Genomic DNA, 288,358 nt, shown 5'->3' on the forward strand with positions numbered 1-288,358 from the left:
TCCTTAGCAAATGAACACAGGAACAGAAAACCAAATACCACATGTTCTCACTCATAAGTGGGAGTTGAACAAAGAGAACACGTGGACACAGGGTGGGGAACATCACACACCAGGGCCTGTTGGCAGGTGAGGGGCGAGGGGAGGGAACTTAGAGAACAGGTCAATAGGTGTAGCAAACCGCCATGGCACACACATAACTATGTAACAAACCTGCACGTTCTGCACATGTATCCTAGAACTTAAAGTAAAATTAAAAAAAAGAAAAAAATATTTATAGGTCTATTATACAGTTATAGCTATTATTAATATTTGGCATACCTTACCTACATTATTTGTATGTAAGTACATGTCATAATAATACTATTATGTGTATTATTATAATTATATAATATAAATAGTATTATAATATTATTATAATACTGTTGTATATATTATAATTATATAATATAAATAGTATAATAATACTATTATTATGTGTATCTTGCTTTTTTCACTTGATATTAAAGAAGAGATTTTTGTACTAAATATTCATTTTAATAGCCATTATAAATTCAATCATTTAGACATACCATAATTTATTATCAATCTCCTGTTGCTGTATGTTCACATAGTTTTAAATGGTCCACTATTATAAATAATATTGCAGTATTCATCTTTTGAGTACAGCTGCTTTCTTGGGAAGGTTTCTCTGACTTAGAATTATTTTCTTAAGAATATCTGTAACCTAAAAATGTCTCTTTCTAACATAAAAATTCATTATTATCTACTGAGCACTTACCATGCAAGATACCAAGATACCATTATGGCATAAATTATGCTTTGGGTGGTTGCGTATTTACATGTGTTAAGTTGGTGCACAAGTAATTGGTTTTACTTTTTGCAATTACTTTTGCACCAACCTCCTATGTCTCTCCCATCAGACTATGGCAGTCTCCCATTAGACCATGTCCTAAGGGCAGGACATTTGTCGTTTATCCTTATATTTCTGACACTCAATGTAATATCAGGAAAATGGATTATAACCAATACTTGAACTGAAATTAGAATAAAAATCTGGACTATTATTAAACTCACACTTCACTTTTATCATAATCTCAGGTGAGGCCAGTAGTTCTGATAGGAATAGGAGGCAGGGAAATTCTTGGCAGAAGAGAGTGACAGCCCCACCCTCAAGCCTGGAACTGCGACCCAAAATGAGAACATACTTTCCCGCTCTCCCGCTTCAATAATGCCTTTTCCAAAACCACCCGTGGCCCGCCCTGCCCCCCATCCTGTGCCCATTAAAAACCGCAGGCTCTCTGGCAGAAAGAGGAGGGGAGGGGAAGTAACTGAATGTCAGAGACTATGGTTGGATGTCAGAGAGAAGAGGCTTGATTTCAGAGGGACAGCTTGATGGTAGTGTAGCTTTGGAAAGTAGTCCCTCTGAGTACGGCTGGACTCCAGGAGAAGATTACCTCCCCACTCCATCCCCTTTTCATCTCCTCTTCCTGCTGAGAGCCACTTTCGTTGGCAATAACCCCACCCCACCCCTACCTCACATTTACCGTCTCCAATTTGTTCCTGCAACATCATTCCTCTTGGACAGTGGACAAGAACTCGAGTGCAGGTGCAAAAGGCTGTGACACTGACCCTCCACTGAGCTGTTAACACTTAAGCCATCTGCAGATGGCAAGCTAAACGAGCACTGATTGTAACACTCCTTCTGTGAAACTCCTTCTGGGGCTTCAAGGGTCGCAGGCATCCCCCTAGACGCTGCTGTGGGGGCAATACAAAATTCATTCCTGCTGGCATCCAAAAGTGCTTGCCCTGGATCCTGCACCTGCACCTGTGGGCCCCCTGTCGTGAGGGGTAGAATGCAGTGTGTTCAAGTGAGTGGAGTTCGTCCCTGCTGCCACTGAAGCACCTAGCTAGGTCCAGCGCCCAGGTACTCCAACTCCCCCCTACAAAGGGAGCAGGGAGATTTCCTGCTTCAGTTTAGAGTTTCACCTTCACCCATATGTGGCATTTTCCAGTCGCTATGAATTTGGCTCTTACATAGTCTGTGTGTTTTCATCCAACTCTATAGTGCTGTTTATTTTAAAACACACACACACACACACAAGATATTCTCTAAATTGTGTAATAATGTGCCTGCATTTTACTGGAGATGGCTCCCCACTGACAACTATTAATCCCACCACAAATATGTTTACTTTTTGAGATTCAAAAACCAAAAATGTGATAGGATCTTTGACTTTATCTCTGTGTTTGGTCTTGCTACCAACTGCCAACTGACTTTGAGATTCCAAAGGAAAATCTTTTCATATGTGCCTTCTGAGCATTGTATACTTTATGTTCTAAGAATTTAGGATTCAACTAGCTCTGCTCTGAGGGTGAGGTGTTTTGGTTTATAGAAATATTGAGGCAGCAATGCATCAGCAAGTTTGTATTGGGAAGAGAGATGAATATTTCAAGCTCATATTCATATTGCCTTGGGAGGAATTTGTAATCTGGATCCCACAGCTGTTGCTGAGTGAACCAGTGGGGTCGTTTTCTTCTGGCTAAGCCAGTAGGGGGTTCCCAAAGCCTGTCTCTACTGCAAGATGTTCTCTGCATTTTTATTACTTGCTATAACCTTAACAACTGTGTTTGGAAATGCATAATTTAAAAAAAAAATCCTCTTATAAATTATGTATGTTTCTATTGACTTAAAATCACACTCATTCACAGGTTCTGTGTTGGGGAGAAAACAAAGAGCATTTGGATGGGGTTAGATTCTTAAAACATTTCTCAAGAGAGGAAGCTAAATGGAAAGACTAATTTATCTGAATATTATGGATGAGGGTTTTTGAGGTGATTTCATAAAATCTGGGGAGGGGGAGTTGTGTGCCTAGCATGCTGAGATGGGATCCATCCATGTTATCTGCCTCTCCTTCGTAGCACTGTGCCGCTTCAAAAATGGACTCTAGATCTTAGGGCTGGAAGGCTTTGTGATGGCATGAGGCTGTCAGCTAAGGGACAGCAGAAGGGATCACGTTTTAGAGGAAAGAATTTTTTTTTGAAGTAGACATTGGGGACAAACAGTTTGTGCCAAATTTTCTATGTCACTATGCAGCTCACAGCAAAACAGTGCTTTGCATGTAGTAGGTTCTCTGCAAATCTTTGTTAGTCTGCTATTGTATTCTTTGGTTTTAGCTTTGAGGAATTCTTTGGGTCTGTTTAATTCTTTTACTTTTGAAGGATAAACACCTAAAGCTATATTAGCAAGATATGGTTACATAATATAAACATAGCAGCCTCTGAAAACACTTGCTGTTTTTTTGTTTCCATCAAACTTGCTTTAGAAAGAAAAAATAAATCAAGATTTTCCCCGATATTGTTCTTGTTTTTAGAGTTTCTCACTTTAATCTGAAAGGAGGCATTGAATTCTTTGAGTCACACTGTTCTTATCCTTGACCCACTTGATTCCTAAAGTTAATTTCTCATTTTTAAAATGCACATTACATCATCTGTTTGTATGAATATTTACAAAAAAAAGAACTTGTGGTTAAAAATCCCCTGTGATTCCAAAAGCTGTTTTTATGACTTTTAAGTGTGCAATATTGAGTTGATGAACATAATAAGTTTTTTTTTAATTTAACAGCAATATGTTTCCCTCACTGAGCTTCGACTGGGTCTTATGAAGAGGATTCTCAGAGTGGAGCCTCAGAGAGCAAGGCAGTCATTACTGACTTTACTAAAGTTTTGTGAATATATGTTGCCATATCACCAACATTTCCGTGATTTAAATTCAACACTAAATTGGCTCTGGTAATGTTAACCAACAGACTGGATGCAATTCCAGTAGCACATATTCCGACATCTCATCTAAGGGATCTTAGCTGTTCTCCTGCAGAAATAAGTTTGGAGCAGGGCTGCAATGCAACCTCAATTATGGGGTAGATGGACCAGCTACAATAGGATGTTCTGCTGCTAGATGTTCTGTTCCAGAGAAGGATGCAATCAGTTGAAGCTATTTTTGACTGATGTTTCAGATTGTGGTCTAGTAAACAGGTCTGAAAATAGCTACTTTTTTAAAGACTGTAAATTCCTGTAATTAGGGTATGATTTAAAAATTAACCCTAAAAAGAATAAGTGTTGGAGGATGGAGCAGCTTTCAGTTTTGAATTACTAGCTGGATGCAGTAGCACTCCATTCTTAAAAGACAAGGAAGCAGGTCATTAGAGGGGAGGCATCTAAATGCTATGTGTCAGAAATGAAAGGAGAATGGTTTCTTTACTGCTGAAGAACTGTGTAATTAGCTGAGATAACAAGCATTGATATTTATTGTTGTGGAATGCAAGGAAGAAACTGAAAAACAGAACTGCTGGTGTCTCCACTCCACATCTGCTTAACTTAATTTGGGGGTAATTTTATCATTTTAATCTGCATGCTGCTCTTCCCCAGTTGCTAAAGTACCCTGGTGCATACCAGATGTCAGACACTTAATGAGGCCTCTGAGGTTTAGGATACATTTGATTGCAGGTGTTTAATGCCTGACAGGCCTTTGGACAAACCCATAAGCTGGTGGTTCCTGGTTTGCAATGATTCACAATACTCAACTCTTTAGTAAATGTTAGTGGCCATTCTAGCCACTAGGAGGAGCTGGAGGCTACTCCATCCACTACTCAACATGTAAGACTCTGGTCCAGATGTAAGAGCAAAATATTTTACTGTAGTAGGGTACTACGAAGTCAGTACTACAAAAGATGGAATTAGATCTCAGCCCATAAAGATATGACTTGAAGGAGCATATAGTGGTTAATAGTGATAGTTCCTAGGGTCTAGGTTTTAAGTCCTGCAAAATAGCAAATTTTCCTAAGTCTCAAGTTTCCTCAACTTTGAAATAAAGTTAGTATTAGTACCTATCCCATAGGTTGTTGTGAGCAAGAAATAAGACAATCCAGGTAAAGGACTTAGCTACAGTGTTAGCACTGCCTCATTAAGTTTATATATATTATGATCTAATGCTTAGGTGTTCACTTTATCTTGGGGAATCCTCTTCTGTAGAGCTTGGATTCCAGCTAAGGTAGATGATGACTTGATCACCTATACTAGGATCATCGGTTCCCTTCCAGAAGCAGTTTAGTCTAGTAGTTTGAAGCACAGATTCTAGAGGCATACAGTTCTGAGTGGGAGTCCTGGTTTGGACACTTAGTAACCCTGTGACCCTGGGAAGGTTATTTAAGCTTGTTAGATGTCAGTTTTCATAATCTTTATATGAATAAAACAGTAATACCTTAATTACATAGCTGTTGTTAGGATTACAATGAAAAGACTCTTGGAACTATGTTTTCAATAGTGTCTGGTGCATGGTAGTACTCAATAAATGTTTGCTAGTACTATTATTCCTTACTCCCAATACTTTATTTACTTAAGAAAATCTTCTGTGCTTTCTATTATACTTTACTCCAAAATTTCAGACATGATTGGTTATAGAAAATTTTTTTATAAGACAAGTAGGTCTTCCCATTTCCCCTGAACTAGTTGCAACTTTGATTCTGATCATCTCTACCTCGGTCACTTTAGGATTGTAGACTGTTGTATCAGGATATACAGTGTTCATTTTCTTATTCTTAGATGTCTTACTTTTTAGCTAATATACCTGGATTTGAAGACCTGTTAGATGTGATATTGTGAGAAAGAACCTCTCAACATTAGTTTCCTCATTCTTAAAAAGGGACTAATAGTATCTAGTTTATAGCACTGTATTTTAAAATACTATTATTTGGATAAAGCACAGTGCTTGGCACATGGTGGGCACTCAGAAAATGAGCCAGATTGCAGGAGGAAGGTGGGGGTTGAGACGTAGAGGGGTTCACATAAATTTTCACTTGGCTTCTTAATTTAATCCTTTTCCTTCCTCCCTTTGGGATAGATGTTTTCTCCTTTGTCCATTTTTATTTCCATTACTTTCCAAGCCACTAGATCCAACCTCAAAATCTACCAGCCATTAAGTAAGGAAATACAAGCTGGTGCCAGTTGCACTGATCACTGATGCTTTGGTATTTTCATTGCTGATGGGAAACAGTAAATAATCACTGAATACATTGTTTAGATTCTCAAGAAAGTCAAACATTAGGGGATTGTAAGGCTAGGATGGAAATCCACGGAACATTGTGGTTGGAAAAGGGCAAAGAGCCGATGGTCAGCGCCAAGTAGGAAGACATTTGGTGCATCGATGTATAAGGGACTCTAAAACAAATACAACCATTTAATTCAGGTTTCTACGTACAACTCCTTTGGTAGCTGGCTTCTTTCATAGTTTGGTTTCTGCCAAATTGAAGTGCACTTTGGAGTAAAAATTAAAACAAAACCAAGCATTCCTTGCCACCTATGATGGATCTCTGTTGGGAATTTTTCCAACAGGTGACAATCACTCTGAGAACAGCCAGTTGACAGCTGCATGAAGTCAGCAGTTTGAGCTGAAATTGAAAAATGCATGTGATAGTGCTGTTTAGTGAGAACTGGAAATTTTCCCCCTAAACTTTAAATGCTCTAATATACCTGCCAAGATGTTTTCTGATTTAGAAAATTGCAAAAGAAGCTAAAAACAGAGAAAGAACTACCGAGAAGGTAAAAATATTTTGCTGACATAAAAGACAATAGAAAAGAGCTTTCAGTGTTGCTTTGAACAGAATTTTGTAATGTATCCTTATAAGGTACTTCTGTATCCATACATATAAACTATGAATAAAGAAAATTACAATAAATAAATAAAAAGAAAATTACAAAAGAAAAGAATATTCAAAATTAAGTTAGAATATTACATTAAATGCAGTGCATGTGATTATCTTAGTTATCTTACATACAATGAAAGAAATATAAAAAGACACTTTCTCTCTTTTTTAATAAATAATTGTTGGATGGATATTTTGGAGATAGTGGTTTAGGTGTGCATGGAATTACTTCCTTGTCCAATTTATCCATATATCTAGATGTGACTCTGGTATGGAGCACAAGATATTCTGTTACGGAGTTAGATGAGCTGTTTCTGCTTTGGTAAGAAATAGGCTACTAATATGTCTAGTGATAGAGATGCTGAGAGTTAATCCTGGATAACAAATGAAGAGGAAATTAAGTGAAAATATTAGCAACACTGGACTCAACAAAGTTCATTTTGCTATGTCACATTCCGTAAATGTTGACTCATCATCTCTAACATATTCTCTAAATTTGGTGAAAATCCTTTTATCTGTTTTTAAGGGATGTGATCACAGACAGAAATTTTACTTTATGTATTTGCTACTTCTAGCATCTACAGCTAGTTACTGGAATCTCTGTGTTCCAATTAAAAGTTTCTGGGAATAAATTGGATGGGAGTGGAGAGCAGAGAAAGTAAAATGCCCTGTATGGATCAGATTGAACAAAGCATGGGGCCATGAGTTAAAGTTCTTTAAGGGTAACTCATGGGTAGGGGAGGGAGGGGGGTTGAGAAGATGCGGTAGGCTGCACACCCAACCCCAAGTGTGTCAAAAATACATTCCCTTTACAAATGAGGAAATGAGGCTCTGTTTTCTTCACTGTTTAGGATCTGAGTGAGATCTGAAGTCTCTGAGCCTTCAGGTAATTCAAAGGTAATTTAAGGTAATTCAAAATGAGAATGGTAGTCATCGTTAAAATACATGTGGCAAAGTCCATCAGTGTGTTGATAACTACCGTGATACTTTTTGAAATATTACATTCTTGCACATGTATTTTTCTTATTCGTGTGTCTGTCTGTTTTATTGTTCTCTAAGTGTATCAACTAGGGAATAGGAAAGTCCTTCACCACTCAGAAGAAAATCCTATGCTATTCTGAAGGGTGAAAAATGAAGGCCTTGACTTTTACGTGATTTGTGGTTTCCTGGATATAGACTTGGTCTTAGAAGAGGTTTTGTAAATTGGGGAACTTTTTTCCTAGTGGCATATGATAGTATGGGGCTTTTTGCTTTCTGGTATGTAATGCCCAAAAACCATATTTAATGAGAAAATATAGCACGATTTGTAATCCATTCGAAGGTATTCAAACACAGATTTATTTTTTATATTAATTGAAGGTTGAAGGGTAACTTTTGTTGCTTAGATTAACAGTAAGCAGATCTTTCAAATAAACTACTTTTGATGTACTAAGTTACAAATACATGAGTCTTGCCCTTGTTTGAATGACCTGAGCTCCCTTTCTTTTTCTTTGGAGAGAGGGATAACTAGATAATATTGAACATAAATGAAACATATTCAAAGTTAATTGTCTTTCCTTTTCTGTGATGACCAATGTTTCCTCTTTTTTTGTATTTTTATTGTTTTACCATAATTGTACATATTTTGGTGGTACATGTGATATTTGGATACATGTACAAAACATGTAGCCATCAAACCAGAATAATTGGGATATCCATTATCTCAAACATCTATCTTTTCTTAATGTTGGAAGCATTACAGTTCTTCTCTTCTGGCTATTTTGAAATACACAGTAAATTATTGTTAACTACAATTTCCCTATTGTACTGTCAAATGCTAGAATGTATTCCTTTGTTCTAAGTGAATTTTTGTACCCTTAACCAACTTCTTTTTATCCCTTCCTCCTTACCTTCCCAGACTCCAGTGACCATCATTTTACTCTTTCCTTCCATGAGATCCATTTTTTTAGTCTCCACATATAAGCAAGAACATGCAAGGTTCTCTTGTGTTTCTGTGCCTGGCTTATTTCACTTAATGTAAGGACCTCTAGTGACATCCTTATTGTTACAATTGACAAAATTTCATTATTTGTGTGACTGAATAATATTCCATTGTAGAATAGTTTTCTGTATTCATTCATCTGTTGGTGTACACATAGGTTTATTCCATATTTTAGCTATTGTGAATTGTTGTGTAACAGCCATGTGACTGCAGATGTCTTGTTGATATACTAACTTTCTTTCTTTTCTTTTTCTTTTCTTTTTTTTTTTTTATGAGACAGAGTCTAGCTCTGTCACCAGGCTGAGTACAGTGGCATGATCTCAGCTCACTGCAACCTCTACCTCCCAGGTTTAAGCAATTCTCCCGCCTCAGCCTCCCGAGCAGCTGGGATTACAGGTTCACGCCACCACACCAGGCCAATTTTTTTTTTTTTTTTAAATTTTAGTACAGATGGGGTTTCACCATATTGGCCAGGATGGTCTCCATCTCCTGACCTTGTGATCTGCCTGCCTCAACCTCCCCAAACTAACTTCCTTTCTTTTGGCTACATATCCAGTAGTGGGATTGCTGGATCATATGGCAGTTCTATTTTTAGATTTTTGAGGAACCTCCATACTGTTTTCCATAATGGATGTACTAATTTACAGTCTCACCAGCAGTGTACAAACATTCCTCTTTCTCCCCATCCTCACCAGCATTTATTTTTTTGTCTTTTTGATAGTAGCCATTCTAACTGGGATGAGATAATATTTTATCATAGTTTTGATTGCATTTCCCTGATGATTAGTGATGTAGAGCTTTTTTCTTTTTTTCAGATACTGGTTGGCCAGCTTCTTTTTTTTTCAACTTTTATTTTATGTTCAGGTGATACATGTGCAGGTTTGTTACCTGGCTTACTGATAGACGCTGAGGTTTGTGTTACGAATGTTCGCATCACCCAGGTACTGAGCATAGTACCTAATAGTTACTTTTTCAACCCTTACTCCCCCTCCTCCTCCCTCTGGTAGTCCCCAGTTTCTATTGTTGCCATCTCTATGGCCGTGAGTACCCAGTGTTGAGTTCCCTCTTATAAGTGAGAACATGTGGTATTTGATCTTCTGTTCCTGCATTAATTCGCTTAGAATAATGGCCTCCAGCTCCATCCATTTTGCTGCAAAAGACATGATTTCATCCCACTTGTGGCTGCATAGTATTCCATGGTATACGTGTACTACATTTTCTTTATCCAGTCCACCATTGATGGGCACCTAGGTTGACTCCCTGTCTTTGCTATTGTGAATAGTACTGTGGTGAACATGTGAGTGCATGTGTCTTTTTGGTAGAATAATTTCTTTTTTCTTTTCGACATACCCCTAATGATGGGATTGCTGGGTCAAATGGTAGTTCTGTTTTAAGTTCATTGAGAAATCCCCAAGCTGCTTTCCACAGTGGTTGAACTAATTTATATTATCGCCAGCAGTGTGTATAAGTGTTCCCTGTTCTCTGCAATCTTACCAACATCTGTAATTTTTTGACTTTTTAATAATAGCTGTTCTGATTGGTGTGAGATGGTTTCTCATTATGGTTTTGATTTGTATTACTCTGATGATTAGTGATGTTGAGCATATTTTTATAAGTTTGCTGGCTACTTGTATGTCTTGTTTTGACAAGTGTCTGTTCATGTATTTTGCTCATTTTTAATGGGGTTATTTGTTTTCTGCTTATTCAATTAAATTCCTCATAGATTCTGGATACTAGACCTTTGCCAGATGCACAGTTTGTGAATATCTTCTACCATTCTATAGATTGTCTTTTACTCTGTTGATAGTTTCTTTTGCTGTGGAGAAGCTTTTTAGTTTAATTAAGTCTGACTTGTCAATTTTCGTTTTTGTTGTAATTGTTTTTGAGGACTTGGTCTTAATTTCTTTCTCAAAGTTGATGTCTAGAATGGTGTTTCCTAGGTTTCTTTCTAGGATTCTTATAGTTTGATGTCTTAAATTTAAATCTTTAATCCATCTTGAGATACTTTTTGTATATGGTTAAAGGCAAGGGTTCAGTTTCATTCTTCTGCATATAGACAGTCAGCTATGCCATTTGTTGAATAGAGTCCTTTCCCCATTACTTGTTTTGTCAACTTTGTCAAGATCAGATGACTTTAGGTGTGCAGCTTTATCTCTGGGTTCTCTATTCCATTCTGCTGGTCCATGTGTCTGCTTTTATACCAGTACCATGCTATTTTGGTTACTGTAGCCTTGTAGTATAGTTTGAAGTTGGATAATGTGATGCCTCTTTCTTTCTTTTCTTTTTCCTTAGCATTGCTTCAGCTATTCAGGCTCTTCTTTTCTGGTTCCACATGAATTTTTGAATTTTTTGCAGTTCTGTGAAAAATGACATTGGTAGTTTGATAGGAAGTATGTTGAATCTGTAGATTGCTTTGGGCAGTATGGCCATTTTAATAATATTGATTCTTTCAATCCATAAGCATGGAATATTTTTCCATTTGTTTGTGTCATCTGTGATATCTTTTAGCAGTGTTTTGTAGTTCTTCTTGTAGAGTTCTTCCACTTCCTTAGCTAGATGTATTCCTAGATGTATTTATCGTTATCATAAATGGGATTGCATTCTTGATTTGTCTCTCAGCTTGAACATTGTAGGTGGACTGAAATCCTACCACAAAAACACACTTAAGTATATAGCCTACAGGCCCTATCAAGCAACTGCACAATAGAAACTACAAAGCAACCAGTTAATAACTTCAATATAGGATCAAAATTTTATATATCAGTATTATTCTTGAACATAAATTGTCTAAATTCTCCACTTGCAAGACACAGAGTGGCCAGTTGAATAAAGAAAAACAATGTCCATCTGTCCATTGTCTTCAACGGACCCATATTACACATAAAAACACCCATAGGCCCAAAGTAAAGGGTTGGAGAAAGATCTACCATGCAATTGGAAAACAAAAAACAGCAGGAGTTGCTGTTCTTATATCAGATAAAACAGGATTTAAATAAAAAATAGTAAAAAACAAAAACAAAAACAAAAAACAAATAGGGCATTACATTACAAATGATAAATAGGGCATTACATAATTGTCTTCTTGTTCAATTCAACAAGAAGACATAACCTAAATACATATGCACCCAACATTGAAGCACCCAGATTCATGAAACCAGTACTTATAGATATACAAAAAGACTTAGACAGCCACACAGTAATAGTGGGGGACTGAAATACCCCACTGACAGCATTAGATAGACCATCAAGGGAGAAAAGTAACAGAAAAATTTTGGACTCACACTCAACACTTGACCAATTGAACCTAATAAACATTTAGATTACTAAATAAGTAATAGACAATATATTACTCCACTCATCAACCACAGAATATACATTATCATCTGCACACAGCAAATACTCCAAGACCACCCTCATGCTCAAAAATTTGGCCATAAAGCCAGTCTCAATAAATTCAGAAAATTGAAATTATACCAAACATACTGTTGGACCACAGTGGAATAAAACTAGAAATCAATACCAAGAAGGTCTCTCAAAACCACACAATTATATGTGAAATTACATGGAAATTAAACAACTTGCTACTGAGTGACTTTTGAGTAAACAATGAAATTAAGACAGAAATTTTTTAAAAAATTAAATAAATGAAAAGAGAGATACATAATACCAAAATCCCTGGAATGCAGCAAATGCAGTGTCAAGAGAAAGGATTATAATGCTAAATGCTTACCTCAAAAAGTTAGAAAGATCTCAAGTTAATTATTTAGCATAACACCTAGAAGAACTAGAAAAACAAGAACAAACCAATGCCAAAGCTAGCAGAAGAAAGAAAATAACGAAAATCAGAGCAGAACTGAACAAAATTGAGATCCAATATTTCATCTAAAGAATCAATGGAACCAAAAGTTGGTCTTTGGAAAAGATAAACGAGATCAATAGACTGCTAGCTAGATTGACAAAGAAAAAAAAAGAAAGAAAGAAAAGAAAGAGGTTCCAAATAAGCACAATCAGAAATGATAAAGATGACTGCATTAGTCTGTTCTCATGCTGCTAATAAAGACATACTTGAGATTGGGTAATTTATAAAGGAAAGAAGTTTATTGACTCACAGTTCCTCAGGGCTGGGGAGGACTCAGAAAAGTTACAATCATAGCGGAAGGGGAGCAAACATTTTCTTTCTTTACATGGAGGCAGCAAGGAGAAGTGCAGAGCAAAGGAGGGAAAAATTCCCTTATAAAACTATCAGATCTTGTGAGAACTCACTCATTATTACAAGAACAGTGTGGAGGTAACTCCTCCATGATTTAATCACCTACCACCAGGTTCATCCCATGACACATGGGGATTGTGGAAACTACAGTTCAAGATGAGATTTGGGTGGGGACACAGCCAAATCATATAAGTCCACCCCTGGCCCCTTCCAAATCTCATGTCCTCACAATTAAACCACAGTCACGCCCTTCCAACCATCCTCCAAAGTCTCAACTCATTTCAGCATTAACCCAAAAGTTCAAGTCCAAAGTTTCATCTGAGACAAGGCAAGTCCCTTCCGCGTATGTGCCTGTAAAATAAAAAGCGAGTTACTTACTTCCTAGATACAATGGGGGTACAGGCATTGGGTAAATAAACCCATTCCAAATGGGAGAAATTTGCCAAAACAAAGGGGCTATGGGCTCTGTGCAAGTCCAAAATCCAATATGGCAGCCATTAAACCTTAAAATTCCAAAATGATCTCCTTTGACTCCATGTCTCACATCCAGGTCACACTGATGCAAGAGGTAGTTTCCCATGGCCTTGGGCAGCTCTTCTCTTGTGGCTTTGCAGGGTACAGCCCCCAACTCTTAGCTGGTTTTATGAGCTGGCATTGAGTGTCTGTGGCTTTTCCAGGCTCACAGTACAAGCTGTCAGTGGATCTACCATTCTGGAGTCTGGAGGACAGTGGCCCTCTTCTCAAAGCTCCACTAGGCAGTACCCCAGTAGGGACATTGTGTGGGGGCTCCACCCCACATTTTCCTCCCACGCTGCCCTAGCAGAGGTTTTCCATTTGGGCTCTTCCACTGCAGCAAACTTCTGCCTGGACATCCAGGCATTTCCACACATCCTCTGAAATCTAGGTGGAAGTTCCCAAACCTCAATTATTGACTTCTGTCTACCTGCAGACTCAACACCACATGAAAGTTGCCAAGGTTTGGGGCTTGTGCCCTCTGAAGCCATGGCGTGAGCTTTACCTTGGCTCCTTTTAGCCATGGCTGGAGCAGCTGGGATGCAGGGCACCAAGTTCCTAGGCTTCAGAGAGAAGTGGGGCCCTGGGCCCAGCCCAGGAAACCATTTTTTTCCTCATAGACATCCAGGCTTGTGATGAGAGGGGCTGCTGCAAAGTTCTCTGACATGCCCTGGAGACATTTTCCCCATTGTCTTGGTGATTAACATTCAGCTCCTTGTTGCTTATGCAAATTTCTGCAGCAGGCTTCAATTTCTCACCAGAAAATGGGTTTTTCTTTTCTGTTGCATCATCAGTTGGCAAATTTTCCAAACGTTTATTCTCTGCTTCCTCTTGAAGCTTTGCTGCTTAGAAATTTCTTCTTCCAGATACCCTAAATTTTCTCTCTCAAGTTCAAAGTTCCACAGGTCTCCAGGGCAGGCGCAAAATGCTGCCAATCTCTTTGCTCAAGAGTAATAAGAATCACTTCTGCTGCAGTTCCCAAAAAGTTCTGCATCTCCATTTGAGACCACCTCAGCCTGAACTTTATTGTTCATATTACTATCAGCATTTTGGTCAAAGCCATTCAACAAGTCTCTAGGAAGTTCCAAACTTTCTCACATTTTCCTCTCTTTTTCTGAGCCTCTGCCAACCTCTGCCTGTTACCAGTTCCAAAGTCTCTTCCACATTTTTGGGTAAACTTGTAGCAATACCCCACTCTACTGGTACCAGTTTACTGTATTATTCCATTTTCACACTGCTAATAAGGACATACCCAAGACTCTTTCCTTTATAAAGGAAAGGGGTTTAATTGACTCACAATTCTGCAAGGCTGGGGAGGCCTCAGGAGACTTATAATCATGGTGGAAGGGGAAGAAAACATGCCCCTTCCCATGATGACAGCAAAGAGGAAGGGGAAAGCCTTTTATAAAACCATCAGATCTTGTTAGAACTCACTCACTATCACAAGAACAGCATGGAGGTAACCACCCTCATGATTCAATTACCTCTCACTGGGTTCCTCCCATGACACATGGGAATTATGGAAATTACAATTCAAGATGAGATTTTGGTGAGAGCACAGCCAAACCATATTGGTGACACTACAATCATTCTCACAGAAATATGAAAGATCCTCAGAGACTATTATGAACACCTCTATACACACAAGCTGGAAAATCTAGAGGAAATGGAAAATTCCTGGAAACACACAGTGTCCCAAGATTAAATCAGGAAGGAATTGAGACCCTGAACAGACCAATATTGAGTTCTGAAATTGAGTCAGAAATTAAAAATCTGCTAACCAAAGAAAGCCCTGGACCGGATGGATTCATAAATTCTACCCGACATTCAAAGAAGAGCTGGTATTAAACTCTACTAAAATTATTCCAAACTCTACTGAAACTATTCCAAAAAATCGAGGAAGAGGGACTCCTCCCAAACTCATTCTATGAAGCCAGCATCACCCTGATACCAAAACCTGTCAAAGACACAAAGAAAAAAGAAAACTACAGGCCAATATCATTGATGAACATATACACAAAAAACCTTCAGTAAAATACTAGCAAACCAAATCTAAAATCTCATTCACCATGATCAAGTAGGCTTCACTCCTGGGATACAAAGTTGGTTTAACATACACAAATCATTACATGTGATTCACCACATAAACAGAATTAAAAGCAAAAACCATGTGATCATCTCAATATTCATGTAAAAAGCTTTTGATAAATCCAACATCCCTTCATGATAAAACCCTGAAGAATCTAGGCATCAAAGGAACATACTTCAAGATAACAAGAACCGTCTATGACAAATCCACAGCCAATATTATACTGAATTGGAGAAAATGGGGAGCCTTCCCTTTGAGAATTGGAACAAGACAAGGATGCCCACTCCTATTCAACACAGTACTAGAATTCCTAGTCAGAACAATCGGACAAGAGAAAGAAATAAAAGGCATCCAAATAGAAAAATAAGTCAAACCATCTCTCTTTGCAGACAATATGATTCCATACCTAGAAACTCTAAAGACTCCTCGAAAAGGCTCTTGGAACTGATAAATAACTTATGGAAAGCTTCAAGATACAAAATATTGTGTCTTTTTTTTCTTTCTTTTTTTTTTTTTTTTTTGAGAAATCACTGATGCTGAACACCATTTATAAATACCCCATGCTTTCTAGTAGGTCAACTGTCTGGCTAAGTGCATCAGTTTTCTACAGAGGGGCTTTTGAGGCTTAGTTCAGAGGGAGTATGAAATGATGGCTCTTTCCTTACTTTTTCAATATGCTCATCAAACAAACAATTTTAGACCACACCTAACCGAACTTGGACTCATTTACTTTTTTTATGTCTAGCCTCTAGTGCAATGTCTCACACATAATAGGTACTTAATTATTATTTATTAAATGAACAAAATAACCTTTTTCCTTAAGAGTTTACTTGAAATAAGACATTTATTTGGAAATTTCTGTCATTGGAAAGTGTTCAGGCAAGGCACAGTAGTTCAAATTGAAAATTAACCATAAACTAACCCAGAATGAGCGCAAAAGAAACCATTCAGTATTCACTATGCCATTTTTTTTTCTGGGATATTCTGACAGATGCAGTCTTCCATATTCACCCAAGGCTGATGTGATTCTAGGCCAACTCTGCTCATATGTGGCCAGAATATAGGATACAGAATAAAATAATTCATTTTTCACTATCTCTCTATATTCATATTCTCTCTCCTCTTCATTCCCATTCTTTCAGAAAATATTAAAGATGTCAATAATGTTCGGGGCCATGGGAACAGAGGTAGGTACTTACCTTCAAGGATCTTTCAGTATTCAAATTATAGTGGGAATTAATAGCTTAATGAAATATTATAAATCCTTTGACTAAGAAGTTATGGTCGTTACAGTGCTTGTACAGAAAAAATGAGATTGTTTTCATCTTGAAATTTGGAACGTGGCACCACGATATCTTTGTAAAGTTTGTAACACTTTAAAAGAATCTTAAAATATGAATAGTTATTCTTTAGATATTTCTTGAAGTTTATGATTGTGTCACTTTAGAGGATAAAGAAAATCAGGTGTTAACCTGTAAATGAGAACTTAAAAAAAGAAAACAAAATGTGAAAACAAAAAATTGAAAAATATGAAATTGAAAACAAAATATGAAAACAGAAATTGAAAACAAAATATGTTTAAGGTTATCTCCCTTTAGAAGAATAATACATGTCATATTAAGCCATCTGCTGCAGGTGTTTATCAGGTAGACTGTGAAGTAGGAGGATATTCCAAAGCACAGAGGAAGCAATCAGCATGGTGTGCTTGGTAAGCACAAGTTGTCCACTATGAAGCAGGGGTTGGAGGTATAGATGATGCTAGAGATGTATCTCTCATTTGCTGATATGGAAAATGCATGACTTTCTTGTCTCAAATGTCTTTACTGCCTATCTGTATCTGAGGTTTGAATTCTGGAAGTTCCTGAAGATATTTAATGGTCATTTTCTAAGATATGACTATATAAAAATATAAGGAAGGCAGAAAGGAGAGAATACAATCACAAAATAATAAAATAAAAATTATAAGAATATATTTATTAGCTCTAAGTGCTATTCTCTAAATCTTAAAATTTCTAATGGGGTTTCAGATCATATGGATTTTTTTTTCCCTAGCAGATGTTCATAGACAATTTCTGCTTGCAAAAAGCTGTGGGAAATGTCCAACCAAAAGGAGGCTGGAGTGATAAATCTGTGCAGGTTTTTGTTGATGAATTTATTCAGATGATGAATACAATTTACATACTTAGATGCTTATTTTTATTGCAAAAGCTTTTGGAAAAAATATTTGATCCACTATTTAAGGTCTCTAATATCACAAATGCCTTTTAAATTGACCTATATCTAACCCTGCCTGTCATCTCAACTCAGCCTATTCTATTAACATCACCTTTTCTAAACCCATTGCATGGAATTTAGAAATGGAATAGTGTTCAAATAATATGATGAAAAGGGAAAACAAAGAGCCTTCTAAACTGAGCTTCCCAAGTGGTTTTTTTTTTTTTTCCTCATTGTGCTGTCTTTCTCACATTTGTAGACCCAGTAACACAATGACATGATCATAGTTCATCGATCATAAAGACTAACTCATACTAACCAAATTTAAGTAAACTGGTTTTTATTTCATCAATTCACAATAAGGGATTTTCATTTCCAGCCATTAAGATATCCTTCTTCTGCCCAGGTAAATTCCTACCCAGTTACAGAGTCTGGGGTTGTTGCATTGGCTATTAGGATGTTCATTGATAGGCACAGAATCAGAGAAAGAGAAACAGAAAGTTTGAGGTAGGTTTTACTCATCCTTGGTGAGGCTCTTTAAATCTTCCCTGCTTCACAACTGGTTACACCTCTCTAGTGAGTAAGAAATGTGTTTCTAAGATTTCATGTCTGTTTTCTTTAGCAAGTGTTGAAGAACTACTGCCAAACTCATTCTCTGCTTTTCATTTTTCTATGACTCATAAAGATTGTTTCCACTTTTCTTAACACATTTCTTCTTTATGAAGATTTTTGTCACCCAGACTTGGAAGTCACATGGTGTAACTTCCACAGTACTCAGTGAGTGCAGGCAGTCACAAAGCCCTACCCATGTTCACTATAAGGGGACATAGATACCACCACTCAATCACAGGAGACTCAAGATCACGTTGTAAGATCACAGAATGAGAGGAGCTGATGATGGGCATCTTTGCAAATACAGTTTGCCACAATCCAGGCTCTGGTCACAACAATTCACATTGCTTTTATAGGTAAAATGTATCCACCCCTGCCCCAAAACTTACAAAGTGTAATTCATTACAGCATCTGCTCAAAGCCCAGTATTTCATTATTTAGCTCAGGTCTATGTTCCTTAGATGCAGTTCCTCAAGTACAGCTTCTTCAGTACTTGTGAAGGAATTCAGTTCCTCTCAGTCTAAACAGCTTCAAATTAAAAGAGATAAATTATCTGTTCTCTACCTTTCTCCTCACTGCCACAACATATAATCCTGGGAAGGAATAAGATAACTACTCAAAACCGGGGGATGTGATAGACGGTATTCACTGGTTCATAGCAGCTGTAATATGCAGTGGGACATATTTTGCCAATTCTTTGATCAGTCCTATTTGTTGGGAGTTGTTCTCAGTATTTCTTCTTTGTGTCTTCTGAGTTTCTCCTTTTCCACAAGAATAGGTCTTTGGTTTCATTTGAGAAGCCTTCTCAGCCTGATTTCTGCCTCTGGAATATTGTGAGTACAAAGGTTTCTTCTCATCTTATACTGTTTCTGCTCTTTTCCATGTGTGATCCCAATGCTTGTGCTAAAACAATTTTTTTAAATGTTGAGACTGTTTTATGAATCTTACTAGGGTTCATCCCAATTTTAAAAAGCCACAAGTAGAAGTATCTTTAAGACTGGCCCTTGTCTATCTTGGAATCACTGAGGGCAGCTACCCGCCAAAACACAAGCTTCACATTTTGGTGCAGAGAATCTGCAAGACATTCTCTAAAGCACTTGAAAGTGCTTTTTGTTTGTCTGAAAGCTTTTAGTGAGGCACTATATTAGAACTTTCTAAAGTTTTAACAAAAGGGCTTATAGTCCCATCCAGAGTTTGACCTTTGGTGTGGTCCTTTCTTAATTTGAAAATTATTTCCAACCTGGAAACACTGGAAATGAAAAATAGTCTTATTTTCAAGTCCAGTAAGTCCTAAGTCCTTACTCCTTGATATTTATTAACAGGTTTTTTTTTCTTATTCGTCAACTTATTCTTTTCATATTTTATCAAAGGCTTGGAAAGGAAGCCAGGTGACAATTATAATATTATGCTGGAAATCTCCTTAGCTCTATTATATTCAAGGAGCACATGAGGTACATATTCTATTTTTTATCACATTACAGAGGGCAATGGTGTTGATAAATTATCCATCATTACATAACAAGGAATACATTCTTGTATTTGCAATAGTTTTTTTTTTTTTTTTTTTTTTTTTTCCGTTTAAGCCTTCACTTAACAAGCTTTTGGGCTTGAGACCTTTTAAGTATCTGTTAAAACTCTCCTCAAATCCATTTCAGACATCACTAACAGTCTCCTCAAATTCCTTCCAGTTTCCATTCACCACTGCACCCTCAAACCAATACCAGGTGCTTTAGGTCTTTGTCAAGACAGTATCCATTTACAGGTATCACGTTACATATTAGCTGCTCATTAATACATAACAAATCACTCCAAATCATAGAAGCTTAAAACAACAAAAATCATTTATTTGTTAACAATTCTATAATTTGGGCAGATGTAACTCCTTTTTGCTCCACGCAGTGTCAAACGGGACAGCCATTTTCATGAGGGTTTACTCACTGGAGGCTACTGCCTGCAAGCTCAGTCAGGATTGTGGGCCAGGGACCGTGGTTTCTCTTCACATAGGTCTCTCCGTGTGGTTCTGGGTCTTCCTCCCAGCTGGGTTCCAAGGCTGAGAATTCCAAGAAAACAAAGTGGAAGTATGTGGCATTTTTGTAATGCTGACTCAGAAGACGCATAACATCATTTCAGCTGAAATCTATTGGTTAAGAAGTTTCAGGGTCATATTGTTAGAAGAATATGTGGAATGGGAGATAATTGTAACTGCCATGTTTGGAAAAAAACCACCTGCTACAACGATTACTATTGAGAAAGGTCCTGTTTATGGGCCATTCCTGAACTACCTATTCATACTCATTGCCCATTGTAAAATCTTCAATTTTGACTTTTTATTGATTTGTATATGTGCTTTGTATATTGAGAATATTAACCTGTTGTCTATCGTATCTGTTGCCAGTATATTTTTTTTTCCTGAGGACATTTCTTTTAATGTGAATTCCAGTGGCTTCTTAACGGTACTATACTGGGATAGGCATCCCCAATACACATGCTTGAACTGTGCTGTGGCTAAGATTTATAGGAATATTCAATTCTGTCGGGCTCTTATTACATATTTGAAAATAAATAATTTATAAATTAAAATAAGAACATTATACTTGCTTTGGGGTGGGGAAACAATATCATTCTGGGAGGACATTAAAGGGAAGTATTTCCAAGAGTAAGTAATAAAATATATTTTTTATGTGCAAAAATTAGACAGTGCCTAGCACCTAGTAAGTGCTTGTTTAATGGTCAGCTTCCTTCCAATTTCTCTTTCATCAGCGTTGATCTTCGTTTGGGTTCTCCCCAAACGAATCTCCCAAAAGCATTCACTGGGAGAACGAGGTGGGTATGAGTAGTTTATTTGGGAAGGTGTTCCAACAAGCAGAGTGAGGTAGTGGGAACAGGAGACAGGGAAGAGAGGAGGCAGGGAAGACAGGATGGTGTTACACTGGGCTACCCATGTGGACAAGAGGAACTGAGTCCACTGGGGCTCTTTATAAAGGTTAAAAAAAAAAAAAAAAAAAAAAAAGGAACTCAGAATAATTGCATCAAGTAATGAGAAAGCTGGAGTACCAGACCATCAGATGTAGCCCCTCATTGGTTGTGTTACTCCTGGGATCATTAAACTATTGCACTTCTACCCTTCCATAAATGCAAGTGCTTGAGATAAGAAGCCATGGGCATGGACAGCAACTGCTTATGAAGCCACAGGTGACCTCTGTGGCAGACACAGGTATATGGGCAGCGCTCTGGCAGCATTTATTGCAGTGATATATTGGATAAAGTGAAAACGGAAATAACATCTATAAAGGTGAAATAACAGAAATGGAGCAAGGAAAAAAAGAAATTCATTTGTGGAGGAAAGATTAATTCCCCTCTAACTTCTAAGAATTATGTAAAATCAAATACTTTTACTATAACTTTAGGGGTCAGATAAAATAAAGGTCTTCAAAAAAGTTTTATATTTAATTATCTGAGATGAACATGTGAATGGGTACATTTCTAAGTCAAAAGTATGACTTTACCTGAGTTATCTGCATAAAAACTGTCTTTTTGAAAGAAATAGAAAAGGTATTAGAAAAGAGAATGCTGATTTACTACAGAGAGATATGACTTTGACAAAATGAAAGGCAAAATGAAAAAAGTTCATCCTTCCCTTTCCCTCCCTCCCTTTCTTCTTTCTTTCTTTCTGAGAATGTGCAAATCAAAGAGAAAGTTGTTGAAAAATGTATACGAAGATAGATTTAACCTTCTATAACTTTACCTTTAATTTATAAAGGACCTCTTAAGATAATAACATTCTTATGATTAATTGTTGCCAATCTTTTAGTATTTATTTGACCCTTAGAAACTGTATACTGTTTACATTAGCTGGAAGCTGCCACAGTCTGATCATCATTCAGTGAAGATCTCCCTGTAAATGATATGAGAATTAACTTAACGAACATACAGAGTAAAATTAAATGTCAACTTTTATTCCATACTTTTCTTCCATCTGCCAGAGTGATTTTAAATGCCAGCTTTAAAAAGTGCAGAGCAACCAGCCGGCCTTTCAGCGGGGCTTGCACATGGCTGCCTATGGCGTGTGGTGTTCGGGTGTTCTTCTGCACACTGGCTCCCAGCACTGCTGAGCCCTAGCCTGGTGGTGGCACTGGGCTGCACATGGCAGTAATCCCTTGTCCATCTGTGCCCTTTCTCTGCCTGGAATAAGACGTTATGGTTGAACAGCTCTGTTTTGTCCTTCTTTTTCTGCTGATTTCTTGAATTTCGTATCTTGGCTATTACACTGGCAAAAGTTCTGCTTTCCTCTTTCAAGAGAATGCTTTATCTTCTCTTTCCTTCTAGACCACTGTATGTGTTGGTTGTGAGCCAGCATTACACAATGTTATGTTTTGGGATTTGGTGGTAATTACCTAATGAAATATGAAAGCTTGTGAGTTAGATTGTGGGAGGAAACAAGAGTTTAATTTTTAAATTTCTCTGTATAAATCAAATAGCCTAACCTAGGATATTAGTAATCTACCTGGAATAAATTACGCACTTCCATCAGATTCTACAATAGCACTGTGCACACCGCCTTCACATTACTAATTGATACTTGCTTAATATATATTTTACCCACTTGTTTATTTTTCATAGTCACATTAGAAAGAAAGTTCTAAGAAGACAGGGACTCTGAATTTCTTCTGTGCAGATATACATCCAGCATACCTGGTACATAGCAGGTGTTCAATAAACAAATCTTGAATAATTGAGTGCATGTCATCTTGCTGCCTGTTGATCTCATCCACCTTAAATTGTGTTGTGTTAGGAATCAATAAAATTGGCAAGAACTATGCCTACCTTTGTAAAAATATATCACTTGGAAGGGTCACTGCAAATTTACCTCAGAACAGTTTTTTTAATCAAAGTAGTATATAAGGAATTTAAAAAATGAACAAATTAGAAATAATACACTATCTATTTCTAGCTAAAATACATGTATTCTTCTATCAGCTTGCACGAACGTTAATCTGAATTTGAGGCTGGAAGGTACATAATCACATTACTTAAGGTCAAGGTTCACAAATGTGAAGTCCAAAATAATAGGTAAAGAACCCCAGAAGGTAGTGATGTAGATATGAAAACAGAACTGTTGAAAGAGAAAAAATACAGCCAGAAAAGCCAGGGTCAAAAGCTGTGGGCACTGGTGAAGGGATCATTGGAAGGATATTTGGGAAGTTAAGGAATGGTGGTGGTCAGGCAAGGTGAGGGTTAAACTGCTTGGTCACAAGAGGTGGCTAATATGTATATTCTTGCTGCCATTTGAGTCAATAACACACTCCTTCCCAGCAGCCTTGCTGGGGGTCATGCCTCTTCTTAAAAACGACCACTTCCTCCAGATTCTCTGTTGATGTGCTGGCCTAATCACCTATGAAGCACTCCAGTGCTTTCTACAATGTTCTTATAGTGACCAAATACCAGTAGAGCTCATTTTTTTAACACCTCAAACCATCTTGGTATAGTTCTGATTGTTAAGATGTTTATCTTTTGGTTTTAATTCTATTCTTAGGAACTGATAGATCATATCTTGTTACTCTTATATATGACTGGCTTCTTAAAATACTTGAAGAGAGTCATTATTCCTTGTACTGGTCTGGGTAATTATTGACCATATCAGACAAACCCTGAAATATTAAGGTCTTAGAAAAATAAAGGCTTATTTCTTTCTCATGTGGGTCAGGATGCCTTTCTGAATCCTGTACTATGCTTTCTGGAACATGTGGCCTTCAGGATTACTTTTCCAGAGGAAAAGAGAGATGGAAGCAGCAGAGTAACTGTTAATTGCCATGCCCTTGAAGTGATGTATCTCTCTGCCCACTGGCCAGAACTAGTCATGTGGCCACAACCTAACTGCAACGGACTGGGAAAAGTAGGAGAGCCCTTGGATATTTAGACAACACTAAATGTGTTGTCTGCTATGTAATGCTCCCAGAGGTTTTTTTTTCCTTTATTTTTTCAACTGGCTAGATTTCTCAGAACCTTGAAATATTTTCTTTTAATTTCTCTTTCAATTATTTCTTATAGGACAGAATCTCAAGTACCCTAATTCCCCAAAACCTCTAACATCTTCTATATAGTTTATTAACTGTACTTTAGTACAGTTTTTACTGTCCAACATTGTATCCAAGCACTTTTGCTCACATAGCTTAAAGACTTTTGGGACAAGCAAATAGGAAATTCAAGTAGGATGTAAGAAGTATATTGATGATGCAAGTACAGAGGTGTATGTAGCCACACACAAAAAATATCCCTAACCTCAACCTTGCCTGAATGAAGAGATCTAATCTGAAATTGAAGAAATTAATTGGAGTCAGCCAGGAGGGAGGAAAACTGAGACTGCCAGTGTCAGGGCAAAGGGAAGGGCATGCGTGAAATCCAAGGCCCAAGTGCACAGTGAACATGATGCATTCAAAGAACTACTGGAACCTCATTCCTACTGGAGGATGTAAGGTGAACGGGAATTGGGCAGGGATGAACTCAGATTTAAGCACCGGCCCAATTATTCAGAAGCCTGGACAATATACTTACGGTTTTTACTTTATAATAAAAGCAATGGGATTCATTGAAGCTTTTAAGCAGGGAGATGGAAAGGTCAGACATATTTTAGAGAGATTTTTTTAGCTTCAATGGTCAGATCAGATTCAGACTAGAATGGCCTAAATTTAAAGGTAGAAAGATCAGTTAGGTGACACTCATAACAATCTCAATGGGAATGTATAGTATTCTGTAAGAGGATTTTTTTAAAAAAAAGATACTGAGGAGTTTAGACAGCAGGTTCCCAAGATACCTTCAACCTGCTCCATCCAGAACCGAAATCCACTCGGGTTTCTGACTCCAAGGAACCACGTCCAGTTAGGTGTTTCTAACCCGCTGATGTTGTAAATACCACACTTTTAGTTCGAGTTTAAATATGACACCGGGAGAGATGTATATTTATCCCTCTTTCAGCTAAAATTTGAGCTTATTCGGGGATCACATTTTATACCTCACTTTATTTCTATTTGCAGTTGTAGGTTTATTATAAATAGTTTAATTAATGCTAATTTACAACACAAATATAGCATAACATATAAAACAAAACCAATGTGAAATCATTATTATCATAATGCACTTGTACAAGTATTATAATGTACAGTATTATAATATATTATTATAAAGCACATGTACAATGATGTATATGTACATTATTATGATAATGGAGATGTACATGTGGCTGCAATAATAAATAATAATGTCTTTCTCTGTCAAGTAATCAGAGATTATCTAATAATTATTTATTTAGCCAATAATTCCCTGATCTTGCAATGCTGCTCTGGAATGTATTTACAGTTGAATGTCTTTATTCACCAACAGGAACAAAGTAACCAAAATATGGGTTAAGTAGATGAAGGAGCCCCCCGCTCAGGAGTGATATAGCTTAGAGGAAGGTTTGCATATGATTATCTCTTTAAACTACTAATCTGGCAAGGAAAAAATACTCAAAATAATTAAGCTAGTTCATTCTTTGAAAATGGATTAGAAGTACACATCTTTGAAAGTAAATGAAACATATTTGTCATAGGAAACACTGCAAATAGTAGTGTCTTTTTGACGTGAACTGGAAAAGAGGACAAATATTTACTGGATCCCCAGACCTCAAGGAATAAAGTGCCAACGTCTAAGAGAGGTATTGTTAACCGCACCTTTACCACAAATATGGAGCTTCCTTGGTCATAAAGTATCAATGGTGAAACACATGTAAGAAAATATTTGTTAAATTTGCAAAGCACGTGTATGGCATATATGAGGAAGCCTTTTTGCACACATATCTGCAAGTGAGTTACATTCACCATTTGCCTAAAAAGGAGCCAACATGTGATTGCATAGTTGAAGCTGATCACTCTGTTTTGGCAAAGAAGTGAACATCGCAGTGGGAGCTGAGCACCACCACAGACCTGAGATTCTTGTTAAATTAAGATTATCCAATCTCACTGAGGAGAAAAATAATTTACATATTTATACCTCAAGCTCTTAATTTTCCAGACAGGTCTTAATAAGAACTGTGCTTTATATAAGAAAACAAGAAAACTAAATATTTATTGTATTCTTCTAAATATTAGTGTGGCCACTAATATTCCTAACAGACTTCAATTCCCAAAGTATTTAATGTCAAATATTTAAGCTTCTTGAAGAGAAGGATCTATTAGCATTTGTTATATTCTTACCACACACAAAGAAAGTGTTCAGTAAATATTCATAAAGTGAATATATGAATGAATGAGTTACATTGATCCTATTTTATATTTTGTTTCCTAAACTCTAACACTAAATAGTTAATTTTATAATGCTCTTATTCTAATTAGGACTGGGTTTATAAAGCCAACACTATATCTTATAATTAAGTACAAGAAATAATTGTTTTAATTTTGAAATATTAACAAAGTCGGTTATAAAAAAAATCTATACTTTTTGCATCGATAAATGTTTAACGGTGCTAAATCATTCAAAATGTCTCTTCACTTGATATTTTAAGGAAACATGTTCAAGGAAATGTTACTTCTTTTTTCTTTTACATCTGTAAAAGATTTGTACATTGGCTATTGACAAAATAATAATCCCATTCATCATTATAAGAATTCATTTTCATAGATAGAACAATTCCATCGGTTTCTTAAGATTAAAAAGAGACTTTAGGTAATAGATGCTTATTTGCTTTTCACAAGGTCTGGGTGTGCATTGCAATATTTACTTTTAGGAACCCAAGAGGACAGGAATGTGGCATGTTTAGTTACAGGTTCTGATTGAAGAAAGTTCCCAATTCAGCACTGCCAGCAGAACGTTTAAAATTCTGTCTGCCTAAATCTTCATCGTGCTAGCAGCTCTGCACCAGTGATTTAGTAGCAAATTGGCAGTAACTTTGTATCTTTCTTTGCTTTAAATATAAGAATAGGAGATTCAAGTCTATTAGCTATCAAAGTCAGTCAGTCTCTTGAAAGCTACACTTACTGTGAAAACAATAATTATAGAGATTACTAAAAACGTGAAGTCTGTAGGATGTAAATATTAAGTGGAATAAATTTTATTAAAAATACAGATGTAAATACACAAGGATTAGAAGCTAGCATGCAAAAATTAAAAGAGCTAGTTAAGATTTAGGGTTATAGGTAACTATTTTTCCTTTTACAAAATTATATTCAAGACTGTTGGAGCACTATCTTTTTTATTTTTAAAATGATACAGCAGGACAATCTGGTACCATTATAGCACAAAAGATTATTCTAGAAACATCAACAAACAGTCTGGGATTTCTTTGTAAAAATGGATATGATGCCTTTAGAATTGTTACAGTATTCTGTGTTTCTAATACAGGCTTTTAGTTCATACTACCTTTTCCTACTTGTCCAAAACTAATCTTCTTCATTCATGTTGTAACTAAACTACTAAGTCCTGGGAAGTTTAACTGATAATAATTTTAAGCAAAAAAATAAACTATGGATAGTAAGTATCCAGATAAACTAGAAGATTAGAAAGGACTAAAATAAAAATAATCATTAATGAAAAGGAAAACAAAATTGTCATACTCGTATCAACTATTAATCTGAGTAAACACTGAATTACATTTTGAAATTATTAAAAAATTCTTAACCATTTTTTTTATTTTTAAATCTTACACATAATAACATGTTCTTACTCATGGAATATTTACCAGTTCGTGAGAGATACAAATAATAATGTTTTGTGATAATAAAACTTGAACTCATGTCTTTTGTATTTGCAACAGAGAAAAGATGAATAAGTGGTATGTGATTTATTTCATAAGTGGAATAAAACTTCTTTTTCGTTTCTTCTTTTTTTGGGGGGGGTGGGACAGAGTCTCGCTCTATTGCCAGGCTGAAGTGCAGTGGTGTAAACTTGGCTGACTGCAACCTCCTTCTCCCGGGTTCAAGCGATTCTCCTGCCTCAGCCTCCCGAGTAGCTGGGACTACAGGTGTGTGCCACCACGCCCAGCTAAGTTTTGTGTTTTTAGTAGAGATGAGATTTCACCGTGTTGACCAGGATGGTCTCGATCTCCTGACCTCGTGATCTGCCCACCATGGCCTCCTAAAGTGCTGGGATTAAAGGTGTGAGCTACTGTGCCCGGCCCCCTTCTTTTTCTTAAAGTTATACTTCTTTAGAACAATATGAAATAGTTATTCATAGGAAAAAATGCAAGTTTTACATATAAAATTACCTTGTCATTTTTTTCTCCTTTCTTATCAGACAGAAATCTTTAATTTTATGCAATACTCTAGTCCTGTCATCATCCACAGCCCAAGATTAACCTGAGCTTTTATTCTCGAGAAAATTTGCAAATCACTTTTATATCAAAAATAGGAAATTGTTTCCTCTATCTCACACCACCAAATAACATCATGTATTAAAAATTTTCAGTAATCAATTGAGGAATATAGTAAGAGGTTACACAAGGAACAAATAGAAAATGACAACTGAGTTTGATGTATGACTGCTTAACCTGGAGAAGCCAGGTCCTGCAAGGAAGAACTGTTTTATGAAACACACACACACACACACACACACACACAGCCAGTTAGAAGGAAATATTGATATTATTAAATACACTAGGGTGCCAATCTGCTCATGTAATACTAAGCATCAGAATAACATTCTGAGCATAAAAGATTTAGAAAGAAAGAGAATCATGGCTCTAGAATGAACAGTCAATAATATGACAACTATAAAAGGCCTATTTGGAATTCAGAGATCAAAAAGGAGCTGTAGTCTTTGCGGCTCCATTAGGAATTAGGCCCAAATCACTTCCCTTTTTTATGACAGTATTCAACTGCGCACTTTAGATCTTCCCAACAGAAAGCCTAATGAGCCCTGTGGAGGCCACACTACCTGCCAAGAAAATAATCCATCCTCCAAAAGCCCCAGTGACAATATTTCTCAATGTTCAAAAAAAAAACCCTGCTGAAATGTTGTCACTCAAAAGACTTTCTACAATCCTCCCTGGCAATCCTATAGAATGTAATGAGTGAAAAGCCAAAGTACAACAAGGAATCATCATTTCCAAATTTAGAAAAGAAAAAAAGTGCCATAAGTCAGAAAATTAACTACTGACTGTCAAAGATGACCTTCAAGAAGTGTCAAACAATTCTGTCGTGGCTTCTCAAACTAGCCTAGCAGGAATGCTCGATAACTAAGAAGAGGCCACAGTGCTTTCATTCACTGTCCTGCTAATGTGCAACCTGTTCTTAAAATTCTTATTGCTGCTTCATTTTGGAGATACATTTTAAGACAGAATAATCCAATCCCTAGGTCATTGAGTGAGGAAATTTAGTAACAGGAATGTTACAAAGAAGAGAGCTTTCTTTTTTCCATATTTTTCTTCTTTTTTTTTTAACCTCTTATTGGCCATTTTTTTCTTTTTTTCAATCAAACATCAATATTGTTTTTGACCTTTATATTTGAGAAAAGGACAGATTGCCCTCTGGGGTATTCAGAAATCAGTATTTATGACCCTGATAAGGCTACTTCTCTAGATTTCTATTATAGAAATAAATGGACATGCATCATGAGTAAGGTACCATATCTACCCTCAAAAAGCTTGTATTATAGTTATTATATGACAAATATAGGGTACTAAGTGCTGTAGTAAGGCAACAATAGAGATCTAAGTAGTCCTATAAATATATACCAAGTTTAGTCTTGGAAAATGCAAGATTTTTTTCTGGAAAAAATGATGATTAAACTGAGACCATAAAAAGAGTACGATATGGGAGGCTGAGGCAGAGGATCACTTGATGCCATGGTATGAGACTAGCCTTGGCAACAAAGCAAGACCCCATCTCTACAAAAAATAAAAATAAAGAAGTTATCTGGGCATGATGGTGCATGCCCGTAAGCCCTAGCTACTTGGGGGGCTGAGGCGTGAAAATTACTTGAGCCCAGAAGTTCTAGATGTAGTGAGCCATAATCATGCCACTGCACTCCAATCTCCAAACCAGATGACAGATGAAGACCCTATCTGTTAAAAATAAATAAATAAATAAATAAAGGAGTAGGAGTTGCCTTCTTAATGCGTCAGCCTTTGATTATACAATAAAGAACTTAGAAGATCGAAGTTGTTATTTCAGCTGGCAAGTCACGTAAGCTCTGTGTCTTGATTGTCTCTACTCTGAAACTAATTTTTCCAAACTTACAGGATTATTGTAAGCATAAGGATGTCTGAGATTAGGAAACTAAAAGTGAGTGCTCAGCATGATATGGTTTGGATGTTTGTCTCCTCCAAATCTCGTACTGAAATGTGACTCCCAATATTCGAGGTGGGACCTGGGAGGTGATTGGATCATGGTGGTGGATTGTTCATGAGTGGTTTAATAATATCCCCTTGGTGTTAAGTGAGTTCTCTCTCAGTGAATTCACACAAGATCTGATTGTTTAAAAGAGTCTGAGACCTCCTCTTGCTCTCTCTCTTGCTCCCTGTCTCAACGTGTAAAATGCTGATTTCCCTTTACCTTTCACCATGATCACAAGTTTCCTGAGGCCCTCACCAGAAGCAGATGCTGGCACCAGGCTTTCTGTACAGCCTGTGGAATTATGAGCTAAAATAAACTTTTTTTCCTGATAAATTACTCAGCCTCAGGTATTTCTTTATAGCAATTTAAGAATGGATTACCATAGAAAAATTGGTACTGAGAATGGGGTACTGCTATAAAGATACCTGTAGATGAGGAGGCAGCTCTGGAACTGGGTAACAGGCAGAGTTTGAAAGAATTTGGAGGGTTCCAAGAAGATAGGAAGATGAGGGAAAGACTTCAGCTTTTTAGATAACTGGTTAAATAGTTGTGACCAAAAATGCTGATAGAGATACGGACAGTGAAGGCCAGGCTAACGAGGTCTCAGAGAGAAATGAGGAAGTTATTGGAGTAAAGATCACTCAGGTTATGGGTTCAAGTGATTGTGCTGCCTCAGCCTCCTGAGTAGCTGGGATGACAGGCGTGTACAACCACATTGGGCTATTTTTTGTATTTTTAGTAGAGATATGGTTTCATGTTGCCCAACTGGCCTCCAACTCCTAGAATCAAGTGATCCACCCACCTGGACCTCCCAAAGTGCTGGGGTTCCAGGTGTGAGCCACTATGCCTGGCCAATTATTCTCTTTTCTAATGAAAAAACAAGGACCTAGAGAAGCAAATGATTTGGCCAGTCATCTAGCCCATACTAAATAACTAAATAATTTAGACACACACTAACAGATTCTATTATATGACTTTTACAATAGACAAATCTATACTTATGGTGATAAATATTAGAGCAGTGATTTCCTTGAGAAATGGGAGTAGATTTATTGGAAAGGAGGAGCAGGAGGATATTTTCTGTGGTGATGGAAATATTCTACATCTTGCTTGCAGTAGTGGTTACACAGTTATATCTGTTGAATAAAACTCAGCAAAGTGGACATAAAATTATTTATTTCATTCTATGTAAGTAATACTTTAATCTAAAAATAAAATATGAGGAAGAATCAAAACTGCACATGTTAAAAATAAACATTTTTTATTAAGAAAAGGCTTGAAATTTGAAACACAGTTTTGTATTAATCTCTTTGGGATTGTTTTATTATTTGTTCACTTTTTTGCTATACATCTGTGTTCTCAAATTTTTCTAAAATTAAAATTCATTTATTTTTATTACCATCTAAAAATTTATTAGATGTTTAAGGACCTAGGAAGAATATTTGTTAACTCATTCCTCTTGTGCAAAAGCTTGACTGGAGCATCATGAATGTGAATGCTTCTGAGTAAGAAAGACTGAAGACCAGAAAAGAGGAGAAAGAAATAGGAGGATTAAAAATACAAGTGTGTATTATTAACAATATATTTTGAAGGTGTAGATATGATCAACCAGAATTTTGAGCTTGGTAAGGTGAAAACTAAAATATCTAATTATGAAAAAGTATCATTAATATATCCTCCAAGATCAAAGAGAAAATAAATGAGAGCATGTTGCAAAGTAAAAATATGCATAACAATGTAAAGTTTATTTTTAAACTGAGAATCATGAAGGCTAACAGTTTATAAAAGAGGATGTGCCCTGATCCTAGGAGAAAAGTCTATTAGCAGAGGTACTATCTGACACTTTTACTCAGAGATGAAGTAATGGCAAGGGATGCATTCTGTTGACAGCAACTAGTGTTCAAAAATTTTGATCTATGCTAGTCAAAGTTGTGTTTCACCCAGGATTTTTGGACTTGGAAATCAATGAGAGCAAATGTTATTTAGCTTCTAATTGGATCTCCTTCTTCATGCTGACTGTAAAGGAATCTGATCTGGCAAAACAAATATTTGGTGTAATTTGTTAGCAAGAAGAGTATGTTTTTACATGACTTCAGGAGAGCAGCAGAGCACTGCAATTTATTCTGAAAAGTCTCTAAACATTATTGACTAGTACTTAGTATTGTAATAATACTATGCATACCAACCTGGAGGTTTGTAATTGAGGACTTTGTTCCTTCCTTTGTTTTTTTTTTTCACTTTTTTATTTTTTATTTTTATTTTTTACCCAATGTGGTGTTTCTGCAATGAGAGTGAAATACCTAATTTGTTATTGAAATATTGTAATGTACAACTTGATTATAAACAAGTGGCAGATTCTTACCAGTACAGGCATACCTGAGAGATATTGTGGATTCAGTTCCAGACCACTACAATAAAGGGAATAGCACCATAAAGTGAGTAATAATTTTTTTTGTTTGTTTTCTCAGTGCATATAAAAGTTATGGTTACCCTACACTACAGTCTATTAAGTGGGCAATAACATTATATCAAAAATGTGCATAAACTTAATTTAAAAATACTTTATTGCTAAAAATGCTAAAGATCATCTGAGCCTCAGGGAATCATAATCTTATTGCTGGCGGAGGGGCTTGCGTCGATGTTACTGGCTTCTGATTGGTCAGAGTGGTCATTGCTGAATATTGGAGTGGCTGTGGCAGTTTCTAAAAATAAGAAAACAAGGAAGTTTTCTGTATCCTTTGAATTCCTTTCACCAAAGATTTCTCTATCATGGGATGCTGTTTCATAGCATTTTACCCATGGTACAACTTCTTTCAAAACTGGACTCAGTCCTCTCAATTTGTGCCACTGCTTAATTAACTAATTCTACGAAAGATTCTAAATTCTTTGTCATCATTTCAACAACGTTTGCGACATCTTTACCAGGCATAGATTTCTTCTCAAGAAACAATTTTCTTTGCTCATCCATAAGAAGTAACTCCTCATCTGTTTATATTTTATGAGATTTCAACAATTCAGTCACCTCTTCAGGCTCCATTTCTAATTAATATTCTCTTGCTTTTTCCACAACATCTGCAGTTACCTCCTTCATAGATCTCTTGAATTCTTTAAAGTTATCCATAATGATTGGAATCAACTTACTCTAAACTCCCATTAATGTTGATATTTTGACCTGTCTTAATGTTCTTAATGGCATTAGAATGGGAAATTCTTTTCAGAGGATTTTAATTAGTTTCCCCAGTTCCATCAGAGGAATCACTAGGCTTCTATAGCCTTACTTAATGTATTATTTCAAAGAATAAGACTTGGAAGTCAAAATTAATCCTTGGCCCATAGATTATGAATGTTGCATTAGCTGAAAACAACATAATCTTACACATCTTCATCAAAGATCTTGGCTGACCAGGTGCATTGTCAGTGAGCAGTAATACTTTGAAAGGAATCTTTTTTTGAGCAGTAGATCTCAAGAGTGGGCTTAAAATATCGAATAAACCATACCCTAAACAGATGTTCTGTCATCCAGGCTTTGTTGTTCAATTTACAGAACACAGGCAGAGGAGATTTAGCATAATCTTTAAGGGCCCTAGAATTTTTGAAATGGTAAATGAGCATTAGCTTCAACTTAAAGTTGCCAGTTACATTAACCCCTAACGAGAGAGTCAGCCTGTCCTTTGAAACTTTGAAGCCAAGCATTGACATCTTTTCTCAAGCTATGAATGTCCTAGATGGCATATTTTTCCAATAGAAGGCTGTTTTGTCTACATTGAAAATCTGTTGTTTAGTGCAGCCACCCTCATGAATGATCTTATCTAGATCTTCTGGGCAACTGGCTACAGCTTCTACATCAGCACTCGCTGCTTTGCCTTGCACTTTTATGTTGTGGAGACGACTTCTTTCCTTAAACCCCATGAACCAACTTCTAGCTCCAAAAATTTCTTCTGCAGTTTCCTCACCTCTCTGAGACAGTTACAGAATTGAAGAGAGTTAGGGCTTTGCTCTGGTTTAAACTTTGCCTTAAGAAAGTGTTGTGACTGGTTTGATTTTCTAACCAGATCACTCAAACTTTCTCCATATTAGACATAGAGCTGTTTTCCTTTCACATTATTCATGTGTTCACTGGAGTAGCACTTTTAATTTTATTCAATATATTCTCATTTATATTCATAATTTGGCTAACTGGCACAAGAGGCCTAGCTTTTGGCCTTTTTCAACTTTCAATATGCCTTCCTCACTAAGCTTAATCATTTCTACCTTGCCAGGATAGAAATCGAGGGCCTAATAGGAGGTTTTGTAGCAATGCAAGTGAGAGATGTTGATAATTTAGGCCTAATGGTAACGGTGAAGGTGGTGAAAAATAATTAGATCTTGGATATATTTTAAAGTTAGAGCAAACAAACAAAAACAATTTGGATGTGTGGTATAAGATAAAGATATCCCAGAATAACTCTAAGTTTTTGATCTGAAGAACCGGAACTTCAGAGCACATAATGAACCTCAAAATACATGAAACAAAAACTGATCAAACTGAAGGGGCAAATAGACAAATTCACAATTATGAATAGAGACTTAACGCTCTTCTAAAACTAACTAACAGAAGAAGTAGACTAAAAATTCAATAAGGATATAAAAGACTTAAGTAACACTATCAACAAACTTGACCCCATTTACTATTAATAAAATATTATGGCAAACAACTGCACAATACCAACTCTTTCCTAATGCATCTCAACATTTTAAAAATTATTACCCCCTGCCCTGAGAAAAAATTAAATTTAAATTCTCCCTAATAAGACAAATTAAGTCTTAAGTAATTGTCTCCCTAATGAGAGAAATTAAATCTTACATAGTAAGTGTCAGATAAGGTTGAGTTTTGGAGTGCCACACATCATTGTAATATCCAAGATTTTTTTCTCTTATCACCAATAATCAACTTTCATCCCCCTGAGGCCAGTATCACCCGATTAAGAACATATACTGCAGAGTTGAAGTCATAAGGACGGTATAATTAATTCCATGTATAGAAATTCTAGAAGGAGCAAAATTAATCTCCACGATGATAGAAATTATATAAAATGTGGTTGCCTGTGGTGGATGGAGGCACGGGTAAATTCCAGGAGTGATAAAAATATTTCATATCTTCACTGTCCCATTGTGATATTGGTATCCCATTTGTCATATCTCATGAAATTTTGTACTTGAAATCACTATGTGTAAATTTTTCCTCAATTTAAAGATTGATACAAAGATCATAATTTAACTTAAAATAATATATTTTCACAAATTTGTCTTCCCCAATATGTACAAGTTTTTGTACATAAATAAAATGTTCAAATAAATACCTGCTAGTAAGCATTTAAGAACTCTTGATACTCAGTGATAAAATATTTTCATTTTGCTTTCTAAATGTTATATGAAGATTAAATCCAAGAAAGAAAAGATGGCATAAAGAATAGTATATGGAAAGCGAAAACCACAATGGCTGTATGGGCACTTGAAACATGGTTTCTACTGAATGCATATTGCTTTCACACCAGCATAAAGTCAAAAAATCGTAAGTCAGAGACTGTCTATCCGTTTTGGTTTAGACACTTCTCAGGGATGGTGCTATAAATGACATCTTAGATTATCTATATAGGAGCAGCGTTAGGTGAAAACATAGAACCGATCTATATTTCTTAAGTTCAGAGGATTTAAGAGTTTCTTTTTTAATTCATTCATATATGCACTCATGATGAGTTCATTCATTAGTCATTTCTCACTCCTTTCTCTAGGGAGCAGCAGGAAGTTGCCTAAATTAGAATACCCAGATTCTAGTTCTATAATTTCAGTTTATATCAAAGCCCTTATGTAGGAAAAACAAAACAAAAAATTAGCTTGACATGGTGGTGGGCACCTGTAATCCCAGCTACTTGGGAGGCTGAGGCAGGAGAATCACTTGAACCTGGGAGGCTGAGGTTCCCGTGAGCTGAGATTGCGCCATTGCACTCCAGCCTAGGCAACAAGAGTGAAACTTCATCTCAAAAATAAATAAACAAATAAAAAACCAAACCAAAACACACACATACACCACACACACACGCGCACACACACGCACGCACGCACACACACACACACACCAGCTTTGAAGCTTGGAGGGCTAGCTGACTATCATGAATGATGCCGGTGACTGGAGAAAGGGTCTGGCGATTTAGTGCCTACCTGTCATGCCTAAGAGGAAAATGCTGAGCTCTCTGACACTTTTACCTATTTCCTCTGGACTCTGCAGATTCTTTCATCTCAGAACAGAACAGAACGTGGGCTGAAGGCAAACAGAGACAATGAATGCTATGGATATGTAGTTTTCATTCAATCTGTTTGCTTCAGCCTCTTGAAAAATGTTGCATGGTGAAAGGGGCAGAGGAACGGCAAAATCTATAAGCAGAGTCTTTATCTTGAACTCCACTATTGAGTTTGGAATGAGACCTGGAAAATGCTTATTTATGACTACCTGGATTCCATCATTAAAAATTAATTTTAGAGTGAAATAACTATTTATTTGTTTAATTTTCTTGGCTTTGGCGTGACAATGCATTTGGTACATATGAAGTCATATTGCTTTATTGTGCAAGAGAAATTAATATAACTTCAAATCATTCTTTTCAGACTCACTTTTCAAACAAGTATCCTGGTTTCGTTGGAAACTGATGTCCTATATATTTGCAATGTGTAGGAAAACTGTTACTTTTTGATTGTGTGCAAAAGTAAATGAGATGTCATAAAATCAATCAGCTGTGTAAAGGATTGTCTGTCTTCTGTAGTGAATGGTTTCCTCTTAACATTTGGTTAATTTTTCTTGCTGTGATTTTAAAGAGTGTCTCTTGAATTCAAGCTACAGATGATATATGGGATTAGCAGCCACTTATAATAATGTCACCTTGCTACTCTGACTGCTTTTGAAGTTGATTTTGGGCTACAACATATTTTTAAAAGGCTTTGTTTCAGTGACAACATTGCCACTAGCTGATGTTTCTTCTTTTTCACTTCTGGAAAATAACTGCGGAATCTTTGGGAAAACTCCGATTGCTGGTTCAACTCTAGTTTGAAGGAGGTACCACTTCCCTCTTCATATGACTGAACTGGGAGCCCTAGCACTAGAATAATGAAATAGAGACCTAAATAATAGAGCAAAAGAGAAGACAGACTCATCCAACCTAATCTTTTGTTTTATATCTGAGGTAACAGGCCCACAGTGGTTTCCCCAGAGTCCTACATTGTATGTCTCTAGACTTAGCAACCAATCCCCTTTCCATTGAACCTCACTTTTATTTAAAAATTAAAGCAATTTGGAAAGTCAGTGATACAAAATGTGTTAACCATGAAATTATTATGCTTACCTCTGTATTACTAGTTTCTAGGCCTTAATTATTAATTCTAATATCTGGAGCTCTTGGAATAAGTTGCTGGTTGTAGCTCTTATGAATATGACTACAGTTTATTTTGTTTTCCTTCTTACCATTGGTCAGGCGATTCATTCCTAAACCTTATGTTTTCCTCCTTGGAATTTGTAAACTATCACGTACTTTTTCTGTATTGGTAAAAGGTCTTCCTTTCCCTGCCATTGAAATGGTGGCCTTTCACTAAATGCTTAGACCCATTTAGATAGGCTCCTGTTTTACTGCCGGAATCTATTTCTTCCTAAATACATAAGTCTTTGATTGTATAACAAACAGGGTTAAACAAATTGTACTCATTTCATCTAACTTAGCAAATAGAATGGCTAGCCATTGGATGCAACTTCTAAAACTTCAATAAGCAATTGTCTCACACTATAATTATTTCTGGCATACCTATTCTCATCTATTACTAGTTACCTTTTTGTACTAAATTATAGTGCTAGTGCTTTTCTTTGATGAACTTTAATGGAATTTTTAAATAGATTTTGAACTTAAATCAATACTGCATTTTTAAGAAGGCTCTATTATTAAACAAATAAAAGTAGCACACAGAAACTTCATGTTTTCTTTGAGTATCATTTGTCCCCCAGGCTTAATAATATTTGCAGATAAAATTACAGAGTACCAATTTTTTTATCATTACTTACAAAGAATTGCCTTTGAAGGAACATGAGTGAGGAAATTATTCAGTCAGAAAATGTGTGTGTCACTTTGTGATTTCATCACTTATGATGGATATTAAAAAAGAAAAAATATATATATTTGAGACACCCAGGCTAGATTGTGCAGTGGCATGATCATAGCTCACTATAGCCTCAATCTCCTGGGTTCAAGCAATCCTCCCTCCTCAGCCTCCTGAGTAGTTGGGACTACAGGTGCACACCAGCATGCCCAACTAAACTTTTTAAAATTTTGTAGACAGGAGGTATCCCTATGTTACCTATACTGGTCTCAAACACTTGGGCTCCAGCAGTCCTCCTGCCTCAGCCTTCCAAAGTGCTGCAAATACAGACACCACACCCGGCAGATTATATAATTTCAAAAGTTACCCAGGAAATAACAGTAAACTCTGCTCTTCTGTTAGGATAATATAATTTTTAATAAAAATTAATACAGTGAGCTATTTTCATATTGAACCCAAGTCTAAGTCCTCTAGCAAAGCATTTTCTATTGACTCACTTTAATACAGAACATTTAGCTCATAGATAAATTAATGCTGGCTATCGCATATTTCCCTTTGGATAGTTCCCCCCGCCTCAGTCTGGGACCAGCTATAAGTTATTTGGTTGCTTTTATTAGTATTAGAAAATGCTTTCACAACCTGGCAGATTTCTTGCATAACTGCACGCCATGCATTGCATCTCAATGAGTGACATTCTCAGCACTGAAATTTAGAGCTTCTTATTGTGCATTAACAAATCGTACAGTCGTGCTGCTGACCTAGCTAATTTGAGGAAAAGGTCTTCTCAAAAGCCAAGTGCTGCTGTTGAATACTAACTTTGTTTTAATGATCTTCTATCGAGCAAAATAACAACAACAACAACAAAATACCCAGAAAGCTCAGTCATACCTCATAAGGTCAGACTCATCACACACAGAGTACACATGTATTATTAAAGACTGGCTGTGCCCAGTAATTATGTCCAATCTGATTTGTAGCCTTAAACTATCAGGTATAAGTGTAAGCAGAACCACGTGAAAACTCTTCATCCATGTCTAAATTCTTTCTTTAGAATATCACTCTGGAATACTATAGTAGTAACTACGTTCCTGAAATAGGGTTTAGTAGCATTTCCTCTGCTTATTTCTCTCCTTCCTCTATCACCAAGTAGGATTTTCTACTCTTGATTATATAACAGACAGTGGATTTCAGAGTAGCCCAGAACCCCAGAGAACCAACTTGGAGCTTTGAGAATGCTGGTTTTATGCCCATACTATACTCTGTATTTCTTCCCCATTTGGAGCTTACTCCATTTTGTTGCTATATATAGGTTTAGCTCTGTGACAGTAACAGATATAGCTAAGCTACATCTCCTCCTTTCATAGAATGAAGTTGTTGCTGGAAGTTCTACTGAGTTAGGAACTGTATGTCCTGACCATTACACATCCAGGTTAAATAATTTTCATCAGTGGAACATGAATGGGATGGTCACTTTTGGACCAGGATTCCTAAAAGTTAGTTATGTCTTCTCCAATGTCTCTCCCACTCTCTCCCTTTTCTCTTCTGCTGGCTGGAGCAGAGGACACAGAACTTTTAAGGGAATCCAGTGCCACAAGACAGGAGCCTGGTTCTCTGAATGACTCTATCAAGGAAAGCCTGTCAAATAGGGACTATCACCTTAGAGTTTTGCCTAAGAAATACACATCTATTGGGTTTGGGCATGGAAATTTGGTGGTTTATTTGTTACAGCAGCTAGCGTTTCCTAACTGTAATAGTTTTTATGTGTTTTCCAAGAAGTAAAATGATTCATTCATTTTTGAAACTTCTTACATGCTCAATTCCCACTCAGTATCTAGCACAGTATTTTCATACTAAATGGGTAACAATAAAACTGTTCCTTATTGAATACTAGAGATTGAACACAGAGAGATTGTGTATGTTGCTCAAGGTTATACAGTTAATAAGAATTTAAACCCATGTTGTCTAATTTCAAAACATTTCTTTTGCACTAAGCTTAACTGCGTCTTTGCAAATTTCACTTATGGAGAGATATATCTAGGCTAACTTTTCATTTTGCACAAATTGTCTCATTTAATCATCAAACAAGCATATGCAGAAGGTACTCAATCACAGAAGAGACAAGACTATTTTATAGAGTATATACAATTAAGCATTTTTTCAGCACTTGCACTGTGTACAGCTTAATGATATGTGAAATCCAAAGAAAATAGATTTATTTTCTCTTTCAGAGAGTGGTTAGTTAGACAAACACTAAACGCAACTGGAGAACTGAAGTAAGTCATAATAGAACATTAAAATCAAGATAGCCTATAACTTGGATGTGCAAGACTTAACTAGAAAGATATTACATTAGTTTGGTAGGGCTTCCATAACAAAGTACCACAAACTAGGTGGCTCAAACAACAGAAATTTATTGTCTCATGGTTCTGGAGACTATAAATCTAAGATCAATTTGTTGGAAGGGTTGATTTTTTCTGAGGGCTGTGAGAGAGAATCTATTGTTCCATGCTTCTTGCCCAGTTTCTGGTGGTTTGCTGGTAATCTTTCACATTTCTTGGCTTGTAGAAGCATCACCCCAATTTCCACCTTCATCTTCACATGGCATTCTCTCCGTATGCATGTCTATCTCCTAATTTCTCCTTTTCGTAAGGACTTCATAAGGACTCACTTGATTAATGCATATTCTAATAACCTCATTTTCATTTGATGACCTTTCTAAGACCCTGTCTCCAAATAAGGTCACATTCTGAGGTACCTGAAGTTGGGACTTCATCATATGATTTGTGTGTGTGTGTGTGTGTGTGTGTGTGTGTGTGTAGGGGACACAATTCAAACATAACAGATAGTCACTCATTTAATTACTGAACACATAACCATGAAATACCTGCTGGATGCAAGGTACTGTTTTAGATGCTGGGAAAGTCAGTAGTGAACAAAACAGATAAAGTTCCTGCCCTGAGGACTCACTAGTGCCTGTCTAGCCTAAGGTGCTGTCCACTGTACCCCTCTGGACTCCTTATGAATTATCTCTATACATTATTATAACAATTTAATTTCATATTTCAAATAGCTGAAAGAAGATACACTCTGCCCTTTGAAAACCTGGAAGATAAGTAAATAATTTAGCTGTATTTAATAAATGAATTCATTCCATCTAGTAGTAAAGTTTGCAAAGCTGTTTTCATTTTTCTTTTGGGCCCCGGCATGACACTTAGTGAATTAATTTTGGCTGCTCATCAAATGACATAGCATACAACAAGGTAAGCAAATTAACTCTTATTTAATGTAACATCGCTTTGCATTAATCTTGCATTTCTAAATTATTAAAATGCTTTAAACACTCCAGGCCCGATACTTTTGGTGCTAAGCAATTTGCAAAATGATATACTAATGACTTTTTAAAAAGTTATTGCCACATCTGCTCTTTGCCCAAGTGCAAGAGCCTAGTATACAGAAAATAATATTAAGCTCCAAGTGGATACAAGATACAGGAAAGGAATCTTGGGAAAAGGTTCAGCAGGGTTCAAAAGAAGGAGATCCTCATGGACAACAGCTAACAGGAGTTACTCTGAAAAGATGTATATTTTAGAGCTTCTCCTAGAAGGAATCCAGAAACAGGCCTTTATGATATAAAGTGAAAAAATTAACACTTGATACTATAAAATCTGCCAACTTCTTGAGAAAAGAAAAATAAAAAATAAATTCTCCTCAGGTATCCTCTTGGACCAGTAAGGCTCAGCACTCACTATCGTTGGCATCAAGGTGACATCAGTTGAATAGTAAGAGTGTTCCTCCATCTGAATATAGGACAGTTCTATGAAAACATTCTTAGAAACCTATTCCCAGACTTTCTTTTTATTTTATTTTCTTTTTTTTTTGAATCGGAGTTTCACTCTTGTTGCCCTGGCTGTAGTGCAATGGCACAATCTCAGCACACTGCAACTTCCTGGGTTCAAGTGATTCTCCTTTCCTCAGCCCCCCGAGTAGCTGCGACTACAGGCAAAGGCCACCATGCTCAGCTAATTTTTGTGTTTTTAGTAGAGATGCAGTTTCACCATGTTGGTCAGGCTGGTCTAGAACTCCTGACCTCCTATGATTCACAGCCTTTGCCTTCCAAAGTGCTGGGATTACAGGTGTGAGCCACCGCGCCCAGCCCACTCCCAGACTTTTTTGTTTCTTCTTCCTGGAATACCTTCCCTTACCCACACTTACCTTCTATTTGCCTAGCTAATCTTCTTAGCTTCAGTTGACAAATTTGAGTTACTACCTTTCAGAAGTTCTTGCTAAGTCCTCAATTATAGATTAATGTCCCCTGCTATTTGATCCCTTAGCACAGTGCTACTTAGCCCTGCCACAGTCTCCGCCAGTCTTCGGGGTAAATATCAACCCACTCATTTGTCTCTTCTACTACACAATGAACTTCAAGCTAGAAATCACATCTGTTTCACTGTTGTAGACCTGGTAGCTGGAACATAGAATTGCTCAATGTTAACTTGTCAAAAGAAAAAGTGAGAATGATAAACACTGCATCCAATTACTTTTTCTAATAACCTTGTTATATTTAACTTACACTAGAAAAGCACAGCATAGAGTGAATGAATAGTAAATGAATAGGGATTTTCATTCACTCTTGCTGTTCTATCATTCATAGTTGGGTGAGATTTCAGAAGTCAACCTGGCTGAGACTTAGGATTCTAATGAATAAGATATAAATAACAATTATTGTTATAATAGTCTGAGTTCACAGGTTGAGGATTACTTGAGACATGTATGCGATAATGTTTGTGACAGGTTATATAACTATTAGGTTTGTTCTTATCACTTAAAAAAATAAAACAATGTCACACATCAGGAGGCATGAAATCCACTTTCGAAAATAAGTTTGCAAACATCCCCAAATTCATTTTTTTTGCTAAAAATGCTTTTGGTAAGTTATCCTCTATATCATCAACAAATATTTACTGAACTCATACCGGAAATAAAATGTCTTTCCCTTTCATCAAAAACATTTGCATTTTGGGTGAAAGCACAGGAGGCTTGGCATTGTCAAATGCATTTCTTAATTAAATAATGAGTCATTTGACCCTTTTCATTTTCTAGATTGCATCCTTTGGAAGACATTTGTTCAGAATAGAATCTTAATGTTGTTGTTGTTGTTGTTGTTTTCTCACTAAGCTCAGAGAAACTTTCGTGAGATAAAGTAATGAAGCCTACCACTCTTTTTGGCCCTTTTTATCGTATTGTTTCCTTGTGGCACAGTATCAGCTTACTGTTTTAGTTTCCTATTACTGCTGTAATGAATTACCACACAATTAGTGGCTTGAAAGTACACAGTTTTTTCTCTTACAACTCTGGAGTTCACCTAAATCAAAATGTTGACAACACTGTGCAACTTCTGGGGGCTTCACTGGGGAATCAATTGTCTCACCTATTTCTGTTTCTAGAGGCTGCCTGCATTCCGTGGATCATCATCTCTTTTTTTTGTACCATTTGTACCTCTTGCTTCCGTTGTCACATCTCCTGACATCTCATGACCCTCTTGCCTTCTCCTCATAAGGACACTTGTGATTACCTTGGACCTACCTGTCTAACCAAGGAAAATCTCCCCATCTCAAAATCTTTAATCACAACTACACTCCCTTTTGTAATGTAAGGTATCATATTCACAGGTTCTAGAGATTTAGACCTCCTTGAATCCTAATGAACATCTTTGGGAGACCATAATTCTGTGTACTTCAACGCGCAAAACCTTTTTTTCTTTTTGAACTATTGCTACTAAAAGCACCAGATTCACTATTATCTGTGATTATAAATAATCCTTTCTGGGTTGCATCAGGTATCTTAATTAGGTTGTATTATATAGCTTTAGTTGGTATGTGACAAATTAAAACTTTGTGGCTTGAAAAAACAGTAGACAGTGATTATCTCACATAGTCTCTGTGGGTAAGGGATTCCGTAGTGGCTTAGCTGGGTGGTTCTGGCCCAGGTTCTCTCAGGAAGTTTCAGTCAAGATGTTGTCATGGCTGCCGTCATCCGAAGGTCTCACTGAGCAGCAAGATCTGATTCCAAAATGACACACTCACACATATAGCAAGTTGATGCTGGCTATTACTGGAGGCTTCAGTTCTTCACCAAATGGCCCTCTGCATAGGCTTCCTAAGAATCCTCATTACATGGCAGCTGATGTCCCCCAGAGAGAATAATCCAAGAAATGGCAAGGTGAAAACCACAGTGTTTTTGGATTTACCCTTAGAAGTCATCACTATCGGTTCCACAGTGTCCACCTGATTACGCAGGCAAGCCATGAGTCAGTGTATAGACGACTATACGACATCGTGAATACCAGGAGGGAAAAATCTTTCGGGGCCATTTTTGAGCTTGGTTGTATGCATAGGTTTATACAAATTAGTGTGCCTTTTGTTGTGCTTGAGTGTTAAATACATTTGAGATTAAAGGAGACACAGCTCTTCAATTGGTCTTAATAAATGACAAAAGGAAATTATGAACTTTTTCTCAGACAGAACTTTATTTCTTAATATATCCAGTCACATGTATAGTATTTTATGTTAACAAAATATAGTTGTGTATATTTATTGGTTACAAAGTGATGTTATGCTTTTAAAACATAATATGAAAAGATTGAATTAAGGCAGTTAACATATCCATCACCTCAAATTTCTAACTTTTTAAAACACTTTTATTTTAGATTTAGGAGTACATGTGTGGGTTTGTTACATAGGTAAATTGCATGTCATGGCGATTTGGTGTACAGATTATTTCACCATTCAGGCAATAAGCATAGTACTCTATAGGAACTCTTTCAATCCTCACCCTTCTCCCTCCCTGCATTCCCAAGTAGGCCCTGGTGTCTGTGGTTCCCTTCTTTGTGTCCATATGTACTCAATGTTTAGCTCCCACTTACGAATGAGAACATGTGGTATTTGGTTCCTGTGTTAGTTTGCTTAGGATAATGGCCTCCAGCTCCACCATGTTGCTGCAGAGGACGTGACCTCATTGCTTTTTATGGCTGCATAGTATTCCATGGTGTATATGTAGCACATTTCCTTTATTCAGTCTACCATTGATGGGCATCTAGATTGATCCCATGTTTTTGCTATTGTAAATAGTGCTGTGATGAACATGCACATGCATGTGTCTTTAAGGTAGAATGATATATATTCCTTTGGAAATATCCCCAATAATGGGATTGCTGGGTCAAATGGTAATTCTGCTGAGTTCTTTGAAAAAATCACCAATGTGTTTTCCACAGCGGCTGAGCTAATTTACATTCTCAGCATCAGTGTATAAGCATTTCTTTTTCTCTGCAACCTTACCAACATCTGTTATTTTTTAACTTTTTAATTATAGCCATTCTGACTGGTGTGAGATGATATCTCATTGTGTTTGTTTATTTGTTTGTTTTTGAGATAAAGACTCTCTCTGTTGCCCAGGCTGGAGTGCAATGGCACTGTCTCAGTTCGTTGCAATGTCCTCCTACCAGGTTCAAGCAATTCTCCTGTCTCAGCCTCCCGAGAAGCTGGGATTACAGGTCCCTGCCACCACGCCTGGCTAATTTTTGTATTTTTAGTAGAGACGGAATTTCACCAGTTGGCCAGGCTGGTCTCAAATTCCTGACCTCTAGTGATCCACCCACCTCAGCCTCCCAAAGTATTGGGATTACAGGAGTGAGTCATCATGCCTGGCCTCATTGTGGTTTTGATTTGCGTTTCTCTAATGATCAGTGATGTTGATCATTTTTTCATATACTTGTCGGTCATGTACATGTCTTATTTTAATAAGTGTCTGTTCATGTCCTTTGCCCACTTTTTAATGGGGTTGTTTTTTTTGCTTGTTAATTTGTTTAAGTTCCTTATAGATTCTGGATAATAGGACTCTGTCAGATACATAGTTTGCAAATATTTTCTCCCATCCTGAAGGTCGTCTGTTTACTTTGTTAATAGTTTCTTTTGCTGTGTAGAAGTTCTTTAGTTTAATTAGGTCCCTCTTGTTAATTTTCGGGGTTTTATTTGCAATTGCTTTTGGAGTTTTTGTCATGAAATCCTTGCCAGGACCTGTATTCAGAAAGGTATTTCCTAGTTTGTCTTCAAGGGTTGTTTTAGTTTTAGGTTTTACATTTAAATATTTAATACATCTTGAGTTGATTTTTGTATATGGTGCAAGGAAGGCTTCCAGTTTCGATCTTCTGCATGTGACAAGATATTTAATCTAGCACCATTTATTGAATAGGGAGTCCTTTTCCCATTGCTAGTTTTTGTTGATTTTGTTGAAGATTAGATGGTTGTAGGTGTGCAGCATTATTTCTGGGCTTGCTATTCTGTTCCATTGGTCTATGTGTCTGCTTTTGTAGCACTACCGTGCTGTATTGGTTACTGTAGCCTTATAATATAGTTTGAAGCTGGGTAATGTGATGCCTTCAGCTTTTTTCTTTTTGCTTAGGATAACCTTGCCTATTCAGGCTCTTTTTTGGTTCCATATAAATTGTTACAGTTTTTTTCTAGTTCTGTGAAGAATGTCATTGGTGGTCTGATAGCAATAGCATTGAATCTATAAGCAGCTTGGGCAGTATGGCCATTTTAATGATATTGATTTTTCCTATCCATGAGCATGGAATGTTTTTCCGTTTGTTTGTGTCTTCTCTGATTTCTTTGAGCAGTGTTTTGTAATTCTCTTTGTAGAGACCTTTCACCTCCCTGGTTAGCTATATTCCTAGGTATTTTATTCTTTTTTGTGGCTATCGTAAGTGGCGTTGCATTCTTGACTTGGCTCTCAGCTTGGATAGCACCGGTGTATAGGAATGCTAGTAATTTATTACATTAATTTTGTATTCTGAAATTTTGCTGAAGTTGTTTATTAGCTCAAGGAGCTTTTGGGCAGAGACTGTGGGGTGTTCTAGGTGAGAATCATACCATCTGCAAACGGGGATAGTTTGACTTTCTCTCTTCCTATTTGGATGTCTTCTATTTTTTTCTCTTGCCTGATTGCTCTGGCCAGGACTTTCAGGATTATGTTGAATAGGAGTGGTGAGAAAGGTCATCCTTGTCTTGTTCTGCTTTTCAAAAGGAATGCTTCCAGCCTTTGTGCATTCAGTGTAATGTTGGCTATGGTTTTGTCATAGATGGCTCTTAATATTTTGAAGTATGTTCATTCAGTGCCTACTTTGTTGAAGGTTTTTAACATGAAGGGGTGTTGATTTTATTGAAAGCCTTTTCTGCATCTATTAAGGTGATTGCGTATTTTTTTTTTCAATTCTGTTTATGTAATGAATCACATTCATTGATTTGCATAGGTTGAACCAAGCTTGCATCCCAGGGAGAAACTTTACTTGGTTGTGGTGGATTAGCTTTTTGAAGTGCTCCTGGACTCAGTTTGCTAGTGTTTTGTTGAGAATTTTGTCATCTATGGTCATCAAAAATATTGGCCTCTAGTTTTACTTATTTATTATTTATTTATTTATTTTCCCAGACAGAGTCTTGTGCTGTTGCCCAGGCTGCAGTGCAGTGGCACAATCTCAGCTTAGTGCAACCTCCACCTCCCAGGTTCATGCAATTCTCCTGCCTCAGCCTCCTGAGTAGCTTAGATTGCAGGTACACACCACCATGCCCAGCTAATTTTTGTGTTTTTAGTAGAGATGGGGTTTCACCATGATGGCCAGGCTGGTCTCAAACTCCTGACCTCGTCATCTGCCCGCCTTGGACTCCCAAAGTGCTGGGATTACAGGCGTGAGGCACTGTGCCTCGCCAAGTTTTATTTTTTGTTGTGTCTCTACCAGGTTTTGGCCTCACAGGATGATTTAGGGAGGAATCCTTCCTCCTCAATTCTGTGTGATACTTTCAGTAGAAATGATACCAGGTCTTTATACATCTGGTAGAATTTGGCTGCAAATCCATCTGGTCCTGGGCTTTTTTTTGATTTGCAGTCTTATTATTACTGATTTAATTTTGGGACTCATTATTCGTCTATTCAGGGATTAAATTTCTCTCCTGGTTCAGTCTTGAGATGTTGTATGAATTTATCCAATTTATCCAATTTATCCATCTCTTCTAGATCTTCTAACTTGTGTGCATAGAGGTGTTCATAGTAGTTTCTGAGGGTATTTTTTTTTTTTTCCTGTGGGGCCAGTGGCAAAGTCCCCTTTGTCATTTCGAATTGTGTTCAGTGGATCTTCTCTCTCTTTTTTTTTTTTTTTTATGTATTAGTCAAGCTAGTGGTCTATGTATGTTATTAATTCATTCAAGCAACAAACTCCTGGATTCATTGCTCTTTTGTATGGTTTTTCCCATGTCAATTTCCTTTAGTTCAGCTCTGTTTTTACTTATTTCTTGTCTTACGCTAGCTTTGAGATTGGTTTGCTCTAATTTATCTATTTCCTCTAGTTATGATGTTAGACTGGTAATTTGAGATCTTACTAACTTTTTGATGTGGGTATTTCATGCTATAACCTTCCCTCTTAACACTGCCTTAGCTGTGTCACAGAGATTCTAGTGTGTTATATCTTAGTTTTCATTAGTTTCAAGCAACTTCTTGATCTTTGCATTAATTTAATTATTTACCCAAAAGTCTTTCAGGAGCTGGTTGTTTAATTTTCATGTAATTGTATGGTTTTGAGCAGTTTTCTTAGTATTTATTTCTATTTTCATTGCACTGTGGTCCAAGAGTGTGGTTGGTGTGATTTCAGTTTTTAAAATTTGTTAATGACTGTTTTGTGTCCAATTATATGGTTGATTTTAGAGTATGTTCCATGTGCAGATGAGAACAATGTATGTTATGTTGTTTTGGGGTGGAGAGTTCTATAGATGTCTATTAGGTGTATTTGGACAAGTGTTGAGTTCCGGTTCTAAATATCTCTGTTAGTTTTCTGCATTGATGATGTGTCTAATACTGTCAGTGGCATACCGAAGTCTCCCACTAGTATTGTGTAGTTATCTAAGTCTCTTTGTAGGTCTCTAAGAACTTACTTTATGAATCTGGGTGCTCCTGTGTTGGGTGTATATATATTTAGGATAATTATATATTCTTGTTTAATTGAGCCCTTTACTATTATGTAATGCCCTTGTTTTTCTTTTTTCTGTTTGTTAATTTTTTAAACATTTTTTTTGATGAGAATATTACAAATATACTCTTTTAGTGATACTGAAATTTACAAACTCAATGATTAGCTATCTTCACGCTATGTGATTGATCTAAAAATAAATCAGATATATTCCTCTTTTATAACTGAGGAAGTGCTCTATATTATTCTTCTTTTTAAATTGACATATAATAGTTGTACATATTTTAAAGGTACATGTGATATTTTGATACCTTTACATAATGTGTACAGGTATCCATCATGTCTAACATTTATGTTTTCTTTGTGTTGAGAACATTACAATTAATAGTTTTTATAAATGTAGATGTAGAGGCATAGGAAGTAAATTTGGGGGACCAAAATTCTTTACATACTCCCAAAGAGAATTTTTAAATTTTTGTATTTCTTAAGCTATGAATACATCCAATTTAAGTTACATTTAATTAATTTTTAAGCTATGTATTGAACAAATGCAACTTACCAAAAATAAAACTATTTCATGAAATTATGACTATTCCACAAAAATTAGAATACATATTTGTCATATAAATAATAGCAGTTGTTTAAGGCACTACTTACAGCTAAAATGGTGAGTTGTCAGGTGACCTGCAACCCATGATGCGTTACTTGCTATTGACTTTGGAATGTCTGGTTTTTACAAACTAAAGAGAGGGCTCCTAGGTAATAAATTCTCGTTAGTCTTTGTTGATAGATTGTCTAGATTTCTTTGAATAAATGAAGGCCTCTGCAACATTGCCCAGCAGGTAGAAAACACTTAGCAAATCCTCTTCAGATGATACATTATGGGATCTACACACAATTGCCATTTTCCAGTTCTACTTTTTTTTTAGACTATTAACCTGGAGAAATAGAATAAATTGTCTCTACAGACCAACATCCAGGTTATAGCTTCCATTCACATTTAAGATAAAGTCTAAATATGTGCAGACTTTCACGACTGGGTGTCTGCAGTCCTCCCCAGGTTCATCTCCCTGACCTCTCCAGCCCTCCCTCCTAGGATACATGTTATTTTCTCTGACAGTATTAAATGATCAACGTTTTTAAAAATTCACCAATCACTGTATCACCTCCATGACTTCGTATGTTCATGTCTCTTCCTGAAATAATATGCCTATCATTTTTCCCCACTGATTTCTTACTGATTCTTTAAGTCTCAGCTCAGGTGGCTCCTTATCTGAAAAGTGCTTCTTGAGCCTACCGTTCTCAGTTATGTGTCTCTCTTATGTGTCACGACATAATTGTTATAATATTATAATATGCAAGATCATAATATTATAAGACTGAAACTATGGCTCATAATGCCCTCTTTGCATTTCTTTGTATCCTAAACACAAAGTACTTGCTCACTAAGTATCTGTTGAATGGGCAGATGGTCAGTTATACGTATAAATGAATGGCTAAGGTATAAGTCCATCAGTTAGAAGCCTGACTCTACCTGTAAAATTATCAGCTTGTGATTAATGTTGAGGATGCACCTTATCTGACCTCATACTCAGTGGGGTTGTGATGATAAGTGCCACTCACAACAAAATTACCTAGTAAGGTAATCCATTCATTATCATACTTAAAGAAGGCAGTAAGGCATCTCCATAACCCATGAGGTAACATTTTGTCTCAGAATTCTGTAATTTAAAGTTTTCAGGGGACATTTATAAATCTAGTAAAATTTAAAGTAGGTTCTCAAATTCCTGGGACTTTTTTGGTTTCTTGAAGCCCACTATCAAAAAGTAGTTAACAGATCCTATGGAAAATAAACACTCGTTACTAGGAGAAGTAGTAAAAGTTAATGGTGAATTAATCACGAATATACTTACACATGGTTTCACTGTCCAAGGTTTCAGTTATTCCTGGTCAACAATGGTCTGAAAATATTAAACGGAAAATTCCAGAAGTAAACAATTCATACACTTAAAATTGCATGGCATTCTCAGTAGTGTGATGAAATCTTGTGCCAGCCTGCTCCATTCCAGCTGGGATGTGAATCACCTCTTTCTCTAGTGTATCTAGGCTGTGAATGTTACCTGCCCGGTAGTCACTTAGTAGCTGTTTCCATTACCAGATAAATTGTCATGTTATCGCCTTTCTTGTGTTCAAGTAAGCCTTATTTTACTTAATAATGACCCCAAAGCACAAGAATAGTGGTGCTGTCATATTGTTATATTTGTTCTATTTTATTATTATTTATTGTTGTTAATCTCTTACTGTGCCTAGTTTATAAATTAGATTATTATAGATACATATGAATAGGATGAAACATACTGTATATACATTTTGGTATTAGTTACTAGATGTCTTGGAACATATTCTCTGCCAATAATATATGCTGATAATACTATTGTATCAGGAAACTGTTTGATGCTTTAAAAAATCCTTCCTATTTGATAAATACTTTAAAGGTTTTGAGGTGCCCTTAGGAATACTGGATTCCATAGTTCTATGCAGTTGACAGACTGGATCTGAAGAAACTGAAGTTCAGTATGTTATTTGTCCAAATCAGACAGGCAGACAATAAGCATTTCCTGATTACCTTCTATGTAGATGCTGGTAATATGAGCTCCCTGGCTTCAGAGAGCTTGCAGTTCTATAGGAAAGACATACATTAATCAAATAAAAATGTATACATTTCCAGTAGAATGCAAAGAGAATTTCAGGTTGCAACAGCAGACTATTATCAGAATAAGAAGCATACTTAGGGGGAAAATTTTCTTGGAGAAAGAGATACTGAAAGTAAGATTAGTAGGATGAGTAAGAGGTTGGTCCTATAGCAGAATCAGGGTTGGAGTTCCAATACCCTGATTTAAAATTCAGTTATCTCTAATGCAAGACATGTTAGGAAGGAAAATTTAGTGAATGGTCCACTGCAAGTTATTTCACATAATTTCATCATACAAATGTTAGAAATTGATTTCTAACTGTAGTCTAATAATCTAGTAAATTAATCCCTAAGAACATTTTCCCTCTGCTGAGGAATCACCTTAAAGTGAAGAAATGTAGCAAAGACAAAAGGGAAATGGACATCTGGTCATCAATAATTTTTCTTCTTTAATATAATTCGACATTTTCCCAGCCTGGAAGTCTCATTTTTCAGAATTCCCTCTTGTTGCTTTCCGAATTCATCACATTCTGCTTAGTGTGCTAGAGAATACTGACAAATTGCATACTTCAATTTCATATGTAATATTTTCTCATAGTCTGTTTTTCCTATTTTCTGGTTCTAACAGGAGCCAAAAGTGTTTTGAATATCTCATCATCTCTTCATTTGTCTTCCCTCTCTAAACGACAGAAAGGGTGGTAAGAAGAGAGAGGGAAGGAGCGAAGAAGTGAGGGAGACAAAGAGAAAGAGAGAGAGAGAGAAAGAAAGAACCTCCGTCTCATCACATGGAAACTGATTTTGTTATCAATAGGTGTGAAATCTTCAAAGTTGTTAGTAGTTCGGGGGTTGGTTGAGACTGCCAGAGATGTAGCAGTAACACTTTCTTATGGCACCATAGGAAGCGTCAAGACCGACCAGACACTTCAGCAGCCAGAAAAGCAGATTTACTGCAGCCATTCTTTCCTGGGCTATTTATAGAGACCACGATTGTTGTCATCAAAAGTAAGTTTGAAATCAGACTCTCTTTTGAATCTCTGTGAGCATCTTTGAAGCTCTCCTGTGAATCTCTTTTGGGGTGGCTTTTCCCCTCCTGCTCTTGTAACGCATCAGGGCCTGGAGGTGGTGCAGGAATGCCTTTTGCTCCTACTGTCCCTTCCAGAACATTTTATTTCCTTTCCAAGCCCTACCCCTCGTGTGTTAATCTCATGTCAACAAATGACACTCAGATGTAGCCCATATACCAATCTATCTGCTAACTAAAGTCAGCTTTTTCCTTGAAGATGTTAAATCCTGGCTTACTGTCCATCTCTTCCACAGTACTCCTATCATAACTGGGTGTGATTTCAGTAATCACATAGGTTATTTTTCTAAACCCCAACATTTCCATTTCCTTAACTGTTCTCCTCAAATGATATTTTTTCCCTCTAAACCGTCTCTGACATTCATTCCAATGACTGAAATCACTCCATAATCTTAAATGTAAGCATCCTAATCTCTGAAAGTATCTGTTATCTTTTCTGCTCATTCCTACTATTGTTCTGACTTAGTGTTTCAACCCCCTTTGAGAATGAAATCCATTGATTCTACTAGCTTTTTACTTATCCTCATGTCCTCCCTTCTTTCCTTAAATTCCATTGTTAATCTTCATAATGATTTCCTCAAATACCTTTCATGTGCTTGATTGAGGCAACGCCTCAATCCTGGTTAAATCAAAATCTCTGCTATCTTGCACCTGTAGCTCCTCAGATGCAAATGCATGGAGAAAAACAAACAACCGGGATTACTGGTCTCACTTAAATTCACAATTGATTAATTGTGCCTGTATATGCTGCTCAGCAGTAGTGCTCTTTTTCCCACTCCATTCATTTTTATGTTTTCCAAAATGAATACTTAGTACTTCCTCTTCTCTCCTGAAGCTTCTAACTTCCACCTCCTCTTCACCGTCCTCATTCTCAGCTGATAACGCAATCAGAATTTCCCAAGTTTCTGTCATTTCTGTACAATCTGTGTTCCCTCTTACAATAGAACTAACTGCCTGTCCTCTGTTTTAAAGCCAACCTCTTTTTCCCTTTGGTGCTAAATCCCATCACCTTTTGCCCAATTAAAAATATCATTTCAACTAACTCTCTTTTTATAATATCTGAATTGTAGTTATTTTCTCTGTATTAGATTTTTGTTATTGATATAGAAAAATGCTAGTATTTCTTATGTCTTAAAAAATTCTCTTAACCAAACTTTCCCATTATTTCTCTTCTTTTAGAAAAGCTATCCTCAAAACAGTTATCTCCACACACTGGCTTCTTCTGTATCCATTTTCTCTTACATTCACTATAGTGAGGCTCACACTCCTACTGTTTCACCTCAAGCGTTTTTCAGGTCACAAATTGACGGGTTCTAAATCAAAGGTCAGTTCACAGTTTTCACATTAACTTGACCTACAAGTGGAAGTTCACAAATTTGCTTATTTTCTCCTCCTTGAAACACTATCCCTCCTTAAAACACTTTAGTAGAGATGGGCTTTCACCATGTTGGCCAGCCTGGTCTCAAACTCATGACCTCAGGTGATCTGCTCGCCTCGGCCCCCCAAAGTGCTAGGATTACAGGCGTGAGTCACCATGCACGGCACAAGCATCTTAAACTAGTGGTTGTGATCAAAACTCAGCTCATACTATTTCTGCTCTCAACCTGGTTCTTTTTTAATCTCCCTCATTTCAGTTAATGGTGGCTTCATCTTTTTGCATACTCAGGCCAAAATCTCAAATTAATCCTTGACTTTTCTTGTTCTCTCAAACCTCATATTTATCTATCAGCAAATCCTATTGTCTATGGTTTTACAATATATTTATAATCTGACCAATCCTTACACTCTGTTACTATCCTTATCCATGCCGACACCGTCTCTCACCTGGATAAATGTAATAACCACCTAACTGGCATCCTTATCTCTCTTCTTGCTTCTCTTTCCTGCCTATTCTTACATAGCAATCAGAGGATTAAACATATTTGCTAATATTTATGACAATTTATTCTTTGACACATTTATTTAGAAGTGTGTTATTCAATTTTCATGTCTTAGGAGACTTTTCTACTTTAAAATTGATTTCTAGATTTAATTTTATTGTAGTTAAGGAACATACTTTTTGTGATTACAGTCTTTTAAATTTATTAAGACTCAATTTTATGAGCTAGCTTATGATCTGTTTTGACGAATGTTCCGTGTATACTTAAAAGTAATATATTTTCTGCAGTTGTTGGGTGTAGTACTCCATAAATTCCAATCAGATCAAGTTAGGTAATAAAATTGAAAATTCTTCCAATTTTCCATATCTTTATTGAACTTTTGTCAGTTAAATCTATCAATTACTGAGAGAAAAGTGTTAAAGTTGTCAACTGTATTGTAGATTTTGCTATATTTTTCTTTTCCTCTTTTCATTTCTTTCAAATACTTTGAAACTGTATTATTCAACTAAATGTATTTAGGGTTGTTATACCTACCTTATGAATTGACACTTTAATCATTATGAATTATTTCTTATCTCTATTAATCCTCTTTGTCTTTAAAGTCTGCTTTGTCTGATATTAATATAGCCATAGAATTTTTAAATTGGTGTTTGCCTGGTATATAATTTTCTATCCTTTTACTTTCAACATATCTATGTCATTATACTTAAAATAGAACCTAAATGCTAAAATGGATCCTAAATGCTAAAATAGATCCTAGCACTGTAAACAGCATTTAGTTGGTCTTTTTCTAGTGGACAATCACTGTCTTTTAAATAGAGTGGTTTAGTCTTTTTAGATTTATTGAATTTACTGATGTGGTGGAGTTTAGGCCCACCGTCTTGTTCCTTGTTTTCTGTACGTCTATGTTTCCTTTGTTCTATTGTTATTCTAAACAATGTGTTATTAGAACATTTAAAAAATAACCTTTCATATTTACCCTCGTGTTTCCCATCTTCAGTACTCTTCATTATTTCTGGTAGGTTCAGATTTTTATCTGGGGGCATTTCTGTTTGATGTGAGAATTTCCTTTGTATTTGTGTAGTGTGCGTCTGCTGATATTGAACTTACTAAGCATTTATTTGTCCAAAATATCTTTATTTTGCCTTCATTTTTGATCGTTTTGCGGATAGATATGTTTCCTGGAGATATATATATATATATGAATATATATAAACTGATATATATATTCATATAAAATTATATATTCATATAAACTAATACTATGTATATATTCCTATATTATATATATATATATTCATTCTAGGCTAGTAGACTTTTCCTTTCAAAATATTAAAGATGTTCTCCTATTATCTTTTGGCTTCTATTTATTTATAATGAGAAGACAGCTATCATTCTTATGGTTGTATCCCTGAATATAATGTTATCTGCCCTTTGCTGGTTTTAAGATTTTCTCCCCCTCCCTTTTTTTTTTCTTTTTTGTATGCTTCTGTTTCAGTTTGATGTGCCCCATGTGGCCTTTATATTTACTAAGCCTCCTGAAATTTTCTGGACTTGTGGGTTGATATTTTTAATAAAATTTAAAAATGTTTTGGCCATTATCTTTTCCAATCTTTTTTTGTCCTCCATTTTCTCACTGTCTTTCTGGATTCTAGTTGCATGTACGTTAACGTGACATTGTCTCACTTGATATGGAAACTTTAACCTGCATTTTCCATTCTTTTATTTTTATTCTTTGTATGTGAGATTAGATAATTTCTACTGACCTGACTTTGAGATTACTAAAACTTTTTCTGCTTTTTCAAGTCTGCTGTTAAGCACTTCAATAAATTATTTGTCATAGAGAGATTTTACTTTTAGACTTAAAATTGCTCTTTGGCTCTTTTCTAGTCTTTCAGCTTTTTGCTGAAAATTCTCCATCTGTTTGTACCTATCTGTATTGTTCACTAAAGTTTTTGACATACTTATAATAGCCCTTTTAAATCCTTTACTGCTAACTCCAAAATTTGGATTATGTGTGGGTCTTTCATAAGCCAATTTTTTGTTGATGGATTTCAGGTTCTTGCTTCTTGCATATTTAGTAATTTTATTGATGCTGAATGTTGCAAATTATATATGGTAGAGCTTCTGGGATTATGTCATTTCCAGCTCAAGAGAGAGCATTGTGCTGACCAACAGTCAAATTTGTGGCAGATAACTTTGATCTAATTTTCTCTGAGTCCTGGCATGTGGTATTTACTCTTAGGCTGTGGTCCTAACCCCTGAGGCATGGGCTTCCTAGGTTCTCAGCCGAATACTAACATTGTTCAAAAAGGTGCCTTCAACTGGATGGATGGGAATGCCAATATTTCCCCAGCACCGTAAGACCTCTGAAGTCTCTATTCACCTTTCACTTCCCCAACAGTTTTTTTGCTTATCCTCACAGAATCATGCCCCACGCATGTACAACTTAGAATTTGATCAATGTCTTGGCAGGAAACTTCTATGCAAATTTCTCAGACTTTCTCGATGTGGTTTTCTCTCTTCAGAGCCTTGCCCTAACAACTCCAAGATGACATTAAGTCCTCAAACTCTAATATCCATCTTTTTAACCCACTTATCTTTTTCTCTATCCAGTTATGTAGAGGTTTTTTGCTTATTCAATTTTCTGAAAAATAATTTGGAAATCTCCCCCAGACAGAAAGCCATAATGAGTGAATGAGTGAATGAAACTGACTCTATGAGGCTCCCTTCTTTCAAGGATCACAGCCTTGTGCTTTCCATTGTTCAATATCTGAAAACAGTTTTTTAAAATAATATTTTTTCCAATTTTATAATTCTTTACTATGGGAGGGTAAGTACAATACTAGTTATTTGATTGTGAACTGAATCATGATTTGTTATTTTTAATCATTTTTGACAGTTTTAAGTTTTCCCCTAGAAAAACAATTTTAAAATGGCAATTTTTTTTCAGTCCTAGGAAAATATGCTGTAGAAATTCTGAGTGATTGATATAATGAGATCACATTTTAAGCGCTCATGATGGTGGTTGTGGTAGAGATGGTCATGGGGTATGTATGTGTGTCTAGGGTAAATTCTCAAGTTGGAATATAAGACATAAGTTACATGTGCTCATAATTGTTATTGAAAATCCCTCAGAGTGGAGATTCACATGTTGTCTCTTGGGAAGTCCAACAGATAGTTGCTCTGCTTCTTTGAGCATCAGATGACGAAATTAGCTAGTGTTTACGGCCCATGTTATTAAAAATGTTCTTCTATCCACAAGCCTTAGATCACAAAGTGCTTATAGTAGGAGAGAAACTTGGGAGATTGATACCTACGGAAGAAACATTAGATTTATATTTCCTGTCTTGTACCCTCCTTGGGGAATGCACTTTTTAGTAAAATGATAGACTTGTTTTTCTTCTATCTTTTTCCTATTTAGTAGTGAATTTTATTCTCTCTTTCCCCCACCCCTTTTTCATCTGTGAATTTTGTTCTCCCTTCTTTCTCTCTCTCTTTGCCCTCACATCCCCCTCACTTGAGTACAGGGCTAGTGGCATTTTTCGTAAGTTACATATGTAGACTGGTCTCCAGTAGTGTGCATAGCCAGATACCTGTGTAGATGAATTGGTTATAGCATAGAGTTACAGGTTTGGGACCTGTTATTCTACAGGCTGATGAGTTTCTTTTCCTTGGTTACTTGGCCACAGATATCATTCTGACATTCATAATTATATTCAGGTGGTTTTGTATAAGATCAGTAGAAAACCCATGATGACTCTAATAATAATTCAGTGCAAGTGCCATGCTACAGGTTTTCAGGTATGGAGGATGTCAGGACAGTCTCTTTGCTATTTTGTTACTTGAGTCATTAATTCTGGTCAGCACTGATGGCCATCTAATTCCAGCTTGTCTTGAGTAATTGGAGAGGAGGATAATTAAAAAATTAGAAAGAAATTGAAAATATTTTTTCTGCCAATTCTTTTAAATTTATCAACTTTATCTTCTTTTTATCATATAATGATAGGTATAGTTTTTATATAACTAAAACTTTATTCACCCATTTATGCCTGAGGTTGTAATTTTTTGAATTTTTGCAATCAAAGTTTGGCGATGACCTTGAGCAGTAGGATATAAATAGATCCCACATGCTTAGCATTCCAATAATGGAACACTAGGCATAAATGACTAAGATAAAATTAAAGTATAAAACAGGCACACATACAGAATATGTATAACTTAATTTGTTTTGATTCACGCATATTCTTGTGAAATTGTCACCACAATAAAGAAAGTGAATACTTACATCATTCCCCCAAATTTACTCATGTCCCTTTGTAATCCATTCCTCCTCCACTCCCATTTCAATGAAACTACTGATTTGCTTTCTATCACTGTAAATTAGTTTACATTTTCTAGAATTGTATATAAATGAAATATAATGTATATACTATTTTAATTTACTTCTTTCACTCAGCATAACACTTTTCATATTAATCTGTGTTATGTGTGTCAATAATTCCTTCCTCTTTCTTTTTTGCTGGGTAAATGCCCATTGTATAGACCTACCACAATTCGTTTTTCTCATTTAACTGTTGATGGGCATTTGGATTTTTCTGGCTTTTGTTTATTACAAATAAAAAAATCTATGAATGTTCATGTACAATCTTTGAGAGGACATATGTTTTTATTTCTTTTGAGTAAATATCTGGGAATAGAATGGCTGTGTGTATGGCGAATGAATATTTAACTTTTTAGGAAACTAACAGTTTTGGCTATACTGTTAGCCAAAATTGTGATACCATTCTATATTCTCAACAGTTGTAAACAACATCTTCACTTACCCTACATGTTCAACAACATATGATATGGCCAGACTCTCTATTATTTTTTAAATTTAGCTATTCTAACCTATATGTAGTGGTAACTCGTTATAGCTTTAGTTTGCATTTTCATGCTGCCTAAATATGTGAAACATTTCTTCCTGTACTTATTTGCCATTCACATATATTGTTTTGTAAAATTATCTGTTCAAATCCTTTGACCATGTTTTTAGAGTTGGGATCTCACTCTGTTGCCCAGGCTGAAGTGCAGCTGCACTATCATGGCACACTGCCGCCTAGAAACTCTGGGCTCAGGAGATCTTCCTGCCTCAGCCTCTCAAGTCATCATTTGCCCATTTTTTATTAGGTTGTTTGCCTTTGTACTATTGAGTTTTAAGGGTTTTTTATTTATATAAATATAAGGGGTCCAATAGCAGTGTAGTTACATGAATGTATTGTGTAGTGGTGAAGTCTGGGCTTTTGGTATAAACGTCACCCGAATAGTGTACATTGTACCCAGTAGGTAATTTCTCATCCATTGCCTTCCCCCCACTCTCCCACCCTTCTGAGTCTCCAATATCTATCATTCCACACTCTATGTCCATGTATTAAAATATGTATTATTTGGCTCCCATTTATAAGTGAGAACATATGATATTTTGAATTCTGTTTCTGAATTGTTTCACTTAAGGTAATGGTCTCTAGTTCCATTCATGTTGCTGCAAAAAACATGATTCATTTTTATGGCTGAATAACATTCCATTGTGTATATTTGCTACATTATCTTTATGTATTCATCCATTAATGGACACTTAGGTTGATTCATTATCTTTGCAATTGTAAATAGTGCTGTGATAAACATACAAGTGCAGGTATATTTTTGATGTAATGATTTATTTTCACTTGGGTAGATAACCAGTAGGGAGATTGCCAGATTAAATGGTGGTTCTATTTGTATTTATTTGAGAAATCTCCATACTGTTTTCCATAGTGGTTGTACTAGTTGACATTCCACCAACAGCGTATAAGTGTTCCCCTTTTCTCCACATCCTTGCCGATATCTGTTAGTTTTTCCCTTTTTAATAATAACTATTCAGTCTGGTCTAAGATGATAGATTACTGTAGTTTTAATTTGCATTTCTCTGATGGTAAATGATATTGAGCACTTTTTCATATGCTTACTGGCCATTTGTATGTCTTCTTTTGAAAAGTATCTATTCATGTCCTTCACCTACCTTTTAATGGGGTTATTTATTTCGATTGTTGAGTTGTTTGAGTTACTTGTAGATTCTGGATATCAATTTTCTATTGGTTTCATAGTTTGCAGATATTTTCTCCCATTCTGCAGATTATCTGTCCACTTTGTTGATTATTTCTTTTGCCATGCAGAAGCTTTTTAGTTTAATTACTTTCTATTTGTCTATTTTTGTTGTTGGAGGTGGTGGTGCTTTTGAGATCTTTGTCATGAATTCTTTACCTAGACCAATATCCAGCAGTTTTCTCTAGGATTTCTTCTAGTACTTTTATGGTTTCAGCTCTTACATTTAAGTCTTTGATCCATCTTGAGTTGATTTCTGTATATGGTGAGAGATAGGGGTCCAGTTTCATTCTTCTCAATGTGGCAATCCAAATTTTCCAGCACCATTTATTAAAAAGGGTATCTTTTCCCCAGCATATGTTTTTTTCACCTTTGTCAAAGAACAGTTGGCTATAGATATATGGCTTTATTTCTGAGTTTTCTATTCTGTTTCATTGGTTTATGTCTCTATTTTTATACTAGTATCATGCTGTTTGGGTTACTATAGCCTTCTAGTATAATTTGAAGTCAGGTAATGCTATGTCTCCAACTTTGTTCTTTTTGTTTAGAATTGCTTTGGCTATTCAGTCTCCCATTTTGATTCCATATGAATTTTAAGATTTTTTTTTCTAATTCCATTAAAATGACATTGGTATATTGGTATTTTGAAAGCGGTTGGATTGAATCTGTAGTTTTCTTTGGGCAGTATGGTTATTTTAGTGATATTAATTCTTCTGATCAGTTAGCACAAAATATTTTTTATTTGTTTATCTTATATATAGTTTCTTTCATCAGTGCTTTATAGTTTTCCTTGTAGAGATCTTTTACCTCCTTCATTAAATACATCCCTGGGTGTGTGTGTGTGTGTGTGTGTGTGTGTGTGTATATGTAGCTATTTACATGGGATTGCCTCCTTAAATTGCTTCTCAGCTTGATTGTTATTGGTGGGTAGAAATGCTAATAATTTTTGCACATGGATGTTGTATCCCGAAACTTTACTGAATATGTTTATCAAATCTAAGAGTTTTGGAGGAATCTTAAGGGATTTTGGTGTAATATCATGTCATCTGAAAAGAGAGATAATTTAAATTCCTTTTTTCCAATTTAGATGCCTTTTATTTCTTTCTCTTGCCTGATTGCTCTGCCTAGGACTTTCACTACTATGTTAAATAGAAGTAGTAAAAGTGGGCATCCTTGTCTTGTTCCAGTTCTTATGGGACTGCTTACAGCTTTTCTCCATTCAGGATAATATTAGCTATGTGTTCATTGTATATGACATTTTTTATTTTGAGGTATGTTTTTTCTGCTTTTTTTCAGTGTTTTTTTAATCATGAAGGATGCAGAATTTTATCAAAACTTTTTCTGCATCTATTGAGATGATCATATAGTATATTATTCTGTTTTCATGCTGCTGATAAAGACATACCTGAGAATGAGTAATTTATAAAGAAAAAGAGGTTTAATAGACTCACAGTTCCACATGGCTGGGGAGGCCTCACAATCATAGTGGAAGGGCGAAAGCACATCTTACGTGGCAGCAGGCAAGAGAGAATGAGAGCTAAGCAAAATGGGAAACTCCTTATAAAATCATCAGATCTTGAGAGATTTATTCATTACTATAAGAACAGTATGGGGAAAACTACCCCATGATTTAATTCTCTTCCACTGGGTCCCTCCCACTCACATAGGAATTATGGGACCTACAATTCAAGATAAGATTTGGGTAGGAACACAGCCAAACCATATCATTCCACCCCTGCTCCCCACGAAATCTCATGCCCTCACATTTGAAAACCAATCATACCTTCCTAACAGTCCACTAAAGTCTTAACTCATTCCAGCATTAACTCAAAAGTTCACAGTCCAGAGTCTTATCTGAGACAAGGCAAGTCCTTTCTAACTATGAGCCTGTAAAATCAAAAGCAAGTTAGTTACTTTCTAGATATAATTGGGGTACAGGCATAGGGTAAATACACCCATTCCAAATGGAAGAAATTGCCCAAAACAAAAGGGCTACAGGCCCCATGCAAGTCTGAAATCCAATAGAGCAGCCATTAAACCCTAAGGTTCCAAAATGATCTCCTTTGACTCAATGTGCCACATCCAGGTCACTGATGTGAGAGGTGGGTTCCCATGGTTTTGGGCAGCTCTGCCCCAGTGGCTTTGCAGGGTACGGCCTCCTTCCTGACTGCTTTCATGGGTTGGCATTGAGTGTCTGTGACTTTTCCAGGTGCACAATGCAAGCTATCAGTAGATCTACAATTCTGGGTTGTGGAGGATGTAGGCCTTCATCTCACAGCTCCATGAGGCAGTGCTCCAGTAGGAATTCTGTGTGGGGTCTCCAACCCCACATTTAGCTTCTGCACTGCCTTAGCAGAGGTTCTCCATGAGGGCATTGCCCCTGCAGAAAACTTCTTTCTGGACATCCAGGCATTTCCATACATCCTTTGAAATCTAGGTGGAGGTTCCCAAACCTCAATTCTTTACTTCTGCACTTGCAGGCTCAACACCATGTGTAAGCTGCCAAGGTTTGGGGCTTGCACTCTGAAGCCATGCTCCGAGCTATACCTTGGCCCCTTTTAGCCAAGGCTAGAGCAGCTGGGATGCAGGGTACCAAGTCCCTAGACTGCACAGAGCAAGAGGCCCTGGGCCCAGCCCATGCAACCATTTTTTTCTCTTAGGCCTTCAGGCCTCTGATGGGAGGGGCTGCCATGCAGACCTCTGACATGCATGGAGACATTTGCCCCATTGTCTTGGTGATTAACACTTGGTTCCTCTTTACTTATGCAAGTTTCTGCAGCCTGCTTAATTTCTCCTTAGAAATTTTTTTTTTTTTAATTTCCTATTAGATTGTCAGCCTGCAAATTTTCTGAACTTTTATGCTCTGTTTCTCTTTTACAACTGAATGCTTTTAACAGCACCCAAGTCACATCTTGAAAGTTTTGCTGCTTAGAAATTTATTCTGCCAGATACCCTAAGTCATCTCCCTCAAGTCCAAAGTTCAACAAATCTGTAGGGCAGGGACAAAATTCTGCTAGTCCCTTTGCTAAAACATAGCAAGAGTCACCTTTACTTCAGTTCCTGACAAGTTTCTCATCTCCATCTGAGACCACTTCAGCCTGGATTTCATTGTCCATATCATTATCAACATTTTGGTCAAAGCCATTGAACAAATCTCTAGGAAGTTCCAAACTTTCCCACATTTTCCTGTCTTCTTCTGAGCCCTCCAAACTGTTCCAACCTCTGCCTGTTTGTCAGTTCCAAAGTCACTTCCATATTTTTAGATATCTTTACAGCAGTGCCCCACTCTACTCTATTAGTCTGTTTTCATGCTGCTGATAAAGACATACCTGAGACTGAGTAATTTATAAAGAAAAAAAGGTTTAATGGACTCATAGTTCCATGTGACTGGGGAGACCTCATAATCATGGTGGAAGGCAAAAGGCACATTTTACATGGCAGCAAACAGGACAGAATGAGAGCCAAGCAAAAGGGAAAGCCCTTTATAAAACCATCAGATCTTATGATACTTATTCACTACCATGAGAACAGTATGGGGAAAACTGCCCCATGATTTAATTGTCTCCCACTGGGTCCCTCCCACAGCATGTAGGAATTATGGGACCTACAATTCAAGATGAGATTTGGGTGGGGACACAGCCAAACCATATCATATAATTTTTATTCTTAATTTTTTTATGTCGTGAATCACATACATTGATTTGCATATATCAAACCATACATTTATAGTATTCAATATATTACATGAGATAGTTACTATTATAAAATAAGCTTTGTGTTAGATGATTTTGCTTAACCAGAGGCTAATGTTCTGAGCTCATTTAGGGTAGGCTAGGCCAAGCTATAATGTTGGGTGGATTGAGTGTACTAAAGTGCATTTTTGACTTACAATATTTTTAACTTACTATGAGTTTATTGAGATGTAACCCCATCATAAATTGAGGAACATCTGCATATGTGTTCCAAATGTTTTCTTGCAGGCTCTGGATTTCCTCTTCATTTTCTTAATGGTATATTTCAAAGAAGAAATTGAGGCCAAGGCAGGTAATTTGACTTGCTTAAAATTTCCCAGTTAAAAATATCAGTGGAATTTGAACTCAATTCTTTTTGTTTTCCAAATCCTACCTCTTAGTCCTTATGTTTTATTACTAAAGAATCATGAAATTATTTATTTATACTAAAATATTTTAATAAATGTCTCTTATTTTGTAGTTTCAGCACTTGAGCAGTGGTTCTATATAAATGAACAACACATGGTCCCCATCTACTTTAAGATCCCAAACAAATATAAGGAAAAATAAAAAATCTAAAAAGGTATGTTGAATGCTATCATAAAGGTAAATAGCACAGGTAAGGAAAACTATTACTATCTGGGATTGTTGAGGAACTGGTCAAATAGAATTGCCGTTTGGTCAGTGTTCAAAAGATATAATGGGTATGGATAGCTGAAAAGAATAGTGTAAACATGGTAAAGCCAGAGAGGTGTGAAAGCAAGTGGTCTCTGCAGAATTGGGACTAAATATTAGATTGCTTGAGAAAGTGGCAAAAAGCACCATTTTAAATATATATTTTGTTCTGATAATATCACATGCTTTGATGCATAGACATTAACCTACTATGAACATTATCTGATTATGATAGAAGCACAGATTTTAAATAGTTTTTTGGGCATAAGTTTCAATTACTGGCAAAATGAGAATGAGACTTGTGGTCAGGAAGCAATTGAAAGCTTATTGTAATACAAGAAGAGAAATTAAACTGACAGGAATTGTCCAGGGAAGAGGAAGGGCTGAATTTTAATGAATAATCAATAGTTCAGTTATGGAATATGTATCATCCTCTTCAAGTACAATGAATTGGCCAAACTAAACATAGTTTATTAGATTACTAGCTAGCTATGAAAAACCCTGAAGGGGAAGAGTACCCAACACTCCACATATTAGGTAATTGGGAATCATTATTATTTTATAACATGGCTGGGCTATAACATTGGCTCAAATGCCAACAAGCTGAAAAGAAGGCGAGAAGGTCTGTAATAAGGAACAAACACAGAAAACTCATATATATATATATAAAATAAATGTATGACCCAGACAAAAGGCAAGGTCATTCTAATATTCTACAATATTGTCAATAGCCAGAACTGTCTTAGGCATTTACATGAGCTGGGCAAAACTGCTGTAATCACTATTAAACAAGGGTGCCGCATGATACGTTCCTTGCCCCACACAGTCCAGTAGACTAATGTGTCCTAACACAGTTAGTCAAAGGTCTTAGAGAGCCAAAGGCTGCATATGTCCTGAGAAAAGTAACCAGAGTATCATTATTTTAGAATTGAAAAACAAATGATAGCATGTTGCATTGGATACACAGACCTAACTTGTGTATCCTCAAGTGGTTTATAAAAATCAATCCAACTAAACATTATAAATTTTCTCGTAAAATTCAGATTTCTGGATTCTCTTGAAATATTAGATGATCCAGTGGTGAAGGGTCTTAATTCTGGTATCACAACAACTGACATGAGCTACACATAGCAATCTTCACCCATCTGTCTGGGCACATACCTCTCATTCATACAATGAAAAACATATTCACAAAAAGATCAAGGTATCACTCATTGTTATCTTCCTGGTCTTCTAAGCATTTGCTTTCATGGTCTCTGATTTAAGGTGCAAGTGAAATCTCAAGTGCCAGAATATTTCATAGCTGGATCCAATAGAGAAGAAACAATAGGACTCCTAAAGGATGAGCAAAGAAGTTGGAATTACTTATTTTGAAAGATATAATAAGAAGTTTTGAGAAATATCATCAGCATGAAGGCTGACATCTGGAAAAGAAGATCTCAATTGCATTAAATTAAGTAGGATTTCTGATGAGGTCCTACCTAAGGCAAATTTTACTTAGTGTCTAAAAAGCCACCTTTCCCTTTGGCCCTTTCTTTCTCCTCAACATTAACTTATAGCATCACATTTTCTGGTCTCTATGTAAAATGTGCATATATTTGTATATAATGTATATATTATACATATACATTTACAAAATATCTTCCAAAATATTCTCAGTAGCTAACAAGAATGGGATTCTATAATTATCTCTGGTTTTAATTATGGGGTACTGTCAAAGGCTTGGGTTTTAGATTCATTTATTCTTTCAACAAATATTTATTTAGTTCCTAAGAATCTAGTCATGGTCAAGGTTCTTTTTTTCTTGAAGCTTATATTCTAGTAAGGGAATATATGTAATAAATAATAATAATACAAGTAAATATTTCTGCATATTGATAAGAGTTATGAAGAATAAATGAGTTGTTGGGTTGGAGAGTGGCCAATGGCTATAAACAATGGCCCCTTTCTGTGTAGCAAATTTCCCAGTGGAGATACTGTAGTTGGTTTTAAAAATTACTTAAAACACAGTGCCACCCAGCCACCTAGCTAAGAATTTGCTATTTGGCTATTTCATATTCACTATATGTAAGGGTCATCCCAGCAGTTGTAATCTGCCAAGTGTTGCTATACAAAGATTTCTAGGATTCAGCATATTTAATTACCTAATTGGAAGCACTCCTTGCATCTAATGAGCATTTTTTTCTTGATACTTTTTTCCCCACTTATCAAAAAAGCCAGCACTTTCTTAAATGTCTAAGGTTTGCTAAGGCCAAAAGGTTATTTTCGAAGCAATGAGTCTATAAATTGCTAAGTTTTGTGGTGGAGGAAATAGAAAAAATATATTTTGGAAGGGAATGAAGTATGGTAATCACTCTAGGCAGGCTTAATTATGGAGAAACTAAGAGGTGGGCATGTGGGAGGAGACTTGAAACTTAATTTAGTCTCTTCCATAATTTTGTCTAAGTTCAGTTCTGTCAATACGCTTAGGATATCCTGACTTTGATGCGCTCTATCTCTAGGATTAATTTCCCCCTTCCAGAGAAGACATAATGTCATTAGAGTAAATCATGACTTCTCATGTTATTGCTCATCTGCTGATAAGGAAGATAGGTCCACCTGATTCCAGTCATGAGCAGATCGTGCCTTCCCTATCCACTGAGTTGCTGAGTGAAGCCTGATTCTGAAGCTGCATTCAGGTGTTATCAGTGCCTTCTGTTCTTGTAATGTCTCAAGAAAGATTACAACAGAAATCAAGAGAGATCACTAGACATAGCAGCAAAGAGAAAGAGAAAGTATTATTTTAGCTTGTGCACAAGGTAGTCAGCACCACAAAATGAAAAGGGCAGTCTGCTCCCCAAGGGTAGTATGTGGATTTGTTTTATAGGGACTTTCTATAGGGAAGGATTTCATCAGGGCATGTATAGGAGGGTTTTTTCTAGCACTTGTGCAATGACTCTACATGTTTCTTCATATACCACTTGTAATATTACAATTTTAAATCTCCACCGCTGGGTGTGTGACTTTTAGTATTAAAATGAGGGGGAGGGGCAATTATAAGTTAAAGTTTCAGTCTACCTGCATATGTGGAGCCACAGGGAAGTCCTTCGCCCTCTAAAGCAGGAACTTGTGGTTAATAGCTTCTGGGTTTTTTTGTTGCTGATTGGCTGGAAGTTAGGTAAGCTACAGTTTGAGTAAAGGGTTTTTGATCTTTTTCTCTAAACCACATCGAAACAGGACATGAGCCAGTCTGCCTGTCTGGCCGACTCAGTGAGAACGGATTCAGTCATAGATTAGCAATGTCTGCCATAAAAACAGAAATAAAAGCAAACCTATGAGGGCTTGGGACATAGAGTTGTGGCAAAATGAACTAAGAATGATTTATCAAAATGCTACGCTTTGTAGCTTCTTGACTTATAGATAAGCAGGAATAATAGGCTAAGCATGTTCCCAGATCAATTTCCCAGGATACTTGGTAGATCTTGGAATAGGCTTTTCATGTAGAAAAGCAGATAGGACTGAGATGTGGCCGCCCTGGGATGGGAGGGGCCCTGTCCTCAAATTTGTCTCACTCCAAACTTGTCAGAAGTCAAAAATCCATGCTTGAAATAACAAGTTTTCAGGGTGTGTAGAGGGTTAATTAACTCATCCATTGTTTTCAGTGGAAGCAGATGGAAATCACACAAATAGAATTCTATTTAGGCTGTGCTAGAAACGAATTGCAGCCTGGCAGCAAGCCCTGTACCTTTAAGAGACATGAGCCTTGTTTCCCTTTATTATTCTTAATTTTTCATCAACGATCTCAACATGTCTAGGTGTTTTTTTGGTTTTTTTTTTTTTTTTTTTTTTGAGACAGAGTCTCCCTCTGTCACCCAGGCTGGAGCTCCACCTTCTGGGTTCATGCCGTTCTCCTGCCTCAGCATGGGTAGCTGGGACTACAGGTGCCCACCACCACACCCAGCTAATTTTTTGTATTTTTAGTAGACAGGGTTTCACTGTGTTAGCCAGGATGGTCTCGATCTCCTGACCTTGTGATCCGCCCGTCTCAGCCTCCCAAAGTGCTGGGATTACAAGCGTGAGCCACCGCGCCTGGCCAACAATGTCTAGTTCTTAATATGTAAATGAATATTCATAGAGAGGCTGCCAGGTAGATGTTAGGCATTTTTATGAGTAACTGATAACAAATAATAGATGATGTTGAAGTCTGGACAGCAAAGAAAGTCTTCTGTGACATTCAGGCAGTTCAGCAAGAAGATGCAATGAGTAAAAACAGTTTTTAAAAATTGTTATATAATAGGCATTAATTTTAAGTAAACTCTATTTTAGAATAGGTTTACAAAAATTGGTGAATGTGGTGTAAGAGAATTCCCATATACTCTAGTAAACCCATTTGGACATTTTACATTAAAGTGGCGCATGTTTCATAGTTAATGAACTCAGTGATACATTATTAACTAAAGTCCATACTTTATTCTGATTTTCTTCGTTTTTACTTAATGTCCTTGTTCTGCTCCAGGATCCTATCTAGGATATCATATTATATTTACCTGTCTTATCTCATACTGTTCTTGGCCGTGACAGTTTTCCAGGCTTTTGTTGTTTTTGATGATTTGGACCACTTTGAGGGGTACTAAGCCAGGTATTTTGTAGAATGTCTGTTAATGGAGATGTGATTGATATTTTTCTCATGATTAGACTGGGTTTATGGTTTTGAGAATACTACAGAGGTAAAGTGCCATTCTCAGTGCATCACATGGGGGGTACATACTATAAACATGATTTATGGCTATTAATATTATTTTTGATCATCTGACTGAGGTAGTATTTGTCATGTTTTTCCATTGTAAAGTTACTTTGTAAATCGAAAATAAAATGCTGAGCCCCTCTGACCATCTATATGGACCCCTTCTCTTGGCCTAGGGCATTCCAAAGTTAGCCTGGAAATCTCACTCAGCCCATGATGGAAAGTGGGAGTTGGACATGCCTCATTATGCCCACCTCCCTGTTGGAATTCAGGCCCAGCTGACTGACATTAGCATCAACACAGACCTTAACACTGATAAAACAGACTCTTTAAGTCTGATAAGAAACATTTACAATCAGTTCTCTGAAGCCTGCAACATGGAGTGTTCACCTGCATGTTAGAACCTTGATCTCTACAACCCCTTATCTTAACCCAGACATTCCTTTCTATTGAGTCTAAGTCTCTAGACAATAACTTAACTCTCAGCCAATTGCCAGTCAGAAAATCTTTGAATCTACCCATGACCTGGAAGCCCCCACTTCCAGTTGTCCCACCATTTTGGACCAAACCAATGTACATCTTACATGCATTGATTGATGTCTTATGTCTCCCTAAAACGTATGAAACCAAGTTGTAGCCTGATTACCTTAGGCACATGTTCTCAGGATTTCCTGAGAGCTGCGTTGTGGGCCATTGGTCACTCATATTTGGCTCAGACTAAATCTCTTCAAATACTTCACAGAGTTTTACGCTTTTTATCAACACTCTTTTTCATATCATCTTTTCTGTACAGGAGTCACTATATGTAGGACACACTTAAGGAGCAGGAGCTATATTTCATCTTTCTGAGACTGGAGTATCTACCTATTCACAATTATGCTGTGTAGATGTGTCTATTCTTCCCTCATTTATTAATGTGTTAATTCAATCATTTATTTACATCTGTATGGAATCATTGTTTTTCTTTTAATATATGTTATATAATCCATACAATATTGTATTATTTATTTTCTTGCTCAAATTGTTCCAATATTGGCCATTGGGATAACATTTAGTTGAGCCCTATGTCACTTTAACATTCACCTATCACATGTCATGGGGTTCAGGACACATTACCCCAAAATATGACCTTGGCATTTGAGAAACAAGCAGAAGTAGGAGGATCACTCTCATCTTCCCGCCTTTCTTCTCTTCTGCATCAGATCATAAAAGCTTCCTCCAGAGGCATCTCCTTAAGCTTGGTCTTGAGGTCCAGAAACATCCTGTCCTTGAAGACACAGAGACACTAAGAAGAATCTGAAGTTAGGCCTTGCTAAATTCAGTCCGATTTATTACCATAAGGTCATCCCTCCGCCTTGTTTAACTATACTTCTGCACAGGTTTCCACTCTTTAAACCTAAGCATAAAAATACACAAATTTCCGTGTTTCTTTGGGTCTTCATTTCTGAAGGGTCATTCTCGAGTCATGTACAAAAAGTTAACTTATGTGCTTTTCTCTTGTTAATCTGTCTTTTGTTATAGGCACTCCAGCCATAAACCTCACAATAGGTGAGAAGAAGATATTGCTTTTTCTTCCCTACGTGTGTGTGTGTGTGCACGCGTGCGCGTGTGTGTGTATGTGTGCCACTTCTTTACTGCTCCAGGCTTATCTTGTGTATTTTCTCTCCCAGTCCGAGAATTGACATTTCTTTAAGGAGTCCTACCTAAAAGGTATGTATTTTTATTGGAGAATGGTATTAAAACCAAGATAAAGGCACTGGGTGTGCTCATTGCTACTGATTTGCATTTCTCTGATGACCAGTGATGATGAGCATTTTCTCATGTGTCTGTTGGCTGCATAAATGTCTTCTTTTGAAAAGTGTCTGTTCATATCCTTTGCCCACTTTTTGATGGGGTTGTTTTATTTTTTCTTATAAATTTGTTTAAGTTCTTTGTAGATTCTGGATATTAGCTCTTTGTCAGATGGGTAGATTTTATCCCATTCTGTAACAATTTTATCCCATTCTGTAGGTTGCCTTTTCACTCTGATGGTAGTTTCTTTTGCTGTGCAGAAGCTCTTTAGTTTAATTAGATCCCATTTGTCTATTTTGGCTTTTGTTGCCATTGCTTTTGGTGTTTTAGTAATAAAGTCGTTGCCCATGCCTATGTCCTGAATGGTATTGCCTAGGTTTTCTTCTAGGGTTTTTAATGGTTTTAGGTCTAACATGTAAGTCTTTAATCCATCTTGAATTAATTTTTGTATGAGGTGTAAGGAAAGGATTCAGTTTCAGCTTTCTACATATAGCCAGTTTTCCCAGCACTATTTATTAAATAGGGAATCCTTTCCCCACTTCTTGTTTTTGTCAGGTTTGTCAAAGATCAGATGGTTGTAGATGTATGGTGTTGTTTCTGAGGCCTCTGTTGGTCTATACCTCATTGGTCTATATCTCTGTTTTGGTACCAGTACCATGCTGTTTTGGTTACTGTAGCCTTGTAGCATAGTTTGAAGTCAGGTAGCATGATGCTTCCAGCTTTGTTCTTTTTGCATAGGATTGTCTTGGCAATGTGGGCTCTTTTTTGGTTCCATATGAACTTTAAAGTAGTTTTTTCCAATTCTGTGAAGAAAGTCATTGGTAGCTTTATGGGGATGACATTGAATCTATAAATTACCCTGGGCAGTATGGCCATTTTCACAATATTGATTCTTCCTATCCATGAGTATAGAATGTTCTTACATTTGTTTGTGTCCTCTTTTATTTCATTGAGTGGTCGTTTGTAGTTCTCCTTGAAGAGGTTCTTCGCATCCCTTGTAAGTTGGATTCCTAGGTATTTTATTGTCTTCATAACAATTATGAATGGGAGTTCACTCATGATTTGGCTCGCTGTTTGTCTGTTATTGGTGTATAAGAATGCTTGTGATTTTTGCACATTGATTCTGTATCCTGAGACTTTGCTGAAGTTGCTTATCAGCTTAAGGAGACTTTGGGCTGAGATGATGGGGTTTTCTAAATGTACAAATCATGTCATCTGCAGACAGGGACAATTTGACTACCTCTTTTCCTAATTGAATGCCCTTTATTTCTTTCTCTTGCCTGATTGCCCTGGCCAGAACTTCCAACTCTATGTTGAATAGGAGTGGTGAGAGAGGGCATCCCTGTCTTGTGCCGGTTTTCAAAGGGAATGCTTCCAGTTTTTGCCCATTCAGTGTAATACTGGCTGTGGGTTGGTCATAAACAGCTCTTATCATTTTGAGATACATTCCATCAATACCTAGTTTATTATTGAGAGTTTTTAGCATGAAAGGCTGTTGAATTTTGTTGAAGGACTTTTCTGCATCTATTGAGATAATCATGTAGTTTTTGTCTTTGGTTATGTTTATGTGATGGATTATGTTTATTGATTGGCATATGTTGAACCAGCCTTGCATCCCAGGGATGAAGCCAACTTGATCTTGGTGGATAAGCTTTTTGACGTGCTACTGGATTTGGTTTGCCAGTATTTTATTGAGGATTTTCACATCGATGTTCATTAGGGATATTGGTCTAAAATTCTATTTTATTGTTGTGTCTCTGTCAGGCTTTGGTATCAGGATGATGCTGGCCTTATAAAACGATTTAGCAAGGATTCCCTCTTTTCCTATTGATTGGAATAGTTTCAGAAAGAATGGTGCCAGTTCCTCTTCGTACCTCTGGTAGAATTTGGCTGTGAATCCGTCTGGTCCTGGATTTTTTTTTATTGGTAGGCTATTGATTATTGCCTCAATTTCAGAGCCTGATATTGGCCTTTTCAGAGATTCAATTTCTTCCTGTTTTAGTCTTGGGATGGTGTATGTGTCCAGGAATTTATCTATTTCTTCTAGATTTTTTTTTTTTTTTTGGAGGTGGAATCTCACTCTGTTGCCCAGGCTGGAGTGCAGTGACGGGATCTCAGCTCACTGCAAGCTCCGCCTCCCGGGTTTATGCCATTCTCCTGCCTCAGCCTCCCGACCCCAGCTGGGGACTACAGAAGAGCCGCCACCTGCGCCTGGCTAGTTTTTGTATTTTAGTAGAGACAGGGTTTCATCGTGTTAGCCAGGATGGTCTCGACTCCTGACCTCGTGATCCACCCGTCTAGGCCTCCCAAAGTGCTGGATGGGAAGCGAGCCACAGCCTGGCCTATTTCTTCTGGATTTTCTAGTTTATTTGTGTAGAGGTATTTATAGTACTCTCTGATGGTAGTTTGTATTTCTGTGGGGTCAGTGGTGATATCCCCTATATCATTTTTTATTTGATTCTTCACTCTTTTCTTCTTTATTAGTCTTGCCAGTAGTCTGTCAATTTTGTTGATCTTTCAAAAACCAGCTCACGGGTTCATTGATTTTTCAAGGGTTTTGTCTCTATCTCCTTCAGTTCTGCTCTGATCTTGGTGTTCTTGCCTTCTGCTAGGTTTTTCAATTTGTTTGCTCTTGCTTCTCTAGTTCTTTTAATTGTGATGTTAGGGTGTTGATTTTAGATCTTTCCTGCTTTCTCTTATGGGCATTTAGTGCTACAAATTTCCCTCTACACACTGCTTTAAATATGTCCCAGAGATTCTGGTATTATGTGTCTTTGTTCTCATTGGTTTCAAAGAACATCTTTATGTCTGCCTTCATTTCATGATTTAGTCATTCAGGAACAGGTTGGTCAGTTTCCATGTAGTTGTGTGGTTTTGAGTGAGTTTCTTAATCCTGAGTTCTAATTTGATTGCACTGTGGTCTGAGAGACTGTTTGTTGTGATTTCTGTTCTTTTACATTTGCTAAGGAGTGCTTTACTTCCAACTATGTGGTCAATTTTGGAATAGGTTCAATGTGGTGCTGAGAAGAATGTATATTCTGTTGATTTGGGGTGGAGAGTTCTGTAGATGTCTGTTAGGTCTGCTTGGTGCAGAGCTGAGTTCAAGTCCTGGATATCCTTAATAACCTTCTGTCTCGTTGATCTGTCTAACATTGACAGTGGGGTGTTAAAGTCTCCCATTATTATTGTGTGGGAGTCTAAGTCTCTTTTTAGGCCTCTCAGGACTTGCTTTATGAATCTGGGTTCTCCTGTATTGGGTGCATATATATTTAGGATAGTTAGCTCCTTTTGTTGAATTGATCCTTTTACCATTATGTAATGGCCTTGTTTGTCTCTTTTGATCTTTGTTTATTTAAAGTATGTTTTATCAGAGACTAGGACTGCAACCCCTACTTTTTTTTTTTTTTTTTTTTGCCTTCGGTTTGCTTGGTAGATCTTCGTGTATCCCTTTATTTTGAGCCTAAGTGTGTCTCTACATGTGAGATCAGTCTCCTGAATACAGCACATTGATGGGGCTTGCTTCTTTATCCAGTCTGCCATTCTGTGTCTTTTAATTGGGGCATTTAGCCCATTTACATTTAAGGTTCATACTGTTATGTGTGAATTTGAACCTGTCATTATGATGTTAGCTGGTTATTTTGCCTATTAGTTGATGCGGTTTCTTCCTAGCATAGATGGTCTTTACAATTTGGCATGTTTTTGCAGTGGCTGGTACCAATTGTTCCTTTCCAAGTTTAGTGCTTTCTTTAGGAGCTCTTGTGAGGCAGGCCTGGAGTTGACAAAATCTCTGAGCATTGCTTACCTGTAAAGGATTTTGTTTCTCCTTCACTTATGAAGCTTAGTTTGGCTGGATATGAAATTCTGGGTTGAAAATTCTTTTCAATAAGAATGCTGAATATTGGCTCCCATTCTCTTCTGGCTTTTAGGGTTTCTGCTGAGAGATCCGCTGTTAGTCTGAGGGGCTTCCCTTTGTGGGTAATCCAACATTTCTCTCTGGCTGCCTTAGCATTTTTTCCTTCATTTCAACCTTGGTGAATCTGACAATTATGTGTCTTGGGGTTGCTCTTCTTGAGGAGTATCTTTGTGCTGTTCCCTGTATTTCCTGCATTTGAATGTTGGCCTGCCTTGCTAGGTTGGGGAAGTTCTCCTAGATAATATCCTGAAGAGTGTTTTCCAACTTGGTTCCATTCTCCCCGTCACTTTCAGGTACACCAATCAAATGTAGATTTGGTCTTTTCACATAGTCCCATATTTCTTGGAGGCTTTATTTGTTTCTTTTACTCTTTTTTCTCTAAACTTCTTTTCTTGCTTCATTTCATTAATTTGATCTTCAATCACAGATACCCTTTCTTCCACTTGATCAAATCAGCTACTGAAGCTTGTGCATGTGTCATGTAGTTCTCATGCCATGGTTTTCAGCTCCACCAGGTCATTTAAGGTCTTCTCTATACTGTTTATTCTAGTTAGCCATTCGTCTAATCTTTTTTCAAGGTTTTTAGCTTCCTTGCAATGGGTTTGAACCTCCTCCTTTAGCTTGGAAGAGTTTGTTATTACCAACTTTCAGAAGCCTACTTGTGTGAACTTATCATTCTCCATCCTGCTTTGTTTCATTGCTAGCGAGGAGCTGTGATCCTTTGGAGGAGAAGGGGTCCTCTGGTTTTTAGAAATTTTAGGTTTTCTGCTCTGATTTCTCCCCATCTTTGTGCTTTTATCTACCTTTGGTCTTTGATGATGGTGAACTACAGATGGGGTTTTGGTGTGGATGTCCTTTTTGTTGATCTTGATGCTATTCCTTTCTGTTTGTTAGTTTTCCTTCTAACAGTCAGGTCCCTCAGCTGCAGTTCTGTTGCAGTTGGCTGGAGGTCCACTCCAGACCCTGTTTTCCTGGGTATCACCAGCAGAGGCTGCAGAACAGCAAATATTGCACAACAGCAAATATTGTTGCCTTATCCTTCCTCTGGAAGCTTCATCTCAGAGGGACACCTGGCTGTATGAGGTGTCAGTCCCTACTGGGAGGTGCCTCTAAGTTAGGCTGCATGGGGGTCAGACACCCACTTGAGGAGGCAGTCTGTCCATTCTCAAAGCTCAAACACCATCTAGGAGAACCATTGCTCTCTTCAGAGCTGTCAGGCAGGGACATTTCAGTCTGCAGAAGTTTCTGCTGCCTTTTGTTCAGCTATGCCCTGTCCCCGGAGGTGGAGTCTACAGAGACAGGTGGGCCTTGTTCAGCTGCGGTGGGTTCCACCCAGTTCGAGCTTCCAGACTGCTTTGTTTACCTACTCAAGACTCATCAATGGCAGACGCCTCTCCCCCATCCAGGCTTGCTGCCTTGCAGTTCTATCTCGGACTAGCAATGAGCAAGGCTCTGTGAACGTGGGACCCACTGAGTCAGACACGGTATATAATCTTCTGGTGTGCCCTTTGCTAAGACCATTGGAAAAGTGAAGTGTTTAGGTGGCAGTGTCCCGATTTTCCCAGTACAGTCTGTCACGGCGTCTCTTGGCTAGGAAAGGGAAATTCCCCGACCCCTTGTGCTTCCCTGGTGAGGTGATGCCCTGCCTTCCTCGGCTTGCCCTCCGTGGGCTGCACTCACTTTCTGACCAGTCCCAATAAGGTAAACCAGTTCCCTCAGTTGGAAATGCAGAAATCACCCATCTTCTGCATCGATCACGCTGGGAGCTACAGACCAGAGCTGTTCCTATTCAGCCATCTTGGAACAGAACCCAATATAGTACACTTTAGCTTCTCAAAGTACTATAACTTTGTTTCTTATTTTACTCTGAGAGCCATCCTGTGAGATAAGATAAATCTTATATACTTTCACTTTACAAATAAGGAAATTCAGGGACAGAATGTAAGCAGTTAGCACAAATCCATCCTTTTTAGCAGTGGAAATAAAGCAAAAAGCTAGGTTTCTCTATTCTAGATTTTTTTCACTGCCTACTCCAGGGTTTTGCAACCTTAGTACTACTGACATCTTAGGCCAGATCATTCTTTGTTGTGGGACTTGTCCTGCAGCTGTACCATACATTGTAGGATGTTTAGCAGCATCCCTGGCCTCTACCCAATGAATGCCAGGAGCAAACTTCCCCTCCGCAAGTTGTGACAGCAAAAATGTCTCAAGACATTTCCAAATGTCCCCTGGGGAACAAACTTGCTCTCTTTAGAGAACTACTAGCTTTAGTACATAATCCACTTTTAAGCAATGAAGGCAGAGATGCCTTGCCTCCAAACTTCAGTAATGTGGATATCAAATATCTAAAAATTTTTAATCTATGTTTTAAAATAATGTATTAGAAATGTGTTGATATGAGTTATCTTTGTGTCCTCACCCAAATCTCACCATGAATTGTAATGCCCAGGAGTTGAGGGAGGGTCTTGGTGGGAGGTGATTGGATCATGAGGACAGTTTCCCCCATGCTGTTCTCGTGATAATGAGGGAGTTTTCAGGAGATTTGATGGCTTAAAAATGGCAATTTCTCCTGCTTTCTTTTGTTCCCATGGAAGATATGCCTTGCTTCCCCTTTGCCTTACACCAAGATTGCAAGCCCCCTGCGGCCTCCCTAGCCATGTGGAACTGTGAGTCAATTAAACCTATTTTCTTTATTAATTACCCAGTCTTGGGTATCATCTTTATAGCAGTGTGAAAAAGGACTAATACATATGTTATAGCTTATTATATCATTCACTAAATTGCAGATGTATTTGTTTAAGAAATAGGGCACCATTTGCAACAGTAATTTAAAGTAGAAATCCCAAAAGTGCTGATTTTATGATTATAAATTAGTATAGAATAAAGTTCACTCAGATTACAGGATATAGATACTAGGATTTTAGTCAAGATCAAATCATTGAATGGGAAGGCACTGTTCTCTGTGGTCATTTTAATTATATTTTTTAATCAATTACATAAGCAGTACTGTAGAATTACTTAAGCATTTGACAAAGGTAAAGAAATGACTACAGTGTTTTTTTAAATGACAACACATTTGCACATTCCAGATTTCACTTTTCCACATTCACTTTTAATCTCACACATTTACATTTATGATTTTTACATAACAGTAATTGTAGGGTATAATTTGTATCTTTTTTAACATAAAATTATATCATAAACATTTTCCTGTTGCTACAGAATGTGCATAATTATCATTTAATGCCTACATAATATTCTATGTAATTGGTAAACCATAATTCATTTAACTGTTCTCCTATTGCTGTGTATTTAGGTTGTTTTTGCTATCACAAATAACACTGCTACAATCATCTTTGTGATTATTAAATTATATTACTTTTGGAGACAGATTCACAGGAATGAAATTACTGAGTCAAGGTTATTCACATTTTAGTGGCTCATGAAATGCAATACCAAAGTACTTTCCAAAGGGATTTACACTGCCAGCAGGAATATATATTTGCATCAGAAATATTATATTCTTGCCAGAGTTAGGCATTTTAATCTTTTCTGTGTTTTGTAACTGAATTGTTACAAAATTTATTTTGAGTCTTTCATTTTTGATGCTGGAATACACAGACACACTCCAAAATTTAAAAATAATTTCCGTGAGTTTATATCAGGATATAAACAGTATATACAATTCTCTGACAACATCTGGATTAACCTGGATAGAAGAGAATTTAGCTTACTATTGCTTCTGTTATCCTTACAATGTTCCTTGGAATTTGGTGAATTAGAAATAAAAAGCAATAATGAAAAAAAAAAAAGATGAGTTGAAAAATAGCAATGTTATTTTTCAAAATATATGTTGTTAAAGTGAACAGTGTTAGAGTTTCAATTGCTGGTGGCCCAGCTGCTACGTCTATATGTCTTTAGTATTTCAAGATTAGAACCAAGTACTCGGAATAAATATAAAGGCATCTGAAAAGGTATGGATCTGATCCCAGATGCTGTCACCATATGTCTTATGAAATTCCCATTTAAAAATATGAAGTCTATATCATTTGACTTCTCTCGTATAATATACAAGTTGTTCTCCTATAACACAAAACACTGAATCATAAATAAAGCAAGCTACTTAAGATTGCATGAAATTTTTATGGCATTGAAGTTTCACATTCAATCACTGCAATTTAGGATCCCAGAGGTTTAAATTTTGTTTGTAATAAAACTGTTTTAACATCGAACCATATGCTAGAATCATTCTCTAACAGAGCAAATATTATTATCTGAGATCTGTTTGGACGCTCGAAGATTATTCTTCATCATGACATCCATGAACCTCACATTTCACTTTTTTACTTTTAGTAGTGAGAAAAAAAAAATATTCGACTTAAAGATATACTTATCCACAATCATAGATATACTTATCTATAATCATGGTAACACTTTTGATGATCAGATGACTTTAATTTGAGCCATAAATAAAGGGCCATCTGAAATCAGAAGTACAGGAAATAAGTCAGAGTAGCAGCAATGAAAACATCCCTCACAAAGCCCAGATATTTTACTTTATATGACAGAAGTAGAGTCCATTTCTGCCTAATTGGCTTAATTTTACATACAATAACACCATGGTTATCTGTGCTACATTGGCATCCTTTAGTTCTTCTGCAGGGCATAACTGTAAGATATGAAATTTCAAGACAGTGGATAGCTGTTATGGATTGAATTGTGTTTCAACCCCCCAAATTCATATGTTGAAGTCCCAATCCTTAATGTAGCTGTGTTTGGAAATTGGGCCTTTAGGGAGACAATTAAGGTTCAATCAGGCCATAAGGATGGAGCCCAAACCCTATATAACTGGTGTCCTTATAAAAAGAGACACCATAGATCTCTCTGTCCATGTGTGTATGGAGAAGGCGGTCATCTGCAGCCCACGGAGAGAGCCCTCACAAGACACCAATCCCACTGGCACCTTGATCTTGGACTTCCAGTCTCCAGAACTGTGGGAAAATAAATTTCTGTTAAGTCACTCAGTCTATGATAATCTTTTATAGCAGCTTGAGCTGGCAAATACAATAGCAGATTGGGAATAGGTGAGCAAGTTTCTAAGATAGTTTTCAAGACAAGAAATAATGAGAATTAACAGCAGAGGGCAGATAAAGCCATTAAAAAAGGTGAACAGATAAAAACAAAACAAAGCAAAACAAAAAAACAACCAAATAAACAATCACAGTTTCTGAGATGCTTTAGACTGAGGGACCCAACTCCCCTATATAGCTCTTTATAACTTCCAAGAACTTTATTAGAACACCAACAAATGATTCATGTTCAAAGGGTGTGGTGGGTTAAATTATGTGTGTATGTGTACCAAGCCAGAATGTGAGCAATATAATTTTAAAAGATAGTTAAAATATTAAATACAGGCCGGGCATGGTGGCTCATGCCTCTAATCTCGGCATTTTGCGAGGTCAAGGCGGGTGGATCACCAAAGGTCAGGAGTTCGAGACCAACCTGGCCCACATGACAAAACCTGTCTCTACTAAAAATACAAAAAGTTAGCCAGGCGTGGTGGTGAACGCCTGTAATCCCAGCTACTCAGGGGGCTGAGACAGGAGAATCGCTTGAACCCAGGAGGCGGAGGTTGCAGTAAGGCGAGATTGTGCCACTGCACTCCGGCTTAGGCGACAGAGTGAGATTCTGTCTTTGAAAAAACATCACTTTTGAAAAACTTTGAAAAAACATCACTTTTCCTCATCCCCCTTCCTCTGAATAGCTGAAGTGATACTCTAATACAAATACTTTTCTATCCATTGATCAGAACAGTATTTTAAAATTTGGCCATAGGAAAATAAGTGACCAGAGAAATACATCTAATAAGTTAGGAGACTACAAAGTTCTCTGCTGCGTATTAATATAAAGTATAGACAATATTTATTTTAAAAGGAAGGCATATATATGGGATTTTATTCATATATATGGGGTTTTATATATGTGTACATAGGTGTGTACATATGTATTAAAAATAGGTGTATATCTATATGTATTAAAACATATATGTATCAAATACATATATACACACATAGCGCCATATATATGTATAGACAGGACTGCCTGTTTATATTTACATATAGGGATATATATGTGGGTGTGTGGGTTTGTATATATATTCCTATATATAAATACAGACAGGCAGTCCTTACTTTGTATGGCAGTGTGAGACCAAAAAAAAGACCATGCAAGCTGAAACCAAGAAGAGTGATCTTAATAAGCAATGGAAAAAATATATAATTAATGTTACCTTTAAATGTTTACATTTTGTTTACATTAAACAAAATGCTTACATTTTGTTGAAGTATTTAAAACTCTCTTAATGACAGTTTTAAATATAGAGAAAAATTTAAAAAAGCTGATGTTTATTCCATACTCTGTTATCTAAAACAGAAATGTTGAGAATTAAATGTCTTATTTCTTTGTAAAAATTTTATCGAGTAGTTTTGTTATAGACTGACTGTTTGTGTTTCCCATAAATTCGAATATTGATGCTCTAATCTCCAATGTGGTGGTATTTGGAGGCGGGGCCCTTGGGAAGTAATTAGGTTTAGATTAGGTCCTGAGTGTGGGGCCTTCATGATGGGATTAGTATCTTTACAAAAGGAAGAAGAAACCAGAGCTCACTCTCTCTCTCACCATGTGAGACAGGTAGAAGGCACTGGGAGAAAGCATCTGTCTGCAAGCCAGCAAGAGAGCCATCCCCAGAACCTGGCCATTGCAGCTGGCACTCTGATTTCGGATTTCCTAGCCTTCAGAACTGTAAGAAATAAATGTCTGTTACAGTCAAGTGCCATATACTGATGATGTTTCAATCAGTGAGAGGCCACACCTATGACGCTGGTCCCATAAGATTATAATACCATATTTTTACCGTAACTTTTCTATGTTTAGATACATTAAATACACAAATACTTACCATCGTGTTACAACTTCCTGGAGTATCCAGTCCAGTAACATGCTGTACAGGTTTATAGCCTAGGAACAATAGGTTATATATCTTAGAGTCTAGGTGTGCGGTGGGCTCTAACATCTAGATCTGTGTCAGGACACTCCATGATGTTCACACCACAAAATAACCTAATGATGCCTTTCTCAGTACACGACCTCGTCCTTAAGTGATGCATGACTGTATGTAAGCCACTCAGTCTATTGTAGTTTGTCACTGCATCCCAAGCTAAGACAGGTTTGAACAGTGTTTACCACCGCCTTCTTGTCATATAACTTAGGATATGGGGCAAGCATCTTTTCTGTGCCTACGCTAATTGCCATATCCTTGTCTAAGTTTGGATCCATTACTAATTAATTTTTTATCCTTTGTATTTTCAGTGTTGTGAAATATCTCCAAGAATTCCTTTAATGTGAGTTTTTTTAGTCAGAATTATTTCCTCTAGGATATCTTCATATTTTTCAGTCACAACCTTTTCTCCCATTTGTATCAATAAGCTCACTTTCACTGAGTTTCTCTGGTTGCATTTCTAGAGTCTCTCAGATGGTGGTGGTAGTTTCAGCATTTCCAAGGTTGGCTACGCTATGTCTTTTATAAGTCTATTTATATTCAATATTCAAATTTCACTTTCAGTATTGCCACATTTTTGTCTTTGCTGTAGTTTCATTTTCGTTGACCAGATCCTGTTTAAATTATGCATTCTTTTGTAAGATGTCATGTGGATTTATTACTGGGAGACAAGGAGTCAGCACATACATGCTTTGCTGTCTGTGCATGAACAGAACGGCAAATATTCAGTGACAGATCACTGGAAGACTTTGAAGGAAGTGAGATGACTGGTCACTAATCATATGTGCATTTGTTATTTTTATAGTGATTTCTGGACTGAAGAACTGGCGGCAAAGTTTGTGCATTGGATCGTTACTCTCAGTTATTATGCTGTAACTAAAATTTGAAAGCTGTTTTGGGGGGAGTAGTGTTATTTCACTAAATCATAGTAACTGAAATTTCTAAAAATCAGAATTATACAAAGCAAGCATATGCATATATATACACACACTCACATCACAGGTACATATATAGAATCAATGTGTCGTAACCTTATCTTATATTTTAGTTACTTTCCTATTCTTTCTGCCTAGGTGGTTTTTCTCCTTTATTTTTATTTCTGCTTGTAAAATTATGCTCTCTTCCTTCATTATTACCTATTGAAGAAGATCTAGGAAATTTGTAGACAAAACTTCAGCAAGCTCCCTGTTGCTGTCAGGTGCTGGACAGACAGTTCTCTAGACAGCCATCACAAAGGCATTTTGGAATGTCCTCGGTGATTGGTGGCATGGCCAGTATTTTACAGTTACAACAAGCTTGCTTTCTATTGTCATTTGTGGGTTTCTCATGTTTATCAGAATAAATCGGTACTGGACAAGTTAGGAACTCAACTCTGGGGAGTACTGCTTGAAGAAGTTTAGCAGCAGTAAAAGTGTATGATATACTGAATGCAGAAATGGCCCTTGTTCTCCACCCATCTCTGTGTTCACCTCTTTGTAATGTGACTTTGTAGCTCCTCCCTCACTTCTTAAATCTGGCTGGCCTTGGGACTTGCCTTGACCAATTGACTGAGATGGCCAAGTGACAATGTGCTACTGCCTTGCATGCCTCTACTCTCTCAGCCCATTCTGCCAAAGAGCCTACCTAGCCTGTTGGAGTTTGAGAGACCACATAGAGAAAAATGAAGTTATTCCAAGAGAAGCCATCCTAGACCAGCATACAGCCAGATGACTCCCATATATGAACAGCCCAGTGAAGATCAGCCAGAGCCTCCCAACACGATCATGACTGCATGAAAACTTCAGCTCAGACCAGAAAAGCGACTCAGCTGAACCATAGACTTATGAAGGATAGTAACGCTCATTATATAGAATTTTAGGGTTTTAAAAATTACCAATAGTTGAATAATACAATACTGTTTATGGAGGCACTGCTTTTTGTTTTCTTAAATTAACCTAGTTGCTGTTGTAATTTATAAAAATGCCCTTTCTTTAGTCCTCAGCAGCAGATTAACTCCGAGCCAGTTCTCCTACTTGAACTTAAAAGAGATCTCTTACAGCTCCATCACCAGAGCTGCTGAAGTGTACAATCTGGAAGGGCAGAGGCCAGATCCTTCTATGCACTGTTTAGTCAGCACATTGCAAATTATCTGCTTCACAGGATCACTCAATAAATACGCCAAATGAATGAAGGCTGAAAGTGCTTCTTGACAAGGAGCAATACATCTAGAGATACCTGATTAATGTTCAAAACATCTCACCATTTTGAAAAGGTTTTCCTTTAAAACAAAATTCAATTAAAATTTCATTTTTCCTCCTCCTAAGAAAAATAATTCTTTTTCTACAAGCAATAAGAGTTTCCATGCAAAAATGAGAACACATTTATAAATGAAATAATATGAAGGTAATCATACCAGAGGATGGCACCTGTCCATATCACTCGTCTAAAGAATGAGACCTTTGAGACAAAGCTTTGAGTTTTCCTGTGAATACTAAAGGCGGTTGTGTCCACTCATCTATATTTTCTTATCTGAAGCTCCTTTGTGAGTAAGGCCACAGATTTGAAAGACAGGAATCTGAGTTTAGAATTTAGATGCTATGATCCATTCATAGCTCATAAGACTTGGGGTGAAGAGAGCAGACTTATTATTTTATTCAATGTTGGCCATGTCCTGAGGCTCTATTAGGCTAAGATCAGACTATAATCTAAAGTGGACAGGAAAGAGTAATTTGAATACTCTCGTTTTTCTTAAAAGAGATTCATTCACTTAAAGTCTGGAGGAAATTCCCTTAATTGATATTCTAAAAGAACTGTAATTTGGAAAATTCATTAGAAAGCCCATGCCTGGCGAATTTTGAGATCAATATTTTCAAAGCATAAATAGAACCATTTGGTATATTTCCAGGGCAACTTTTTAGAGCATGCAATCAAAATGTAATAAATGGTGCCTTAGAGGCAGGAATATGCTAATTTACATCCAATCTTAAATGCTTTGCTCAACATAGAAGTGAGCCTATACAGTGGATCATATACCCGCTCAGTGTCTCAAATAGTTTCTAGGGAGTTGTGATTTGGAAATAAGGACGTTAGTAAGATCCCAGGATGGTCCACGAGATGCAGAGGGTAATTGAGCTGTCCAAGGAACTGGTCTAATCTGATTCATTGTGATCCATTTCCAAACATTCTTCAGTCACTCTGAGAATTCTTTCATGCACATTAACAAGCATTCCTTATTCCTCTACCCACTATCAAGACCAATATATCACAAAGTCAAAAATCAGTTTTCAATTGAATTTTTAAATTTTTATTTGAAAAATACAATACACAGCAGAGAATTATTTCCTCCCCTACTGTTCTTTCACAAAGGAAACTGTATGGTAAATGTAACTGAGATATTTGGCTAGGATAGATCCTGAGAAAAGAGAGGCCCAGTTAGAAGTGGAAAATACAAAGTCTGTCAAAGAAGATTCACCTCTCTTTTAACATAAAAGAGCCTTTTAAGTTATCACAGGAATCAGATAAAACATGTGCAGAATTTCTGCCATGCAAACAGAGACTACTGAAATTTTCAAGTTGACCAAATTACACTGACCTGGGCCCCAAGTAAGTAGAATAAAAAGGAGATGTCTTTATCAGAAAGATATGTGTTTGCCTGCTTTTACTAGCCTACATATGTACATATTTACATATTAATGTTTTCTGAAATACGATTTTCATTATTCTCAGTAATAGCATCATGAATAAGGGCTATTTTCTGGCTTTTGCTTTATTCACATGTATCTTGCCTTTTTCATCCGAATTTTCTTCATGACAGCATCACTCACTGTACAATCTTGAGCCCATGATGTGTAAATAGTAGAGGTGACTTTACTCTGGTTCTGGGTTAAATCTGAGTTTTTGAAGAATTTATAACACTTGCATTCAGATCAGGTTTAGCAAGGTGCAAAGAAGCAACCTTGACACGGGAATATATAGGCAAGGCTTCCAACAGGAAAAATATTCCTGGTTGGCTCCTTGGAAGTCTGATGTACAATCAATAGAACTGATAAAACTCTGGAAGCCTTACTAGTAATCTAGCTTTCCAAGACATTATGATCATCCCCTTCACTTTCATTCTCAATAAGTGAATTCCCTATTACTGTTATTGCCTAAAAAGTCTTTAAAGAGGGTCAGGACATTCAAAGTTTCTCCATGTTCTAAATTTCCAACAGGACTGAATTGCTCTAGAGGTCTGAAATTAGTAGAAATTTGGATTTTCTTTTCTTTTTGGCTCTACTAGAAGTGTTTTAGCTTCCACCGTGATAGAAATGGGCAAATAAAATCTATTTGGGGAGTAATGGTCAATCTTTCGTTGTATTTATTTGCTGATCTCTGTTGAAATTACAGAGAAAATTAAAAGTTTGCTTTCTTTAGTACTGTAAAGTTTAGAAAGATTCATTTCAGTCAATTACTGCCAAAGTTACTTTGCCATATAAGCTAAAGTTACTTAGGGTAGTTTTAATTACTGCAAAGTTATTGTTGAGGAGTTTGCCTTCCTTATGTTAATGGTGATTTTAATCTGTAATTCCACATGCTAAATGTAAGGTATGTCTCTTGGGCCCTCTCCTGAGTGGGAGGCTGGGGCCTGAGGGTGAGGGTGGAAGGAGAGATGTTGAGTTTAGGCTTCTCTTTTACAAAGAGCCTCACATCTAGACTCTTGATATTCGTTATTTTAAAACTGGATTACAATTATTATATAGTTGTGTATTTGCAAACTGTTCATTCTTAAAACAAACATTTAAAATACAGCAGAGCTTTCATAATTGTATTCTGGCATTTCTTTATTTTTTGAACCATAGGTAGTTGCCCAGGATTCTACTGAGCTCTGAAAGGCCTCAATGTCCAAAATGAGATGACAGCTGTGCTATATTAGAAAGGAATATGAGTTCAGGGTCAGAAAACCTGAATTTAGGCTTCAACTATGTCTCTTACTAGTTTGTGATTTGGCATGTTATTTACCCTGTCGTGGCTTCATTTTTCTTATCTGTAAAAATAAAGCCATACTCTTCATGTTTATACCAGGTTATTATGAGGATTACATAAAATAGTTGGTGTAAATATACCTTGTAAACTATAAAGTACTACACAAATGCAAAGTAAAATACATTAACCATATTTCTAGCATTTATATAATTTAAATTATGTGTCAGGGTATAGTTCTTTCCCGTTTAAATTATGTAGAATCTTTAGTAGTAAAAAAGCCTAAGAATGGAGCCTTTGACCACTCTTGAGACACTGCTACTCATGGGAAATTACTCAATAATAAGGGACCAGTGCTGAATTTCCTGATTTAAGCTATCCTAAATACTGCCTGCATTCAAAAACAAGTCTTGAATTAAGCCACAATTGTCAGGAGAAGAAGTCCAAATAAATAATTTTTAATTATGATACATTACTTATTACAGTAAAAATTGGCATTTTCCCCTTCAAAAGCAGAAGCACCAGTCTTAGAATGTATAGTATGAATGGTATTTTAAGTGAAATATAACATAATATAATGTGGAAACATTATTTTACTATAGAACATACTTTCTAAAAGGAATTTCACACACTGAAATGTTAGAATGGAAATAATGTCATGCTGAATAATAAAATAAAAACCCCCATGACTTTCAAAGTCCACTTCAAGTTAAACATGGCATACTGCTGACTAGATATATGAAAATTAAAAAAAAAAAAAAACTAGCCCAAAATAGAAGGTTTTCTATACAAATACGATTTATGTAGAGGTTTCTCTTAACATAATTGCAGTGATTCTGTGAGAAACTAAAGTGAATGTTTTATTGAAGGATTTTGTTCATTTGGTCATCACATTTTTGTTGAACACCTACTTTGTGCTAGGCTTTGTTGTAAGTGCTGGGGACACAGAAAAAAGAAAGACAATCCTGCCCTCGAGGAGCTCACAGTCTAGTGGGGGAAACAGATAGGTGGACATTGATTTTAAAATTATAAAAAATATTAAACAACGTTATAAACTTCCTTTGCAACCAAACAAACTTTGGGTGTTATGAGTGGATGGTAAAAAGGGATGACGTCCAATGCAGTGAAAAACCATCTGCTTCAATATCATGTGACTTCTGCGAAGGCAGTGATGTGGTTCTGCAAAAAGAAAAAGGAATGACAAAGTGAGAGGCTTGGGAACATTAGCTTTGTAAAACATGTAGTACCTTTACAAATAATCATTAGCGTATATGCTGAATGTTGAAGTTGCCAAAACATCCAGCATTATTAAACTAAGTTTTATGTATTAGTACATAATTTTCGCTGCTAATTACATATTTTATTCAATAATCTTAATTATCCAAATAGATTAAAATGTTATATCTGCTTTATTCAAAATTAACTCTGAAATTTGAAAAGATAAAAATGGCAATGCCAGACACGTTAATATTCTGTTCAGTGTTAATGGAATTTTAATGCTGCATGTTGGAGTTTCAGATTAATTGCTCCCTGAGAGACAGATGGTGTAGAATGAGGTGGTGAAATGCTGACTAAAATGGCATTTGCTAGTCGACAAAAATCTACTTAAACACTTCATTTTTGATGCATGAATCCTGACTCCAGACTGTGGTCTCTGCTGTTTACCTCTACCATAGAATTCTTTATAGAGCCTTTTTTTTTTTTTTTGGAAAGCAACAGAATTATGTACAAAGAAACTCTGTGGAATGGCTAGTATTTAAATAGATTCAGGCATGAAACAGGCCATGTTATGCCTGCTGAAGTATTGCAATGAAAAACTACTATTACATAATTAATCATGCTACATATGGGCTTATGTCAAGATCTAGCGTGACTGACAGCCCCAACAGCTAACATCAACATTACAAAAGGGTTCTACCATCATACTACCCATTTTTTTTTTTTTTTTTGAGAGTGAGGAGTCTGTAGCTCTGTCGCCGGGCTGGAGGTGCAGTGGCGGATCTCAGCTCACTGCAACTCCGCCTCAGGGTTGTAAGGCTGCTGCCTCAGCCTCGAGTAGCTGGGACTACAGGCATGCATACCTTGCCGGCTGCAGTTTTTGTATTTTTTAGTAGAGACGGGGTTTCACCGTGTTCGCCAGGATGGTCTCGATCTTCTGACCTCGTGATCCGCCCGTCTCGGCCTCCCAAAGTGCTAGGATTACAGGCTTGAGCCACCGCGCCCGGCCCATACTACCCATTTTAAATGTGTTTTGTGTAGTTTTTGTATGGCTGTTGCATTGGCTTTTTTATAATAAATGATATCATAAACAGAATTTCATATGAGGAATGTACGCCATAAAATTTTCTCAACATACATGTAGCTTTTTTCAAGTTTAAGTATTTTAATTCATCAAAACATATTTAAAATGTGTGTAAAAAAATTAAAATTCATTTTCATTGAATTTAGGCATATTAAACCACACAAAAGGAATCTCACTGATTACAATTTAGGGCATTATCTTCTAGGCTTGACCCACTTAATACTAGAGAAAAACAAAATTAGTAAGAATCAGGAGTGAGCAGAGCATGCTGAGTTTTTCACTAACTCCTGGTAACACTTTAGAAACTTTATTTCCCATTTAAAAATGCATGATGAAAATGCCTGAACATTCAGTAGCTCATCTCTAAGTTTTCTTTTGCTTTCCTTACAAAAGCTCAGGCATGACTTTAGGGTAAAGATGACTTGTCAGAGTTATATAATGCACTATAATTGAATTAAAACAATAAGAACTGTGGAAATCATACATCACAGTTTTATTTCCAGTGGCCCCACGGGTACTTGAAACCAGTGACTGAGAAAATGCAATTTGATATAGAGTGTTTCAGCACAAAACCCTCATGAACATCACACTTCTTACTAGGATCTAGACCAACATAATTTCTGGAAAGATGTTAAGATAGAAATTAAAGATTAATCAGTCAGTGACAACTGGTGGGTAGAAAAAGGGTCAATAAGGGGCAGTAGAGAGAAAATAAGTGAGGTAAGAAAGAACATGGGTGGTGTCCCAAAGGCCACTGGCATTGGCCTCAGTGTTCCCATTGACCCAGATAATGAAGGGAGGGTTCGCAAGGCTCATTAAGTTTGCTGAAGATGATCTTAAGGGGACAACCACCAATCTGGAAGGCAGAATTAAATACACATTAAAGGACTTTAATAAACAGAGAAATAATCAGAAGCAAACCACTGATGATCAGTGCACAGCTTGACAGAAATAGAGGAAAAACCAAGTGCACAGTGCAAGCTGGAGAGTGTGACAAAGAAAACTGTAATAACTGTAGGGTGACCATATAATTTATCATCTAAATATGGACATGTGGAAGGGGGGAAAGGGTGCTAATACTACACAAGGACAACAGGCTTAAATGAGGATTGTCCCAAATAGTAATATAAAGTCACCCTATACTGTGGTTTAATGTGTCCACTAAAATGCACATGTTGGAAACTTAATCTCTAAGGTAACAGTGTTGATAGGTGGGGCCTAATGGGAGGTGATTAGACCTCTAGGGTTCTGCCCTCATGAATGAATTAATGCCTTTATCATAGGTCAGGGTTTGTTATAAAAAAGCAAGTTTAGTCCCCTTCTCTCTTGTTCCCTCTTTTTGTGCTTCCACTATGTTATGATGCAGCAAGAAGGTGTGAGCACCTTGACCTAGGACTTCCCAGCCTCTGGAATCCTGAGCTGACACATTTCAGCTCCTCATAAATTACCCAGTTTGTGGTATTCTGTTATAGCAGCACAAAACAGACTAAGAAACCTTAATAATGAGGCATGGAATGTATAACTGTAGGTGAGCTATTGAGATCTAGAAAATACTGGAATTCAGTCTTAGCATTTAAAATCACATGCTTCAGTGATCACTATATCTCCCTTTAACTGCCCATAAATTTTAAGCCATATTAGTCTTTTCCTATGCCAAAATATTACCAAGTTAAACTACAAGAACAACAGTTAATTTCTAGACTGACTTCATTTTTAGATCCCAGGATTCTAGGGAAAATTCTTGCCCCCCCCCCCACACACACAAATTAGCAGCTTTTCCATTTCACATCACTTAAGTTTTCACTTCTGAGATGACTTCATTTTTTCCTATTTCACTGGGATTAGAAGTATCCTGCTTGGGGCTCATTATTTTAAGGTAGTTGTGGTTAGCAGACAAACAGATGAAAATAAAACACTGAAGTGACTGTGCCTAGGAAGAGAAAATTAAGGAGAAATTTAATCATAGTACATGACAGGAGTGTACAGACATATCAGAGAGCTTCTGTTCATTCACTTTACTGTTTAAGAGCAAATTAACCTATGTCATAAATGAAAGAGATGGATTATTTATCTCACTAGTTTTGTTTTTTTTTTTAAGTTTAATTCTTTTCTGGCACAGGGGTGATTTTCCCTGAAGGAATCTAAAGAAGGGCCAAGATAATTACTGGAGGTCCTTTTATAAGAATCTATTATATGATGCTACATTATACAACTTACATTACCAAGGTGTATGTACATGCATAATTTGAAATATACAGATGGCCTAATTCCTGTGCAGGAAGTTACTGTCTATTCACTTCCCAGAAGCATTTTTCCCAGTAACATGGAAAACCAGAATTGTGTTTAATATTTTCGGATTGTTGTCTTAAGAAATGGACTGCCTACGAGGCAAAGTAGTTGATCAAGTGTTTTTCTTTTTCAATATGGCTAAATTCTTAATATACAACACTAAATCTTATGAGATGATAGTGCAAAAAAGCGGTAGGCAAACCAAACAACTCATGCTTAAAAGTTCTATTCAGAATTGTGAGATGAAAGTGGTCATAAAATGTACTGTCACAATTCCCGGTACCTTCTGCAATTACATTAACAGAGGCTTACCATGGAGATGACAAAGCTTGACCCCAAATAGCTGAAGATCAGAATATGCTACATGAAGCATCCATTAGAAAGTGTTCACTCAGGTGCACGGCAAACCAGTGAGCAAAATACTGAGTCTGATCCTTGAGTGCAGGGGTCACAAGGGAAAGCAAACACTTTGTTTCTGGAAAGTTGTACTGGATACTTAAATTTAATAAATTTGAAAGTTTCTATAGCATGTCCATTTTTAAAAGCTCTAAGTTCTGCATGAAAATCTCTGCTTTACTATTTATTCTATACCTCCATATAGAAAATACAGTCTGTAATTTTAAAAAATGTTACTTAAGACAAAACTGTCATGATTAATGACATGAAACTTTGATGATGACTTGCCATCTGGCAAGATCCATCACTCAACAATCAACAAATCAGGGGGAAAGTGTGGGAAAATGCAAAAAGAGCACTCCAGGGAAGTGTTTGGAATTACAGCTATAGGAATACAAGCAAAATGCCATTGTTAATGGCTTCTTAGTTAAGGAATGCTAAATTCATATTAATGATGGAAAAATAACATGTATTTGAAAGATTAATAATAATAACAACAGCAGCAGCAACCAAAAGCTCTAGTTCCTATATTGCTTTTGGTTGTAAGGAAAACCTGCACAGAAGGACACATTTTTCTGCATTTGTCTTAGCTTTGCAACCCAATTCCAACACCAGTGCGCTCCAGCGCACATACGTTTATTGCCTTAATTGAAGGTGTTCACAGTGGCTTATTCCCATTATCCAGCTGAAGAGCCTGGCAAGACAGTCTTTAAAAGACCTTTCCTGTGAATTTTCTTCTTCACCATTCTCAATAGGTTGATTTCGGCACACCTACAAAATGTGTTTTACATATTACGTAAATGTTTATTTAAACATTGACTTAATTTATTCAAAGTACTAGTTTATTTAAAGTTCTATGTTGTTACATTGTTAGGCCAAATGCTGAGATTAAATATTATTCCAGTTTCATTCTTTCAAGATGATTGATGATAAAAAGCTTTTGTGTTTGAATAGCAGAGGCTATCAACGATCAGCATAGGTTTTTAACCTAAACATAAAATGGGATCTGTGCATCTGTCTTTCATGCAATGATTTATGTCTTTGACTCTGTTGCTGACGAAGCTGTGTGGTACAGTGGTCTTTGCAGTCAAGTCGTCTGAATGTCAAGTGTTTAAATGTGGTCTCCATCACAACTGAAATTTTAGCAAGCAATTTAACCTTTCACAGACCCAGCTTTCTCATCTGTGAAACAGAGGTAAGAATACATACTTTTTGAATGGATTTTTATTAAGATTAAATGGGATTATAGACACAAGGGTCCCTGTCCCTACTCAAACATATTCATCATTTACTTATAGTTACTAATAAAAGTCACAAGCTAAAAGGGAAAGTTAAAAAAAGAAAAAGTAAAATAAATAAATAATTTTTAATTGGTTAGAATTTTACAAATAAAGCTCACTATCTGAATATAAAATACACTATTCTACCGATCTGCAATGCTCATATCCAAACAAACTTTAAAACCCCAAAAATGTTCCTTTTAAGATTGGTGCAAACTAATTTGGTGGCAAAACCTGATCTGTTGTGAGGCAATTTACACACTGTTTTGCTGCAGAAATTCTCATCTGTGATTCCAATTGTTGCTCCAGACACTACTTGTGTAACCGAATATGCATATTCCTAAAATATAAAATATTTTGAATTCTGTAAAAACATCTGACACTAAGGATTCTGGAGAAGGACTAATGGTCCAATAAATTAATCAACAATTCTGACACAGCCTACATTGCATCAGGAAAAGATAGGTGGATGTCATGATCTCGAATATTGTCCCTGTTTATTTTGCGATTTGCTTCTTTAACTCATTCATTTGCTTCCTTCATTGGGTCCTTTAAAGAAGGGAAAGTGAGCAGAAGAGAGGAAAAAAGCAGAGTATATGGAGTATGTGTTGGAAGGTTCTACTTTGTCACATTGTTTTCCTTCTGCTAGCTTGTGAAGTTGGTATTTTAGTAAAGAGAAACAATGTTAAAACCATTTAAGAAGACATTGGTTAAATTCAGATTTGAAGCTGTGAAACTGATTCTAAAATTTATGTTCAGCAATTTCTTGTTGTTTTAAGAAGCTGGAGACATAAAAGCTATCATGGGACAGAACCAAAGTTTTCTTGGGAAAGGTGACTTTTTTGGGGTATTTTTAACCTTTCTATATAGTGGTTCTGTTTCAGTTCAGAGTTTTATATTGGTTCAGAGTTTTGTTTCCATTAAGAAGTTTCCTTTTTTTTTTTTTTACTATTCAGAGAAAAGAGCTAACACAGCTACCTTCTGAAAGAATCTCTAGGCAGCTTTCTCTGATAATTAAATCAGAGGCAGGCCCAGTTTTTATGAGAGCATTAGCTACAGATCTTATGAAGTATTTCCAAGTCCTGAGAAGCCAAAGAAGCTTAAGGCTTTTCACACCAAATCTTTAGAGGCACTGATTCTCTACTGTGGCTTCATGCTGGAATCATCAGGATCTTTAAGAAAATACTGATGCAACCCCAGAGACCAGGATTTAATTGGTATGAGGCATGGCCCGGTTACTGGAATTTTTAAAGGCTCTCTGGATGATTGTAATATACAGCCAATATTGAGAACCACTGTGTGAGAGGTTCTGCAGGCCCAGCTGTATCCAGATCAAGTGCTGGCTCTAAATCCAGATCACCTGATATGCCTGATGTAGTACAACTCCTGGGGCCCAAGCCCAGGCCTTCTGGATCAGAATGTCTTGGTGTGAAACCCAGATATCTTCTCTTTTTGCAAATGCCACAAGCAATGGATTGTCTTTTATGCCAGTCTGAGTACCACGGCCTAAAGTTGAAGAAAAGTGATTAATGAAGTAAGCATTATCTGGGATGTAAAATCAATTCCTTCTTTAAGATGCTATCCTTTCAGTGGCAAAAGAGTATTGCTTAAAAAAATCAGTGAACTTGAATAATTCCAAAAAGTACATCTTTGAATTCAAGCCTTTTGACATTAACTGCACATTATATGTCATGCTTAAAGCTGCACAATGCATAAAGGTGTTAAGAAGACCTTCAGCAAATACCTGTTTCAATCTTTTTTTTTGAGATGGCATCTTGCTCTGTCACCCAGGCTGTAGTGCGGTGGCAATATCTCAGATCACTGCAAACTCTGCCTCCTGGGTTCAAGCGATTCTCCTGCCTCAGCTTCCCAAGTAGCTGGGATTACAGGTGCACACCACCACACCCAGCTAATTGTTTGTTTCACTTTAACTCAATGTTTCCCAAATGTATTGACATGAAATTTCATGGAAGTCTATTAATACTAATGTGTTCATGGTATTTGTCTTCTAAGTTTGTTAACTTCCTCAACTATAATAACCTTCCTCTCTACCACACTTCTATCCCATATCCATAGCTATATTCTCAATCAGTAATCATGTTTGAAATGTAAAATCCCAACTTACCTCCTGTCTTACCTCCCTCACACAACAAGGTTTCTTTGGCCATGAGGAAACTTCCTGACTACTAATTTATCCATCTGATCCAGTCTATCATGCTCCTTATGAATTCTGCTTCTTTTTCACTCCTTCTGGACCCCATGGTTGATCATATGATCAATCTTTAACAGCATCCTCAAGTTTCTTGCCCTTGTGCCCTTATCTTGCCTGCTAAACAAAACCGTTGCATGAACTGGATTATCCACCCGGAACGTTCTTCTCTTTCACCCTCACTTGGCTCATGGTCCTGCAGCTCTCCCCTAAGATGATGTTTCAAGCATTGCTGCATTGCTTCAAGCACTGCTAAAGGTCTCCCTTTAAGTGTTCCTCCGGTATAGTCATCATCATCTTCTGTATATGATTACAAAATTCTCTCTGTCCCCACGAGACATACCATAGTGCTCCGTATTTGATATTTGTTACATTTCATATATTACAAATCTGATTATAATGATAAGGTAACTCAACAGTAAATTGTATCCATGCCTTGTTTCATATACTAATACTTTAACCTATAAAATTGGCTTCTTAGTTATTTCATTTTCCTTTAACTTTTTAAAATGCTTTAGATTTACTAAATAAGCATCCTAACAGTACTTGACAGAGGAGAATCGGAGGATGTGGATAATGGACCAAGTGCATGATAAATTCTTGTAGAACCAGGAGTTGATTAAAATTCCTCATTTAAAAACTTGCTTATTTTCACAAAAAGGCACCAGTTGATAAAAATCTGAATGAGCTACAACTAGATTCATTTCAGAACCATTCAAAATCATAAGGGCCATTAGAAATGACACAGATAACTTGAAAAATGTTTTATAAAGGTAAATATATGCTTACCATACAACCTGGCATTCTCACTGCTAGGTATTTATCTAAAAGAAATAAAATATATGTATTCACAAAAAACTGTATGTGAATGTTTATATCAGCTTTACTCATAATTGCCAAAAATGGAAATAACCCAACCTTCAATTGGTAAATGGATAAACAAACTGTGGTGCAGCTACACAACAGGATACTAGTCAGCAATTAAATGGGAAAAACACAGACTACAGATGCATGTAACAAATAAGTCAGACTCAAAAACTCAAAATGCATGAGTCCACTTATATAATATCCTGAGAATGGCAAAACACGAAGAACCAAAACAAATCAGTGGTTTCTCAAAGTTGGAGATTGAAGGAGGGATGACTACAAAGGGGAAGGCAGAAACATTTGGGAGTCACAGAAATGTTATCTAACTTGATTATGGTGATAATTTCATGAAAGTAGGCATTCATCAAAACTCATAAAACTATATGCCAAGAAAGGATGTTACAGGATGCAAATTATGCTTTAATAAATCCCAATTAAAAAAATTAGGACCACCAGCCATAACATGAAGTCTAAAGGCCAAGACATGTCTAAAATTTGGTTTGTCAGTTATTGAATTATTGTTTTAACATCTGGTTGTTTCAGTACAAAAGAAAAATACAAAATAAGTTTATTGAAAAATATTCGAAAATATAAATTGAAACGAGAACGTTATTATTTTTGGCCTATAAGATTGTAAAGATTATGAAGAACAATATTCTCCACTGTTGTGAGAACATACGGATATGAATTCAACCAAAAGCCTTAAAAGTGTTCATACTCTGTTTCAGCATTTCTATGTCTATGAATTTATCTTAAATTATTAATTGAGCTTAGAAAAATATATATTTAAGGAACATTTACCTTAGTATTACTTATAATTGTGGGAAATTGGAAGTGGAAGCAATTATCTATGTCTAACAAATGTAATGGTTTATATATGGATTATAACTTTTAAAAACACAATGTTGTTATGCAGCACAGTGATTATGATTTGGAGCTCTGAAGTGAAAAATATGGAACATATTTCTGTGAAAATGGAAAGTAAGGATTCCTATTCTTGTTTCAGAACACAGACCAGTTGTGTGACCTTGGGTGTATTACTTAACCTATGTCGCTTTCTCCGTAAAATGGAAATAAGACACACTCAAATGACTTCACATATTTTATATGTGAAGTTCTCTGCATAATTCCAAGCACATATTAAGCTATAATTGAAGATTAGCTTTTAATATTATTCCTGATATGACTGTTATATTTATTGATCTGAAATTATATGTCTATGATGCATTGTTATGTGAATAAAAGCAATAAAATATACAGGGAAATTCTGTATTCAACACAAACCCACACACACGTTCATTGGGTCTTGAAGGTTATTTTAAGAAAATGTTTCCTCTGATTATTGTGATACCCCTATAGATACTTCCTATTCATTTTTTGTTTGGCTTATTCAGATTTTCAGATCATAAATACCTACAAATTATTTACTAATTGCTTCTTTAATCAAAACTATGAAAAATAAACGTCTTGTTTCATAAAACTGTGAATTGAGTCATTGCTTATTTACCTAGTTTTAGTCAAATACAATTTTATATTTTTTCAACAAAATGTTTTCACAGAACTGTGATTCTCTGATTGATTTTGAAGACCCTCCATAGTGTCTCCAGGATGGTCCCCAATAAGGAAACAGACCTGAAAAAAGAGGGAGATGAACCACTGGGATCAGGTTCCCATCCATGTGTAACTAATTATGTGTGCATTGGAAATGATTTTTAAATCTGTCATTGATTATTCTCTCCTTAATTAATGACTGAATGAATCATATAATTTAAAGATACAGTCATCAATTCTATATTTATTCACATAAATCAGATGAGAAAGTTTCTAGTCTATATTCCAAAGTAATTTAATAAAAGATGCTTTTATAGAAGGCCTGTTAGATAACTGAGGGGAAAAGCTGTCTTTTATTCTTCATGTAGTACATAATAATTCATAAATAGTATAGAAAAATAGATACTGAGTACACTGGAGTATAAATAGGAAAATGACATATGGCAAAATAATAACAGAATATGCTAGTATTTTTAACCTAAAATGTTGATGCCTGTTGGAAATTTTTAAGCTTCCACTTTCAATTTCCTTTTTTTAAACAAAATTAAATTTTACAAATGAGAACACATTATAGCATGTAAATATTGATTTACTTCAAATATTTTTCATAAATGCTCAAAGCTTAAAGAAAAATGCCTACATATGAATATATTTAATTCCACTAACTATTCCAATATCTAATCACTAATAAGATTGTTTTGACAAGGTCCTATATAACATTTATATTACAGTTCAGCAGCTCTGTAAAACAAAGATTTGCATTATAGAAAATCAACTGAATCTTAAATAGATTGCCAGAGTTACTCACGCACAGCATTCTGAAACCTCAAAGGAATTTATCACAGGAAACGCAGTAATGTATAATCATATTTGTCTTGGCAAGAAACCACAGGATTGTTTTGCTATTGCTATGACACTAATATATGCAACATTCTATACTACAATATTTCCTGCATATGTGCAACGTATGAAATAGACAATTCGTATAAACTTTTAAATCCATGAAGTCTTCGTATAGGAGTATCCTAGTGTGAAATTAAAAAAAAAAAATCTCATTAAAGAAATTATTGTTGCAGGAGGGAACTAACTTGTGTGAAGCACCTATGTGCCAAGAAGTTTATCTGTGATGTGTTAATTCGAACAATTATCCTACAGGGAAACCAACATTGGATCAATTCTTCAGATAAGGAGAGGAGTGATTTGTCTAACTCCACTTCAATATTATGCAGCTGCACCAGGCTTCAAACCTAGCTCCAAAATCCAAGCTCTCTGTCCGCCCATCACTCTGACTCAATTCCACTTCACGTTTCACCATGACCACTGTCATCTTATAAAATCTGCAAAAGAGTCAATCCATGTAAAGTTCAATTCCTTGGGTCACCGGGAGCTCTTTCAGAACATTCCTATCGATGTAATTTTTTTTTTTGCAGTTGCCATGGGAATTAAACATGGCAATTTTCATCTGTAATAGTATATACTCATTATAATATTTCTAAATTTTTGGAGCTATTATCACTTCTTATCACTGTCATTCAGCTGATGTTTCTGTTAAGAGGCGTGTGCTTTTACATGATGAGCTTCATGGGGTAGTGTAGGTTGGTGAAAAGCCCCTTATCCTAGGTATAAAACTGAATCTTATAAACTATTTCTATCATGACTTTCCCTTTCTTTTTGGCAAGAGAGAATTCCCTTTGGTTCAATTGATTAAGAGCACATCAACCTAAGAAAAAATAGTGCCTGAGTTTAGATGGAAAAAATCATTTTCTCAAAAAGCATTTTCAAATTAGCCAGGAGTGGTTATTGTGGTCTGTCGTACCTGCCTTAATAAAACTATATGGATATTAATTTCCCTTAGATCTACTGGAAATATCCCATTTTCTGTCAAATCCTATTCATCCTTGTATTTATTTTTAAGTATTTTTGTTCCTTTACCAGATAAAGCCTTTTTTTCTAGATTTTCTATATGGCATCAGTTAAAATGCATAATTCATACATTATCTCCCTGTGCTGACCTCTGCCAGTCTCATAGACTCAGCATTGGTCCTTGGAGTGAGAATAAGCACAGGCAGGAGAGAGAGGACTACGGAGCTCAGTGCTTTGCTGCTGGGGTGACTGCAGTCTGTCCTATGAGGATTGTCTGGAAGGAATGCCAGTGCACACCTTACCCGTTAATTATAAAGGATAGGAAGCTGTGAAGAAAGAACAGGGAAAGGCCATAGATGGAGGATCAGCATACACTATGGGTAGGGGAGAGGGATGGTTTTCTTAGTGACACTCTGGCTGGAAGCCCTTTTCTACTGTAAATCATGAGGTGAGATAAGTCCTCTAAATCAGCACCTTACAGCAGACTTTGCCAAATGACATCTGGCCAGTCATGATGGCATAACATGGCTTGGTTTTACTGAGATCTAGTAAGCATCATCTGCAGCATTCAACTGGATTCTTACGATAGCCTTTCAGATTCTTTTGTTGTTTCATATTGCTCTCTTATTCTCCTCTCTGAACAAGCCCTTTCCTTCCTTAAAGTCCTTTTTGGAAGGACTTTAAGGAAGTCCTTTTTGGAAGGTACCCAGTTGCTTACAGCATAAACATCAACTTCTTAATGTTGTATAAAACATCCTTCATCACCTTCATCCAAGGTCACACAGAACACTTTTCCATGTATTTATTTCCTAATTGTATTTGCTCTCTAATGATTTGCCTATTCATGAACTTGACCAATCAGGCTGTTTTCTATATTATAGACATCAACTTTTTGACATGTGTGTTGTTTATATTTTATACTTTGTAATTGGCCTTTTGTAAATCATTTTAAACTACTCTTGGTAACTTATTTTTTAAAATGCTTGAACATTTTTTCTAGTTACCAATGCCAAGAATGAAGCACTGATAATGAGTCCCACCTTTATGAAATCTGGAGAATTTTATATTTTTACATTTTTGCTGGTATTATCTAGAATTCATCTCATTTTGTCATCTTAATTTTCTTTTCTTATATATCTTCTACTTAAATTTTATAGTTTTGTACAGTTTGTTACTTTATTTTACTAATTAGTTTTAATTTTACTAGTTTTATATTGAAATGGTTTCTATTCCTTCTGCCAATTCATTCATATCCTAATTTGATCTCTAGTTACTGGTGTATTACTCAGTTAATTGCTAAACATTTTTCTGTACCTTTTTGTGAGTAGTTTAATTCCTGAATTCTTGTAGAGCTGATATTTTATGGTTGTTTTAATACTTAAATGACCTTTTGGGTAGAAATAGGATTACGTCATGAACTAATTCCTTGAAAATTCTGAAGACATTACTACATCTAGAAAAGATAGAGTAGGATAGATGTTGCATCTAATGTTATGCAGACACAAGTCTGAGACCAGCATGCTGTCAGCCTTGGATAGGTCAACAACTCTTTCTGTTTTTGTGGTTGTATTAGTTTTCACTAGGTAATGCTATATACCTAGTATATACACAGTGTGTGGCTATATACAGTGTGTGGCTATATACAGTGTGTGTATATATAATATATATATACACACACACACACACGGTATATAGTATTACCTAGTGTGTGTATATATATTGTATATATATACTGTATATATAAAATATATATATATGTGTGTATATATAGTATAACAACCCCAAAGGCTCAGTGACTTCCAACAATAATACTTATTTCATCCTCATACTACATGTTGTTGGCCAGGTTCTTAATCTGCTCTAGGCCACAGGTTGGAGGCAGGCTGGCTTCTCCTGTCTTTCCATTTTACAGCCCAGGCTGAGGCAGCAGTACTTGTCTGGAAAATGATCTTTTCCTGCAAAAAGGCAGGGGCAAGAATACTGGCAGAAACTCATGATAGCTCTACATGTTTCAGATTAATGAAGTTTATATCAGGTCTATTCACATGTTATTGACCAAGTCCAAAGTAACTGGAGTAGGAAGAACACTCTGCCTAAGGAAGGAAATAGCTAATAACTGGGAACAATACTACTACCTATCACAGAACTTACAAGGTTCTTTCTTGAGTACTGAAATTCAAAAATTTCACTGAGAAACATCTAATTCCAATACATATTTCAATAGTTATTTTTTATCCTTTTAACCCTTCCAGCTTAAAGATTCAAGTATTTATTTGGAAGAAAAGTTCCTTTAAAGTGTATTTCTAAATATTGCTATTGCCCCACTTGTCATCTTCTTCAGACAATGATTCACATGTTAGGTTTCTGTGGTATGTCCTCCATATCTATGATCTTTTCTCAGATATCAATTTCTCATTTTTTAAATTATAAAATAATATAAACAACAACTTTTTCCAGTGTGAACTTTGTTCTTTATGGTTTCTAGTATAGTTTTAATCCCACCATGACATTATTTGTTTTCTTATATTACATTCCTGATTGTGTCAGCTATCTTTCATCTGACATTCATTTCACAAGTTTTCTTTAATTTCCTTGACTGTGGGAAGAAGATGGTATCTACAATAAATTTAATTATTTTTATTGTTTTATATATATATATTTTTTTAAATGAAGTCTCACTCTGTTGCCCAGGCTGGAGTGCAGTGCCATGATCTTGGTTCGCTGTAACCTCCGCCTCCCGGTTTCAAGCGATTCTCCTGCCTCAGCTTCCCAAGTAGCTGGGACTACAGGCACGTGCCACCAGGCCCAGATAATTTTTATATTTTCAGTAGAGGCGAGGTTTCACCATGTTGGCCAGGCTGGTCTCGAACTCCTGACCTCAGGTGATCCACCCGCCTTGGCCTCCCAAAGTACTGGGATTACAGGTGTGAGCCACGGCGCCCAGCCAAATTTCTTGTAATCTTTTGTTTGTTTCTTTAAAAAAAATTGTGCCAAATGCACAATTCGGCAGAGAAAAATAAACCAAATACTTTCAGAAAGGTCGTGCGAGCCCTAAGGAAGTACAGTGTTTTAAATTACCCTGGGGGAGTTTTTCTGAGGGCCTTTTGTCTATCTGAACATATCAGCAGTCAATCCAATGAGGAAGCACTGGAACCTCTTCAGAGAGCAGGTTTGTTTGTTTGTTCGTTTCTTAGAAACAAACAAACAAAACCCCCCCAAAAACCCCATGCTCTATTAAAATATCTCTTTCTCTCTCTTCTGTGTCATTTGAAAGGATTTAAGTTCTTGTCCTGATTATTCATGCTTGAAATAGGACAGATTTAGCTCAGTTCATTTTCCTAAAATGAGTGGGAAAGGAGTCATCAGTTATCTCTTAATGATAACCATGAATTGCTAGGGAATCCTCTACTTAGATCATGAGCAGAAAAGCTGGAGGATGTAGTTTTATATCATCAGTCTGAGAGGACTGTGAGAAGAAGCTAAGACCATGAGCATTTTCAGGAAGGTCACTTTGTCTCTATACAATTTCATTCATTATGTTTGTTGAAACCAGGAAGACTACCGATCAGTTCAGTCGAACTTCTATTCGAGGAGTATGTGCAATCCTTGCAGGCAGGTTTTGGTTCTGGACAAAGGGAACTCCTCATCCATGTGTGAGGTACCCATCCAGTTCATAAAAGCTTTCCTTCATCTGGCATGAACCCCTAATAGTGAGAAGCCTAATCTGAGGACAGCTTCTTGTCTCAGAGCTTTCTTTGGGCATTTGCTTATTTGCTAATTCTGTCTCAACATGGTGTTGATCCAAGGTGTTGAGATGTTCTCCAAATGAAACGAACTCCTTACTCTGTTAGAGATTGCTCCTCGCTCTCATTCCCACTCTTTGGAATTTTGGGATATTATTGGGGCCGCATAGACTTTTAGCTACTCATACAGCACTGTATTTCTTAAAGAGCAAAGAAAAAATGGCATTGTCCTTTGTGGGATTTCCTAAAACTGGGTTTATTTGTACCATATCTAGTCAAAATGCCAAAAGAATTTTACTTTATCTAGTTTTCACTCTTGGTGACACAGCTATTAAGATATTAATTCCTACATTATTTTTGATAATATAGGAGTGTAAAGGTAATGAAATGTAAACGTCTCCATCTCTAGTTCCTAGAGTCAGACATTTGTTTCTTGCACTCCTAAGAATAATTAATAGAGTCTTTGTGTCTTGGAGATATCCTGAAGCCAGCAACACCGAAGCTTTTGTTTTGTTTGAGATATGTGGGCCATTGAAGACCAGAGCCAGCAAAGCATGAATTTGAGAGAAAGGGGTGGTGTGGCCCATGAGGATATTTGGCTCCCTGGGTCCTTGGGTGGATGGGGGGTTTGTAGATCCTGTAAATGACAAGTATCTGCACACGGCTCACATGAAGGGCCCCAGGGCTACTGGTACCTAAAATAGGGATGGCTGCAGGTGCCACAGAAAGCTGAACCCTGGGTATGAAGGTATGAGAGATACCCCCAAGATTTCCATACACAATTTGGCGGAGAAAACTAAACCAAACACTTTCAGAAAGGTCATGTGAGCCCTAAGGAAGTACAGGGTTTTAAATTACCCTGGGGGAGTTTTTCTGAGGGCCTTTTGTCTATCTGAACATATCAGCAGTCAATCCAATGAGGAAGCACTGGAACCTCCTCAGAGAGCACCTTAAATAATTGAATAATTTTTAAAAAGATAATGACTTTCAGTCTTAAACTTATTCATGAATAGTATAGTATTTCATTTTAGGAAGAAGGAAAAGAAGGAAGAAAAGAAAGAAGGAAAGAAGGAAGGGAGGAGGGAAGGAAAGGAGGGAGGGAGGGAGGGAGGAAGGAAGGAAGGAAGGAAGGAAGGAAGGAAGGAAGGAAGGAAGGAAGGAAGGAAGGAGGAAGGAAGGAAAGAAAGGTCAGAAATGTGGATAAGGTCATGGTCCACTAACCTCAGTTGACTCCTTCAGTTTAAGCATTGCTCTGACTGGTGTCTGTTTCTCTCTTTCCTTCCTTCCTTCCTTCCTTCCTTCCTTCCTTCCTTCCTTTTCTTTCTTTCTTTCTTTTTCTCTCTCTCTCATCCACATGTCCCTTTCTATACTACTAAAGATAAATAGATGGTATTTTGCATAAGTGATTTTATTATATATACATTTAATATACATATAAAGTCTTTTTTTAAAAAAACTTTCCAATATATATTGGAAAACTTCCCATGTCTTGATTTACCTCATCCATTTTAGCTTTTAAATAATAATAATAGTTATAGTTATGATTATTAAGGGTTTCACTGGTACCAGACACGGTTTAAGTGCTTTACCATTAACTTATTGAACTCATATAATGATCAATTTATGAAAGAGAAAACTGAATCACCAAGCATTTAAGTGAGTTGCCTAAGTTCAAAATTATCCAAAATTCTCAGCTAGTTTGCCTCCAGAACCTAAGAGCAAAAGCACTACACTACAATGTACTGGATCCCGTTGATTTAATAATTAACTACTCATATATATTTAAGCTTTTCATGATTTAATACGACAAAGAGTCATACAAAAGTTATTAGTAACCTGAATATTTAGTGGACGTTGGGATATAATGGGCCAGTTTCCACAGATGATTAATTATTTTCACAAACCAAATGTAATGAATGTTCAGATATACTTGGCTTTCAGAAAAATCAGGACTTTTCCTCATAAACTATGGTAATTAGCTATATGAAAAACTCCCTATAATTAAGGGATAAATTGCTGGCTTAAAAATAAAGAATGCTGGTATGCTATAATTACACTGCAGCTTATAGTTTGTCAAACATGTACTTTGAACATAAAAGGTTATATAAGTACATAATTTCTAAACGAAACCCTTTGCCTTCTCCATACAAAAGTGACAACCAGAAAATGACAGCTTGGCATAATAATGCTAAAACTCTTGGTCATGCTTGCAGACCAAACTTTCACACCAGGCTCCCTTATGTTTTTCAGAGGGCCAGCTTTAAGGTCTAATGCCACTCTCCAATTATCAATTATTAAGATCAAAGTACTGGGAAGAATTTTGCATTTACTTGTTTACCAATATGAGCCATGATTAATGCAATAAGGTGAGTACTCGCTTAGTGATGTTCACAGGCTCTTGGAAACCAAGTTTAAGTAGAATAAAGTATAATGAAGCCAATTTGACCATAGGCTAATTGATATAAGCAGGAATTAAGTTTCTATGGCATATTTCTGGTCACAAAGACATCACCAAACTTCTAAATAAAGACCAAAATGGTTCTAATATAAAACACTGGAATAAATGTGATTATACATACATACATTTAAGAAAGATTAATAGAAACAAGCATGATAATTATCTGCCCAATTATTTTGGTTCAGGGTAGCATGTGGCCAGAACCTAGCATAGCAGCTCAGGGCTAAGGCAGTAACCAGCCCTGGACAGGATGCCATCCCACAGCAGGTGCACTAACACACACACATCACATTCACCCACACTGGGACCATTTAAGCATGCTACTTCACCTAATAGGTAGTCTTTGGGAGGTGGGAGGAAAACAGGGTAGAAAAGCCAAGCAGACATGGGGAGAATGTGCAAACTCCAGACAGCAGCCCTAGCTAGAGTGTGTGTGTGTGTGTGTGTGTGTGTGTTTGTTTTTTCTCATCGGTGTTAGAAAGAAATGATATTGAATGAAATGATGTCATTCGAAGACCTGCTGTGTATTTATCCCAAATGTTCCTTATCACACACAAAAACAGAAAGCTATTATAGGCTTCCCTTAAATGGTAGCTTTCCTCCCTTTCTGCCTGATGAACACAAATACATGTCCTCTCAGCAGCACGGTTCCAAAGGCATGCCTGAGATGTATTCTCAGCACCTGGCCTTGTGATCATCCCATGCTCTGTGAGTGCAGGGGGCAGAACTTGCACTGTGCAGACAGCATCCTGCCTGGGAACAGGAATACAAAGATGGGAGAGTAAAGCTGGAGCTCAGCAGGGTGTGGTGCCAATGTACTATAACGAGTAAGGGGAGAACCGAATCAGATTCAAACCATTTTTATTTCCTACCTACCGGAGTGAAAACAGAGCGCATAAATTTGTTATGAACCAAAAAATTAATAAAAGAAACATGCCACTTAACCTAATATGTACATGAATACATATATTAACGAATACTCATCTCTAACAATTTATACATGAATAGAATATTTTTGCTTTTACTATCAAATATTTCAAAGCTCCCTATAAATAAAAATGAACTAGCATAACATTGACAAGAACCTTTTAAATAATTTAATAGATATAATGATGTAATGATATATATGAATATTTGGCAATGCTAGAAAGCTACCAAAGAACATTCATGCAAATAAATGTTAAAAGGTAGAAGGCAGTGATTACTACTGAAGTTAATTTCAGACATATACAAAATGAAAAGGTTGTAATAGTTACCCTGACCATATTATTCAAAATATGTCTAAGATCTTTTCCTATATTTCACAACCCTTATTTTTTAGAGATGGGGTCAGAGATGGGGTCTCCATCTGTTGCCCAGGCTGGAGTACAGTGGTGTGATCATAGCTCACTGCAGCCTTGAACTCCTGGGCTCAAGCAGTTATCCTATCTTAGTCTCCTGAGTCTCTAGGACTACAGGCACATGCCACCACACCTGGCTAATTTTTATTTTTAATTTTTTTTTTTGTAGAAATGGAGTCTCGCTATTGTTACAGCCCAGGGTGGTCTCGAATTCCTGACCTTAAGGGATCTTTCCCCCTTAGCCTCCCAAAGCACTGGCATTACAAGCATGAACCATTATCCCTGGGCTAAATTCTACTGTTTTTAATCTTTATTTAGTAAGTTAAACAAGATCTAATTTTGTACAGATTATTCAGCTTTTAAACACATTTTCTTACATAGGTATGTGTCTCAAAACGTTACATTGTATATTTTTTCTCAGCTGTTTATCAATGATCTGGACTTTTGCAAATTACTTAACCAGTTGGAAGTTCAGTTTTCTTAACTGTAAAATGGGAATATGCATTGTAATAGGATATCAGCTAAGTCACTATAGAAAAGAAATTAGAATAATTTAATGGCTGAGAGGAGAAAGTAGTTCACTTCTTTCTCAGAACCATCTAGGCTGGGTGAAATCTGTTCCATAAGCTCATCCAGGGACCCAGGTTAGCAGGATAGATTGATCATCTTACAAAGGGATTTCCGAGGTTGCTCCAGTCATACCTTTTTCATTTGGTGAGAAAGGGTAGAGAATGTCCAGGGCAAGAGTCTTCAAAGAGATAAATCAGAGGTTGAACTTATTCCTTCTGCTCACATTCCATTTGTCTAAACTTGGTCTCATGGTTACACCTAACTGCAAGGGAAGCTGGGAAACATAGATTGTAGCTGGGCAGTCATGAATATAGCTAAAATTAGGGGATTCAATTATTAAAAGGAAGAAGGGGAGAAGGAATACTGAGTATTAGCAGTTCTTACCATTTTAATGAGGGTCGTGTTTAAAAATTGCTGTGAGTACTGAAATTGTATTTGTAGAGCATAGAAGTATTTTGTGGGATTTATATAAACCATCAGCACAGGACTTGACACATACTGATGATCATTAAATGGTAGTCATTATTAGTGTTAGTATATTATTATTATTAAATACTTCTATCCTTACCTGAATGCTTGAATTCTCTCCAAAGTATCATGGGCAAGTAATTATTTAGCTATTCTGGAATTCCTATAGTAAAAGGAAATTTTATCTCTCTTAAGGCAGCCATTTCATTTTCAGAGTTTTTTCTTCTTTCTAGCCATTATTTATCTTCTTACACTCACTTTGCTTTGTCCTAATTGTGATCTCAGACATCCTCCAGAACAAATCTCACCCCTCTGTCATACAAGAGTCCTTCAGATTCTTATGGGAAGCTATTGCTTCTTTCATGAGTTTTCTTTAAGCACTTTTTTTTGTTCCTCCAACAGTCCCTCATAATCCATGATGTTGAGTACATCCCAAAGAAATTCATTCACTCATTTAACAAATATTTATTGAGTATCAACTATTTTATCAATGCCCACTTTAAAACTGCGTTGTCAAGATCAGTACACACTATTCAAAGTTGGTCTGACCAGAGCCTAGCAGTGCACACCATCAACCCCCTCATTCAGGGTATCATTTTCCCCAAGTGGGCCTTAAGACCATTTAACTCTTTTGGTAGTCCTATCATACTGTTGACACATGTTGACTTGGTGCCTGTTACACCCCAAGCCTTTTTCATTTGTGCAATTAACCTAGATGTACCCTACTTTACACATGAAGTTTTAAAAAAAATCCAAATACGAAATGTTTCCTTTATTTCTAGTTAAATATGAATTGCATCTCATTGCAGTCACTGAAGAATTTTTATTCTTTCGTTGAATATGTTAATTATCTTTCACAGATACACACAATCTGAACACCTGATTAGTGTGTAACTGACTCTTCAGCTAGGATACTGACCAAAGTGGAAGTGAACAGGACTGAAGAGAAGCCACTAGTATACCTCAGAGCAATCATTTAACTAGTTACAAATGCACATAACTGCACCAACATTTAGGAAATATTATCCTATGTGGTTCTTCCAAAAGTCTCAAGAAAAGTTTTTGTTAAATACTTGGTTTCTGTGCTCACTGCCATGCCCAATGAGGCCTTGGCCGACCAGGCCAAGTGCTACTATCTGGCTGCATTCAGCCCAATGGAGTCTCAGAATCTCCCTCATTAGAAGAGCATGACTGGTGTTTTCCTGATGTCTAACCTTTGTGCACTGAGATTCAACAAATCTTTATTGAATTGTGAATGTGGGCCAGGCATTGTGCTGAGCACTTTCTCCTATAAATGGAACATGGAAGATACGGAATATATTTTGTAAAAAATGCAATATATCCTCAAGGAAAACTATTTTATTTTTCCTATGTGTGAGACCAGTACACAATGTTCCTTATTTAGAAACTACGGCAAAGTACTAAATAGATTTCACATACAGGTACTCCTCACCTTTTAGCATGAGGAAGACAAACACATATTTTTTGATACAGTCTCACTCTGTTGCCTAAGCTGGACTGCAGTGGCATGATCTTGGCTCATTGCAACCTTTGCTTCCCAGGTTCAAGTGATTCTGGTGCCTCAGCCTCCCAAGTAGCTGGGACTATAGGTGCATGCCACCACGCCCAGCTAATTTTTGTATTTTTTTGGTAGAGATGCGGTTTCTCCACGTTGGCCAGGCCGGTCTTGAACTCCTGGTCTCAAGTGATCTGTCCGCCTTGGCCTCCCAAAGAGCTGGGATTGATTACAGGCCAGGTGTGAGCCACTGTGACCAGCCTACAGATTTTTTAAATGTGATATATATTTTTCTATTATTATCTCTTTAGTAACTAAATTCTTGCTAAATATCACATTACACTCTGAGGCTAAGTAAATCAACATAAACTGTGTGGACATGCTCCAGATATACATACAGGAATGATGATTCATTTGCTCTAGATATTATAGTTTCGAATTTAAATTGTGAATCACCTGTACAGATGTTACCTTTTCCAAAGGACTTTCTACTCGAGGAATGCTGATTGTTGGCATCTGTGCCAGATTATCCATGTGTATATGCTCATTTTCTGCTTGTCTTCCTTTGAAATTATTTACCACGCACACAACCTAAAATTTCAGAAAACAATTACAGTTAAAGCAAACTGTGCTCACTGTGACTTTCACCCTTTTGAGGAGCTTAATAAATCTAAACATCTAAGAAAGTATTAAAGTTATTTAAATGTTACATGTATATGAATTTATACCGATTTATCATATACATTTATTGTAAAGTTTATTGTATAAATTTTAATAGCCGCTCCAATGCAGATATGTTTAAGAAAACTCACAGTTAATATGTAGCTCACTCAATTATGACAATTTTACTATTCAAAAATTTTCATTAAAGTATAGTCAATGCTCAAATCGATCATAACACTAACCTTATAAAAACTCATAGCAAGCTAACCTTTTCCTAATATGGCTAACCTACAACTTAATTTAAATGCTAATTATTTTTCATTGCTTCAGTATCATTATATTCATAATAAACCTTTTACAATTGGCACTCTCTAATTTAGCAGCATCCCTTAATTAACCTAGTTTGTCGTCTATTATTGTGTCCCATATATACCTGGCATACCAACAATAGCTTACTGGGGCTACCACTGAAATAGAAAACCCTCTACATAAAGAAAATTGACCCTTGTTTCAATGGATTATATCTCACAGGTGACAGAATTTGCATTAAACCAGAGGTTCTCATACTTATTGTGCCTAAAAATACATTTTTGGCATTGTTAAAGATGCATACTCTGAAGCCCTCCCCTAAAGATTCTGATTTAGTAAATGAAGAATGGGGCCTAGGAGTTGGCACTTCAAAAATACATTCAAGAAGCTTCTAATGCAGGTGAATCATATTTAAGAAATAATGAATTAAACATACCTGGAAAATTATTTGCTACTGTTTGCTTATACAATAAACAAGGTATTCTTGGGAAAGGTATTCTTGAGTTTTATTTTCTGTGCTTCATATTCTATTACAAATCAAAATACAGGACTTACTTGCAGCTATGACCTAACGTTCATTTTGTAACGTAAGTACTTAATATATAATTATACATTTACATTTCATATTTTCATAAATGTTACACTGAAAAGCCTTTTCTTTAGTAGAATTCATTACTGAATATCTTCAAAGGCCAATTAGATCTTGGTTGCTTTCCAGTTTTTAAATAAAATTTACAAATCCATAAAATAATAACGTGTACTGAGACTTTATATCAGAAAAATACTTCTTTGCAAACTGTTATAGACTTCTTATTCTTCCACTTCCCAGAAAAACTACGGATTAGAAACATAGATCAAAGCCTGGTAATTTAGGCCGGGCGCAGTGGCTCACACCTGTAATCCCAGCACTTTGGGAGGCGGAGACCATCCTGGCTAACACGGTGAAACCCCGTCTCTACTAAAAGTACAAAAAACTAGCCGGGCGAGGTGGCGGGCGCCTGTAGTCCCAGCTACTCGGGAGGCTGAGGCAAGAGAATGGCGTAAACCCAGGAGGCGGAGCTTGCAGTGAGCCGAGTTCGCGCCACTGCACTCCAGCCTGGGTGACAGAGCAAAGACTCCCTCTCAAAAAAAAAAAAAAAAAAAAAAAAAAAGCCTGGTAATTTGATACCTCAACTTTGCAGTTGCCACTTTAAAGATCTTTAAAGCAAGGGACAGTAAAGGCTTAGAGATGGGTACTTGATAAAACTACTACCTCATGATGTTACCAGCTTCATGACCCCACAAAGGTCGAACAGATACTGACTGCTCTAGAGATAAAGTAAGCAAATTTTTCGTGTTAAAGGAAGATAGTAAATATTTTTGGCTTTGCAGCCTTACAACCTTTGCTGCAACTGTTCAACTGCCTTTTTGGTGCAAAAATAGCCACTGACAGTTCATAAACAAATGGGAGTGTCAATATTCAAAAATAACTTTATTTACAAAGATAGGCAGCAGATCATATTTGGGTCTGTGGGCTGCAGTTGGCTGACTGACCACTGCTCTAAAATACAAAGGATATAGTCAAGAATTTTAGCCAACAATAACAATAATGAAACAAATAAGCAGTTTCACACCCATTCCATGAAATACATACATATATACACATATTTCCCTTTTCACTAGTATTAGAAATTATTGGAAAATTGGGAAGATGAGTAACATTGATAATTATTTTGAAGTAAAATTTGTTAACAATGAAATAACTGTACATAGATATATGGATCTCGTGATAAAAGTTTATCTAGAGACAATATGGGCTTCTGGAATGATAATTATTTTATATTATGTAGGTTTTGGAAACTCTTTGAAACGACGTATTGGTTATCTCTTTGCCTTAATTAAGGATCAAGGTAATTCCACTGAAGCAGCTAGGCATTTGCGTATGAAATACTTCAGTGACTAACCCACAGCAGATACTTATCAAATTGTATCTACTAGCATCATGATTATTCTTCTTATTCTTAGTATTTTAATTATTGGGAAATAAATTACCTAATTCTCTGTAGAGTTAGACTCCCAATATTTAAGAAGTCTTGTCTGCTAACATTTACAAGTATGGAACAGATGTCCTGTTTGTAAAAATGGTGATAAGAAAAAGTGAGGGACTTGGTGTTTGATCTTGAGCATGCCTGAGTCTGTACGTTCTCAGACAGTTCTCTGGGTCTCAGTTTTATCAATTTGAAAGTGAAAAGGTTGCAATAGATCACTAAATTAACTTCATTTATTTGTCTGGCAAAGGTATGACAATTCAACAACTACTCAAAACTAAACTCAAGATCTGTCCCCTCCAGCACCCACTCCAAACTTGATCTTTTCTCTGGACACTTTCAAGGGAAGGCAACATGCCACCCCATCCCTCAACACCCACCTCCATCCCAATGCAGCTGCACAAGGCTAAAAACTTGAATTAATCCTTTACACCTCTTACACATGACCAGTTACTGAATCTGCTCAATGTCACTTTCTAAATATCTTGATATCTAAGTATCTTGATTTCTTATATTTTCTTCATTTTATCTCCTCCACCAACTCCAAAAACTAAGCAACTACCACCTGTTGCCTGGATACCAACACAGCTTCATAAACTATCTCTCTAAATCTAATCTTGGCCCCTCTATTTCCACCATAATGTGAGAATGATCTTTCCAAATGCAAACTGGATTGTGTTACCCCCTTAACGCCATTCATGGCTTGGCTTTCCATATTTCTTAATGTGTAAACTCTGGCCCAGGCCCACTTTTACAGCCTTTCTTCTCTGTTTTCAAAACACTTTCTGTTAGCTTTCACTTCCTGCTGTTTGGATACTCCTCACCTTCACTGTCTTTGGATGCCATATCTAACTCAGCTGTGATATCTCATCTCAGCTTCACTTCCTCATGGATGCCTTCCTTGAACTCCTAGCTAGGACGGTTTATTTTGTTTTTGTTTGTTTGCTTTTTGCTCACATGGAGCTGTGATTCTTTTTATCAGAGTACTTAGTATGAAATTAAACATCATTTAAAGTAATACTTTGTTTGATGTGTCTCTTCCAAGTACCACAAATGCAGAGATGTTCTTTTTTGCTCACCGCTGTATTCCCACTGTCACAGTGAAGGATCAGATTAATGAATGAGCAAGCATCTAGGACAGAAATTGTCAAATTTTCTGATGTGCTTATACAATTTAACGTTACTCTGCTTTCAGACATTCTGTTTTCACATGAGTGACTTCCACATGTATAATTCTTGTAATTCTATTCTCTCCTACCAAGATGATATGAGTAAATCATCACTATATATATATTTTCTTTTTCCTGTCGTGATGATTACTTAATCTGATCCATTCTTGTTCATTTTCACTCTTTGTGGTAAATGAAACATCATTATTGTATGGAGTTAAGTGCATGGGCTTTGGGGTCAAACTGGTCTGGATCATAATCCTGGATCTCTCAGTTACTAGCTTTGTGAACATGGGCAAGTTACTTCATATAATCAGGCTTCAATTTTTTTTAAACCTGCAAAATGAAGACAATAAAAACATTTCACTGAGCCGTTCTGAGGGTTAATTGCAATAATGTAGTAAAGAGCACAATAGCTATTATTGTTACTGTTATATATGATAACATGACAAGTTATTGTTGCGGCTCAATAAACTTGAGCTAGTCTGCCTGACACTGTCATATATATCATAATCAATCTACAAATATTGTTCAACTAGTATTTGTTTTGTATTTTGCTAAGTATCATGATTCTGCTGTCTAACTTGAAACAAAATGCCCATGAGATAAGAGTAATACAATTAACACAGCATTAATTCCTTATTAAATTATAAGAGGACAGACTCAAAGAGTGGTAGAAATGCAGGAAAAAATGGAAAAATCAGCCAATCAGGGAAGCTTCCTGGGGAAACTGGATCTTGTCTGAGACAAATCTCAAGTGTCTAAAGGGTTTGAATATAGTCATCAAACGTGAAGACTGTGGTATTCAATGTCTTGTCTGCACTAGGCTATACTTCTTTACATGTGGGATTTCACTTAATCCTTAAAAGAATTCTGGGAAGTAAATAAAACATTCTTTATTCATTCTTTCATGTATTAATTCATTCATCCATCATACATTTATTCAGTACTTCCTCTGTATCAGACCTTGTTCTAGTTACTGGGAATATGCAGTGAACAAAACAAACAAACAAACTTCACAAGGAGCTTACATTCTAGTGGGATTGATAGGAAAGCAAAACCAAAAATGTTTCATATAGTATATTGCACACTAATTTATTACACATTAATTAATATTACATATTAAAGGCTGAAACATCCTATGTAGAAAAGTAAAGTAGGGAATGAGGAAAGGAATCCTCAAGGAGAAGTAGTCATTTTAAACATGGTTCAGGGAAGGCCTCACTATTTTAGTAAGCAGCAATAATGTCTACAATTCAAAAGGTATGGTCAGAGAGCAAAGACACAAGACATGGAAGAAATATTTTTATAGTGGAAATGAACCTGGCCTAAATGAATCGCTGGTGTGTGGAATGAAACAGGAGAATGAGCCAAAGGCAAATGTTAGGCATGGAGTCTGGGTGACTGGGTATTCTGGGTTCCTTTAACCAAGACAGAGATCTGGAGTAGATTAGCATTAATTTTATTTTGGAATCACTTTAGAATTCTGCACACACTGCAAGATAATTGGAAACACCCTAGGATATTACAACATATTACAGGCCAGAGCTGGAGTTACTGCTCAAAATAAATGTGTTGAGTTTCCCAAATGAGAAAATTGGGAATCATCATAGAAGGCTCCCTGTGCCTCGTCCATATCACCTTCCATGTTCCACCAGGCTCCAAACCATTCCACCTCCTAAATATTCTGGAGGACATGATGGATATCCTCCCTCTTTGTGCCACTGAGGACCAATCAGCACCATCCTGTTTCCCTGGTGCTGCATAACCCATCTCTTCTATCCTCAACTTTGTCTTATCGTCCTGCAAATATATTTTCAAAACACAAATCTCACATAGGGCAAAAGGGACTGAGAGGAAGCAAACTATAGTTTATGAAACTTTTTCCAGTCATTCATGTAGTCATTCGCTGAACTCGTACTATTTTGTTTAACCTTTATAGAGCCTTATAATGATCCTTTAGGGAGGCTGTTATTTAGCCACATTTAAACATACCTATAGACATTCACATTCATAAATGGTTGTGAATGAATGCATAAATGCATTTTTAGTCATTATATAGGCATTATTTACATATAATCTTTTCATGAAATCATTTTCCTGGGAGAACGGGAATGTTCAAAGGGCTATCATGGAATGTTCTCAACATGTGCAATTGGAGGGTCTCGAGCTCAAGGGCGATCCAGAACTCAGCTCAACATTCACCAGACAGGGAAGCGACTTGGAAGGCACCAGCATTCTGGTGTTGGCCTTGTAAGGTAAGGGGTTCACTGGAAGTATAGGGAAGGTGGCAATAGCCACAGATAAACAAGAAGGCTGATGAAATGCCAGTGAATATGTTATGGACCCGCAGAGCTGAAACACAGTTGCATCTGACATTACTGCTTTGAAATTTTGGCTACGTGTATGCTCTTGGCTTTGCCTATAATATTTCTGTAAGGATTTATGTAAAGTTTGTTGTTGGTTTTGCTTTCTGAATGTTAACCAGGTTCAACTGTGTGAGTGAATGAAAAAAAAAAAAAGGTTTTGGTTCAAGCCAGGGCCCCAGTTTTCATGAGGCTACAGGATACCTCCAGGAATGAGAGAAGGTTGAGTCTAAGTCTCCCAGGGACCTTGGGAATCACAGAGAGTGGTATCAAAAAGAAGCACAGGATGCAGTACAGAGATGAGGTCATGGTGACTACTTTACCACAGGAGATTCTAGAGGAAATAACTTATTTAAAATGCCCAGTACATAAATTATGTTTCAGCATTTGGTAGCTGGAAAGATTCACTGAAGTGTTTGCTTACTGATTATTAACTAGTAAAATGAGGCTAACAAAGTAAAGTTACATGTAAGGGCAATTTAAATGTAATCAAAATGGACATAAAGTATTTTTAAAATTATAATGTGTCAATGCAAAAATATGTTTGATTCATAGTCTACACATTGTTTCATTTGTGTAAAATGTGCTATACTGATAATGACTAGTGCACATGAGTATAGAGGGAAGTTCGGGCTGTTTATCACATACTTATACTTATAAAATGTTATATACTCATGATTATACTACACTTTAATAGTATAATCTAATAGCATAATCAGAATTTATGGTATAAACATCAGTAAGTATTTGGTACTGATAATAAGTCAGAAAAATACTTAGAAATGCATATAAACCCTTGACTATTGCCTCTCGTTAAATAAATAATGATGAATTCTAAAGTCAGACTAAAATACATTTTCTAACAACCAAAACCTATGGAGATATTCCTAGAAGATTTCATAATAAGAGTATAAATGGAATGCTTACTTCATAAGTCACTGTGTATGCTGTTTACTGTGTGGTGAAATATGATTTGACAAGGTACGGTCTTGGAAACTATTCATGAGTTTTCAGTTACTGACGTAAAACGCCTCATCTCACAGGTGAGGTTGACCTGTTAGAAAGCACTGGGACATGGAGGCTCAGGGAGAGTACAGCAGGGAGGCACTAGGGGACTTTGGGATGCTCTCCATACCACATGATGCCAACTTCCCTGAGGAATTTCTAAAAAATATCCAAACCAGTCCTGAAACATTTTTAAAGATTTATATAAAGTTTGTCATAAATCCTTAAAAAATATTATAGGCAGTTTTTACCCCAGTCTTAAAAACTATTTGGGAGGGACAGTGTGTTTTTAGGCCAGTTTTATTTTATATGAAAATATATTGTTCAACTTTAAGTGTAGGATTTGTATTTTTTTCATCCCCAAACCTGACTTGTGGCAGAACAAATGGGGGAGGAGGAAGAAATGAATGACTTAAATGAATGACTTGTTTGATATACTACATTTAGACAAACCCAGTGATTCACACTTGTATTTTCTCATAGGTGATTATGCAAGTTAATTAAAAACCCAATGATATATACAGAAATTTGTACTTACCAGAAATACTGCTATAGATATTCCAACCAGAAAGCCTGCTATAACATCTGACCAATGATTTCGATATTCTGCTACTCTGTTGAGTCCAGTAAGAAATGCCAAACACATTAAGCCCAAGCATAGAACTGGCTTAGCAAGTCTGGTTCCCTTGGCTTTGATTGTGTTGGTAATATACATCTGAAATGTTAAATAAAAAACATGACTTTTCATGAAGGCATTTCCTTTATTAGCATAGAATATCATGTGTATATACAAACATATATTTATAGACATACATATGGCTGTATGGTTCAAATCATTAACTGGAGTTTATGAAGTTTTTGAAATAAGTTTCTTAAAAGCAGAATTCAAGAGTAGCAATTGTTTCATTTTACTTACCTTATATGGCAATCTGTTACAAATGGCCAATTCTTAATATAAGATTATTAATCATCTAGAAACACCAAGCACAGATAGTCCAATTGTCTTTTTTTCTTTTTATTCTTACTATCTCCATTCTTGTTTTATCTGAATTTTCATTTTAGATCAACCTCAACAATATTGTTAGAAGGGGGAAAACTCACGAAGTGTTTAAGTGTTTTTAATGTTTCCATTTGTGTATGCCATATTTAGAGGATGCATACTTCATAAAAACCAGGATTGTGAATATAGCTAGAAAAAATAAAATGGAATAGATTTCTACCAAACAGATGTTACTTTGAAGAAAGAATTTAAGATTCAATGTAATGCCACGGTTGCTTTCATGTTGTTAAATAAAGTTGTGAAATTACTTTGACTACATTTTATCAGCCAGGATTAGGACAATAAAATACTTAAGTACAATAAGGGAAATGTGTCAACTAGAAACAAAACAATGAATAAGTAACTACATTTCTGGCATCTGGACATACGCTAATGAACATATGGTGTCAACTGACTGCAGGAAATGAAATGTCATCAGCCACCATGCTCAAGAATTATTTGGTCCTTCCCCCATCTAACTTATTCTATAGCTCAACTGCTCTTAATTTTATGCATTACTTTATAAGCAAATTTGTTGACTGTATTTAATTATTATTTCAAGTTATTAGTAGAGCAATTGTAAAAGAGATGACTTTGATAATGTAATCAGGTTTTATGGTATAAACATCAGGAAGTATCTGGTACTGATAATATACTCAGAAAAATTCTTAGAAATGCATATATACCCTTAACTATTGTCCCTGGTTAAATAAACAATACATCTGCTTAAGAGAGTAAACTAAAATCAGAATTTAAGTTTTAAGTTCATACCAGCCATTTTAGAACACTATGAAATTCAGTAATTATCTTCTCTATTTTTTTTTTTCTGGGCAAAGTTTGCAGCCCTTGTAGCTGCCAAAAGGGACTGTTTAAATATGTAAGCAGTCCAAGTGATACAAGGCATCTCTCTAGCCAAGTTCTAGCCTTTTACAATCCATCCCAGGTCTCGATAGTCTGGGGCGGGGGGAGCTGAACTGTTTCCATCTTGGCCTGTGACTTTCAGAGCTGAGTCTGTGTGTCTAGGAACAGACTAGTGCTTGGAAAAAGCTTGATAATTTCAGTTATGGAGGATAAGTATACATGAGAGGGGAACAGGAAGAGATGAGAAAGAGAAAATGATGCTTTTGCCAATCAGAGAGAATGTGTTAAAGAGTTCTGCCCACATGAATAACAAGGCCAGGCTATCACACCACTTCAGGTTTCTAGTGATGCAGCTAATTGAGTAACTCCTTGTATGACTAGTGCATATGAATAGAGAGGGAAATTTGGGCTTCTTGTGAGGTTTTCTTTAACACAGCTATAAGGCTGGTTAATTGTTTCTTACTTTTACATTTCTTTACATCTGTTAATACTCAATATAGTCTGTCCTCATTAAGACAAAATAAACGTGGGATGATAACTGAATAATATTAATACTGCTAGTATCAATTATAGCTACCATTTCATGAGTGATTGCTCTTCAAGGCAATGTTCTAAGCATTTTATTAACAGATTACTTATCTCATTCAATCTACAAAACAATCATCTAAGTTCGGTATCATCATTACCTCCATTTTATAGGTTAAAAACTGAATCAAGACAAAGCTTATTATGAAGACTGCACAGTTTGATGATTGCGGTGGCACTGCTGAGAAAAGACAGGTGTAAATGGAAAGTAAAGGGAAGGCACTAGGGTATCTCCTAATCTTCCTTTCTACTTCATTGACTTCTTGCCTGGAGGAAATGGCCAATGAGCATAAGCTGAGTATCAGTGAATGCAGGCCAGTCAGGAACTAAAGACAGGAGAAAGGAGGCCACCAGAGAATCATAGAACTATGATGGCTCTATGCTCTGCTATTAGGGAGAAGTGGGAAATAGTGTAAATGTGGTCCTTGTGCAAAATACCCTACAGAATCTATTTGGCTTCAGAAAACACTTGCCTTTCCCTCGCCCCCAAAGACCATCTCAGATACAGCCCAGCCCTTACTTGGCCAAGTTGTATGAGCCCATAGTAAAATGTGGGCTTGGGCTACATCCCTGTGAAGTTTCTCTTGAATGTCAAGTTGATCGTCAAATTGCCCTAATGACTCAAGCAAGGTTTATAAGGAGCCCACAGACAGTCTAGCCACAATGCAAACTCATGAAAAAGCTTCTATTTTAGGAATAGCCTGGTATTTGGCTTTTCCCTCCATCAGAGTGGAGAGTGGACAGTGGCTGAATTTCAAGGGTTATGTGAATTTCAAGGGTTATAGATTTAATTTTAAAGTAGATCATAGCAGTGCTTTATAATGTACAAATTTTTCTGTAGCATAATCAGTTGGCATGGATGTTACAAAAGAAAATTTAAGAGAGCTTTCACTTGTACTCAGCAACTCTTTAGTACTTTATGAACATAAGTGCCTTTTAAACCAGTCTAATTGTGTTATCCTTACAGAAAGTCTATTATTCTTAATTTGCAGAAGAGGAAATTATGGCATAATAATCTATTAAGCATGTTGGATACAGAACAGGAATTGATTATTTATGCTCTCTTGGTTTTTAATTCACTTATGAAACCATCTAGGTTGACCAGATGTCAAAATGTAGCTAAAATAAAATGCAAACAGCAGGGTGTGTGATTTGAGCAGGATGGTATTCACTCAGTCCTCTAGGGTCAGTAGATGCTCACTACCTCACAGGCCAACCCATTTAATCATTATTAGCAGAGCTTATTCATCCATTCCACAAATATCCATTAGCACTAAGAGGCAGAAAGCCAAAGGTGATCATTTGCTCCCTGTTAAGAGCCTCGTGTATATTCTTCTATACTTTTTCTCTTTGCTTATACAAATATATACAATAATTAACACACATATAAAAAGGTTTTGCTTGTTTGCTTTTACTAAAATATAATCATAATATCCTATTAGTTTGTAAAATGCATTGACTCACTTGTTATAATATCTATTTTTTGTGTAAATTGAGAAAACATTGAACTATTATTAACAACAAAATACTATCATAAAAATAAATGAAAATAAACACACACACACATATTTATTAAGCACCTACTATGTACCAGAGACTGTGCTAGGTTTCTTCAAAGAGGAGACATCCATGGTTAGATCCTGAAGAATGAGCATGAGAGTTCCAGGTAAAAGGGAAGTGATGGGGGAAACGTATCCTAGACAACATATGCAGTCCTCCTCTGTGTTCTCAAAGCACCTTGCTCCTCATCTGAGAACACTGGCCACAATGTATGGTTATAATTTCTTTTCATTGGTTCCTTCACTAGAGTGAGGACATAGAAGGCAAGTCCAGGCTATTCATTGTGGTCTAGCCTTTGGAGAACCTTTTTCCTTCTCTTGTTTTCATGCTTCTTTCACCTTTCTTGTGCTATTTAGCCCTAAAGACATCCACTAATTGTTTATTTGCAAATGATTATATGTATTCTTTTACTATTTGCCTCTTCTTTTCTACAGATGAAACAGCCTCAATTCCCCTCAGTATGGGAATAACTCAGTGGCCAGATCCCTCAGCACTCTGCACGGTCTAGTGCTTTTGACATCTGTTAGTACTTCTCTCAAAGAGTACAGCCCAAAGTTAAGCAAACCGGTGCCCACTATCAACTGACCAGCCCAAAGTGCAGCTGAGACTTTTCTAGATTGCACCCTATAGTCTTACTCATTGATCCGTATTCTCATAGTCAGGTCAGGATTGGATTATCTTTAAACCGATTTCCAGATTTTGATGACTTTGATTGATGCAATCTAACAGGGCACTGGGTTTGATTAGTGTGTGTGTGCGTGTGTGTGTGTGTGTGTGTGAGAGAGAGAGAGAGAGAGTGTGTTTTAATAACTTCATAGCATTATTGTCAAACTGTGTTTGCGATCCACTGAATCTTCCATGACTTCTTCACATGAACTGATGCCTTACCAAGTTCCCCTTACCCTGGGCTCCTGAAATTGTTCAAAAAATCAAATTTATTATTGTTTTCAAAACAATATTTTACCCTGTCAACACCATTTTGAACTTTTATGCTGGCATCTATCATAGTATATTAGTTATCTTTCTCCCAGATTCTAGTTAGCTCCAGACAGATCACCAATAACAAGACAGCATCAAGGACAGAGCCTCATGGCACTTCGCCTGAGATCTGTTTACAAAATGCTACTGACATTTTTCATATAAAATTTTTATTTAAAAATATGGGGCATTCATTTATTAAGCCAACCTTGTAGTGTCCTGAAAGTTTTATTTATGTACCCAGACTTCATATTCTTGTTTCATTGATAAATTTGCCAAACAGCAATGTAAAGGTGTCTGATGGGGTGTGTAACAAAATTGTGATGCAATGGTGGAAAGACCATGGACTTTGCCAGACAGACCTGTCTTCACTTAATTCAGACCTTTCAGGATTGTGATGGGGGTCAGGAGTGCTAATGGTGGTGCAATAAGCAGTGGGATATTGAAGTCATAAATTTTCTGTACGGTGCTATAATCTAGATTGCATAAAACATGGAATAACTCTAGTTTCCATAACTGATCTAAACTTCATCATAAGCACCCATCTTCCACTGAATAGAAATGGGATGGGAGGAATTCTGAATAAATGCTTAGTTGTTCTGTTTCTCACTATTCTCTCTTCTGGAAAAACAACAGTGGGGTCTAGTTGGAGGCCTGCAAGACCTCAAGGTCAAGGTGGGGAGGCAACCCACCAGCCTTCACTGGCCTCCACTGCCAGGTGTGTATCCCACTGCTTCACTGGTGCCCTACTGACAGCCACTGTTAACGTCCTTGTAGCCCCATACTGACTTGGTCCATTTAGGCTCACAGGAAATAAAGATCCTTTTCATCACCTGCACATCTTCCTTGTAGTCCCAGGTGGGCTGCCTACCCTCCCAAGCTCTGCTGCAGGGTCCCTGGGCTCCCACTGTCTTCTCTGTGGACTTACCTGCTGCAGGTATATTAAGAGAAATTGTTTTCCCAGTTTCAAGCCAGAAATGAAGTACAAGCCCTTCTACTTTCTGTTATCTCCACAACCTCTCTGGAGTTTCTGTTATCCAGTGACCAACTGCCTTCTTTGGGTTTCTAATGTATGGGTGCTCACCTAAGTGGGCACATTAAGCCCTTCCCTCTCCTCCAATCCTCCACTTCCTAGGACAGGAAGTACTCCCTTCCCTTCCCCTAGGTTGGTGTTATCACCCTTTATAAGTTGTGTTTTCTCTATAAAATACTCGGATAATAAAATATAATAATAATACTTACATTATATATAATATTTTATTACACTCAAAATATTCAGATATTCAAATTTTGCTTTTGATATGTAAAGCTTTGATATTTAGAAATTCCTGTTCTCGCTTGACAAAGCTAGCCTCATTTAATTACTGAAGCTAAACACTTCTTTTTCCTCTTATCTTGAAGTCTTTCCTTGAGGCACTGAACCAATACGTAGCCAGTAGCTACTGTAGCCATTAGCACTTGAAATGTGATGAGGCCAACTATGGTACTAAATTTTCAATTCTATTTGATTTTAATGAAAAGGATTTCAAAACTGGTACTCAATTAGATTGTTAGAAAATGTTAATATATGTTTGAAACAAATTGGGCTTCACATCTACTTTTTACACTGTAAATTTTATATCTAAATACAGAACAAGGATTTCAGATGAAAATGTAGTGTCTGAACTGAGATGTATTTTGCAAGTGTCAAACATACACTGGATTTAGAAAATTTTGAAAAAGAAAAAAGCAAACTATCTTATTACTAACATATTGATACATGTTGAAATAACATATTAATACATGTTGAAACAATTGATAATAGTTTGGATATACTGGGTTAAACAAAATATTAAATATTAATATCACCTTTTTACCTTAAAAATGTGACTATTAGCCATTTTAAAGTCATACATATATGGTTCACTTTCTGTTTCTATTGGACAATGCTGACCTAAACAAGAGCATCATAATTTAAAGGGTATACAAAATGATCAGTGAATATTCCACAAAAGTTTTTACCCATTTCCACAGTTACTGCTACTTTATTATTTTTATTTATTTTATTGCTTTGAGTTGGGTACTGATCCTAAAACCATTTTCCAGGCTACCTGAGCTTCATTAGACAACATTTATCCACATATTTTTATTTACATTTATTTTTAAATATTTGTTAATATATTACCATTTCAAATGGCACATAGTGCAATAAAATGATACTATCATGGAATTATTTAGAGTTTTCTAAGTTAAACTATCATATATAGCCTATTTTTTCAGATTCTAATTATCATAATGGCTACTTTTAAAAAAACTTTACTTCATCAAAGTTAACCGGTTGTTTTGTATTTTATTGATACCTTTAGAGACTTGGGAGATTCCGTATTTAGTCAGTGTAAGCTAGGAGGAAAAGTTCAGCTTTTAGGAATTTAATAGTCAGGGTTAAAAGTTCAATCTACTACCAGTTAGCTCTGTGACCTTACACAAATTACTGAACTTCTCTGACTCTTAGTTATATCACTTATAAAATGAAAATGACTATACTAATCTGTAGGATTTAGAATGGTAGTCACATAAGAAGTGTAAGTTTCACTACTGTCACATGGCACCATGAGAATTTTTGTTTGCTTTGTGATGAGAATAAATTAAAAGGATTAAAACAATATATTTGGATTAAAACTATGTATGTGTTAGGAGAAATAATGTATTCTAACTTATGGGCATGGGGATAAAGCTCCTTATTGTATTCGAAAATCAAGAGTAAACATCCACTTTCTTTACAATATCCTTAATGGGTACCTAACAAAAGATTACATCATCATGAACACAGAATTTATCCTGTAGCTGATGTCCTTGAATGAAAAACACTGAGTCACAAATGTGATGTAAGTAACAACAACCTCAGTGTTCAGGACCAGCTGGTACATGAAGTTAAGACCTGAATATGCTCAGTAACTCTGCTGCCCACAGCACAAAGGCCGATTGATGGTTTGGTTATGAATAACAGCTCCTTCATCACGGACACATTTACCTAATCCCTAAAATGCAGCCATGGCTGATTTTACATGGAGACTATTTATCTCCAGTATGACTGCTCCCCGACCCAATAAATATACTGCACATGTGGCATTTCATCCATCAGCTAGAAGAACAAATACACTTTTGCTTGATATTATCATCTATGAAATCAAGAACCATACATATTCACCACTTAACACTTGTTTTCCATACACCAGATAGAAAGTGAGATGATATTTACATAAAGATGCTTGTGATCTTATTTCTGGGTTTTATACAAGCACAAAAAATATATAATAAAAAAGCTGTGTAGCATCTGAAGAATTCCCTGCAAGCAAAAGATATTTGATGGCTATAATTCTACCCCATCATCTCCAAGATTTAAAATTCCCTGACAAGAAAGTAAGGAACTAAAATCAACATGTTAAAGACTAATCTGGAAATTTTAAATGCTAAAAAAAAATATGCACAAGACTATTGGGTGAATTGAAGGGTTAGATTTGCTGTACCTTAAACAAAAATGAAGTAGAACCTGCAAAATTTAAAACACATAAATAAAAAAATTAAGTTTACTGTTTGGGACAAGAAATTAGTAGTATAACAATAAAAGCATATTTCAAGTATCTCTGAGTAGTCCTCAAAGATGTCTGAATTTGTACTTAAATCTTTAGGACTCAAAATATTTCTCAGGATTTCTTCAGATAAGGAAAGCAACTATAATTAATGATAATGTGATTATCTATATGTCTGATCTTTGTATAATCTATACTATGTATATAATATACATATATAGAACCAGAAAATATTAAATATTAAGTGACAATTGGATTCTAGATCGTGAGATACTGTCGAGATACTGTCTTAAATTATATAATAACAGAAAAAGAGTCATCATACCTTAGAAAGATAAATATAATATTGCAGCACATATAGGCTTGTGATCAGCAACAAAATACTGTAATCAATTCCACACTAATTTCAATAAACATCATTAATATTAATGACAGTGTGACATTTCAAAGGATGTCTTAAAATTAAGAGTGTGCTTATAGTATATTTCTGACCTCATTCCTAACCCTTATCGGTGAGTAAGTAAAGGGCAGGGGAGAAGTTTTCCCAGTTGGGTCCTTAGGAAGTGCTCTTCTTTCCCCCTCTCAAGGCTTGCGATTTTCCTCCCCAACTCCTTCAATTTTCATTCAACCAAAAGCTTCCTACATCCATTTCCACTGAGTCCCCACCCAGCTTCCAACTCTCACTTTACTCCCTTTCAAGAAGGAGGAAGGTGATGCGGGTGAACCTCTGTAACCTCTATTCTCCCACACCTACAAGGTTCTACCATTCACAACAAAAACTGCGTTTAAGGCATGTTAAGTTATCAAAGGTGCCAAAACACATCTCTCTGCTTAGTGCCTGCTTGCACCTCAAATCACAACCTCAGCCTTAGTCCCAGCTGTTGGAGGAGCAGAATGACTTGTTCTCACTTTGCTACCAGTATTCTGTTCATAATTATTATAAAAGAGTTATTTTTACATAAAAATATTTATCTTTTTCTCCCATGCTAGCTTATATGGGATAGAAATATCCTTTTCTCTTTGTAACCTCGGTGCCTGGTCTGGTTCTTGGCTCACTCTCAGTAACAACTAATCATAACAAAAGTTAAAATTTCATGAATGCTTACTATGTGTCAAGAACTGTGCTCAGTGCTTTACATGCACTCAATCAGGTAATCCAAACAATTCCATGACATTGGTACTCAACAACAGAGGTAACTAAGACACAGAAAGGTTAAGTAAATTATCCATGGACTTAAGGCTAGAAGATGATGAAGCTGGGATTTACACTCAAGCAGTTCAGTTACAGAGCCCATGCTCTAACAAAGATGCTATTAATATATGCAGTATAGGAGTCAAGGATCCTCTCTTCCTCAGCCTTGGAGAGGAAGGCGGGGCTGGAGTAGTCCTCAAGCAGAGGTAAGACTACTTACTTTCAAGAGCACGCCTGAAGGAGAAGCTGAAAATGACTCAGTGTGTCAGTCTGAAGGCTGTGTGGGTGGAGGCCGGGGTGAGTACAGAGGGGAGTAGCAGGAATTAGGCCAGAGAGGTTAACCGGGGCCAGGTTCAAAAAGCTTTGTGTGCCAAGTGAAGGAGTTGGGATTTGTATTAAAAGGAAAATGGGAGTACATAAAGGGGACATGAGAACGTGACAGGAGTACCTTTGAATTTTAAAGTATCACTTTGGAAGAAGTGGTTCCCAGTGCTGGATCATCACATCCTGAACTAGAGTCATGGCTGCAGTCATGAACAGACTGGAATATTTAGGATGCTAAACTGGCCAGAATTCTTGGTTAATTGGATGCGTGCTTATGTGCACCCATGAGTTTGAACTGGGTGAGGTCAAGGGTGGAAGGTGAAAGTGCAGTGAGGGAGGAATAAAACGTAACGAGTCTCAGGCCTCAGTGGCCAACAGAAGTTTCTAGGCAGGAAATCTATAGTTCCACTTGGAAGTACAATTATATCCAGACATACAACAAGAATCAAGATGTTCCACCTGCTTTCTCATGGAAACACTGTACTTCATGGTAGTCCTATAGCACGATTAATAATATATTTTAAGTACATCATGGGTTAAATAGGTTTTTGAAGGCTGAGTTAGATAACTAAACTCTGTGTATGACATGATTTCCATCAGGTCACAGTTTCAAACAACTGAGTTAAAACACCAACTAGGCCTCCACGGAGACAGGGGATATATTTGTTTTGCCCCTTACTCGATACTCAGCCCCGGCACAGGGTGAATCAATGGATGAATAAATGAACATACAGCTTTGGAGAGCTGGGCTTGTGTATATCACACTGCTTATATCTAATTAGAACAAAAATATATACAAAATGTACAGCAACTCTCACAATGAATAATTTATGTGACCTTTCAGCCTTATGCATTACTTTAGCTATTTTTTAGGTGTGTAGTAGTTACTGTATTTTGGAAATGACCTATAAGAAACTGTATATTTTCCAGGAATCTATTGATTTTTTCTAAAAACCTAATGTACTTAACAGGCTGTGGTAAAAGAATCTCTACTTTCCCTCCAGCCTGCAGTAAGCATGCACATTAGTTGCCTATAATGAGTGGATAATGGCCCAGATAGCATCAGAGGATCTGAGTTCCAGTCTTGATCCTTCAGTACCTTAGGGCTATGATGTTAGGTGGGTGATGACTTGTCTTCACTGAGTCTCCTCACTGGTCAAACCTGGAAAGCAGCAAAGTCTGCTTTACTACAGCCCCAGACTCCTTTATCTGAGCCCTCAAGTAGAGAAGTATTTCAGAATTCAGAACATTTTCAGATTTTGGGTAAAATGATCTATGTACTGGCCATTGATACCTCCAGTGTGGTCAGGGCTGCACCCTACCGTAAAACACATTCACATTTCTACCTCAAAACAGACGGCTACTCACAGGAAGCAGAATAGGTAAAGAAATCCAATATATTCAGGTCAGATAAAGTTTTTCATCCAGGGACAAACAAAATTTTGTCTTTCCTTGCATAGAGAGGGCTTTTTTAAGAAAAGATTTCAGAATTAAGAATAAAGGATTATGAAACTGAGCTGTTCTGAGGACCAGATGAGACAATGACACTAAAGAAAAAAGTGCAGAGATGAAAAGCTGAGCTTTGCATAACCAAAGCTGGTGTTGTAACTACTTGGCAAGCTCCCATTATGGTGGCAGGAAGGCATTTCCATCATTTCCATCTAGCTCTGAAACCTGAGAAGGTGCTGAAGACACACGGACCGTTCGAATAGCCAGAGAATGTTGGTTGATTTGGGAAGGCCTTTCCTGGTAAAGGGGCAGCCAGGGTTGGGGTTGTCTCTGATGCATGTAGTGAGGTGAGGAAAGGCACCAAGGGGCAGGGAGTCAGGCACGATTTGGGCAACATGAGCAGATATGTATCTGGCTAAAGCTGGAGAATTATGGTGGGAAAACTAGCTTGGCCTTGAAAGCTGTGTGGAGGAATTTGTTACTTGTGCAAAAGGAGAGGGGGTAGTGTCCTAGGTGCTTGAGGGGCTAGAGGAAGATGTTTCTGGCAGGTGGGCACCAGGGGAGGAAGACAGAACACAGGGATCCTAGGATCTCATTGGCAGCATCAGGAGACACAGAAGTTGGAACCAGAAGGCAGAGAAGTTTAACCATGCTTCTGGGATAAATGTCCATGGGAATGTGGGACACAGGAGAAATTATTTCACAGGCCTGTTCTCCCAACTCTTGCTTTTCTGGGACCTGGAGCTTGGGTGGCAATAGGACACAGTGAGGGAGCAGAGCAGGCGTCTGGTTGCTGATAGGTAGGAGCCAATGGATGCAAGCTTGTCATCCCTGGGCAAAACACAGAAGGAAGAGTGGATGCAGACTCTATGTTTCATGGCAGATAAGAAAAGATTTCCTAGAATACCACTGAACATATAGTATACAGAAAAAGCTATTAATTAAAAGTTTAAAAACAGCTTGAGGCTTCAGGAGAAGGAAAAAGTGTGCAGAATACATTCATTCATTCCTACTCTCATTCATCCAGTTTCAATTACTATTTATGGTGTCTTTCCTATGTCCTGGATAATGAGTTCGGGCTAGCAATATAGAGATAGGGAAGTTTGTTGCTGCTGACCTCAAGGAGCTCTTAGTCCAAGAGAAAGCGGAGACACATAAAAGACTAATTAATAAGCATAACTGAGGTGTATGTTGAGGAGCACAAATCACAGAAATCATTCACAGGAAATAGAAGTCAGGTCAATCAACAGTTTCTTCTAAGTCTCGAGTATAAAAAGACTCTTACCCTCAAGCAAAATGGAAACAACCACCAACGTGGACATGAGGGGAGTGTTAGGCACAACTTTCTGTAGGGGCCCTTTTTATGAGAGATTTAAAAATGAGGGGGCAGGAGAAGAAGAGTGAGGGGAAAGGAATTCTAGGCGGATAAAAACAGGAGACACTATGTGTAAAGAAAGGGTTACAAATTCACTTAAGGTAAAGTCAGGTAATATAAAGGAGCCAAGTGTCCCAGTAAAGACAAAGCCAACAGCAAAGGCAGAGTGAAATAAAGCCAATGGCTCCAGCCTTGTGTTGAAGACACAATGAGTGAGGACTGAGACCAACAGACGAGAACATGTGTCTTCTAGAGGGGAGAGCAGTGCTCAGATCCAAACAGTTATTGCCATTACTGACCATAAGTCCAGGGCCACCATATCACTCATATTTCAAGAATAAGATGTAAAGTTCTGATATGACATTTATCAACTTTAAAAGCTTGGCAAGTCATAAAATATTTTTTTTTAATGTGCCAGACTATTGTGAATAGTGCAAAGACTTGGATACAGCCCAAATGTCCATCAATAATAGATGATAAAGAAAATGTGGCACATATACACTATGGAATACTATACAGCCATAAAAAGGATGAGTTCATATCCTTGGCAGGGTCATGGATGAAGCTGGAAACCATCATTCTCAGCAAACTATCGCAAGAACAGAAAACCAAACACCACATGTTCTCACTCCTAAGTGGGAGTTGAACAATGAGAACACATGGACATAGGGAGGGGAACATCACACACTGGTCACGGGGTGGAGGGGTAGGGGAGGGATAACAGTAGGAGAAATACCTAATGTAGGTGACGGGTTGATGGGTGCAGCAAACCACCATGGCACGTGTATACCTAGGTAACAAACCTGCACGTTCTGCACATGTACCCCAGAGCTTAAAGTATAATAAATAAAATGTGCTAGACAAATACTAACAGATTTTCCAGTTGGACTAGGAATGCACCGTTAGTTCATTTCCCCAAAGGAGTGAGCAAGAGCACAGAAAGCTCACCAGGCGGCAAGGAGTTAAGTAAATTCCTACTGCACTCAGAAAAAAGTTCCAGCTTCCAAGCATGAGGAAAAAGGTCTTTCCTGACATGGCCTTTCATTGCTTTTCCGCCTCATCCTATCCCTCCCTTTCCAGAATCTATGTTCTAGCCATGGTAAACTACTTATGGTTTGCTCCAATTTGCTCTGTTATCTCATCTCTCAGACTCCTTGTAGAGGGTGGAATAGTGGCCCCCAAAAGACACATCCAAGTCTTAATCCCGGGAACCCGTGAATATTCCCTTAGTTGGAACATCGTCTTTGCAGATCTCATTAAAGATCTTAAGATGAGATCATTCTGGATTTAGGGTGGGCCCTAAAGCCAATAGGAAGTATCTTTAAAAGAAGAGAAGACAAAGACAGAAGAAAGGGTGGGATGCACGTAAAAGGCCATATGAATGTGACCTTGTGGAGGCGGAGATTGGAGTGATGCTGTCACAAGCCAAGGAACACTCACAGCCACCAGAAGCTGGAAGATGCAACGAAGTGTTCTCCCCTAGAGCCTTCAGAGGGAGCAGAGTCCTGCTAAACCCTTGCTTTCAGATTGCTGGCCTCCAGAACCATGTGAGAATAAATTTATATTGTTATAAGCCACCAATTTCGTGGTAATTTGTAGCCCTAGAAAATGAATGCAGTCCTCAACTACCCACCATCCTTACCTGTCTCTTCCTCAGATATCACTTCTGCCTCGTAAAAGCCTTCTGGCTGCCCCATTACCCTGTGCCCATGCATGAGAGCACTTATTATACATGTAATTGGTGGTGCTGTGTTGTTTTTGGCCTCCTACTCCCGGCTGCATCTGGGTGTTAAGCACCCTCAGAGTACAGGCTGCATGTCTTTGCCTTTGAGTTCCTAGACCCGCTGTGTGCTCAGTAATTGTTTGTTAAATTGGCTAATAAGTGAATCAATTTTTATTTTCAATGTTTTGTAATTTAACTAACTTATAATTGCCTGGTTTTATGACCTATATTTCTTCTCTAATACGTAGTCTAGAAGTTATAAATTGATATAAAACTATAGTGAAATCGGCCGGGCGCGGTGGCTCACGCCTGTAATCCCAGCACTTTAGGAGGCTGAGGTGGGTGGATTACAAGGTCAGGAGATCGAGACCATCCTGGTTAACACAGTGAAACCCCGTCTCTACTAAAGAATACAAAAAATTAGCCAGGCATAGTGGCGGGTGCCTAGAGTCCCAGCTACTCGGGAGGCTGAGGCAGGAGAATGGCGTGAACCTGGGAGGCGGAGCTTGCAGTGAGCCGAGATTGCTCCACATCACTCCAGCCTGGGCGACAGAGCAAGACTCCGTCTAAAAAAAAAAAAAAAAAAAAAAAAAAAAAAAATATTTATATATATATAGAGAGAGAGAGTGAAATCAAGATTCATATATTTTGAGTCCTTTTAGAAATCTCTTATTGGACACTAAGATAACTGGTGACAGTGAAAATGACTAATCAATAATAACAATCTAGATCTGTTGATATAAAGGAAAAGATAAAGGTCACTACAGAAGAAAAATCCTGGGGATTGTCTGTGACCACCAGGTCAGTACAAGTCAAGAGCATGATGTGTCTGATCAAACAATTAAGCAAGCACACTACAAACCAAAACTAATGCCATATTTGGTTCATTATCACTGGATTATTTTTGAGGTGTCTGTACAAACATTAGGTCTGTGACATCCCTCCATCTGTAAAGCACTTTATGGTTCATAGAATTAAAAAAAATCAAAGCTGAAGGAAGTTTACAGAAAATCCAGGTGCTTCTAAACCACATTCATGAATTCTTAGGTAATTCACAGAAGGGCTTCTGGAGTCTTTATGGAGTTGGGGGTGGGTTACATGATTGTATGTTATAGGACTGGGTATATAATTTGTAGGGTCCAGTGCAAAATGAAAATGAATGACAGACCTGTTTTTCAAAAATCATTACAAATTACAAACCAGTGACAGCAGAGCATTAAACCAAGCATGCAGCCCTCCTGAACACGGGCCCTGTGTGAGCTGGTAGGTGCTGGAGACAGGACCTGAAGCAGGTCACACATCCATGAAACCAGGCCAGCACATCATAATCTCCATTTCAGAAAGTTGCATAGGCAATTTATATAAAGAATGAATGAATTTCAACCAGCAAGAGTAGAGGCTATTAGGACATTTTTATTAGCAATCCAGGCAAGCCATAATGAGGGCCTGAACTAAGTCTGTACAAGTGGGAGGGGAGAGCTGTTTTATCATCCTAGGTAATATGACTGTTCACCTTTACTATTTAATTTTCTTCATTTTAAGTATATTTGTAATAACCCCTAATTTATGATACCAACACCATAGAGCTTCATGTAATAGAAAGTACCCAATAAGAAAACTTTATGGGATAAGGAAAATCAATTACAAGAACAAGTCAAACGTCTCTGTGATTCTATGTTGAAAATAGCCCCACTGAATTAGTGGGTGTCACTATAAGTAAGTTAAACTTCATAGCAAGGAATATGAGAACACAGGGGCCATTAAGAATAGTTAAATATAAGAAATATGCTTGCTTTATGTGCAGTGGTTCCTTTCGCGTTCCTTATCTGGCAGGTGCACTCTGATTACTTGCTCACTCTTTACTGAGAAGCCCGCAGTATCAGAACACTGCATTATGCCATGGCCATGGAGGTAGCAAAAGACCATGCTGGAAATCAAAATCCCACTCTCTTCCAAAAAAACTACGGAGACATTTGCCACCCAGAACGAAGTGCCCAGGGTAAGGGACCTGGAATTCTGCATGGACAGCCACCTCAACGTGCACCTGAGTTTACTGGCTGCAAGGGGGAGGCAACGGAATGAAGCAGTTCCGAGAATAGACATGGGGGATGTTCTGGATTCAGATCCTGTCTCCAGCATATACCAGCTGTGTGACTCTGGGCAAATATACCAGCTGTGTGACTCTGGGCAAATATACCAGCTGTGTGACTCTGGGCAAGCTATTGAATTTCTCTGAGCCTCACTTTTCTCATCTTTAATTTGAGAATTATAATAGTACCTATGCAATTTGACTATAAGGATTAAATGAGATAATCTGTGTAAAGCACTTAGCACAGTACTGGCACAAATAATAGAAAGAAATCACTTATTATTTACACAAATACAGTGAACCCTTCTGTGAAAAAAATGAGTTGAAAGGTCTTAAGTTTGAGGGCTTTTTAGTGTGTAAGGAGCATTCTGAAGTGGGTTGCTGAAGGGTTCTGTGCTGTACAAGATGCTGCGGACATGGCTATGAGCAGCCATAGACTCAGCTAGAGTCAAGGAGTCCTCCAGCCAGCATCTCCAAATTCAACCCAGTTGTCTCCATGTCTACAGGCATGTTGGGAGTACTCAGAATTATTTACGGGTGTGCAAGAAAATTTCCTGATCCTCAGGATGTGCATGGATCCCCTTCAGGCAGTATCTCCAACTATGGGATTGCTTAAAAGTTTTCCCAGTTGAGACTGGAATGGTGAAGAGGCTTAGTAGGAGGACGTGTGGGGTCTTATATAAGTGCCAAGGTGCATCAGACAATCTCTCTTGGCTTTAACAGAATTGTCAGAGATAATGCAAATGGGTACTTTATTTAAGGAACTAGACCTATTTATTCAGAACAATCGATCCAGTGCTTTGTGTAGGCACAACCTCTAAGTCTTGGGTATTTTTTCTGCATCGGAATACAACGAGACAATAGATATATTTGAAGACAAGGGCAAGTCATCTATTAGAATGTCTTACTTCCAAATAATGAGCACTGAATATATGGCTGTTGTTGTTTGAACAAATCAACATATTTGTCTAAGTCTGGGTTATATTTACGCACCAGCTGGCATTGTGATCGCTATAGAGAAACAGTCTGTAGCCTCAGAGATGTTACCGTCTACATGAGGTAGGAATACACACATGATAACGGGACAAGGGTAATCTCTAACCTTTTTAAGTGCCACATCTACCAAGACCTGCAGAGATCAGAACACGGGCAGTGGCAAACTAAGGGTGGGGCATAGCAGCAGTCTGCCCAGGTGCAGGCAGTGAGGGGATGCAACAGTAAAACCTACTAAATGTCTATCTGCTTTTTATTGTTGCCATGCTGTAGCAGTTCTAAGCAGTGTCAGTGATAACACACTCCTGCCCTCTAAATCTCCTGTTGGTTGTGGCACACTGTATTCTCCAAAGATAGCTGTAACAGTCTCTAACCCCTTGCATTCTTCAATCTTTCCTATTAAGAGGTGGAATCAAATTTCCCTCCCTCTGAATCTGAGCAGCCTTAGCAATCTGCTTGTAATCAAGAAAATACAGTAGATGTGGCACCATGAGCTCATACGATTGAGCTCATAAGATGCATTTCTGCCTGGTTCACTGGAACACTGGTGCTTGGAGTCTTGTAGGAAGTTGCACTCCGTGGAGCTGCCACACTGTGTGGAAGCCAAGGCACGTTGAGAAGACTATGGGTAGGCTGTTGTGTTCTTCACCTCCTCATAGCCCAGGTGCAGTAAGGTGAATGAACAATCCTTCAGATAATTGCAGGTCCTGGCTATCAAGTCACCTTTGAAGTCAGTCTTTGAGTCTTCCCAGTTAAGGTTGGAAACACCATGGAGAAGAGAAAAGAGAGCCACATTTTGCCTTTTTCAAATATCTGACCTACAGAGTCTGTGAGCATAGTAAAATGGTTGTTTTATGCTAAGTTTGGGGTGGCTTGTAATGGAGCAATAGTAAACAGAACATTGATATAAGTTGAAATAACTTGCAGTTATTGTTGAGTATTAATAATATGTATGTAAGCTTCAAATAAGCATACTTTTTTTTTTTTTTTTTTTTTTTGAGACGGAGTCTCGCTGTGTCACCCAGGCTGGAGTGCAGTGGCGCGATCTCGGCTCACTGCAAGCTCCGCCTCCCAGGTTTACGCCATTCTCCTGCCTCAGCCTCCGAGTAGCTGGGACTACAGGCGCCCGCCACCGCGCCAGTCTAGTTTTTTGTATTTTTAGTAGAGACGGGGTTTCACGGTGTTAGCCAGGATGGTCTCGATCTCCTGACCTCGTGATCCACCCGCCTCGGCCTCCCAAAGTGCTGGGATTACAGGCTTGAGCCACCGCGCCCGGCCTCAAATAAGCATACTTTTGTCACATAATCTCTAATAAATACTGTATTACACGTGGAAATTAATTCAAGGAATGCCCAGCTATATACATTTGCCCCCTAGCAGACATGTGGACTCAGCCACTCATAATTATCTAGAGAGTAAGCTCATAAAGGTTGGGAATCATTTGTGACTTTTGCTACATTTAGTGTCTCCAGTCCCTGTGGTGGTGCATTTAAACTGTAGATTTGAAAAAAAGAAAAAGGAAAAAAAGACATGATAGCATAGCAATTATAAAAATGAAGGAGAACTTGAGCTATTTCAGTTCTTCCAATCTATGTGACCACCTGGATTTTTTTTTCAAGCCTAAAACTTAAAACAGTAAACTAGTGTGAATGCAAAGTATAGTATTTTTGCTGGGTGTGTTGGCTCATACCTATAATCCCAGATACTCGGAAGGCTGAATGGGAGGACTGCCTGAGCCCGGGAGGACTGCCTGAGCCCAGGAGTTCAGGGCTGCAGTGAGGAATATACAAATAATGAAGCAGCCTGAGAAACAGGGCGATTTTCTCAAAAAAAAAAAAAAAAGAAGTATAGTATTTTTACTGGGTAAGTGCAAATTTTAGTCCATACATAAAATAGCATACTGAATATTTATAGCTTTAAAATTAAAATACATTTATATATTTATATAAATGTAAATATATATATTTAAATTACTTATTATATATTCAAAGTAATATATATCATTCTGTCACAAAGACACATGCACATGTATGTTCACTGCACCACTACTCACAATAGGAAAGACATAGAATCAACTATGGGCTCATAAAAGAAGATGAAGTTCTGCCTGGTACACTGGAACACTGGTGCTTGAAGTCTAAATTCCCATCAATGATAGACTGGATAAAGAATACATAGCACATATATACAATGGAATACTATGCAGCTGTAAAAATGAATGAGAGCGTGTCCTCTAAAGGAACATGGATGTATCTGGCAGTCATTATCCTTAGCAAACTCACGTAGGAACAGAAAACCAAAACCAAATACCACATGTTCTCACGTACAAGTGGGAACTCAGTGATGAGAACACATAGAGAGGAACAGCACACACTGGGGCCTATTGAAGAATGGAGGGTGAGAGGAGAGAGAAGATCAGGAAAAATAACTAATGGGTCCTAGGCTTAACACTTGGGTGATGAAATAATCTGGACAACAAACCCCTATGGCACATGTTTACCTAGATAGCAAACCTGCACATGTACCCCTGAAATTAAAATAAAAGTTAAAAAAATTAAATATATCTTAAAATGTTTAAATTTAACAATGCACATGTAGTATATTTTTAAAAATATATTTTACCTATTCTTATCTTAAAACTAAAAAATAAATCAATAAAATAATGATTATTATCACATAATTATTACTGAAAAAAAATTTTCCAGATAGAGGAAGAGATGCTAAAAGTGATTTGCTTTTGTGTCAAATATGCTAGGTGCACCACTGAAGATGCGCAGATTAATTTTAAATAAAAAGATGAGAAAAAGCCTTAAAAAGGGGATCAGCCTTAATCTAGGTTGCAAAGGTAAAAATAAGTTTTTTCTTTTTTCCCACTACTTAGCATCTAACCCCCTTCTTGTGATTGGGAAATTCTCCACACGTATTGTCTCCTGTGTGGGAAGCATATATTGTATACCACTACCAAAGCTAAACAAAAATCTGAGTGTGGTCTTCCTCAAAGCCTTGGCAGGCTGGCCACTGGCACATGATCCACAGTTAACCAGATGCTCTGCAAACGATGCAAAGAAGCGGGTGAAGTGAAACATCCCCGCCACTGGCAGCCACAGTGGTGGCAGCGCAGGTGGAGGCATGGAGAAGCGGTGGTGCCAGCGATACCAGGGTCCTGCAGTCACAGCCGTGTATCCTCAGCACACCCTTCCTGTTGTCTGGTCTTGACTGTGGTTCTGGCTGCTTAGGTTCTATCGGTTCCCGCTCATTCCCTGGGCCTCATTTTCAAGCCTCTCCTTTCACCTCATTTTATTTAAATCAACTTGACTCATTTTCTATTATTTATCGTAGAGAACGCTGATGGACACACAAAAAGGTGAATACAGTTTTGATGGGTGGAGGCACTGGAAATGTAGGTTGAGAGAACAGCACAAAGAGTCTAGTGTAAACGAGTGGACTAGAGTGATCAAAAGTAGTCTAATATGGACTGGGTTCACATGAAGTGACAGAGGGCATTATGTAGTAAGGGAGGGGGTTCAGGTTGGGCACCATGACAAAATGCCATAGGCTGAGTGGCATAAACGACAAAACTTCATTTTATCACAGATCTAGAGGCTGGAAGTCCCAGATGAGGGTGCTGGCATACTTGAGTACTGGCGTGGGCTCTTTCTGGCTTGCACATGCTGCCCTCTTGCTGTGTCCTCACATGGTGGAGAGAGCTAGGATGCAAGCTCTTTTCTGTCTCTTCTTATAAGGACACAATCCCATCATGGGGGCCTTACCCCTTCATGATCTCATCTAACCCTAATCAGTTCCCAAAGGCTTCATCTCTAAATATTATCACTTAGGGGTTAGGGCTTCAACATATGAATCAAGGGAGGACAAAATTTATTCCATATCTGGAGGGAAGACAGCTTTTTAGCCAGGTCTAAGAGGGCCTTGTATAGCACACGTAGGAGTGTAACGCTTGAAAGGGCTTTCACTGGGAGGACAGGTTATGGAGAGATTTTATGCAAAGGGAGAAGTGCTGATAACTCATGCTTTAGGGATGTTACTCCAGTGGCAAAGTGCAGAATGGACAGAGATTAGAAAAGAATTATGTTAGGAAACTTATTGGAGATGATCCTGCAATAGTCAAGGCAAACAACACAAAGAAGCTAAATTCAACCAGTAGAATAACATATATGACGAATCTGGATTTGAGAGATATTTCAAATATTTTAAACCAACAGAATTAATCAGACATCTGGATGTGGGGATGTGGAAAAGGGAGCAGTTGAGAGCGACTCAGAGATTTCAGGCTTGGGTAACTGGAGGGTAGGAATGCCAATAATCAAATCAGAAGACACAAAAGCAGATGGTTGGGAGCAGTGGTAAGATCATGGTTTTGGTTTTGGAAATTCTGAGAGTAAGTGCTGAGACACTCCAGAGATATGTTCAAGTTAGGCATAAAGTCTGGAGCTGAAGAGAGAGGTTAAGGCCAATGAAGGAGTTGTGGGGTTCACTTGAAAGGCATGGAGGTGGGAATAGATGAGATTACTGTTGGAAGGGATAACAGAGGGAAGAAAAGATCTAGAACAGAAACTCGCTAACTGCTGGTAACAGCTTTCTGACATTGCAATAAAGCACTTAATGAGAAGAAAAGCAAATTTGAAGAATATAATGTTTCCAACATATTAAAAAGAGACAAGCTGAAATAGAGGGAATAATTAAGAGTATCCATGCTATTGAGAAGGCCAGCAAAACAAGGATCTGAAGAGGTTCTTGATAAGATCTGGGGGATGAGGTCTGAGGAGTGGTTTCAGGAGAGTGAGTGTGCATGTGTGTGTGTGTGCGTGTGTGCGTTTGTGGAAGTGGAAGGGGCAAACCCCATGTAACCGGTTTATAAGGTGAGAAAGTGTAAAATAGTCTTTCCAGAAATTTCTTTCAAAGATGGGATGGTAGCTTGAATTAATTGAAAATTTTTGTGCCGTTGTGGGTTTTGTTTTTTTGATAGTGGAATTTTTAGCCTGTCCAAGGAGAACATATTTCCCTATGATGTACAGAAGTTAACAGCATAAGTCTCTGTAATAGAAAGATGCCTGATTAATGTATTTGACAGAACAAAGAAAGCAGTAAATACACTGTACATAAAGTACTTAGCACAGTAAGGACACAATAATTATTTTTATACCCCAAATTGCTGTATTATTATAGAGAGATTTCTACTTGTTCTTTGGAGGCTTTTGTTCTCCTTCCAAGAGTTTCTTTAAACGGCATAAACAAACAAACAGCTCAAAGCAGACGGCTTATAAGAAGAAGGTAACCTTTATTGTAATACAACAGAAAAGGTACCAAGAAATCTCCTCGATTTAAATGCATCCTGAATTTAGAAGGAGTTTGATAACTGCAATTACTGCGAGAGAGAGAGAGAGAGAGAGAGAGAGAGAAAGAGAGAAAGTCTCGCTCTGTCGCCCAGGCTGGAGTGCAGTGGCGCAATCTTGGCTCACTGCAACCTCCGCCTCCTGGGTTCAAGCAATTTTCCAGCCTCAGCCTCCTGAGTAGCTAGAATTACAGACATGCACCACCACGCCTGGCTAATTTTTTTTTCATATTATTAGTAGAGATGGAGTTTCACCCTCAAGTGATCTGCCCGCCTCAGCCTCCCAAAGCTCTGGGTTTACAGGCATGAGCCACTGCACCCGGCCTACAGTGCTATACATTTTTTCCTATATGTTAAGGCACTTAAAATGTAAATATAGACACAGGGAGGTTCAGAGATGGTACTATATCATGCTGTTAATCTCTGGCTGTGCATTAGCTTGTTAGGTCCTCTCTGCATTAGGACTAGGTGAAAGCAGTGTGGCAGCCACAGAGGTAAGTTTCTCTCATCTCTATTTCAAGAAATACTGTGTCATTCTGCTGTAAGGAGACCAGTGAGCTGAGTTTCCACCTCTAGTGCATTGGATGGTAAAAACTTCCTGATGATCTGGCTCCTACAAGCATGGAGAAAGTGATAGCTCTATCTGAATGAGGGTGAACGGCCTGAATTGTCTTGGCAAATGGGTAGAAGGAGGAATTAAAAGGCTCCAGGAAGTGGGCATTGCTGGAATGTACACATCACGTGAGAACTGAAGGCCCACCAGATGATTATTAGCCTTGAGGGGTGGACACGTCATTCACTGAGGCGTCAGAGTGTACTGGTGAGAGAGACACCAGCATCACTCAGAAGTTCAGTGATGCCTTTCCTCTGCAGGTCAGGGCTGATGGTAGGGGAGGCTGTCACAAAGCTGGGTGCCTTAATATCAATGGGGATTACAGGGTCCCTGAAGAAAGAGAAGCCAGATGCTGGGCTTAACCACCAAAAGCCAGTGGGTTCCAACTGTCACAACAATGCACAAAGTCAGAGTGACAGCCAAAGGGACTTAATACACAGAAAGTTATAGAGGTGGTTTATAGAACATAGCATCCATGAGGGGCAAAATAGACAGGGAGCCACGAGATTACCTAATATATATCATCCCAAGAAAATGGGAATGTATGATCTGAGGGTGGGTGCCCCAGGGAAAATCTTCAACCCTTTGCGCAGTTACCAACACTGAATGACTTCATTGCCTGAAGAGGCATCAGGTCCCCAGAGGGAAGGACCCTGAAACACTACAGGAGGTATACATTGTAATGACATCCCCAGTTCTTCTTCAAAAAGACCCACAGCCATTTAATCAGGTTGCCATACACTGGAGAAAAAAAAATATCCAGATATTTTGAGGATGACTGGACACGGGGTCTATGTAGACAATGATACCTGGAGACCTGAATTAGTGTCATCACGGCCCCCTGTTAGAGTAGGGACATATGAGCCTAGGTAATAAATGAGTCCAGGCCAAAGTCTGGCTGAGAGTGGATCTCTTAAGTCTGTGAGCATATCCAGGGGTCATTTTCTCAGTCCATGAGTGCATAAATGGGGATGCACAATACTTGACAAGAGGAGTAACTACTTATTAGGGGAATTCAATTGAAATCTTCTGAAACTCCAAGATAATAAATAAAAACTACTACTGCATTATTGAAGGAAGGATGGTGAAGATTTAATGTCACCTCTTAAGATCTCAATAATGCAGGAGTGCTGGCTTTTCTATTTCCATGTAATTCGCAAGACTGTTCAGATCCTGAAGGATAAGTGTAGACCACTGAATCTTCAACCAACTAATATTGGCCATTGATTTGTTTAATGGGTTCTTTCCAATTACATTCAAAAAGAGGATGAGGAACAGTTCACATTCACCTGGTACAGGCAATTCCTTACATCATAGTTGATGTCAGTGCTATATTAACCCTCCCACTCTCTGCCATAACTTAGACTAAACAGATAGAGATAGCTTGGATGTCCCACAGTTTAGATGTCATTGATCATTTATATACAAGACATCATGCTGACAAGATAAACAAGAGGTGGCTAGCACACTGTAGGCCTTGGTAAGACATACGCATTCCAGATTTGGGGAGATAAATCCTACAATATTCAGGGCCTAATGACATCAGTAAAGATTTTAGGGATCCAGTGGTCAGCGGCATGCCAGACATTCCCTCCAAAGTAATTGATAAATTACTGCATCTCATACCCCTACCACAAAGAAGGAAGCACAGTACTTTGTAGATCACTTTGAGTTTTGGGAAAAACACATCCCATACCAATAAGTATTGCTCCGCCCCATATACTAAGTACTATTATCTGAATGTGTGTATCCCCCTCACAAACTTATATGTTGAGATCCTAACTTGCAAACTGATGGTATTAAGAGGTGGGGTGCTTAGGTTTTGAGGGCAGAGCCCAGAAAGCTAGCTCATACTTTCCACCATGTGAGAGCACAATGAGTAGAGACCATGTATGAACCAGAAAGCAGGCCCTTGCCAGACACTAAATGACCAGAGCCTTGATCTTCTACTGTTTAGTCTCCAAAGCTGTGAGAAATGAATTTCCTTTGTTTATATGTTGTACCCAGTTTATGGTATTTTGTTAGAGCTATCTGAATGGACTAAGATACTGGGTGGCATAAAAAGCTGCCAACTTTGAATAGAACTTGAAGCAAGAAAGGGCTCTGCAGCAGCAGGTACAGGCTGTGGGGAAAGCAGCTCTGGTACTTGGGCCATGTGATCCAGCAGATGTTTTAGGGATTGATCTGTCAGTGGTGGGAAAACATATAGTCTGGAGCTTATGGCAGGTTCCAGTGGGGGAATCGCAATGTACGCCACAGGGGTCCGGGAGTAAGGCCATGTCACCTGCAACAGATAATTGTGGTGTTTGAAAAACAGACTCGAGCATGTTGCTGGGCCTGACATCAAATGACCATGTATTCAGAGTTGCTCATTATAAGTTGTTGTTGTTGTTCTGTTCCACCTTGTCAAAGTGATATTACCTACCATGGAGTTCTACCCAGCTATAAGCACTGCCAGTGTTGGTTTTGTTGTTACTCAGTCAATTGTTGCAAATGGAAAAGAAGTTAAAAATACTTAGAAGTTGTCGCTTTAAAAAGCAAACTTATTTAACACCTTAAATGATTTGCAGAGCAGAACATATAAAAATTATAAAATATGCATTCACTTAAAATTAAAGAACAACCAAAATCCAATAATCAAGACTATTTATATGACTTTTAGTGCTTGAGCTACCTGGTCATCTGGAAAATAAGACATGAGACAGGAATTTCTGGAGCACACACGTTTTCAACTGTCTTCCTAATTCATATTATGCATCATTTAATTAAAATCAACTAGCAAGTTTCCTTCACCTACTGTGCATGAAGCACTGCACTCTGAGGACAACTCAAAATTAGGCTGCCTTCTCTTCAATGGGGGTACGTTCCAGGAGGTAGTATGATGTAAAAGACCAAATATCGACTTTGGAGCCACAGTGGCCTGGGTCACATTCCTGGTTGTAAAACATACTAGCTGAATAACCCTGGACAAGTTAACTAGCTTCTCGTAGTCTCAATTTTGTTACCTGTAAAATAAAGACAGTCGTACTTTCATTTCAGCCACTGTAAACAATTAGCCATATAAAGAGGTAAGGTAAAGTAACTAGTACAATAGTAGGCCGATAGTCACTTTTCAATAAATGGTAACTGGGACATGGGTTTGAAGTAAAACAGCAGAACAATTGGCCCATGAACTTGGCCACATTTAGCCATAGTGTAAGTAAGCTGGTGATGGTTCAGAAACTCTGAGGTGTACACTATAGTACTGGTTCTAGGTCTAGATCTGATTTGTTTATTCCTGTGCTTTAGGAGAAAGTGCTTAGAGATTCCCTAGCAGCTCCAATCTGTACTCACCCTGCCATGGCTCAGGCTTGGCAGCTCACAGAGTCCTAGCTTACTCCATCCCTCAGAAACTATGACTTTCATTTCATTTTATCTGGTCCTGGTCGCTTCAGTATAAGGGCTCCCAGTCTTAAGGAAACCAGCTAAATCCAAATCCAAATCCAAATCCTGAGATTCTGTCTAGGGAATTTGATTTTACGCCCGAGATTCTGTGCTGATCTTCTTAAAAGCTTTCCTTTGCCTTTAGTTTCTTTCAATTTTAATTCCCTCTTTACTCTCTACCAGACCATTTTTAAGCTCCTGAAGGAGTTTATATCGGTATGTAGAGACTTTATGCATTCTAGGTATTCAATATATATTTATGGAATTGAATCAAACACGACCATTCTGAAGCACTGCTTCTGTAATGTCATTTCTCACTTCCACATTGCTTATTAATTCAAATCATAAAGCCTCAGATTGGTTTACCTAGTCTTCCTGATTCATTCACCCTTGCTAATCCTTAAATCCCGCAGTTCCAAATATACGCCCCTGTGCTGATGTTCCCCCTTACCTGTTTCTGCTTGTTTCAGTGTTTCTTGTTTTTTGCCTTTGCTCCTGCTATTGCCTTTCCCTGGGACACTTCTTCTCCCCCTATCCAAATAATGTCCATCTTCAAGACTCACCCGAAGTACCACTCACCTCTGAAGCACTTCCCGTGATGCTTGCCAGCAGGACCTCATCTCTCCTGGACACTGGGTGGGACTCGTCATTACCAGATACTCTAACAATCATATTCCATAGAGAACTTTATTATACCCACTCCTCAGGGCAGACTAATCCAGCATTACAGTAAGCACAGTACCTAGGGCTCATGACACTTTGAAGCACCCGTGAAAATATCATAACTTTTTTTAGAAGCAGAAGGTAAATGTGTATTTTTAGGTTAAAGAAAATATTTACTGTATAGCATGTATATATTATTTTTATAGAAATACACTTGTAAAATGTCATTTTTAATTTTATTTATTGTGGAAGGGGCCCATGAAGGCAAAAGTACCTAGGGTCCATGGAAGTCATAATACAGCCCTATTTTATATTGTCCTATAATAGAAAGTCCTCTTTTCTTAATTAGAATGTTCAAGAAGCTATCAGCAGTACCCAAGCTGACGTTTGCTAACATCTAAGAAACCCCAGACACATAAATATAATTCTGTGGCATATTTTTCAATATTTCAAAGAGCCTAATCAAATAGTATATTTACCCATAATAAGCCCACATGCATTAACTAAAACGTCAATGTTCTTTGCTTTTGGCTGGGAGTACACTAAGTCATTTGGCAACACTGGTGATCTCGTGCTGGTTAGTGGTTGTTGAAGACATGGGAATTTCTGTGATGTGACTGAAGAACCAGAAAACCATTATAAAGCCACACGTCACTCACAGAATACCCAAATATAAGTGTCTTTTACAGAAGCCAAGTAAAATTAAGGTAAGGATGCAGAGTATCCCTGGGTGTTTAGTCATTTACTTAACTGTTTATCATCATCTAAGCCATTTTAATAGTTTTATGTGTGTAATTGCAAAACAGCATTATTATATTTTATGATTATGAGCAATTATGTAATACCTGGGCCTAAGATAGAATGGGAAAGTATTTTAAAGATTTAAAAACTGTTTTAAAGATTTTAAAACATGCAGTTCATGGAGGAGTGTGGGGAAAGGGAGACAGGGTTAATACTGAAAGGGGTCCATGGCAGTGAAAATAGTGGAACCCAGTAGATACTTCATGAATGTCTTTTGTACTGTCCCCAACTACATCAATAACACTTAGCTGAAGGCTAATAGGTGAAACATCAATCAACTAATAATAGTGGTCATGGCACCAGTAGTCATAGCAATAGTATAGCAGTCACATTATGAGTGCATGCTCAGTAAATATTTTTAATGCATTACATAGTAAACGCTTCATCAAATTTGCTTGTTTGAAATTTAGAGCATAGGGACCTTATACATTTCAGCATTACATTATTCCTAAGCAGGGAGCTTTAGAGGAATGGCTTTCTGATTGCAGCCAGATCTCTTTTGCCAGTGAAAAGAAGCACATGATGGCAGCCCGGAGCTTTTCATTTGGCTCACCCTATTGTTTCTCCTCCAAACACAATCACTGACCAGTCTCATGAAATCACCTGCTACAAGTAAACTGACATGCACTCCCTGAATTCTTATACCTCCGAGTGAGGGCTTGCTCATGTTCTTGTACAGAATTAGGTAATAAGTCTCAAAAGAAGAGGGGGGCAAATAGACACTAGTGGGTTGTGTTTATTTAACCCTTGTCTCAGCAGCCTGTGAGCAGTGGTTGTTGGTGCATGGGACTTTGTGAGCTTATTATAAAAGATGACTGTGTGGGACGTGAGAGTGGGATAATGCCAACGACTGGCCACCAATGGGGAGGGGGAGAAAGGGAATGATATTTTAGAGTTTCCACCAGTATTCTAGGAAAAGACTGGGATAAATTGTTTAATGCCACAAATTCTTCCCATCCCAGTATATCCTCCTCATTACAACATGACTTTGCTGCACCTCCCATCTCTAGGTGGAATCTATTTGTCTACTCTCAACAATCTGGGCTGGCCCTGTGATTTATCTGGACAATAAAATACAGTGACAGAGATGTATAACAAGCTTAGGAACCTAAGTCTCAAGGTACCCTGCAGCTTGGGACATTACCATATTGGAAGGCAGCTCTGAGATGCCATCAGGGAAGATGACCCTTGTGAGAAAGACCTCTTGAGAAGGAGAGAGGCCCAGCTATTTGTGCTGTCTTGGCTGAGCCCAAACCCCAGATCTCTGAATTAGCTGAATGTGTCCCATGAGAGAAGCAAGGATTGACTAGCAGGAAAACCGCAAGTCAACCCTACATACCCTGACAATAACAGATTGTTGTTGTTTTAAGGTCTAGGGGGGTTTATAATGCAGCAACACATAGCAGAAACAGAGGCCAATACATATAACTGACCCTTTTTTCTTGACATTTTCAAAAATCTAAGGTCAGAATTGGAAGTGACCCAAGGAGGTCATTTCATGTCTGCCTATTTCAAAAATTTATGAGGTTAACTGGAAATTCACCAAACATAATTTTTCATTCTCAACCTTGATGTTCATTTTCTTTTAATTGAAAAAAAAGCTGTAACCATTTATATGAAAAGAAATACCACAAAGGTAAATTTAAACATTCTAATGTCACTGAACACTGAATTGTAAATTTGATGACTGAGGGTTAAATAACTCTCACAATTTTTTTTTCCTGGAGAACCAACAGTACTTACAAAAATAGGAATAGAGCTTATTATTATTATTACTATTCCTGAAAGTTCTCAGTAAAGCAAAATAAACCTCCATGATCAACTTAGCCCCAAAACCTTAATTAAAGTCAGATGTTAAGGGAGAGTTCAAATTCCTTAGTTTTATTTCCAAATCCACATAAAGAGGCATCAGAAACATATTTCTCAGTTATTATTTACATACTCCATAACAGGGCTCATTGATTTTTATTTATGCATTTATGTATGTTTATAGCACCAACACCAAATTAAATAAATATGCCTTGAACTAAATACAGCCATAAGGCCGTTCCCACAGAGGATACTGAATATATGGCTGTTTTCTACTATTTACTACCCATCAACATTCTGGCAAGCATTTCATGAGACTGCGTTAGTTTGAAACACCCCAACATTCCTACGATCAAGTTTTCCCAAGGTGCCTCTAGTGAAAGTGGGAAAACAGATATTTATATGTACGTTCAAATACAACAGCAAAACCTGCCTATAAGGCTGACATGTGCAGCAGGAGTTATATTCAGAGTTGCCATAGCAGCCACCCACACTTACACACACACAAAGGGGTGGTGGGGTAAGACGGAGAAACAGCAGAGGACAGAATCTATTGTTAAAAAGACAGAAGTACCCATCAAGGTAATTACAAGCAGGAATCCTAGTTTGTAGTCTGAACCAGTGTTTAACGGTAGAAGATTTCCCAGTGCTGGAGTGTCTGTTAAGGGATTTTGCTCTAAATGAATCTACCATCTGTACCCTTGGCCTTACAGTTTACTGGACGCTGGTATTATGCAGGAAAGAATTCAGCTGTAGATACACACACTAGAGCTAAAATAATCTAATGTTTCCTTCTCCGTCAGAAACATTGTCACCAGAAAAATTTGTGGTTCTATGGATCTGAGAAAGTTACTTTACTTTTTGAGTCTCTTCATTTATAAAATAGGTAAAATAATATCACATACTTTAAGAAAATATTACGAGAATTCAATAAAGTATCACAAATAATCAATTATTACATAAATAATAATTATGATAAATAACTTAAAAAATACAAAGGAATTAGTAAAGTATTAACTAAGTTAGTAAAAGTGAAGCAATTGGTGCCTGACACATGGTAAATATTCAACAAATGTTTGCTATGATAATTATTATCATTAATATTTCCAATTTTTATTACAGAACAGTATGATTTATAATTCAGAAGTTTATAAAACAAATGCATGTTGGCGGCAAGTAGATTGTAGCAAGACAAGATGTTAAGATTTTTCTAGTGCATAAACAATAATACTTTCTCCTGTAGCAATGCCTTTGAAACACTACTTTGCCAGAATACAAAGGCCAAGTATATTATTATAGCAGCACAATCAACACCACTGGCAAACATTGGTTACACAGCAAAATCTAACATGTACTGTGTTTTAAATCTTTATTTATTTATTTTTTTAGAGACAGAGTCTTCCTTTGTTACCCAGGCTGAAATGTAGTTGAGTGATCATAGCTCACTGTAACCTCAAGCTCCTGGACTCAAGAGACTCTCCCGTCTTGGCCTCTCATGTAGCTGGGACTACAGGCATGCAGCACCACACCCGGCTGAGGTTTTGCTTTTTTTTTCTTTTCCCTCTCTCTCTGTTTTTGTAAAGATGGGGTCTCCTAGGTTGCCTAGGCTGGTCTCAAATTCCAAAGTGATCTTTCTGCCTTGTGGTCTCCCACAGTGCTAGTATTACAGGTATGAGCCACCACGTCCCATCTGAATCTAATTTTAATCTATTAGTATTAAAATATTTGTATAAGAATATTTGGGGTCAGAGAGTATTCTCGAATTTGTCTCCCATCATTGACTTGGCCATGTATTTATCACAGATATATCTGCAATTCGCACCCAGATACAAACATAAACATCAAATTGAGATGTGATGGCAATGAGTGAAAAGGATTTTGTGACTTCTGATTCACTCAAGCTTCAATCCCTGTTTTAAGGCTGAGGGCTTCATATTCTAGTAGAGGTGAAACATAGAGTCAAGCAATTTCTTTAATAGGAAAGATATGCATGGGTTACCATACTCCATATCAGGCCCAGAGGTACCTTAGAATGTGCAAGAAAAAGCAAGGCTAATGGGCTAAAGGAAACAGGGGAAATTAGAATAACAGACTTTGGGGGCACAGTGGGATGGCAAGGAGAGAGTTGTAACGGACAAACTTTAGAAAAGTTAGGAAGCAGTGGAAGAGAAAATAAATAGGAGAGGATTAAGGAAAGAATCCTTGACTCCATAAAAAGTTTCTGGATGGGAGTTTTAAAATGTCCAGGCAGTGAGGGACAGAATTAACTTGGCTTAAAAACTTTAAAAATGTTAAAATGTATAATCTATGGTTCTAAAGTTATCCTGTCATTCTAAATGTTATGCATAACGTTACATTTCTCTTCCCAAATTGTCCTTCTATTTAGTAATCTTTATTTGAATCTCAAGTAGCGATGTCACAAGGTATTCCATATATTCTCTCTGCCTTTAGAAATAACAAGATTATATGGAAAACATTTCCATTATCAAATAGCTCTCTGAGCAAAGAAAAATAATTCCAAGTTTTTCCAAATCATTAGAAATAATCAAATTTGGTTTCAAATTGGTCCTGAGACTTTACAGATCTCTAGTTAATGAGCTGAAATTGGAAGGAAGTAGATTTAGCACCACTGGGAAGGAGAACCCCAGAAGACATTTAAATTCTCTGGTCTGGCCAGGTGCAGCAGCTAATGCCTGTAATCCCAGCACTTTGGGAGGCCAAGGTGGGTGGATCACTTGAGGTCTAAAGTTTGAGACCATCCTGGCTAACACGGTGAAACCCCGTCTCTACTAAAAATACAAAAATTAGCCAGGCGTGGTGGCGGGCGCCTGTAGTCCCAGCTACTCAGGAGGCTGAGGCAGGAGAATGGCGTGAACCCGGGAGGCGGAGCTTGCAGTGAGCTGAGATGGCACCACTGCACTCCAGCTTGGGCAACAGAGCGAGACTCTGGCAAAAAAAAAAAAAAAAAAAAAAAAAAAAAAAATTCTGACCTTATAGAGGTTTGTGGAAAAGCCTACAGGGAACACTTTTGGAGTCCACCTCCTGAGCAAGGCACATCCTTGTGAGGAGGGAGAGGTTGATACTACCATTGCTGGGGACAAGAGCTGCCTGCCAAGGCTGCCCTTCTTTCTCCTTCTGTATATGGGTAATGCACTCACTCACTTCTAACTAAAGGTCCTAGGATAGCTGCATGGGGGCCTGGCTCTTGCCACAAAGATGATGGCCAATACTTAAGATTAAAGGAAAAAATAGAATTTCTAAGGACTCCTTGGTTAGTTCTATGAGAAAACATTAAATGCTAATTGAGATATGATGATGATACAGTTGCCAGTAACAATAGTGCTTTCTAGAAAAAAAAAGGGGGCCCTTTCACCCCCAGCAGGGACTATGAGAGCTTGGATAGGCAGCTAAGAGGCCTAGGTAGTTCTCTTAATCATGCTATTACAAGTTCATGGGGAATGCTACAGAACAAATTTGTTTCCACTAAGTCCTATTTAATATAAAGACAAACATATTCTCAAATAGAAATGCTAATGGCTACATTTTTTAATACAACCAACTACCCACACATAATCTCATGAGAGACAACTGTCTTAATTTTGTTCAGAATACCAACAGCTATTATTAAAACTAGATTAAATGGCCTACAGAAATATATGAATGTGCTTTAAGTGACTTTCATTATGGCAGGGAAAAAGAATTTCTACACTGGAAAAATTAACAGTAATACAGACTAAGACAACAAATGTATAATCCTTACTTACGGTCAGATACATAGCTGCATAGACACTGAGAGCTGCTTCTTTGGATGGAAAGGTTTTCCGTGCTCTCATGATGAGATCTGGGTTGCCAGTACAGGCCTCTTCCCCACTGATGAACTGTGTATACTGTTGACATCCAAGTGCTGTATAATTGGGCTTACATAGGGCAAGGAAATGTGGGGCCAGATTTCCTGTGACTACTTGTCCAGCATTTACAAAGATATCTGTAGCAAACAGTCCAAATGTATAAATTCCTGGGGAAGAAAACAAATAATTTTAACTTCTTGCTTTATGTGTGTGTGTGTGTGTGTGTGTGTGTGTGAATTTCAGTTTATAATAAACCAAAATGGAAATATCTTAGAAACTATAAATATTCCGTACGTATACATAGTTCCTTTCATTTCATTCCTCTCCAGTTCTTTCCTTGGCTTTCTGGAGTGGTGAAAGTGGTAACTGCACTACTACTACATGGTTTTTGTGCATGGCAGGTTTATAAGACATAAGATAAAATAAGAACATGTATTCTCAGACTCTGAGTAATGCAATTGTTTCATGGAGTCATGTGTTCCTTGAGAGGGTATAGTCTATCATGCTCTACTAATGTCAGCAATTTTATTTTTTTCCCCTATTTTTGAATTTTTTTTAATTGCACTAACGTAAAGCAAAGCAGTTGTCTCTCTTTGATTATGCTCTTACTCCCATTGAGACTGATGTTAACGCTGCTGGAGGTGCCAATTAGCAGTAAATCCAGCGCCATCGGTTTTCATTTAAATATGGAAAATCTTAAGTAAAGCAGAATGCTTTCAGAGCAGTCTCTACATTGCCTTCAGAAACACATTTTGTTAAAGTCATAGAACAGCTAGTAATTTATTTCTACTTTATCTTTTATGGATTGACTTTCAACTGATCCAATGTGGGCTATTTAGTAAATAAGGCAATCAAAATTATAGGCTATTAATTATTTTTACAGTTTTAAAATTTATTTACTTTGGTTACCTGAAGGTATAGAACTAAGTGTGTAGATATTTTTTCCTCCTTTGCTAAAGAACTTCCCAATTTACTTGAATACTAAAAACATTTTCCAAATTCAAAGTCATTGGTCATTATTGTTAAAACTTATTTTTCTATTATACAGGCAAAACAATTTTTGGCATTAATTTAAATTAAACTTACAGCTACAATCTTTAAGGATGTGGTACCAATGAAAAGAAATTCATCCTTTTATAATTTTGGGAATAAAATCCAACAGGACCTTTTAAAACTATCCCAAATTAATACTTCTAAAAGTATTGATTTATTAAAATGTCATATACTTATGTTATAATAATTAGATGTTTTTCTTTTTAGTCATATATTTCTGGATTGTTTGTTTCCCAAGCCTTTTAATCATTATTAGCTGTTGTATAGTATATCACCATAAAAGTTGTACTAGATCAAATAATTTTCCAGTATTAGATGGATAGCTGTTCTTTTAAATTTTTAAAATATTATATAAGATTACAAAAGGTTTACATACAAAAACCCCCACACAGCAAAACTCTATGTATATACAAATGGAAATGAAACAAAGATATTAGTTCTCTCTTCATCTAAAAATTCTAAAAGAAAACAATAAGAAGCCCTTTTTTTTAACATCTCACCAGTCTTCTATGAATCATACAAAGTAAAGGTTATCAAAATCAGAAATTTGAGAGAGGCAGAGAAATTAAAGAGAACCGAGCTCAACAAAACTTCTCCTTCCAAAATCTCATGGCCAAGCATGGGAACCTAAATTACAAGTCTTCATTTGTACACATTTGAAATCTAGGCTGTTTGGTGCAATGGATTTTCCTGTTGGTAACAGAAATATTTGATAAGAATGTGGAAATGTCTCTTGACACTCTAAAGTTCCCAAATATGTTTTCGAATTAAAATGTCAGTGCGCCAGGCCCAAGGCTAATACTGTAGTTGACTATAAAGACAATTATTAAAGTGAGATCCTTTGAGTGTACCTACTCCACTGACCTAAAGAATAAAGTCACTACACAGAATGATGTACTATTATACAGAGAGGCTTTGCTTACATGCTTCCACTTTATTATAGCTAGAAACATCCAACTCATAAGGGAACAAGAAACAAATGAGGCTTTTGTATTTTATAAAATCACATAATAAGAAGCATGCAGAGACTTAAAAGCATACTGTAAGCCAAATATTCTTTAGAAATATGTGTGCAAATGCAGAAAAATATTTTACTTAAATAGGCACAATGTAATTTGCTGAACAGTATTTAGGAAAGCAGCGATTTCTTTAAATACTTTTAATTTTGAGATATTGTTGTATATTGCTTTTTTTAAAAATTAAATGACTTATACAAAAAGAAATTAGTCAAGAACACAGTATTGATACATGTGAAGAAAATAACTTTTAGGGTTTCATATAAAAGTTGTCCCTTTAACGGGATAAATAAGGGCTTTGGAGATACAAAACTTGATGTCAGTAAAAATAACAGTTTCGGATATGAAGGCCTTTCATCTTCAGAGAGATCCAAAAGCCTGATGACATTTGGCTAGTCTTTAATGGGTTTATAGATAGATTAGGTGATCTATGCATAATATCTTCAAAGTCTTCATCTTGATCCCTTCAATATGAGAACTATGTTGAAGAGTTACATTACCTTCAGTGCATCTCTTAATACTAATAAAAAATTATCTTAAATGGCATTTAGTAGATACAGATATACTTATTTTTATCTGACAAATCCAGGAAACAATTATTTATATTACATTGTATTGTGTCAGTTAAAAAAAAATGTGTCTAGGCTAAGTTCCTACTGAATTAAAATGATTTTCAATAATTCATACATGTATATATTTATTATTGCTAGTATTTCAGATTAAAAGTTAAATTATTAGTGAATCTTGTCCTCTACTAAAATCCTCATTACGTTTTTGTTTATATAAAAATCAACCTAGAAGTAGCACATGGAGTGCTACCTTTCTTCTATTTGCCAAGTTATTTTTCCATCCTTTGTGATGTTCAACAACCCACCTGGATTATCACCACCCTCCCACTAAGTACGGCCCAAAGATTTTCGTAAACACAGTAATCATGTAATTTTTGGTTCTTAAAGAATATTAAACATCCAAAGGTGGTGTTCTTTTTGCCTTAAAGGAATGTGGAAATGACACCCTAAAGTGGGATCTTGCTATATTACAGAGAAAGTAGTATGCAATGTGTATTTTAAAAATTTTTCGTTTATTTTTTATTTCAGTAGATTTTAGGGGAACAGGTGGTGTTTGGTTACATGAGTAAGTTCTTTAGTGGTGATGTCTGAGATTTTGATACAACCATCACCCAAGCAGTGTGTAATGTTTACTTTTAAAAGCAAATTAAAACATTTCAAAGAAAAAAAAATACAATATTTGCAAACAGTTAAAATGTGAGTCATTTTTAAGGGTTAGCTTATACACAGACACTGTTTCAGAAATATTAAAAATAATTTAATGAACACATACCAAGAAATCGGACAGTTCGGCGCACCAGCGGGTTTATATAGCAACAGTCTCCAGTTAAAATAGTTTTTTCCTGGTTTTCAAAATCCCTTGTGGCTAGTTGTAGGCAAAAGACAGCAGTTTCTCCAACTATTATCTTGAAAGAAAATAAAAGATTAAGGAATATTAGAGTTTAACCAGTATAAATGTAAAATATTTTTATTTTAAAAAGGTAAAATGGAGCTCTTTTGAATGGTAATAATCTCAATGTAAAACGGAGTCATAATCAATTTCCTAGATCCTTTGATTACAGCCTTGTCCCTATGTATGTAAACCACATTTTTCTCATATTGAAAAATTATGAACAAAAATAGACAACATTTTTTGTTTTCTAAAAGTCTTAATTAAAAAAATAAAACATACGATAGATATGTAAGGAAGTATTCATTTATTTTTGGGGTGTAATTAAGCTCCATGTTTTATTTTTTTAAGTTACTGTCTTATTTAAATTTGACTCTGCTACAGAATTCACAACAGATTCTCCATGCAAATATTTTTTAAAGCGTCGGATATACACATACTAATTTAAAATCATATTCATACTTTTATAAATGAGAAAAATAAATCTGCACACGTTTGACCTTGAGAGCCTCCTGTTCTGACACATTACTAGGACTTGTGATAATTAATATACTACTTATACTTTAGTATAAATGTTATTTTGATCTTCATTAAAACCGTATGAAACTACGAATAGCATCCTACCCTTTTTACAAGTAAAGAAACACCAAGACTTAGAACACAAGTGAGTTGCCCAAGTGCTGGCAACGGGAACAAAGTTCTGTTACAGATGCTTTGCTCTACTCTGCTGATTTATTAAAGGACCTGGCTATCTTACATTGGTATTTGTACCATTGGTTGTGATTTTTATACATGGTCCTCAAAATCACCCAGTAAGGTATTACAGCAAGTATTATTATTCCATTTTACAAAAGAGGAAATGGAGATTTAGGGAGGTTAAATAATGTGTTCCTTTTAAGGCCAGTCAGAAGCCAAGCAGAAATTTCTGACTCTATTTAATACTATGAACAACAGCATGAGAAATAAGATTAAGAGAAAAAGAAACTGGAGCTAACAGTGTGTCTACTAATTTGTCATTGTGAAGTTTGCTTTTATTATGTCTTGTCAAGCTTAATTAACAGGTTATACAGGGAGTCCCTGACATTCCCTGGGGAAATACTTTTGGGGTCTCTATGAAAAGTAATATCTATGATTACAAGATATTCAAAATAGAAAGAGTGAGGTAGAGAAGGAGGTTACAGGAGAGTAGGTGTTTGACCTACTTTTACCCCAGTGTGAACAGAAGATTATGAGACATCTCTTCATTTTCATCCTTCTTTCTACCCCCTTTTCCTCTTTTCTTACTATACTTCTTTTTCCCAGTAGCCCAGGGTTCAATGTTAAATCAGAAGACGTTGAGTGGAATTAATTAGAAGAGACTAGTTCTTGCCTATTTGGTGAGACTGGATAGAGTTGGATGAGATAAGAACTTCCAACTTCCTCCTGAATTTTAACTCTGGCATTGGTGAAGTAGAGCGGATGTGTGATGAAACAGTTCATCCAGCCAAAGGATGCAAAAGAATTGTTTTTCATGAGTATCTGGAGAATCTGACAAGTAGATGAACTGTGTGTTTAGTACCTTATCTCTCTTTCTGAATAACTTTTTTCTCATGTCCTACCTCCTCTTCACTGCACCTTGAAAGAAATTACCATGATGATGTTTTCTGGGTTTTCAGATTCAACTTCTTCTGGGTCTGTTTTACCACAGAATGTTCCAAACTCTAACAATGCATCATCCATTCCACTTCATGAGCTGACTGGCTGTGCACATGATGGCTGTCCTCTCAGCCTCCTATTCTCCACTGCAGCTTCCACTGGGTCTCCATCCCCAGGCAGGCCCCACTCCACGGTACACTGAACCCCAACTCAGGCTAACATGCTAAACTCCCTAGAATGTAGTAGATACCCAATCATTCTTATTTAATGCATAAAGGCATCACATTTTCAAGAAACTCTCAGCTTCAATAGATCAGAATGTCCTAGTCTGCTATTAACCTTTTGCCTGACTTCTAATAACTAACTCTGGCTTGTTCCTATGATGAAGGATCTATCCTGTACCTAGTTCCTAAAACCGGAGCCTGTATATGAAGTCCTTGACTTGATAATTCTTTTTAGTTACCAGGGTCTTAACAGACCAAGAACCGCCTTGTTGGGGCCACCTTTCCCGGGGCTCTCTTCCCAGTAGCTTTCTAATGCTGACCTCTTGCTTGCCTGCATCTCAGCACATTTCACATTGCTGAACTTCTGATTTGTGTCCTGGGCATTTCTGTCAGAACGGTTTCTCAGTCACTATCAGTTGGCTGCTACTATAAGAAACACACTTGAACTATGTTAACCAAAATAGTAAGTTTAATCTAGAGTTAGTTTCCTCAGAATCGAAGGGCAGGGAGCTTGGGGATTAGGCCCATGAATGGAAAGTCCTCAGGAGTCCAGGCAACAACTGTCGCCATTTCATTCTCCCTCTTTCCCTGGAGTCACACTGTCTCTCATCTCAGTTTCTCTGTGTATGCCTTTCTGCCAGCCAGTGTTCCTGATTCTGAGCATACATGATTTCCCCAATTGTCTTCAAGAAGCTTATCTTGAATTTGTCAGCTCAGTTCAAGGAAACAGTTCAACTGATAAGATTTTCCAAACCTCAATTCCAAATTCCCAGGAGGTTTAGGTTGAGATAAGGCATCTCCCCCAGTCCAATGAGCCAAGGTTAAGAAGGTATGTCATGTACATGAAAATGTCACTGTGGGTAGACAAGGCAGTTCTCAAACACAGAGTTGCTATGCTCAGATGCCGATGTCAAACGCCTGTCCATCACATCTTGCTGGACTCCCTCCAGCCAATTTTCAGTCTAGACTAGCTCTTTCCAGCATGTTCTCTGGATACTGTATTCGGTCTACCTACTTGGACTTCATCTCCAAGGACCTATTTGGACTTCTGCTTTCCTCCAAGGGTATGTCTAATTCACATGCCCTAGTTCTTTTTCCCCCAGGGCTCACTGTGATATCCATGGAACCCCTCATCAAAACCATATTCTCTCTTAACTTCCCCCACCCAACTTCCTGAGTTAAAACTCCAATTGTTTACTGTTCTCAGATAATAATAATAATAATAATAATAATTATTATTATTATTTTAGATGAAGTCTCACTCTGTCACCCAGGCTGGAGTGCAGTGGCACAATCTTGGCTCACTGCAACCTCCTCCTTCCAGGTTCAAGCAATTCTCCTGTCTCAGCCTCAGGTGGGACTATAGGCACATGCCACCACACTAGGTTAATTTTTGTATTTTTAGTAGAGATTGCGTTTCACCATGTTGGCCAGGCTAGTCTCGAATTCCTGACTTCAGGTGATCCACCCGCGTCAGCCTCCCGACGTGCTGGGATTACAGGCGTGAGCCACTGTGACCAGCCTGCTCTCAGATAAATTCAAATAATGAAAATAAAATAATCCTAATTATGATGAATGTATTTATGTAAATGCCTTCTGAGTTAAGGGTGAGGTGCTAGACACTAACGTTTGAAGAAAGGTTTATAATCTAACGGGGTAGACACAAGCAAATTGATTAATAATGGTACAAAGTTGCACAGGTTGAGCTTTATTTGACTGGTTTGGACAATACATGCTAGGAGAACGCTTAGGAAGAAGTGTCACTGTGTCACTGAGGGAATCTGTGGTGGCAATGACACATGTCACTCAAATCTCCCACTGCAGAGATGTTTACAGACAGATGGCCCCGGCTGCTGCTCCTCTGGATCCAGTACTGTACCCATGCTGAGGCCACACTTCTACAGGCTCTTCCTAGCTAATGACTAAGCATGGTGGGGGTATTAAGGTGAGTCTAATCTTCTGAAACATGGGATACCTCCAACTGACAATTTTGGTTTAAAGATTCTCCATGAGCCTGACCAAATCCTTCTTAGATTCATGCTTCCTTTACAATCCCACTACCCCAACGAGACTACCTAACCTAGTCTGAAGTGTTTCCACCCAGTCTTCCTTCTTTCTCCCTCTTGTGCACGGAGGGGGGCAGACCTCCATCACAGTCTGAAGGCTCTCTTTGCTGTCTCTGGCTTATCCCTCAACTTCTGCTTTTCACAGATTTTTTTTCTAACAACTCTTGTACTTCTAATCTCACTTGATAATTGCTTCTAGGAGAATATAAACATACACAGCATCAAAGATAGACAGGGTGTGATCCTTACTACACTTAGAGCTTGCTATTAGATAAATGTAGAGAATTCAAAAACAACTCCAACTAGAAAGTATTTGGAGAGGAGGAGGTAACCTTTCTCCTATTAGCTCTCAGCTTGACCTCAACAGAGGCTAAAGTAGATTGAGTTTGCCTTGAAGGCAGAGGCACAGCAGGTAGCATTTGGTAAATGTTAACCACTGTCATAACTGTTGAAAAAATTATTGGCAACAAGAGCATCATTAATAATAGCAATGTCTAATTAGTATACAGTCTAATATATATGTAATTGTATGCAGTTTATATTTCTATTAATAATTGATATTCATATCTATTCTTTCTTCCTGAGCTTAGCATACTACTAGGCACGAAGTAGGGAATTTTCATTTTCTACTGTCCTATATATCCACCCTTATGATTAATTTAATACCAGGTCATATTGACTCTAATGCATACATTTCTCTTTTTCCTCTTGAATTTAATCAGAGACTCTGGTCAGTGAGTTACAGACCTAAGTTCTATATTATCTGGTGTTTTATTTTGGCTCTCTTTTCCTGACAGAAGCTCTCCCGAGTGGACTTCATTCCTCCTAAGACTTTACCAACCTCTGCTCCACTAAGGAATCCCAGATCTTCATATTTCCCCTAAACCCCAGATGCAGGTCTCCATCCACCTATTAAACAGCAACATCTCAACATGCTTATATCTACCTATTGGAAGGCCACACAGCCTTTACACCCAAAATAAAATCCATGGGTTCCTCCTAATCGTCCATGTCACCATCTCAATTAATCCATTCAATTTCTACTTGGACTCAAGCTACAACTCTCATACATTTACGTATCATGCTGATACCTCCAGTTCCCTCATTTGTCTCTTTTCATCAATTGCTTTTATTTATATTATTTTTAATTGACACAAAATTATATACATTTATGGTGTGCAACATAATGTTGTGAAATATGTATACATCATGTAATGGTTAAATCAAGCTTATTTAACATATGCATTACCTCACATAATTAGCATTTTTGTGGTGAAAACACTTAGAATCTACTCTGTTAACAATTTTTAAGTTTACAGCACATTCTTACTAACTATAGTAACCATGTTGTACAAGAGATCTTATTCCTTCTAACTGAATCTTCAACAATTGCTAAATCCTGTTGATTATATATCTTAACTCTATTTCAAATAAGACCACTTTTATCACTACCTCCATTTTAAAATCTAGTCCCTCTTCACTTTTTTCCTGCATTAAAGGATACTCAGAACTTGCGTTTGTGCTTCCATTTTCTCTGCTCTTCAAACTGTTACTGTCAGATTGGTCTATTGAAAGCAAATTTTGTATAATCCAAATTTTCCTTTCTTTTTCTGGAAACAGAGTCTCCCTCTGTCACCTAGGCTGGAGTGCAGTGGTGCAATTACAGCTCACTGCAACCTTGAATTTCTGGACTCAAGCCATCCTCTCACCTCAGCCTCCTGGGTAGCTAAGACTAACTACTAGAGGTGTGTGCCACTACGACCAATTAATTTCTTTGATTTTTTATTTTTGGTTTTTGTAGAGATGGGGTCTTGCTATGTTGCTGGTCTTGATCCTGGCCTGAAGTGACCCTCCCAAAGCACTGGGATTACAGGCATGAGCCACCACACCCAGCCCCACATTTTCTATTTACAATTTTCAGTGTGTCCTCATAGCTTGTGGATTAACTAAAATTTCATAAGAGATCATTTATTGCTGAGCCTAAACCTATCTTTTACAGTTTCAGCAATTCCTACATAGTCTTCAGACACTCTGTGCTCTAGTCACAGCTCAGCATTTTCATTCTCCAACATATCCAGTATATCCATACATCCAGGTTTTTATGCTTGGTCCATGGCTTAGTATATCTTGGTAGGCAGTGCATGGTTCTGTGCTTGAGACGTGATTTAAATATTGCCTATTCTATTGCAACTTTATTTTATTCCTGGTGCAGTTCATCCTTCCCTTCTCTGTGTTCCAATGGCATGTTGTACATTTATTATGATAATTTCCATACGCTTTTATAAGTATCAGTAACATCTGTGTCTTCCACTCAGTTGAGAGCTTCTCTGAGGTAAGGATTGCATAACATTTATCTTTAAACTTCTACTATTATAGCACAGTGACTGACAATAAATGTGAATACTGTATGAATGAATAAAATGCAATTCAATCTTCCCATCTTATAGATAAGGGAACCTACAGAGAGAGAGAGAGAGAGAGAGAGCGAGAGAGAGAGAGGTTGAACATGCCTGAGTCACATGGTAACTGGCACAGCCAGAGTCTGAATCCAAGTTCAGAGTTTTAGTTTGACTATAGCCTCTGGCTGGGAACTTGTGAGACTCTCCTCCAGCTTTTCCAAGTTAAGATAGGTCAGTCTCTGCTGCCCACTTACAGGTCACACACTGGAGTCCTACCGCATTCCTAGCATCTTTACAGTTTCAAAAGGTAGGAGATGGGGCATAAAGCACCTCAAAAGGACTTCTAGACTCCTCTGGTGTCCAGGTATAAGAGAGTTGAGTATAGAAAAAAATATTTTCCTGATCCTATTAACGTACAAGCCAGTCTTCCAACAAACACCAAAAACATTTACATCGTCCTTTCTAACCCCGTTGTAATTTTTTGAGACACTCTTTTCACTGAAATGTCTTCATGTCTTCTTTGCGTATCCTTGGCTCTTAAGCGCCATTGAGGATCTGGTGTTTTGGTTTTCTCACCTTTATCAAGAAGGGGTTCATTTTTTTTTTTTTTTTTTTTTTTTTTTTTGAGACGGAGTCTTGCTCTGTCGCCTGGGCTGGAGTGCAGTGGCCGGATCTCAGCTCACTGCAAGCTCCGCCTCCCAGGTTTACGCCATTCTCCTGCCTCAGCCTCCCGAGTAGCTGGGACTACAGGCGCCCGCCACCTCGCCCAGCTAGTTTTTTGTATTTTTTAGTAGAGACAGGGTTTCACCATGTTAGCCAGGCTGGTCTCGATCTCCTGACCTCGTGATCCGCCCGTCTCGGCCTCCCAAAGTGCTGGGATTACAGGCTTGAGCCACCGCGCCCGGCCAAGAAGGGGTTCTTAATTCTGGAATCATGGGCTACCATTTTCACTAGATTCCCAAAGCAGCCCTGGGGCAAAGAGCATAACTGGTTTGCTTTCCCCACTGGGAGTGGGAAATATGAGATTTCAAGATCACAGAAGCCAGAGATAGAGATGCTGAAAGCTTTGTCACTTCATAGTTTTCTTTGATAAAACTTCCTTTCTTCTGTGAACTAACCAATGAAAGCTGTTTCTAGACAGAGTTGAGAGGATGGACGGTATTAACTGAGATCGACTGAGAAGCAGCATGGCCCCTCCTCCCTCCCACAGGCACCAACTGTCTATAGAGCAGGAGAAAGAAGCAGAACCTTGGGAAGGACACCTGTGGTCCCGGTGGGAAGGATCAACTGGCCTCCCATGGATCAGCCTTTCTCGGAGGTGATCCTCCCCCACCTCAGCAAAAACTCTCCATTGCCTGGGACATGAAAGAAAAAGGAGCAGAAAAAGGACTCTGCTGGTAGACAGAGGGCAGGCGGGCACAGTAAGTGCAGAGCTGTCAACCCTCACCCTGTTTCTCTTACATCTGACTTCCAACTCCCCTCATCTGGGCCCACTAAACTCAACCATCCCTACTCCTCCTCTGCCAAGACAGGCAAAGCACCTGCCTATTCCCAGTTGTACAAGAAGCCCTCAAACAACTTCCAGGGAAGATGAGTAACTGTTCGTAGTCCTTATCAATCTGACATGGAATGTGATGAGATGCCCACCAAGGGCTCAGAAACTAATACTGAAGAGCTTTCACTGCTTTATTTATTTATTTTGGAAGCAGGCTCTTGTTCTGTTGCCCAGGCTGGAGTGCCATGGTGCAATCACGCCTCACTGCAGCCTCGACCTCCTGGACTCAAATAATCCTCCCGCCTCAGCCATCCAAGCAGATGAGACTACAGGCATGTGCAACCACGCCCAGCTAATTTTTGATTTTTTTTTTTTTTTGGTAGAGATAGGATTTCATTACATTGCCCAGGCTGGTCTTGAATTCTTGGGCTTATGCGATCCGCCCGCCTCAGCCTCCCAAAGTGCTGGGATTACAAGCATGAACCAGCGCACCTGGTTTCACTACTTTATGCATTCAGAGCTGGGTCTGAGCAATCTGTGGTGTTTCTTAGTCAATTTATATATATATATATATATATATATATATTTTGGTAGAGATAGGATTTCATTACATTGCCCAGGCTTGTCTTGAATTCTTGGGCTTATGCGATCCGCCCACCTCAGCCTCCCAAAGTGCTGGGATTACAGGCATGAACCACCGCACCTGGCCTCACTACTTTATGCATTCAGAGCTGGGTCTGAGCAATCTGTGGTGTTTCTTAGTCCCATCCTTATTGTAATCTGACAGTCCACCTCATTGGGAGGAAGAGTTCTGCTCCTGTACCCCAATCTGATAGAAGTCCTGCACCTCACTGACAGACCATCTCGAACTTGAGTATCGCATTCCTTATTACACTCCATCTCCTTGCTGGACATTACATTATGCTTTAGTAATCTCAGTGTTGAACATTATGAAGCTCCTCAAATCTTGCCCTGCCTAACAAGCTGGATCTACACACTGTCTGTCCCTTCCTAATGACTCAACTAAGTCTCCATCCTGTCTTTGAGGACAGGTCTGGTATCTAGCCTTGTTTTTTTCTTTTTTTCTTTTTTATCAATTACCTTCTTTGGTAATGAGTAAAAAGTCCCATTCTGCTGATGAATAGCAACCTACAAGAATGCAGGTGTGAATCATAAATGTCTCCAGGATGCATACATCACTGTTCTCATACCTTAACCTTTGTTATGCATAGGCCAACTTTGTTATCTACAGTCCTTGATGACAAAATACTGAAGTTTTACTAGGAAGGGAAAAATCGCTGTAGATTTTCATCAAATGTCAAAATCCAAATAGCTCTATGTTTTCATTTATAAGTACACAATTAGAAATTCCTCTCCCCTTTAACTGATGGTGACTCAAAGATATTCACGCATCGATTTGAAATTGGTACAAGAAAGCCATTTCAGATGTAATGCAGCAAAACAGAAGTTATATAATCAGTGTGATAGTATTTGGCATGCGTTTCACATCCTTCAGAGAGGTGTGAAATAATATCCAAAAAGCAAAATTAATCCACAGAAGTACAGCTATGGGACACACCTAAACTTTAAACTCTGAATGTGGGAGTCCAGTGAAATGTGGGGTTTTATTTGTTACAGAAGCTGGAACTTGCTAATTTCCCTGTTTTTAAAAAGAGACACAGCAAGTCTCAGTCTCAGGGTCTTTTGCAGAAAACAATGCCAGGCTAGAATTTTTAAAACAATGTAGACTTTTTGTATTCATTTCACGGTTCCCTTCTGCTTATCAAGTGATACTGGTTTTCCATTTGTAGTAATAATAGAATGTATTCTTTTATAATAACTTGTTAGTAAAGTGAACTGATTTTAAGAAAAAATGAATGCTAGCTGAGTTGGTATGCAGTTATGATGTAAGTCATGAAGGTGATGTCCTGAGAGGAAAATTTGGGAAACATTTAACATATAATAAAAGCTCATTTACACTGTTGATGTACATAGGGCCTAGGTTTTAGGCACTGTTCTAAGTGCTTTCCAAATATTGGCTAATTTAATCTTCAAAGCAATCTGATGAGGTAGGTGCTATTATTGAAATCCAGTTACAGAAGAAGAAAATAAAGAATAAAGTAACCTATATATGTTACTAGCCACTGTTATAAGGATGTGGCAACCAGGAAGCCCTAATACTCTGGGAAGAGGACAGTTTAAGGGAAGTGGAGGGACAAAGGCTGCTTAGATGGAAGGATATGAGGTCAAGAATTGGATTTGATCCTTTGAGTTGTGATTCGATCCGTTGAGTTAAGATTTGCAGTCTTTAGGAGATCCCTGTAAAATGCAGATACCAGAGGATAAGAAACATGAAGCTACCAACTCAACCACTGTGGGGGATGAGCTTATTAACTCACTTTTCAATTGGGAAAGATATGTGTCTATTTTGAGAGCTCTACAGACAGTAGCTCTCAAATGTGGTCTCTGAACCAACAGTATCGGCAATCTGGGAGCTTGACAGAAATGCACATTCTCCGGCCCCACCCCTACTGACTCAAGAACTCTGGGGGTGGGGTCTGGCCATGTGTGTTTCAACAAGCCCTCTAAGCTCTGTAAGATATTTCAAGGGGTCTAAAACTCCTTTATATTACGTTGTGAATTTGTCAAGGATATGTTAAAAGGGATTTTTAGATACTGATTCAAAGAAATAATTATGTACTCACACTGTGCAAAGAGCTATTCTAGGTATTGCAATAAAAGGGTGGGATTATAGAAAGAGAGGTTAAATAAATCCTAAAGCAAAAACAAATCCAACACTCTCACTTTCTGGATATTTTAAGTGAGATGTGAAGAGATGAACCATCCTGAGAAGGATGGCTCACTCAGTCAATGCTCAGCACCCAGGAAGGCCACTCCCATCTTGTCTGTGAATCTACTGCATGGCTCTGCATGGCCCACCATGTTTAAAACGGGGAGGACATCAAAGAAACTCATAACTTTGCTTGCACTTATTTATGCATATGCCAGTGCAGACACGTGTAAAAATACTAGTAGAGAAATGAAGAAGGGATGAGATTAGGGGTAAGTGATGATTGAGAACTGAGTGTGCAACTCACCAAAACTTGCACAAAAAGAAACTCAGTGCTCCTTTTTGAAACAATCTGGCAGAAACGTATCTAATCTTTCTCAGCCTCATGTAAGTGGTGTAATCAATATTAACCCTACAGGGCTTGAGAACTTGAGAGTATAGGATGGAAATGCACTGCCTAGAATCTCTGTCTCAAGCACTGAAAAATGACAAATGTTTGTCCCTCCAAGGCAGTACAGTGAGTCTGAACTCAAGAGCCAGAATGCATGGGGGTGATGCATGGGGGTGAGTGTTGGCTTTACCTCTAATTAACTGAATGACCTTAATTAAGTCATATAACTTCCCTTCACCTCAATGTTATAATATACAAAATGGAAACAATAGAAATAATGCCATCACAGGGCTGTTGTGAGGTTATTGTTATAACATTCATAGTAAAGGGGCTGGCACAGAGTAAGCACTATGTAAATTTTAGTCATTATTAGGTAGCCCTGAGGGCTCTGTCCAAGTCGTATCTGTGATGGATTAGTGTTTGTTTTAAGGGAGTAAAGGAGTCTGGGATGCCCAGAATAGGGTAATAGAGTTGTTTGATAATTTGGGATAAAGTAAAAGTCCTGACACTAATCTTTCACTGCACATGTAGATGCAGGATCAGTGGGAAGATAGAGAAAAAGGAGATTCAGTCTGCTGAACAAGAACACCAAGATTCACAAGCTACGAGCATCCTTTTTAAACGACAAGAAGCTGGTGAAACCATTAACAAACACTTCCCTAGCTAAAGCAAATGCTGCTGATTAAACTTTACATGATGTTTATGCTTTGCCCAACCACTCACATAAATGTAGCAAACATAAGCTCTAAGAAAAATGAATGATAAGAGTACTGTAATATAAGCTCATGTTATATACTTACAGTTTGCTTTTAATTTTAATATATAAAGTCAATGTCTCCATGTTCACAGATCTACCATTGGCCAGTACTGTTAGAATGTACCTATCATTCCTCAAAAGAGCAAGCTTATAATTAATAAAAAATCAGTATGTAGGTTATTAGTAAGCTTTCCAGTTTTTCTAAAATACCCATTAGAATTATTTTCCCCTCTTATCAACAATAAAAAAGCAACATGATAAAATGTAAATACTCTCTAGGACTTTGAGATGATGGACATTTTAGAAATAAACCTTTGAAGCACAAGCAAAATTTAACTGTTCCCTAGGTCAATGTTTCTCAAATAATATTTATGTAGCAGGATGTTAAGTGATATTTTCTAGCAAAAAAAAAAATTCTAGTGAAAAAACATCAGCTAAAACCTTACTTGTTCATCAAGATTCATAAATTATATTACTAGGCATTATACGCCTGTATCAAAATATTTCATGTACGCCATAAATATATAAACCTACTATGTACCCATAAAAGTGAAAAAAATAAATTTAAAAATAACGTAAAAAGATTCATAATTTCCAGCAGCCGCATGCTGGCATTATTTTATTGTGTTCAGCATATAGAAAAGGACACAATGGCACAGAAAGATTATATGACTTATGTAAGGTCATTCAGCTAATAAGGTACAAAGCCAGACCCAATCCCATGCAGTCTAGTTTCGGAGTTCAACTTGACATTATAATATCTTATTATTTTGCTTTATGTTAGGAAGAGAAGTCTAGCAGCTTAAGCTTTCTCGTATGACACTCTGAATTTATGAATACACTTTCCTCCCAACTACTTTTCTTGTATGAATCAAAAGCATGACAATCTGTTAAAGAAAATTGTTAACTTTACTGTCCAGTGTTTTCCAAACTTATTTGAGCTTAGAAATATATATTCTGGGGACAATCTTAAATATCTGGTAGAACTCGGGGCCCAGAAACACTATAGGGAATAGGCAAAAGCAAAAGTCTTCTTCCTTTCTAGAGGACAGAAGCTTAGATTGAGGAAAGATAGTGTAGTGTAGCTACGATATGATAGAGAAAAGAGTTAGAGGTCTTCAGAAGGCAAAAGTAAGGCTGAGAAACGCTGTCTTTAGAAAGTAACAAACTCATTCACCACTTCCCTGGTTATTAGAAAAAGAAAAATGGGAACTTTAAAACAAACGAGAACAAATATTACTTCACACATGGGATAGAAAAAATATGATTCTAAAAGTCAACCCAGGTAGGAAACTAAAAAGACATTTAAGTAGAGTTTTCAGATTTATGTGCGGCAGAAGTGGCTAGGGGAGGATATAAGGATTTACCTGATCTTTTGGATCTATGGCTTAGAAGAATAACATTCTTTTTCTTATAGTATGGAAGACCTATACTTTTCCTCACTGGATTTCCTTGGAGTGTCTCTGACAACTGTATCTGGGGAGAATTATCACGGACCTGAATCAGTGGGGTAGCTCTCTGCCAATGTCTGGTAGCAGACAGTAAATCCTACCTCTTTTTCTTTTTCTCTTTCTTTCTCTCTTCCTCTCTTTCTTTTTTCTTTTCTTTTCCCTTCCTTCCTTCCTTCCTTCCTTCCTTCCTTCCTTCCTTCCTTCCTTCCTTCCTTCCTTCCTTCTTTCTTTCTTTCTTTCTTTTTCTTTCCTTCCTTCCTTTCTTTCTTTCTTTCTTTCTTTCTTTCTTTCTTTCTTTCTTTCTTTCTTTCTTTCTTTCTTTCTTTCTTTCTTCTCTTTTCTCTGTTTTTCTTTTTTAGCTAGTTCAGAAAAATCTATGTTGCTATGTGGTTGAGATGTCCTCAGTTCCAAAATACATGTTTCTGTTGTACAATGGGACTGCATTATTAGTGGTCACCTGTAAGTGCCCTACTGCTGCATTCAGAGAATATATATTCAATTGACTAAACCGTGATACTCTGAGTTACACTCTCCTTTTCATGAAAATAGGCTTTTGAGGTGACAGCTCTGCCTAGGAAAGCAGAAACAGTATTTCTTGCAATTTCAAATTCATCATACAGATCATTCCCTTGAGGCCATCTTCTTCTGGTTTTCTTGGCTTTCATCTCTCCCATCTTTAAACAGACTGCCAGAACAAATGTCTTTTAAGGCCACTTATTTTTTGCTGAAAAAAAGACTAGACATTTGAAGGACTTTATTTTTAAATCGCTTTTCACAGGAAGAGTAAATGTTGATTACATAGGAAATCCTTATATTTTACCAAGCCATTAAAAATGTTTGATGAGAATACACAAAGAAAAGCATGATTGAAACCCAAAAATAAATGAATGAGTCTTGGAACATAAACTCATTTTGCAGTCTGGTCTCATTTGTGCTTGGGATAAATGCAGCTTTGCAGCTTACTGTTCACGTGTACCAGGAAAAGGTGCGATTATAATTTAAATGTGAAACCCTAACAGCTTGGAATGGGCTGAATTTATTATGCAAGCCAATTTAAGGGTTTCCAATACACAATGGGAAATATATTTAGAAAACAGATTATTATTCTAAATGTCTTTAATTTCAGTTTAAAATATATAAGTATAAATGTATTTATTATACAAATTCATAAATATAATCCCTTTCCTTGTCATTTTAAAAAGCGACAAATAGCATTTACCCTAGACCAAGTACTGTTATAAACATCTTACATACATTAATTTGACTGGGTCCTCATAACTACCTTATGAGGTCGATATTATTACCTCATTTTACAGGTAAGGAAACGGAGGCACAAAGAGGTTAAGTAATTTTCCCAGGGTCTCACAGCTATTAAATGACAGACCTCACAGTCTGACTTCAATTTTAATATTATATTCATCATAAGAGATTCTTGTAGGAATGGAGTCAAAGCACTTTATGAGATACATATTAACCTACTTTATCACTCAATGTCAAACTTGACATTATAATATTTTATTATTTTGTTTTATTTTAGGAAGAAAAGTTAAAACTTTTAATCTGAACTTCTGCACTTATAATTTCTTCCAATAAGCGTTTCTGCATAAGGCATAAAAATGCTTGATAAACCAATAAGACGCTCTAATAAACAGTGACATTTATTCAAATGAGGAGTAGAGAACAAAGTCTGTATTGGTGGGCAGTGTGATGAGGCCTGGAATGTTCATTTCTGCAGTGTTTTCCCAGACTAATACATCGTATTTTTAGAAGCAGCCTGCTACTCCAAAATGTCTTTTGAAATATTGGTGATGGGGCAGTTTGGTGAGAGGTGAAGAAAATAACATGATTTCAGATAATATTAACAGGAAGCTCATTTGTGAAAAATAAACTTTGGAGAAGAGTTATACATTCATATCACTTCTCAAAGCAATAATGATTATGTATTTATTTGTAGATGTTGCATAGCATAGCAGAAGCCCATAGAAGTGGTGTGTAGGTCTTCCTATTGACTCTAAATGTTAAGGAAAAAAAAGTATGACTACAATATATCTTTCACATATAACTTACTCAATTTTTATCCGATTTCCCCTCCCTTCAAGATTCAGATTAGCGTTTCCATTTTTTTTTAAACTCTGAGATAGGAATCCTTGACTTTTATACTTGTGAGGCAATCTGTCTCATCTAGCCCCTTCATCCTTCAGAATATTTGTCCAAATGTCCAAATCATGCACAATCTTAGATTCTGCTTTTCTACTGAGTCCTATTGTGGGCTGCTAAAATATTGAGAGTCATCGCATCCCAGCAGTTGGCATGAGTGTTGCTGAGAACATAAAATGCCAGCTGCAAGGCCCCTGGCACCAAGGTCTATAACTCTGAGCACCAATGCCCAGAGAAATTTTTACAAGCAGATTCTCTCTGTTCTGTTCTTTCCATTTCATTCAAAAACAGAATTAGTCTTTCTGACCCCTTCATTCTGATGAATATTTTCATGTTAAGAGTTCTCATGTTGACCCAGAGCAGACAAGGCCCCCCCACGGTCTCCCCAATAGGACCATCTGTGTTTCTGACTGGTGACAACACTTCAGAGGCTTGAATGAGCCCCCATTTGCAGAATACAATACTAACTTCTGTGCTACATTCTCCACCTGCCACCTCTGACTTAACCATGGAGGATCATGAGTGGGGTTGGGCCTGAACTAACCCTCAATGGGAAGAAAGAATTCTTAAGGGATGTGAGAGACAAGGATCCCCATTTAGCAGCCTCTCTTCCTTAGCTCCCCTTGGTACTATAAGACATCTCAAAATCACAATTTTTTGACCAATTATTTGTCACATTTCACAGCTGGCAGATATTTGAGAATTCTGTAATCCAATACCAAAAGGTGAATTTGCAATATATATTTGAAATCCTATGAACAAATACTTAGACATTGCCTCAAAAAGCAACAGAAAACAATTCTACTTAATGAGCAATTCTGAGCACAGTTTGCCGGCCAGCAGTTTTAGATGGCTATTAAAATCTCAATCAAGTTTTCTTTCAAAATCTTAATTATAATCTCCCCATATGAACTTAAGGAAAATAGTATTAAAGTGAACCTGGTATGTGCAGTACTGATACTGTTTAAGGCCTATTTAACATCAGTTTTTATAATTTATGATACCATTAGAATATTGAGGTAAATCAAAATTCTTTACATTCTGAAGTCAAATTAAGCCCTATTTAATAATTATTATTTGAACTTAAACTTATAAGTAGCAATGCTGTTGGCCTAATCAATGTTAATTATCTTTCCTTCTCAAGTAGCCTTAGTTTTGTTCAGTTACCAACCTGCTTGAATGGCTATGATCTTCAGGGGAGTCAGGGCCATACTTTGCCTCAAGGGATGAATGATTTGTCGGGTCCTGATGGCCCTGATCTGGGACTAGTGTAGGCCTGGGCATGGCATGAGATTCTGCCCAGTGAAGCATGAGGAGACTTCTGGTAGGACAGATGCTTCTGAAATAGGGGTTCATTTCTTTTAAAGGGGCTCACAGAATACTTTTTTTTATGCTAGACATCCTCATATTTGGATGTGATGTTTAGGAAAAGGGTGATCATTGTGCAATTATGAGAGGAGTCAGCCAAGAGTAGAACAGACACATACTGTAGCAGAGTGGACAGAGAAGAGACACCTGGATCTTTGACCTGTTGTTCAGATATTGAATTAGTCATTTCTGAGCCATCCTAATTTGACACTGCTTGTTACATGAAAGAAACAAATTTTCCTAATTGTTTAAATATCTAGCCACAGTTTCCTGTTATGTGCAGATGAAAGCAATTTAATCGTTACAAAGACCCTGAACCTGTGAAGTACCATAGAAGATAAAATTTAAAATATACAAATAACTATCTATAAATACAAACAACTGCAATACCATGTTGGTAAATGTAGGAATTGACAGTAGGAAGAGAATACCTTAAGTTAGGGACAGTAGGATAAGGAGAGAGGAAGAAAGTCTTACGAAAGTTGATGTTTTCATATGGCACATGGCTTGAAAGGACAGGGTTATGTTGAACACAAGCAAAGTTAAACAGAGTGGAGACTGGGGAATAAGACTCAGAGAAGCAACAAGCGGAAGAGCTTTACAGGTAGGGTGATCATATAATTTATCATTCAAACTGCTATACTTTTGAGTGTGAAATGGGAGGCTTAATAATAATGATACCAAGACAAAAGAAATAAACCAGGACTGACTCAGGCAAACCAGGACATAGGGTTGACATAGTTATAGTACAAAGAAGAATACAAATGAAGTCTCAGAGGAGGGGAAGTATAGAATATCCTTGAATAACAGTAAGTGGGCCCACATGGCTGGCATGCAGACTAGATACAGGGGCCTAATGGGACATTCTCCTGGGACCATGATGTAAATGGTTTGGGATCCAAGTGAAGTGCTGGTACTTAATTCTGTTCACAATGGGAGGCCATACAATTTCTGGGCAGGGGAGGGATGAGGTCAGACCTGTGTTGCAGGAAAATCAACCTGGAAAAAGGCAGGGGAGACTGGAGAGAGGAGGTAGAAAGCCCAGAAAGTGGCTGGTGTAGTAAATCCTTTCCGGGTAGCGAACCATGCTTAAATCAGTGGGAAAGCAAAAGGGCACATGCAAATAATGAGGAGAAAAGAGCAAAAGGAAAGGAAGGCTCCAAAGTCCATTTTTAGATCACTTACACTTGGGGAGTGGGCAATAAAGAGAAGCAAACAAGAAGGAAACAAAGCACATTGGGCAGAAGCGTCACCAAGTCGGAAGAAAATTATCATGCCATGGAAACCACAGGGAACAGACTTTCAAGACAGGGGTCCTCGATCAGCCACATTCAGTGTCACAAAGAAGTGGAAGAAGTAAATATTTAAGCAAGCAGGTTGTCATTGGTGACCTCTGAGAAAAAACTTGACAGTAATGAAAGCACAAAACTTTTTCACATTGCCTTTGCCTTTCAGAAAAAATGTGTTAGTTAACTCAATGGAAGAATTCTCCACACACACAGCAAATCTGACATTAGATGACTTGGCAATGGGTTTGACTTAAACGATGAAATCAATGAGATGAGGAGTAGAGAATGGAAGAAACTCTGAAATGGATTACAGGTGCTTCATCCTATTTCATTCTTAGGTCTGTCCCACCATCCCCACTCTCTTCACAAAGTCATAGGTGCTTAAATGTATTTCTTTTCCCTTGCTCTCTAAACTGTCTCTGATCTCTGAAAACTCCGATCTGAGGCGGGAGAGAGTCACAGAGCTACAGCCCAAGCTGTGATTCAATGTCAAGTGTCCTCTGCTAATTCAGGTCGTACATTCTGGCCTATATTTGGTAACAAGATGTATGCATTATTCCTGAAATGCAATTTCTACTTCGTACCTGAATTTCATTAGCAGATCCCTATTCCTGAGCTTTCGCTTTGATCACTTACTTCGCACCTCAGTTGCTCTAAGGCTGGGACTGTCTGGGAGTGTGATTCCTGTCTGTCTTACAGGCAGTGGAGTTTTGCTGCTAAACCCTATTTGGTGGCTAAGGCACTGTTCTCTTACTTAGCAACAGGTTTTCTCAACGCCCACCTGCTCCTAGATTCCTGGGAACTATGTTCTGCCCACCTACTAGGACAAGCCACTATTCCCCACAAGACCTCCCTGATGCAGTCTCTTTTGTAACTACTCTGTTCAGAGATCATGTTCTGTTGCAGGACCAGATGCCCAGAGAATCACCAGGAGAGTCTACCCTTCTATGCCTTGACTGCATCCATGTCTCAAATAATTTCCACACCCTAGTTCTTGCTGACTTAATTCATCTCATTGGTTTATAGAGTAGGACTCTGCCTCACCCTGTCCTGACGCATAATAGGCTTTTGTGTCCAATCCCATCTTTGCATAAAGTATTCAGGCAAGTGGTAACACTTGTAAATTGGAACCAGAGGAAAACAGATTTTGCATTGTTCTCTTCCATCGACAAAAATCACGGCATGTGATTCATGTCCTTGGAGACGTACAAGAAGCAGGGAGAAGCACTGATCCATGCATACAGATGAACTGAAGCCTTTTAAGGTTTCAGTGGAATATTTGTTGCCAATATTTGCAGTATGAATAAAGTTGTCAACAGAAGTACAAATATAGCCTACATGTTATTTGGAGATAGCACAGCACTGACTTCTTTCAATATCTATCCAACCTGATCTGATGCCTCTGACAATTATGCATAAAAACAGACATAAGCTTCCCCTGATAGTACTTACCGGGAAAAAGGGTCGGCTGGAACCCATACACATGAACATAATTTGTACCTTTAAGAAAAGTCAAGGAAGAGAGGGACACTTCGTGATGTGCAGCAAGTCAGGATATCTGCACCCAAGCTCTACCAAACCAACAAGGAACAAATAATATGTCCTGTTGAGGGTAGTGGTGAACAACATATGTCAATATTCATAATAATCTTATACAATTTTCTCACTAATGTGAGATCGTTGAGGACTTCCTTTTCATTATTGGATCTCATGCCTAGCAAGTTGCCTGGCATGTAATATATATACACTAAGAGTTTATTAATTAATACATATGTTAAATGGACTGTGATAGAGTCAGGGCAGTTGTGGCTCCACGGAATACACAGGCCCTGCAATCTGTAAGGCACGTGCTGAAAATGTGATCATCCTACTAAACATTAAAAAAAAAAAAAGCTAAATGATGCCATGAATAACCTTTCTCAAACAACTTTTTTTTTTTTAACATATAAAACGAGCTAACAAAAGGAAGAGGGGTTGGGGAGAGAATCCACACAGAGTAATGAATCTTTTCCTCCCACGGTGAGATACATGAAAGAAAAATCTGTAAAGTGCCCTGATTCAAGTTTAAGCTTCAAAAATGTTCTAATATTTTCACATCCTTCTCTATGTCCTAACATTGATGAAAAAGTGTTTTTATGAAAAGGTGATGTAAAAATGATATTTGAGCCAGCACTTTGGGAGGCCGAGATGGGCGGATCACGAGGTCAGGAGATCGAGACCATCCTGGCTAACACGGTGAAACCCTGTCTCTACTAAAAAATTCGAAAAACTAGCCAGGCGAGGCGGCGGGCGCCTGTAGTCCCAGCTACTCGGGAGGCTGAGGCAGGAGAACCGCATAAACCCGGGAGGCGGAGCTTGCAGTGAGCTGAGATCGCACCACTGCACTCCAGCCTGGGTGACAGAGCGAGACTCCGTCTCAAAAAAAAAAAAAAGAAAAAAATGGTATTTGAAACAGGTACAGTAAACCAAGTATTTGAGAAAATGGCTTTAAAAATCTATTCAGATAAATCTTCTAAAGTACAGATCAAAATAGTGCATATCAATTCAATGGTATTTCCTAAACACACAGAAAAAGTAGACTAGGAAACAAAATTTCTTTAATTAGCAAGAAAAAAAAATCTAGATCTGCCCTGTCTGATGAAACCACCACTTGCCTTGAACACTTGGCAACTGAGCACCAGAAAGGTGGTTAGTCCAGATTGAGGTGTGCTGTAAGTGAAAAATTCAGACTGGGTTTCGAAGACTTAGTACAAAAATGATAACTTATTAATAACAACAAAAATAACTTATTATTGATTACGTGTTAGAATATTTTGCATATATAGAGTTAGCAAAATAAATTATTAAAATTAATTTCACCTGTTTCTTTTTCAAAATGTGGCTACCAGAAAATTTAAAATATGGTTCACATTATATTTCTATTGAATATCATGTGTCTAGATTCTCTTCTAATGTCCCCTGGCCCATCACAGCAGCAGATAATTGCTCCACAATAATAATTGCTCAATAGGTCCCAGGTTTAAAAGGAGCCAGAGTGGAGGAGAGAGCTGCATAGGTATCATGGATGTAGATTTTTTGAGGCCTCTTTTGCATGCACATCTGATTGATTTTTTAATAGAAATATAAATATGAGCAGAACTTTTAGATACATTTCATCTTGTTTTTTTATTCCAGTGACTTGGTCTTTAAAAGATAAAATGCCCTATGATGGAGACTCCACCAGGCAACTGGGCATACATTTGTGGATGGATTAAATAAATACATGTGAAACTCTAGTGTATTCGATGGGCATTTTAACCAATTGTCCTAGTATTTTTCATGTTCCTGAGTTAGATCCAGCTTAAACATGTCAATCACATCTGAGGTCTAACCTGTAACAATCCACGATCCATTATTCCCACATATTCTATGATAACTAAAACTAATAGATCACAATGGAATCAACTCAAAAAATTTGTTCCTTATTTTTTTCTCCCATCTTCCTGCCCCAAAGCAATGTTCTCATTGGCTCTATGAATGTATGCTAATACATCTAGAATTTCTAACCTGTTTTTCTTATTATGACTATTTGCTTATCATCTAGGATGCTAGGATGCTTAGATAATAAGCAAAAAAGACCATCATGTCTTTATTGACATAAGTTATTTGAATGCAGCAAGTTCAATACATTCTTCTTTGTGAATCACATCCCCTTAGCTGGTTCCTCATGCTGATATTTGAATATGCCTTTTTCTTGGCATGTTTTTATTCAGGTTAATTTCTCTATACGTGGTGAACCGATCTCTAATATTTGCTTGGAAGAAAGGTTTATCTTCTGGTAGAGGCCTAGCCTCTGACCCAGAGAAGGCTCTTAAGGAGCATTCACATCATATAGATTGTATACATATACTATAGTAAATGGGGCTTTAGAAAAGTACCTTTTCAATCAGTCTTAAAAACCAGTAACCAAAGAAAAAAATAATAATGGCATGGTAGAATATCAAGAATGCTAACTTTTTCAAAATGTCCATGCATAATCAACTCAAACTACCTCTGGTGGTATAGTTATGAAATAGACCATGAATGTGACTTTAGATATAAGTTGTAAAATCTTTTGCTTGCTCCAAATTTTGTCTGTCAAATGCAAGAGGAGAAAAGTAGAAATGATTTTTAATTCCTCTGGCATCGACACTGATTACATTCGACAATGAATTCCTGACTCTATCTTTGTATCACTAGACCTCTTCCCAGTTCCTTACATAGAGAGGAAAATCAACTAATGATTGCTAAAGAAGGAATGAAGGAAGAAAGGGAAGGAGGGATGCTACATTTTCAATTGTATATTTCAATTGTTCAAATAGTGCTACATTTTCAATTGGTAGCTCAGCCTTTGATTTTCACACAGAATTTTCATCCCAGTTTCAATCTTCTTCTTCTCCATTAATGATGGTTCGATGTTGCATTGGAATTTGTTTCCGTTACATGTAAATTATTGCTCTCTTCACTTGTTCATAACTCTCTTTCTCTTTCTACAAATTCCTCAATACATATAATGGACTAAGTAGAAGCTCCTTGTCTTCAAAACTCCCCATGGACCCCTGGAACACGTCTCTTGCCGTTACTGGAGAGTGATGGAAAAAGAATGAATCTTGAAGCCAGGCAAACCTGGTTTCAAATTACTTAACTTTATGCAGATTACATGATGGTTTTTAAATCTGTTTCTTCTTTTGCAAAAGGGTAATGATAATACGAAATGGTAGCTCTGTTGTGAAGATTAAATCAGCTCTCCTTACCAAAAAAATTTAAGATGTTCAAAAGCACTAGCTTCTATAAAATGAACACATACCATAAGGAAACTAAGAATCAATGAGGTCAAATAATTCATTCCCTATTACAAGAATTAGTAGGACAGCCAAGCTTCAAACACAGGCATGTCTGATTCTAAATCCTCCTCAATGAATATTAGTTATCTTTCCTTCCCAACCAAATCCAAATACACCTGACAGGATGACATGAAAACATTCTGTCATTGAATTGCTAAAACGCATGTTCTCACAGAAGACTTCTCTATATCTTGAGTTCAAATCGATTATTTTCTTCACTGGGCTACCCCAGCATTTCACCTATACTCATTTATATATGAAACGGTGACTGAGTACCTCCCAGGTCCCAGGCATTCTTCTAGGTACTGGAATGAATTTTTGAAAGTTTAGCGTCTCGTTTAGGTTATTTCTTTATGATTTTAATGTTGACTGTAAACTTCCTAAGGTCAGAAGAGCCCTTCTAATTTATCTTCAGAGCCGTTTTCTTGCTCTTTATTCACTGCAAGGTACTTAACAAAGGTTTAAAAATGCTAGGGTTATGTTCTAATTTAAGTTTTGCTACTGTTTTGGTTGCATGACTGTGAGCAAGTGTAATTTTTAAGCCTCAGTTTTATCATCTCTAAATGACTGTAATATCCATGCCATTTGATTATTGTGAGCTATTCTCTCAGTGATGGAGCCTATACAAATGTAAGGGGCCATGTTGTTGCTATTATAGACATCACATTATTATTTAATACATGAATGCTAGGATGAATGTTCTGCACGTAGCTTCTGTATTAGCAAATGTAAGGTCAGACTGTTTGGTTCCATATCAAGGCTTTCATAATTATATTACCTCACATCTGTTGCTCAGACTCTCCTCAGAATCAATTTCTAGTCCCAGGTTGCAGATTTCTGCCTCCTACAATGGATTTCTGGCCTTTCACTGCTGGTAATCTGATGTGCTCTGCACCCCAGATCATGTGCCTGGGACCTCATCTCACCATGTTCTATACTTTGCCCTCTCTTGACTTTGAAGCTGATCAGCCTGCCTCATCTTACTAAGGTGTCTTTTCTCAAATTCACCACACCTTTGCTTCCTCCAAACTGCTATGATCTGCCTTAACTCTTAGCATCCTGGTCCCAGGCTGCCCTCGTTTCTATAACTCTGGCTCAGCATTGCTCTATCATGTCCAAGTGACCCCCCTATTAGAGCTATCGGCCTGATGCCTGCCTGCCTGCCTGCCCATAATCCAAGCAGCCATCCTTATCTTCGTCTTCCTGGTCCTAAATGCACTACTAGTTTCCATGGCAGTCTCTATAACCAAAGCCCCCTCAGGCATCAAGGATACTCTAGGCCCTTTTTCTCTTGAAAGAAGCAACAAAATCTTGTGGTCTGTCTCAATCTTCAGTTTCCTTCTTCTTATGCCCAGGTTTTCTGGCTTGACCTGCCTATATATTGCCAAAGCTTTTACTACTTTTGTTCTTCATAGTGTGTTCTCGCCATGCCATTAACATGACTGCTTTTACCCGCTTCCTTTGCAAACTTTTATGTGTTTTCTCTTTCAAACTCCTTCAAGATCTCTCTCACAAGTGAAAGAAGCCAAGACTGTAGTATACTCACATAAAACTTACGCAAATCCAATTAATCCAATCAAAGCTTATTTGTGTAAAAGCCTGTCTTATGTGCTCTTTGAAGTCATTTCCCATGAATGAAAATCTTAATTAGATGACTAAATTTAGAAGGATAATGCATCTTGCAAGAAATCCAACACATTTAATCCTTAATAGTATAAACTGGAAAAACCTGAGTTTTACCTACCAGGAATAGTACTGTTTGACTTCACATTAATTACAATCAGTGTTTTTCTGAAAGAACCGCAGTATCATATCCTCAAATTTATAGAGCAATATATAGGTGTTTGTGTTACACTTTAATTTCCAATTTATAATGAGAAGATTGAAGACATGTATTGTACAGGTGAACACACCTGTTATGCAATTTAGAAAATGCAAGTTAAGATGAGTTAATTATAGAAACAAAACATAGCAAAAGAAATAAAAATAAACTTACCAAGTTAAATTTTAATTCTACATTTCCAACACAAACTTTCATAATCGCACAAATACTTATCTTTTAGCACGTCCATGATGCAAATAATGGTTTAACGTCATGTAGTATGTTTGTGGCAAAAGTTAACTTCTTAGTAACCATCTAACTAAAAATGTATTTCACAGTATTAATTTTTATTTCAAAGTGAGAAAAACCTAAGAATTCTGCAACACACTTAGCAGCTGAGACCCATGCACTAAATATTGCCCTAGATTCCTTAAAACTCTAAACCAATATTATATATTTTTTTCTCTTTAGTTTACTAAACTAAAATTGGTCACAGGAATAGAATTATCTGTATGACAGAGGCAGATTTACAAGCCCCATTTTGCAGATAAAGAAAGTGAGGGTAAGATGTTAGATTGTGTATTATAGGTTTACCTCTTCAAGCTGATAAAGGAATCTTGACTTCAACTTCTCAATATCATTGTAACACATTTTCGACTAAACAACTTTATGTTCTGAACCTAACTACCTCTGTGCTATACACCTTCCCAGTCTAGGCATTGTTGTAGTTCCTTCAACCTACCAAGCTTTCTTCAGCCTAAACAACTTTGCATGCTGTTTGCTGGGAACACTCGTCCTTCACTTCCCTGACTAGCAACATCACCTCCTCTCAGAAACCTTCTCTTTCATGATTACCTATTTCATTTTTTTTCACTCCACTCCACCTCATTCCACTTCCAGTTACACATACCTCCATCAGGATTAGTTAAAATATACAAATACAGGGATCCTTTCTTCTATCTCTGACTATCTAGAACGCATTATACACACAAAGACTTCCCAAGAAAGACTTGGTAAATGTTTTTAATAACTACATGAAGGAATGAATTACTGAATACTGACTTAAGCATGCTTAAGCCATTGTGCTTTAACATGATTGCTAATAGGCCATTTCATTTTCAACCCATATGATAAGGTGAGAAGCTAATTTGCACTTGTTTGATATTTCACAAATTGGGAAATCCTGAATTTCAATGAACAGTATCTATAAACAATAAAATCCTAATTTTATTTTATCTGTTCTGCCTGAAGTTAATTGAAGTTGTAAGTGATTGCCTGCACAAGCAGCACCAAATCTTCCTTTACTCATTAATGTCGTTCTCTAAAGTACCACTAATTTTTATCACACTCCCAACAAAGAGACTTTTCTCAAAAATAGTTCCATGTATTGAGTCAAATGTTTCAACTCTTACTCTGTGATTACTGATGAAAACGTACAGAGTATGATTCAGAGATCCTGAGTGACAATAAAATCATGACTCATCTCATTTAGAAACTCTGCCAGCTATCTGAATGCACAATGAGAACAACATCCAAAAAAGTGTTCTAATTTTATCATGTATACACATTATAAGATGTAAATTGTACTGGTGTTGTTAGCCAATGGTTTGGGCTCACCTCCTGCACCAGGCTCAGTGAACCAAACCAAAATGGAGTCACTCATACGAACATTCCATGTCATCAAACAGAAACTAAGTTGTTTTTTTTTTTTTTTTTTTTGGAGACGGAGTCTCGCTCTGTCGCCCAGGCTGGAGTGCAGTGGCCAGATCTCAGTTCACTGCAAGCTCCGCCTCCCGGGTTCACCCCATTCTCCTGCCTCAGCCTCCCAAGTAGCTGGGACTACAGACGCCCGCCACCTCGCCTGGCTAGTTTTTTGTCTTTTTTAGTAGAGACAGGGTTTCACCGTGTTAGCCAGGATGGTCTCCATCTCCTGACCTCGTGATCCACCCGTCTCGGCCTCCCAAAGTGCTGGGATTACAGGCTTGAGCCACCGCGCCCGGCCAGAAACTAAGTTGTTTATCTGACCTTCCAAGAAATCAGAAGTGTGAGAGATAATAGCCAATTCCTCAAACAAGCCAGTTTTAGCTGGCAGGTTAAGGAAGTCTCTTCTGCTTTAACCTTTACACAGAAAGTAGCTTTGAAACAACCAATCTGCTTTTTGTTTTCTATTTCTGCTTTCCTCGGCCCTTTTCTTTCCATGAAACCAACCTCCTCTGCCCAGCTCATTGGAACACTCATTCTATTTTATAGAATAAGGTGTTGCCAGATTCCAGAATCACAAGTAAAAGCCAATTAAGATCTTTAAATTAAATGTGTTGTAATTTTGTCTTTTGATGGTTCTTGAAACCAAAGAGACCTGAATATCACTGCTAACAACTCCAGAGATCTCTTGAGGAAAGCAGGAGAGGCAGTGCTGACCCTTTTGAGGTCCCCTGTCTTCCTCATGGAGCTCCAAGGGTTGTAAGTTCCTCTTAGGTAGGACTCTGATCTTTTTGCATCAACCAGCTGCTTTTATGGGTTTTTGAAGCCAGACTTAATTTGTGCTGTGAGAAGACATTTGACCTTGGGGTAGGTACCAAGGGTTAGTTTGTGCTGTGAGAGAGCACGTAACCTTTGGGTTTGGGGTGGCTGAGGAGTCACTGGTAAAAGCTGCAGTTTTAAAGCTAACTGACAGCTACTGCAGTAAGTGCTTATTACTACAGGGGGCATAAACACAAGTTTTTGAAATTCACATGTAATTTGAATTCTATTCTCTTAATTTCTTTTTCTTGTCCACTTAGGTAAGGGAGGTCTCAGGTGCCTGAATGAGTCAGACAGAAACTGGAATATCACTATCTAAGTTGCTCAAGTGTATCTCAAAGCCAAAGCTACAACTTGACTGGTGGGCTCAGTTCAGGCACTTAAGAGCTATTAAAGCAGCGTGGCAACAGAAAATAAGACTATTATGTTAGGATAAGCTGGACATGGAACAGGGCAGTGTCTGCCAGCATCAAGAGGGTGTCCATGCAATAAGATACCCTGTCAAAGCATTACATGACCCAACCCTGTAGTCTTTCCCTCCTAGGATCTTATCTTTATTCTAAGAGAACCAAGATTCAATGTAAAAATGGGATCCTCAATTTCTAAAGAACTGAGTACACCCCATGCCTGCCTTTTACATGTGTAAGTATTAGTCCCTGGAGGCTTCAAATGCTTACAAAAATGGTGAAATCTTATTAAAGGTAATCTAGAATTAATGTGGCCATTATGTAGAATGTTCCCGATGAACAACACTGAACTTTAAGGAGTGCATCTAAAATTGAGGGCTCTGAAATTAAGCCCACTCAGGAACACCTATCAGAAGCTTCTAAAAAGATTTCAAAACATTTTATTGACTCTTTAAAACTATTCTTTTGCAAAGGTGAGTAAAAATCTTAGGTGACTAATTGATAAGAAAATTTGAATCTACTAACCCTTTCCCTTAGTTACTACCCTATCCCAAAGGTGAAAAGAAATCTAAGACGTTTATAAAGGTTAGAACCTCAGGTAGAACAGGTTTGCTGCTTTTTCAGAGGTATCCATGCTGAGTCCAGGCAAAGAAAATACTTTCTCTGCTCTATTTGTTAATAGGTTCCACCCTGTAGTTGGTAATCTAGTAAGGCAACAAGCTAAGTCGAGAAAAAACTACCTAGCTAACTAAATTTGTCTCCAAAATGGTATCTTTCTTGTACTGAGTTGGCTATGTAAAAACTCTTCATAAAAATTTATATCTACAAGAAAAACCACTCAAAATTCTTACAACAGAAGAACTCATTGGTCTCAACAAGCCTGACCTTTGACTATTTTGTCTTAACCTGGCTTCCTACCTACACCTTTCCTGTTTGGGATGAAGGAGCTCTTAGAACAATGGATGACTGCTCTCTAGGTTTGGTGAAGTCTCCTCTCCTTTAATAAAAGTGAATCGTCCCTGATTGCTGGAACTTCCTAGGGAGAGGATTGATAATAACTGAGTTCCTCTGGGATGATCTGTCTTTAGGCAGATAAGGGGAATTCAGAAAGCTCCTCCTTGCTTTATACTGTTTTTCAGGTGCCCTCAAACTAATCAACAGAGTTACGGGCTGCATAACAACATTTTGGTCATTGATTGACTACATAGATGACTGTGGTTTCAAAACCTTTTCAGTGGAGCTGAAAAATTCCTTAGTGATATTATACCATTATAACATTGTAGCACAACTACTTTATTTTTTAAAATAAATTTAGTGTAGGCTAAATGTACAGTGTTTATGAAGTCTACAGTAGTATACAGTAATGTCCTAGGCCTTCACATTCACTCATCACTCACTCTCTGAATCACCAGAGCAGTTTCGAGTCCTGCAAACCCCTTTCATGATAATTGCCCTATACAGGTGCACTGTTTTTTAATCTATCATACCATATTTGTACCGCACTTTTTCTGTTTAAATATGTTTATATACACGAATACCACTGTGTTACAACTGTCACAGTTTTGAGTATAGTAACAAGCTGTACATATTTGTACATAACCTAGGAACAATAGATTATTCCATATAGCCTCAGTGTATATACATTATGCCATTTAGGTTTGTGTAAGTACACTTCATGATGTTTGCACAATGACGAAATCACCTAAGAATACATTTGTCAGAAAGTATTCCTGTTGTTATGAGACATATGACTATATACAACGCAACGTATTTTGAGGTGGCATTTCCTCAATTCCTTCCATGGCTAGTTTCGTTTAAGGAACAATTGAAGTATAATTGTTAAGAATGAGTAAATTTGGAGAATGTAAATGGGATACAAGTTTACAAATGCACTTGTCAGTGTTTCAAAAATATTTTTTCAGTAACTTGAAATCTTAAAGTCACATTATATTAAATTAAGTAATGGATATTTATGAAATGTCTGAGTCATTTCTAAGTTAGCTAAAATACTGAAACATTAATTGCTGAACATATGTTTAAAGTACATATACTTTGGCATCTTATTTTTATACAGTATGGAGAAGCTAAATATATTTAGGTCTGTTAGTAAACATGAAAAAATTGTTCTAGAGGAAACATATTTTTAAAAATTATAAAATGTACTAACATTCATGAAATGTTAGTATAAGACACGGAGTTCAAAATTGCTTAATTCCTAGGTTTTCACTAAAACATAAGGTTACTAGGAATTTAAAATTCTAATTAACATGTGGTAATTAAAAGTAGGAATAATAAGGGGAACAACTCCGGATGTGAGGAAAGTAAGGCTTTTTTTTATAAAAGAAGTTATAAAGTATGAGGATATATTTTTGTTAAGGGAATAAGAGAATAATCTTTGTTCCAAAGTAGACCAGTTATTCCAAAATGAGAAAATAGGAAAAGTATAGGACAAAAACTGAATGGATAAGAAAATTGTAGAATATTTGTGGAAGATGAATCTTGTGAAAAGAATTTTATGCGTGATAAAGCTGGCTAAAATTAGAAGGTAACTCTTTATGTTTTTCTAAATAGGGAGCATTATGCATCAAAAGTACACTGATGCAAAATTAAAATTTGATCCTCTGTTACAATGACAAGGTTTTCTTGGAGTGTTGATCTGCTCTTAATAGAAAACACTGATTTTTTTTTTTTTAAATCTTTTAGGTACTTGGCCTAGGAAACAGGGATTCTCTGTTATCAGAATGATTCCCTGTGCTTCAAATTTTCTTTTTAGTTGTTTGATTACTTAAGAAAATTGAGTCTTCTCCATATTGAAAGAGCTAAGGTTTTCTGACAACTATATAACCTCCTGTATTTCCCTCTTAAAGTCTTTCAGTTATCACTCTGGATAAATAAATGACTATTACTTTACAGTGGTATGTAATATTGTTTTGATCAAGTGTTTAAAGTACTTTGATACTGACAAACTTCCCAAAATCAAATGCTAAATGAAGTCTTCCTGATCTCAAGTTAACTTTGGGATTTTCCACTTAAGCCCTGGAAAAACCTCTAAGGATGTGTCTCTTACGTAGTATAAGAGAGGTATTAAAATAATTAGGCTTAGTTGATATGTTAAATTATATGAGAAGCACTTTCAAATATTAAATGATTTTTCTTTAAGTGATATTTATGGGTATGTTACTAATGAGTGTCCTAAAATATTGTATGAAATTACCAAAAATCTGATCTGTTATTAGTCATAGTTTTGGTTTTTATTTTAAAACATGGTATGCAACAGAAATACCATATTTCCCTATGAGTTGTACTATTATCATAATGAACTCAAAACAGATCTTTAACTATGGTCATTTTAAGTGCTTCTGTCCACAGTTAATTGCGTTATTCTAATGCTTTTCTGAAAGCCTTTTGCAAGCAACTGTAATTCCAATGTGTTATGCATTCAAATAAATTCATGGAAAGGACTCTGACAAATACTGTTTTCTGATAACCTTAGAACATACCATGGACTGGGTAAGAATTTCTATCACCCTAATAAAGAAACCAGTGGGTTCATGAAACTGTTAGCCAAAGGCAAGCAGAATAAAAATTAATTATACAAGATGAAATAAACTGATAAAGAATTATGCACTTTACAGTTTTTTTTAAACATTGCTTATTCTTTTGATTTGTTTTTCTAGGTTTAAGAAATTTTTCTCTTAAGCTACCCAAAATTTATAGCAATTTGCTATAGTACACTTTCATGAACAAAAATTGAAATATTTACTTTTTCTCCATAACTGATCCCTTCAGAATTTGGAAACTATTATGGGCATTCTTATTTTTATGGAAATACAGTTATTTGTACAAGTTCAGTAAGAATATGTTCTGCTTATAACAGTATAGAGCCAGAAATATTGGTTATATTACCAAAACTTTGACTGGGATGTAGTATCTGAGAAAATACCTGGAATGAATCTATATGTACTGCAGGTAAAGTCTAAAGTCCACTTTGATTTGGCTTCCCAGCCTTGAGAGATTTTACAAAGTCAAATCTGAAATTCCTTGTCAAAAGTTGCAACAAAGCAAACTTACAAAGAGCCTATGTGGTCAATTACTATTCTTGTTTCAATTATGTAAGTAATCAGGCCAAGTTTAATGAGATTAGACCTACGTTGCAAACAAATTGGTCTTACTCTAATTATCTTTATTATAAATGCGATAACTGCAGAGAAAAATCTTATGTTTATGAAGAAAAATTATACTATACCTGTTATTAGGTTATAGCCCTATTCATTGTTTTCAAGATTTATTATCAACTTGTAGGTTAGACTATATCCTGAATTATCTAATTTCCTCCAATATCGGGCTACAACTCTCTAAGAACAAGATCTGCTTTTTTCCTGAAGCCCTATAAGCTAAAACTGGACAACTCAATTTAAATTTCAAGGAATAAGTCTCATGCCTGATGTGTGGGCCATACTGAGAGCTCACCAAACACCCAATACCATAATCAGAAACATTGACACTATAAATTAGGAGAAAAAGTTGATGACTTCATACCATGTACTACTTTTCTCAAGATGTCTGAACATATCATAATGAGATTCTTGCTTCTCTTAAGTTTTCCTTACTTATGCCTATGTTTTTTCCTTGGCAGGATCATGCTACAGTTGTAATTTCACAATCAGTGCCTTCTGTGGGTAATTTGATGAAATATTGGATCTGACATGCCAAACTCAGATCCTTATATGAACTAAGGAATCCTTTAGTCCATCCAGTACGTAACTTTAGCAACATCCCTAACACAACTGCTGTTCAAGTTGTACCAGCGGTCCCTTTTATGGAGTAAGACTTCTAGATCTGTTTGTCCTCACTTCTCTTTAATTTAACAGAGTCATGGATTGTCAGATTACCTACTAACTGAACAGGGAAGAGTCTGTGCAGTTGCTGACACTTCTCATTGCACATGAATAAACACATGAAGCACTGTAGGAACTCAGTTGCAGCAAGTTAATAAGCAGCCTATTTAGTTAAAATGGGCAGAATTATCACATGCTCAGTCTTTGAATTGTTCAATTTTAGTTGGTTTGGTTCATGCGGACCCTGGCTAAGAAACATATTCCAAACTCTTGGAATTATTCTCCTGATAATCATAATAGTATTCTCCTTGGTATGCTGTATTATTTCAAGTGTTAAATGTTTGCATTCAACTATTCATGGAATGTCAAATGGTCTCTTTGACTGGAATAGAAAAACTTCAAAGAAATGCTTAATCATGAGGACACTGTAACCCACAAATAATGTGTTAAGACCCGAAACCCAGAATAATAGTAACAGAGTTGTGGTAATGCTCCAATATACCTAAAGAAAGAGTGTGATCAAAAGAGGAGAACTGTTCAATAAAATGTACAAAACACAGGCTTGGACTGAGCTCCTGCACTAGGCCTAAGGAACCAAACTAAATGTAATCATCCATGCTAAAGTTCCATGTCACCAAGTCAATCTAAGTTATTTATCTGACCTTCCAAGAAATCAAGAGAATAAGAGACAATAGCCAAAACCCCAAACAAGCCAGTTCTGGCTGGCATGATAAGGAAGTCCACTCTGCTTTAACCTGTATAAGAGAAGTGACTGTGAAATAACCAATCTGCTTTTTGTTTTCTGTTTCTTCTTTCCCCAGTCCTTTTATATCTATATAACCAGACTCCTCTGCTCAGCTCATTGGAACTCACTCTGTTTTATAGAATGAAGTGTTACCCAGTTCAAGAACCACAAATAAAAGCCAATTAAGATATTTAAACTAAAATTGTTGTAATTTTTTGACAGTGGTTTGATTTATAAAAGTGAAAGGAAGATGATCTTAAGTCATCTGATTAATTTCAGAAAAAAAAATTGTTAAAAAGTGTACAAAGTATATAAAATATCACCCTTGAAAAAGAAAGAGCAGGCCAGGCATGGTAGCTCACACCAGCACTTTGGGAGGCCAAGGTGGATGGATCACCTGAGATCAGGAGTTTGAGACTAGCCTGGCCAACATAGTGAAACCCCATCTCTACTAAAAATACAAAAATTAGCCAGGCATGGTGGTGCATGCCTGTAATCCCAGCTTCTCAGGAGGCTGAGGCAAGAGAATCACTCAAACTCAGGAGGTGGAGGTTACAGTGAGCTGAGATCACGCCACTGTACTTCCCCCTGGCTGACAGAGTGAGGAGGTTCGTCTCAAAACAAAAAAACAAAAAAAGTAAAAGCACATACAGTACTATATAAATGCTTAAGTAGTGACAATTTAAAGTTATGAATATATATGCTATGTACAATTAAAGATATGGGAATGTGAAATAGTAATTACACAGGCAAAATATGACAATGTTAAAGATTTTTAAAACAAAATGATGAGTAAGTGAAATATTCTCCATTTGAAGTAAGTGAGATTTATTTTGGACTGTCTTATACAGCTTTGATTAAATGAAAAATGAAAAATGAAATGAATATACATGAGAAAAATACTAGAAATCAGTGATGATTAGGAAATAAAGTAAAACTAAAGACGAGTTTTGGAAAAATAATTTGGACTTTATAACCTAGGCCTCTATGAATGGGCAGTGCACCTAAATATATTTTCTCATAAAAATTATATTTTATTCAAGTGCCCAGGAAATTGATAATAGTCTTAAAGAAACAAGAGTATCTAAAATAATTTTAATTTCTATTAATTTTATTTGTTAAATACACAACAATTAGAGTTACTTATATCTACAATTTTAAAGGCATTGTGGTAGTCAGGATGTGGTGAGCAAGAAGCAAAAATATGCAAGACAAATATCCTAGTCTATGGGAACGTATAATCTTTTGACAGCCAAAATACGTGTGTATGTAAGTAACTATAATGCACAACCACGTAGTATACTACATCATATATACTACATACAACTGAAAGCATTTTAATAATCATCTGATTCCAAGACAGTAAATCCAATTAGATGAGGTTGCCTGGAGTGTTCTCTTAAGGTTTAGAAGCCCAGCTTAGTCTCAGCAGGAGAGAAAATGCCATGATCTCTTGGCAACATTTACTGTTTTCATGAAGCAGGACAGTGTCACAATACCGTGTTTTGCCTACTTGGGAAAACAAAAAAAGATGAATCTACTCTAAGGATGAGACAAATTAACCACAAGGTATCTTTATACCCACCCCAAGTCTAATGCATTGGGGGAAAAAAAAATAGCATGCAAAATAGGTACACTTTCTGTTCTACTTGCAAGAGTGAAAGTACACTTAAAATACAACATTCAGTAGTGGTGACAACAGTTAAGAACGTAAGACATCTTGTGTACAGTCAGATATGGGCAGCCAGAATAGTAGAAGGGACTCAGGTCTATGTTACATAAAGTTAAAGATTCTCAGTTCAAGAAAAGAAGAGTCAGAGAACTGAAAAGTAACTTCAAACACTATGAGACCACCTAAGTTGTTCCAAATAACTTCAAAAGGTTGAGTGAGGTCAGTGAGGAGATTCAGAGAGACAGACTTTATTTCATTGGAAGGTAGAGCATCCCAACAGTCAGATTTGATTTTTACATAGAAACAGCTGCCTGGGGAAGCAATGAGTCAGTATCCTGTCCCAGTTGGAGTTCAAACCTTTGCTAACTAGATAGCTAATGATACAGAGGCTGAAAAAAAAAGGACTAGACTTTCTCAAGGGCTTAAAGCTAGTAAGCAGCAGAGCATGGAGGAACACTTATGCACCTGCCTGTCAGGCCAATGAGTCACTGTTCATTTCATTTGTCTTGCTTTCTCTCCAGCAATCCATCACATACCCACAGGTACCCTTTTATCTTATGCAAAGCATATAAGGTAAGGGAAAAATACAGGATTTTAGAGAAAAGATGGATTACTGTTGAGTAGAAGCATTAAGGAAAGATTATGAAAGTGATAGTATTGGAGCTGTCTAAATTAAATGATGGAAAGTGTTTCAATAAATCCAAATTAAGAACAGAGAAAACAACATCAAGTACAGCAGCTCATAGAACTGCTTTATCAAGTCACTGCTGCTTGCCAGGAAATGGTACCAGGCTGGACCAGTCCTGCTATTATGTTTGCTATTATTTTGAAAGTACTCCTAGGAACAGATTGTGTCCCTTCAGAAATAAATATGAGTTCAAAATATAAATATATAAATGTCTATGCTTTTCTCTTAAATTTATAACACTGAATAACTCTTCTGCCTTTAAGTAGTTGTCAAACTAATGACTATGTCTCAGGTGCAATAGATATTCTATATGTTACTTATGCTGTTACATTATGTGTGAAAATCACAGTGTCAGAATTCAAAATCTGTGCATCAAAAATGGGTAGATTTTGGTTATATCCACTTGTAGCAAGTTTCAAATGTAGTGTTACTTTTTGTCTGAAAAGATTTGATGTTAGAAACAAAAAAGCATGATCATCAAGCCAAATGATGTGGGTGTTAAATGCTCTTTTTCCCCGTCTTTTGCTACCTCTTCACTATCACAGTATTTAACCATAAATAAAGTGTTCAGTAAAATCTTTTGGGACAACAGTATAGTCACTCGGAAAAAACTATCATAGTAATCACATACTCTTCATCTATCTTCCAATTAATATTGCCATAAAGAAAGATTCATTGCAGATGGCCTTAACATCTCTAGGAAGTGGCAAAAAATAAATAACATAGTACTAGTGAGAAGGGCCATCCCTTTATTAAAAGCACATATGGAACCATTGTGTCGAGGTATGTCACTTCCTTTATGTGGGGTCATAGGTTAGTCGCTTAATCTTTCTGTGCCTCAGTGTCCTCATTTGTAAGCTGAAATAACAATAGGGTCTCATAATGCTGATGTAAGGGCTATGTTAGTTAATATGTATAAAGTAGTTGAAACAATGTCTGCTACACACTAAGTGCTCTATAGATGTTAGCTACTTGTGTATTTGTGTTAGCTCATTAGTTGCATAACCTTGGGCAAGTCACTTAGTCTCTCTAGGCATTAATTTGAAAATTACGAGATAAAACTATATAATCTCTAAGACCTTCTTCATGACTAAAAAGTTCCAGTTATAAAGAAGCACGTTCTCTTTCACATTGGATTCACGAATCTTTTCCAAAAATGGGATGACAGAAAGAGCCTGATAGTGCGGCTTGAAAAAAGTGTCTACTGAATTCTCATATCTGTATTCTAGATTTAGCCCAGGAAAAATAAAAAGGGAACCCCAAGTAATCATGTGATAAGGAGCCAGAGAGAAGAGGAAATAAAGATCTCTCTGTGAAAGACCTAAAAGATTGTCACGTAGTTTTGACTAAGTCTCTTCATTTTAGTGACTGAGCAAACTCAACACTGCGAAGACACGTGTGAACGCAGAGGACATTGTCACCAACCCCAAAAATACTGTCTAGCATTTTTTTAATTGGAAATTTTAGGAGTTCCTTTTAAATTACAAGATGAATCCCCAGGTGCATTATCTCTATCCAGGACTGCTCAATTTTGGTGTGTGTGACAACACAGTGTACTGCTTTGAGGAGATCTCTGGAAATACAAGACGTTTCTGAGTGTAAAAGGGACTTCTATGAACCCCAATGTGAGAAAATGCTAAATATGAAATGGATATTAAAAAGTACAGTCTCTGCTGGTACTATCCAAAGCACCCTTTAAAAAAGGGATCACTGCACTAGAACACAATTTACTTAGCACAGAGGTTCTGGTGATATCAACACAAATTTGATTTTCCTTAGAGAGGAAATGCCACATGTTATTTTAGTGTTATGCAGATATGTTAGGGGTACGTACATTTGTACATAACTGCTCTATAATTTCATAAGTATTTTATTTCCAGATATTTCTTTCAATGATATGAAGAAGGAGTGGTGGGGGCTGGGCTTTTTCCTAGTTTTAGGATTTGGCACAAGTCACTTAACCTCTTTAAGCCTTAATCTCAAGGTATGGTGCACATAGAAGGTGCTCACCAAGTATTTGTCCAGAGAAAGGAAGGATGAGAGAGGGAGGGAGGAAGGAAAGAAGGGGGAAATGAAGGGCGAGAAGGAAAAAAAAATGGAAGGAGGGAGGGGAAAGGGGAGAAAGAATGGAATTAGAAAAAGTTCCCTCCTTTACTCTCCTCCTTTTGTACTTTCATTATTTCTACACTGTTTCAATTCCAAGTGTTTTAGATATTTCCATACCATGCCAAACACAAAACAGGTCATCAACAAATTAATGAAAACTTGAAGAATTCAATAGACTAGCAAATGTAATTGTGGCAATATGGCAAATAAAATTCAATCACTTCTACAATTATTAAGTTATCCATTAGCTAACAAATTTTGTATGTCTATTCTAGAAATAATGAGGACAAAGAAGACCTAGTTCCTAAGTTATGAAGTTTGTAATTTACTTTAAAACACTTCACCATAGTCTGTATGATATGTACTTACCAGTTTGTTTAAATTCTGATTTAAGGAGTAGTCAGCTAAAATGCTATCAAAATGCCAAGTCCTACATGGTCACCAGCATTTTATCAGAAAGGCCCCACTCCAAAGTCTTTTGCTATCTGCATGTTAATTAACAACTGATTTAATTAGCATTGTGGATGTAAAAAAGAATTTTTCATTGATGAAAGTAATGACTGAATTTGCATGATGAATGCTAAAGATGAACTCACTGGTAAAATCAAAGATTTTTAAAAGAAGATATAGTTGCAGCCAACAAGAATATGACAAAAGCTCAACATCACTAATCATTAAATCCACATGAAAATCACAATGAGATACCATCTCACATCAGTCAGAATGGCTATTAGTGACAGACTGGATTAAGAAAATGTGTCTTTTATATACACCATGAATACCCCTAATACAGCCATAAAAAGGGCGAGTTTGTGTCGCTTTGTAGGGACATGGATGCAGCTGGAAACCATCATTCTCCAGCAAGCTATTGCAAAAGACAAGAAAACCAAACACACATGTTCTCATTTCATAGGTGGGAACTGAACAATGAGATCACTTGGACTGGGGAAGGGAACATCATACACGGGGGCCTATCACAGGGAGGGGGAGGGAGGGATTGCATTGGGAGTTATACCTGATGTAAATGTGAGTTGATGGGTGCTAATGAGTTGATGGGTGTAACCGCAGCCAACATGGCACAAGTATACATATGTAACAAACCTGCAATTATGCACATGTAACACCTAGAACTTAAAAGTATAATAATAAAAATTAAAAATTTTTAAAAATCAAAAATAACAGATGCTAGCAAGGTTGCAGAAAAAAGGGAATGCTTATATTTTGCTGGTTAGAATGTAAATTAGTTTAACCATTGTGGAAAGCATTTTGGTGATTTCTCCAAGAACTTAAAACAGAATTGTCATTTGACCCAGCAATCCCATTGTTCGATATATACGCAAAAGAATATAAATCACTCTAGCATAAAGACATAAGCACATGTATGTTCATCGCAGCGCTATTCACAATAGCAAAGAAATGGAATCAACTCAACTCCAACATGGAGTATATATGGACACAAAAAAGGAAACAATAGACATTGGAGCCTACTTAAAGGTGGAGGGTGGGAGGAGGGTCACGATCAAAAAAACTACCTATAGGATACTATGCTTATTACCCAGTTGATGAAATCATCTGTACACCAAACCACTGTGACATGCAGTTTACTTATAACAAACCTGCCTATGTACCTCCTGAACCTAGAATAAAAGTTTAAAGAGACTTTCAAGCTATGTGGGTTCACTAAAATAGTTCGGAGTACTTCCTACTCTTGAATGAAAAGGGTGTGGGACTCTAGTAAGGCTTACACCCTCTCCCCAAATGGCTTATTCTTAATGGATTTAGAGTCTAGCCCTTGGTTTAAAAGGGTTTCTGCTTGAATCATGTCCACATGGGGGCCTAGAATCCCACTGTGGCTGTGCCCACTTTCATACAGGATTTCATGAACTAAAAACTTCTCAAGGACAGAGAGTTGGGAATCAACTGAACTTAGAGAACTTAGAGAACAGAATATGTAAACTGTTTGCTTAATAAATTGTTATTAAATAACTGTATGCACAGCAGAATTTGTTCTGACACTTGAATTTAATTCATTATAACATCATCACCACGAACTTCAGTTGGTGCCTGGACACGTTATCTAGTAAAAATAACCTAAAAGCTGGACATGACAAAATTGGTTTGAATCAGATAACACCACGTGACTTTGAGATGCTCAAGTCTAGTTATGGAAATGTAAATAAAATACAATATAAATTATAATATGAAGTTATTTGAGTTTCACAACTTGTATAAATGATGAAAGGATCATAGAAGAGAATGCAGTTATTCAACTTAGAGACTCCAAGAGACCTACATAAAGGCATTGGTGTTAGCTTGGAAGAATATATCAGAATATTCCAGGAAGTTGTTTTTGTTTCCGTGGGGGTGGGGGAAGCATAACAGAGGTGAGAAGAAAGGAGCATAAAAATGAATTCATACAAGAAATTACAAATGTATTATACACACACATATACTACCCCCACCCACACATACACACACATGCTTTAACTCATACATGTTGTATCAGGGAGAAAAGCCCACAATAAATTATCTATAGAGTTTTAAATGTACCTGGCCTGGAGAGTAAAACTCTAGAATCCCGTTTTTGCCACCAAAAAAAAAAAAAAAATGGTGATTTTACTGACAGTGATTCTCAAACTACATCTGTCATAATAAGACTAAAAAAGTAACCAGCCTGCTGAGTGAAAACTGGCATTCTCATAAAAAGTTTAAATAGTACTGAATATAGAACTCCGCTTCACATATGTTAAAACATCTTTCATAATAATGATACTCCTTATGATTTTCCGAAGTCTGTTATAAGGGTGCTGCTAACTATAGGTTAAGATCCTAACTCTGACCTCAGAACTTACCTTCTAAATGGGAATGATGGGCTGGGAAAATTTAGTTCTACTGGTTATTCCACTGGTCTTAGGAATCAATAAAGTTTTATCTTTAAACACAGATTTTTTTTCTTCTTTTTATGTTTGGTTGTAACTAAACTTACATATTAACAAGTATGTGGATACTGTAAAGAACATATTGATGTATACTCAATATGTTTTAACTCTCCCTTGCCTGCTAGGAATGCCATCATTTATGCTATAAATCAAATCAGTGGGCAACTGCAGCCAACAAAGCATCGGACGTGAAGTAATAGGTTCAGATCCTAGATATGTGATTCACCAACTGGAGCAAATTGCTAAAGCTCCCTGGATATGTTCCTATGTATGCTATCTGAAAGGATTAAAGAGTAAACGGTTTACCTCATTCATTCAACAAAAATGATTAAGTACACTTAATGTCATTTGCTCTGCATTATCAATAAAAATTATTAGCATTTATGTTAAATAACTAGCTATCACTTATTGAGCACTTAGCGCATGCAAATATTTAACTCTTATCAGCTATCAGGTTAAGTATTACCTCAGTTTTACAGATTGAAAAAACTGAGACTTGGATATGTAATTTTAAGTATTTTTGTCTGAACTTCCGAAGGGCAGAAATATGCCTTACTTACTTTAGAAGCCCAGGCAAATCCTATTACATAGCAGATACATTGTCTTCTTTCAAAACTTTTGCAAATAATGTGTTTGTGGCACAGTACCAATTTAAAAATTCATATGATACATGACATACTTAATACATGGTATCAGCTATGCTCCCTAGAAACATTATTTATTTCAAATTACAAAATGAACGAGATGATTCCTTCTAATCATGTTGACAATACTCAGAGCTTATTGAAATATTTTGAAAATAGCATTGCATTAATAATTAGGAGACCATTTTACATTTTTTTTTTATCTTTGCTATTCTTTCTACAGAAAAATCAGAAAAGAAGTGTAAAAATCTTACTCATTTTTCCACACCACAGACTAAGGCTGGCAAAGTAGTGCTACAAGCAGTGCTAACCATCTCCAATGACCAGGTAGCCACACAACCCATGTAACTTGCTCACGTTATATACATATTTTCCCTATATGTATGAAGTGATTTACTGTCTCCACAGTGTTTTCTCAACCATTTCATTCTCACAACAGTACTGAAAAGTAGGAAGAAATAAGTCAATATTTTTCAGGTAAGGAACTGGCAAGAGAAGCCACATAGATAATGAGCAATGGAAGACAGAGGGAGAGACAGGAACAAGAAAGAGAGAGAAGGGTGGGAAAGGTGAAGGGAGAAAAAACACTACTGGTGTTACGGGTCTTTGCTTTTCCCTCAGCATCACCATCTCCTTAGCAGTATGCAAAGGAGAGAAAATAAATGGAAAAAGAGACAAAGAGGAATGAAGAGAGAAAGGGAAAAAGAAAGGGAGGGAAACAGGAAAGAAGGGAGAAAATAAATGAGTATGAGTGAAAGTAACTAAGTGAAGCAAAATCTTAAGAGACACAAGAAGAAGTTTAAACAGACCCACATATCCCCAAAGAGTAGTTCTTAACTTTTAGGGGATTTTAGATATATCTGACAATCTACTAAAAGCACAGAGGCTCTTACTAAAGAAACTGCATATGTATATACATACATGCAATATTTTACACATAATTTCCTTGCATTCACTGCACCCCCAAATCTAGTGCCAGGTCTCATTTTAAGAAACATGCCTTAGCAACAGAAGTACCTTCACCTCTCCATATACCATGGTTTGCAGATCTAGAACCAGAGGGTGGTTCCACATAAATGTGGTGCTTGTAGCACTGTAGTAGAGTGTGCTACTGAGATGAGATGCATGCCTTCAAATCAAAACAATAGAAATATCTTTGACACTCCCTTCTGCTGCCACCTACTCCCCTGCAACATTTCCAAGCTTAATAGGAAACAATGTCCTACACTACCCATTGAAATGATCATCTACAATAGCACACGAAGTTTTCCACCAAAGCAGGAAAATTGAAATCGAGGATAAAAGGTTTGAGAAAATTTTGACTCCTGGTATTGAATCACTATGAGTGAAAATCTTTAAAGACTAATTAACATGTTAGGATAAAAGTATGTAACAAAAAATGAAATGCACAGCCTTTGGTGATTATGCCATTGCCATCATGAGACTCCAAATTGGTCATCTAACCTCTTTACGTCCAAATCTCTTTCATAAATTTGTTGTGAAAATTGATTATATTAATGAATTTAAATAATTAGAGTCTGACATACAGTAATCTCACTAAACTTCCCATTTCTCGTTTATAAAATAAATATATTTAATGTTAGTCCCTTATATGCTTAAGGGAAGTACTATCCTGGGGAGTATTAAATGAAGCAACGTGTTAAATGCACCTAACACAGTGGCTGGTGTGTAAGAAATGCATGACGAATTTTAGCTAATATTAGCCCACTTGGACAAACAGAGGAGTCACCAAAGATAGGAATCATTAATTTCATTCTAAGAACTGAATTTTGATTAATTTTTGCTTTTCTTCCTATTCTGACTCCCAATTTGTGAAGGTCAGCAGACTAAACTAGGTGGTTTCTATCTACGTTTAATTTCTTACTGGCCCTGGAATCCACTAACAAACTAAAGTATTTTGCTAAGTGCTTTAAAGAGGTTTCCTGATTAATCAACACAGGCTTGGAAAGCCTAATAGGAGCTAACACATATACAGCTGGGCACTGCTCTGATATTTACACATGTTAACCCATTTCATACTCAGTAATCCTGTGAGGCTACTACTCATATTTACCTCAATTTTACCATAGAGAAAATGGAGGCATAGAGAGGCTAACTGGCTCAAATTCTCACAGCTCGAAAGTAGCAGATCAAACCCAAGCAGGCTCCAGAGTCTGTGATCTTAACCTCTACAGGTACCGAGTCTCCGAGAGGTGGGTGTTTTTATGTCCAGTTTATGAATGAGAACATTTTGACTGAGGTTACATGGCTAGTAAGTGGGAGAAACCAGGATAAGCATCCAGACACATCTGAAACCCATGTCTGTGCTTTGTCTCCTACACCACACCACAAGAGTGTTCCAGGAATGGGGATGGGCAGTGAGCCCAAGGCTGGGTTTGGGGGAGAAGAGGTCTATGGGAAAGCTCTAGGCACGTTGATCCAATGGGGAGCTCTGGGTATGAGATGACTTTCTATCATCTATCTTCACCACATACAATGACACCAGCACCCTGGGGATAGCAGCAGTAGCTACATTTCTCAAATCTGAGTCTCCAGGTCCAGAGGGAGCTTCCTAGGGTTGCAGATATAAATAATCTGAGATGCACCTTAACATTCAAATCTGCCATGCTCAGTGTCAGGGGCTGCCTTGGTTGGTGCTGGTTTTCCTTATCTTTATTCTAGCTTTGTGAAGATGGTGCTCTAGCTTCATCTCCTTTAAATCATCTATGTTGCTCGGAGATCTAAGGAACAATAGCTGCTAGTGGCCACTGTATCCAAATGTGGGGAGCAGCAACCACTGCCATCACCAGTTCTTTTAATCAATGAACACCAAGGATCACTCACTAAACCTGTACCTGTATAAGCAGTGTCCAGTGCTCTGGCAAATGCTATAGAGAACCAACTGAACAGTACCTCTTTTCAAAGAGTTTATAAACTGTATCATCTGAGTAAATAAGCCCAAATTACAGGTGCTTTCTGAAAATGCAATTGCAGTAACATTGGACAATGCAAAATAAACTTGGAGATGAAGGGTTCGAAATTCTGTATTTTGATAACATTAGAGTCCTACTACCTAAAAAAAGTCCTAAAACACCACCCATCATACTTTATCTCTGCTAAATTCCTATCAAATCGAGAAAATCTCTCAGCCTGGCATGGCATTTCAGGCCTTACCAATGTGACCCCAGCCTTCATCTTCAGATGTATACGCCATTTTCCCCACACACCACTCTTAGAAACAAACTAACCAACTGCTGTTTCAAGAGTACAGTCTCCATTTGCTGCCTCCACGGGTTGTTCACGGAGCTGTTCACGGAGTGATGTCCTAACTCAAATTCTATTTCAGCCTCTCCTTCAAGACACACCTTAAAAGCCACCATCTTCTCCATGAAGCCTTGCCTCTTGTCTCCAAACAAAAGTGATTTATCTCATCCTCTTCTGAACCACTAGAGGTCTTTGTGGTACATGCAGATGCATGTATATGCATATACACATACACATGCATAACTTCTGTCATAATTATTTATATTATGAGCTGCGGTATGGTTATCTAATTTCACAAATTAGGCTGTAAACGCCTTAGGATCAGTTACTATGGTTAACTTCTGAAGTTGCCTTTATAACCTCTACTCAGCCAGATATAATGCTTGGAACACAGGCATTCAATAAATTTTACTGATTTTTTAATAATAATAATGTTAATTATGTAGTGAACTCCTATGGAGTATCAACTATGGGCCAAAGATGACATTTACATATTATAACTAATTTGATATTCAAAACCTTGTCACGAAGGGAATTGAAGCTTAAGGAGCTTAAATACATTGTTCAAGGTTACACAGCAAGTAGAGTTCCCAACTCTTAACAATGCAGCAGAGTGTACTTTGGATTTGAATCCAAATTTACTGGACTCTGAACCTGGGCCCCAAGTCAGCATTATATAAAAGTGATAAAATTCAAAATATATATTGTTTTTAATTTGTACATAAATGAATTTAGCAAGTATGAAACAAATCTGTAGATTGTGGTAGTGAGGAGAACGACTTTTCAAAATTACCCTCAAGAACTAGAAATGAGTTTGAAAGATATATATATCTCTCTCTCATATATATCTAGATATATATATGAACCTTTATTACTACAGGACAAAAAATGTAAAAGAGACTTTTTGAGGCATTTATTTAGAAGAATGATTCACGAGTAAATTGAATTTTCATCCTGTAATAGAAAAACCACACTTGAGAGCATGATAGAGTAAGGGGAGAATTCTGGGTGTAACATTCTTAGCCTTGGTCCTTGGAGAAGATACTTAATCTTTCTAAGCCTTCATGTTCCCCAATATTAGGTAAGAATAATAATTATTGCTTTCACAGATAATGCAAATATCAGAAGGATATAAGGTATGTAGAAAGTTTATTAGAGTATACAGAAGAAAGTAACAACACATGATGGGTACTGTTAATATTTTTATTATTATTATTTTGATGCCCAAGTGAGCATGCTAACCCAGTGTTCTTAGGAGGAGTGGAGAGGCAGAGCTGCCCTTACTGCTCCCAGATCCTCACATGGTGACAGAGTGCACTATTCCTAGAAGCAGAAGGGAAAACAAACGCCAGCAGCACAGCTATCCTCCAAAACCCGCCACTTCCTTCTCTTCTAAACTGATTCCCATATCCATTCTCCTGTACCTAAAATAACTAAAAGCCAAAACATTGAAATCAATTTGGATTCTGACTTCAGAAAAGTCTATCCACTTTTATTCTCAATGCCTGCCTGACTAGCCAGCTTCCACCTTCTTTCAGAGAACAAGCTCTTTGGAAGCAATGGAAGTCGCATGGCATTCAGGCATCAGTCTTATAGGCATACAAATGCCATACCCACCTTTTTTTTTGTTTTCAGATATTCCTAATTTATTATCTGAACCTCACTTTCTTCAAATATTAATTGGAGATAATATCTCCTGAAAGAGCTGCTCTGAGAAATATACATGACTATGACTATTTGGTACCCAAAATAGAGTAGGCACTAAATAGTGACTAATTCATTCCTTTTCTCCGTCCTACATTCCCCCTAAGTGGAGAATCATCCAAATCTGTGGGCCAGTGTGTTCTTGTCTCTAACTAGCACCTGCCATCATGATTGGATGGTTAGGACTGAAAAGTGCTATCTTATTTAAATAAGATGGAATGATAATTAAAGGAAGAGTTACAGACATTACTGATTATAGTTATGACCAAACCAATGAACTGAAAGTGACAGTCTTTTCCTTTTTTCTTTAAAACAGTCCTTGAAAAATATCTGAGCTATTTAGTCTCCTGGAAGAAAATGTATATGGGAAACCCCGATCTCCAGAAAGTAAAAAGGACCCCAAAATTTCTCTGCCAGCTTGTCAAATGGAGAAAAGAGAACACAAACATGAAGGCTGGATCTGGGGCTTCGACAAATTTTAGCAACTTATTATATATATAGTAAAACATTATCTGGGGCAAGGTCTAACACATTTCAAACTATTATGCTAGAAGCAATTTGAAGTCAACTATCACAGGACACGTGATAAAGTTACTTTAAGGTTCTCAAGAAATTCCTTGATTTGTTCATTGAATTCTATTTTATGTGTTAGAAACTTTTCATTATTTTGCAAGTAAGTCAGTCATTGCTCCTAAAATAAATTTTAAAAAATGATGAATATCCAAACCTAATGGATTCAACAGACATTCTTAACATGCAGTTTACACATTTAGCTACTGAAAATAAAACTTCATTTTTCCTTTCTCCTTCATTTTCTTATTTCCTGGTTGTTATCTGCTGAGGGAGAGAGAGAGCGCGCGTCACAGGAAGGGAACCTCCAATACTTTGTCAATTTTAAAGGAACCATAAAATATCAGGTTTTCTAAAGAAACACTAGCAATTCTCCTAATAATAAATATGTAGCATATTCACATATGTAAATTATAATAAAATTAATATTATGTGTAACTTATCCCAATAATTTCATATGTATATAAGTGAGGTGTGTGTGTATATATATACGTGCGTGTATCTGTATAGTCATTCCTTCTCTCTCGCACACACATAGACTCAATAAATCCAAAAGGCATGTTCTGTGAGGTTCTAAGAGAAAAGGACTTAAACTGCCCAGGGAGCGGAGCAGCCTTTAAATAAATCCAAAGTGCTCTTGTAATTGAGGCACAGCTCCTGCTTTTCAGCAAGGCACTGATGCTGAGGCCTCTTCATTTGGAAATTCTCAAATTGTTTTTTCAAATATTTGTTCCCTGGTCAGCTTAGTCCCATTGGCACCTTCATCTGAAAAGGAAGGAGGTGGTAAAATAGAAATACGTGCCCCGACTCGGGAAGCGGGAATCCCTTCCACACCCCAGCAACTGATCCCCTCTCTCCTCGCCGGCCCGCCAGCCGCTGCTCTTCTTCCAGGCGCAATAGGAGAGGAGGCAGTGAGTGAGGCAAGGCCACAGAGTGAATGGAATCAAGGTTCACCCCCAAAGCTCACCTCCTTTGCAACCCCGATCCCCACCCCTCACCACCTACGGCCGATCTTCCCTTCCACCCTTCCATCCTCCGCCCCGTCACCCAAAGCTGAAGCCACCGCGGGGGGTGCGGGGGTGCGGGGGTGCCGTGTGGGAAGAGCTGGGGGCTTCCTTCGCACCCACCCCTCACGCGCCCTAGAATGTCCTCTGGGGAAGGGGCTGCCCATAACTTGGAGGAAGTTAGAAGGCAAAACCTACCGCGCCCCAACCCTCCGCGGGGCCTCAACCCTAAAGGCGAGGGGCGAGAGAAGGGAGTCGGCGGCGAGAGCAAGCGCCCCAGGGCTTACCACGAGCACGGGGACCCCGGCGGCCAGCGAGTAGAGGAGCACGGGGGGCACGGCGCTGCTGTCCTCCGGGCCCGGGTAGGGCTTGCGGTAGGCGCTGTCGTGGCAGAAGAAGCCCTGCACGTTCACGGTGAACGTGTCCGTATACTCGAAGTAGTACGCCAGCATCACCGTCCCTGCCATGATCACCATCTGGAAATAGAGCATGCTGCTGGTGAGCGCCGCGGGCAGCAGGGGCATGCACGCCTCCCGGGCCGGGCCGAGCCGAGCCGAGCGGGCGGCCGACGCGGTGGGCCCCCTCCCCGGTCCGCCGAGGCAGCCACCGGGGGCGCGGCGGCGGGGGCGGCAGGAGGACTAGGCGCGGGAGGCGGGATGGAGCCGCTGGAGGAAGAGGCGGAGGCAGGTCCGGGCTTCGAGGCGCCGGCAGGCTGCAGAGGAGGAGGCTACCCCCGGACGAGCCCCCTCTCCCCTGCCCGCCCCCTGCCCGCCGCAAGCGCCGCCCGCCCCGGCGCGGGGTCGCGAGGGAGGGCGGGGAGTCCCGGGCGACGGGCAGCGGCCGCTGCGCCCCTGCACGAGACCATTCGAGAAGCGGCGGCGCTGGGCAAGCCCCCTGGCCAGCCGGGAGGAGGCGGCGTGGGCGGACCGGGCGGCAGCCGGCGGGACAGCGGCACCTGTACTCCTCAGAGGGCGGACGCTGTGGGGCTGGAGAAGCTCCTCGCGGGGGTAAAATGAAAAAGGGGGGAGGGGAGGCAGTAGAGATGGAGCTTCCAGAAACTCTTCCGAGGCACCAGCTGAGCGGTTTAAGAAACCCGCACAACGCCTGGGAAAATGGTGCGTGGACGCGTCTTCCGAGCGCAAAGCCCACCAAGGCGCAAAGTGCCTATGCGGCGCCTCGAGTTTCAACCGGTGCGTCCAGCCTGCATTCCTCGAATTCCTTGACCCAGCCCGGGGCTCCGAGCCTGGCGGTGGTTTCTAAGTGCTGTTAGAAAAATCTCAGGATTTTAGATTCGGGGTTTCTTTGCCTCCTCTGCAGCCTCCCAGGGCTTTGTGTGTGTATATATATGTATAAATAATAATAGAAATCATAGCCCAGTAGCTCCCGAAGCATCATCTCTTCTACAGCAGCCCCTTCCTGGATCCATGCATTCTCTTGCTCATCTTTTCAGTCTGTCTTTATTAGCTGCTTGTGAGAGGAGGCATTGCAGATTCCAGGCACTGAGCGGTCCCAGCCACCAGGGTAGGAAAAAGGACTATTTGCCTCATCTCGTTATTTATTCCCTGAATTCCAGGGAACTGCAGGGATTCCTCAGGGGTCAGGATAAAGGAGAGGGAGACCAATGCTGGGCTCACAGCACATGCATACAAAAATTCATACGTCCATGGGTGTCCACGCCTATGCGTGGGTATGTAACTAACTATGGAACTGCATATATGCAAGGAGCCCGTTCTGTCATGCCATGTGGGTCCCTGCTGCAAGCTTAGTCAGCAGACTCTCAAGGGGTCTTTCTTTGAGCCTCAGGCTGACACCCCTCTACTCCAGTGAGCGGGTGAGGAAGCATGAATACGAGCAAGAGGAGGAAAATATTTTTAGAACCGTGACCTGCTCATTAAAACCTGGAATCACCTTAGCAGGGTTCTAGAATGTTGGTTCATTGTAATAGGCTGTAGCTTGATGAATTTTAGAGGTGGGCCTTTATCATCAGGAAAAACAAAACACTGTTGGCTTAAAAATCTGTTGAAATCTGGCAAATGATCGGTAGTTTTGGGATGGGATAGTAATGGCAGTGTGAGTTTCTTATGCATACCTCACCCTCTGCATTGTTATAAACATAATTCCACAACTAATTACTTAGAGCTACAGGATAGACAACACTAAGCAATGTGTATAACAAGCAATTTTGGGCAGTGGGAGTAAGCTGTTCCAAAATGGACATGAGCAGCTTATATTATGAAAATATAACTACTATAAAGATACACGTTTTAAGGCTTCATTAAGAAAATCATTCTAAGACTGTAAGGGTATTTAAACTGCTACTCTGGTTCTAAATAGGAATCCCCCCAAACTATCTCATTCACTGAGGAATGCCCCTGAATGCCCCTGAAGTCTTGTTTATAGACAATTTTCCAATTTTTGGAAGAATGATGTTAATTTTTAAGGGTAACTCATTTCTTCAGTCTAATGAAAGTGTGCATTATTTTCACAATTAAGACTCATTGTAATGTGTTGTTAATGCATATGCAGTGCCCAGCACAGTACATGCAACACGGCAGAGTCCTTGTCTGACCTGTTCACTACTGTGTGCCCAGCATGAGCACTGCACTGTATTGCACATTATGGTTATTTAAGAAAAATTTGTCGAGTAAATCGATGAACTGGCTCCTCTAAGAACAATGGGAAACTGTTTTCACATAGAAAATTTGTCAAGGGTTAAGGAGTCAGAATCTGGATAAACACAGCCCACATACTTACATGGTCACACTGAAGTAGAAGGTGTAGGTTCAGCATAAGAGCAGTGACTCTGGTATTGCCTCAGTGCAAATGCTAGCTCTGCCACTTACCACTTCTGGAAGCCTGGGCATGATGCTTCAACTCTTTCTGCCTTAGTTTCATCACCAGGAAAATTGAGATAATACTAGTACCTAATTTACAAGGTGGCTATAAGGATTAAATGATGCTAAGCTTATTATGTCTGGCACATTTAGTAAAATTTAATTTCTAGGCATAAATGTATCTAACCTACCTTAAGTAACTCAGGGCATTTCAACAGCCATCACCAGTCACTTTCTTCTCATTTTATTGCTTACAAAATGATTCTGGTTGAACCCATATTTTTGTAAGTGTGCAAATATTTTTTATAGATTTGTGCACATTCTGTCTTCTCCTTCAAGTGCTCTCCATCTCAGGAATAAGATGTTATATTCCTTCAAAATTCTAATATCCCCTAATATTTGTCTCTTTTAGATGGTGAAAGAATGTTGTTGACTGATTCATGGTTGACTAACCACCCAGTGCTGAAATTCAAAGTTAATATTGAATCTTAACACATGTTATAAGGATACCAGTATTAAATTCACCTTCCATGAATATTTGAGCAGACTAGATAGTCATAGAAGTGGTTCAGGGTGGATGAAAGAGCATGTGAGTTATGTGCCCTTGGGCTAATTCCTTTACCTTCCTAAGCCTGAGCTTCTTTGAGGGCAAAAATGAAGTGTTTTTTTTTTTTTTTTAACCTTTGGGCTTATTTTGGCAATTAAATGAGAATATGTGAGCTGCCTGGTCCAAAGTAGGCACTTATTTAGGTGTTTCTTCACTTTATTTTCTATTAAGTCATTTAAGCTAATTCTTTTCCAAAATATATCTTTCCAGCTGCAAAGAATCCCTTGGAATCATGCCTCAATTTTTACTTGTTTCTGGCTCTTTCTAGATGAAAAAAGCACTACTGATATTTGATCCTTTACAATTCTGCCTGAATCCTTAATTTCATTCTTAGGTACATCACTGTGCTTTCGAATGTATTATAGCTGTCAGTCTTAGCAAAACACTGTCTTGTCCTTCAAACTGTGCCTATCTCAGCTGCTACCAGCGTGAATAATCTAGGTTAAAAATGTGGAATTTATAATTTTTATTTTCCAATTTCTCATCATTCAAATTACAGTTAGATGTGCATGACTTAACCACTCTCACTCCTACCTTGTTTCTCCACCATAAAACATGAACATGGTAAACATTAAGACAAATCTTGGGAGGAACATTTATCAATTCCAACACCTCTCCTCTCTCCACCCCAATACTATATGCTCTAGTAAGAACTAGTAAGGTGCTCGACTCGCATGGGATGATATAGTCCTCGTCCATATGGTTTATAACTCTTCTTCCACAGACAGAAGATGGACATACAAAAAGTCAAGGTGGAGGGGACCTTTATCTTGGTAGGAAGTACAAAGACAAACTGAATAGTCCTTGGATGGGCGAGGATTGAATATTTCTTGATGGCTTAGATAAGTGAATGTATTCTCCCTATTTAACTTTGAAAACCTAAGGTGCCTGCTAGAAGAGTACAGAACATCTGTACCTGGCTCCTCAAGATTATCAACAACTGGGTCCTATACAACAAATATTTTATTGTTGAAAGAGCTAGATTGAGATTTTCCTCTAAGGGCAAGGATTTGACTTTCATTGATTTATAGACATAGTGTTGGTAGCAAAGACATACCTGAGCATTTCAAAAAAAAAAAAAATACAGAATGTTAAATGTTGGTTTCCATGTGTTTCTGGTAAATAGTGCATAAGCCCAGACATTCTCCTGAAATGTTCTCATTCTGTATGCAAAAACAGAGAAAAAAAATTATAGCTGAGATAGTGGAATATGAAGGATTGAGACAGTTTTACATAAGACAAACTAGGGAAGCATCTTCAAAAGAATAGATTTCTCCTTTAAACAACAACAAGAACAACAGCAACAACAAAACCTATACTCACAATGCCAAACCTGAGCTAGATTAGTTAAGGAGATTCAAGGGTGCACAAAGTTAGATGAGTTTGAACTAATACAGAACTTTAAATATTAACATATAGATTGGTGGAAGATCTCATGAGGATAAATTTGGAAAGAGATTTTTTTTAATAGGCCAGGTAACTGCTTCCAGAATAAGTAAGAGTATCTGATATTTTATTCTAAAATTATCTAAAAGCCTACAAAAGGCAGTGTCTAGCAGCTTATTATTGGACTGAATCTGGGGAATGAACAAATACACTAATCTACTAACTCCCAGACTACTTGATATGAGGAATGCCCCTGAAACTTGAATAAGAGAAATAAGATGTAGAATCTGGTTAACTCAAGAAATGTTGTGCTTAAAGACATTCACATAAATTCAAAGATACAATATTCTGAAAGGCAAATTTGAAAAAGTAGGAATATTTGGGATTACACCCTTGACCTCTTCTTATTGATACCGTACAGTATGAGATCCTCACAAAATGATTTCCACTGTTTAATTTAGGATGTAGCTGCTTTCTTAAGCAAACAGGAAGAAAAACAGCTACGGTAGTAATTGGAGTGTCTGTCTTTGAATTTCCAGTTGTTATGGGATGTTTAATTCAAAGGCCAGATGCTTCTGACCTGGACAAGTTGTACTTATCTTGGGACCACTGAGATGTCTTTCAAATGCCTTACTCTGTGTCTGTATTATAGCTTATTCTGTTCTACATTTCCAGTATTTTAAGTTTTCACTTTTAACACAGTTATCACAAACAAAACATATATTTTATTAGAGAATCCAGTTATATTTCACCGAGGGTACAGATATGAAATTAATGGACCAGGTGAAAAGAGCTAAAATAACATAAAATATTAAGGCTGGGAAAGAAATGAAATACTTAACTGATATGTAAGGGAACACTCCTATGTGAACATAACATTTTTAAATTATTAAGTTAGCAAAAGTTAATTGGAACATGCTCATAATGTTTACTGTGTAAACCTGGCAATTACTTAGTCTGTGTGAGTCTCAGTTTGCTCATCTCTAAAACTGGGTGAATGAATCTTAACTATGCAAAGATGTTGAAAGGCTTATATTTATAAAATGCTTCATAAATAGCAAAGCATTGGGAAGATCTGCATTAGAAAATATGTGATCAGGAAAAGAGAATGCCTAATCTAAGTAGGTGCTGGGTTTTCTTCCCATCAGTGGGTTCCAGCTCACAAAAACTCAGATTCATCACTGCCTGGTCTGTTTCCACATCTGTGAATACTGGATTGTTTACTATATGTTTTCCTCATAAAAATACACATTGTTAAGTATAAATCCATGAGTCTATAAAATCAGAGGATGTTTCAAAATATTCAAATTCCCTGAGAATAACTTTAAACAATTACTAATAAAAGTACATAAGAGTGTGTCAGTGAAATATGGTGGTTAAATGCAAGGATTGGGGATTCAACAGATCAGAGTTTGTATCTTTGCTGTGTAGAATCGTGACTGTGGGACTTGACCAGGTCATTTCAGTTTCTCAGTGTCTACAGTGTCCTAAAATGAGGCTAATGTTCCCTACTTCACCGAAATGCTGTACAGAGCCTAGGCCATTCTTGATAGCCACTGATCATGACTGCAATTGTTATTCATCACCACACTGGTATAATTCTGCCACTGCTGGATCAGCAAGCCTTTCATTGATCTATTTGAAATTGTGGCAGCATTCCTACAGAAGTGTTTTTGTAACTTCACGTTTCTCGAAGACACTTGAAAGTCACTATTTGTGTTATGATAAATGAGGACCACTCTAAACTAAATCACACGTCCTGTTAATACTTTGAGAAACAAAAGTTCTTTAGCAGTGATACAGAACACACGGGGCAACTAAGCTGATGACAGCTGCAGGTTCTTTGTCAAAGCTTCAGACTGTGAATGCTCATCAGTATTTGCCTGGTTGTCCTTCAGTGTCCTGCACTAGGTAAATGACTGAAATAAAAATACGGCAGAAACTAGGCACTCAAAATCATTCTTTATGTTAATACTTGGACCATAATCAGCTATTACTTTTCGTCCTTAAAAAGTGGGATCAAGAGCAGATGAACGAATCAAGGTTCATAATCTTGATTAATGAAAACCTGATTTATTCATAACTGGACCCCCTGCCACACTGGAAGCCTCAATTAAATGGAGAAGATTTAATAGTATTCTGCACACCACTTTTTGGAAGATAAGTAAACCAAAACTAATGCTGTTATACCTCTTCAGTAAAGTGGAGATAGTTGTGAGGATCAGAAATTTGTGAGTAAAATAGCACTCCCCTCCTTTCTGATGTATAGTAGTCACTAAATAGTCTTGTTTAAAGAAAAATAAACATATATCAGACATTTTTTTACAAAAGGCCCAGAGTTTACCCTGCCATCAGCACTTAAAAAAAAATCAATCTTCTACATCTTGTTCTGCTACAGTAATGAACAGTAAGAACTGAGCATTAGAATAATGACCCCTATGTCAGACCATCAAAGATAAATGCAGTATATTCAGCATGTTTTGATTACTAATTTAAGAGTCCTGACAGAAAAGAGGGTTTCTATTAATAAAAGCTGTAGTTCCCCAGGAAACCCTCTTTTATGAGACTTTTATGAAGTTAATTGAGTTTTTACTATTTGTGTTCTGCTATCTTTATTAGAGATCTATATAAGCCTAAAGATGTATTAAAGCAAGTCATCAGTGACTAAAAAAAAAGTGGAAATATTTTGTACTTATCCATTAATTAAAGATATAAAGCACCATTACACATTAAAGCATTGGTTATAATGGTTGATTGATATAATAATGAAATGTCTTTAGAAATACTGATACAATAACAGTGATACTCAGAAAAGTAAACAAAACAATAGTCACAGTGATATGCTTCTCTTCCAAATACTTCCCCCGACTTTCTTTCAAAATGATTTTGTTTAATTTCACAGTTGTATAGTATATAAATACTTATTGTTAATTATTATTATTTTTGGGAAAGAATCTTGCTCTGTAACCCTGGCTGGAGTGCAGTGGTGTGATCATGGCTCACTTCAGCCTTGACCTCCTGGGCCCAAGCCATCTTCCTACCTCTGTCTCCTGAGTAGCTAGTAGCAGACATGCACCACTACACCTGGCTTATTTTTTGACGTTTTTGTAGAGAGGACCTACACCTGGCTTATTTTTTGACGTTTTTGTAGAGAGTACGTCTGACTCTGTTGCCCAGGCTATTCTTGAGCTCAAGCTCAAGAACTGTTCTGAGTTCAAGCTATCCTCCTGCCTTGGCCTCTCAAAGTGCTAGGATTACAAGTGTGAACCACTGCATTTGGCCTAAATAATTATATCTATATATATTTTTTGAGGTGGAGTTTTGCTCTTATCGCCCAGAATGGAGTGCAGTGGTGTGATCTTGGCTCACTGCAACCTCCACTTCCCAGGTTCAAGTGATTCTCCTGCCTCAGCCTCCTGAGTAGCTGGGATTACAGGCGAACACCACTACACCTGGCTGATTTTTCTCTTTTTTTTGTATTTTTTAGTAGAGATGGGGTTTCACCAGATTGGTCAGGTTAGTCTTGAACTCCTGATTTCAGGTAATCCACCCACCTCAGCCTCCCTAAGTGCTGGGATTACAAGTGTGAGCCACCATGCCAGGCCAATAATTATCATGTTTTTAAAGTTAAAATTTTCCATGACTTAGTATCTTCCAATTCGACAATTAAGATGTTATTTTCTTTCCTTAATGAAAATTACATTCCTTGCTTATAGTTGTAAACTCTTGGGGAGAATATAGACCCATAATTTGGTAATCCATTCAAGTATGATGAAATTTAGGGCAGAGTTTTCACCATCACCAAAATAGCATTCTGAAAATCATCTGAAATTTTTATGGAAAAACGCCCTTGAGACAATTGCTGCAATTCATCCACTTTTTCATTCGTCATGACAGAATACCTCATTCAAAGCAGATGATTAGGAAACTAGACAGAGCATGAAGGAAGGTCTGTTTTTCCTAAGTCTGTTATCATTCTCAAAGACAAGAAGAGCCAGAAGTGAACCTTGGATTGAGCTACAATTTGAATCCCATTCATCTTAAACTAAGAAACCAGTCCCAAAGTAATTAACTAATTGTCTGAGGTCAGGTAACTACAGAGCAAGGAAGAGAACCTCTTGGTTTTCTAATTTCCAGTTTACTTTATTACTGTTATTATTTTCAGCAAGACAAAGTCATGTTTTTATCATAATCAAGTAGCTTAGTTCTTTGGACTGAGTGTATCTGTATCTATTATATTTAACTCTGTCTAAATGACTTTGTATGAGAAAGGATTCCAAGCATGTCCTATATCTAGGTTCTCTGAATCTTAGTCCAGATGTTCTTCTACTGTAAAATATTGCTTCTTGGCCAGGTGATGTGCCTCACACCTGAAGTCCCAGCACTTTGGGAGGCAGAGGAAGAAAGATCACTTCAGCCCAGGAGTTTGATACCATCCTGGGCAACATAGCAAGACCTCATTTCTATAAAAAATAAAAATAAAAATAAATTAGCTGGGCATGGAAGTGTGTGTCTATAGTCTCAGATACTCTGGAGGCTGAGGTGGGAGGATCGCTTGAGTCCCAGGAGGTTGAATGCAGTCAGCCATGATCGTGCCACTGCATTCCCGCCTGGATGACAGAGTGAGATATTGTCTCAAAAAAAAAAAAAAAAAAAAACCTTCTTTATGTGTCTACCTGATTAATATAAATGTTAAGGCATAAAAGTTTATGTGGAAAATTTCAGTTTGCATAATGGGCCTAACAACAACGTGTGTTTTTGGTTGAGAGAAATGAATGAGATAACATATACAAATATACTTTGTAACTTGTGTTACAAAGGGATCTGCCAGGTGTATTTACAGTTTCACTTTTAAGCCTTGTTAACTGTTAGGAAACACATCGCTAATGGTGGCATTTCAGGGATGTGGCAAAGTGAATTTGGGGCAAAGTGACAAAATACATGATAAGCACAAGACTTTCGTGTGCTGTTACAGCATGCAGTACAGAGACCTCAAGAAATTTCAAGCTTGAGTCTGCAGACTTTTAAACCTAACATATTTGTAATTCTACAAGAGCATAAAAGTACTCTTTTGGAAATAGAAATGGAAGTTACTCTTGAGTGACACAGAGTTTTCATTTTGGTGTTCAGTGGACCTGCAGATGAGGCTGTAGGTTTGAAGAGTAGGTGCCCCTATATCCCTTTAATATTTGATAATCTGTCTTGATTACCTAACCCGGAGATTACAGGAGAATTGGGTATAGACACGTGTATCAGTCTCCTCGAGCTGCCATAACAAAATAACAACAGACTGTAAACAACATAAATTTATTCTCTCATACTTGTGAACACTGGGCGTCCAAGACAAAGATACCCATCAGGATTGGTTTCTGGTGAGGCCTCGTTTTCTGGCTTGTGGATGGCTGCCTTCTTGCCCTGTCCTCACATGGTCTTTCCCTCTGTGTGTGCACAGAGAGACATTGATTTCTGCTGTTGCTGCTGCTTATAAGGACGCCAGTTGAACCTGATTAGGGCCCCAACCTTATTTCCTCTTTTAACCTTAAATTACCTCCTTAAAAACCCTGTCTCCAAATACCATTACGTTGGAAGTTAGGGCTTCAACACATGAATTTAGGGGGATACAATTTAGTTTATAACAGCTTCTGGAGTAGCTTAGATTCTACTTGGGAGGGTGTTACACACTAAATTCTACTTAAAAGAACCCACAGCTCTCCTAAGTCAACATCTTGGGATATTTTATTAGGTTGAACCATGTGAAGTTGCCATTTCTTTAGGTGAAAAAGACTTGCTCACTGACAACTTTAATTGCATCAGTCTATACAAGGTCATGCAGGTATGCTTTATTGCTGAACCATCTAGGTGATCTCATAAATTATAACATTGAGAAATCATATGTACTCATTTTTAATGATGTCATGCCTCCCAATCTGACAGATTTGAACTCTTTAAAGTTAAGTGTGAGACAAAGTTAATTTTTATTACCTCATTATAAAAGTCAAAAAGCATGAATTAAAACCGAATTAATGGCACATAACTTTAATGATTTATTTGGCAAAACAACTCCACTAAAACCCTTTTCAATGTGATTTTCATACTATAAATATTGATGATGAAGGTCACTCTTACTCACTTACATATAGCCAGAAGTAGGAAATGGCAAAATATGAGGAGTTTGGAATAAGCACACTCATATTTTTTATCTTTGGATTAGAAATTTAATTGCATCTTCTTGCTTATACTGATAAAGTCATATGCTATGCTTCAGGAATTGCAACAAGTCAGTTACTGACAAGTGATGCGGTCCAGTATCAACTGAGATAAGGATGCTTAGAAATGAGCTTCATCAGAAGACTTTCCTAATGCTGTCTGGACCACCCAAGCCTTTTTTGCACTTAAGTTTTGCTTCCTTCTTTCTAGTTGGATGTGACTGCATGAAAAGGAACAGATAAAACTTGCATCAATCATTTATCAGCATCAGATTACATGGTGTCACCAGTTCTGCTGGTTATATTTCAAACAGATGTACCAAATTCCTGGCCTCTGGGAACTCACTCCATAAGATAACATTGTACTAGAAAGTCATGCTACCTAGTGTTTTGCACCTGTATAGAAACCTACTTGTTAAGAATTTATTATATGCAAAGATCTCTATTATGCATAGTACTATAGATTATCTCTGGTCTGTTAACAAAATCATTCATAAAAACGTCAGTATTAAGAGATGATGACAATTTCTAAACATACACCAGGCTACCTCAACTTTATGACAGATGGGGGGAAAGATAGACATGTTTGGCTATTTACTCTGTGCCAGACACTTTACATGCTTTAATTTTATATAATTATTTTGAAAATCATATGAAAGTAATATCATTACTCTCTGCTTTGCAAATTTTGAGGGTTCGAGTACTTTCCTACTTGCCCACAATTCATAAGTAGCAGAATTGATGTTTGAATCTAGATCTGGCTAGTTCCCAAGGTGTTTCTATTGCATCATATTGACAATTTTTAATATGTTATACCAATTCCAAAAATACCATTATATGTATTCAACAATATATTTGAGTAAACAAGCTGTAATAGATCCATATAACAGAATACTAATGAACAATAAAAGAGGGCTGGGCGCGGTGGCTCAAGCCTGTAATCCCGGCACTTTGGGAGGCCGAGATGGGCAGATCACGAGGTCAGGAGATCGAGACCATCCTGGCTAACACGGTGAAACCCCGTCTCTACTAAAAAATACAAAAAAATAGCCGGGCGAGGTGGCAGGCGCCAGTAGTCCCAGCTACTCGGGAGGCTGAGGCAGGAGAATGGTGTAAACCTGGGAGGTGGAGCTTGCAGTGAGCTGAGATCCGGCCACTGCACTCCAGCCTGGGCGACACAGCGAGACTCCGTCTCAAAAAAAAAAAAAAAAGAAAGAAAAAGAAAAAAACTCCGTAATTTGGATGAATCTCAAAGACATTATACTTCAGGAAAGAAGCCAGTCTCAAAAGCTTATGTACTGTACTGTTCTGTTTTTATATCATTCTTAAAAAGACACATCTGTAGTGACAGAGAGCAAATCGGTGGTTCCCAGGGCTTTAGTGTGACTATGAAAGAATATCACGAGGAAGTTCTTTGGACTGATGGAACTGTCTTGCATCCTGGTTGTTATAGTGATGATCTGAACTATATACATATTATAATACATAGGCCTGTATACCAAAAACATCAAGGAAAAAGAAATATCTGAAACATGGAAAAAGAAGAAAGGTTGACAGTATACTAAAGCTTCCAATATTTTTATAGTTTTATTTTTACACAGAAGGTGACGTGTTTTGTGAGAGTCTTTAGTCCCATATGGACAGATACATATTCTGAGGTATCTGCATTTGGAAGATGATAAAACGTGATGCTTAGGAATAATGGAGACTGACATGTAACAGTCTTTTGAAGTTGGTATGTACTGTGTTTATCCTAAGGAGTGTGGTGGACACCTCAGTCAACAAATCAATGCATTAAGAGCAGATTCCATCCAGTAGCCAGAGAGAACTTAGATAAGTCCTTAAATCCCATAGTTCCTTCCCAGGATAGCCAGTGGGTGGCAGGTATAGGCACCCTGTCTCGGTGATTAGGGAGACTGTGCCGATTCCTATGGAGAACTAGGGGACTAGGAAAGAGGCATTGGAGGGGAACAAAACACATTTGTGTCAATCGAACTTAGAAAGTGGAGTTTGGCAGGATGCTGGGGCTGATGAGGGGGGGTAGAGTGCCAGAATCCAATCTTGCCATATCAGATAGTAGGTCACCCTCTGACCACATCCACTGACCACGTCCACTACCTGAATCTAACAGCTTATTCAGAATTAGCTTAGGAACTTGCGTCTTTAAAGGTTAATGACGGAGGCTTGGAGGAAAGAGCTGGCTCTTTAAGTGGTTTACTTGTAGCTTCATAGGGTTATTGAACCTTCCCAAGGGTTCAGGAATGCTATTAAATGAGTTCATGTATGTGAAGAGTACTATAAACATTAGGGTACCACACAGGAGTTAGTCATTATTAACCTTGAAATTGGGAGACTGACTCAATGGAATATAGTTAACTAAAGGATTAACATCTGTAAGGTAACCAAAATACCAAATGCTCAGTCTTTCAAGTTTTTACACATGCATTTCAGGTAAACATAATCCATATGTGCTTGTACATTGTGTAAATATTCATATTGCATATTAGCAAACACATATAAATGAGTTGAAAATTGTGACTTACTCAGTAAAACCATAGCAGCCCATCTTGATTAGAAGATTACCCTTTCAGAAAAACCATTAAAATGCAAATATATTAAATAAATCAAATTTGAGGGGGTCAAATTTTCTGGGGACATACAATCTTTTAGCAATATTGCATCTCTACAAAATTTCCATCTGAATTGTACTAACGATGTGCAGACTGAGAGTGCAATGAAAGAAAAATGTCTAAGACTCTGGGCTTTAGCTGTACCAGATGTTATATGTTCTGACAACTAAATCAAAAGGAGATGGATAAAAAAAATCTTTGCGCATACTTTATATATATTTGCTAGGAGAGATACACTCTATAATAAGTAATTCACAGGGAAAATAAAATAAGTGTGTATTCTTTTTAATGAAAACAATTCACGTATATCAAAATATTAAGTATATTTACAGCATTATGCTAATATTTTTATGAGGCACACTGAGTAAAGGCCTGAGTTCTGTTTTAACAATGACTTTTTCAGGCAAAGCCCCTCTCCACCCAACTGATTCACAAATGTTATATTCAGAGATGTATGTTCTGACAACAAAATCAAAAGAAGATTGATAAAAAATCTTTGCACACACTTTTTATATATATGTTAGGAGAGATATACCCTATAATAAATAATTCACAGGGGAAATAAAAAAGTGTATGTTATTTTTGACTAACATAATCATATATATCAAAATATTAAGCATATTTACAATATTATGCCAATATTTTTTACGAGGCATACTGAGTAAACGCCTGAGTTCTGTTTTAACAATGACTTTCTCAGGCGAAGCTCTGCTCCATTCAACTGATTCACAAGGGACACTGAGGAGGTCACCTTTGATGTATCTGTGGCTACCAGGCTTCTCAAATGAAAACGACGATTTAGGCTGAGATAGTAAACAGCTATTTTGTCATCATCAGTGTCTTGTTTTGCTGAATGCTTAGTCTTATCCTTTTGAAGTCATCCAAGCAGGACTGTTCAAAGCCACTCTCTGAGATAACCCACTGCAGAGGAAGTCTGACAGACTCTCAAAACACTAGTTGTTGTCTTGTTGTATTCTGTGACTTCACCTTTTTTAACCCTGACAGCGCTCCCAAACTTTGCTGCTCATTGAAATCGCCTGAGGAAATTTAAAACTCTTGCTGCCCAGGTCATACCCTATTCCAATGAAATCAGAATGTATGTGGGTGGGAGCTAGGTAGTCACAGTTTTTAATAATCCCCAGGTGATTTCAATATGTAGCAAAGTTTGGGAACCACTGCTTTATGGCCAATCTGATACGGAGTATAGTGCCTGACACAGCCAGCACAGCACTTGTATTTGCAGAATAAATCAAAGAATCTAGCCTCAGGATAAAAAGCCTTCTAGCTGTTGCAGACTTCTAGTCCTGCACCCGTTCTTGCTGTAATTTCCCCAACATTCAATCTCTCAGACAATTTGTATACAAATGTTAAACCTCATTAAATATGGATATTCAAATGAAAATAATAACACTATATTACTTTTAAATTATTGGATTACTAAAGATATATGCAATGATAAAAACCCATGTGAGTGAGATTGTGCTGAGATGAATATTTTCATGCACTATTTGTAGTACAGCCTTGTTGGAAAGCTATTTAGTGATAGTGACAAAAACTGGCTTCTTGACCCAGTAAGTCTATATTTTTAAATCTGTCTTAAGAAAATAATTGGGACCTATGAAATTAAATTATGGTTTAACCACACTATTTACATCATAATGAAATGGATAAATTTTAATGTCCGGAAACAGAGCATGGTTGAATAAATTGTGGAATGGCAACTCAGTAGTAGATCATGAAGCAACTAAAAATATTACCAAAAAAACTTCTTTTTTTTTAAATTTATTTTTTATTATTATTGTACTTTAAGTTCTAGGGTACATGTGCATAACGTGCAGGTTTGTTACATATGTATACTTGTGCCATGTTGGTGTGCTGCACTCATCAACTCGTCAGCACCCATCAACTCGTCATTTACATCAGGTGTAACTCCCAATGCAATCCCTCCCTCCTCCCCGCTCCCCATGATAGGCCCCGGTGTGTGATGTTCCCCTTCCCGAGTCCAAGTGATCTCATTCTTAGCAAACTATCACAAGAACAGAAAACCAAACACCTCATGTTCTCACTCATAGGTGGGAACTGAACAAAAAAACTTCTAAGAACACTGAATGAAAATCTTTTATAAGAATTAGAATTAGACTTTTATTCTCTTTTTCTTTTTCTCTATTTTCCACATCTTTCTTTAGAAAAAAAAATCACATTCATAGTGGAAAAACATAACAAAATGATATTGCTAAGAAGGTCATAATATAGGTCTAAATTGACATTTGAAGCCAAGATGATGGTGCCTAAAATAGGAAATAAATTGCGTTTTGCAAGGGATTTCTGCCTGTAAAAGGCCCAGTCTTGTTTAGCTCTGTCACAATTACACAAGTACTATCGGGGTTTAGGGGCAGTGCCCTCATGCAATGATCTGGATTGGTTAGGGAACATTTCACAGAGAAGGGAGGATTTAAGTGGAATCATAAATAGGTTTGAATTTTAGTAAGAGGAAAGATTTTGGCAGGAGTCTCAAAACCTCAAAACTTTGAATAAAGAAATGAAAGGCAGAAGTGAGATAGATGTGTTTGCAGGCAAGTGGAAGATTGACTTAGCCAAACCAATCAGTGTTAGGAAGAAGTGGAAAACTGTTTTCGACAAGGAGACCGAACCCAGAGACTGCTAGCAAGCTTTAGCAGAACAGATCTAATAGTTTGGGCTGTATCCTAAAAATAATGGGAAGCCATCTAAACTATTTGATCAGGAAACAGATAAGATTAAAACAGCACCCCGTGATGATTATGTGGACATTGGTATGTATAATAATTCACAAAGTGAAGGGATAGGAGGCACACCTACAATCAACTGGGAAGCAAAGGCAGTGATCCAAAAATGCAGAAGTGATCTTTTGAAAATTCAGTCTGATCAGGTCACCCCTTTGTTTAATCGTGTTGATAACTTTCTTTTATTTCAAAATAAAGAAAATATTTCTTAACATGTCGTTCAAGGCTCTACATAGCCTCTCCCTACCTCTCCAGTTTTCTGACTCTGTAGCGTGTTCTCCCAAATCAGCACTTAGCTTCCCGCAACCTCTCTTCACCATGCTACCTCCAATTATAAGGCATCTGCACATGTGGAGTGTGACCTAGAGCGTTCTGCTCTGCTTTCTTTGTCTAATTAACTCCTACTCATACTTTACATTTCAACTTGAGTGTCACTTCCCAGAGAAGTCGTTTCCCACCTCCCTGATCTTCTGATTATAGGCTCACATAGCACTGAGTGTCTTTGAGACATTGCAGTTGTCTGTGTTGAGTCTATACATTTGTTTGGGCTACTATTGGATACCTCTTCATTCTAAGCCCCATGAAGGATGAATTGATGTACCTTTCTTTTGTATCCCCACTGCCTAAAACATGTTCTGACATTTGGTATGTCCTTAATCAATAGCTGTTAAATGAATGCATGACAAATAAAAAGTGGAATAGGATGGCAGAAGTACAAATTGGAGAGAAAGGAGAAACATGAGAGATGTTTTAAAAGAAGAACCAATAGAACAAAGAAGAGTGATGAATAAAAGATGATGCGAATGATGATTACTGAAGAGTCATAGTGCCACTGACCAAAACAGAGGGGAGCATGGGGTAGGGGATGGAGAGAGAGAGTAGGCAGTTTTAATAATGGAAAGTTTAGACACACATAATGACTTGGAGATACAGACTTAGGAATTATTTACATAAAATGATGATCAAAACATAAAAATGGAGAATATCCCACCCTGTGTATGTACACATGGCTTCATATTTCCTTGTGGAGAGAGTACTAGAGTCCTATTCATGATGTCTTCCTCATTTCTGCCCAAGTGGGAGCAGTGATTTACCTTACTGTGAGTGACAGTGACATACATTGGTTCACATTTTTCCACTAGACAAATGTTATTTACTTAAAAGATGAAAGATCCAGAGATATGTCCTCTCTTTTTGTGGGGAGGCAGCAATTCTGAGTATATATGTCTGCCCCACAGATCTATTTTGTCTCCTTGAGTAGTTTCTTTCCATCTTGGAGCTTGGACTAAGAGGGGAGGCAGAGGATGTTAACATTCCTTTTTAGTCACGGGTCTAAAGAAATAGTTAATATACCTTTGCTGATCTGCTATGTCTAATTTTGTAATTAGTTTAAAATTATTTGGTAGGCCTGGTACAGTGGCTCATGCTTAAAATCCCAGCACTTTGGGAGGCCCTCGTGGGGGGATCTCTTGAGACCAAGAATTCAAGACCAGCCTGGGTAACATAATGAGACCCTGTCTCTACAAAAAGTATTTTTGAAAAATTATTGGGCATAGTGGTGTACGCCTGTAACTCATGCCTGACCTGAAGATGAAAGGCAGGCCTAAAGTGTTCCATCTCCAGGACACATGTCCTGCCCTCCCTTGCCTCCGTCTGCTCCCCATACCACCCCTTTTTATTCCCTTTTCCTTTAGAAAAAATAGCAAGAATACACACAGTTTTATTTTTATTTTTTAGCAGCTAAAATATCTTATGAATATGACTCCTTTTAAAAGAATCTTATGTCAGAACAACTAAAGTTATGCCAACTTCACCGATTGATCCAATGCCATGTTTTGAGACTGAAATAAGTCACAGGCACTTCAAATCAGCATAGCATGGGAAAAAGGCAAAGGAGAAAATTAATTTCACGAAGTTTTTCATGTGGTCTAGCACTTGTCAGTGAAAATTAAGAATGTGTTATGCACCCTACCTTTTTTTTGATGAGAAAATGTTAAAATGTTTCAAATATGCAGGAAACAAAAGGCAAAAGCAATGTAATCATTGACAAGGTTACATATAAAACATTTTATTTATTAATGATAAAGTTATATGTAACTTTATCTGAAAACAAACACTATTTCCTCTTTAATATAGCTCTGTTATCAAAATCTTTCTTTTAGATCATAGAGTAAGTTACATATTGGTTTCATATAAAACCTTTATATTGAATAATGATTTTCTTCAAGCAATTTGAAGCACAGAAAAATAAACTGTATTAACAATGAACTTTCATTTGTTTTTATTTTTAAAAATAAGAAAATTGAGTTATAAAAGGAGTAAGATAATTCAACAATTTCCCCATAATCAATGAGTTAGTCTCAATTGAAAATGAGTTTCTTAAAATTCATAAAAAGATTGAAATCCATAAAATAATGAATAAACAGTCATAGTGGGGTGCCGATTACTTTCAGGACGTGATAATAAGAGCTATAACTTATATGTCTCTTACATGGGAGGTACTGTACTAATCAACCTATTTTTTGTACTATTATTAGGAAACATTTCAAACCTTCAGAAAAATACAGAAATAATGTCTTAAAAGAATCCCAGTGACATCCCATAACTAAGTGATGTTAGTTCGGATGTTTATCCCTTCCAAATCTCATATTGCAATGTGACTGCCAATATTGGAGGTAGGGCCTTGTGGGAGGAGATTGGATCATGGCGGCAGCTCCTTCATTAATGGTTTAGCACCATCCCCTTGGTGATAAGTGAGTCCTCCTTCAGGTAATTCATGGAAGATCTGATTGTTTAAAAGAGTCTAAGGCCTCCCTCTGTCATATTCTTGCTCCTTCTTTTGCGATGTGATATGCTGGTGCCCCTTTGCCTTCCACCATAATTATAAGCTTCCTAAGCCTCTCATCAGAAGCAGATGCTGACACCATGCTTACTGTACAGCCTGTAGAACTGTGAGCCAAAATATGCTTTCTTTCCTTATACATTACCCCCACTCAGGTATTTATTTATAGCGACTCAGAAATATGCTAATACAGTATTTTTAACAACTGCTTAAAAAGTCATGGAAACTTTCCAAAATGTATATAATTAGAGAATAATATAATAAGCTGTCCTGTTCTTACTGCCCACCTTTGATAATTATCATGTTGTAATCAATCTTGCTTTATCTTTACCCTCTTTCTCCGTTTCCCCCAGATTATTTGGAAGCAAATCCCCAACCTGTCATGTCATCCACAAGTAGTTCAGTATATATTAATTAATTCACAAATAATTCAGTATATATGCAATGTAAGCATATATGTATACATATGCTTTTAAAAAATAAAAATAAAATAATGACTATTAAATATTCAGTATCCAGTCAGTATTCACATTTCCCCATTGTCTCTTTTCTAAATAGATTCTTCAAATAAAGAACCAAATAAAGTTCAGATTTTGCAATTTCGATATTAATTTATAGGTTCCTCTTCCACATGTTTTTCCCTTGCAATTTATTTTAAACATTAACCATTTAAACCATAGAGTTGCCTGTAATCTCAGCACTGTGCGAGGCCAAGGCAGGTGGATGACTTGAGCCCAGGGGCTTTAAGACCAGCCGGGGCAACATGGTATAACCCCATCTCTAAAAAAAAAACCAGAAATTGGCCAGGTGTGGTGGTGTGTGCCTGTAGTCCCAGCTACTTGGGAGGTTGAGGTGGGAGGATTGATTGAGTCTGGGAGGTCAAGGCTGCAGTGAGCTGTGATCATCCATTTACATTCCAGCCTAAGCAACAGAGAAAGACCTTGTCACAGAAAGAAATAAGAATTTTAAAAAATTGAAAATAAGCGATAGAGTCCCCACAGGCTAGATTTTGATAATTGCAACCTGATAGGGTTGATTGACATGTTCCTTTGTCCCCTGCATTTCTATGTATTAAAAGATTAATCTAGTGTTTTGTATTTTTTTTTCCAAAAATACCTCATAGGCATTGGCATGTACTTTCATTAGGAAATACATAACATGTTTTGTTTTGTTTTTCTCTATTACTGATATTATCCATCATCGATGATTATCTCCTAGATCTGTTTATTCTTTTAGGGGTTGAAAAATGTTGAAATTTTATTTTTATCATTCATTCCTCATTTATTAATTGTAGTACATATATAAAGAGAAACTTCACCTAATGAATGATTTATTCAGTAGTACAGTTTATGTGGTAAAACAGGATAAATTTTTCTTTAGCCCCCTTTTAGTATAAAAAGTGAGTTGGTTTCCTAGCATCCTGCAAAGGTGAACAATCTAGATATTAATATATTTTATATAACATTTGTATATATATTTCATGATATATAAATTTTAATATATTGCATACATTGTATATATTAATATAACTGATTATGTTATTAGTATTTAATGTATTTTATATTACTTATACATCAATTATATAATTATATATTATTAATATATAATATATTTTATAGTTATAAATCTATTAATTTAAAGGCATTTAATATATTTCAATTCATTATGTTGTTATTCTTGACACTCTGGTTATTCACTTTTTGGCCAGTAGAAGCCTCTTCAATTGATTTCCTGTATCCTTTTCACAGAACTGTAATTACAGTATCACCATTAGCTTCCTTCTGGTATAAGATGTAGCAGTTATCTTATATATATTTTGTCTCAGAACTAGAACTAGCTATTTTTCCAAGGTGCTTTGGTTCCTTTTAGGGGGAAATGGTATTTATTTAGAGACCAAAATCTGGTCAATAGGGTTGCCAATTGTTACCTATTGGCTGGCCATTGTTTCCAGTTCTTTTCAGTAGAAAGAACTAGATTTTTTTTTTCTTTCAGAGAAAATATGCCACTAGTTTATACTGACATTCCAATTCACAGTCAAGAATACAGGATTTGTGCTTAATCTCTTTAATCTTACATCTGTACTTTCTCTCATGCTGAAAATTCTGCTTCACAAGGATATCAACATAACTATGCATCTGTTTATCACACATCACACAAATAACAGACCAACAACATTGACATTACCACAAATAATATAATCATTGAAAAGAGTTAAGTGTTTTTGTTGTTGTGCTTTTTCCCACAACAGTGGGGCAGTTTTGTCTGCTTGGTTGGTTTTAAGCTATTTGCCACTAGAAATATAGAGACAAATAAATTCCTGTGTTTTAAAGTTATTTTAAATAGTTCCTCCCTATGTAGTTACGTCACCACCTTGAAAAATAGTAAAGTTCTTTTGTTTCATTTTGCTTTTAAGTTTTAGTGATTATATTTTTTCTTCAAAATACATTATAGCTACATAAACTATTGACAATATAATTTGGAAGCAAATTCTTCTTTGGTCTGACCTTGAGATGACAGCAACCCTAGCTGACATTTTGATGGTAACCTTGTGAGAGATCCTGAGCCACAGTTAAGCTGTCGCTAAATCAGTGACCTATGGAAACTGTAAAATAATAAATATGTATTGTTTTTAGCTGCCAAATTTGGGGATAGTTTGCTACTGGCCAATAGATTACTAATATACTGCATTTATTTTCTTGCTCATATGTTTAGCCCAGTTTTTTATAAAGTTGCTGGTACTTTTCTATTTTTCAAGGCTCTTTATATGTTAGGGCTATTATGTTACTACATGTAATATAAGTATATTCCCAGTTTGAAATTATTTCATTTTTATGTACTCACGTTTTTAAATCTTTCCTCTACTTTTTCTCAATCTTGAAAACAATAAAGTTTTCCCAGTACTAATGTATCCATTCTAGTTTTTGTATGTCTTTATTCATTACATTCTGGCCTTTCACCCATTTGGAATTTATCCACAAGTTGCAATAGCATAAGACAGTAAAACATTATATAGCTTAGGCAGCCGGGTACAGTAGAATCATAATGAAAATTTAAAAGATCTGGGTTTGATTCCCAGCTCTGCTTTTATAAGCCCTGTAACCCTGGGCAAGTTATTTAACATCTGTGAGCTTCAGTTTCCACATCTCAAAAATGGAGTAAAATAAATTTACAGTGTGGGGCATAGTGTTTAGATATTCATTCTATTTTAGTTGGTGCTAAAATTATTGCTCTCATTCTATTTCAGTTGCTGATAATATTGCTTTTATTGTTAATATACATTTTGTGACTCACCTATGTTTGCATTAAACCTATGGGTAAAGCTAAACTGCAGTTTGCTGACCACTAACCAAGCCCCAGCTTTCACAAAGTTTATCTGCGTCTGGGAACTTCATGTAAGCTTATGATAATGCCATCCTTTGAAAATTAAGATTATAATGGGTCTTTTGTACTCAAATGCAAGCTCCCTGAGGGCAAAGAGTGTGTGTGTGTGTGTGTGTGTGTGTGTGTGTGTGTGTGTGTGTGACAGAGAGCGAGAGAGAGAGAGAGAGAGAGAGAGAGAGAGAGAGAGAGAATGAGAGAGCTGCCTTCAATTTCATCACTGTATTCAAAATAGTTCTAATGAAGTTTTCAAGTGTTCCCCTAGCTGTCTTCTTAATTCATTTATTCCTTTAGTATCTAGGTTTTTCCTTTGCTGTTTTTTTCTTTTTTTTAAGCAGCGCTTTTTGAGAAGAATGGATTATATCTACCGAATTGAATTCCTTGTATCTCGTTCTCATTTTATTTCATGGTAATATGGCTTCTGCTCTCACTGCTCCACTGAAACTGTTCTTTGTAAGTTCAACTAAATGTCCAATTTTTTAAAACATATTATTGTCTTTATAGTACTTGACCTCTGTGAGTTAGAATTTAATATTATGAATTATTCCTTCCTTCTCAAGATTCTTCACTTCCTTGACTTCCATGAGGCTGCCCTGTCCTGGCTTTTCTTCCATTTCTCAGATTTCTTCATGTATTTCCCTTCCTCCATTAATCCCTTAAATGTTGGTATTTCCTTACATCAGAAATTATACATTGTCCCTCATTTTCACGTGGGACTCTAGCATCTTATGTTCATGATTTCTGAAATCCATCTCCCTTAGCTTCCTTTGTTTGTCTCCATAGTGCTTGTCACCATCTGGCATTTTTGCCCTCCTCAACTAGGAGGTAAACTCTATGATGGCAGATAAGTGATCTACTTTGTTATTTCTCAGGATCTAGAACAATGCTTGGAACAATATCCAAGAAATAATTACTGAATGAGCAGATTTTCCCATTCATTCATTTATATACAAGTGTTTATTGCATGCCTACTTTGTGCCAGGCACTCATCTACACACTGTGGATAGAGCAGCAAGCAAAGCAGACAAAATCTTTGTGCCCCAGGGAGCTTGCATTTGAGCACAAAAACAAGACATGTAAGTACAATGTAGTGTAGGTTAAATAGTGATGAGTACAAAGGAGAGAAAAATAAAGCTGAGAATGAAGAGATGAAATGACAAATGAGAGTTGAAATTTTAGATACAATCACACAATTTTAGATACAATGGTCCCAGTGAGAAAGAAGATGGCTTTTGAGTAAAGATCTATGGGAAGTGAAAGAACCCATCACAGGTTTACCTGTAAGGAAGAATGTTCCAGGAAGAAGGAATGTCAGGTGTAGCAGTTTTCAAGCTCCTCGCTTGAAAAATAACAAAGAACTTGCCTGGCTGAAGTAGGAATTTGCTTGGCTTGAAAAAGAACAAAGGCACCTGTGTGCCTAGAGAGGAGTATGTGAGAGGGAAAGTACTAAGAGATAAGATCAGAAATGGCCAGAAAGCAGCAGATTATATCTGGCCTTGTGGGTCATAGTCAAGACTTAGCTTTTCACTTTGAATGAGATGTGAAGCTATTGTTAGGAAATAGGGAAGGGACAAAATCTAACTTACTGTGTAGGGGGAACAGGTTGCAGAGGGATGCGAAGAGCAGAGACAGAAACAAGATCATATAGGAGGCAATTATAATGATTCCCTGCCCTCTGGGTCCATACACCTGCCTGCCTAATAGATGTCTCCACTTTCATGACTTACAGTACCTCAACCTTAACATATTCAGAGTTAAATCGATAGTTGCCTCCCACCTTCTCTACACCTGGTTTTTCTCCTTGTTCCCTGTTGAAGTAAGTAGCATCACTGTGTATCCAGAAATCATGCTGGAATCTTGGACATTATTTCATTGTTTTCCCTCTTTTTTATCCTAACATTAAATCCATTCCAAGTGCAATAATTATAACTTCTTTCTCTTAGAAATCTTCTCCCTCCTCTTCATTCTCTCTGCCACCATCTTAACTCAAGCCTCATCATTTCTTGCCTATTTCAGGCAATAGCCTCTGATAAATGCCCTATCTCTGAATTTGTGTCCCTCTAATCTCCTCTCCATATTGCTTTCAGAGTGAACTTCCCAACACATGAACAGATTATGTCATTTTCCTTGCTTAAATAATAATTATTAATATGATCTTCTCTTTGGATAATTTCCATTCCTCTATTGGCTTTAAGATTTCAAACTCTTGTGTGCTGTACGGCTCTTCCTTATCCCTCCCTTCATCTGTCTCTGCCCATGACACACACTTTCACATATACATGATAAATCAAAATCTTTTGAAAGCCTTTCCTAATACTTCCCATTAGGATTAGAACCCTTTTTTGGGGTGTTCACATATTTTTCTATGTTTTCCTCTTATTCGAATCATTTTACTTTGTTGTTGTGTTTATAGACTTATTTCCCCATAAGCAATGCACTGTATAGTTAAGAATCAATCTTTATACTCTGGTTTCTCCTCAGATCACGTACATCTTTGCATTTTACTATATAGTTAAGAAGCAAACTTTGATATTAAATATACTTAGGTTTACATTCTGGTATTGTCTGTTCCTAGCTGTGCAATTTGGGACAAATTAAGCTCTTTGAGCCTCAGTTTTCTCATCTGTGAAATGGTCAATTTACCATATAGGACACTTGTAAGAGTTAAATAAGGCAATGCCTATAGAGTGTTAGCATTTGGTATAACTCATAAGAACTTTCCGTAAATATGAGCTCTTACTACTATCATTTATGCAATAGAGAATTAGTGAAGGTAAAATGAGGACAAGGTCAGCCTCCAAGGGAGGCAGTCATATCACTAGAGAGGCAGGTACTAAAACAAGAAAAGCAGAACTGGGGCCCTACTGGGGACAGAGGCTGTAGGTCAGTCAGTGGCTCCCCTAATTAGACCAGGAGTGACAGCTAAATCAGACCCAAGAGGCAACTCTCAATTGAGGCTGTCAGGAGCTGGCTGAGAAGAAAAGTAGGACGCACAAGGGACAGTTCTCAGAAAAGTGCTTTTCAAATAGCTTTTTTGGGTTGGGTGATTTGAAGTTACATGGCTCTCCTAAGCAGCAGTACTTTTAGTGGATGTTTGGTGTTACAGGTTGAATTGTGTCCTCCCAAATATATATAGAAAAATCCTAACTCCTGGTACCTCTGAATGTAACCTTAATTTGGAAATGGGGTCTTTAAAGAAATAATCAGTTTGAGTTCTTTTCACCTCGCTCTTTTTGGGGTGGGTGATTTGAAGTTACATGGCTCTTCTGAGCAGCAGTATTAAAAGTCGATGCTTGGTGTTGCAAGTTAAATTGTGTCTTCCCAAATATATATTTTGAAATCCTAACTCCAATTACCTCTGAATGTGACCTTATTTGGAAATAGGGTCTTTAAAGAGGTAACCAGTTTAGAAAGGGCTCTAATTTGTATGACTAGTGTCATTATAAAAAAAAAGGGAAATTTGGATACAGAAACAGACCTGGATAGAAGGAAGATGATGTGAAGATGAACAAGGAGAAGATACACATGGAAAGCCAAGGTTACTATAAAACATTAGAAGCTAGATGAGGCAAAGAAAGATTCTCCCTCCTAGAACTGTCAGAGAGAGCATGGCTTTGCCAACCCCTTTATTTCAGACTTGTAATTCCCAGAACTGTGAGACAATAGACTTCTATTGTTTTAAGCCATCCATTGTTTGGTACTTTGCTATGGCAGCCCTGAGAAACTAACAAACCTGATGATACAAAATAACAGCCAGTTCTTTAAGACTAATATACGTTAGGCAATGTGCTAAGCACGTTTTTTAATTTTAATTTTTTAACTGACAAATAAAAATGTTATGACCATCCTGGTTAACACGATGAAACCCCGTCTCCACTAAAAATACAAAAATTAGCCAGGCATAATGGCATGCACCTGTAGTCCCAGCTACTCGGGAGACTGAGACAGAAGAATGGCATGAATCCAGGAGGCAGAGCTTGCAGTGAGCCCAGATCACGCCACTGCACTCCAGCCTGGGCGACAGAGTGAGACTCCATCTCTAAAATAAAATAAAATAAAATAAAAATTAAAAATGTTATATATTCATGTCATACAACATGAGGTTTTGATATATGCGTACATTGTGTAATCATTAAATCAAGCCAATTAGCATATCCATTACTTCACATTCTTACCATTTTGTGGTGAAGTCATGTAAAGTCTCTCTTAGCAATTTTTATATATATACTGTATTGCTATTAAATATATTTTCTGAATTTATTTCTTCCTTCCAACAAAAATTTTGTATCCTTTGACCAATATTTCCCAAATCCCCAGTTGATATGGTTTGGATTTGTGTCCCCTGCTCAAGTCTCATGTGGAATTGTAATCTCCAACTTTGAAGAAGGGGCCTGGTGAGAGGTGATTGGATCATGGGGGTGGATTTCCCCCTTGCTGTTCTTGTGATGGTGAGTGAGTCCTCACAAGATCTGGTTGTTTAAAAGTGTGTGGCACCTTCACCCTGCTCTCTCTTACTCCTCCTCTGGTCATGTGAGATGTGCCTGCTTCCCCTTCACCTTCTGCCATGATTGTAAGCTTCATGAGGTCTCTCCAGAGATGCTTCCTGTTCAACCTGCAGAATGTGAGTCAATTAAACCTCTTTTCTTTATACATTACCCAGTCTCAGGTAGTTCTTTATAGCAATGTGAGAATGGACTAATATGCCACCCCATACCCTAGCCCCTGGTAATCACCATTCTACTTTCTGGCTAAGCACTTTTCATGGATTTTAATATTCATTCCTCATAGTTTTATGGGTTGTGTACTATTATGTCCATTTTATAAATGATAAAACCAAGGTTTAGTGAAATTAAAGCAACTTGCCTGGGACCACACAGCTAGTAAAGGAGAGAGCCTAAATTTGAACCCAGTCTATCTGACTGAGAGTTCATGCTTTTAATCACTACCTACTGTTTTCCTGGTGCATACAATAGGACACAGGAGCTTCAGAGTAAATGTGGAGCAAAACCCCAGTTCAAGAATGTTGTTATCTTGAAAGTGATGTCAGCAAGATGGGTCTGACAACCTCTGTCCTGGCTGTGAACCCTGAAGCTGCCCTCTAACTCAGCTCTGGCCTCACCCTACCATGGGCTGGGGGCAGTCTTGCTCACTCAGGGATCTGGTGAGAGCCATGTCCATCAATAACCTCCCTAACAGGCCTGCCGACCTTGGACCTGGATGTAGACCCTGAGCAGCCCTATGATTTGGTTGTAATCCTGCTCTGCTGCAGTCTGTGGGGCAGTTCTGCCCACCCAGGGACTTGCAGGTAGTCATACTTGTCAGCACCCACAGTAGCAGGCCCATTCGCCTCAGACCTGACTGTGTACCATGAAGCAGTCCTGTGACCCAGCTCCAGCCTCCCTCTACTTCAAGTAGCTGGATAGCATGCCCAGAGGGCTTGTGCCTTAACTTCATCCCCCAAGGACCTAGATGGAATCACACTCATCTATACCGCTGGAATAAAGGCATCCCATACTTTGACCTGGCTCCAGCCCTGCTTGACTATGCTCTCAGAGGCAGTCCCATCAACCTATCATCTCAACAGGAGAAGGTATTTACCTACCAAAATCAGCCTGTAAAGAATGAAAGAGCTGTTTGCTCCTTCAAGGCTGCATAGATTATGAAGAATTAGGAAAATATGACACCACCAAAGAAAATTAAGCACCAGTAACCAATCCTTAAAATGAAGTTCTATGAACAGCTTGACAAAGAACTTAATATTCTTAAAGAATATCAATGAACTACAATTTAATAGACAATCAAATGAAAATAGGTAAACAAATGTAAACAAAATGAGAAATTTTATTTTAAAAATTGAAACCATTAAAAAGAACCAAAAAGAAATCCTGGAGGTGAAGAATACAGTGACTGAACAGCAAAATTCAATAGAGAGCTTCACCAGCAGACTCAATTATGCAAAAGAAAGAATCAATAAACCTGAAGACAGATCATTTGAAATTAGGCAGTTAGTGGAATATAAACAAAAAAGAATGAAGAAGATTGAAGAAAGCATACAATATGGTACACCGTCAAATTAACCAACATATGTATTGTGGGGATATTGGAAGGAGAAGAGAGCAAACTGAATTCAAAGCATATTAAAAGGGTCATACGTCATGACCAAGTAGAATTCATCTCTGTTATGTAAGAATGATTCCACATATGCAAATCAATCAATATGATACACCACATTAACAGAATGAAAATTTATACTACATGATCATCTTAATAGATGTAGAAAAAGCATTTGACAACATTTAGCATCCATTCTTAGTAACAACTCTCAACACACAAGGCATCAAAGGAATTTAACACAATAGACATCATATGTAAAAAGCACACAGCTAACATCATAATTGATGGAGGAAAACTCAGATCTTTTCCTCTAAGATCCAGTAAAAGTCACAGATGCCCACTCTCACCACTTCTATTCAACACAGTACTGGAAATCCTAGCCAGAACAATTAGATAAGAAAAATAAATAAAAGGTAACCAAATCAAAAAGGGAGAAGTAAAATTATCTTTTTTTTTTTTTTTTGCAGATGACACAGTCATATATGTAGAAACTTCTAAATATTCAACCAAAACAGTACTATAATAAACAAGTTCAGTAAAGTTTCAGTATACAAATTAACATACAAAAACTGGTTGCATTTCTATACACATACAATGAACTATCTGAAAAGAATTTCATTTACCAAAGCTAGAAGCAGCACACTTCCTGGTTTCAAAATGTATTACAAAGCTACATGATCAAAATTGTATGGCACTGGCATAAAAATAGACATACAGGCTAACAGAGCAAAAGAGAGATCTCAGAAATAAAATCCAAGCATTTACAATCCATTGGTCTACAGCAAAGTTTCCAAGAACACACAATGGGGAAAAGATGGTCTCCTCAATAAATAGTATTGGAGAAACCATATATCCACATGCAGAAAAATGAAACTAGAACTTTAACTCACATATATAAAAATGAACTCCAAATCAATTAAAGTTATAAATGCAAGACCTGAAATGTAAATCTTATAGAAAAAAATATAGGGAAAAACTCCGTGACATTGGTCTGGGCATTGATTTTGTGGATATGACCCCAAAAGGACAGGCAACGAAAACAAAATTAGACAAGTGAGATTGTAGCAAAGTAAAACACCTGTACAGCAAAGGAAACAATCATCTGAGTGAAAAGGCAATCTACAGAATGGGATAAAATATTTGCAAACCATGTATATGATAAGTAGCTAGTATCCAAAATATATAAGGAATTCAACTCAATAGCAAGAAAACAAATAATCTGATTTTAAATGGCCTAAGAACTGAATAGACATTTCTAAAGAAAAGACACAGAAATAGCCAACAGGTACATGAAAAGTTCTAAACATCACTAATTGTCAGGGAAATGCAAATCAAAACCCCAAGGATATATCACGTCACACCTGTTGGAATGTCTGTTATCAAAATGACAAAAGATAACAAGTGCTGGTAAGGATGGGGAGAGAAGAGAACCTTTGTACACTGTTAGTGGAATTATCAAAGCCATCATGGAAGCAGTTCGGATATTCCTCCAAAATTTAAAAATAAATCTACCATATGATTCAGCAAATCTCAATTCTGGTTAAATGTTCAAAGGAAATTAAATTATTATCTTAAAGAGATATCTGCATTCCCATGTTCATTGCAGTAATATTTGTGATTGCTAAAATGTGGTTATAATTTAAATGTCTGTGGACAGGGAACAGATAAAGAAAATTAGGTATATATTTATATAATAGAATATTATTCAGCCTTTAGAAATAATAAAATCCTACCATTTGCAACAGCATAGATGAGCCCAGAAGACATTATGCTAAGTGAATTGAGCCAGACACAGAAAGACAAATACTGCCTTATTTTGTTAATATTTGGGATCTAAAATAGTTAAACTTATAGAAACACAGAGTAGAATGATGGTTGCCAGGGGGGTGCAGGAAATGAGAAGATGGTCAAAGATAAAATGATTCAGTTATGGAGGATGAATAAGTCCTGGAGAGCTAATGTACAGCATGTTGACTATAGTTAGAAATGCTGAATTTTAAACTTGAAATTTACTAAGAGGTTTGTATTAGTCCATTTTCATGCTGATAATCAAGACATAACCAAGACTGGGAAGAAAAATAGGCTTAATGGACTTACAGTTCCACATGGCTGGAGAAGCCACAAATATGTTGAAAGGCAAGGAGGAGCAAATCACATCTTACATGGATGGCAGAAGGCAAAGAGAGAGAGCTTGAATGGGGAAACTCCTATTTTCAAAGCCATCAGATCTCATGAGACTTATTCACTATTACAAGAACAGCACAGGAAAGACCCATCCATGTGATTTAATTACCTCCCACCAGGTCCCTACCACGACATGTGGGAATTGTGGGAGTTACAGTTCAAGATGAGATTTAGGTGGGGACACAGCCAAACCATATCATTCTGCCCCTGGCCCCTCCCAAGTGTCATGCCTTTACATTTCAAAACCAACCATGTCTTCCCAACAGTCCCGCAAAGTCTTAGCTCATTTCAGCATTAACTCAAAAGTCCACAGTCCAAAGTCTCATCTAAGACAAGGCAAGTCCCTTCCACCTATGAGCCTGTAAAATCAAAAGCAAGTTAGTTACTTCCTAGATACAAGTATTGGTTAAATACAGCCATTCAAAATGGGAGAAATTGGTCAAAATGAAGGGACTACAGGCCCCATTTATGTCCAAAATCCAGTGGGGCAGTCACAACTTAAAGCTCCAAAATGGTCTCCTTTGACTCCATGTCTCACATCCAGGTCACTCTGATGCAAGAGTGGGTTCCCATGGTCTTGGGAAGCCCTGCCCCTGTGGCTTTGCAGGGTACAGCCTCCCTCCTGGCTGCTTTCACAGGCTGGCATTGAGTGTCTGTGGCTTGTCCAGGTGCACAGTGAAAACTGTCAGTGGATCTACCATTCTGGTGTCTCAAGGATGGTGACCATCTTCTCACAGCTCCACCAGGTTGTGCCGCAGTGGCAACACTATGTAAGGGCTCCAACCCCACATTTTCCTTCTTCACTGCCCTAGTAGAGGTTCTCCATGAAATCCCTGATTCTGCAGCAAACTTCTGCCTGGGCATCCAGTTTCCATACATCTTCTAAAATCGAGGTGGAGGTTTCCAAACTCCAGTTCTAGACTTCTGTGCACTTGTAGGCTGAACATCACATGGAAGCTGCCAAGACTTGGGGCTTTCACCCTCTGAAGCTACAGCCCGAGCTCTACATTGGCCCCTTTCAGCCACGGCTGGAGCAGAGCAGTTGGGATGCAGGGCACCAACTCCCTAGGCTACACACTGCATAGGCACCCTGGACCCAGCCCACAAAACCATTTTTTCCTCCTAGGCTTCCAGACTTGTGATGGGAGGGGCTGCCATGAAGACCTCTAACATGCCCTGGAGACATTTTCCCCATTGTTTTGGGGATTAATATTTGGCTCCTCCTTATGCAAATTTTTGCAGCCAGCTTGAATTTCTCTACAGAAAATGGGATTTTCTTTCCTATTGCATAGACAAGCTGCAATTTTCCAAATTTTATGCTGTTTTCCTTTTAAAACTAAATCCTTTTAACAGTATCCAAGCCACCTTTTGAATACTTTGCTGCTTAGAAATGTCTTCTGCCAGATACCTAAATCATCTCTCTCAAATCCAAAGTTCCACAAGTCTCTAGGGCAGGGACAAATGCCGCCAGTCTCTTAGCTAAAACATAACAAGCATCGCCTTTGCTCCAGTTCCCAACAAATTTCTCATCTCCATCTGAGACCACCTCAGCCTGAATTTCATTGTCCATATCATTATCAGCATTTTGGTCAAAGCCATTGAACAAGTCTCTAGGAAGTTCCAAACTTTCCCACATTTTTCTGTCTTCTTCTGAGCCCTCCAAACTTTTCCAACCTCTGCAGCTACTCAGTTCCAAAGTTGCTTCCATGCTTTCAAGTATCTTTTCAGCAGCACCACACTCTCAATATCAGTTTACTGTATTAGTCCATTTACCTGCCGCTGATAAAGACATACCTGAGACTGGGAAGAAAATTAGTTTTAATGGACTTACAGTTCCACGTGGCTGGGGAAGCCTCACAATAATGGTGGAAGGCAAGAAGGAGCAAGTCACATCTTACGTGGATGGCAGCAGACAAAGAGAGAGAGCTTGAGCAGGGAACTTCCTGTTTTCAAAACCATCGGATCTCATGAGACCTATTTACTATCATGAGAACAGCACAGGAATGGCCCACCCCCATGATTCGATTATCTCCCATAAGATTCCTCCCACAACATGAGGGAATTGTCGTAGTTACAATTCAAGGTGAGATTTGGGTGGGGACACAGCCAAACCATATCAAAGGTAGACCTTAAGTGTTCTCACCACACACATACACACAGATGCACAAATGTTAACTATGTGAAATGATGGTTATGTTAACTAATTTAACATGTTGTACACCTTAAACTATACAATTTTTGTCAATTATACACCAATAAAGCTGAAACAATTTAAAGAGCCAAAAAACAAAAAAGTGATATTTTCATCTTAGTAAATGACATGCACCATCTCTGTTATGTGCCATATTCCTGGATAATGCCAAAGGTAGGCTGTTGTAGTAACCTTGAAAAAGAATAAAGTTAGAATTAGATGATCTGGGTTCAAGCCTCTACATTTTGATTAGTTAACTATATGGCATTGGGGCAGACATTTAACTTTTTTATTTATTCTTCTGCAAAAGTGACTCCTGATGCTCCAATCCCTCTTTGTATTTCTTTATATTCATTCATTCATTCATTCATTCATTTATTCCTTCAACAAATGTATCTTAAGCGATTACTACACACTGAAGAACAAGATGTGGCATTGGTATTTCAAAAGGGAAAAGATAGTGCCTTCTCAGAACTTTCAGTCCCAATTTCTCACTTGTATTACATTATTTTAGGTGATTATCTTGGCCAACATTACGGATGAGTCAGATTTTTTACTATTTCTTTATTAGTATATACAGCAATTAAGAGCACTGATTTTGGAAAAGACAGATCTGGATTCAAATCTTGGATCATCAAATACTATTTACGTGACTATGGACAGGTTACCTAAGCTCTCTACACTTAAGCTTTCTCATTTGTAAAATAGGAATGTTAAAGCTTACTGCATATTGTCATTTTGAGGGTTAAATGAGGTAAGATATACAAAACAAACAGTTCAGTTACTGACAAATGGAAAATCTTAATTAATCTGACATGATTATTAATCATTTGGCACATTTTCTGCAACACAATTACTCAAATTGTTAATAAATTATTGAAATAAGATAACATAAATGAAGGGATTATATAAACCACTGGGTTATAAAATGTAACATATTGTCTGCAATATCTGCATATCCAATAAATCATTCTCTGTTACCACTTGTTTTCTAAAGGATAATGTTTGTTAACCATTTAGAATGCTGCTAAATTTTAATTTTTTGAAAATATTGATGATAAAAGAGATTATTAATATTTGTTCCACAAGTTAGAAAAGATAACTCAGTGTGAAAAAGCTGGTGCTTTGAGAGCTCACTTATATGCAAACCTTTGATTGGCTATTTTACTTGAATTAGTTACTTAGTTAAAAAGTAGTCTGTATTTAGCTGGCAAGATGGCAGAATAGAAACAGCTCCAGTCTGCAGCTCCCACCAAGACCAATGCAGAAGGCAGGTGATTTCTGCATTTCCAACTGAGGTACCCTATTCATCTCACTGGGACTGGTTAGACAGTGGCTGCTGCCCATGGAGGGTGAGCAGAAGCAGGGTGGGGTATCGCCCCACCTGGGAAGTGTAAGGAGAATGGGAGCCTCCCTTTCCCAGCCAAGGGAAGCTGTGAGAGACTGTGCTAACTGGCACAGATACTACACTTTTCCCATGGTTTTTGCAATGTGCAGACCAGGAGACTCCCTCATGTGCCTACACCACCAGGGCCCTGGGTTTCAAGCACAAAACTAGGCAGCTGTTCAGGCAGACACTGAGCTAGCTGCAGGAGTTTATTTATTTATTTTTTTTCATACCCCAGTGGCACCTGGAACTCCAGGGAGAGAGAACTGTTCACTCTCCTGGAAAGGGGGCAGAAGCCAGAGAACCAAGTTGTCTTGCTCAGTAGGTCCCACCCCTATGGAGCCCAGCAAGCTAAGAACCACTAGCTTGAAATTATCACTGTCAGCACAGCAGTTTGAAGTTGACCTGGGATGATCAAGCTTGATGGGGAGAGACGTCTGTCATTACTGAGGCTTGAGTAGGTGGTTCTCCCCTGACTGCACTAAAAAGTCCTGGAAGTTCAGACTGGGCAAAACTAAACACAGTGTGGCAAAGTGTCTGTGGCCAGTCTGCCTCTCTAGATTCCTCTTCATTGGGCAGGGCATCTCTGAAAGAAAGTCAACAGCCTCCGTCAGGGGATTATAGATAAAACTCCCATCTCACTGGGACAGGGCACCTGAGGGAATGGGCAGATGTGGGCATAGCTTCAGTGGACTTAAATGTTCCTGCCTGCCAGCTCTGAAGAAAGCAGTGGACCCTGACAAGGAGGGTTCTACCAGCACAGCGCTCAAGCTCTGCTAAGGGACAGACTCCCTCCTCAAGTGGATCCCTGAACCCTGTGCCTCCTGACTGGGAGAGAACTCTCAACAAGGGTTGACAGACACCTCATACAGGAGAGCTCAGGCTGGCATCAAACTGGTGCCCCTCTGGGATGAAGTTTCCAAAGGAGGGAGCAAGCAGCAATCTTTGCTATTCTGCAGCCTTCCCTGGTAATACTCAGGCAAATAGGGTCTGGAGTGGACCTCCAGCAAACTGCAGCAGACCTGCAGAAGAGAGGCCTGACTTAGAAGAAAAAACTAACAGAAAGCGATAACATCAACATCAACAAAAAGAACCCACACACAAAAACCTCATCAAAAGGTCATCAACCTCAAAGATCAAAAGTAGATAAATCCACGAAGATGAGGAAAAACCAGCATAAAAAGACTGAAAATTCCAAAAATCAGAATGCCACTTCTCCTTCAAATGGTTGGAGCTCCTCTCCAGCAAGGGCACAAAACTGGACAGAGAATGAGTTTGATGAATTGACAGAGTAGGCTTCAGAAGGTGGGTAATAACAAACTCCTTTGAGCTAAGGGAGCATGTTCAAACCCAATGCAACAAAGCTAAGAACCTTGACAAAAGGTTATAGGAACTGCTAACTACAATGACCAGTTTAGAGAAGAACATAAATGACCTGATGGATCTGAAAAACACAGCACGAGAATTTCATGAAGCATACACAAGTATCAACAGCTGAATCAATTAAGCCAAATAAAGGATATCAGAGATTAAAGTTCAACTAACTGAAATGAGGCATGAGACAAGATTAGAGAAAAAAGATAGAAAAGGAATGAACAAAGCCTCAAGAAATATGGTACTATGTTAAAACATCAAACCTACGATTGATTGGGGTCCCCGAAAGTGACAGGGAGAATGGAACCAGGTTGGAAACACACTTGAGGATATTAACCAGGAGAACTTTCCCAACCTAGCAAGACAGGCCAACATTCAAATTCAGAAAATACAAAGAATACCACTAAGATACTCCTCAAGAAGAGCAACCCCAAGACACATAATCGTCAGATTCTCCAAGGTTGAAATGAAGGAAAAAATATTGAGGGCAGCCAGAGAGAAAGGTGAGGCTACCTACAAAGGGAAGCCCATCAGACTAACAGTGAATCTCTCTGCAGAAACCCTACAAGCCAGAACAGAGTGGGGGCCAATATTCAACATTCTTAAAGAAAATAATTTTCAACCCAGAATTTCATATCCAGCCAAACTAAGTTTCATAAGTGAAGGAAAAATAAAATGCTTTATATACAAGCAAACACTGAGGACTTTTCTCACCACCATGCCTGCCTTACAAGAGCTCCTGAAAGAAGCACTAAATATGGAAAGGAAAAACTGGTACCAGCCACTGCAAAACACACCAAAATATAAAACCAATGACATGATGAAGAAAGTGCATCAACTAATGTGCAAAATAACCAGCTAGCATAATGATGACCGGATCAAATTCACACATAACAATATTAACCTTAAATGTAAATGGGCTAAATGTCCCAATTAAAAGACACAGACTGGCAAACTGGACACAGACTCAAGACCCATCAGTGTGCTCTATTCAGGAGACCCATCTCACGTGCAAAGACATACATAGGCTCAAAATAAAGGGATGGAGGACTATTTACCAAGCAAATGGAAAGCAAAAAAAGAAAGAAAAAAGAAAAAAAAAAACCAAGGGTTACAATCCTAGTCTCTGATAAAACAGACTTTAAACCAACAAAGATCAAAAACAAAGAAGGGTATTATATAATGGTAAAGGGATCAATGCCACAAGAAGAGCTAACTAGCCTAAATATATATGCACCCAATACAGGAATATCCAGATTCATAAAGCAAGTTCTTAGAGACCTACAAAGAGACTTAGACTCCCACACAATGTTAATGGGGGACTTTAACATCCCACTGTCAATATTAGACAGATCAGTGAGACAGAAAATTAACAAGGATATTCAGGACTTGAACTTAGCTCTGGACCAAGCAGACCTAAAAGATACTTAGAGGACTCTCCACCCCAAATCAACAGAATATACATTCTCCCCAGCACCACATAGCACTTATTCAAAAATCGACCACATAATTGGAAGTAAAATTTCTCAGCAAATGCAAAAGAATGGAAATCATAACAACAGTCACTCAGACCACAGTGCAATCAAATTAGAACTCAGGATTAAGAAACTCACTCAAAACCACACAACTACATGTAAACTGAGCAACCTGCTCCTGGATGACTACTGGGTAAATAATGAAATTAAGACAGAAATAACGAAGTTATTTGAAACCAGTGGGAACAAACACTCTACCAGAATCCCTGGGACACAGGAAAAGCAGTGTTTAGAGGGAATGCCCACATCAGAAAGTGGGTAAGATCTAAAATCGACCTTCTAAAATCACAATTAAAGGAACTAGAGAAGCAAGAGCAAACAAATTCAAAAGCTAGCAGAAGACAAGAAATAACTAAGATCAGAGCAGAACTGAAAGAGATAGAGATGTGAAAAACCCTTGAAAAAAATCAATGAATCCAGCAGCTGGTTTTTTGTCAAGATTAACAAAATAGATAGATTGCTATCAAGACTAATGAAGAAGAAAAGAGAGAAGAACAAAACAGATAAAAGGAGATATCACCACTGATCTTACAGAAATGCAAACTACCGTTAGATAATACTACAAACATCTCTATGCAAATAAACTAGAAAACCTAGAAGAAATGGATAAATTCCTGAACACATACACCCTCCCAAAACTAAACCAGGAAGAAATCGAATCCTCCGTATGCTGAGTGCCAGTCTCCTGGGCCCACTGTTCTTTCTCTATACTTTGTCTCTATGTCTTATTTCTTTTCTCAGTCTTTCATCCCACCTGATGAGAAATACCTACAGGTGTGGAGGGGCAGCTACCCCTTCATCTGAAGTTCTGAAATCGAGGCAGTAATTAATAGCCTACCAACCAAAAAAACCCGGGACCAGATAGATTCACAGCCAATTTCTACCAGAGGTACAAAGATAGAGCTGGTACCACTCCTTCTGAAACTATTACAAACAATAGAAAAAGAGGGACTCCTCCCTAACTCATTTTATGAGGTCAGCATCATCCTGAATCCAAAACATGGCAGAGACACAACAAAAAAAGAAAATTTCAGGCCAATATCCCTGATGAACATTGATGCAAAAATCCTCACTAAAATACTGGCAAACTGAATCCAGCAGCACATCAAAAAAGCTTATCCAACACGATCAAGTCGGCTTCATCCCTGGGATGTAAGGCTGGTTCAACATACACAAATCAATAAACATAATCCATCACATTAACAGAACCAATGACAAAAATCACATGATTATCTCAATAGATACAGAAAAGGCCTTTGACAAAATTCAATACCAATTTCTGATTAAAACTCTCAATAAACTAAGTATTTATGGAACGTATCTCAAAATAATAAGAGCTATTTATGACAAACCCATACTGAATGGGCAAAAGCTGGAAGCATTCCCTTTGCAAACTAGTACAATACAAGGATGCCCTCTACCACCCCTATTCAACATAGTATTAGAAGTTCTGGCCAGGGCCTATTATGGCGAGGGGGGAATGGGGAGGGATGGCATTGGGAGTTATACCTGATGTAAATGATGAGTTGATGGGTGCTGACGAGTTGATGGGGGCAGCACACCAACATGGCACAAGTTTACATATGTAACAAATCTGCACATTGTGCACATGTACCCTAGAACTTAAAATATAATAATAATAAAAAAAGTTCTGGCTAGAGTAATCAGGCAAGAGAAAGAAATAAGGGGTATTCAAATAGGAAGAGAGGAAATAAATTGTCTCTATTTGCAGATGACACGATTGTATGTTTAGAAAACCCCATTGTCTCAGACCCAAAACTCCTTAAGCTGATAAACAACCCCAGCAAATTCTCAGGATACAAAATCAATATGCAAAAATCACAGGCATTCCTATACACTATTAATAGATAAGCAGAGAGCCAAATCATAAGTGAACTCCCATTCACAATTGCTACAGAGAGAATAAAATACCTAGGAATACAACTTACAAGGGGCATGAAAGACCTCTTCATGGAGAACTACAAACCACTGCTCAAGGAAATAAGAGAGGACACAAATAGAAAAACATTCCATGCTTATGGATAGGAAGAACCAATATTGTGAAAATGGCCATACTGCCCCAAGTAATTTATATATTCAATGCTATTCCCATCAAACTACCATTGACTTTCTTCACAGAACTAGAAAAAGCTACTTTAATTTTCATGTGGATCCAAAAAAAGACCCTGTACAGCCAAGACAATCCTAAGCAAAAAGAACAAAGCTGAAGGCATCATGCTACCTGACTAACTATACTACAAGGCTACAGTAACCAAAACAGATATATAGACCAATGGAACAGAACAAAGGCCTCAGAAATAACACCACACATGATCTTCGACAAACCTGACAAAAACAAGCAGTGGGGTAAGGATTCCCTATTTAATAAATGGTGATGGAAAAACAGGCTAGCCATATGCAGAAAACAGAAACTGGATCCCTCCCTTACACGTCATACAAAAATTAACTCAAGATGGATTAAAGACTTAACATAAAACCTAAAACTATAAAAACCCTAGAAGAAAACCCAGGCAGCTGGGTGCGGTGGCTCATGCATGTAATCCCAGCACTTTGGGAGGCCAAGGTGGGTGGATCATGAGGTCAGGAGTTCAAGACCAGTCTGGCCAAGATGGTGAAATCCCATCTCTACTAAAAATACAAAAATTAGCTGGGTGTGGTGGCGAGCATCTGTAATCCCAGCTACTTGGGAGGCTGAGGTGGAGAACAGCTTGAATCCATGAGGTGGAGGTTGCAGTGAGCTGAGATTGTGCCACTGCACTCCAGCCTGGGTGACAGAGCAATACTCCATCTCAAAAAAGAAGAAAAAAAGAAGGAAAACATAGGCAATACCATTCAGGACATAGGCATGGGCAAAGACTGCATGATTAAAATACCAAAAGCAATGGCAACAAAAGCCAAAATTGATAAATAGGATCTAATTAAACTAAAGAGCTTCTGCTCAGCAAAAGAAACAAGTGCCAGAGTGAAAAGGCAACCTACAGAATGGGAGAAAATTTTTGCAATCTATCCATCTGACAAAGGTCTAATATCCAGAATCTACAAGGAAATTAAATTTACAAGGAAAAAACAACCCCATCAAAAAGTGAGTGAAGGATATAAACAGACACTTCTCAAAAGAAGACATTTATGCAGCCAACAAACATGTAAAAGAGCTCATCATCACTGGTCATTAGAGAAATGCAAATCAAAACTACAATGAGATACCATATCACACCAATTAGAATGGTAATCATTAAAATGTCTGGAAATAACAGATGCTGGCGAGGATGCGGAGAAGTAGGAATGCTTTTACACTGTTGGTGGGAGTGTAAATTGGTTCAACCATTGTGGAAGACAGTGTGGCAATTGCTCAAGAATCTAGAACCAGAAATAGCATTTGGCCTAGCTTTCCCATTACTGAGTATATACCAAAAGCATTATAAATCATTCTACTATAAAGACACATGCACATGTATGTCTATTGTAGCTTTATTTACAATAGCAAAGTCTTGGAACCAACCCAAATGCCCCTCAATGACAGACTGAATAAAGAAAATGTGGCACATATACACCATGGAATACTATGCAACCATAAAAAAGAATGAGTTCATATCATTTCAGTGACAAGGATGAAGCTGGAAACCATCATCCTCAGCAAACTAACACAGGAACAGAAAACCAAACAGCACAAGTTCTCATTTATAAGTGGGAGTTGAACAGTAAGAATACATGGACAGAGGGAGGGGAACATCACACACTAGGGCCTGTCAAGTGTTAAGGGGCTAGTGGAGGGCGAGCATTAGGACAAATACCTAATGCACACGGAGCTTAAAACCTAGATGAACGGGTTGATAGGTGCAGCAAACCGCCATGGCACATGTATACCTAGGTAACAAACTGCACGTTCAGCACATGTATCTCAGAACTTAAAGTAAAATTAAAAATAAATTAATTAATAAATTAATAAAATAGTGTCAGAAGCTAGTCTGGCATAATATTGACAGAGTAAATTAAGCAATAACCATAAAATACTTGAACAAATTATTAGAAGTAGGTATTGCTGCCTACTTTATTTGCTTCTATCTTGACTAGCTCTAAAGTCTAAATTAAATCTACTTATCTAAAGTTGGGCCCAAATAACACCTATTCCAGAAGCCATTTGTAACTGCTAGCATAAAGTAAACTTCAGTTTCTGTTTCTCCTTACTCTTCTCACCACAGACCATGTGGTATTAATATTTGAATATTGGTCTTATTTCTTCTGTTGGGATCTAGATTTCTTGCAAGAACGAAATATATTATCATTGCTTCCCATGACACTTTATATAGTACTTTGCATAGAATATCTGTCACATGAACAAACTAAAGAAAAAATCAGTGCATGAATAAATGAATGGTTGCATTTATGAATCATTACGTTATTTAGAAACATTCACTATAAGCATTACCAAGATCTTACATGTATGCTATTTCTAAATTTAGAAGAAAATGGTTAATGTATTATACTCAGGCAATCCCCCCTAAGTCCTACATGCCACCATTCACTCACTCATTCATTCAACATTTTTTTTTTTTTTGAGATAGAGTCTCTCTCTGTTGCCCAGGCTGGATCTTGGCTCACTGCAACCTCCGCCTCCTGGATTCAAGCAATTCTCCTGCCTCAGCCTCCTGAGTAGCTTGGACTACAGGTGTGTGCCACCACACCTGGCTAATTTTTGTATTTTTAGTAGAGATGAGGTTTCACCATATTGTTCAGACTGGTCTTGAACTCCTGACCTTGTGACCCACCTGCCTCAGCCTCCCAAAGTGCTGGCATGAGCCACTGCACCCGGCCTCAACATTGTTTATTGAGTGCCTGTTATATATAGTTCTCCCTCAGTAGCTGCAGTGGATTGGTTCCAGGACCTCTCTGAGAGACCAAAGTCTGTGGATGCTCAAGCTTCTGATATAAAATGGCATAATACTTGCATAAAACCTGTGCACATTCACCTGTATACTTTGTCATCTCTTGATTAAAACCTATACAATGTAAATGCTATGTAAATTGTTGTTACATTGTATTCTTTATGGAATAGTGACAAGAAAGAAGTCTGTACATGTTCAATGCAGATACAATATTTTTTCCATATATTTTCTTTCTGTGGTTGATTGAATCCATGAATGTGGAACAGACAGACACAATGGGCCAACTGTATCAGGTACTGCACAAAGCAATGAACATCATTCTTTACTTGCCAACTGAGTGTTCTTTTAAAAGCAGAAAATCTCCTGTGTTTCACTATTATCTTCCAGACAAAGTTGAAATTTTTTAGCATGGTACATATGTATCTGCCTTCATCTCATTCGTGTTGCTAATAGTTTTGTCTACTTTTTCAGAAGACAGAAAAAAGAAAATAACTATAACACTATGTAATCCAATAAATCTGATTATTTTCAGAGCAAGGGGTGCATTATTTATTAAGTACTAATTGAGTAGCTTCAATGAGTGCTCTGGGAATCTAAAAGGGAGGATTTGATGGGCATTCTGCTCTCCAGGTTCCTCCTTCTCAGTTTGAACTTTGGTCCCTAATTTCAGAACTTCCTGACTGAGATTCAAACCCTATTCAAAGTTTGTTTTCTTAACGTTTTAATGTAAATGGTATAAAATATTTTTTGAAAATGTTAATTAGCTTAAGTGGATTTAAACTGTGCACTGTATGTTTCCTAAAGAAAAAAAAATAAAAATTGATTAATCATTTATGTGTATGTACACATGATATACAGAAGACACACTAACCCCCCCCCCCCCCCACAGAATTAACACATCCTTATAGTACAAATATTAAGCCTGACTTAAGATCAGAGAGAGTGACATAGAAGAAAGTTGGTAACATTTCCAAGTTTTCATATCAAGTCCCTATTCTTGGAAAATTCAAATTCAGAGATCTTAATAGCTGGCTAAATTTTCACATTGGTTAAAAACACCATATATCTTATTTTTACACTTTAATGAACTAATTTGTATCAACATTTCCTGTTTTAAATAATGATTTTCTCATATTCTATTTTTTTTTTTTTTCAAACAGTATCTTGCTCTGTCTCCCAGGCTGGAGTGCAACAGTGCAATCTTGGCTCACTGCAGCCTCCACCACCTTGGGTTCAAGCAATTCTTCTGCCTCAGCCTCCTGAGTAGCTGGGATTAAAGGCGTGCACCACCACACCCAGCTAATTTTTGTACATTTAGTAGAGTCAGGATTCCATCATGTTGGCCAGGCTGGTCGGTCTTGAAGAACTGCTGACCTCAAGTGATCTGCCCACCTCGGCCTGCCAAAGTACTGGCATTACAGGTCTAAGCCACCACGCCTGGCCATCTATGCTTTATTTATAAACTGATGATACAAAAAGTCTTCTGAGATTTAATGATACACGATCCTTGCTCTTTAGAAAACTAAATATATATATAAATATGATTTTCTCATATAACTGAAGCATTCATTACAGACAGCCTTTAAATAGGAAGCTTTTGATGAATTTAAATGCTGACAGTTCATCAATTAATTGACAGAATATCCTGAAGGGCAGAGAAATGGCAAAGGTGTTATGAAGGATTGTCAATTGCAAATCAATCAGGAATGCAGAGAAAATAAACTGTTCTAATGCAAGTCAATGTAAGTAGATTTGCCCTTATCTAATTTGCATATAGCTTTTTAGAAATTTACCTAATTAATAAAAGACACATTTTCATAATGTTAATTCAAAGCGTTAACATTTCTATGCTCTTGCCTCCAGGTTGCAAATTTCTCAAATTAATCTCTAAATTTTTTGAAACATGATTTTGGCCCAAAGAGACTAGCCTTTCTTACACAAAATTAATTACATGTATATAGTAAACTCTTTATACATTTCCAAGCTCTAAAAACTCCTCTGCCACACCAGATTGTCCAGCTTTTATGCAAAGTTCAAATCTGCTTTTTTTGTCAGGATTTTTTTCCTGCCCTTCAGTCCTATTTTTCAAACTCCAAACAAAAAACATGTTTACTAAATCCTCAAACCCAGTAGAGCATGTTTTCTTTAAAAATCTCTTTAGGGAACACCTTGTGCTAGGTACCAAGCTAAGTGCTGGTAAAGCAGTGCTAACCAAATAATACTTTCCCAGTATTATTTAGGCACCAATCTAAAACCATCTCCAAACTCCCTCCGTTACATACAAGCTTCCAATTGTTCCTCCCATTTAAAATCACACTTTAGGCTGTATTCTCTGAAATCATTATTTTAGTTTTTCTTTCTTTCTCCTCATTCTTTATATTCAGTTTGCTACATAGTACTACTTTCTACAAAATTTTGGTAATATTTATTTATTAATTTGTAAAAAATTCATTGAACAACTACCACGTGTCAGTCACTATTCTAGATTGTGGAAATATATAGCAATGAAAAACAGACAAAACGTGTTACATATTACAGGGGAGGTATAGATAATAAATAAAAGTAAAGTGGTAAGGAAAGCTATGAAAAAGCAGTTCCTGGAAAGGATTAGAAAGTGTCCTTGTGAGCAGATTAATTTTAGTAGTCAAAGAATGACTATCTTTTGCTCTGTATATGACATAGAGTATCCCTGGCCTCTTATCATCTCTTACTTGCAATCTACAATCTCCCTGGTTCCACATCTCACCCTCCCATTCATCTTTTTTTTCAGTCATTCCAGACTACTCTTCAGAGGGGATGAAGTTGATCATATCACACATTTTATAATGACTTCCAATGGAGTTTATATTAAACATTGACTCTGTTCTAACTAACTCTGATCTAAACATAGATTCAATTCTAAAATCATCTGTTTGCTCTGAACCTCCTGACGTCACCTTAAAATGATTTCCCACTCCTCTCTGATGCTGACTCCCAAGCTTCGTGATCTTCCTTCCATATCTCTGTTCATGCCATACCCCTGTCTTGGAATTCTCTAACTCCTTCTTTTCAGTATTCTTTCTACCCTTGAGCTTCACCTCAAGCCTCACTTTTCTTTTGAAATTATTCTGTCTAATCTAGTATTTATACACAGTCTCTCTCCCCAAACTTCCACATGAAGATTGAAAATCAACAACTTAGTTCTTCATTCTGTCCCAGCTTACATTACTCTGATTACTGCGTGTTAGGCTCCATCCTCCTTCAGCCCTCAGTACTGACATCAGTGCTACTCATCACATGGTATCGTTGTCTTCTGGGAGCAGGCACAAAGTTTTTGAATGTTCCTTTAAATAGACCCCATTTTCTATAGCAAGGGCTCCATGTGTGCTTTATGTCCACGTGTACTCAATGTTTAGCTCCCATTTATAAGTAAGAACATGTGGTATTTTGTTTTCTGTTTCTGTGTTAATTCAGTTAGGATAATGATCTCCAGCTGCATCCATGTTGCTGCAAAGGACAGAATTCTGTTCTTCTTCAATAACAAGTTTATTGATTGTGAATATTTTTGTTTGTTTTTGTTTCTTAAGACAGACAACCTGGAAACACTGTCTTTCTTAGGTTTTAGGTGGCTAACCTCCCCGCTCCAACAAAACCTTGAAGCCCTACTTGAAATATTCAATCTCTTGTAGATTCATTTTGTCACTACCTATCTCCAGTAAATAATTTCGTCCCGTACATCAAAAGTTTTCAATAAATAATAAAGTTACGAAATTGTAACTCCAGAGGACATTATTTAGATTACTTCTTCTAGAGAAAAGTATTTTTAAAAAATAATTTCAATGTTTATATTAGATTCAGCAGGTGCATGTGCAGGTTTGTTACCTGGGTATATTGCATGATGCTGAGGTTTAGGGTATGTATGATCTGTCATCCAGGTAGTGAGCATGGTACCTCATAGGTAGTTGCTCTGACCACACCCCATCTTCCTCCTCCCTCTTGTAAAGGCCAGGGTCTATTGTTCCCATCTTTATGTCCATGTGTATTCACTCAATGTTTCACTCCCACTTATAAGTGAGAACATGTGGTATTTAGTTGCCTGTTTCTGTGTTAATTTACTTAGAATAATGGCCTCCTACTGCATCCATGTTGCAGCAAAACATAAAGGGAACATAATTTTGTTTGTTTTTATGGCTGCATAGTATTCCATAGTATATGCATACCACATTTTCTCTATCTACTCCACCATTAATGGGTACCTAGGTTGATTCCATGTCTTTGCTCTTATGATTAGCATTGTAATGAACATATGAGAGCATGTGTCTTTTTGTAGGATGATCTATTTTCCTTTGGGTATTGATACGGTTTGCATCTGTGTCCCCATCCAAATCTCATGTTGAAGTGTAATTCCTAATGCTGGAAGTGGAACCTTTATTTATTGATGGATTTTTGCCCTGGGTTTCACAGGCCATGTTTATTGTATATTGGTGTTATAATTTGTGATGTGAACCAGTAGATGATGGTTAAGAGTAATGACTGGCAGATAGGTTCTTACTCAACCATGCATCTCCTTTGTATTTCAGCACATTTGCAGCAGTTCTTTGTGGTATGGGAGGGAGAGAAAGATGATCCCCTCACCTTGTCTCCTCCTGGGCCTTGGAGGAGCTCTCTCCAAGCTCTGGCAGAAGGCCCGCATTTCCTTTGCTAGGTATTCTGAGCCATAGGGCTCCATCAGGCAGAGGCCACAGCTGGCAGACAGGTCACAACCTTCTAGGACCAGCCCTGTAAAGGAAGGTATATCCTGCTCTGGCACTGGCCCACTAGCCCACGCATCTCACCTCTCTCAGTGTTCTCAGAGTGGGGGGTCCTTCCCAACATGAGAACCAGCTTTGAATCTTGGTTCAGCACTCCTGAGCTGCACAGCAGCCCTGTGGCATTGAGACCAGCCCGTGGCTCCATCTCCAGTTCCCTTGAGGTTGGGCACCAGTGGCGCTGGAGGATCCAAAGTACACCCAAGCTTCCAGGAAAGTACTCAGATGGGCCCCCTGCAAAACACCCAAGTTGGGCAGCAGAGGCTGCACTGTGTACACAACACTGCAGGAGCGGCCAGGTATGGGCTTTGGTAGGGACTGGCACGCCGATAGACCTGAAGAACAGATGTGCTCCAGTCCCAGTGGAAAATCTGCTGTGCTCTCTCTTGGCCCTGTGGTCAGCTTGGACTAGAGCTATTCAAAGGGAGATGGGGAGCCTTGGGAGTTGAACACCTATTAGTATGTCCACATTCCACTGCAGCTGCCCTGTGCGCTCAAACTCCCTGGGCTCTGGGCAGGCAAGAGCTCTGACCCTGCCTACTTTTGGTGCAGATCCCCCTGCCAGTTCAAATGTCTATGGAGGTCGTGGGCTCTCTTGTAGTTAGGATCCCAGGGGTGTGCAGCAAGTGTTGGCTGTCCCTCTGTCCCTTCATTCACCCCTTCCTTAGTAGCTACTGAGGGGCAGGCACTAGCCCTGGCATTCAGCAACCCCACACAGGACTCCTAGCTTTCCCTCTCTTCAACCTTGGTGTCTGAGCCATGGCTCCATTGACTCAGTGTTTTCTCTCTAAAGATCTTTTCAAAGTTTGTTGGTTTACTTGATAATCTGGTCTCTCTCCATGGGAGTAGCACTTCTGGATGCCTCAAATGGCACATCTTATCTCTCCTCAATATTTACTTTTATTCACTGTCAAAACTTCCTTTAATCCTAGACTGCAGTCTAGAATCTATAGTTGGTTTTAAATTATAACACTTTGTAATTCATACCAAAATTCATCATCTTTGTGTACCAAAAATCCAAAAATAAATTTGTCTTTTCAACCTTGTATGAAAAATTGTGATTATATTTTGTTATCCCTTGATAGTCTATCTGTTTCAGACACCTCTGGGCATGGTAAAATTGTGGCCAAAAATTTGCTTATCACTCTTCAATTTACAAGACAGATGAAGGCAAGGCAATCTTAGTCTGGTCCAGTTTTCTGTAACCCAGGAGACCAAAGAATGTAAGCATGAAAGGGCCCTCTAACAGAGTACACGTGTCATGTTTTATGTAGCTAATCTGTCCTTGGGTGCATCCTCGTTGCCTAATTTGTAAGAGGTACACAGATAGAAATCTGAATTATTTATATTGTTTTCTGTGCTCTTGGTTGCTTCATCCCAGTAATATCACATATAGCATGCCTCATAGAAACAAAAAGTTTAAATCTTGTTGAAACTTTGCCTAGGGAGATTTTGTTTCTTTTTTCAACTCCATTGCCATAACTTCAGAGTCTCCCTAGGATAATATACACACAAAGAGAGAAAAAGCTGATTCTCTGCTTTACTTAAATGCTTCTGGGTATGATAAAATAACATTCTGTTCCTTTGTATATCAGTATAATTTCACCCAGCTTTACCTTCTATTGCTAGTTTAAAATTTGAGCTATTTTTAAAGGGAAAAAATACAAGTACATATAATGCATATTTTTATTATTGCTAACTCTGTTCATTCTAGCTCTATGCTGAAAGGATTAGCCTATGCTTGTAAAGAGAATGAGAGTGATCCATCCCAATCATGTCTAATCTTCATCTAGCACCTTAACTGGAACATAACAAATCCTTGAAAGGGAAATTTCAGATGTATAAATAAATAAATAAATAAATAAATAAATAAATAAATAAATGCAAGTTCATTTTTTTAATTTAATATTTCTACAATGAGGGCTCTTCTGATAATTTTAAGTACATATCAATATTTAAACAAAAATGATCATATTGGGAATTGGAAGAACATTTTGAAGTATTTCAACCATAGCAAACTTTAAATAAATCATGTGAGTTTTCAGGCATCATTCAGAACCCAAGGTTGTGACTAGTATAAAAATGAAAGAAAACAAATTGAACGAATTATGAAAAAATAAGTTGTCTTAATGTCCACATCAATTTAGCAATTCTATTTTTTATATCCATCAAATCGAGGTGAATTCTTTTACTTAGGCAGGATAGTCTTCCTTATTTGGTCAGACTGAGCTATTTCCTAGTTCCTGTTTATACTCTCTCACTTTGCCTAGGTTTCCCTTCCCCATCTCACCATACACAAATTCTATCTATCCTTCAATAACAGTTTAAATGGCACCGCTTCCATAAGTACTTCTCATAATTTCAAACTTAAAATATTATTTTCTTTATAAAATTGTAGCTATTTGGTTATGAAACTTGCCATAAAGACCATTAATTAATTTCAAATACTGAAAGCCTGTTTAAAGTTCCAGCTCTGCATTTACTAACTGAATGGTCAAAAGCCTGTCTATCTACCTTTACATATCTCATTATGCTAACCTGACAGAGAGGAATACTAGTTCTTGTGGCAGAGACAATGCTTTTTCTTTGTTATACAATTTCTTTTTTACAGACCCATTGGAAAACAGGATTTTCTAACTTCCTTTGGATTTACCTTCAGATCATTTGACTGATTCTGATCAAGAAAATGAGAGCAGAAATGACCAGACTGAGGGAGTTATCATGTGGTCTGCCTCTTTCACTGCACCCTATCCCTTATCCAGTAGCCTTGTGTTGAGATGGATGGGCTAGCACTAAGACTTGTAAATGGTAACCATTGTCAAGGATTTTAGTCTCTCTGATCTATGCCTGAACGTGGACGCATGCTGACCCACATGGCACTTTGCTTGAGTAAGAAATAAACTTGTGTTGAATTATGTCGGGTTAATTTATTATCACAGACAGCTTCTCTTACCTGACACATATATTCTCATATTTCATAGAGTCAAGGTGAGAATCTAGTGAAGAGTACCACTTTTTGAGCATGTAGTATACACCAAATATTATGTTAAATATTTACATGTATGAACTAATGTAATAGTATAGTGAAAGTATTTTGGAAGATATAACTATTAATTATATGAAAAGATTAATACCTTGTGCCTGTACATATTTTCACATTTTCCTGATCTACAGGTTCTTTAAAAATGGATTGGAATACAATTCATACATTGAGGGCAGTGTAGCATGATGTTTAAGGATATGGGTTTTAAATCTGAATCTCATCCTTGCCATATACTAGCTCTGTGACTTTGTAAAAGTTGCTTAATATCTCTATATCATAGTTACTCATCTGTAAAACAGGGTGGATAAATGCACCTACCTCATAGAAATTTTGCAGAGCATAAATTATTTAACGCACTTGAAGTGCTTAGAAAAATACCTCTCATAAACCAATGGTTCAAAAGAGTTTAACTGTTCTTATTGTTTTACAAGTTCTTCCCAAAATTTAGTAGTCTTTTAGAAAATGAATAGGTGGTAAAGCTAAATGTTTTCTTGTCTCCGTTGTAAAGAATTTTCCTAGATTATAATGTGACTACTTATTATGTCTATAGTCAAATGTCCTATAATTTATTTTCCATATTTATTTTTCCCTTTCCTTTTAGCTTAACTTTTTAAATTAAGAATTTCCCTTGAAAAATAAGGAAGCAACTTTTATTTTTGTGTCATGTTGTTGTATAGATGATGTGGGACCTGGTTGATCCCAAATAAAGATACTCATACATCTGCTGAATCTGCAGAGGCAGTTGCTGTCAGACATCTATTTGCACAAGTTTCTTTGAATATGGCAGAGTATGAAGGCGATGAAGGCAGACAACGTGACTTCCTTTCCCAGACCAACACTTTAACCTAAGTAAATCTCAGCCTTGTAGAGGAAAGGACAAGAGGCATAAACTGAAGGAGATGCTTTTATGAGGGACATTGTAAGAAGAGTATCCATATCCTGAGTCAGATGTGCCTTCACTTTTAATTAGGGAACCTCAGCATATATGGTCTCATAATTAATGCTTTGTTGATAAAGTTGATATTCCAGAATGAAAATTTTGCTCATTTAATATAAAAAAGTAAAACCCTACCGTATGACTGTACATATTTTTGTTTTGTCGATAATTTTAAGCTTACTTAAGCTTAAATTGGTTTAAATATCTTGTAAAATGACCTAAACCAAAGAATTTTGAAAATGAAAGTACAATATTTCAACAAAATGGAATAGTCAATCTTTACTAAATTCATCAAGCAATTCATTCAGTTGTTTGTTCATTCATCCATTCAACAATTATTTATTGAGAAACTACCATATGCCAGGCATTGCACTAGACCCTGGGTCTCCACTGGTGAGCAACATAGACATTGTCTCTGTCCCATGAAGCTTAGTCTAATGAAAGACACATAGAATAAGCAAGTCAATAAGTAATTGTGAGGCAAAAGGCATTATGAAGAAAAATTCAAAAATATTATGAATAAAACTCTGACAAAGAATACAATGAGAGCAATTACTTTGGGTAGTCAGAGGAAGCCTCTCTAAGGAAAAGTCATTTAAACTGAGACCTGAAAGTGAAAAGAAGCCAACCCTGCAGAGTTTGGGAAAGAGCATCCTAGGCACAGGGATGTTCACCCACAAACCTTTCAGCAATGTTGCATGCACAGAATGGTAGGCAGTGAGAGAAAGTGGTATTAGCCAGGCTAAACACAGAATCCTATAGCTTATGGTAAGGAGTTGAACTTTTTTCTTTAACACATTGGGAAGACATTGAAGTGTTTTGCATAAACATGAATTGATTTGTCTTTAAAATAAATCACACTGGCTGTGTATTTAAAAGATTTGACAGCTGGAAGACATGTGAAAGTTGTTGCTATAATGCAGGAGCTTGGGCCAGGGTTGCAGCAACAGACAGACAGAGAAGTTCATACACTGAAGAATTATTTAGAAGGTAAAGTCAACAGGATTCAGTGATTGATTTGATTTAGGGGACAGAAAGAATGGTGAGAGAAAAGAAATGCCTAGGATGATTTCCAGGGATAGTGGAAATAGACACGGTGCCCCTGGACAAATGACATAAACATGCACGGAGACGAACAAGACAGAGGGGGTCAGCAGTGAAGGAAAGGTTCTCTCTGTCAATTCCAGCTTCTTTCAAGTTTCCAGATATTTATAGATTCACTCTAGAACTTTAATATCATTGCTTCCTTAACAGGGGATTATATGGGAGTGAGGGAGACACATCTAGAAAATTACAGAGAGAATTTGGGAGGGCAAATTCTACTTTTTTCATTAATTTGCTCTAGCCTACATTGCATCTGTAGGAATTAGAACTATTAAGTCCTGGGAGATGGGATGTGGGAGTGTGGGTAGAAAGTAATAGAAAATTGGTGGCATAAAAATAAAGCCTGCAAAAATATTAAAGGTTGGGTTATTGAAAAATTTAAATTGATGAATAAAACATTTAAATTCAAGTTTCATAATACTTCATTAAGGCTTACTGTTTCCAAAAATATTTCTAAAAATAAAAACTTCCATGTCTCACGGAGCTGAAATGGTGTTTTTCCAGACTTTCATGCTCAATAGTTTAGGCAACTCCATTATTTTGTAGAACTCTAAGTGTGTTTTCATTAATGAATATGTGTTTTCATTAATGATTATAGAAGTAAATAAAGGTAAATGAGAAAATAGTTCAAGTAGTTAATTCAACTGCCATTTCTATAGATCAAAGTTTCAAAAGTGTATATGTGATACACTGAGTTAACTTGATGCTTAACTTAATGAAATTTTCCTAAAATAACACAGGTTAAATTAAATGTTAGAAAATTCAACTAAAATGTAAAGTAATAGTAAAAGCCTTTTGTTTGATGGTTAGGAATGAGGTTATTGAATAGTAATCATGTTGCAGATTTAATCTCTCTGAATGTGTTTCTGCATCTATAAAATGTTAATAATATTTTTATCTCAGAGTTGTAAGATATAAAATAGATAATGTATATAAAATGCAGGTCTAGTGTTTGACATCATTGGTTGCTCTAAAGAAAGTAAAGTATATGTATGTGGAACTACATACATAGTGAAAACAAGTTATAATACATTATATAATGGAAGATCAAACATGTTATTTAGCCAGTAAATATCTTTTGGATTCCAGAGAGTGAAAGAACAAGTGGAAAGTGTGATTATTGATAACTTATTGAGAGATTTGGCTGTAAAGAGGGGCAGAAGAAGAAAATAGTAGCTGGAAAAACATGTGGGGTAAAGAAAGGCTTTTTCTTAAGATGGGAGATATTGTGGCATGTCTTTATGCTGGTAAAAAATTATCTACGAAGAGGGGAAAATTAATGATAGAGGAGAGAAAGGACCAATTACAGGAAAATACCTTAGAATAAGTGAGAAAAATATATCCCTGTGCACAAAGGTATGATTTGTTCTTAGATAGAAGCACAATCAATTTGTCATTGTCCTAGGAAAGAAGATGAGTTATATGAATATAGATGTACATAATTTGGTAAATTTGGTAATAAGAGCATGGGAAAATTGTATTGTTGTTGCTTATATTTTCTCAATGACATAAGAATCAAGGACATCCCATATGGATGAGGGTATTGGAGTTTTATGAGTGAGGAGAAAATGTGAAATATTTATCTAGGATATTGAGAAAGTGAATTAGCTGAAGAGATGTGGTAGAATGACTTGCAACTTAAGGTCTGTGTTGATTAATTTAAAATTAAAATGATCATTGTGACTTTTTTCCTCTAGCCATGTTTTGCTACTTGGGGCAGGAGAGGAAAAGGAAAAAAATGAATTTAACCAGGGTTGATGTTTTGATAAGGTATTACAATGGAGAGATACTAATTCTAAATGGAGAAATCAAAGATTCATATAGAATTTGAATGGCCAAAATATTTGGATGGTCTTTCCAAATAGAAGGACAGTTTTGGAAAACTAAAAGTCGAAGTGAGTCAAGGAATCATGGAGATCATCACGTAGATGGGTCTAATTAGCCTCTACATTATAAATATCCTAAATCTTTTAATGGAGTGAGCATGGGTGGGAGGTGATGAAAAAGAGGGAGGACGCAAAGCTCTACCTGTTGGAAGGGACCAAATGTTGGTGACTTTTGACTCATGTCTTTTGTTAACACACACACACAAATTATGAACTTTGAATTTGACCAAATACCCTATTGGATGCATCCTTTTTACCCTCACAACTAAGACATTTTTCTGGGTTTGAAAACCTGCACCAAATTTAAGAACTAAAATGAAATGTTTTTTTAAAAGAAACAAACAAAAATCTTCATCGTTTGGACAAGATTTTAACTTTTAAAATTCCCTGAAGATAATAACACAAATCAGTAAAAATTGAGATTGATCAGGCAACCTTGTGATTCAATATGCATTTTAGTATGTTTACTTTTTTTCTATTTCATTTTTGAAAGTAAGTCATTTTTATGCCTTCTCTATTTGATATTTTGGTGGACAAAAAATACCAGCTTATGCCTTGTAATAAACCAAAAGTTACTTCCCTGTTCATCTCTTCTTTTTAAAATTTTATTACATTTTAAATCTATTTTAGAGACAAGATCTTGCTATGTTACTCAGAATAGACTTGAACTCCTGGGCTAAAGTGATTCTCCTGCCTCAGCCTCGAGAGTAGCTGGCACTACAGGTACACCACCATGCCCTGCTAGGGATTCATCTCTTTGTGCCCCACCCACCACACTCACCCCATTCCACCAGTGGAATCAAATGAATATAGAAAACAAAAGGTTTTACCCTTAAATTTTTGAAACTCCTGTAATGTTCATATCCCTAAATGACTCAACAGAGAAAAAAACATTTATTTTTTTATTTATTGGGATCTATAACCCCTTTAAGGAGATTAATAATGCTCTCAAGTACAGAAGATTAAATGATCAGGATTTCACTTGATGCTCTCTAATTTTTTTAATTCTAAAACTGTATAACTCTTTGTAATTAAATCAGTATAATGAATAACTCATGAATAAGTTACCATTAATAGCTTCATTTTTATTTTCTTTGCATGGTATTTTTTCTATTAGATGCCTAATGTATAATTTCTTTGTCATTAAATTGAAATATAATTTAAATTGTGTTTCTGTATAAATGATTTTCTCTAAATAATTCTCCTAAATGATAGAAAGAATGTCCTGGCCAATGTATACAAGAATTATTATAAAAAATACCTCTGCATTGTTAGTATAATAACATAGTAATATACAATTTAGAAGGAATATGTGTTTAGTGTTTAAATGTTTGTTCTTTTATTTTTTAAGAGAAATGTAAGACATATAGGGTACGCATCATAAATTAGTTCTGTTGAAAATTCATGTTGTTATCTTACTTAATCCTTGTAACATCAATATGAGATAAGTGTTATTATCTCAACATTATTTATGAAGATTTCCCTCAGAAACACAAAATATTTTCACAATATTGCATAGAATGTAAATCCTTGAGCAAATAATTACATATGTAGATACACAAAAAATGCCTACATAAACTATTGCCAATTCAAAATTTGTGGAAATATTTTTAAATGAGTGATTCTACATCTTAAAAGTGTATATCATAAACTGTAACTAGATATTTACCACTTATTTATGGAGTATATTATAAAGTGACTTTCTGCATCAGAGATTTAAGTACCTGGATGTCAGGGTTCCTTATATGGAAGAGTCTATTATCTCTGTTGTTTGTATAATAATTTTGATTTTGAAATCTTACCTTGATTGAGTAAAAGAAATTTATCATATAAAAAGTTTGCCTGCCAGATGTTTGTGCACGATATGGAGGTTGTAAAGTGAAGCACCAGGAAAGGAGGCTGAGGCCAGGTGGGAGTAGGGGAAGAGGAGACAGCAGTCTACACCAGTGAAGGCAGCAGTCAACTGTAGATGAACCATATATGGGATACTGGGAAACTCTTTCTCGAGGAATTTGTGTGTGGATAGTGATTTGCAGGCCTGTAGTGAGTTATTGCTTGGCTCATTGGCAAGATTTCAAGTTAGAGGAGAGTCAACAGTCCCAAGAGGATAGCTGTGAGGTCCCAGAAACAAGCCAGGATTCTGACTGGATTGAAAAAAGTCATTTCCAACACCTCCACTGATCCTGTGACATCAGGATCCATAAGAAGTTCTACATATTCTTAGAAACAAGGAGTGCAGATGAAGAGAGGTGCTTATTTCGACTGAATTCCAATAGAAGGATTTTTTTTGTTATTAAACTAGATTTTAAGACTGTTGGACTTAATAGCCTTCACAGAGGTTACAGAGGCAATTATGAATTAATTACTTGACTAAAGACTATCTGTGACATAGATGTCATCATACTTTGAAATCCTTACTATCTGCTTTAATTTTTAAATTTACTTTATATTCTTTGAAGTTTTTTTGTTGTTATTCATTTTTAAATTCTTGAGCTAATTGACTTGTGTATACCTTGTATAATAATGAGGACATCCATGATTAAAATATTTTTTCTGAGAAATGCTTTTTTTCCCTATCCCATAACTTTAACTCTTGAATTTTAGAAAAGTTTGAACCTATACAGAAGTAGAACAGTGTCATGACCCCCCAGTGTGCATCGATTACCCAATTGGAGCTATATCAATTGATAGCCAATCTTCTTTCATGTATAGGTGTCCAGATAGATCTCACACCGTTGGATCATTTTGAAGTGAGACATTGTATCGTTTTATGTAACGATTCTTATTTTCTTATGTAAGTTGGTATATCTTTTAAATATACTCTACAGCTTTCTCTCTCTCTCTCTCTCTCCCCCTTCCCCTGCCTTTCCTCTCTGTGTCTCTTTCCCTCCCTGCTCCCCTTTTTTATTGAAGAAAAACTTATTCTATTATTCAGTAGCATTTCCCTCAGTACAAATTCCGATGATTATTTCCTTTTGGTGTCAACTTATTCTATTATTCAATAGCATTTACCACAGTATAGATTCTGATGATGATGATTTTTTTTTGGCGTCATTTGCTAGGTTTTCTCTGTCTCTTATTTCACTATAAATTAATTTGTATGTTGAGAAGCTTAAGCATATTCATTTCATGGGTGGAGTAATATGCTTTCATCAAGAGATACGTAATATGTTGATTATGTTTTTATCATATTAGCAGCCATTAATGATCACTGCCTAGACTGTTTACATTAGATTTACATTATAAGTTGCAGAATGGCCATTTGCAATTTTATCATTCTTTATTTATTAGCTGCAAAATTTCCACAAAAGAGAAACTTTCACTCATCATTTGATTATTCTGAGATATAGTTCCTATGGGAAAAGCAGGTTAAATTATTCCTTTTGCGTATTTTTTTTTTCAAAATATTGAGTTGGTTCCTTAGTGTTTTCATAGGTATTCAAGGAATATTTTGGGGAGTTGGAGAAGTACTTAACCTTATAGATTCAGGGATTTAATTATATATGATTTGTTTCCATCCAGAGCAGATATTATTGTTATTGCTCAAAATGCTCATCTCTGTCTTCATGTTTACTCCTGAGTCATTCTGATATGAAATTTGCATGCTATGAGATCTTCCTTACTTTTTGTTATGACAAATGTTCCAGACTTATCTTGTGAATTTCCTTACCCAGACCTGAAATTAGTTTTCTTCAGTGAGTCCTGGTCCTAAAAGTGGAAAAAGACATTGAGATGCCATAATCACAGTACTGACATCGTATCTCATAAGTTTTAATGGAAACTCCTTATCACTATTTTCTAAATAATCTGCAATTACAACTTTAATTTCTTCTTTGACCCAAAAAGTGTATTTAAAAATTTTTGAATTTTCTTCAATTATCTATTTTCGTTTTTGTTATTGTTTTCTTGATCAAAGAAAACCATTTTTACACATTTTTACTTTTGTGGTTTAATGAATTTCTTATGGCCTAACATATTTTAAAATGTTTTATCAGCTGTTGAAGAGAATGTATTGTATCTGTTGTAGGATCCTTAAGTTGTTTTATATCAGTTAAACAAATTTACACCTATATTATTGAAAGGCTGATTCTTTGCAGTTTATCTATATGGACACCTATGTGATAGTAAGACCCTAAAATAAAAGTAGCTTAAAGAAGTCCAACTTTTCTTTCTCTCTGTCTTTCTCTCTGCAATAACTGCAGAATAAGCAATTCAGGGTTAATATGGAGGTCCTTTCATCTTATTGCTCTGACATTTCCAGAATGTTGCCTTACCCACATCGAGGAGGGCTCCCCACCATGTTCACATCTCAGCCAGCTGGAAGGGGAAAGGGAGCAAAGTGGTAGATACACTTCTTCCTATTCGGGGAATGGGCATGGACTAGAAGCCATGTACAAATTCTGCTTATATCATTGGACCAGAACTTGATTACATGGCCAAATTGAGACACAAGGGAGGCGGTGAAAGAGAATCCTTACTTTAGGAGCTCTGTTAAAATATTCTTACCACAAAAGAAGATGAGAGGAGATATTTGGAGCAGGGGGTGAAGAAAAGGGGGAGGTGTCAATTAGCAGCCTCTAATATGACCGAAAAGATGTTTTGTCCTTGAAATTAAAATTTTTCTAACATTTGTAGAAAGGATTCGATCTCTTTCATTAGTTTTGGCCTTTGAAACATACTAATTTGCTTTGATATAAATATAGGTTTTATTCTGAATCAGGTAAATTTTCTTCAGTCTTACATGTACAGTTCTTTTCTTCAGGCTCATTTATTTCTCTAAGGTCTGCACCTCTTAAGTTCAGATGACAAGCACCTAAGTGCACAGTTACGAAGAACATCATTTTGCTCAGTGGAGGGATTCTGGCTGGATGATTTTTATGGGTGAAGAGGAATCTCTAAGTCTTGGTAGAAGCTTTGACTGATGACTTCTGAGAATCTTCTCAACTTTAGGATTATATCTGATACTATAAAATGTTCATACAATGTTGAGCTTATTTTCTCTTTTGTGTGCTTCATATAGAGCTTATAGACCCTGTGAAACCTACAAGTTTTCTAAAAGAAGTCAAAGCTGCAATGACCAAATCAAGGTGCAGGTGTGTGATTTGCGGGGAAATATTTGCCTACACAGAGCATTTGATCCTGACTGAACTACTTACGAGTCCTCTGGAGCATCATAGGACAAAGTCTCTTGGCTCCTATCCCTTTTCTTTTCCAAGGTGGTGTCTCATGAACACATGTTTGGGTGTCCCTTAATGCAGAGAGATTTGAACCAGGTATATACTGATTCCTATTTGGTTGTGTCTTTACCACATCCAGACTCTGTGTTGTAAAACAAAGCTCTAAAAGACTTGCCTGTGTCCTTGTGGATCTTATGGCCTAGATACATGATGAGGCATCTGATTAGAAAATGCATCTTGAAAAGTGTTTTACCTCTGATTGCATATGTACTACAAACAGCTGTGAACAGTAGAAAAGGATTAGTTCTGATAAAGTGTTAAAAGTTAGCTATTGCCAGATGTGGTGGCTCATGCCCATAATCCCAGCACTTTGGGAGGCTGAGACAAATGGATTATTTGAGCCCAGGAGTTCTAGACCAGCCTGAGCAATATGGCAAAATCCCATCTCTACCAAAAAAAAAAAAAAAGAGAGAGAGAGAGAGAGAAAAAAAAAAGGAAAAAAAAAAAAAAAGTTAGCCAGGCGTGAGACTGTCAGATCGGTTGACCAGGGGAGGTTGAGGCTGCAGTGAGCCTTGATCATGCAACTGCAACCCAGCCTGGGTGACAGAGAGAGACCTTGTCTCAAAAAAAAAGAAAAAAAAAGAAAAGAAAAGAAAAGAAAAAAAGTCAGCTATTGGTGAAGCACAAAAGTAATGTTTACATAGACCAGTGTTAATGTTAGTTCAGCTTACTGGGGAAATAAAGTAACCTAAGGTCATCTTGAATTACTGATTAAATAGATGAATCACCAACAAATCAATCTACAGAATTTTGGAAGAAAATAATACAGTATAATTTTTTAAAATGGTCTTTATGTAGATACGGAATTATAGGGGTACAATAGTTTAACATCTATCTAACATATACAGATCACTAAATTTTTCCCTTTACTGTTTTGGAAAGAAATTATATAACAGTTCCAATGCTCTTTCTTATGAAAACAATCAGAGGCCAATTTTCAAATTGAGTGAAAGCCTTAGTTCCATAAATCATGTGATTTTATTTTTGTAATATATAAGTGGTTGAGTACCGCTTTGTGAGATTTAGCACAAAAGACATTTATTGAGACATAAAAATGCCCTACGTCTTAAAGAAAAACTTAGTAAAGTACTCACAGTCCATGCCCAGTGGGCATGCAACCTAATTAGACTGATAGACCTAATGTAATCCTAGGAACTCACACTACATTAACAAGTCAGTTAATTACATTTTAAAACTGGGCCGACAATGTTAAAATCACATGAGGTTCATTATGCCTTAATGCAAACTGGGCATCTTTAAAATTGTAAATAATTTGAGAAAATAAAGACTACTGACAACAATGTGTATACTACAAAGCGGGATCCAGACACCTTTTCACCTGCTAAAGGATATATCTCTATTATGTTTGTTTGCATCAATTGCTCAGTCAGCCTCAATCAAAAGGTTTTGCAGCCACTTGGTGGTGGTGGTTCTGCTTTATGGGCTGTGACTTAAGCTCATCTAATGCTATGTACATCACTAAGTTAGGTCAATTCTTAAATGGAAAATTCCACGGGAGATTAAAGACCTTTTATAGCACAAGCTGGGAATATAGGATTTGTATCATACCTGACATGTACACGTGGCTATCACACCAAACACCAATTGTGACATGGAGACATAAATCAGCTGCACTGAGGCCTAGGTTAAGCGCTGTCTAAACAACTCTACCTCAAAGAGGACATAGCCTCAGATATGTTCCTTCTGACCTCCTCTTGGAATCTTAGGCAGAGTAAGAGCCTTAGATAAAACTTCCAAGTCACTCTTAACTCCCACATGCCATGGAAAAGTCTTGGAAAATACCACATGCCCACAAAGCCAGGTGAATGTGGGGATGTAGAGATAGTTGGGAGTCCAGCTATGGTAACTGCTGGAGTTCCACAGTGGTCTGGCAGGCATCGAGTGATCTAGGAATCAAGTACAGTACCCTGCAGTCACACCCAAGCCCTCTTAGCACCAGTAAGTAAAGGTAAGCTTGAGTCCGGAGGGGAGGATCTCTGGGCCTTGATCAGATCCAGGAGGATGCAGTGCATTCCCCAGGCACAAACGTTAGTATGGTACACCAGCGGAGAGCGAGACCTGTGAGTGCAGCAGACCTTTTCTCAACCACTATGGGTTATGTAACCCTCCCCGTTTTGCAATTTGAGACCCTCTTGGACATACCAGAGGGACAGGTGGGAACCCTGAAAGATGCAGAATTTACCCAAAGAAGATGGTCATCTGTAAAACAAAGTTTAAATTGTTGGATCAATATAAGTTACTGAATTAAACTAAATTATATTTTCTCTGCTCTCCAGCATTGTTGGTGAGGGTGGCGTGGAGATGGTCTTAAAGAAGGATTACATCACTAAGTTAGGTTTTAGTTAGGGTTGCAAGTAAGCCATATTTTCTGTGTAAATTTGTGACCCTTTTACAAACATAAACACTGATTTAGTGCAAAATCAAGTTGCTATGTCTTTATTACTAATTGCCATGTGGAGTTTATTGATGTTAGGACAGTCAAGAGTCAAATATAAAATTCAAACTATCAAGTCTGAAAAGCTATCAGAAAACTCACTATGTTCAAAAATTCCAAAGATCTGAATTAGATATTAAATATCTAGGCATATCTGAGGCAGGTTGCTGAATCACAAAATAGTCATTCATTAATTATGAGAGCAGCAATTTCTGTTTTGTCTACTACTATATCTCCAGAACCTACAGTATAACCTGGAATATAATAAATGCTCAATAAATAACTATTGAGTAAATGACTGAAGAATGAAATATGGATGTTGAAATTATAAATACAGAGTTCAGGCTCATATGTTAGCCATGATACATAGTAGTAGACCAATCATCAACTGGAAGTAAAGTTATGAAAGATTAAATGTCTGGTTACTCATAGCTGCTTTTCTTCTACTTGTTTTTACTGTGAGGTCAGTCCCTGAGTTTGGTTTACTGACAGTTTTTCTGGTCCTAATTGGTGGTCTAAAAAGATTTCATAGCAAAATATGGGTAAAGCTGTGGTGGTGAGTTGACTTAGGGCTGCAAGGATCCACCTCTGTTTTCCCATGGGCATAAGATACTTCTCTACATATCTAGGCCAGATATTACTACCCTTTAAAAAAGTATAGAGTTCTTCTTCACTGTGACATAATCCAGCAGATAATTTATTTTTGACCTAGTTGTTTTAACTAGTGGTTGAATAACCTAGAGATAAAACAAAATTTCCCACGAAACAGGAAAGGATTGTTGAAAATAACAGCATGTTCTTGCAAAATTAAAGACTGTGTCTCAAAAAGTGTTGTACATGTTATCTTATTTGCAATTCTCTATATTTAAAAACATAGAGTTTAATGAAAAATATTAACAAAATAGTTACAAAAGCACAGAATAATGGAAAAGTTTATAACAACAATGGAAATTACATTTGTAGTCAAGCTAGTTTCAAACTCTTGCAAGAATTTTTAATTGCAAGATCAATGAAAGTGAATTGAGGAGTAGATCATGACTTAGACTTGCTTTGCCTTCAGAAACAAAATAGATTTCTCAGTATATGCTCCCCCGTCAGACACATTCTGATTTGTATGTACCAGCAAATGTCCCTGATTTTTAATACATCTTCTGCAAAAGACTAAAAAATGATCCATTTGTTCATCTTTTGGATTATAATGGGACAAATGCACAAATATATATGTAAAAGAATATTCATTTTAGCATACATTTTAATCCTAGAACTAATTTAAATGCTGATTATTGGGAATGGATATATAAATGAAGATATATCCATACAATGGACTACCTCAAAGTATTAAAAATGTTGATGTCTATATGTGTTAACATAATTATTTTGTTTTTGTTTTTGTTTGTTTGTTTGTTTGTTTTTGAGACAGAGTCCCACTCTTGTCACCCAGTCTGGAGTTCAGTGGTGCAATCTCGGCTCACTGCAATTTCCGCCTCCTGGGTTCAGGCGATTCTCCTGCCTCAGCCTCCTGAGTAGCTGGGATTACAGGCGCCCGCCACCGTGCCCCGCTAATTTTGTATTTTTAGCAGAGACAGGGTTTCACCACATTGGCCAGGCTGGTCTCGAACTCCTAACCTCAGGTGATCTACCCTCCTTGGCCTCCCAGAATGCTGGATTACAGGTATGAGCCATTACGCCCTGCCTAGTTTTTTTCCAATGATATATTATTAAGAAAAAAAAACCACATTCTTAAACATTAGTAAGTGCTTTAAAAGTGGATGTAACACTTTACCTTTTCTAAGGTATGTGTGATTATAACAGAAAAAGCCCAAAGAGATTATCACCAAAATATTAAAGGAATTGTCTCTTGGAAGTAGAATCACCAAAGATTTTCATTTTCTCTTCCTTAAGTATTTTATCATTTTTTGCAACGACTTGCCTTATATTATTTTAAAATCAAGGCAGTTTTTTAGGGAAAAAACATTAATGTTTGTATATAACTGTGAATAACTGACCAAGCACTATTATAAAATATAAAAGGGAAGTAGTCACAGAGTCACAAGTTAAATAGTAATCAACACACAGAGCTCTTCCTCCACACTGTAGGAAAGACAGAAATATGATGTGAATTCATCACCAAGCTGTCCTTCCATTATAATGGTGAGTAGTCACATCCTTGGCTGAGTGTGTTGAATTTAGCTGTTGTTGAAGAGCACAGTTATTCCCTCTCTCCTCACACGGCTATAGAGGGTTAGAGACTTTTGCAATATGCTTGAGGAAAGAGCAGCAAGTATTTCAGTAATGAGAGTTAATTTATGTGAAATCATTTAGTCTCCGTGACAATTCAGTTAGAGAGTTTGGGCCACTAACCACAAGGAAACACTGCCTTTTTCCAGTAAAACAAATATTTTCTGATATCTCCACCTCTTTGTTTACTCATCTCTATTGCAGGAGTGACTGATAAAATGAGGAATTTTGTGTATCTTTATTAGGGATATAGATGTTCTATTAAAGTGTGGACAATGGGTAATTCATCTCTTTCCTCTAACTTTATCTTTTAGTTTCATCTAAATTTTGTAAAGTTCAAAAAATACTTTAACCTAATTATTCATCAATACCCTCATCTGTGTAACTTGGAAGTAGGCATGCCTACCTTTAAATCTCTAGGCATAAGATCTGGCACCTTGTAAATGCTCAATAAATGTCCGTTGTTACAATTAATATTATTATTGCTTTAGATAAGAGAGGAGAAGAAGAGAAAACTTTGAGAAATTAGTAAAATTTTAAAAGCTCAGCTGGGCGTGACTGACAGAAGTAGGGAACAGAGAGAAATAGAATACTCTGGGGAAGTGCCGAAAAGATGGCAAAGAGCAGAATTTGGCATGACATGGAAGGAATCTAGGAATTGAAGCTCTACCAACTCCAAAATTCCGGAAAGGCAGTATTGGGTGAAGTGCACAAAGAAAGGAAGCATTTGTCCTCTCTTAACCCACTAAGGCACAAGCTTTGTAAAAAGCAGCAGCTGCTTCAGTTCGAGAATCTCCTGAAGGAAAATCTCCAGCCAAGGCAATTGTGATGCAGAGACAAGGGAAAGAGCCCTCTAAGGCACAGGATTCATAAGCCCAAGGAATTCTAGAGGGGGAGGCAGTAGCAGCAGACAAATGGCACACTGCTAAAAATGCCTTTAGATATTTTTGTGGTTGGAGAAATCCAGAAACAAAAAAGCGGAAGATTGACATTGTAGAGAATGCAAAGCAATGAATTCTGGAGGATGGACTCTTTAAATATGGGACACTCAGCTCTCCAGAGGAAGAAGAGGTTGTATCCCTAGGCAGTATGTTCACCCTTCAGCATCCACATGCCAGCATCATAAGGCTCCGAGGAGATACGGAAATGAAAAAATGTGAAATGAATATAAAATGAAAGAAAAGAGTTTCAAATAAGGCCTGAAGGTTGGTGAGGCCATCACAGCAAATTTATATGCATATATTTTTGCAACATGAAAGAGTGTATTAAATGTAGAAGCAATGCTGTAATTAACTTCTTAATTAAAATATTCTCATACTTACATTTAAGTTCATAGGTTAAATATTCAATAAACTAACCTAGATTATTGGGCATTCTGATAAAGCTGAATTCAAATCTACTCTCTTCTGCTTTTCTATGGTTCAATGCTGGCAATTGCAATATTGCATTATATTATGAACAGGAATAACAGCTTTGGGGGAATTGAAATTATTTTGTCTATTCTGAATTGCATGGGTAAGGGCCGCAGCTGAGATCATCATATGTATCCTATTGACTTTTTGGATTCTTTGTCTGATGGCATGTCACACATGATGTGCCTTGAAATTCAGTGACTTGAAATTGGAGTAATTAAATTTTGAAGTTGCTATACTTATTCTCATGGAAAAGGGCCAATCTGCTTCTGAAAGAGCCCAGATTCCACATGAGTGAAATTGTTCTGGCTGAAAACAGAAAACCATTGGATAGAAAAGATTTTAGATTTTAATTTATTTAAAATCTAATGAACTTTAATCTGATTTTGTTTTGGGTCCCTAATTTCTCTCTGAGAATATAATAATCCAGGGAATCCTAAGTGATTTAAGTTTGAATCAACGATAAAGTTATACTGTATTATTGGAGGTATTTTTGTTTGAATTTTTTGGCATATTCTCTAGTAAGAACTATGTGACAATATGGCTGGGCATAATTTAAAGTTGGAAATTGAACAGAGAATGAGCTGTTGGCTAAAGTGCATTGTACCCTGCGAGTTACATCAGTTAATGGTTTGTTCTGAGCTATGCTGGAAATTTTTGGGAACAAAAATGAAACTATTCACTAATGTCCCAGAAGGAGATCCAGAGGGGCAGTGGTAGGGAGTGAAAAGAGTCTTCCCAAATAGGAAGTGGCGCTCCTCTGATACTCTGCTAGTCACTCCTCTGAAAAGATACAGCCACAACCTTGGTTGACCATATGCTTGGTTGTGGTCAAAGGTTAAGGGAACAAAAAGTTTGAGAATGTTCAAGAAGAAAGCTCATTTCCTGACTTCTTTTTCTATTATTCCTTGCAGAGAGGGGAGTTTGAACATAGTCACATAGGAGCAGAGGTAAAATATCTAATTGGTGAGTTCTTGAAGAGCTTAATATCTGTGAGCCACACTGGGAGGCAGAGGGTCACTAGTTGAACTGCTGCATTGCTAAGGGTGTCCCTTTTCCCTCCCGCATTCCAAAAATCCATTTACTCTCAAGTGCTAAGGGCCTGACTTGCACTTCCATCATCCTTCTGTAACCAAACCAAACAAGACTCCTGGCAAGCCCAGCTTGTCATCTGCTCTCTGATCCAATGTCTCTACCTGTGAGTGGATGAATCATCCCTAAAAGCCAGGTAGCCTTAGTTCAGAAGAGGGCATAGGAAGTGCCAATCTGGCCTCAAATCTACGCAGGGCTCTCTATCTAGCTTTACCAATAATAAAGTTGGCACTGAAATTTGTTCCTTATTTAATCTCTTGATTCTATTTCTCAATTAGCTAGCACCAGGAGTTATACAACACATATGCCCATTTTAATTGAAATATTGCTATTTTAGTTCTCAAAGAACCATTTTCAAAATTAAAGCAAAAAGAGAAAGGGATTTAAGAAAGAATTTTTAAATTAAGATTATTAAAACAAGACAAAGAACTTTAAAATGTAGGAAATTATATAACAAGCATAACCACATGGGCAAATAATTCTGTTTCTGTCTTCAGAGGGAAGAAATAAAGGCAGTCTCTGAATATGTATAAAACATATACATGTATGTTTATATAGCTGGATGACTGGACATATGCAGAGAAGACTTAATTTTAAGGAGAATTTAAACTTTTTAACCTATTATAAGTCAAATTACCCTGGCTACACAGAAAAAATCCAACCTTTGAAAAAACCTTATTTCCTACCACAGCACCACTACCCTAACTCCACATACCTGGCCATGAATGATCCTGAGAATACCCAAGAAATGTCTCCTACAACAAGACCTAATTCAGCATTGATGCTGCTCCCCTGACTGTATGCTCTATATGGTGCTTCTTTGATGCAGCAGTTTCTCTACTAGTGGTCTTTGCAGTTCCAGAGTGTGTCAGAGGCTGCTTGCTGATCACCACACAGCTTGTTGGTTATGAGACACTCGCCTCTTGCTTGTCTGGGCACCCAAGGTCTCTGAATGCCCACACTAAGGCCTTAGTTACAACAAAGCTGGATGTGGTCTGTGAAAGGATTTGAGAGTTGTCCTGTTTCCCTTCACATATTTTTTCAACAGATTTTTGTTACAGTGGTGAAAATCAGTGTCACCTGTGCCACGAAGTGTTTATACACTTTATAGGAAGCAGCCTCTGATACACCCTGGAATTGCAAAGACCACTAGTAGAGAAGCTGCTGCATCAAGGAAGCATCGTATAGTGCTTTACAGTGTTTAGTAAAAAAAAATACAAAAATCTTCCTGTTTTAACTTTTAGATCCGTGAAGCTGAGCCTAGAAAGAAATCATGCGACAGCCAAGACATTGTACCCAGAGTTCTTTCTCCTCTGATGGCTTTGTTGTTGGCTCAGGGCCATTTGCCTGGTTCCTTGGAATGAGTTCCCTAGAGCTCTTAATCTCCTGCTCACAATCAGACTTCTTTGGGGACAGCTCACCAATTCATCAGATAGGATCAGATATGTTTGAAACTCAGCAGAGAACACAGCTTATGTTCTTTCGTAGAAAGCTTCTTAGTCATGAAAAAAATTTCTAATAAATCTGTTCTATAACTTATGTAACCTCAACTCAACCCTAGCAGTGGACAATGAGAAGACAATAGTTTATTCCGAGATTCCTCCAACACTATTTATAATTATTTAAAAGCAGAATATGGAATCATGTGGCTAACGGGACTCAGGTAGCAGCACTTCAATACCTCATTAACTGCTAGCAGTGTCACCAAGACATGTTTTTTGTTGTTGTTGCTTTTGTTTTTGTTTTTGTTTTGAGACGGAGTCTTGCTCTGTTGCCCAGGCTGGAGTGCAGTGGCACGATCTTGGCTCACTGCAAGCTCCGCCAACCGGGTCCACGCCATTCTCCTGCCTCAGCCTCCCGAGTAGCTGGGACTACAGGCGCCTGCCACCACGCCTGGCTAATTTTTTTGTATTTTTAGTAGAGACAAGGTTTCACCATGTTAGCCAGGATGGTCTCGAACTCCTGACTTTGTAATCCTCCCGCCTCGGCCTTCCAAAGTGCTGGGATTACAGGTATGAGCCACCTCGCCGGGCACGACATGTTTTTATAAATACATGTACCAGGGAATTCAATTGCCTGCTTGTAGACCTTTATTGCTCTTTATTTTCTGAACCAGTGGTATTCCCACAAGCACAGCTGCAGGTACAGTCCTAAACTGTAGTACCCATAACCTTCAGTTGAAGTAATTACCATTTTGATGTGGTGCTATGATAGGCAAAATCCCACAAGTATTAATCACTTTGATTGTCCAAAGTGTATAAGGACTGTCAACTCTTAAGTTGATTTAGGAACAAGTTGGATAATTCTATATTTGTGAAAATGATCTTGAATTACTTTGATTATTAAAGACCTTCTATTTTAAAGCATTTAAAAATAGTGTTGCTCTATGACCCTTTTCTTTAGAGAAAATAACTTTTAAATTTCTGGAAAATTAAACTCATGTATAAAATATGACTTTCTATCACACTGGAATAATTATACCTAAGAGTTGCTTTGGGATCCTAGACTGGGTGAAAATGGGTGGTAAGAGGGGAAATACCATTGATGCAGAAACAAGTAGAGCCTGGTTCAAAGGAAAGAGGATTCACAAAAAGAAAGGAAGATGAAAATTATTCAAATAAAAATTGAAGATGTAAGGGACTTTGAAATCAGCTGCTGATAAAACTCCCATGAATCCACAGAATAATGCTTAGAGCCTATGGTGAATGTAAGACAATGTAGGATTGTTGAAAGTTTAATATTTCTGTATTTCAATGATAAGAAGGCTTATGAAAGCAATAACTGAAAGCAAGTTCTCTTCTTTTATTTGGCAGCATAGACTAACAGAGGATTGTGAGCGTATTGATGAAAGGAAAAGATTTCGAATTTGGAAGTTTTTGTCTAAAAGTAAAGGAAACAAAAAGAGAGTATAGGTCAAAGGCTTAAAAAAAGTTTAGAGAGTAAATATAAGAAATAAATATATCCCAAAAATAGAACTTGACACCTCTTACATCTACAGAATGACTATGATGAAAATACAGAAAAATGACAAGTAACTGGAATTGTCATTAATTGCTGGTGGGAATGAAAATCTGTGCAATTACTTTGGAAAATGGTTTGGCAGTATCTTCTAAAGTTGAACATATGCGTGTCTTATGGCCTAGCAATTCTACTTCATATCTCCAAATAGCATGCACTAGAATGTTCATAGCAGCACTAGTAGTAATGGTTCCAAACTAGAAATTACTCACACGTCCATCAACAGTAAAATATATAGGAAGAAAGAGTAATTTTTCCTCTACGCTTCTGAGTTCTTGGCCGGGATATCTGCAATAAAAGACAGATTAACAAAGAAAAAGCAAACGGAAGTTATTAACGTGTATTTCATATATACATGTGACATACCCAAGAAATGAGTAATTCTCAAAGAGATGAACTAGAATTTTAGTTTATATAACATCTTTATCTCAAAGAAAGAAGGAGGCAAGTTATGGGAAACTAATGGTAGGTAAAGTCTAGTTAATAAAGTTTGCTTTGTTGATTCCTCTGGTTCTGTCTCCTGGCTTATAAAATTCTAAATTTATCTCTGGTAATCAATCTTTGTTTTTCCTGGTAAAGAAGGAAGGTAAGACATCTTTATAAATGTATGCCCTGCTTTTAGGCAAATGTGGGAGGACAGAAAGCTTTTCTTTTATCTGCTTCTCAACTGCCTTCAATTCAAAATAGCCCTTTTGCCAAAGTGGCATATTTTGGGGTGACATATTTTGCTATCCCTCAAATGAGTAAATTAATTTTGATAGAATCACTGATTGAATGGTATAACAGCAATGAGAATTAACAAATTATAATTGCATGCAGAAAGATGGAAAAATGTTAAAATATGGAAAGATGGGAGTGAAAGACACGAACAATTATGATTCCAGTTACACAAATTACCAAACAAGACAATGCAAAATATCCCAACAAAATGTATTTACCTATGCTGTTAAAAGTGAGTGTAGTGGTGGTCCTTATAAGAAGAGAGGAGTGCCTCCTCCCAGCCCCCAGACCGTCTGGGAAGAGAGGAGCTCCTCTGTCTGGCCGCCCTACAGTCTAGGAAGAGAGGAGCCCCTCTGCCTGGCAGCTGTGCAGCCCTCCAAGTGTGAAGTGGCAGTCTTGTGTGTGATCTTTCTGCCCTCCCCAAGTTTGCATTTTTGACATTAAAATTTACTTTTAAATTAAGCGTTTTAAATTCAGGAAAAAAAAAGAGAGAGAGAGAGAGAGAGGGTAATCATGCCTGGAGGAGAAGTGAGGGGGTTTCAAGAGTACTGGCAAGACTTTCAAACAGTAATGACGCTCTCCGCTTCGCTCCTCTCCTTCAAGCTGCCATTACCTTTTACCTAGACCATGAAGACAGCATCTTAACCAGTTTTCTTCTGTTCTTTGCCTACTTGCAAACTATTTTCCACTTCATGACCAGGGTGACCTTTTTGCATATAAATAAAATTGGGTCAGTATCTTGTTTTAAACCCCTTCTGTGGCTTCTCTTTACACTCCAGGTATTTCCCAAAGCTCATCACAAACTGAATGGTCCTGCATGGTCTGCTCTCTGCCCACCTCTTCAAGATCACTGCCTACCATCAAAGCTCCCCCGTACTGGCCTTTCATTTGCTTCCCAACATGCCTGTTGTTCTTGTGTCTTTGCACTAGTTATTTTCCCTGCCTAAAATCCTCTTCCTCCCTAGATCTTTATATGACTGACTCCTCCATACTATTTACCTCTCAACTCAAATATTACCTCCTCAAAGAGACTATCTCTAATCCATTGCTTCAAAAGCAGTCCCATCAGACCCATACCACCAGTGTATTTCCACCATATTATGTATATGTGTATGTATATGTATAATTATATGTATATGTATTTCCACCATATTATGTATATGTGTATGTATATGTGTATGTATATGTACATGTATATGTATTTCCACCATATTATGTATATGTGTATGTGTATGTATATGTATATGTATTTCCACCATGTTATGTATATGTGTATGTGTATGTATATGTATATGTATATTTATTTCCACCATATTATATCGTGTTGTCTTTTTCACAGCACTTATCATTATCTGAAATTTTGTTAATTTCTGTTTTCATATACATTGTCTGTCTTCATTGCTATAATATGAGGTTCGCAAAAGCTAAGACTCTCTTTTTGTCTCGTCTACTGCTTTATCTCCAGCTCCAAATACAGTGGCAGGCACAGAGAAGATGTTCAGTAATTATAGAATAAATGAAAAGCCTTAAGAAACTTCAAGGGTTTAAGAGCTCAAAATGTTGAACAGAAATTTTCTGGGAAAGAGGTGATGGAATGAATGTTAAGTCTGAGAAAACTGAACAGGCAGGGAACTTAGGGTAGAAAAAACGTTGGGGTTTGAGCAACTTGAAGAAGTATAAAGCTTTAAGAGAGTAGTAGAGGCCGGGCGCTGTGGCTCACGCCTGTAATCTCGGCACTTTGGGAGGCTGAGGCGGGCGGATCACGAGGTCAGGAGATGGAGACCATCCTGGCTAACACGGTGAAACCCCATCTCTACTAAAAAATACAAAAAAAAACAAAAAAACATTAGCCGGGCATGGTGGCAGGCGTCTGTAGTCCCAGCTACTCCGGAGGCTGAGGCAGGAGAATGGCGTGAACCCAGGAGTCAGAGCTTGCAGTGAGCCGAGATCGCACCACCGCACTCCAGCCTGGGCAACAGAGCGAGACTCCGTCTCAAAAAAAAAAAAAAAAAGAGATAGTAGAGTGGTCCAAGGTAGCTCAGAAGTATAGGCAAACTATTAAGGTCTATTATGAAGAATCTGGATTTTATCTTTCATCAGGAAAGCTACTAGAGGGCTTTTAAGGCGAGCCCTAACGCCTTCCTATTGATACTTTTACAAGATTACTTGGTTGCTGGTTGAAAGAGGAAGATCAACTTGAAAGGTTAATGAAAGAGGATGGCAGCTTTAATTAGAGGCTCATAAGAAATATGGAGAGACCCAGATGGATTTATGACCTGTACTGGAGGGAAAATATTTAAATTTGCTGATAAATTGTATGTATGTAGCGTGTATGGTTAATAGAGAGGAAGAAGTCAATTATTTGTAAATTTCTCATTTGGGCTATTGGGTAAATGCAGCAAAACTGGAGAAAAAATATATCTTAATCTTTATATCCCTGGAGTTTTGTGGGTTGTATAAAGCAATTAACAAACATAGGTAAAAGGAGTAAGTGAATAAATAAATGAATGAATGAAAAGTGCAATGCAGAGAAGAGAGAATAAGATGTAATCACTATCTTACACTGTTTAAGGGAAGCATATCACTATACAGGGTCCTATGGCAGGTATTGTATTTTATTACATTTTCACATAGCTAACACATTCACACCTATGTAATGTAATACTTATGAACTTAAATACTTTTAATATGTGAAAATTTAGCCTTGAAGGTCTCCAGATTCCATGAAGATTAGTAGTACTATTCCTTCCAGACCCTTCTTACAACAGAAGAACTTAGGGTACATGTAGTAAACAAACATAGGAAGCCTCCAAAATATAGAAGGAAGATGTTCTGCCTAGGGATCTCAGAACTTGAGGAAAGACATAGCAGTGGGTCCACTGGATGTCTTAGTGCCTTCCATATATCCTGGACAGGGAGATCCAGAAGCCTGCAACCCCAAACTTCCAATAGACATGAACACAAAGCTCCAAAGAAAACCTGTCCCTTTAGCCAAGAGACATGACAAAAGATTGCCTGACAGCAGAAATGTTCCTTTTTTTTTTTTTTTTTTTTGCAATATCCTCCCTACTCCAGCTAAACACCAATAAAAAACCTCATTCATCCCAAGGAAGTAGGGAGCAAATTTCCACTCCCCAACAAGGTGGTGTTGGAGTGTAAAGCACAGTTTAATAGAACCAGATGGTGCCCTGACTGCCCGCTGGGGTAGTGTCAGCATTTAGAAGGGCTATGTGTCTCTTTTTCATGCTAGTACCATGCTGTTTTCATTAATATAGCTTTGCAATAAAGTCTTAAATCAGGAAATGTGATGCTTTCAACTTTGTTTTTTATTTTATGAATTGTGTTGGTTATTTGGGGTATTTTTGGCTTCATATGGACGGATTTTGTTACTTCCATAAAGAATGCCATTGAGATTTTGATAGGGATTGTATGAACCTGTATATCGCTTTGCATAGTATGGACATTTTAATAATATTAATTCTTCCTGTCCATGAGTACAGAATATTCTTATATTTATTTGTGTCTTCTTCAATTCCTTCCATCAATGTTTTAAAGTTTTCAGTCTATAAGTCTTTGGTCAAATTTACTCCTCAGTATTTTATATTTCTTGATACTTTTATCAGGAAATACAATGGGATCGTTTACTTTTTTAAGTGGGTTGTGATTTCTGGATAAAAATGCTCCCAATTTTTGTACATTAATTTTGTAACCTGTAATTTTATTGAATTTAATTATTAGTTCAAACAGTGTGGAATTTTTACAGTTTTTTAATGTATAGGATTATATCATGTAAAGACAGACATAATTTTACTTCTTCCTTTCTGATTTGGACAATTTCTTTCCTATATGTACTAAAAATGAATATGTGGAAACTGAAATTAAAGGATCAATACCACGTATAATCTCTCTAAAGAAAATAGGATACTTAGGTATAAATTTAACAAAACATGTACAGGAACTGTAGGCTGAAAATTCCAAAATGCTGATGAGAGAAATCAAAGAAGACTTCACTAGATGGAGAGGCATACCATATTTATGGGTTGGGACACTTAGCATCACGAAAAGGTCAATTATCTTCAAACTGATCTATAGGTTTATGCCATTCCTATCAAAATCCCAGCAAGGTTTTTATAGATACAAACAAACATATTCTAAAATGTATAAGGAAAAGCACTCTAGAATAGCTAAAACAACCTTGAAAAGGAGGAATCCAGTAGAAAGAATCACACCACTTGATATTAAGTTCTACTATGTAGCTGTAGCAATCACGACAGTGTGTGGTGTCAGTGGAGGGATAGATACATTGATCAATTAAACAAAATAGAGAATTCAGAAATAGACTGACAAAAATATGCCTGCATTCATCTGTTTTGTGTTGCTATAACAGAATACCACAAACTGGGTAATTTATAAAGAAAATAAGTATGTTTCTTGCAGTTGTAGAGTCTGGAAGTCTAAGGTGGAGTAGATCACATCTGCTGAGGGTGTTCTTGCTATGTCATTTCATGCTAGAAGTGGAAGGACAAGTGGGCACAAGACTGCAAGGGGGCCAAACTCACTTAAAACAAACTCACTCTGTGATAACTAACCCAGTTTTGTGGTATTAATATTAATCTATTCATGAAGGTAGAGCCCTTATGATTCAATCAACTCTTATTGGGCCCCACCTCCAAATACTGTTTCATGGAGGATTCAGTTTCCAACATTTGGACTTTGGGGGACACATTCAATCCATAGCAATACCAAACTTACTTTTGAGAAGGGTGCAAACACAATTCGATAAAAGAAAAGTAACCTCTTGCACAAATCATGCTGGAGCCAATGGACATCCATAGACAGAAAATTTAAACCTTGGGCTGAACTTCACACCTTTCACAAAAATTAACTCCAATTGGATTGTGAACTTATATCTAAAACATAAAGCTATAAGGCTGTTTGAAAAAAATAGGAGAAAATATTTGGATCTAGGACTAGACATAAACTTATTATCCTTTACAGCAAGAGTATGGCTGATAAAAGAAAAACCTGACCAAATAAACCTCATCAAAATTAACAACTTTGATCCTGCAAAGACACTGTCAACATGTTGAAAATATTACTACAGACTGAAAGAAAATTGTTCAAACCATATTACCAACAAAAGACTAATATTCATTACAAATTAATTATCATCAGGGTACATATATTAAGGATAGTAACACATAGATGTTCATTAATATGTTAATGAATATTAATATAGAGAACTCTCAAAGCTCAACAATAATAAGAAACCCAATTAGAAAAATGGACAAAGGTATGAAGAGATATTTCACTAAAGAGGATATACAAGTGGCAAATAAGCATATGATAAAATGTTTAACATCATAACCATTAAGAAAATGCATCACTGGCCATCAGAGAAATGCAAATCAAAACCACAATGAGATACCATCTCACACCAGTCAGAATGGCGATCATTAAAAAGTCAGGAAACAACAGGTGCTGGAAGGGATGTGGAAATAGGAACACTTTACACTGTTGTTGGGATTGTAAACTTAGTTCAACCATTATGGAAAACAGTATGGGCGATTCCTCAGGATCCTAGAACTAGATGTGCCATGTGACCCAGCCATCCCATTACTGGGTATATACCCAAAGGATTATAAATCATGCTGCTATAAAGACACATGCACCGTATGTTTGATGGCACTATTCACAATAGCAAAGACTTGGAATCAGCCCAAATGTCCATCAGTGACAGACTGGATTAAGAAAATGTGGCACATATACACCATGGAATACTATGCAGCCATAAAAAGGATAGGTTGTGTCCTTTGTAGGGACATGGATGCAGCTGGAAACCATCATTCTCAGCAAACTATCACAAGAACAGAAAACCAAACACACATGTTCTCACTCATAGGTGGGAACTGAACCAATGAAGATCACTTGGACTGGGAAGATTTGTATTCACACGAGGGGCCTATCATGAGAGGGGAAGGGGAGGATTGCATTGGGAGTTATACCTGATGTAAATGACGAGTTGATGGGTGCTGACGAGTTGATAGGTGCAACACACCAACATAGCACAAGTATACATATGTAACAAACCTGCACATTATGCACATGTACCTAAGTCAAAGTATAATAATAATAAAAAAAAAGAAAATGCAAATTTAAACCACAAAGAGGTATAATCATATATCTATTAAAAGTGTGAGAATAAGAAATGGTGACAACACCAAATGCTGATGAGGTATGGAAAAATTGGATTTCTCAAGAATTGCTGGAGGGAACGTAAATGTTGAGCTGTTTTGGAAAACTGATAGTTTCTTTTAAAACTAAACATTCAACTACAATGTGTCTCAATTAGTGTACTCCTAAGCATTTATTTCAGAGAAATGTACCCTTATGTTCACAAAAAGCCTGTAGATAGATGTTTATAGCAGATTTATTTGAAATAGAAAGAAACTGGAAACAACCTGTATGTCTTTCAATGGGTAAATGTTTAAATAAACTATGGTATATCTAAACCATGAAATACTATTCAGCAATAGAAAAGAATGAACTACTGTATTGATACTTGCAACAACTTCAATGGATCTCCAGGAATTATGCTGAGTGAAAAAAGCTAATTCCAGTAGGTCATATACTATGTGATCCCACTTCTATGACATACTTGAAATGTCAAAATTATAGAAATTAAGAAAAGATTAGTTGTTGCCACCTGTTGATGACAGCGTTGGGGAGATGGAAGTGGTTGTAGTTTAAAAGGCAACGCAGGGAATCCTTGCAATGATGGCACTGTTCTGTATTATTCTGTATTTGTCTGTATCTTTACTATACTGATATCAAAATCCTGGTTGTGATATCATACTAGAGTTGTGAAAGATGTTATCTTTGGGGAAAACTAGGTAAAGGGTATTTGGCATCTCTCTGTACTATTTCTTACAACTGGATGTAGATCTATACTTATACAAAATAAAAAACTTAATTTTAAAAAGGTAGCATTGGGGGGGAAAAAAAGGTCTCCTAAAGAATATTCCAGAATTCCAGAGTTCAAGAGAGTGCAACTGCTTAAGGGAGAAGGGTTCAACACTGGTTGCTGAGTGCACAGTAGAAAAAAACTAGATGACAATTGGCATCGTTTGGGGAGAAGATTGTGAACATATGGTTTTAAGAATTATATGTGAATTTGGTATGAACAAAATAAGATGGTAAATAAAAATATTTGGTGTACATTCTAAGAAAACAAATATGCTATCATGTATAAATACATAAAAAAAGAAAAAATGACAAGACATCTTATTGAAACAGAAAGAGAAGAAGCTGTAAGAGGAAAGAATAAAAAATTACTTACTGTGATTATATGAAATGCATTAGCTGAAGCTTAAAGGATAAGAAGTTAGCTAGATTGACAAAGGGACAGAAATGAAGAGGGGATATGTTCTAGTTAGAGGAATAACAAATGCAAAGCCTAGGACTGTGATTGAATATTTTAGGAAATGCCACTAATCGGGTGTAACTGAAGCTGAACATGAGGTGTATTTATAGAGGTTACAGAGGTTCCCAGAGCAAAGAAATGTATTGTAAACCATGACAGATAGTTGGAAGTCTATCTATACTGAAAGTGGTAGGAAATTATTGGAGAAATATATCTCTTTGCCTGCTTGCTATCCCTTATTCTCACCCTTCCTGCTTCTTTGCTTTCTTTCTTTTCTTTCTCTTTCTTTTCTCTTTCTTTCATTCTTTCTCTTTCTTCTTTCTTTTTTTTCTTTCTCCCTCCCTTCCTCCCTTCCTTCCTTCCTTCCTTTCTTTCTTTCTTTCTTTCTTTCTTTCTTTCTTTCTTTCTTTCTTTCTTTCTTTCTTTCTTCTTTCTTTCTTTCTTTCTTTCTTTCTTTCTTTCCTTCTTTCTTTCTTTCTTTCCTTCTTTCTTTCTCTTTCTTTCTTTCTTTCTTTTTCTTTCTTTCTGCCTTTCTTTCTTTCTGCCTGCCTTTCTCTCTTTCTTTCTTTCTCTCCCTTTCCTTCCTTCCTTCCCCTTCCTTCCATTTCCACCACCCTCCCCTCCCTCATTCTTCTTTCATTTTTCTCCTCCATTGTTTTCTACTCTGCAGTGTGTCTATAAACTAGGCATAAAAGGGTCACAGATAAAATGGCTATCTAAGGGTCACTTATAGTCTAATAAGAAAAAGTACATCCTGATCAGCAATGTCTTCAGATTTAGTTTTGTTTACTTTTGGTGACATAGAAATGAAATATATTAAACCCTATAATGTTTCAGACTCTGTGCTCAACATTTGGCTTGTGGTAGCTCATTTTATCCTCATAGTAGGAAAAATTATGTGTAAGCATATTAACATATTATATAAATAATTTTTATAATTAAAACTCTGTGGAATTTTGTACATGAGGTGTTCAAAACAGTTTAGACATCCTTCTGTTGTGAGTACTCCAGTGAAACCTTGAGAGATGCTGTAGTCTTTGACTCAATGAAATTGTCAGTTTCCATCTATTTCAAAAATTCTATTACCAGATGGATGTGGTAGTGAACTCTTTCACTATTCTTAGATGATTTAAATATGATATATTTTTTGAAGACAGAAACCAGCATTTTACCGTATCTTCTTATTAAAAATGCCATGCCATTCTCTCTGGTGTGGTGGTGGCTATGCTCATGCCAGGACCAAATTCCAAGAGAATCATTTTACATGGCTTGCCTAAGTTCCCTAGGAATTTCAGAGGCTTAAGACATTGTTTTGTTCTGGTTTCAGTAGTTGCATAGTTGTATTGGTCATAATTACACTGAAGTTTAAATGGGGTTAAATACACATATGTGTATATATTTACATATATGTATATAAAATTGAATCATCCTATGTCCAAAGCAGTCATATCTAACAAAATGATATAATTTGAAGAAAACCAAGAGTCCTGTAAATGACTGCTGGTGCTCTGGCACACGGAATTCAAAAAGAAAAGGGCAATGTTATTAAAGGATTCTTGAACATTTCTATGACCAAGAAATGTTCCTAGGTGTGAAATGTCACGTTTCTGTTTCCTGAAAACTGTATCCTCCATGGGAAAATTTTGATTGATTTTGATACAAGATGCTTTACTAAATCAGAGATATTATCTCTAAGTAAAATTCTATTAAATTTTGGTTTATGATTAATTGACTTTGATGAAAGTCAATACATCATAGAATATATCATTAATATAGAGCAGTAAAAATTAATGTTGTAAATCTTGATATTCTAGTATAACTTTTGTCTCCACTGAACTATTGCCCTGAAGCAAGTAGCTTTATGTCTGTGGGTCTCTGTTTTCTTCTCTAGAAAATGAGGAAGTTGGAAACAGTGACTTTGAAATTGTGTTTCATGTCCCAAGAATCGCTGGGTCAGGAAGAGGGTACTGTGTTCAATGGATCCCATTTTCTGAGGTCAGAGACTCTCTAGGCTCTAAAGACCGGAGCCCACTGGGTGGTCAAATGCAAAAGAAAAGTCTGAATAGTAATCCTTTTCAGCCTTATGATTGTGTCATGATTGATGAGAGGTTCATACCAGACATAATTTCTAATTTATAAAGATGCACCTCTAGACCACACGTTTCTGAATATCAAATCATCCACCCTTTTGCAGAAGCAGAAGCAGAAGAACGGGGAGGAGGAGGAGGAGGAGGAGGAGGAGGAGGAGGAGGAGGAGGAGAGAGGACTAAACAAAGGACTGTCAAAGTTATGCTCATGTATAGTGATCATAAAGGCAGAGATTTTTTTTTTTTCCCATTCCGTGAACTGTCTCATTTTGGGGAAGTCTTCAGAAACTACTTTGCTATAAGAGATTGAGAAACCAGATCCCTTATGCATTTGTGAGATCACCTGATCTGAAAGCATGTTTCAGCCAGGGTGGCTGCTACCTCAGAAATTCAAATATTGTGCAGACCAGAACTTTTTTGTTAAGAAAATCTGAAAGAAGTTGCCAATCAATTTAGTTTCTATAAATCCCAAAACAGAATTTCAAAAGTCTAGTTAGATTTTTACAGCAGTGAAGCTATTCTGTGTGATACTTTAATGGCAGATACATAATCATTAAATATTTGTCAAAACCCACAGAACGTATGACACCAAGAGTGTACCACAAAGTTAACTATGGACTTTGGGTAAAAGATGTGTCAATATAGGTTTATTAATTGTAGCAAAGTTCCACTCTGGTGCAAGATGTTAATGGTAGGGAAGCTGTATGTTGGGGCAAGGGGTTACAGGGGAATCCTACTTTCTGCTCAATTTTGCTGTGAACCTAAACCTGCTCGAAAAAATAAAGTTTAGTTTTTTAAAAACTCTACCATGACTCTTTCTTTATTTATCAGCAAATAAAATATTTTCATTAACTGAACAAATACTTATAAAGCACCAACCATGCATAGGTCTGTAAGCTCCATGGAGCAGGAACCAATTTCCTCAATGCTATTTCCCTGTCATTAGAACAGTGTCAGATACAGAGAAAGCATGCATGTATTCAACTGAACGGTGAGTAAATAAATGCTTGCCTACATACATGTATGAATACAAAGGAACTGTGATAAGTGTTTCAGATACAATGGTGAATATGAGATCTACTGTCCACATTGTCTTGGCAGAACAGATAGAGGCGAGTTCATTTTCAGTTGTGACCAACAACTTGAATGGAATCAGGTTGTGTGTGTTTGTGTGTGTGTGTGCATGTGCGCACATGTGAGTACATTTGAGTGACAGATAATCATATTTAGGGCAAGAGTGTATCACAGATGGGTTTCTAATTTTTCAGATGATGTCACAGATACAAGGATTGGATGCCATGAATTAAGGAAGCCTCTCTACAGTTTAAAAATATCAAATGGATATTATTGAGATGAAGACTAGAGTTATTCTTATAACCAAGGCAACTAAATTTCTTTCCCTTATCTCTATGTGTTGGGATAACTTATATTGCTGCCCTGGAAATGAGTAATATCTGTCTAATGGTGCCAAATGGGAAAACTGTATCCAAATTAGTGCAAGAGGCCATAAAACTGTCAGACTCTGCTCGAAATCATTTGTATCTGTGTGACAAATTTCCAGGAGGTAGGTCTTAGTGCTGCTGAACTCTATTTAAGCAATCCCAGGTGCACAGTTCCAGTTTTAACAAGCTTATTTGCTTATGCTTCAGCTTAAAATTTCATTTAACATAATTCATAAAAAACTTTAAAACTACTGGGCTGTTAAATATTCCAGTTCTAATAGATATTCTAGTTCTAATTGAAATTAGAACAGACTCTAGTTTCTTTATTGATTCACACAAGGAAACATTCTAGAATATATTAATTTATACCTTATGAAGTTCCAACTGTAAACATTACCTTACTATTCTGTACTATTTTTTCTTAACAGTGATATTATTAGCTTTATTTTTCAGCTGAGGAATCTAAGGCAAAGATTGTCTCAGCTAGAGACAAACCAAGTGTCATATCCAGAAAGAGACCCAATTTGTATTAATGTTAGAACTGACAGTCTCTTTGAAGGCAGGAAATATGTCATTTTCTCCAGAGAACCCCTTCATTCTCTAGCAGCATGCTCTGAATTTAATTGACTTGAACCAAGCACCAGATAACACCGTATTCTCAGAATGAAGTAAACAATATTGACCTGGATACTCATGATAAATGATGATAAATGAATTGCCTAGCTGAATTTCTGTAAAAGCCATAAATACCAACCAAACAACAACTACGACTTTAAAAAAAATTTACGTTTTTAATGTTGTTTTGATTTAACATAAAGATCCAAGAAAATTTATCAAACCAGTGATATGAATACAAAATACAGAAACCTAGAAAAATTATAGAATTTAAGAACGACGCCACCAAAGACATTTCTTAATGCTTGTGAGGCTTCCAAGTTCATGTCTGATTAATATTTTATCTGTTATTTAATCATTTCATCATTATTTAAATAAATTATGTTTATTGAGTATTTTGGTCACTAATTAATTGTATGTAGTCAGCCGCTAACGCATGCTTGAGTTTGTCGGGTGATAAGCTGACAAGCTGGCAGGCTAGTTTGTTAGTGCTTATATCAAAGATGATGTGCTTGAGTCCAGCTTAAATAAAACAGCTTGTTAGCAGTAGGAAAGAAAGTCTAAGTTTCTATACAAAACTTTTCTTCACTTATCCAACACCCAATTCTGGACCATTGTGGCTCATTCCTTCACTTAATACTCTGTCCTAGGCACTCTTTCAGGCACTGGACATATAGCCATGAAAAAAAAAAAAAGATAGAGTCTCTGCCTTTCCGTGAAGCTCAGATTTACATGGGGGAATATAAATAAATAAATAAATAAATAAATAAATAAATAAGAACAAATATCTATATGATGTCAGATAATAATAAGCATTACAAGGAAATAAAGTAGGATGGGGATCAAATGACAAATGTGATCGTTTAGAAAGGACAATGAAGAAAGTGTTATTTTGGGGACGGTATTGGAACAGGCATCTGGATTAAGTGAGTAAATGAGTTATGTGAATATCTGGGAAAAGAATTCTCAAGTTAGAGAATGGAGAATCAAAGGCCCTGAGATGACAGCTTTCTTGGCATGGTAAAGGAATTGCAAAAAGGCCCAGTTTGGCAAGAGAGGAAGTTGTAGAAAATGAAATCAGAGAGAGGCCAGGTGATATGGTTTGGATTTGTGCCCATACCCAGATCTCATGTTGAATTGTAATCCCCAGTGTTGGAGGTGGGGCCTAGTGGGAGGCTATTGGATCAGTGGGCAGTACCTCATGAATGGTTTAGCACTGTCCCCTTGGTGCTAAGTTCTCATGAGATCTGATTGTTTAAAAGTGTGTAGCACGTTTCCCTTCTCTCTATTCCTCCTGTTCCAGCCATGTAAGATGTACCTCTTCCACTTTGCCTTCCACCCTGACTGAAAGTGTCCTAAGGCCTCCCCAGAAGCTGTCACGCTTCTTGTTCAGCCTGCGAAACCCTGAGCCAATTAAACCTTTTTATAAATTACCCAGTCTCAGGTATTTCTTTATAGCAGTGCAAGAACAGACTAGTATACCAGGCATGGTGGCTCATACCTATAATCCTGGCACTTTGAGAGGCCAAGATAGGAGAATTCCTTGAGCCCAGGAGATCAAGACCAGCCTAGGCAACATAATGAGACTTGAAAAAGGAAGGAGGGAAGGAAGGAAGGAAGGAGGGAAGGAAGGAAGGAGGGAAGGAGGGAAGGAAGAAAGGAAGGAAGGAAGGAAGGAAGGAAGGAAGGAAGGAAGGAAGGAAGGAAGGAAGGAGGAAGGAGGGAGGGAGGGAGGAAGGAAGGAAGGAAGGAAGGAAGGAAGGAAGGAAGGAAGAAGGAGGGAGGGAGGAAGGAAGGAAGGAAGGAAGAGAGAGAGAGAAGAGGAGAGGAGAGGAGAGGAGAGGAGAGGAGAAGGGAAAAGAGAAGAAAAGAAGAGAAAAGGAAAAGTAAAAAGAAAAAAATAAATCAGAACGGTAAGCAAGAGCAAAATAATGGAGTCTTATAAACCATAGTAAAGATTCTAGATTTATTTTTTTCTAAGTTACCTGGAAATACTATTAAAGTTTATTCTTTGCCAGACAAACTATACATGTGGGATAGGCAAGAGAGGAACTGATATGGTGTGACTGTGTCCCCACCCAGATCTCATCTTGAATTCCCATGTGTTGTGGGAGGGACCTGGTGGAAGGTAACTGAATCATGGGAGCAGATCTTTTCCATGTTGTTCTTGTGATAGCAAATAAGTCTCATGAGATCTGACGGTTTTACA

The 288,358-nt window shown here is 37.2% G+C and overlaps 1 protein-coding gene across 5 annotated transcripts; it reads right to left on the minus strand.

Annotated features, from left to right (window-relative positions):
* Positions 1–86,671: 86,671 nt before the first annotated feature.
* On the minus strand, positions 86,672–206,029 carry PLPPR5 (phospholipid phosphatase related 5). Of its 5 annotated transcripts, none has more exons than XM_021921165.2 (7): positions 205,275–206,029; positions 204,607–204,795; positions 156,395–156,527; positions 152,901–153,151; positions 119,279–119,455; positions 111,658–111,792; positions 86,672–89,528 (listed from the first exon to the last, which is right to left on the minus strand). In XM_021921165.2, exons 2-7 carry the CDS (start codon positions 204,793–204,795, stop codon positions 89,496–89,498), a joined length of 918 nt encoding a protein of 305 aa, XP_021776857.1. In that variant the 5' UTR covers positions 205,275–206,029; the 3' UTR covers positions 86,672–89,495. The 5 variants fall into 5 exon arrangements, with proteins under 5 accessions (XP_021776857.1, XP_009211798.1, XP_003892294.1 ...); XM_009213547.4 differs by lacking the exon at positions 205,275–206,029 and adding an exon at positions 109,786–109,848 and having other exon boundaries at positions 89,460–89,528; positions 111,673–111,792; positions 204,607–205,157; XM_009213542.4 differs by lacking the exon at positions 205,275–206,029 and adding an exon at positions 109,786–109,848 and having other exon boundaries at positions 89,460–89,528; positions 204,607–205,157.
* Between the last annotated feature and the right edge of the window lie 82,329 nt (positions 206,030–288,358).

Source organism: Papio anubis, chromosome 1, assembly GCF_008728515.1.
Source record: "Papio anubis isolate 15944 chromosome 1, Panubis1.0, whole genome shotgun sequence".
NCBI lineage: Eukaryota > Metazoa > Chordata > Mammalia > Primates > Cercopithecidae > Papio > Papio anubis.

Coding starts and splice junctions, on each gene's coding strand:
- PLPPR5 (XM_009213534.4), bottom strand. CDS start 204,843: ATGCCCCTGCTGCCCGCGGCGCTCACCAGCAGCATGCTCTATTTCCAG. Junction 156,528..204,606: donor CCGGGGTCCCCGTGCTCGTG/GTAAGCCCTGGG, acceptor TTTTCTTTCAAG/ATAATAGTTGGAGAAACTGC. Junction 111,793..119,278: donor TATCTATAGCAGTATTTCTG/GTAAGTACAAAT, acceptor CTGAAATTTTAG/GTTGTGTGCGTGGTAAATAA.